Raw genomic sequence first — 288,358 nt, forward strand, 5'->3', positions numbered from 1 at the left:
GGAAGGCTTTCCCGTGCCACGTCTTTGTGCTTGTCGATATTTTTCTTCAGAGCGATCCTGGCTGCTTTAATTTCCCAAAAAGGGTCGTAAAAGCCGCCAGGTTCGCTCTTTGGAGACTCGATTGGTTGTGACATTTGTGGTGGATTTCGATGGGTTCGAGAGGGCGCGGGGGCTTCGGAGTGGCATTGAAGGCAGCGGAGGAAGGAACGAGTTAACTCTCCTGCTGCCTCGTTGGCTATCTCGTTGCCCTCGATCCCTTCGTGACCCGGGATCCAGCGTACCGAGGCTCGGATGTCGCGCATCCTTAGCTTGATGGCCGTAGTCGTAATATTTCGAATCGCCTTGCACGTTTCTTGATGCGTCTTCAGTGAACGGATGGCGTCTTGGGAGTCTGTGAACATGATGATGCTCGTGCCGCATTGGGCTTCTTGTCCTAGCGCATTAAGGGCCTCTTCAATGGCCGTGATCTCAGCCTCTTGCGCTGTTCTGCAGTACGGTGCATGTTTTGTGCAAGCAGTTTTCTTGTTTTCAACGTACCACGCAAGAGCAGCATTTCCTCGTTCACTGAAGGCTGCGTCGGTGTAGCAGACGATGGTATGTGAGTCGTTACATTCGATGATGGCTTTTACTTCCTCGGCGTGCTTCATTGCCTTGTGTCGCCGTCTTTGTTTTTTTCGCCGTTAATTTTTCGTGGTATAGGGGCCGATTGGGCTATGTCGATTCTCTCCCATGGTGGTAGTTGGCACGCATTTGTGTAGTTCTATCAGTCTTGTTTGTCTCGGAAGACCCGAAATACATCTTCCAGCGTCGTTCATCAGGGTTTCGAGACGGGCCCAAAGATGCAGTGTCAATCTGTAAAAGCGACAGCCATACATGACTTTCGGTATGAGTGCCGCTTGAACTATCGTTCTGGCAATTCCCTCACCTGCTCCGCCGTGTTTATTCGCTATTCTTCTGATGATCGAGGTGCCGTGTCTCCATGTGTCGCGCATTCTTTTGATCCATTTGTCGGGATTGAGTTTGGCGTTGACGTGGATTCCGAGGATGGTGTGTTCGTCACTCTTTTCTATTGTCTGCTCGTCGAATTTTAGAGTGGGGTTGGTGTTGTCTCTTTCTCTACCAAATATCAGGAGTTTAGTCTTCTCTGCTGATGGTTTCATGCCTACTTCTTTTAGGAAGCTCTCTATGATGTGAAGTGCTGCCTGCAGTATTTCGACCTGTTCCTCTTTCGTGCCTCGTGTCGTCCAGATTGTGATGTCATCTGCGTATATAGTAAAATGGAGTGTCTCTACCTCGTCGAACCTCCAAGCTAGCGGTGCCATCGCTAGATTAAAGAGCGTGGGGGAAAGGACAGAATCCTGCGGCACTCCAATGTCATTGCTCTTTGTGCTACTTTGATCTTTGCCCACTTTGATTACGTATCTTCTATTTTTGAGAAATGTCTTGATTAAATTAAGGGGTCTTCCTAGGATTCCTTGCGTCTCCATGGTCTTGATTATTACGTCATGTGGTAGCAAATCAAACGCTTTCTTGATGTCTACAGCCACCAACATTCTCGTACTGTGGGCTTCGGGGGTGAATTTCAATACTGTTTCTCTAAGTAGTATTAGACTGTCGTGCGTTCCCAAGTTCTTTCTGAATCCCGTTTGGGCCGGGTGGTACGCACCATTCTTATCCGTAAACCAATCGATCCTAGCAAGTGTCATCCTTTCGACGAGCTTGCACAGTATCGACGTCAGGGATATTGGTCTTGTGTTTTGAGGTTTGTCTGGGACTTTTCCGGGTTTTGGTATGGGTGTGACCCACGACATTTTCCAGTCCTCTGGCATTTCACCTAACTTCCAGATGATGTTGATCTGCTCCAATAGCGCCGCTCTCGGACATTCGGGTAGGTTCTTTAACATACTGTTGGTTATTTGATCAGGGCCTGGTGCACTTCTAGTCCTGCCGTTTGCAATTGCTGCTTCAAGCTCCCAGACGGTAAAGTCGCAGTTGTAGGTGTTGGTCTTCTACTACTGTTGGGGTGTAGATTATTGCGTTCGGCTTGGTTGCAGGTTGAGGGAAGAAAAGTGGGCCCGTTTCTCCAAGTACTTCTTCTAGCGTTTTGTTGTTTCGTAGGGCTATATTGGATGTGATACCCCACTCTTTCTTTTTTCCGAGCATAGAGTTACAAATACTCCACATTCGTGTTATTGACGTATGCTCGTTAAATGATTCGCATAAGTCGTTCCAATTGTCGATACATAGCTTATTGGCGTAAGATTGTGCTTCCTTTGCAAGCTTGTTTGCCTCAGTTAAGTCTTTGCGATTTCTGGATGTTCTATATTTGTCAATGAATTCCTGTCTGTGTTGCCAGAGTGAGAAAAGGTGTGTGTCAGGATTTGGGCCATCCGCGTTTACTGCTTTCTGAATTGTCGCTTTTACAGATGCTTCTTTCATAGCGTGGGTTAGTTCGTCTATGTTAGTTATGTGGTATTCTTGATTCAAGATTGTTCTGAAATCATCCCAGATGATGGTCTTGCTGTTTCTTTTCAGTTTACGTTTGCTTCCGAGTTCTAGTGTTATGTGTATTGGCAAATGATCGCTTCCCCATGGGTCATTATTATCGCATTTCCAGGTTAATATAGACTTTTGTGATGCAAGGGTTAAATCGGGTGTTGTGTCTTTCTGTTTGGGCCCTTGTCCGAGCCTGGTTTTAATTTCGGGGTCATTCAGTAGGTTGAGCCCTGCTTTTTCATATTCTTCTTGAATTTTGACGCCTCTCTCATTGGGTTGGTCTTGTCCCCAGTCCGAAGCTCGGAGCACGTGGAGCGAAAGCTCGCTCTGCAGAACCCAGGGATCCTGGGTTCGAGCCCCACCCCTGCCCGTTTCGATCTGGATGAGCATCGTACCGGCGTGCGGTCGTGTATTACTACTGCGTGATGCACGTTAAAGACCCCAGGCTAGCGGCTGGACCGCACTGGCTAAATTTCTCATCTACAGCTGGGAGACTCGTCGCCCCTGTGAGGCAGACCAAGTTCTAATCTGTATAAACACACACACAACCCAATTTTTTTTCCCCAGTCCGCGTGCCAGGCGTTGAAATCTCCCCCAATTACGATGTGGTGCTTGGGATACGTGTTAACAAAGTGTGTTAGCCAGCTGTGCTCGTCGTTCGTGAAAAGTGCTGGTCTGTAGTATACCGATATGAGGATGATTTTGATGTCGTTATCTGTTGTGCGGACTGCTACTATTTGTTGGGTTTGGTTGCACCATTGAGTAGTGTCTAATTGCTCATAAGGCAGTGGTTTTCTTAGGTACACCACTACTTGGGCTCGGACCGTTTCTTTCTTGCCTCTTTTGTGGATGATTGAGGGTGATGTGAAGCTTCTGTATCCTCTAAGACCGATGTTGTCCCCATTTATTTCTTGTAATAGTAGTGCATCTTTAGGTTCTTGTTGCAGTCGTAAATTAAGTTCCGCCCTGCGAACTCGGAGGCCCCGGCAGTTTCACTGGAGAAAATCGAGTGTCTTAGTCTTCCGGGAATCCCTAGGGTTGAGACAAAAGGGTTGAGACAAAAGCTTTGAGCGGTTTTGGTAAAAGGATGTTCTTCCTCTAACTGTGCCTTGGTTGTGCAGGGCAGTAGCCATCCTCTTCCATGGAGACACACTTGCCACATTTGTTGCTTTGCTTTTTGTCTGTGTCATTGCCTGTGCTCTTCTTTGTAGCTTTGCGTCCGTGCTTTTTTTGGTCTCGCAGTTGGGTTCGAAGGCTGTATGTCCCGACACATGGCAGTTAGGGCAATACGTATCTTCACATTGTTCTCCTTCTGGGTGAGGTTCACCACAACGCCTACATCTCTGCTCTCTCGTGCAGACAGCTGCATTGTTGTACTTGCGATTTCTGGAACTGCATAAACATGATTTGAAATTGCTGCATCATCTGCTGCATCTGTTGCTGCTGCTGTATTTGTTGCTGAATTTGTTGGTGTAGCATTTGCTGTGTTTGTTGCGTTTGCTGAGCTTGTGTTTCTACGAAGCGCAGCACTTTCTCTTCCCCATCCCGCTTTGGGTAGCTTGGCTAATTGCACAGATCGGCGGGTTTTCTGACGGTGTTGGGTTCTTTGTGAAGGAGGGAATTAGCACCATCGTTTGTTCAACACTCTTCGTGATTGCATCTTGCTTCTTTTTTTTCCAGTTCTGTTTGTCTGCGTTGCTTGGCACGTTCTTCTCCTTGTTTGTCTTTTTCAATTTCCACTTTGAGCTGGGCCACACGTCTTTCAAGTTCCTTTAATTGATTTTCTTTGGCTTCGATCGATGTCTTGTTCGTTGAAGACGTTCTCTTGGCCATGTTGGCATTGGCGTTTGGTAGATCCTGCTTGTATGTCGTGCAGTTGGTGTCGGTGGGGCCCTTCTTGGTACTGCCGGTGTTTTCCAGCGGCGGGAACTCTTCGAGGTCTTGTAGGGTGGAGAAGCGGTTTTGGTAAAAGGATGTCCTTCCTCTAACTGTGCCTTGGTTGTGCAGGGCAGTAGCCATCCTCTTCCATGGAGACGCACTTGCCACATTTGTTGCTTTGCTTTTTGTCTGTGTCATTGCCTGTGCTCTTCTTTGTAGCTTTGCGTCCGTGCTTTTTTTGGTCTCGGAGTTGGGGTCGAAGGCTGTATGTCCCGACACATGGCAGTTAGGGCAATACGTATCTTCACATTGTTCTCCTTCTGGGTGAGGTTCACCACAACGCCTACATCTCTGCTCTCTCGTGCAGACAGCTGCCTTATGCCCGATGCCGTGGCATTTGAGGCACAGGACGGCTGTTGGTTTGTACGTGTATACTCTGAACAGTCTTCCGCGATGCGTGATCTTCCTAGGAACTCTATTTCCATCGAACGTAAGAAGAAATGTGCCTCTCCTCCCAATGGGTCTTGCATGTAGGACATTGCAGTAGTCAGAGTCTGAGTAGTCGACAATGTCTTGTGCTGTGAACTCTGCATCCACGTCGTGTATTACTCCTCTGGGCATAAGGCCCGTGGTGGATCTGTATGTATGGACCCCTACCTCCGTGCCGTCACACAGCGTCAGAGTGCTCATCTGGAGGATGTCTCCTGCGTGCGTCTCACTGTAAACAGTAATGGCTATGGTGTTGTTCCTGTGATTGGGTTCGTAGCTAAGTCGGTCTCTGTTGCAAGGAATTGTAAAAAGCTGTTTCAGTTGGTCCATGAGGATCCGCGATGAGATGTTCGATATTCTGGTTTGCGTCGTGGGTTTCACCACAATCACAATCTTTGGTTCGTCAAAGCGCTCAAGGTGGGTTCCCCATTGTGGTTTTTGCTTTTTGTATGTGACTCGCGTCCAACTGTTTGTCGTTTCAGGAGGAGAACTATCGTTGATATTAGCTATCCTGTTAATCTCGTCGTCGCTGATCTCGAAATTATCGTCCCGGTCCTGACTACAGAATCTTTTCGCCGGAATTATAACCTTTCTTGCGTTGTTCTTGTTGGTTTCTAGCTCCCTGCTATTGTTTTCGTCGTTCTCGGTGCACCTTTCGATCGGCGTTGTTTCAGTACTCGCCATGTTCAGAATGCGGGGTGATGGGCAGGCCTAGTTCAGCCTACCCGGGGTCCGGGCCTACGGCGGCCTCTCGAGGGGAGAATTAAAAGAAAGACTCGCCTACATTTGGTTCTACTGGAAGTCTTTCGATGGGTCACCGTCCTTAGGTAAACGATTTGGGTCAGGGGACCCAGTTGATGGCAGGAATTTAGTGGTGTTAGCGGAGCTGAAGCAAACGCTGCTGCTCCTCATGCAACTTCGTCGTCCTTTTTCTCAACCCCATATATATTCATTTGATCAATATTACAATAATTTTGCAATGTGGCCCGGGTATAATGCAAGAATTCAGCGACTGCACCCGATAACATCGCTTATATGATCGTAAGTAATACTTGTCTAGCTGTGTCCGCGTTGACTACGTCTACCTGAATTTTAACTGATGTGCTTTACTGTCTCCAACCACTGCGTGTCTCGCCATTTTGTCGAAATATATCTGTATAAAGTATACATTCCTACAGCAATAATTGCGTGACTCGATGTTTTCGACTTATTTACGGGCTTTCTTGGTCACATTTTTCTATAGACGTCTAATACGCATTCCTCGTGCCATTTCGTACCGATTATTTAGCGGTGTAATGTTTTGCCCGGGTAATAAAGTGTTTTCTAGTCCCGTTGCTATGTGCAGCTTTCATTTAACTCATTAGACACGCGTATGTGACTAAAAGCGCGTCACGGCGGTCGATCCACGCGCGTTGCCTTCGCTTCGACGCGCGCCCCCGATGGCCTTCCTTTGCTACGTCACCAGAAGAGCACTCCGGCCTTCGCTTCTAGGTGGTGTTGCCCACACTTGCTTTTTTTCTTTCTCTCCCTCGCGCTCCGCGCCTCGAAAAGTAAGACAAAAAAATGAAAGTCGTTTACAACCCCCTGTAGCACCGAATTAGAGCGCAGCTCTTGAGGAGGAGGAGGGAAGTGTACTGAGGGGAGCGTATACCTCTCCTCCCTCCTCCTCACCTTCTCATCTTGCCTGCTACTCCTCCCTCTGAGCCGCGTCGCCGTCGCCGTCGACGAAACCGTAAGGTTAGGCGACCCTCGTGACCTCACGGGGGTCGCGTGACCTCACTGGGTCACATGACGTCAACGGGGTCACGTGACTTCACGGGGGTCATGTGACGTCACCAGGGTCACGGGGGTCACGTCACCTCACGGGCGTCATGTCACCTGACGGGGTCACGTGACGTCACGGTTACGCAGACGGCGACGCCGACGCCGCTCGAGCCGGAAACGGGCGCCTAAGAGCTGCGCTCGAAAAAAAAGATTGTAGAGCTTTATTATTTCACGTCAAGATGGAGGACCAGCTAAGCTGGTCTTTACGACAACTTTACGACACATTTACGACAAATTTACGACAACTATACATCTAAACGATTCGCATATGATTGCAATGAAGACACGTACAGGACTTCGTTGTTTAGTTATCTTTATTTAATTCTTAGTGACTAAAGTGGTCATTGGCTTATGGTCACTATGGTATACCGCCATTGGTTGTGTTTTGACTTCGGATACGTTCTTGCTAAACGTGAGGTCGATAAACGTTCTGTTGTTGGTCGTTGGTATACGTATACCTGTTGGTATACGACTATAGCCAACCGGCAACGGCCAGGCGGCGCCAGCAGGTTGAGAGCGCGCGGTTATACCCTGTCTTGTTGTAACTTGGCAAAGGGTAAACGTTAAGACCCACATTGCGTGCCGAAGGCTTCGAAATGCGCGACGTATACGAGCGCAACGCACACATAATGCAGCATGACGCAGCGAAAAGCCTGATATTTCTCCGGAGTTGAGGCCCGCTCCGGTGATAGGAAGTCACGTTCCGATTGGCCCTCCAGGGCCGTAGCTTCCGCTCTACTGGCACGTTACGCGATCACGGCTTCCTGGGATACCCAGTATTTCTTGCTTCAGACACTAGACTAAGCGGCGCCACCAGGGTAAAAGCTCACGTTCGTGCAATGCAGTCGCCGGGGTACCCAATATTTCTTGTTTCAGTCGCTAGATGGCGCCAAACCAAACAGCATTGCAGGTTGCCTATTGTAGGTTTTACAGCGACTTGAGGTGTCTTTATCAGCGATGCTAATAAAGAACCCAAGTCTCTTTATCAGCATAACGGAAGTAAAAGAAAAGAAGGTTAGATCGGCGCGTTCTGCCCTCAGCCTCGTCACAGCGCACTCTTAGCTGAGATAAGTCGGCGACCATGGATGATCGCAAGGGATAAGGACCGCACTATCTAATAATGCCAAGGAAGGCTGACTCACGCGGGTCACCCCCTCTTTTTATTTATTCTTGCCACGACCAATCGGAACGAAGAAGCGTTGTTTAAATAAGAGTTTTAGGGGCGAAGACCCTTAGGGTCTAGCCTTGTCCGTCCGTCCGTCCGTCCGTCCATGCTTACATAAAAAGAAAAATGTTTGCGCAGTCGACAGGATTCGAACATGTGCGGGGAGACCCCAATGGATTTCTGGTCCATCGCCTTAACCACTCGGCCACGACTGAGGGACGAGTAGGGGGCTCTGAGATGTGGTAGCAACTCAGGATCTGGGGTTTCTGTCATGGACGAAACGTTGCATGCAGCCGCTCAACGTGTATACAGGAGAGGGCGCTGCGGTCAAATGCGTATATAATCGCGTCAAACTTTGCATGCATTAGCTCAACGTTTATAGACGGGAGGGCGCTGCGGTCAAATGCTCAAATGCGTATATAACCACGATCCATACCACACATTCTCTTTCTGACATGGACCGTTGACTTAAGCGGTGGAGATGCGTTCCCACGTCTTCTAGCTGATCCAAGCTGATCCGCTGGAAGAACCGCTGGCTCTGCATTTCACCGACCATAAAGCAGTAATAATGAAGTCGAAACGCAACCCGGAACTCAGCACTACCTGCGAGCAATAAAAAAAATCAGCACCATCAGCACTACCTATGAACAATAAAATAAATATCATGAGCACTACCCGAGCTTCGCCCGAATCAACATCATTCACCACGTACAGATGCGGTCATTTTTTTTTTGTTAGCATTCATGAACGTATTTTCTTCCAGATCCTAGCACATAACAGCTTCGCTGTAAAAATTCGTCCAGTTGTTGACGTTCCGCGCAGTGTTCGGGCCCTAAACTCGTCAAACACGAAGTTAGAGCCGAAAGTTCGCAGAGTGCGCCGATTGGACGTCGGCGAAAAAAGCACGAAGTCATGGTCGTGATAGGCCAATCGGTGCGATGCGTCAACTTCGGCCACAACTTTGTGTTTGACGAGTTTAGGGGCTTTGGACGTGTCGACACCTCCTAGATAACAGATCCGTAGTGCTGATAAAGATGTCGTCAGCAACGAAGGCCAACGCTGAGCGCAGATTGGAAACGACGATTGTGTCAACGTTCAGCTCAAACTTGACTCAAAGCCGAGCGGTGACGCAGCATTTCTTTCCAATCTGTGTCCTGCATTTGCCTTCTCTGGTGACGCAAAAATGCACTATGCCTTTCTCTTCTAGGCGGTGTTGTCTGTGTCCACACAGCTACACACAGTGGCTTTGACTGCGCTTTTCCGCGCGCCGCGCGCCGCCCATATAGATTGGGCGGATCGTGGTGACCCTGGAGCCACTCCAACTTTGTTAGCCGGTTTAATAAACTTTTAGGCAGAATTGTGTCATAATATTTTGTGTTGGCTTTTCAGATGATACGACGTAGGATTGCATTGTTTTCTCACCATCAAATTTGACCGGGGTTGCCCCTTACCCCTTTGAAACGAGACAAATATTGGGCAGTAGGATATTTGTTTTAAAATGCCATTTGGTCTCTGTTAAGTCCAAGGGAGAGCAAAATATATTTTGGCTTGATTGGTTGATGAGATTGGTTGTTATGGCACGAACAGTAATTGCGTTCTAGTATAGTAAATGCAACTGAAGGCAGCCTTTTTGTGTTCAAACTTTTTCAATAAATACACGTGCAATTTCCGCACTAATCTGCAGCTTTATGGAAACTGCTTTTTGTGAACTAGATTAGGGCCATGTTGAACTCCAAAAATGACACTTTTACCGCTTGTGTACTTTGAAAAAAAAACAATTTCTTTAAGCAAAAAAAATAAAATAAAATGCCACGTTGTGCAGCGAATACAGCAACGTGCATTATAGCCATGGTTCCTGCAACGTGTGTACTTCTTAGGATCAACATTCGCTACTTCGGGCATGTGGTCTGCATTTTTTCATGCGAAGCTCGGCTCAAAAAAGAGGGAGTGTCTTTTGTTTTGTTAATATTTCCGATGACGTCTCATGAGAACTCCCTCCCTCCCCTCGTTGAAATTATTTCTGGTGTTGCAAACGCATTCCAAAGGCATTTTCCCGATTTGGAAATTGAAATCGAAAGACTGAAGGATGTCTCTCTTGGGTGTCTCAGTTTGGGTGTGCTTCTTCATGGTACTGAAACCAAATGAAAAATGAACCTTACAGTCCACTTCATGGTTCGAGCCCTCAGACTTAAGTAACCCAGAAGGCGGTCTTGGAGAGGTCTGTGGGGCAGTGTTGCGAGATTTTTGCGGACTCGAAGGAAAAACGTCTGACTCCGTGTTTGTACAAAACGGTTCTGTTTATTGTCCTCTCAGGCGGCAGCGCGGAAGGGACCGAGCGGCGAGCCCCCGCGGGGGCCCTGTTTTATGACCCTCCACTGGGGCTGCCGCGTTCTCATTATTTTCACCCCGCGAGGGAAGGGGCCGCGCTGGTCTTGCCGCGCGAACCCCATTTTTTGCTGGTCGATGTGACTGGCGGTGATGAGACCGCCACAGAGGCCCCCTCCAGTTTCCTGGCGTGTGAGTTGTGTAGCCGGGAGACGATGCGAGAAAAAAAAGAAAGAAACTCAAAGCAGCGGAAGGGTCCATGTCACTGTCCGGACTTCGCGCTGGAGTGATAGGCCGGGTCCGGTATGCGAGGGGGAGGGGATGACTGGAGATGCAGCTGGGGGCACATCGAGAAAGGCGGGTTTGATGCGGTTGATTGTGATGACTTCCTGCTTGCCTTTAACATCTAAAGTCATTGTCTTCGCTGCGCGTGCCGATACCTTAAAAGGGCCATCGTATGCCGGTGTTAGCGGCTTCTTGACTAAACCGCGGCGCACGAAAGCATGCATAGATGTCTCAAGGTCCTGGGACATGAACACTTTGCGGGAGGCAGGATTTCTTGAGGGCGTTGGCTGCAGTTGGTGGAACGCTTCTCGCAAGCGGTTCATATAGGCACACGGTGATGGCAAGGCTTGCTCGTTCAGGGGGGTGAAAAACTCTCCTGGTAGCCGTGGTGCTGTGCCGTACACGAGTTCCGCCGACGTGCATTCCAAATCGGGTTTGAAGGCACATCTGATGCCGAGAAGTACGAGTGGTAGGTGTTGGAGCCAGTGCGTGCGGTCGTCCTGTGCTGTGAGTGCGGCTTTCAGCTGCCGGTGAAGTCGTTCCACCATTCCGTTAGCCGAAGGGTGGTAGGCTGTCGTGCGGATGTGCCGTGCCCCGAGGAGCTGAGCTAATATGCCGTAAACAGCGCACACTCGAACTGTCGTCCTCGATCTGTCGTGATGGTAGACGGGCATCCGTACCGGGAAACCCGGTGCATGACGAAGTTCTCCACGACGCTCTCAGCTGTGATGTTGGAGATCGGCATGGCCTCAGGCCACGGTGTGTACCTATTCACGCAGGTGAGGATATAGGTGAATCCCTGGCACGGTGGCAGGAGTCCAACCAGGTCCAAATGAGTGTGGTCGAAGCGAGCCTCGGGGAGTGGGAAGCGTACCAACGGAGTGATGTTGTGTCTCGTAACTTTGGAACGCTGGCAGTGTAGACAGCCTCTGCTCCAGCGGCGCACGTCAGCACTGATACTTGGCCATACGTAACGAGCCGTGACCAGTCGCTGCGTGTTGCGAATCCCAGGATGGTGGGTGTTGTGCAAGGCGTCGAAGACCGCCTTCCGAAATGAAAGAGGTACGAAAGGCCGTGCGTTGCCAGTTGACACATCGCAGGTGATCGTCGACGAGCCCAGGGGCAAGGGAATGTCATCGAGCTGCAGCTACGATTCTTTCTGACGCTCGGCTAGAAGGTCAGGGTCCTCACGCTGTGCTTCGGCCATTGCTTGAAAATCCACTGTCACGGGTAGGAGCGAGAGTGCCGCCACCCGCGAAAAAGCGTCGGAAGCGGAATTGTCGGATCCCTGGACGTGTCGGATGTCGACTGTGAATTCGGAGATGAATCCCAGATGTCGTATCTCGCGGGCAGAGTAGTTAGTATGATTCCCAATGAACGCGAAGGTAAGAGGCTTATGATCCGTCAGGACGTGAAATGTGTTGCCTTCCAAGATGTGACGGAAGTGTTTTACGCTGAGGAAAATGGCCAACAACTCACGTCCAAAGGTGCTATACCTTGTCTCTGTTGGCTTCATCTTCTGGGAGAAGAACGCGAGAGGGTGCCAGTCACCTCCGACGTATTGTTGTAGCACAGCTCCGACAGCAACGCTCGAGGCGTCTGTCATCAAACGAAGGGGGGCATCGGCGCGTGGGTGAACGAGGACGGTGGCGTCGACCAGGGCTTTCTTCGCGAGGGAGAAAGCAGACGCCGCTGCGTCCGACCATTCGACCGGCGAGTGAGGGCCTTTCTTCGTGCGGAGCAGATCAGTAAGAGGTTGCAGAATACGGGCACACTCGGGTATGAAGCGTCGGTGAAAGTTTAGAAGGCCAAGAAATTCGCGTAACTTGCGCAGTGGTGTAGGTTGGGGAAAGTCACGTACCGCTTGCACCTTGTCGTCCAATGGCATGATGCCGTCTGGCGTGATGTGATGGCCAAGAAAATCGATGGTTGGGACACCAAATACGCACTTCCCTCGGTTGACAACGAGGCCGAAGGATCGGAGGTGATCGAAGAGGAGCCGGCAATGTTCTTGGTGTTCCTCAGTGGATGAGCTGGCGACGAGCAAGTCGTCGAGATAAGCAAACACGAAGTCCAGGCCTCGGGTCACCTCGTTGATGAACCGTTGGAATGTTCGTGCGGCGTTTCGCTGTCGAAACGGCATGCGCACGTATTCGAAGAGCCCGATAGGTGTGGTGATGGCTGTCTTGGCGACATCCGAGGGTTTGACTGGTATCTGGTGATACGCTTTAACCAAGTCTATTCTGGTGAAGACGGACTTGCCTGCGAGGTTCGTTGTGAAGTCCTAGATATGCGGAAGTGGATACCGGTCCGGGACGGTGTGGGCGTTGAGCGCGCGGTAGTCGCCACATGGTCGCCAATCACCAGCTACTGCTTTGGGGACCAGGTGTAGAGGCGATGACCAGTTGCTTGCCGATGGCCGTACGATGCCCAGTTCCAGCATGTGATCAAACTCGCGGCGGGCAACGTTGAGTCGCTCACCCGTGAGACGACGCGGTCGTGCGAACGTGGGAGGGCCAGTAGTCACGATGTGGTGGGTGACTGAGTGCCGCACAGGTTGATCCAGGCTATTGGTCCTTGTGAGTTCGGGAAGCTTGGCCAGCAGGTCCTCAAACGTTGAACTCGGGGGCGCAGGACGTACCTCCGAGATCACATAAGAAGACTCGATGCCGTTCACGGAGAGACGAGTCGTTGCGTCAACGAGGCGGCGGGAATGCATGTTCACGGCGAGGTTGAAGTGGCTCAAAAAGTCTGCGCCGAGAATAGCCATGCGAATGTCCGCCACAATGTAGACCCACCGAAGTGTCCGGCGCAGGCCCAGGTCGATGGTCAAGGAGCGTTGACCATATGTTGGGGTGGACGAACTGTTGAATGCGCGAAGTGGCGTTGTCTGGGAAAGCCGGCGCTTCTCGGCTGGTGTCACTGGCAAAACGCTGACTTCCGCTCCGGTGTCCACGAGAAACCGGTGGCCAGCGATGCGATCCACGACGTAAAACAAGCGGCTTTGTCGCGAACCGGGAGCACCCGCCGCTGCTAGTGCCCGGTGGTCGGGTTTCCCTGCCACGAACATGGCTGGGAGTATTTGCGCGCAGCTGCCCTGAAGGTACGATGGTACCAGCAACGTTCGCTGTAAGGCGATACAGCCGCCGGGGAAGTACGACGGGAGCTTGATCGCCGACGGGAAGACGACGAACGGGAGGCTGGCAGTTGCAGGTCTTGGATTGGCCTTTTCCAAGCGGCTGAGTCAAGCCGCTATATCCGGGGAAGGTGCGGCTGCTGTGAGATCCGATGCTCGTGATTGAAAGCTGGTCGCGGCGACAACCGGGGGTGTCGAGTATTCCGCAACACGATCAGCCAGATCAGCCAGGCGTTCCAGGGGCATGTCCTCAGCCGCTGCGAGCACGACGACCATGTTGTTGGGCAAGCGCTGCAGAAATAGCTCACGGAGGAGCGATGTGTCGGCATCCGAAGTGGCGTCGCCCAGAAGTTGTCGCATCCGGCGCAGTAGCTGGCAGGGACGCTGGTCACCAAGCTCCTCCATGTTGAGGAGGTGCTGGAGGCAGCTCCGCTCCGACGCGGTCTTCCGGGCGAGGATAGCGGCTTTGAGGTTGTCATACTGGTTGGATGTCGGCGGCGCCGCGAGGATATCCTCCAGTTCGTCGGCGACTTCAGCTGGCAGCGAGGAGACGACGTGAAGATATTTAGTGGCTTGCGAGGTGATGGGATGCAGCTGAAATTGCGCCTCAACCTGCGCAAACCAGACCTTGGCGTTCTTCGTACAAAATGGAGGCAGCTTGAGTCGAATTGCCGCCAAAGATCCCGTCGGAATGGGATCCTCAGCAGCAGACTGTTCGCTCTCGGACATGGTTGGAAAATTGCCGGGAACCGTGAAGGAGTCGCTCGTCCGGGGTCACCAATTTGTGGGGCAGTGTTGCGAGATTTTTGCGGACTCGAAGAAAAAACGTCTGATTCCGTGTTTGTACAAAACGGTTCTGTTTATTGTCCTCTCAGGCGGCAGCGCGGAAGGGACCGAGCGGCGAGACCCTCCGCTGGGGCTGCAGCGTTCTCATTATTTTCACCCCGCGAGGGAAGGGGCCGCGCTGGTCTTGCCGCGCGGACCCCACTTTTTGCTGGTCAATGTGACTGGCGGGGAGGAGACCGCCACAGGTCCACTCCAGCCATGTTTTTGTTGCAAGTTTTGATCAAAGCTTGCTGAGGGACACTAATGTAAGCCTTATCGGTTGACAACCAGCGCTTGGAACATTCAATGGGCTCCGCGGAATTTACTGTGGACTGTGGACATTAGTATCACCCCTCTCTTGGCGAGCCACTTCACATGTGCATATCAACTGACAAACTCAACATGAGGGGGATCGGTGGGGTGTAGGGGGATCGGTGGCCGGGAGTTCGAAAGAGCCGACGAGCTGAATGGCTGCGTTGGAAATGGGCTCCGTAAAGGAAATCTCAACGGCTAAGCCTAGCCGGGAATATTCTAATATCATTTCTGCTTCTGCCTCTTCTGCACCAAGTGCAACGGAGTACAAGATTTTACTGCCACCTCTTCCCAACGGTAAGCTGCTTGAAAACTCACTGATTCTTCATGGGGACCCATCAGCCCGGCCATACCGCATCGACGATTTCGGTCCTGCTTTGAAGAAAATCATCAACCCAAACGAGATAGCTTCGCTTGGAGCCTACCAGTACACTCATGTGTGGCTGCTCACAGTGCGTTCTTTTAAAGAAAAAGAAAGACTGTTGCAGCTCTGAGAGATCCAAGTTAAGAACAAGACATGTTTGATAATACACGGGAGCAACACTGCGCTGTCCATGAAGGTGCATTGGGTTCCAACTAGCGTCCCAGATGCAAACGTAGCAAGTGCTTTTTCTACGTTTGGAAAAATAAAAAGCATCGCTCGAGACAAGTGGCACTACTCCGGCTTCGAAGAAGATGATACAACCACAAGAATACTGTCAATAGAATTGAACGAAGGGGTGACTGCGGACAGCTTGCCGCATCAGCTCAAGATCCTGGGAACCACCGCACTTGTCTCCGTACCTGGCAGAGCACCGCAATGTCTACGATGCAGGCAAGTGGGACACGTCCGAGGCCAGTGCCGCGCTCCCTGGTGTAGCGTATGCCGAAAATTCGGCCACGATCCCGAAGACTGTATTCAAACGTACGCCAACCGAACGGCTGCATCTATCCAGATTCCTACAGAATTCTCGATGGACGCAGAAGAAACAGCCCAAACAGAGGTTTCGGCAGAGTTCAGTACCGCTCACAGCACAGCCCACGTAGAGGCAGTCTCACGGACTGAGAAGTGCGAAGACAGGTCGGCGTCGTCACGCTCTGCAACGAAGGAGACAGTGAGCAATGTTGTCGTCTCCAACTTGTTCAGTGCTCTTGTCCCTGAAGACCAAGCTGAAGAGCCAGTAAAGTCAGACGAACAGGCGTCCGAAATGGATAAAACCAGCGACAAAGAAATGCTTGGGAAAAGAAAGGCAGAACAAATTCTATGCCCGTCAGATCCCGGCTATACATCTCAGGGTGAGAGGGCGGAGTCAAAAAGGAGGAGTAAGAGGCGAACGAAATCGTCATCTCCCAAAGCTCCCATCACCGAGCCGGAATCCATCCTGTCCGGCCACGATGACCTAAGAGCCAATTAGTTGGTGTACTTTGAAATTTCTACGGCTGCACGACAAAAGGACCCTGACTGACCTGACGGAGATAATCATGGTTTTAGGCCCACATGCGCTATGGCGGTCAAGAGTAGACATGACAGAGTGCACACTGAACCCTTAACCTGCGTGGCGACACTTTGCTAACAAATTGGACTGGACTATTTTAACTTTAGACCCAGTTGAAATAGAAAAACAATCTGAGAAACACTCTGGGAAGAGGTCAAAAGGTAGCACCAAATTTTTATGCTTCGAGAAGACTATCCGTCGCCTTCGCAAGTGCCTCACTCTAAAATATTTTTTTAAGATCTTCGAGTGTAATACATATCCAGAGCTGAGGCTACTGCACTCTTTAACAATGTTGTAGCCTTTAACTGATTTACTTTGCACCTTGGTCATTGAATGCAATGTCTAAATTATGTAACATTCTTTTTTTTGCTCTAACATATGCATATACCCCATTTTTCCATTCTTGCTACTTATGTCTTTAACTGTAAATAAGCATTTGCTCAAAAAAAAAAAAAAAAAATGGGGATCGGTGGCCGAGTGGGCTAAAGCGCACACCCAGCTTGACGCAGGTGGAGCGAAAGCTCGCGCTGCAGAACCCAGAGATCCTGAGTTCGAGCCCCACCCCTGCCCGTTTCGATCTCGATGAGCACCGTACCGGCGTGCGGTCGTGTATCATTACTGCGTGAGCACGTTAAAGACCCCAGGTTAGCAGTCGTACTGCACTGGCAAAATTGCTCATCTATAGTGTAAACCAGTGTCGCCCCTACTGGTAGACCAACTTTACGCTGTATAAATCACTAAAACGTCCAATTTGACTTTTTGAATCAACATAAGTGCCTCTTCTTGTCGCATCCATCTGTTTGTGCGAAGGAAATTTGCGTTTTACCTATGCGGGAGTTCTGTTCACCATGACCATGTCTATGACATGAAAGCCCCTGTGCTTGAGCTCATTCAGTAACGATTAACTGGTGAAAAAGTGATAGAAGTAGAGAACATGACTAGATTCCACTCCTTCAAGAAATTTCAGCACACCTTGAGCGCCGACGCCACATTTTTGCTGGCTGTCTTTGTCCTGAAGCGTTGTCTTCCTTTGTACACGTGAAAATTTAGCACCTTTTTGGAAGGGCATACAAGCACGAACAACTTGATCCCAACAAAATTCGGTTTGCAAGAAAGTCACTAACGGATCCGAACTCTTCCGCTGAAGGGCGCCATTTGCTCATCCAGACTCACTGTTTTTTGTTCTTGGCTGCACCATGCAGACATTACAGACCATGTCAATCAGGTCTAACCTTCCAAAGTTTGTCCTTTTTTTGTTACTGACAGAAAGCGGGTCAGCAGACCTCAGCCGTGAGCGATAAAAAAAAAAGCGATCTCTTAAACTAACTTTGCAGATGCAGGGAGCTTTGGTGTCCGCACTCCAATGCATACGTATTCGGGGCACTTCAAACGCGCCATAGGGATGCACACGCTAATGAATTTCATCATTTCCCCGGGCGTGACATTCGCGGAAAAGACGCCACCATTGTCCTGCACAACTCTTAGCTTGGTGTAGAACGCGAGCTTGACAAGAAAGTCCTCACTAAAATACTGCATGAAGTAACTGATGGAGTCCAGCCATCGTGGGTGTCAGGAAGTGAGTCGTCCTCTCGGAGGTTTGTACAGGTAAGATGAGAGTTAAAAGATGTATTGAGTACTTTTTTTAAATTGTAGGCAAGTTGCATTGCAGTTTTAAAGCTTCTCTTATTTGGTTTTCTTCGAACTAGCTCCTCCAGATAACGCCCCGATGTTCTTGGCAGCTTTCTTGGCGCCTGAACATCGTGTTTTTCTGAGTCGGAAGAGCTAGATTCACTTCTTTCTTGTACGGTCGTACCGTTAGGACCTGTGTATTCTTTATCACCGACTGACAAGTCTTCGATATGAGACGACTGAGCAGGCAAATCCATACTTTCATCCCGAGTTAGATAATGAATACAGGACCATTTTCCCGCTGAAATATAGATGACAGCCCAGTTGGGATTCTTGCACAGACAGTTGTTCCACGGAGTGGGCAAAAAAGGAAAATTGCTTGTTTTCATAAAATATAATTGAAAACAAATAAAATAAAGAGACGTCAGGGGCCAAATGTTGCGCTTTTTGGAATGCCACGGTGACTAAGGAGAAGGAAGTGACGTCAACAACGCCGCAAACGCAGATTGGATGTTTATTGGTGTGGGTCACTGATGAAGAATTCCCGCAGAAGAAAACAAAGAAAAAGTGAGCTTTGTTTTCTTCAGCGGAAATTCGTCATCAGCGACTCTCACCAATCAACATCCAGTGTGCGTTTGCTACGTTGTTGACGTTACTTTCTTTTCCCTAGCAAAACGCGCAACATAGGCCTCCTGGTGCAACGTTCTGGAGCAAGCTCAGTTCTGCAGCTCTCTATTCTCGCCTGCGGAAGCGAGTGGCCCAGGTGGCGGTCACGAGCACTAACGGCGCTGGAGTCGGATCTTACTTCCCTGCCTCGCGCATCGTCTGCTACAACCGCGTTGAGAATGTTCCTTTCTTTTTCTTTTCCAATTTCCTTTTCTTCCTTGTTTTTTTTTTTTTTAACTTTTGTGTGTATAATAGCAAAACAAGATGATGAAGATGAAGTGTACTACACCTCAGAGTCGAGAGTCAGCGCAGTGTGAGAGTGCTTTCTCTTGAGTGATTGAAATTTATTTTTGTGTACGTCTGTTTCCTTGCGCTGTGAAGTGTTAGTATGAATCATCAACTCGCCCAAGCTCAAGTATTGCTATTGAAACTTGGCGGGCTAGGCAATCCGGAAGTAAGACGCGACTGCAGCGCTGCTAGTTCTCGTGACCGCCACTGAACTCAGGTCGCAGGCAGAGCTGTGAAACTGAGCTTGCTCCAGTAATGTTGCCGTGGTGTACAGCCTGCTGTACATTGAAACCTCAGCACATTTGGAAAGGTTTCTATCTGCTTGACGACTTGAAAACCGTTTCCACAGTGGGCTAGACATCATACTTGACTCTGTACAACATGAATGAAGACATTATATAACATATTAATAACAATAATATATATTTTTTTTTTACAGGGCGTGCTTGGCGAAGTTTTCGTTTATCGGTTTTCCGCCATTTGTCTTCAAAACGGCGGACAGCTTGCGCTATCTTTTGGGCGGAGCGGAAAGCTGAAGTGTAGAGTTGGCTGTGCACGCGTTTTCCTCCTTTCTTCGGATTGCCACAAATAGCTGGGCGCGAGTATTAGCCCCGAGAAGTTTGCGTGGCGCCCTCCTACGGCGAACCGGGGTGACGTCACGGCGAGGAGAGAATATTTCCCCGACTCGCCCCGTTCGCCCTGTGGAAGCTGTGACGACGTTAGCTGTCGGCGCGCTACTTTCTATTTTTTTTGGCGCGTTTTTCGTAGGAAGTGTAAATTTTTATATGCGCCTTTATTGAGGTATGGCCTGTAGCTACAGGCGAAACTTCAAGCAACACTTTAAGCGCGGTTGACAGGGCAGGCAACGCATGAATCACAGCTGGTATATGAAAATAAAGAAGTATGGCCACAATTACAGGAGCATCAATATAGATTTACATCTCGCACAATAAATGCTGCTGATGGTCTGAATGAATTGGCAGGTTAGGTATACTATTTTTTTTGTATCTCTGTTTTTAAACAAGATCGCCGAAGCAGAAAAGCTGCATGCTGCTCGAGCAACATGCTAGATACAGTCTGGGCCATGGCAAGAGAATCACAAGTGAGACAGCCCAAGTGCAGGGGCAAAGTAAAAAAAATAAAAAAAACAAGGAACATTTACGATATACATTGCTCGCATTTGACCTTTGCTGCATTCAAATAGTATTTCAATGGACCACACGGGTGGTATGTGAGGACTTGTTTATATTGTCACGAATGACAAGATAAAACAAAGAAGCTGGGAAACTGAAACGTTTAATGGGGCGAACTTGTGCCCCCCCCCCCCCCCCCCCCAAAAAAAAAAGGAAACAGAAGATAACAGCAGAGCGTCGCGGGCGTCGAAGTCGGCGAAAGAGCAGAGTCGAACGCAGGGGCGAAACTGACTGCGGCTCGCCGCGCGGAGCCCCTTATGTACATGCGTGAGCTTCTGGAATAATCGGCGTAGAATGTTCGACGCGTAGAACTTTCGGACCTCGAACAAGCAACAGGATTGTCTCTTTTCATTGGAAATGACGATTCAGACTAAACGGTGTATTTTCCAAATACCCAAGACTGGAATAAAGAATGCCAGGAAAAAAGTATAAACATTCCAAATTACGGCACTATTGCTGTGCATATTTTGGGCAGTTCCAATACATATCATACAGGCAACTGGGGGCAATTCGTCCGTTTTTGCTGCTACCATACAAACTAATTTCCAGTAATTGTGCATCTTCTAAGAAATATGCCTGCATACGTGTATAAACTATATAATTAAGTCACGAAGAAACTACATTTATGTAAAACAACCCTGTTCCACGAGCAGTTCAAAGATAATCAGACACAGGGCCTTTAAAACATCTGCGAACCAGCGCATGCAGAGTGACAGCGCAGAGTCGGGGTCGCGAGCTAATTTTCCGACCACCCAAAGGCCCATAATATAAATGCCACTTCAAATGCTTTAAAAGCGGGATGTAATATCGTCCTAAATCATGAACATGCAAGGAACAGAATTCCAGCGTCTGAAACACTTGCGCCACCGCTTCACCGACCCCTCGCAAAATTGCCTTCTGTCGTGTGGACGGACGGGCACGTTCATCGGCGGAATTGCCTCCGCCAATTGCTTTCGGGATTTGTAACCCAATTTTAAAAGTAAAAGAGACAAGCAAACTTATAAAATGTACGGAAGCACGTCAATATCGGCCTAACTCAACGTCTTTTGTACACCGGGTAAATGAAGTCCAGCTCCTCGAAGAGCTTGCGACACACAACGCCAAACCAGGAAACCGGTGCTGGGAAGCAAGCCGATGCGAGATCGCGGAGCGGAGTACTCCCCCTGACGTCACGATACACCTCACCCAATCAGGGCGCGGCGACCGCAGCGACGCTTGTGTTCGCTCTCGGGGCTAATAACCCAAATAAAAAAGCTAAATTAAAAAAAAAAGAAAACTGTTGTTGTGTACAGTTGGTTGTACGAGGGGTTTCAAGAGGTTAAATGGGCAATGATATTATTTTTTATAAACTTTTTTCTTAACGTTTCTACTCAGCTCACGAATCACGCAGCGTTCCAAATTGACCAAAGAGTTGAAGCAGAGGGAAGGGATGAATTCCCTTGCTGCTCGGACCTTCGTTTTCGTACCCGCAGATCGCCTTTCTTCCCCTAGAGGATTAGCTAGTCGCTCAAAATTCGGTCGAACACAGCTTTCCCCACCCCGTTCACCCCTAAGCTGACAGTGCTGTGGAAGCTACGTGCTCGTGGGCCAGCCGCACTTCCATATCTTGCCACGTGATCACGCTCCCGCGCGCATACCCATGCGCAGAGAATGGATTCAGCTGATAAGAGGGACGCGGCTGCTTGGTCGGGTAAGCGCGTAGCTCCCACCGCACTGTCAGCTAAGGGCTGAAGGAAACATAGCGAGGACGGGTGTTGTGTGACGTGCGTTGAGGTCGGGTGATTAGCTTTGGGTACCGTGGATGTATCGCAGTGAAAAGTTGGAGAGCTTTCGAAGGGAAGGAGGAACGATTTGTCAGCTATGTTTTCAAACCTTCTTAGAGAAAATCAGGGTTTTGTCTTTCTACCTCCTTTGGTTTGGCCCACTAAACGGCATGCTATTAGTAAAATCCAGACCTAAATTAATTTATCGCAGCCCAAAATTCGTTTCATGACCACTTTAAAGTGAACTGGAGCATGTAATCTATTTGTAAAAAAATTATAATAAAAACTTTATTATGTTCACTTTGAACTAATCCTTTTCATGCCATTTATTTATTACGAAGGTACAAACATGACGATGGGAAAGGTAATAGAATTCCGTACACGAGGGACAAAACAATCGTGCACACTTGAACCGAAACACCGTATCGCCTGAACGACAATCTTTTCACGACGCAATCATGGACCTTCTCAATCACCTTCCAAATGGTCATGGAAAACAGCACTCAACATATCATGTCAAGCAGAAACAAAGATCGAGCCCTGTTACGTTTTGGTCTTCCAAAGCTTCTGAACAGGCCTTACGCATATTTGGCGCCGCCTATCGAAGCGTTGTCGAAAATGCCGGACCGCAAACCTCGAAGATGGCGGCCTCTTCCATTGCGTTTTGACCCAATTCTGGACGAGCAGTTCGAAAATCGAGTGACCGTTGGTTTAAAAAAGAGGGAAATTTTCGCACGCTGGCTTTCGACAAGGTCTATTATAGATAACAGTATTCAATCATTAAACGTTCGCTGAATCTCTTACTTCCAAACTAGCGAAATGTGTTTTTAAACAAAACATTGAGCTAAAAGGACGCAATCCGAAATTTTAGGAGTTTATTATACAAAACACGCAGCTTCACGATTTCACTCTTCAAGGCAATAGTGTTCGGCAGGGGTGCAGGGGTCAGAACTTTCATAAGCTTGGCGACACTGCGAAAGATTTCGTACCAAGAAAAACAACCCAAAGAGAGAAATTCTTTAAAAAAAAAGCTAAACCACATCTTAAAAAAAAAAAAAAAAAAAAAAAAAAAAAAAAAAAAAAAAAAAAAAAACGAGTTTAAGGTGATTTTTGGCGCACTTTTATCCCGTGAATCCTTTCGTTTTCCCCGAAGAGGGGGAAACGCGAAAAATTTCCCACCAGTCGTGACGTCATACAATTGAATTTTAAAGATGACCTTTGTGCGCACTCATGCGCTCAATTTGTGAATTCCTACAAAGATAATATGCGTCGAATCAATGGCAATATTGGTAGTGCAAATATTATGGCAATGTCAAATATACTCACTGCAGGAACTAAAAATAAATACTGTTATTATATTTGTTCCAACACAACCGACCATAACCTATATTAAATATAGGCTATAGTCGGTTATGTTATGTTGCCATGAAAATGCTGACACACGTGTGATTTTTAAATAAATGACAGTTTCTCATATGTTCCCTCGTAAGAAATCATTATCTCTTTATTAGTACACGCTTTCTTTTTTTCAGTTTCTCGAAAGTTTTCATGGGCACTGCAAACAACAGGGCTGATATAATAACAAAGAAAATTCTAAGGGAGACATCATTGAGAAAAAAAAAGAAGTGACAAAAAACAACATTAATTTAAAATCCAAGCAAATTGTTCTTAAAAAAAGCAAAAAAAAAAAAAAAACTATACAGTTCGCGTAAAAAATATAAAATGTTATACTCATACGATTGCAAGAACTCGGAAGTAGTATTTGAAGAAAAAAAATTATTGACTGCTTTTGTAAAAACTATTCAATCGGCATGCTCAAAATTACACTCAAAATAAAGTGCTGCGGAAGCTATCGCTGCCATAGTTCGATGAATATAGCACCACGCCCGCATCAGTCGATTGCTGCAAAAGTCAAGTGTCAGGAAACTACAAAAAAAAAAAAAGAAAAAAAAGAAGAAAGAGCACTCTATACACGTTTTGTGTATCTCGACTGCAATCACACACCAACACACACACACACACACACACGAAAAATGAAGCGAAGCATATCTTCGTACCATTGTGTGCGCGGGTCGGGCAAACGATCGATCGAGTTCTCCAAGAACCCATCACGCCCTCGCATTTTTGCTACTTCATTGAACGCGCGGACCTGTTGGTCGCCTTAGTTCCCGTAAGCGCCGCCATGCGCCACCTCTAGTACTGTTCCGCCAAACGGCACCGCGGAGGTTTCAAAGAGCAAGTAAAAGGGGAGCGCTCCTCCTGAACCGGATGTGACGTATGGGTCGCGTCAGGACTTACAAAAAGCTACATTATGGATCCTCGGCGGTAAAATGATATCTCTCCCTCTTTCTCTCTTTCTGTTTCTCTCACGGATACGCGCGCACAGACATCCATCAAGTCGTTCGCTGGCTACGCACGGAAGTGACTTCACGAACTGGCATCCCCCTTTTGGCGAACAACTCATTGGCTAGAGTTTTAGAGTGCCCTGATGGCGGAGTGTTTTCCAACTTCTCGCTCTGGGCCACGTGGCTTACAAACCGCATTTGCAATAACGAGCTGCGAGGAGGTGTCGATAACGTTGGTCGTCTGCAAATATCGCCGCCTTTCCTTCTGCTTCCCCTTCCGCCACGCGAAAAACACAGCGCATGCGCACTTGCGACCGATCGCCGCAGGAAGAGTCCGCCATTGAATTGCAAACGCTCTCCACCGTATGAGCAGGTTCCTCTCTGAAATCTAGGCTCTCTAGTCAACGTCAGAGCAGACGCCATATTGGTCGGCGGCCAGTACGACTCCGCGGAAGGTAGCGTGGAGGCCCGGAGGGTTAAGAGTGACGTCATTTGCCGTCCCCTTACGTCTCTTTTTTCCTTTGTGCCTCCGACGGTGTGGTCGCCGAGCAGAGTGGGCTCTTGTGAAGGTATCGACGCTCGGAAAGAGAGCGCGCTTGTGAGTGGGAGAGCCCGACTTCGGTGCCGACAAAGTGACTGAAAACGACGCTGCCAAGACGAACTCGGTGCGTAGAGCGATGCAACTATTTTTTTTTTCACGTGCGTGACAAAAGAAAAAAAAAAATTGAACAAAGAGGTTTATGCGCCAAATTAACCGCGATAATTCAGTTCTCATCAAGGCGCTGCGTGAGTTTATAAGTTCGATAAAACGCTTAAAAAGAAAAAAGAAAAGATGTATTCTACTAAATAGGGAATTTGGGGGATCTGACTTTGTTTTCGTAGTCCCTATCTTTCTATTTACAGACGCTGTTACTTGATCCGCGTAACGACAACAAGCCCAATAGCTAACACATAAATATTGATTTCTTCTTACGAAAGCGTTACACATAAAGGAAAGGACACTGTCCGTGTTCTGTCCTTTATGTGTAATTCTGCCGTAAAAAGTTGTATGCAATACCTACGCGCTCTCTAAAAAAAAAAAAAAAAAAAAAAGAAAAGAAAAAAGAACTATTGCACGCGAGAAGGCTTTTTCTTTTCTTTGCACTTCCAGGTTGATTAGCCATGCAGTATCCCGGTCTTACTAATTTTTACGCGTATTTTGCTAAAACCAGTAGGAAGTGCAAATATCTCCGAATCGACTCCAGAGCGTAAAAACCAGTTGTTTTGCACACGAAGAGTAAGGCTAGGTAAAACCAAAAGCAAACTTCACGTTCGTGTTTATTCAGCGTAAGGTCGGTTTAACTTTCAGCTGCGGCGACACTGGTTTGCGTTGCAGATGAGAAATTTAGCTAGTGTAGTACCACTACTATACTGAGATCTTTAACGTGCATCACGCAGTAGTGATACACGGACCGCAAGCCCGTACGATGCTAATCCATATCAAATCGGGCAAAGGTGGCTGTAGGAACTACGCACTTGTAAATAGAGAGTATAATATTATTTCTTTTTTTTTTTTTGGGGGGGGGGGGGGGGGGTTGCGGAATATCGAAAGGGAACATCAGCATCAGTACGTAGCCATCGCTTTCTTTGAAGTTCCAAGATATTCACCCCGTGACACTTTACATAAAGGGGTTGTAATGAATATCTGTGTTCGTGCTTTTAGCGTATGCACAAATTTAAAACACTTCTAAGCCTGTGCCTAACACACACAAAAAACAAAAACCACACAAAAAGTAAGCCTGCTTCATATAATGACTGAATTCGGTATTGAAGCGAGAATTAGACAGAAAAAGAAAGTCTGATTTCGCAAAATATTGAATGCCTTTATTTTACGAGAAAGCGTGCGCATCTCCACAATCTTGTAAATAGAGACTGATTATACAGCAAGAAAGAAAAGTCCAAAAGGTATTAACACAGCAACCTTCAACCCGTTTTCGCTAGGACGCTCAGGTCTGAAACTGACTGTGGAAAGTCCTATACAAAGAGAAACTGAGGGAGAAGAGACGAGAGCTTGAGGGGAACTCAAAGTGCGGAGCTCTGACTGGAAAGGATAGAGGGTAGACGCGAAGGCTGATTGACTTTGTCTCCACTCACTGGTCTAATGCGTTCGAACACCGAACCCTGGCGACCGGCGTTTGAACGCGAGAAAATGCTCCAGGGGCGGACGGCGCTCTATTTCGCTCAGATTGGAGGGAACAGTGGGTAATGACAAAGACAGCTAGCCTTAGCGTAGGCCGGTTCTCACATGCAGCGAAGCGCTGATGTAGCGCTGCTCACGTGTCGTCAGCTATTTATTGTCTGCCACGAGCAACTGTTTTGACGGTGCGATACAAAACTGGTGAACGCTCCCGTCAGCACGCGCTTAGCGCGAGGTCAGCGCCATGCTTGTAGCGCTTCACTGCATCTGTGAACAGGCCTTAATCCTTCTAATAAACATATTACTAAATTACCCAAGCATCAAGGAGAATGCAGGGATTGGTGTTCCACGCGCCACACGTGCTGGCCTCAGCAGTAGTAACTTTTCTAAATTAAATGCCTAAAACCAATAGACCGATCTCACGATCTAGTTTGAGTACGCCACCGCTGCCGACATGCATCGTGGGAGCTGTAGTCTTCCTGCACGCGCAACAACCCTGCTGGAGGTCTGCGCGAGCAGAGCAGGAGGAGGGAAGAGCTGTCTCGTGAACTGGCGTCTGCCTCCTACGAACTACAGTCATGGCGGCGTCACGCATACGTGGAGCGCTTGGTGAGATCGGTCTATTGCATCTTGCACGCGTGTTCGTCAACGCTTCACTTTGGGTATTTACTTCGAACCCTTTATACGGGGAAGGCCTGCGCGTACGGCGCGTGGGAGACCAATCCCTTCATTCTCCTTGATGCCTGGGTAATATTGGCGACGTGCGTCATCGAAAGCGTCGCTGTGGTCGGCCTTCTACGATTGGCCGAATGCTGACTATGACGTCAGCAGAGGTTTTCTCATCGACGGAAATAAGAGGAATGAAAGAACTTCAATTTTGATGGTGTTAGCAGTGTTGCTTTGAGAGCGCTATGATTTCAGGCTTCCACCATGATCATTACAAGCACCATCGAACTTATTGTTCGTAAGTAATGACGTCATGAGAGGGGACCATAGGAGGGCGCCACCAAAACATCTCGCCGCTAATAGCAAATGGTCTAACGCGCACGTGCTGGCGTCAGCACTAGTAACTTTTCTAAGGCAAACGCCTAGAACAAATGGCATCTTGCTCGCGCGTTCGTCAACGTTTTGCTTTGGTTATTTACTTCGAATCTTCCATACGGGGAAGGCGTGCGCGCGTGGCGCGTGAGATACCGATCCCTGCATTCTCCTTGATGCTTCGGTAATTTAGAAATAGGTCTATTAGAGTTCGGCGTGCTGACGACCCCACGGGCTCTTATACAGGGTGTCACAAAAGAAAATTTACACGGTATTTTTTGCCGCAAAATTAAACTAGGCATCGCCGAACGCTCATTCTCCGCCCAAAGGTAGAGCTAGAGGTCACAACCAGATGCCAAAGTTTCAGCCCGATCCGGCAGCTTAATCAAAAGTTATAAGTCATTATCTGAAAATTTCAATGGGAAAATGGAGCCCATTTTTGCCCGTTTTCGGTTTGTGGTGCCATAGAGCCCCATATGTCTGAAAACTCCATCGGGCGCCATTTTCTAATTGAAATTTTCAGAAAATAACTTAGAACTTTTGATTAAGTCATCAGATCGGGCTGGAACTTTGGCATCTGGTTGTGACCTCTAGGTCTACCTTTGGGCGGAGAATGAGCGTTCGGCGATGCCTAGTTTATTTTTGCGGTAAAAAAGACCGTGTAAATTTTCTTTTGTGACACCCTGTACAACCTCTCCCGCAGTTTCTATCCGCACACCAAAGAGTCATGAAAACAAAAAAACACAAGCAGGACCGTGTTTTTTGGTACGCGTACGTAGACAGTGCGTCGCAGAAAGCTCAAACTCCATGAGGATGTGACGATAGCGGTTGAGACAGAACTCAAAATTTATTGTGAGAACATAACATAACTTGAATCGTGTTTCAATCACTGATTGTGTTTTTCTAGATTTTCGTAAGGCATTCCGCACTGTGTCGTCCCCGTTCCTTCTTGGTAAACTTAAGCTGTTAAAGTTGGATTTTAGTGTGTTTGGATGGATTGGAAATCACTTATTACAGCGTCGCCAATGTGTTGCCTTGTACGGAAAAAATTCGGCGTATGTTAACGTAACGTCAGGGCTCTGTTCTAGGTCCACTTTTGTTATTAATTTATGTGAAATATATTTTCGGGGGAACTTCCTCGTGTATACGTTTGTTTGCCGACGACTGCGTTGTGCATAGAAAAATTCAGGATGAACAAGATGCTGCTCTCTTGCAACGAGATTTGGAGTGTATTAATACTTGGATGGGCTCCACGTGGCAGATTAATTTAAATCCAAAAAGTGTGTGCATCTGTGTTTTACAAAAAAAAAAAGAAAGCAAAAAATTAAAAGCCACTATCGGATAGAAAACAACTTAAGTAACGAATCTACGTATAAGTACCTTGGTGTCACTCTCTCATCCGACTGTTCTTGGAACGTGAGTTGATCGTGAAAGCTGGCAGGGCGCTCAATTTTATTTGAAGGACTTTGAAATGCTCGTAAACTGATTTGAAGAAAACCGCGTACTTAACATGTGTCAGACAGATTTTACAATATGCCTGTGCCGGCTGGGACCCTTCGCAAACAACCTTGATAGATATATGGGAAAGAGTTCAAAACAGAGCTGCTAGGTTCGTCCTTGATCGATATGGGCGCAGGAAGATCTGCACAAAAGGAAAAGAGAATCGAATTGGGAACTACTTTCCTCTTGCCGAAAATAGTTGAGATTGAAGATTTTAATTCTTATATACAATAATAAGACTGGTATAAATAAGGAAATATATTTAAAATACTCACATTTCGTTTCTAGGCGGACTGATCACGTTTTTCAGAATCTTAGAGTACCACGCCAGGACAAACTTGTATGCGAATTCTTTTTTTTTCTTTTTGGTTAAAAATATTAAATAGTGGAATAGGTTGACTGAAGACCAAGTGTACTTTACAAATGAAGATATGTTTTTTTCTTCAAAACTGTAACCCCCCTCAATAGCGCCTCCGGGCAATGCAAAATATACTTAAAAAAAGATAAGCAATAAAAAGAAGAAAAAATTCCTCAATGAGGTGACGTTCGACTAAGTTAATATTGTCAAAACAATAACTGAAATTGTGGATGCATGTGGCATTTATGTAAGTGAAAAAGGAAGGAGTTGCCAGGAAGAAAGTGAATATTGTTTTCTTTCTTGCTGACAAGATTTGTTTTCACTGATTAACCCACGATGTTATTTCTTGTGCTGACGATATTAGGCTTAGGTGGACGCCTGCTCATAGTGAAAGTTCGTATTTTTCTATTATATTTCAATCCAGGTAGCGTGTTCTCAAACTTTCGCATTCTGTCACAGCCCAAGGAGGTCATAATGGGCAGGAGGTGGCGTCAATATCCCCAATGCATGGAGCGAAGTGTAACGGAAGTAGGCGTGGCAACGAGCCGCAACGAACATTTCTTGACCAATGGGAAGCCTAGTGAGTGGGCGCCGCCATTAATTTCGGTGCAAAAAACCGCGTTGCCATGACATTTCCGTGGCAACACGACTGTGTGCACCGAAAGTACTGGCGGCACCCACCGTTATTTGAAACAGCGCTTAACGGGAGACTTTTAAACCGGTATGGTCGGAATTGGATGAGATTATTATAAACGAACGCCTGGTTGCCCAGCAGAAAGTAAGTGACTAGAATTGAGACGCTCTAGACGACGCACCGTGAAGGACTTGGCGGTGCGCAACGAATTTTTTAATAAACAGCAGCAGCAGACCGCACGAGCGCGCATGCAAGCCAGGAGCGCACAGAACAACGGGCTCGCGCTTCGAGTTCTGACTTCGCTGGCACATAATGTGGAACTAAATATAAACACTCACGCTGCAAAGCATTTGCATCGTGGACGCCCACGGCGGACGCCGACCGCATCGAAAGCTAGCCTCTTGAAGCACACGCCGGAGCAGATCAGAAAGCAGACGAACCGCCGGTGCGCTACCCCACGGCCTCGGAACGGGTGCGCAAGGCAGTCTGGGATTAAACGCCTCTTCCGGCTTCACTCAGGCTGACGTCATGCCGGGTCCTGTCTGTTTAAACGTCCTTGGTCACAGCCGCTAGCCGTAAAATATCACGGAGTTCCAGCTTTCTGCGACGCGTAGTTTATTTACGTAAGCCAAAAAGCGCGGTTTTTCTTCTTTGTTTTTCGATAAACGCCCTATAGCTTATCTTACCAGTGATATGTTTCAGAACGTGCGTCCAATATGTATGCTTGAAACCGCGAACGACCATTGCAGGTGGTTGAAACCACAGTCAATTGTGTATCGATTGCTATAGGGGTTTCAGATGGAGGCAACCTTACTCAAATTATTAACACATTTTTATTCTGCGTTGGTATTTGTTTTACTATAGCTAAGATAACATATTCAATGTATAAGGATTAAACTAAGTCAACGTTGTAGTGAAATATGTGCTCACTGAAATATGTATTTTAATTTAAATTCAGTACGATAAAAGTTTGTGGTGATCCCCTAATAAAATATACATGATAATATATATATAACATATTAGAACATATATCAGTTCAAGTGACAAATCATATCAGCCTTATGGAATGTACCTAATTTCAGATATTTTTGCTGGACAAATCTTATATATAAAACTTGTATTTTGCAATAGATCTTTATTTTTTTTATTTTGACTCAAATTGTACAGAAAAGGGAGGTCGCCATTGTTTGGCGGCTCGCGAAATTGACTGAGAAATCGGATGTCATATTTCCCTTTGACACGCGAACATTATATCTTCCTTTTAGCGAATGAGAGTCGTTCAAGGTGTCATTTGTGCGTCGTCACACGAGAACATCTAATGGCATTTACTGAAAATGAAATTCGCTGCTTCATATGTTTGCGCCAAACCATTTCCGGGTGCTCTCGAACCGACTGACTAATCACGACGGCAGACACTCGGAGGAAAAAAAAAAAAAAAAAGAAAATAACGGAAGGTTGTCATAACAACAATCTCCAAAATTAACAACAACACACAAGTTCCGTGTGTTATTTGATCCTTACAATGTCTAAATACTTCTAGGTATTTCGTCACAAAAAGTTTAACTCATATTCTGCCCCCCCCCCCCCCCCCCGTGAAAAAACAACAAAACTAACACACAAACAAAAAAAGGGGGAAAAGTAGAGGTAGTCTTTTCCCCATAGCAATTTGGCGCCCGACGACAATAATGATGCTATATGATGTTATATCACTTTGGATACGACAATAATGATGTTGTATGACTTTGGATATGACACCAGTTGGTGTCATTAATCGTAACACCTGCCTACTATTAGAGTTCTGAAATGTTATATACCTTTTCAACATATAAAGCGCGTTGGAGTCTTCAGATAGGAAACAAAAATTGCTTACCGAATGGCGAGCAGGTCTTACTAATAACTATGACATCTATCGCTATTAAAAGTGTACGTACTGTCCGCTATTCAAGATTAACGTTCTTCGTGATCGAAATGGCATTGAACAAATAATGTGGCATTTCGTTTCCTTTTTCGATGCAATAATTTTGCGATGTTTCTACGCATGAACAGATTTTCCACAATGGCACATTCTTCTCGGCCGCGCGTTTCGGAATACCGTCATACATAGGCTGATGGCAAAGAAATAAAAACAACAACAACCACAAAAGCCTGGTTAGCGATACTTGTTACGCGAGAGCTTAAAAAATCGGGCAACCTGTTAGTATACTAGAATCAGTTGCTTGAAATCTTTTCTAACTACTTTTACTAATGCTACCGGAACAAAACTCTGCGCATTACACATTCTTCAGATAAATTATATCGAGACGTATTTTACTTGGTAGATATATTAGACGCGTATTACCAGCGTTTTGTTTTTCCTAGTGTTCACAGACCTCTTCACAGCCAAATCTGTGACGAAGACATATAAATATATTTTAATTTAATTTTAGATGATTGGTGGCACTCATGCAGCGAAGGGAGTTGATTTGTTCACGACCGTGATTGACATCGTTTCCTTTATCTTAGGAGCAGAGTCATTCCATATCGCTATCAACCAAACTCTGCCGTAGCAAAAATAACACCTGCGCGCCAAAAAAAAAAAGACAAAAAGTCAGTTTTAGTTTTTTTGAATAGGGGTATTCACTGGAGGTCATATTTGAGTGCACTGTTTAGAGCGCATGCTCAGAACAAGCTCACATTAATAGACTGTTAGGACGGGCAAACTTGATGGTGGGGAATGCACGTTGCAAAAGAGCTGTGGAAGCTCAACATCAGCACGAGCTCAGCAGTCTCGCAGACAGCTATGGCCGCCAGCGAATCGTTTTCTTTTTTTTAAGCTATGAAAAGCGATCTGCATTGTAGTTTGAGCTGTCTGCTTTGCTACTTTATTGCATTATCGATTTCACGTATTTGTGAGCGCAGAGAAAGCCAGGAAAAAGAACCAGCACATTGTTTAACGATGTGTAACCACATACGAGCACCGGAATGGAGCTTGATAGCCACCTAGTAACTAAATAAAAGAAAAGCTAGGTCTTAATTCCCTAAAAAAAAAGAAAACATTTCTTTGCAATAAAAGGCAAACAAGAAAAACGAGAAAGCTGTCTTTCTGTGTGTGGTAATACGCAGGTTTATCTCCTAAGTGAGGTTTAAACGTCGGAGTGCCTTATACATATCTGTCAGGCATGGTAGCGTGATGCCAGCAAATTAGAGGCCAGCCGTTCCGGGCCCTTGAGGCACGACACCGTGGCGTGCGAAAGAGGAAGTTATGGCCGACGGCAGCCGAGAACTCTGGGCGTTCTTAGGCTGTTTCAGCGCAGGTCGTAAGGACGACAAATTCCTACTGTATACTCTGTCTCCCGCTGCTTGTCAAACTACAAAAACCACGATTTCAGTGAGCCAATCAGCGCGTCGTAGGAGGACACGTGACTACACTATAATCCTACTAGTTGCGCGCAAAGCTGTCGAAGCCATGGGCGGAAGAGATAAAAGCCGCTTTTGTACAAATTCAGAGTGACAGGCTAATCTTCGAGGGAAACCAAACCGACGTCCGGGACACACAGCAGAGGGCGTTTGGTGTGCGTAAAAGGGGAGTTCTCCTCTCCCTCTTCTCTAACTCTGTAGTACTACGGTCTCGATCCCGTTTCTTTCGTAAGGGCTGTCACGTTCTTCGCATCCGTCAATCTGGTTGGGTTGAAGGGGCCGTGGCGTTCGGTCTTTGTCCAGTTACATCGAAACAAAGTCTCCCGCGGATATAAACAGTCATCTACAGGAAGTGCTGCACCCTTGAGCTTTAGTCCCATCTGAGAGGCAAGCAGCAACAACCGACGCAGGCTATACGTTTACATGAATGCGATCGTAGCGCATCGAATCGAGCAGGTACCAATCGCACGCAGCCTGTCTTTCTATTTGTTTCTTATTCTACCCGTCTGCTACCAATCAAAAATGTGAAATCTTGATTCGATGCGCTATACGGTCGCATCCATGTAAATGCAGCGCATGTAAACACAGCCACAACTTCGAGCACGCGTCGCATCCGTGCAAAGAAACCATCTGTACTCCCCTCAACCTTAAGCTGAAACTGCAGTCAATGCCACGGGCACGGGAGCTTGAGGTCGCTGCTTTGAAGCGTTATTTCCCAGAACGAGTACTACCGCTAGAAATGCACGTCCCAAAATCAGGAGCGCGGTGCTAGCTCGCGCTTGTAGCTTGGGCTGTAGTCTCAGCATAATGGTGAACAGAGTCGGAGCGTCCTCTATGCTGACAAAGCCTTGCAGATCGCCACGTGACGCTGCCGCCGAAAGTGAAAAGGTAGAGCTGCAGACAACGGATCAGAGGAGAGCTAAAGCCTCTTGATAAAGGTGTTTTCACAAGTACCGCCAACCATTGTTGTGGAAATGCGCAAGACACGTGCCACGAGCGGGTGCTCCGCCGCCATTTGCTTCCAAGGGCCGCTCGAGACCTGGGCCACGTTCGCTCGCGCATTTGGCGCTACTTGCAAAGACAAACGAAAACATATCGAGGGGCTTTAAAGGAGCTGTGCAACGATATTCAATCGGAATGTTTTTCTCTCTACACGAGCTTACTGGCACACCTGGGACTCAAGGATACTCGCACGCAACGCCATTGGCCAAGAAACTCCTTTGTTGCGGTGGAATTTCAAGGACAAAAGCGATCATTTTCATTCAATCTCTCCTTTGCAAAATTTCATGACGTAACTCGGGGATCGCAGTACACCCAAGTGACGATATTTGAATGCGGTTCATAGATTGGACCCGAGCATTGCGTGGGCATTCGACTTGGGCTCGTGACAATTGCTAGCTCGAGAAACATTCGGGTTGTGACCCGTGTCCAATCGCTGCAACGACGACAACAGCCGAGCCGTAACAATGTCTGGAACTCAGCGCGTGTCCTGCGCTTTGCCAACCCCAGCGCGTGGCTATGATCTACATTGGCGGCATATAATCGGCTCCAGATCACGTGGCCGCTTGTTCTGGCTGCGAGTTGAGGGGGTGAACGCTGCTCGTTTTTCTTTAATTTTTTTCTGGGACTCCTATTGCGTGGGGTGAAAAACGAACGCGTGTTTCATGGGTCATTAACGTCAGGGATCTGTTCTAAGCGGTATTTGCGCAAAGTACAAAAATTGTTGCATCGCTCCTTTAAGGAGAGCATGTAACGGGCGCCCCGCTGCGGCGAGACGCCGAAACACGCTTCTCCCGAGCGATGGAATGTCCGCTCGTGCTCCTCGTGTTCCTCGCGCTACCGCTTCTTTTCTCAGCGAATTTGAAAACCATGTTTCAGGTCCTCGCTGCTGCAAAAGCTGTGCGCTGTACACCAGGTTCCCAAAGAGATGCTCTGTGCAAGCAGGTCCTCGCTCTCCAAATCTGCGACCGGGCACTCTATGGCTTCGTCGTCGGACTGCTAGGCTTTGTGAGTGCAGAGGAGGCTATGACAAAGTATAGCAGGCCACGTCCGGGCTACGAAAAGGAGTCCTCTTTCCTTCGCATGGGGGATTGCCCTTTCCTCCAAACGCAGCTCAGTGGGGTTGCTGCGACCTCACCACTATTACAGCGCTTCAACTCCTTCTAAGACCTTACAAAAAATTAATATCTGGCGAGATTTGAAGATTTCAGATATGGCCATATAAAAAAATTGGCCACATATAACCTGATGTGGTATATCTGCCAGATATAGCCTCGTAATGACAGATATAGTCTGATATCCCTGGCCAGATATGGAAATCCCAGATCTGCATAAGTACGGAAATTCCAGATCTGGCCAGGCATATCGAAAGAACACACGCCTGAAATCAGCACTTTATATCTTTTTATCGTCTACAATTCTCCCAAGTGCCCCGGCCCGCAGTCGAGGAATCATGAGAACGGTGATTCTTTAGCTCTTTACTGATCGCTAATTTTGACCAATTCCATGGTCTCAATCTCACCGTGCCTGCCTCTTCGCTCCGGGCTTGAATTGGAGGCAACGTTACTAAAACACTCAGTTGCGAAGCTCACCCTTGCAACCCGGACCGCTCGCGTCCACCGAGACCAAACTAAATCAAAGGTAGCGGAAGCTGCACCGATGCACGAGGCGCGTGGAACGTGCAGCCCTTGGGAAGATCCTGGCGGCACAGCGCAGCACTCAGCTAGATTTCAGACGCCATGTTCTTCCCAGATGTGCTGCGAAGCACGTCTCGAGCAGTTTCACAACAATAAATGGCGCCACTTTTCCCAGGATAGAGGGGCTTTAAACTAAATACCATAGCAGCTCCACCCTTTACCGACTTGTCAAAACATTAAAGTTAATTTATATTTCTACTGCGAAACGGCATTGAAAGATAGCGCCACAGGCCGTTGCGCGGCTTCACTTGAACCGAAACGTGCAGACGTTCCGTCCCCGGAGTGACCGCTGCGAGAGAAATGGCGGCGTTGTTATCGCCATCACTATGGTGCCTGGAGCGCGTCTTCGACTGGTGTGTTTAGCGTCCTATACTGCCCATACATCAAAAGTGGTCCCGAAGTGGCAACAAATGACCTCACAGAAGCCGAAGTGTCATGGTGTTGCATGTCGCGATCCTGGCGGTTGATCATAGAAATGCTAACGAGAAGGTACGAATATCGCCGCGTGCGCAGCTGACCAATCAGGCAGCGCGCTCGTGGCCTAACGGTTATGGCGCTTACGTTCCACGCAAAAAGCCAAGGTTCAATGCCTGATCGCGGGTACACACTTTTGTTGACCTTGTAATGTTCTGGTAAATTCGAGAAACGTGTTGCTGATTCGAGGTTAGAATGTTCTACGCGCCGAACGTTCTAGGCCGAATGTTCCGGAAACACACGCCGGTGCAAAAGGAGCTCCGCGTGGCGAGCCGGGGTCAGTCTCGCCCAGCGTTCGATGCTGCTGTTTCGTCGCCATCGACGCCTGCGACGTTAGCCTTTTTCTATTTTGTTTTGGGCACAAGTCCGCCCCATTAAACGTCTACTTTCTTCAGTTATCACCTCATCAATTGTCATTCGTGACATCTGGTGGAGGTGCTGGGTACCGCATGTTCGTGCAGCATACCCCACCGAGGGCCCGCAGCGCCAGCCCGACCTTGAACCCACGGGGGAGACCAGTGGAAGAGCCCGATGTCGGAGCAAGCCGCCGTCACCGGGGCGAGTCTCCAGAGTGAGGACTACTGCCGGACCCTCAGCGAAAGAAGTCAGCGAATCCAGCAATGACCACTCCATGCCAGCAAACCAGGACCGCCACTGTCGCTCCCGTCGTGTACTTACCGGTCGTCCACCAATCGCCGATGCCCTTCCACGGCGAAATCTACGAAGACGTCGGGGACTGGATCCTTCACTAGGAGCGCGTGGCCCGCTGCAACGGATGGAACGCCGAGCAACGCCTCCAGAACCTCTAATTCTCGCTGGAAGGCACTGCGAGGCACTAATTTGAAAACCACGAAGCTTCCCTCACTTCGTGGGATATCTGTGCCACCGAGTTGAAGCGGACTTTCTAGAACCAACACCGGCGGCAGATGGCGGAGGGCCTGCTCCAGTCACGGACACAAGCCCCCAACGAAAGCGTGACCAGCTTCGTTGAAGACGTGCTACGAGTTTGTAGACGCGCCGACCCGCAAGCCACCGAGAAGGAGTTGTGCTTCCTCATAAGGAGCGTCAAAAGCGAGATCTCCGGTGGCCTTGTCCGCAGCCCCCCGACGACGGTTGACGGCTTCGTGGCCGAGGCGACCAACATCGAGCGAGCGCTGTCGGCCAGAGCTGTCCACTATCAATGATTCGCCGGAGTGTCAACGCTTTCGGCTGTGTCACCACCTCGCTCCGATGTCGATGGTGTCGGCACCGAACTTCTGCAACTGATCATCCGCGACATCGTTCGGTACGAGCTCAAGAAGCTACTGCCGGCCCCAACCGCCCGGCTTCGCTCTCGATTGCCGACGTGGTTCTAGAGGAAGTACAGCGAGCTTTCCTGCCGGAGACTCCCATCATCGTTCCAGCTCCCGAAGAACCGGTGCTAAGCTACGCCGCAATGGCCCGACGACCACCGCCAGTTGCGCCGCAGCCGCGACATGAGTCTTCAGCACCGAGGAAACCGCCGTACGTCCACCTAGAATAACTTGCGCCGAGAAAGACGGACGTCAGGAGGATGGCCGATCGACACCCGCTGTGTCACCACTGTGGGGAAGCTCACCATGCGTACCGGCGACGTTCCCACCGGCAGATCGGGCTTCGCAGGTTCGCGTCAGACGCCCCCACGCCTGAGGAGCGGGGAATGACCGCGAGATATGGAAGAATATCTGCATCGTACACCATCTCCAGCACCCACTCCCTTCTGAGGATACCGGTCGCCATAAGCACGACGCCTAGCTTCACCGATGCACAGGCCCCGCCGTGAAAGCCTATCGCCCCTGACCCCTTGTCGGGGAAACTAAGCGCGGCAACCCCTGGAGTTGGTGTTGCCGAAGATAACCGACGCAAACATCCCTCATGAACGTCTGAGGGCCCCTCTCTAACGAAGCCGCACGTAAAAACGACGCTCCTGCGACGGTAAAGAATAATCTAAACGTCGTTATCGACGGCCACGATGCGTCGGCTCTCGTCGACACCGGATCAGACTACTCCGTCCTGAGTGGAAGGCTCTCCCAACGCCTTTGGAAAGTGACGACACCATGGGATGGTCCACAGATACGAACTGCCGGTGGGCGCCTCATCACAACAGTCGAGAGGTGCACCGCTCTGGTCGTGATCCACGGTGAGACATGCTCGGTGAAGTTCGTTGTTCTACGAGACTGCGCAAGTGACCTTATACTCGGCATGTACTTTCCTGCGAATGCTGTTCCGTCATCGACCTGGAAGCCAACCAGCTGACACTACGGAAAGCTGTTATGACGTGCGGGGATCAGGAAACAACGTCAACCGCCTCAGCCCCAGTGCTGTCCGAGCACGTGAACTTGCCACCGCGCTCGAGTGTGCTTGTGCCCGTCGGAACCGAAAGAGCAATCTTCAGAGATGTCCTGCTGGAAGATAATGTTCAAGTGCTCCTAGAGAGAGGGATCGGTGTCGCCAGAGGCGCAATGAAGATGAACGCACCGCTGTCCTTGTAACGAACTTCCGACAAGAGGCGCAGCACCTTACAAAAGGTACCACCGTGGGACACATCTAGGAGCTCCAGGACACAGCCGTAATCGCCGGAATCTCTGAAGGCTCCCCGTCGTCGCAACACGAGACAGCGTCATCCTCAGAGCTCGACATCGACCCAACCCTCCCCCTTCCCCGCAGACCACAGCTGACTGATCTCCTCGTCGAGTTCAATTAGTGCTTCGCCACGTCATCAAAGGTGCGCCAAACCACGGCTGCGAACGATTGAATAGTTACTGATGACAACGCACTTCCTGTGCATCGGCCACCGTACCGAGTTGCCATGAAAGAAAGGAAAATCATCCAGAAGGGCAAGTACAGGAAATGCTTGATGACGACATCGTCCAGCCCTCAAACAGTCCGTGGGCTTCCCCAGTCATCCTGGTGAAGAAGAAAGACGGAACCCTGAGGTTCTGCGTGGACTATCGCCGGCTGAACGCAGTAACAAAAAAGGATATCTCTCCGCTGCCTCGCATTGACGACACCCTGGATCGGCTGCGCCACGCCCGACACTTTTCGTCGATAAACTTGAAGAGCGGGTACTGGCGGTACTGGCAGATTGAGGCCGACGAGCGAGATCGTGAGAAGACGGTTTTCGTCACGCCGGACGGACTGTATCAATTTAAAGTAATGCCGCTCGGACTGCGCACAGCGCCGGCAACCTTCCAGCGCGTTATGGACACCGTCCTTTCCGGCTTAAAATGACCGAGCTGTCTCGTCTTCCTCGACGACGTTGTGGTGTTCGCAAGCGAATTCAACGAGCGACTGAGACGACTGCGATCCGTGCTGCACATTGTTAGGACTGCTTGGCTGACACTCAAGCCTTCCAAGCGACGCTTCGCTTATGGTTAGCTGAGATTCTTGAAACACGTCGTGAGCGCTCAGCATAAAAGCCCTGATCCCAAAACAAGAAGCTGTCCGCAGGTTCCTTGGGCAGTTCGCTTACTACAGACGTTTCGTTCGTGACTTTGCACAGACTTCTCCGCCGCTGACGCATCTGACGAAGGACAACGTGCAGTTCCAGTGGGGAGAGGAGCAAGAACAAGCGTTCAACGAACTCAAGCGACGGCTCCAGTCGCCCCTATCAGTCCGCGGAGACAGAAATCTACACGGACGCCAGCAATATCGGTCTCGGTGCGGTACTCGTTCAGCGACAAGAAGGAGCAGAGGAAGTATTCGCTTACGCAAGCCGGGCGCTGTTCAGGGCAGAACAAAATTATTGAACGACCGACAAGGAATGTCTTGCTGTCGTCTGGGCGATAACCAAGTTCCGTCCGTACTTGTACGGGATCCCGTTCCGCGTGGTCACAGACCACCACGCCCTCTGCTGGCTCGCCAACCATAAGGATTCGTCAGGACGCCACTCCCGCTAAAGCCTTCGACTGCAGGAATTCGACATAACCATTGTGCATATGTGCGGCCGCAAGCATAATGACGCTGACTGTTTCTCTAGGGCTCCAGTCGAACCTGTTATCTCCGGCGCCGACGAGGATGACGACGCCTGTTTTCTTGGCGTAGTTAACGCTACCGACATGAGGGCACTTCAACGCGACGACACTGAACTTCGCTTCGTGGTCGACCACTTCGAAGGTCGAGGAGGCTCTGTCCCATGGGTCTTTTCTCGGGACCTACCGAGCTTTGTCCTGCGGCGAGGCGTGCTCTTCAGAAATACTTTTGGAACCAGCGAAGCTCCCTGGCTACTGGTTGCCATATGCCAGCCTCCGAGAAAATATTTTTTTCGACCCAACGGCCAGACATCTCTGCTACAGCAGGACCCTTGGCTGGATTTGTGACAAGTACTACTGGCCAAAACTCCCGAAGACTGCTCATCTGTACACACGGTCGTGTCACGCGTGCCAACGGCGTAAGAAGCCTCCGACGATACCTGCGGGATTTCTACAACTAATACCGGCCCCAACTACGCCATTCCAATAAATTGGAATGAGTTTGCTTGGGCCCTTCCCGCCATCGTCGTCGGGGAACCGATGGATAATCGTTGCCACGGATTACCTTATCCGGTACACGGAGACGAAAGCCCTTCCGTCGGGAACAGCGGTGGAGGTCGCCAAGTTTTTGGTCGAGTCTCTTCTCCTACGACATGGCGCCCCCGAAGTCTTGAAAACCGACCGAGGGTCCTCGTTCTTGGCCCAGCTCACGCAAGAGATTCTTCGGCTCAGCCACTCCAGCCATCGTAGGACCGCCGCGTACCATCCGCAGACCAACGGGCTAACGGAGGGGCTCAACAAGACGATCGTGGACACAATCTCCATGTACGTCGACGTAGAGCACAAGACGTGGGACGAGGTGTTGCGTACGTTACGTTTGCGTACAGCACAGCGGTTTAAGAAACCACGGGATTGACGCCGTTCCAACCGGTACATGGCCGGACGGTTACCACGATGCTCGACGCCTTGCTGCCTCACGTGCCAACCGACGATGGCAACGACGACGCTCAACTTATCTCTCAACGCGCGGAGGAAGCTCGTCAACTGGCAAGAATCAAGATTCAAGAACAACAGCGAGTCGACGCACGCCGGTATAACCTTCGTCGCCAGGACTTCCACTTTCAACCCGGAGACCGGCTATAAGTGTGGACACCGATACGGCGCCGCGGTCTCAGCGAGAAGTTTCTGAAACGCTATTTGGGACCCTACAAGATCATCCGACGCTTCGGCGATCTGAACTACGAAGTTCTTCCCGACGGGACGCGCCCATCTGCAAGACGCCAGCCACGACCTGAGGTGGTGCACGTCGTCCGGCTCAAGCCGTATTATGAACGATAGAAGTTTGGAATCTCACCAAAAAGTGAACTGTGGACTGTGGACTGTGGCTCGCGAATCTGCGATCCTTTTGCTGTGGATTTGTGTTTTGTTTTTGTGCTGCACCGGGAGGATGCATTTTTTAAAGGGGGGAGTCACGCCGCCCGCGCAGCTGACCTAGTAGGCAGCTCACTCGTGGCCTAACTGTTATTGCGCTTGCATTCCACGCAAAAAGCCAAGATTCGATGCCTGGTCGCGGGTGCGCATTTGTCTTGACCCTGTAATGTAATGTACTGGTAAATTATGGAAACGTGTTGTTGCTTCGAGGTTACAATATTCTACGCGCCGAACGTTCTATAGGCGAATGTTCCACAAACCCACGCCGGTACGAAAGGTGCTCCGTGCGGCGAGCCGGGGTCAGTCTCGCCCAGCATTCGATCCTGCTGTTTCGACGCCTGCGACGCTAACTTTTTTCTATTTTGTTTTGGTCACAAGTTCGCCCCATTAAACGTCTAGTTTCTTCAGTTATCGCCTCATTAATTATTATTCGTGACAATATCACAACCGAAGTCGAGTGTCGCTGTCGTCACGGCGTCCTTACTTCTGGATGCTGAAGTTTCCGTGCACTGCCACACTGGAGAGCGACCTGCAGCAGAACAGGCGTCTGCCACATACACCACAACTATTGGGACGCCGCCAGGATCGCGACTGGCAACAGCATGACACTCCTATGACGTCATCAGGCGGAAATAGAGGGACCACTTTTTTGGACGCGGTAAACACACCAGGCGGAGGCGCGTTCAAGGCGCCATACTATTAGTATCGGTTTTTAAGTACGGAATAAAGCCACTTTTTCAAAGGAGGATCTATGGCAGTTTCCCACACACCAAAAAAAGGGTATTTTCTTACACCCCTGGTCACATACACGACACAACAAAATTTCAGTTGGACGTACAGCGCACTGACGTTGGAGCGGCGCTACCAAATTTCACGAGCGACTTGATAGCCGAGTGTTACAACTTATTACTTGTACAACCTCTGTGTAAAAGTGGGGCCGTCAGTTTGACGACAGCGCGCTCTACGTTAAACTGAAGTTTTGGGGTGTCGTATATGTGACAAGAGATGCGATGGCTGCACCTCATTTTTCTCAGAGTGCAACTGAGTTGTTAAGTAACGTTGATTGAAGGTATTTAGGAGCTAGCTGAATTTGTAGGCTTTGAAGCCACCTACCGGTAAGGACTTACGCACAGCACCTCTTCCTCTTCCTCCTCTAAAAGAACAAAAACAACAACGATTTCTTATAAACAAGCCTTTAGTTATTGCAAGTCAGAAGTATTTCTATCAGCGCACTGAAGTTATTTCGTATGAGTACATTGACACAGAGTTTCAACCACGCGGGTCAGAATAGTTGTTCAAGGTGTTTCAGGCAGTACTGGAAAAAGGGGTATCGTGGTCGCGCTTCCCCGCTGCTAGGAAAAAGTCGTATTCTTCGCCCAGAATTTGCGAAGAATGTGCCAAGATGTTATGAATAAAGGGGGACAGACTGACCTTTTTTGTCGTTTTTTTCCTAAAGCGTTTCTTTGTGTCTCACACCCAAAACAGCTTTATTCGCTAAGACACTTGCTCTGAAACGATAAGATTTTGCGTTGGTTGGACTGTTACTTATCTCAACGCCAACAATTTGTTCCCATAGATAATGTTTCATTCCCCACAGTTCCAATTTTATCAGGGGTGCCGCAAGGCTCTGTACACGGCCCGTTGCTATTTTTTGTATTTGATTAATGACTTGGTAGCTAGTCTGCCAATTCAGCGCCGAGTTTTCGCTAATGATTCTGTCCTGTCTTCAGTGTTAGGTCATGTTCAATACCAAGAAGTACTCAACAACTTTGTTTCTTCTATTTACAACTGGTATTGTAATTCGCACATGGCAGTGAACTGTAAAAAGTGCGTGTAGTGTGTTTTACATTAAGCAGTAAAAAGAAATAAGCTTTTTTCATACTGCGTGAAGGGTGTTCCGTTAGAAGCTGTTAGAGGATATAGGTACCTTGGTGTTGTCATTGCGTCATATATCACGTGGAACGTTCACGTAAGTTACATAGCTTCTAGAACGTCACAGAAGCTTCGTTTAAAAAATGAACCTAGTGTACACCTAATGCAAAGTTAACGGAATACGTAACTATAATTAGGCCAATATTAGAATATGCGGAGTTGCTATGGGACTCCTACACAGCAAAAAACATAAAGCAGCTAGAACGAATCCAGAAAACCAAAAACACTGCGTTTTGTTTATAGCCGATACTACAAGCTGACTTGCCTCTCTCTACTGTATAAGCTGTCAAACATTCATGAACTCAAAACACGCAGGAAAATGAGTCGCCTTAAGTTTCTTTACAACACAGTCAATGACAATGTTAAACTTGGATTAAAAAAATACGTATTACAACGGTTAAAGCAGCTGAACTACGAAAATAGGGAGAAAGGAGTAAAGACAAGCGATCGCTGAACTACCAACTATTTAATAATGATTCTTCGTTTTCCTCTCTTTGTCTACTGACGTTGTGGCTACCTTCTCGGAACTTATTCCATCATTTAATGTTGTTGCTCCTCTATTAATGTCTTCATATTCTTCCTACTTGATCTTTCTGTGCCATCTCGGATACTGGTTTTCCGAAAGAATATTTTTTCGCTTTTCTGTAGGGCAATAGATGGTGAACTAACGCAGTTTTCTTTCGTATATTCTATGGCCAAGGCCTCAAGTATTTCGTGGGCGAGCTGGTCTTTGTGGTGAGCTAAGATGGTTTCCATTTCGAGCTTGGCCTCGCACGTGCATGCTCGACAATGAGCAGCTAAATGCCCCGGCCCTGTTAGGGCTCTTATGTTTGCTTCATGCTCACGTGCTCGAACGTTCACGCACCTTGCCGTTTGTCCAATATACACACGCCCGCATGACAGTGGTATGTTGTAAACTACGCCCTTTTTGCATTGGACGTACTTATTGTTATATTTGTGGTTGCAAGTGCCGGTGTTTTTGGCCTCCGATAGATTAACCTTCCGGCACCCCTTGTTGGGTGCCGAGCACACTACTTTGACGCCCTGCCTTGTGGCGATCTTTTTCAGCCTATGGGCGACACCATGAATATATGGAACCACCGCGAAAGGTGATCTAGGAACCTTCTTTCGTGTGTTGCAGTCATTCTTTCGGCTGGATTTCTTGATGGTTTGGCAGAGTTTTTCACAGATGGAGGCTAAGAAGGGTCTTGGATATCCGGCCTCATAGAGTCTGGAGATTTCGGTCTCGAAGCTTCGTCCCATCTGATGTGAACATGTTTTTCTGAGGCTGGCTGTGAGAGCTGTAGTGGCGACCCCTTGCTTTACATTTTTCGAATGTTCGGAGTCAAAGGGAAGAAACCCTTTCCCCGATCGCGTTTCGTATCTCCAACAAACGTGTTCATTTTGGAAGTCTAAGGCCAAATCCAGAAACCTGATAGACTTATCAGCGGGAAGCTCGTATGTAAAGGTGAGGACCATGCAATTTGTTTGAAAATCCCGCAGAGTGGTGTTAAGGCATCCGTCTGATGTTTCATCAACTTCGGTGGTACATAAAATATGAAAGTCATCAACATACCGAAAAATAACTGCGACTCGTGGATCTTTCAAAGGTTGTTGTATAGCAACCACACGCGCGCCTAAAAAGACGTCGCACAAATACGGTGCCACTTTTAACCCGATACACAATCAACGCTTCTGGACAAAGTGCTGATCTTGGTATGTCACTACCGTTGCGGAGAGGTGAACCCTTAAAACACTTAAGAAGGCATCTACGCTAACACCTGCTCTATGGTAGAGCAGGTGTTCGCGTTGTAATATGTACCACCAACTAGCTCAGCTTCTACCCCCTGTTAGTTATCTTTCTAGTTATCTGAGCACGCCTATTCTTAATTTCAACCATCTGAAACCGGAGGTGCTATGCCTCTGTATTGCAACTTCCATCTGCCAAGCAAGACTGCTCTCTCGGAGCATACAAAAGAAGATCCTCCTGGTTGAAGTGCAATCCTTCTTTGGAGCGGTAAAGCGATCCCAGGGGCACGCTCAACGAGTGTCCAAGATCCTCAGGTCCAAAAAATGCCGGCAAGTCCGCCTCCTCACCGAGGTTCTGCGAGCTAGGTGTCCTACCTAACACTGGTTTTCCAACCACATCGCAATGACAAGGTATACGATGGAGAACCTATGGATTCAAAGTTTCCTCCCGATTTGGCGTCACCTCTTGGCAGCACATCGACTAGCCAAGGAACTTGAAAAGAAGCATCCGATCCACGTGATCGGCAATGTAGACATTTCCACAACAGCAAGACAGGTGCTGGGAAAAGGGCCTAAGTTCGCCATAGCTCCCAAGCTCGAGAGGGTGGACAGGTGGACAACGTTGCTCTTGTAAGGAAGATAGCCGCCAAGGCCCCCCAAGAGAAAGGCCCTCAAATCATAGATGAGGGCATCCAAGCCTTTAAAACCTCAAACACGAAGGCAAGGCAAAGGTGAGCTTCAGATCTAGCATTCAAGAGTTACGAAGGAAAGACCTTAAACTTTGCGTCTCGGACAAAGAAGGAGGTTTTGTGTTTCTGAATTCAAACATCTATGAGGAAAAGGCCCAACAAGCGATCAATAAGAAGTTCATAAAAGTAGACAATAAACGGGCAAAAGCAGCAAAAAGAACCATCATTGACCTGTTCGACCAAAAATCAAGCCAGCCTTTGCACCAAGATCAAAGGAGCGACAAATGGCCAGCTTTCGGTGTTTTTCTCCGCCAAAACTCACAAAGAGGGCATTCCTTTTCGGGCCATGGTCTCCGAGAGGATAACGTGGCAAGCATGTGTTTCAAGGTTTTTGGCACAGCATCTCTCAAAAATACACATTGAGGATTCATTCCGGATTCCGAACTAAGAGCAAGTAATAACTTATCTTGAAGAAAAAGGAAATAGTATAGTCTCGGGGTTTTCCTTGGACGTACAGGACATGTACTACTCCATTCCTCAAGCAAGGCTGTTGCACGTTCTCAGAAATACCATTGAAAATCAAGGCCTTGCGAAGTTCCAAAATGAAGCAGGTGTTAGCGTAGATACCTTCTTGGAGGTTTTAAGGGTTTACCTCTCCGCAACGGTAGTGACGTTCAAAGATCAGCACTTTGTCCAGAAGAATGGAGTGTGTATCGGGTCAAAAGTGGCACCATATTTGTCCGACGTCTTTTTAGGCGCGTGTGGGGTTGCTATATTGCAGTTATTTTTCGGTATGTTGGTGACTTTCTTATTTTATGTACCACCGAAGTTGATGAAATATCAGACGGATGCCTTAACACCACTCTGGGATTTTCAAACAAATTGCATGGGCCTCACCTTTACATACGAGCTTCCCGCTGATAAGTCTATCAGGTTTCTGGATTTGGCCTTAGACTTCCAAAATGAACACGTTTGTTGGAGATACGAAACGCGATCGGGGAAAGGGTTCCTTCCCTTTGACTCCGAACATTCGAAAAATGTAAAGCAAGGGGTCGCCACCACAGCTCTCACAGCTAGCCTCAGAAAAACATGTTCACATCAGATGGGACGAAGCTTCGAGACCCAAATCTCCAGACTCCATGAGGCCGGATATCCGAGACCCTTCTTAGCCTCAATCTGTAAAAAACTCTGCCGAAACGTCAAGAAATCCAGCCGGAAGAATGACTCTAACACACGAAAGAAGGTTCCTAGATCACCTTTCGCGGTGGTTCCGTATATTCATTGTGTCACCCATAGGTTGAAAAAGATCGCCACAAGGCAGGGCGTCAAATTAGTGTGCTCGACACCCAACAAGGGGTGCCGGAAGGTTAATCTAGTGGAGGTCAACAACACTGGCACTTGCAACACCAAACATAAGAATAAGTACGTCCGATGAGAAAAGGGCATAGTTTACAACATACCACTGTCATGTGGGCGTGTGTATATTGGACAAACGGGAAGGTGCGTGAAAGATCGAGCACGTGAGCATGCAGCAAACATAAGAGCCCTAACAGGGCCGGGGCATTTAGCCGCTCATTGTCGAGCATGCACGTGCGAGGCCAAGCTCGAAATGGGAACCATCTTAGCTCACCACAAAGACCAGCTCGCCCGCGAAATACTTGAGGCCTTGGCCATAGAAGATAAAGAAGAAAACTGCGTTAGTTCACCATCTATTGCCCTACAGGGAAGCGAAAAAAGATTCCTTCGGAAAACCAGTATCCGAAATGGCACAGAAAGATCAAGTAGGAAGAAAATGAAGACATTAATAGAGGAGCAACAACATTAAATGATGGAATAAGTTAAGAAAAGGCACCCACAACGCCAATAGACAAAGAGAGGAAAACGAAGGATCATTATTAAATAGTTGGTAGTCCAGCGATCCCTTCTCTTTACTCCTTTCTCCGTATTTTCGTAGTTAAGCTGGTTTAACCGTTGTAATATGTACCACCAACTAGCTCAGCTTCTACCCCCTGAAAAATGCGTGCAATACAATACATCCAGGCAGACACGCCAACAATTATGATGAAACCATTATAGTGCCACAAGCTAGACAATACTCTTTTAAGTATTCTTTCATACCGCGCATTGTTCATGAATGAAATAATTTACCTCTACGCATTATCAATCAGCTCACACCTCTTTGCTTTGTGGCGGCAGTTACTAATCATTTAATGTCATATAGTAATTTAGAATTTCTGTTCTTAAGTGTCTTCTAGTGTTGCTTTAGTTTTTCTTCAATATTAGTATGAGCTTTTCACTTTGCGTAGTCATGTAGCCAAAGCTCATTGATGTTATGTTATTCTTTGTGTGTCTACATTGTACAGCGTACATGCTGTACCGTGTCCACCCTTGCCTTGGACGCCATCTAGGTGTCAGGCAATATTTCCAAAATAGATAAATAAACAAACAAAAATGAAACGAAAGCGATAGCTTCAGCATGGTACGGATTGAAAAGTGCCGTTACGTACCAGAAGATGGAGGTGTGACGTGGTTAATTCTCTTAGCCGCTGTGGTTGGCGTCGTGACGACCACCCCCAGTGCTCAATGATCCGTGAGGTAAGTCTTAAGCGCGGTGGAAGTTTCTAAAACCATCCAACATTACGCGTAGGAAGATACTGCTAAAGTGGGATATGGCATAACGCGAGTAATATTTGAAAACAAGTCTTTCAAGCAGACGACACGGAAGAGTCTCCCTTCGTCGCGTCGTTACTGACGGGATGCCGGGGCTCGATCCCACTATTCTCCCTCCACGCTGCGCGGACGACGGGAAAACCCGACTTCCCTGGCCTTGCACCAAGACCTGAGAGAAGCGTTCTCCCTTAGCGGCGCGAAGGCAGCCCACGAGGTCACAACCTCTGCAGAGTGTCGCCCGTGAAAGCCCTCGCTTAAACAAAATCCGCAAGGTTATAAGCCAGAGCAATAGCCGCAAGGTATGCCTCTGTCTAGCCCGACAGCGGGCAGGCTTCCAAAGCTCTCAGTGACCGTCAAGCAAAACCGAGTTACTGCAACATTGCTAAATATGTGCCTTTGCGTAATCGTTGGACGTGTTCGAGGTTGGTCAGTGTCGGTGATCGCTGTTTTGTCGCTTAAGCTTTACAGCTCGATATTTTACCTCTTTGGGTTCCGCGTGCCTGTCGGTAATGCTGGGTTGCCTTTTCTTCTCCAGGATGTAGTGCTAAAACGTCGTTCTTAAGCTATAAACCTGAAGTAATTACTGTATGCGGTATTTATACACTTAATTTCACTTCAAATCGCCCCGCAGCCGACGCTACGGTCCTATGAAGCTAATCAAGCAACATCAAAAGTGCTTTGCCATGACGCTCATCGTTTTTGTGCGTTCATTATAACTTGTAAGCTTATGCGGAGGGCAAGTTCGTCTGCTTCTTGGACAGCGATTGCGATGACGTCAGAACGCCGAGCACTTAGTGCCCGATTGAAAAAAAGAAATAGTGGGTAGACCTCAAGACATCCAGCATAGAAGTCTGCCCACTATCCTTTTGATCAAAGCCAATCAGAGCTCGCTGTCGTTCTGACGTAACCGCAACCCCATGAACAAGAAGCACACGACTTGCTCCGCATATAACCGACCAAACTAATCACGCACAGTAAATGCGTCCCAATCACAGGACGCATTTAGAAAGACGATGAGCGCTTTGTTAACGCAATCGAGAGCTGCCTGATTGGCTCCACCGAATCCTAGCTACGGCTGCAGTCCGACATAACGAGTAGTGACAGTAGAAAACATTGTTGTACCACTCCTTTAAATAATGCATTTGATACGTTAGACATGTAGAACCATACGACGAAGGGGAGCTTCTGCGCACGCGCAGTGACGACAACAGCGCCACCGCGGCGTCGCTGTGACATCAGCGCCGCGTGTTGGTGTATAGACCAACTCAACTCTCTGACGTCACAGAACTGCAGTGGTGCTGCTGTCGGTACTGGCCATGCGCAGATGGATCGCCTCGCGCGAATCTGGTTTCTTTGCCCGCGCAGTGCCCACACAAGGTGTGGTCCAGACGCGGTCTTGTCTGTAAACAGTGTGTTGGTCGATATGAATTTGAAGATAACGGGTCGCTGGCAATCGTTTCGCTTGCACCGCTGCTGCAGCGCCCCCACCCCGTGGCCCGAGCGGAGGCAGCATGCAGGGCTGCATCCGCGCCTGTCCGGTTAACCGGAGTCCGGTCTGGCGGGGCTGGTGACGTCCCCTCCCCCCGCCCGGGCTGGGAGCCCCGCCCTGCTTCCGCTGCGGCTGGCAACGCTGGCCGTCATCGCCGTCTTTACACTGGCGGCCACGGCGAGCGTAGACGCCGAGCTGGAGCCCTCCTGCCCGGCCTTCCGGGAGCACAGGTGGGGGAGAATTCAGCCGCTTTGCGCAGCACCCCTTGGGGCTGGTTCGCGGATTTCCATTTAGTACCCTAATAACAGTCTAGTTACATGGGAAGACTTAACGATAGCTACGCTTAACCACAGTTACCACGCTATACATGCCTTGCATGTGACGTCATTTGGCACCGTAGCAGCCGCCATTGCTCCATACTTTATTTATTTATTTATTAACATACCTCTAAAGGCTCTAATAGAGCATTACATAGAGGGGGGTTTCATATAGTCGTTTACGTAATCATACAAGATTTCGCAAGGAAAAATAAAAAATAGAAAACATCGTGTCACGCTAAACAGAACCATGAACGAAAGACAATGCATAAAAAAACACACGCGCACTCACATCATTGGAGGCCACCGACGTGCTAGAAACAGCAATAAAGCAATAGACTACCAGCGAGCGAGTAAACACACAGGGCAAGATATAATTCATTCACCCTAAAGATTCAGCAATAACAACATAAATGCATCATGATCAATGACCGTCGCAATTTCACTTGCAACTCATTTCATTAGGCCGCCGTTTTGTACGAACGGGGAATTCCTGAACAGATTAGATATTGCAAATGGAATATCAACTTTGTAACGATGATAATGACAGGGGGAAATGCGAGCCGGCAGGGTATTGTTGTTTTGACGGAAATCCGAGGAGCTTTGATAGAGCTTATGAAAAATGAGATAACCTTGCGAGGTATCTTCGATGGTGGAGAGTCAATAAACCAAGTGAGCTCTTAATTTGAGTGACCCTTATAGGTGAATACGTTTTTAGTTTAAACCTGGGCCCGTTTGCTCGAAGCACTAACCGCGGCTAAAGTTAGCCGCAGTACCTAGGAGAGGGATTTTGAGATCACGTGACTGGCTCGGTAGGGATGCGGGGAAACATGGCAGTGCCCCAGTGAGTGAGCGCCGCTCGCTTTGGAACTAATATGTCGTTGTGGTTGCAATACCGGGCGCGTTAGTCAGCAACGAATGGTGCAGGAGGCTTTCGCTTTGCCTTACCTCATTAAACCGCAAAGCATGGGCATTGACATCGCCGCATTTTTTAGATAGTGTTTCGATTCTGGGCACTCGTAAGCCTAAATGAACGCGATAATTGTCGGCATAGCAACGTCTTTGGAAAGCGGATTGTTGATAGCACACAAAAGCAGACGGCGTCCCAACAGACCTTTTTTCTAAATTATCCAAGCACCGAGGTGCATGCTACGACTGTAGTTGCACGCGTCGCACGTGCTGGCGTCTGCAGTAGTAACCGTTCTGAAGCAAAAAGTATAAAACAAATTTTGCCTCGCACGCGCGTTCGTTAAAGCCTTATTATGATTTTTTACTTCAAATCTTTTATAAGAGGAAGGCCAGCGCGCGTGAACCGTAGAATTACACTTCCAGCGTTCTCCTCGCGATGCTTGGATAATTTAGAAAAAAAGTCTGTCGAGACGCCGTCTGCTTTTGTGTGCTATCAACAATCCGCTTTCCGAAGACGTTGCCATGCCGACAATTATCGTGGTCATTTAGGCTTAGGAATGCGCAGAATCGAAACACTATCTAAAAAATGCGGCGATGTCATTGCCCATGCTTTACGGTTTAATTGAGGTAAGACAAAGCGAAAGCCTCCTGCATTATTCGTTGCATGACTAACGCGCCCAATATTGCAGCTACAACGACATATTAGTTCCAAAGCGAGCGGCGCTCACTCACTGGGGCACCGCCATGTTTCCCCGCATCCCTACCGAGCCAGTCACGTGATCTCAAATTCCCTCTCCTAGGTACTGCGGCTAACTTTAGCCGCGGTTAGCGCTTCGAGCAAACGGGCCCTGGTGGTCCTGTTATGCAGTGATTATAGATTAGTAATTAAATATTTTTGATTCAGGTTCCAAATATAGCTGCATATTTCATCCTTGGCCTGATGAGGGTAGGGTATGCAAGTGCAGTGAAACCCGTTTAGAGCGGACCTACGCACAGCGAATTATTGTCGATATCGAACTCACGGAAAATTTAAATGAAAATGCAACGACATATTGGCGATATCGAACTTTTTTCTCCCAGGAAGGTTTCCAAAAACGCGCTAATAATCGTCTTCTATAGTCGGTTACAAGTCAAGAAGGTAGAAGAAGCTCCTCCCATAAGCGCGATGCGCCCGTTTTAAATCCGTCCCCACTCAAAAAAATAGTTCCCTGGAAACACCCCTCGTTCCGCTTGAATGAATAGATAATGGCTACAGACTGATGCCAACTTGTCCCCGACCCCCACTTTTTAAGAAAGCGACCTTTGTGTTCATCAGAGAGGGAACCGAGCCCCTGCAAGTGGCCTTTGTATTCATCAGAGGGGGAACCTAACCCGCCCCCCCCCCCCCCCCCCCCACCCCCAAGTCGATTTGTTTCCATCGGAGGGGGAAAGTTTTTATCTCTCTCTCACGGCTTCCACAACGCTAAGTCAAAGTCAAAAGATAAAGCAAATATTTACAGGAAGGCAAAACCCTCTCCCGCGTTGGCCACGACGTCACGGAAACGATGGGACGCTATTGGATGCGGAGTTGGCGGAAGGATATATGAATCCTTTTGAGGGGCATTTGCCGCTACCTTCTTGACCTGTAACTTACTATAGCCTGTCCCTTCTCCCCCAAAAAGAGTAGGGAAGAAAGAAAATTTTAAAAGCTCAAGCCGCGAATGAAATTGGGTGGCGATTCAGAAGGGGAGAAAGCTATAAAAAAAAAAAAACACTGCACGCACGCAAAGAAAAAAAGCAAAAACATTTCATCCCAAAGCGGCTGCCCACAAAGAGAAGCGATTCAGAAAATATAAACAGAAAAACAAAACTTTGCGCGCAGGCAAAAAAAAAAAAAAAAAAAAAAAAAAAAGGAAAAAGAAATTTAACACGTTTTACAAGGCGGAAGCGAAGATATGAGAAAGAAACAGGAGCTCTCGGCCTTGCAACGAACCAATCGTGGAAGTTCGTTGTAAATGGTTTTTGCAATATCGAACTACTTGCTATATCGAACTGATCGTAGAGTTCCCTGCTGTTTGTTGTAAGCGGGTTTGACGTAGTTTGGTTTCTGGTGTTGCCATATATAAATGCCTTCTTAAGAAACCAAGGTACTGGTTTGCCTTCCCAAGGATATAATCTAAATGAGTGTTCCAGGAGAGGTTGAAAGTTAAATGGACTCCTCAATATTTATATGTGGATACTTTATCTAATTTTGGATCTATAACTTTGTAGCTGCATTGAAAAGGTGAGCGACGACTGGTAAATGTAATTGTTTTTGTTTTATCAATATTTCTCTGCATTTGCCATGTGTCACACCATGAAAGCAGGATATCCAAATCACTTTGAAGAGTTAGGCAGTCGCTATGACGAGCTATTTTATACCACACAATCGTCGGCAAATTGGCGAACCTTTGAAAAAATACTGTTCGGGAGGTCATTTATATAAATTCAAAAAAAAAGTGGTCCAATAACGGATCCCTGAGGGACACCAGATTTGGCATGTATAGGTGGTAAGGTGAAGTCATTTGCAATCCTTGGTTGATCTCGATCGTGCAAAAACTCACGAATCCATGTAATTACCTTATAATTATTTTGAAATATTGCAGTTGTTTTTGTATTTGACGACTGTGTCGTTCACGGTCAAAGGCCTTTGAAACGTCTATAAAAATAGCGTCGATTTGCGAGGATGAGGGAATGCAGGTATGGAAATCTGTTACCAGTTCAAACAGCTGGGTTTCGCAGCACAAAAGACTACATCGAAAGCCGTGCTGATTGGGATATATCAGGTTATTTAAGACTAGGTGTTTTCTTACAGATGAATATATTATATATTCTAAAAGTTTACAAAAAACGGTGGTCAATGAAATTGGTGTATAATTTGTTAGACAATTTCGATTACCAGATTTATAAATCGTGACAACATTAGCAGATTTCCATTCGTCCGGAATCCAGCCGTTTTAAGAGATTGCTGGAATAAGCTCAAGCGCGGCACCTGACACACCTTTTGTTAGTTTAAGCAGCTTCAAACATACACCATCAGAACCCTAGCTGGATTTTGTCGGCAAGCGGACGATGACACTGATGACACCCTGAATATGAATTTGCACATCGCCCATTTCTGGAATGATGTTATAGGTGTAACAAGGCGGTCAGATGAAGGGAGCCTGCCGGTAAACACTTCACCAAAAGATGTGTTAAGTTTAAAAGTTGACTCGGATGCAGAAAGCTTTACGTCACCTTCTTAAAGTAAAGGAAATGTATTCTTTTCTTTGGAGTTTAGAACATGCCAGAACTTGTTTAGATTTGGTTTTAGTATGCTAGATAAATCGTTGTTGAAAAAACTATTCTTTTCTTATCTAATTTTTGCATAAGCCCACACAATCTCGTACGACTGCCAGTCACGGTCTGCATTTGAAGAAGTGGCCTTTTTGAAAAGTCTCTTCTTTTTGGAGATCAAGCGTTTTACGCTTCGAGAAAACCAGGGACAACCCTCCCTCTTGGTAATGAGCAACTTAGAAACAAAAGTGTTTTTCGTATATAAATTAGCTTGTTTTTTTATTGAGACCCAGTTTTCTTCAACAGAGTGTGTATGGAAGATGCTTTCGTACTGAATCAGAAAGTTTTACAGTGTTACCGCAATACCACTATGATTTGCCTATGATCAGTCATATATAATTGTGTATAGGTTCAGTCTCGAAATATTTGGCATCTTAGCATAAATAAACAATTCTACGATCACTAATTTCGCCCAGCACGCGTACAGACATGCTTTCGGGGTGAGTGGCACAAAAAAGGTCCAGTACTGCACCTCCTCGTGTGGGTTTATTTACCAACTGTTTAATTAAAAAAGAATATAAGAGATTTATAAAACTTGAACACTCTTTTACACGTGAGCAAGTATTACGCATTTGGAGGTTGGACCACGCTGCTGTGCCCGTACGTTCTGCAGCATACACTTCGCAAAATCGAGTTCATCATTCTTGACAAGCCTTGCCGAGAAGAACAGATTCGATGGTACCAAATGTATGCCGCAGAAAGTTCGGGCACTGGAACATGGTACGGAGAAATGGCGGCTGACGTGACGTCAATGCAAGCCAAGGATGTATAGTTTTAAACAACTTTCTGTGGCCATGCAATCAAGGCTATGGATATACGTTCGTTTGCGCACCTTGTGCGCCCATTGAAGGTGTGCACGCGCACTCTTAACTGCTTTTCAAATAGCTGCCTGAGAGTATAGTGCGGAACTGTGGTTATGCGTAACTGCAGTTAAGGGTGACTTAACTGCGTTTACGGGTGCCCGTTTAATCAAGGTATTAGACGGACACCCTTAGCCGCAGTCCAGTGCGATTGAGGCAGATGTAAGTGCGGTTTACGGTGCCCGCGTGTAGCTCGGGTATTTGGTTAGTAAATGATAAGAATACCTGAAGGAACCATGAAACGATTTTTCTACTTTCACTAAATACTACATAGAATCGCTCTATAACGTTAATAACTGAAAAAAATGCCTGTCTTTCTTTCTGAACGGTGGGAGTCACCAAAAGAGTTCGAGAAATATAAGCACCCCTGAACTCGGAGACAAAATAAGCGGTCACGTGGCCTGGTCCCTATTCTATGCCACCAACGTTAAAGAGGCGGTGCAACGACATTCGCTTGGAACGTTTTTTTTAAATTTACACGAGCCTACTAGCACGCAACGCCATTGACCAAGAAACTCTTTCGTTGCAGTGTAATATCAAGGACAAGAGCGAGCGTTTTCTTTCAACCTCTCATTCGCAAAAACTTGGTGACGTGGCCTGGGGGTCGCGGTATCTCCCAGTAAGGATATTTGAATACGGCTCATACATTGGATCCCACCATTGCGTGAGCACTCGGTTTTGGCTCGTGATAATCAATAACTCGACAAGCATTCGGGTGGTGGCCCGTGTCATTGGCCTTGTCCAGTCGCTGCAATGACGACAATAGTCGACCCATAACAATGTCTAAAAAACAGCGCGTGTCCTGTGCTTTGCCAATCCCAGTGCGTGGCTGTGATCAACATTGGCGGCATATAATTGGCTCCTGATCACGTGGCCGCTTGTTCCGGCCGCGAGTTTAGGGGGTGATCTTTGCTCGTTTTTCTTTAATTTTTGTCTGCGACTTTTATTGCGTGGGGTGAAAAACAAACACGTGCTTTATAGGCCATTAACGTCAGATATTTGTTCTAAGTAGCAAAGTACAAAACTCGTTGCATCACCCCTTTAATGATACCGACGCGCTGGGGTCGGCAAAGTAGAACACTCGTGCTGAGCTCCAGGCATTGTTGGAGTTCGGCTATTGAAAGCCGCTATAGTTATTACTCGAGTGTCCGCCGATGCATTGATTGTTACGACCCCAAGTCGAGTGCTCGCGCAGTTCTCGTGTTGAATTTATAAGCCACGCTCGACTGTCGTTAGGTGGGGGGTTTCGATGCAACAGTTGCGTCATAAAAGCTTTGCGAAGGTAAGACCGAAAGAAATAGTCCCCTTTTATCTTCGCAATTTCGCCGCGACTAAGAAGCTTCTGAATCAGTGGCGACCTGTGCGAACACACTTGAACCAGACTTGGACCAGTACGCCTCTGCAAAGTCGTTAACATTCCAACCCGACATCGTTTCATGACCCCTTTAAGATTAACTGCAGTTTAGGGCGCCAGCGTGCAACTCGGGTATAGTCGGTAGTAACTGCTAATCATACTTAAGCGTAACTACGGTTTAGGGTATCCGTCTGTCACCCTTGACCGGAGCTAAGTCTGATCTCAGTCACGCTTAACTGAGGTTGAAGGTATACCCTCGTGTAACTAGGATATGAGTGTGTTCTAGTGAGTCGGCATTTCCGTGTGACCCGAGTGAGTGAAAGCGATGTTTATTATATTTTTTTTTGGAAAAATCGACTGTTGCTTGTGCAACAGTCGATTTTTCGTGACCCTTTCGTCGATATAACACACTGGGGCCACCTACGGGTACCTCTGGAACACTTCCGACCTGCGTATGTATGTTTATAAATAGTTTTCTACGTATTATATTTTTAACCGGGGATTCGAACTATTTCTTCGTCGGAAAGCTAGCAGCATGGACTGGGCGCCTGGGAAGCACAGCCCGAACCTGGACTGGGTCGCCAGGGGGCAGTCTACTAAAACAAACAGAATGCGAGGCATCGATGACCCCGATTATACGAACAGAACTAACTGGCGACCGGCACGACCTTTCTTTGTTTCAAGAAGCGAGAGACGTCTTGAATCACTCCAGTAGACCGCACCCTGACGCTTCATTAGGGAGTTTTAGAATAACGTACGCAATTTTAGCGCGCGCTAGCGCTAAATTTAGCGCTTGCATTTGCGCGCGCGACGCAAGAGAGTTTTAGAATAGCGTTTCGCCGCAGCGACGCAAAAGCCCAAGCATCTCGCGCTTGCGACGCCACCAAGATACAGTAAAAAATTTTAGTTCACACACGAAATACTGTAAATTTAAAAGAAAAAAACGAGTTTTTTGGTCCAGAGTAGCATTTTAATTTGTTTAAACACGAGAATGCGACGCGAGCGGTTGACCGGTCGTGTCCGCTTGCGTCGCCTCGGCAAGAGAGGTCTCGTGTACTGACCTTCGTACATCGTTCCTTCGTCGTGAAATGTTCGCGCGTCGCAAGCATCAAGTTGCCGGTGATCGCTGCCAAACCGAGTACATTGTCGTCCCGTATTGAAAATTGCAGTCGCGAGGATGCCGCCGGCGTCGCACTCACGACGCCGCCAAAGCAGCCGCCGACATAATCCTGGAAGCCGCCATTTTTTTTAACTGTGCTCGTCTTGGCTTTAGCCAACTTCTCATCACGAATCCTCCTAGGAGAAGCGCAAAGACTCTTTGCGTACGCACGCTATTTCCGAGAAATAGCGCACGCTAAAATTGCGCACGCAAAGCGCAAAACCTGGTTTGCGTTCGGAGCATGCGCAGTGGCGACGACGCTATTCTTTGCGCACGCAAAGCTTTAGCGTGCGCTATTCTAAAACTCCCTATTATCTTCCCCTTTTGATTCATAATTGGCTCGTATTTAGCTTTAAAGGACTTGGAAGCGACGATGGCAGCCTTACCGATCCGACTCTTTGAATTGACCCAAACGATAGAGAAAAAAATACTCACCTTGAGAATCAAGTTATGGATATTTATCTTCATGTTTTATTTCATGTTTCACATAATAAGAAAGAAGTCAAAGACGAAAGGAGAAAAACTAGACACCACTATGCACGAAATAGTCCACTTTTTTCCTTTTCTTCGCACGCTACCACGTATTCTCGAATTGAGGACGAACTCGCCATACAATCAGTAATTTATTTTTTAAATATGTTTTCATTCTTTTTGAGATGACTATATTTTTCCGTGGTCGGTAACAGGCTACGAATTCAGAAGTTTCGGCTCCACTATGCGTTCGTTGCCTTTAGCTGGGCTTTGACTGCTTGAGCGACTACGGGTTATCGAGTGCAGAAAGCTCGCGCTACAGGCGGACCATTCACCATCATGATCCTGTCACGCATTATAGGTTATTTTTCGAACCACGTGCCTATTTCAGTAGACAAAGTGAAACACTTGTTTTTAAAACGGGAGCGCCGGTGCATCCCATCAGAAGACTTCAATAAGCTAAGAGGCATATGAGCGACGGCACGTGTCCACAAATGATGCGGTGGTAGTATAACGGGATACACATTAATATGGGAACATACAAGAGGGGTACGTTGAGGGTACTTAAGTTCTTCATGCCACGCAGCTTTAGGAAATTCTTCTTTTTGCCAACGAATTATTCGTTCAGTAAACGACGAGAGACGCAGTCGGTGTCTATTGTCGTGCCTTGTTCAACATGCAATGTCCTTCGTAAAATTCCCGTGCATCGCTAACGAAAAGCAAGTCCTCGAACCGTCGTCCGGTGGGGTACCTAAATATAGGACAAAGACCGACCGCTTTGTCGAGACATGCACAGGGACCGCTACGGAGAGGTCGATAATATAAGTAGCAGACGTCGCAGTCATTAGCAGTGACCTCTGAGCCACTTTTGTAACTTTGTTGTTTGGAGGAGCTGATGTCAAAGCCGATACTCATGCCGCCGTATTCAAGAGCCGTAATGTCTAAGCTAAATAGCACTTCGTATTTTTCGAGTTTTGTTCCTATTTTGGTATAACTTTCGACCTTCGATGCGCACGAAGCCGATACCAAAAACAGACCCAACCGTACGCAAGACCATTCTGGGCCGTCGCCAACACTATCAGATAAAAAAAAAATTTTTTTTATATATATATATATATAAAGACGTATACAAATGTTTCTAACGCGAAATTAGACAATTAGAGCGCAGCTCTTAAGGAGGAGGGGGGAGGGTAAGGAGGGAAGGGTAGGCCCCTCCTCCTCCTCCGTACCTCCCCCCCCCCTTCTCCTCCGCACGGAACGTCAATTTTCCAGCTAAATCTAGCGGAAAAACTGAATTTGTTCATAGGTGACGTGACACCAAGTAATGTGACGTCATTTTCCTCGCTAATGATTTAGCGGGGTATTGAATTCCTCTTGAGGTCGCGTTACGTTAATTTTCCCGCTTAATTTAGCGCGGTTACGCGGACACCGACGCCGCGAAACCCGGAGACGGGCGCCTAAAGTCTGATTCATATGGTACGAATTTGTTCGCGATTTCGCAGCTGCGGCTTTGTGCACCTCAGCTTCCAGAACGCTCATTTTTGCCGGACGAGCAACGTCGCAACTTCGAAATCGCAAGTAAAATCGCACCGTGTGAATCCGGCCTAAAAGCTGCGTTCTAGAATGACGTACCCACTGATCCCTGTAAGCGAACAGGTGTATCATTGCGGGTTCTGCAAGAGGCTTTGGTAAAATCTACTGATAATCCTTCATATATTTTCTGTAGTATTCGGGGACTTGGTTATTACAAGTTTATATTCACTTACTGTTTGAGAAACCAAGGGCGTGGTTAGTGCCAAGAGTCTTGTCCAATGAGGCGGCAGCATCAGCCAATAAGATCTCTGAGGGACGAATAATAAAGCAAGATGCGTGGTCATTATATGACATGCCCCCCGTTTCTTTAGTTGTCATTCACTATTAAAATGCAAGCGACATAACTTCCTTGAAGACCACTTGTGTAGGTAGCCATTCACTGTAATCTAGAATAGAAAGCTCGGCGATTGAACATGAAATGGACACTTGAAACGCACGTGCCAGTTATCAGTTTGAGATGTCAGTGTCAAAAAGGAAACTTTATTTTTAGGTCGATGTATTGTTTCTAAACATCAAAATTTGTTCAGATTTCGCTGTCGACGCCAGTGGTTGGTTGTGCGCGTACTCTTCGGGAAAGTAGAAGCACAAGTTATTATTCAACACTCGCGTTGGTTATGTAAAGGAGCGAGAATGTCCTCCGTGATCGTATTTTTGCTGTTTCATGAAGGGAATCTGCAACATTTTTGCCGACCTACAACACTGTAGCTGACAGCTTCTTGTGATTTACGACAAAAACCAGCTTAATGATGTTACAGTTTGTCAGAGGTTTACTTTCCGGAGAGGGAATTTTCAAGCAAACCTACTGTTATGAGCTCCTTCTAGGCCTCCATTTTATACGATCAATAATGTTTTTGAACATAATATAAAATATAATATGCAACTGCAAAATATAATACCACCATTTTAGGTGTGGCGAACTGCATTAACAAAGTCTTTCGATTACGCTCGAATCTTTGGATTACATCAGAATCTGAAACGACATGCAACTTATAAAACGAGTTTAAACAGTGCTCAAGACTAAGCCATTTGAGCAGCACCGGAGCCCGACATTTCTTTAAGAATTGCAGATTTGCCATAGTTGAAGTTGAACAAATATTTGCGCTTCCTTTCAGATGTCATGCCAGCCCAATATTAGAGGAAGTGATCCCGGCTAGCTACCACAAATCTGAAGCTCCCGTATCAAAAAATGGTGAGTAAAACCCCCCAAAAATTTACACCTTAAAGGCAAAATAATGATGGTCATTGATTTTAATATCACTTTCACCACGGACTTGATATCCACCCCTGAGTATGTCGACAAAATATCTATTAAAATAATACTTTTATTTGGAGAAAATGAATTTCTAGGTTTACGGGTACACCCCCCAATCACTGACTGCTACTCAACTGGCAACAACGAGCAGGCGCGCTCGTGATGTCAAATGTTGTGTCCGAGAGTAGACGAGAACTCCCTCCTCCACGAGGTTGTGCGGTAAGCGTCTGCGGTTTTACGGATTACGTCTGGTTTAGGCTGTTTGCGGCATGCGATAGAGGTTGGAGAGGAATTGATTGGGGACGTGCTGTGGGGTGAATAAGCACCAAGAAGAACTGCAACATAGTGGCTTCTTTCGAGCTTTCGAGTGTATAGGTCTGATAGAAAAACTAGAAAGGGAGGGGGCGTACTTTTGGCCATAAAAGACCATATACCATCACGGCTAATACCGCTTACCACTGACCTAGAAGTTGTTTGGGTGTATCTTTGCACAACGCCTCCCGTAATAATAAGTGTGTGTTACAGGCCGCCGGATAATAAAAGAGATTTTGTTATTGAACTGTATAAATGCGCCTTTCTGAACTCGCATGTAAATATCCTAACGCTTTAGTTACCCTTTTTGGTGATTTCAATTACCCAAATATTGACTGGTCAACTATTTGTTCTAGCTGTGCATTTTCTCAAGAGTTTATTGACCTTTGTTTAGATTTTAACCTATCTAATGTTATCACTCAACCTACTAGAATTACCAATCGCTGCAGCAACGTACTCGACCTATGTTTAAGCAATGACCTTTCTCTCTTCAGCAACGTCACATACTTACCCAGCATTAGCGACCACCTCGTCATTGAGCTAACATTCTCCATCACTACTCCTAAGAAATCACGTTATTGCAAATTCATTCACGATTATGCGAGAGCCGACTACGCATCTATCAACACCAACCTCGAAGAATTTTATCACATATTCTCAGTAAACTTCGCAGAAAGGACGGTCAATGAAAACTGGATTCTTTTCAAAGATAGACTAACATCCCTAATCAAACGTTTCGTTCCACTCACTCGAATTATATCCGATAACACTAACCCTTGGTACGATAAAACAGTTCATTGTCACTCCAACAGGAAAAAAAGAGCTTATACGAGGGCAAAGGATCATAACACTAACGCATCTTGGAACGCCTATCACGAATGCGCTAGGGCCTACAAATCCGCGATTCATGATGCCAAATCCAAATTTTATACTCATGACCTCCCCAACATTTTAACCAATAAACCTAAAAAGTTTTGGAAAGTAATTAACCCAGCACTCTCTCTTCCATTACAATTCGTTGACGAGTACGGCCTTCCACTTTCTGACGAACATAGTGCTCTTGAAACTAACAACTTTTTTAGCTCGATCTTTACCAATGAAGACTTGTCAAGTATGCCCAACTTGTGCCAACCCCTTCATCCTCCTATGAATCCTATCATGATCGACCGCTCTGGTGTACTGAAGGCCATTGATCAACTGAAGGTGTCTTCTAGCTCTGGTGACGACCAAATAAACTCGAAAATATTAATAAATACTAAACACGTCTCTTCAACTTTCCTCTGCGACATTTTCTCGCAGTCTCTTCAACTTTCTGAAATTCCATGCGATTGGAAAATCGCTAACGTCATCCCCGTTTACAAAGCAGGTGATCGCCAACTAATCAACAACTATCGCCCGATCTCGCTCACCAGTGTGTCGTCTAAACTCTTAGAGCATATACTCTATTCTAACATAATAAACTTTCTAGACTCCCACAGCCTTCTTTTCGAGCATCAGCACGGCTTTCGCAAGTCATACTCATGCGAAACGCAACTAACAGCTTTTCTTACTGACGTTTACTCAAACTTTGATTCTAATAAGCAAACTGACGCCATATTTATTGATTTCTCCAAGGCATTTGACAGGGTCCCTCATCAACGTCTCTTACTGAAACTTAGAAATATTAATATCCATCCCTCAGTCGTCAAATGGATCTCCGAATTCCTCACAAATCGCACCCAGTACTCATCTATTAACAACACCAAATTTACCACCTGCACTGTAACCTCCGGCGTCCCCCAGGGAACCGTTCTTGGCCCCATTCTATTTTTAATATACATTAATGATCTCTACCTCAACATCTCCTCTTCAATACGTCTCTTCGCCGACGACTGTGTAATTTATAGACCTATTAATTCAAACCACGATAATCAAATTTTGCAGAATGACCTCGCACTTATAACTCAGTGGTGCCACAAATGGCAAATGACTTTAAACTTTAATAAATGTAAATCTCTATCATTCACCCGCAGTTCACATGTTTCATCCTTTTCTTATCACCTTTTCACTATCCCAGTAGCTACCTGTTCCTCATATAAATACCTAGGCGTTCACCTGACCTCTGATCTGTCATGGACTACTCACATAAATGCTGTCACTGCCGATGCTAACCGTACTCTCGGATTTCTTCGCCGTAACCTAAGACTAGCTACACCTTCAGTAAAACTACTAGCTTATACGACCTTGGTCAGATCTAAACTTGAATTTGCTTCATCCATATGGTCACCATGGCAATCATATCTAACTAACAACCTTGAATCCGTTCGAAACAGAGGTCTTCGTTTTATTTACTCTGACTACTCCCCATTCACTAGCATATCAGGATTACGCAAATCAGCTAACCTTGACTTACTTTCTTTACGTCGAAGGGTGTCACGTCTCACTCTTCTTCACAAAATCTTTTACCACAACAACCATCTAAAAGATTCTCTACTATCACCTCCCTACCGTATTTTCCCTCGTTTTGACCACTCATGTAAACTGCGCTCAATTACTTCGTCATCTGTCTCCTATAAAATGTCGACTTTACCATCTGCTATTGACGATTGGAACTCATTACCTGACCTCATTGTAAACATGACTGATACTAACAAGTTTGCTGCAGCCGTTAACCTCTTTCTTTCTGAAATACAAGTATAGATTACAGCGTGTTTTTATTAACTATTTTTGTTGATGTTTTCAGTGTGTTCACTCCCTTGTATAATGCCCCCTGGGGCCCTCAAGGAAAATAAATGATGATGATGATGATGATGATCTTATCTGTTTCCAAGCGAAGAGTCCCTGCAGCCGACGTTCGTTCGAGCAGTCGGACTGCATCTAGGTCCAAGCGTCGGCGGATCGCGAATGCCGCTGCCACTGGTGATTCTCTTGCAGGCGATGCCGGCTGATTGAATGCGAACGGCAAATCGTCTAAAATCTCGTGCTAAAAATTAAAAGAAAAAACATTTGCTGCTTATTGCTTGACTTAGACAAGCTGGATGAATGGTAGTCCATTATTTCCCATGGACGATTGCGACCGCCCTCTGGGTGCTTCTGACGCTGGGCGAAACAGGCTCAAGCTGCCCATATGCTGATGTTTATACAACACGCCACAACAAGAAAGTAGACCAGTAAAGTGGCAGGTTAGTTTCGGTTTCGTTTTATATCGTATTTTTTCAATTAAGCAAAATTTTAAATATTTGTAAAAATTTTTATTTGCTGTCTTTGGCTCAGTCTCCTTACTTCAGAAAATACGTTTAGTTAAAAACGTTCAAATTGACACCCGAGCTCCTCGCTAGGTTGTGAAAAGGGCGTTCCACATACTCACACTCAAGGCCAACGTTACTGGAGCAAACTCAGTTTTACAGCTCCGCCTGCGACGTGGACTCAGTGGCGGTCACAAGAACTAGCAGCGCTGCAGTCGAGTCTTACTTCCGGATTGTCTAGCCCACCAATGTTTAACAGAAATACTTGAACTTGGGCGAGTTGGCGATTCATACTAACACTTCACAGCGCAAGGAAACAGACACACAAAAATAAATTTTAAACACTCAAAGACAGAACACTCACAATGAGTTGACTCTGATCTCTGTGGTGCATTACACTTCATCGTCATCATCTTTTTTTGTTGTTGTTATTGTCATACACGTGAAAACAACAAAAAAAAAAGAAAAGAAGAAAAAAAATAGAAAAGGGAGCTCTCAAAGCGGTGATAGCAGACGACGCGCGGGACAGGGAAGTAAGATCCGACTGCAGCGCCGCTAGTTCTCGTGAGCGCCACCTGGGCCACTCGCCTTCGCAGGCGAGAATAGGGAGCTGCGAAACTGAGCTTGCTCCAGTAACGTTGTTTAAGGCTATACCATTTCAGCACTTTTATTTAGAGTAATAATACTTTTTAATCATGCTGTTGAATGAAACGCCCTTCATTTTTGGAGGGTGTAAGAAATTGCGAGAGGTGTGCTACGGCGAAGTGAGGCAAACAGGCATTTCTAAGTCTGTTCAACCGCCTCAGACCGCTTTAGCGGGGTTCGTTTTATATACTGTGTCGAATAACAAATACCAGTTTCAATAAATTTCACTTAGAGATACATTTCTTCAACTTAGGTATATCACGCTTTGCGTGAAATGTCTATGAAAGATTTTGAACATAGCTGTTACCTTCGTATCTGATGGGGCGGTCATCGGTGAATGAGTGTTTTGAACTGTTAAACATATACGGCTGTGGAGCAGGCAAAAGGGTTTGATACCACCCGTTTGTCTTATTTACTGCGTCTGCACTTGCTTTAGTTTGTGCACGTAGGAACTGCATGGCATGCTTAATGCTTGCAAACTCGTTACTAATAGTAATAGCTCGAGGAGGCTACTAAGGCCGACAGGGTTCTACTTTTAGGGCACACTATAGAGAGCGTTGTCTGTTCGCTTCGCCTATCGGTACATGGCATCACAAATTCTAACCACCCCTAACTCGGTCATCTGCAAACACGTCCGCCGTCGATCATGGCAAGTCTGCTGGTCCACCACGACCGTCGATCATGGCAAACTTCTGACAGAAAGAGACCTACGCCTTTAAATTTGACCAGAAAAGCTGAACCACCTAAACGCATATTCGACGAAAGTGTGAGCTTCCTCTCTACAGGTGCCGATGTCTCCGCTTGTTTTTACCATATAAAGATCCATTCTGATATTCTACATATATCGGCCAGGAAAGCAAGACTATTTGTTTTGGAAAGTGTCAGCGTCCTACGTCTCTTTTACAGTGAAAACGGATGAAGGATACTGGCCAAATAGGGCTCCAAAGATAAAGGCAGTGCGAAATATCCAAGGACAAGTACGAAAACGGACGTACACAAAGCGCTGGTTTTCAACTGTCGTTCGCTTTTCTAGGAAACTCCACTATTTTGTTTCCGTACATCTGAAAGTGACAGCTAACTACAGCTAAGGATAAACCTGGTGTTCATGTTTGTCTTCTACTTGTTCCTGTGCTTTTCGCGCTTTTTTATTTTGTGAAGCACGTACAGACTTGCCTCACTCCAAACGTCGCTACAGGTACTTAACAAGTTGAAGCCGAAGCTTTTGCCTCTTAGATATGGTTTCTTTTGATCGTTTTGCAACTCGTAAGTGGCTGAGAAGGTTAAAGGATTACGGTGACGACTCGTGGTAGGGATGCTTTCTTGGTTTCGTTTATTCGAACTGCGCAACGGCGATAAACACCGAGATGAATGATCGGTTCGCACGGTCTCAGGGCAACGCACAAGTGATTGATTAAATTGAATAAATAAAAATGGGACACATTTTTTCTAACTGTGTTTCATGGGTGTATCAACTTGCGTTTGCCACGAGTGACTGAAAGACTGCACGTAAATATTATATGAAACTTTCTCACTTTCAGGAGGCCCTGTCAAGGTGTATGTGTCTTTCCAGGTCATGGACATCGATGACATCAGCGAAGAGAGCATGGTAGGTGCGCTGCTTCCGTAGCTCTGAGAGTTGTGAAATTATTCGTTCAGCCACTTATTCTCGTTGTGATTGTCTCAGTCTGAAAATACTAAAGATAAATTCAAGTTATCTGAAATAATTTAAACACGCTCTTCTCAATAAATCGTGTGCAGCAATCTCTGTGTGGGTGCATCTAATAGAACGTGGTCGAAGAAAATTTACGCGTGTTTTTTAGTCAAGGTGGTTGAAGTTCATATGTACACTTCTTGAGACAGTCACCACGAACAAGACGGAAGTCTGCTTTTCTGTACTGCTCAGGCACAGAATCAATCCGCACCAAATTTTACCTATTTTAGTAATCAAGATGGGCAACTTCCAATACAATGGTTAGCTTCAATGATAATTGTATTAGTGTTACGACAAAAAAAAAAAAAAAACTAAAAAGTACCCTCAATTGCTTTGGCGTTCTTACTGTGCAAAGCTTTTGCAGATGATTAATAACAAAGTGTAATTAAAATGTGCCCTCCAATCAAACGCCGCAAGAGAAAGTGAGTGTTATTTATTAGTTTCATTTTGCAAAATCTTTATGAGGACTGTAATTATGACCAGTAAAACAATTATAAAGGATAGAGTTCAACGTTTAAACATTTTACGGCTGGTCATGAAGTCTGCATATACAGGAGCGCTTTTTTCTATTTTCTTAAATTGTATTTTCCGTTTCGCTGTACAAATTTGTTCATATTTCTTCAAGTGACTGTCAATATAGAAGGCCAACAGTGTCACCATTTTTTAAAATAAACACACGAAGGTCGTAAATGCCGTTAGGAAGAACTTAAACGAACCTTATTGTGTGAGGCTGATGTTCGACATTTCGCTAAGCTATGCATCTTGGCGAAACATCGGCCTCCATTTTGACGCTTCCAGAGGACTCCGCTTCAGGATCTTTCCCTTATATCTAGCATCACATTCTGTCCTGGTTTTGACATCACTCAGTTGAACGAGGCTATCTTCCGCTAAATCTATTAACCTAGTGTTGCATGCCTTTGATTACACCTAGGCCTTTCGCCTGCACATGTTTGTGGTGGACTTGTGGAAGGACGACCGACTCAACCTCACAAGGTTTCTGCAAGACTCCGGGCCGAAGTCGTCGTCGCCGACGCCGGAGACACTGAGGGAAGGTGCTCGCAGAGGACGTCACGATCCTCGTGTGCTACCGGAAGAAGTCCGCGACGCCGTGTGGAAGCCAGACCTTATCTTCGTCAACTCCAAAAACGGATACTTGTTCGAACACTCGGTGCCCAACACCTTCCTCAAGGTCCTCAACACTGGACACATCTACAGGTCCTCGAGGTAGAATCCACCTTCTACTCACCTAAAACGAAATGAGCTCATATGTCCTAGATACACTTCAGCGACAAACAGCAATACCCGGAACCGACCAACTTCAAACACTCACAAATGGAGCACGTAAACTATCGCTTTTAAGGAAATTTAGACGGCCCGTAAAAATCGGTTTCTCAAGGTATCGCGCTGCAATTTACTACAAAGGTGCAAGCTGGGGTGTAAGTTTACACTGAAAAAATTGAACTACAAACATTGCTCTCTAAAAAACACACAAAAAAAACATGAATTTGTTTCGGACGATCTACGCCGCCACTTCGCACACGAGGCACGCGTATAGTTAGAAGTGTTGCCGAAAGATGGCGTACGCCATGTCGAGAAAATACTGGCCGATGCAGGTTCTTTTGCGGAATCGGCTGTCAAATAACCCAAATCGGCCGTGCGCCATCTGCCGGTAGCACTTCTTTATACTCGTGCATCGTCTACAAAGTGGGGGCGTAAATTGCCAAAAACACGATTCTGTTTTTTTTTTTTTTGAATGAGGTAAGTTTTTGTTTTTTACTATCTCCACTGTAAGCGTCTATTGCCGGTTTGCACCTCTGCAGTAAATCGCACCGCTAAACGTTGAGAAACCGATTTTTGCGTGCCATCTAAATTGCCGTAAAAGCGCTAGTTTACATGCTGTACATGCGAAAATATCTCTGGCAAGACTGCAATCTCTCGATGTTCATGAAGTAAGCACACGCTTATGTAAGCCCACCAAAAATACCGTCGCGTGCAAACCCACCGTGATAGTAACTAATCTCTGTAAAAAAAAAAAAAAGAAAAAAAAAAACAATTTTATTTTTTCGCGTGCATGACGCTGCCACAACTTTTGTTCACGGGAGGCATGTTGCAGTACACGAGACAGCTCGTGCTGTCTCGTGCTCAGCTCGTGCAAACCCGCAGCAGGGTTGTCGCAGGCGTAGAAAGGCCAAAGTTCCCTCTATGCACAACGGCACTGGCTGTGTAACGAAAACGACTGGTGAGATGGATCTATTGTTATTAGGGAGCTTTAGAGTAGAGGGCCTCAACGCTTAGAGGCACCCAACAGCTCGGGGCTTCGCACTGCTCTAGCGACACCCCCGAGCTGCTCAGGAGACCCTAAACTATTCCTTCACTTTCTATTGTTCACCGGAAAGAGGTCAGTAACTGACATGCTTTGTAACCTCATACCGTAGGAACGGACACGCTTAACTGCCGTTTCGCTTAACTACAGCTACCTCACTATGCTCTTGAGGAACCTTCTGTGGCTATGCACTCAAAGCTATGGGTGAATTTGCTCTGGCGCATCTTGAGCGCTCATCAAAGCTGCGCACGTCCACTCTTCATCCCTTCTGAATTAGTCGTCCGAGATTATTTTATGGGAACTGTGATTAAGCGTAACGGCAGTTAAGGGTGATTTAACTGCGGTTAAAAGGGTGCGCTTGTTATCAGTCGCCTTTCTATTGGAGCGTTTGTTAAATGGTGCGAAATACCTCCAGTAACCTCCCAGAAACGCAACTCATGGTCGTGTTGGTTGTGGTTGGCCTTAGAAGTGGCAGCATAACGCTAAAACGAGCCTTAGTGGCGCTGACATCGCCGTGCCACCGGCGTCTCAACACGTTGCTACCGGTGTTTCTATCCATTGGCAAGTTGGAAGGCGGGTTACAGCAGAACCAGAAGAAGGAATCTGGTGCAGACCTCTGTAGTCGTGTTTCCGCCAGGATCCCGGCCATATGGAACGTTGCTTAATTGTGACGCCACCAAGTAAAAAAAGGAGCCAAATAAGAAAGCGTTAGAAAAAACCAATGAGAGAAAGAGTATGGACAGCATAGTTAAAAAACAAAAGATAACTCCCTTTTGATATGAAGGTACATCGAGAGGAGTCGTATGTTCTCCGATTTCCACAGATCCTTTTTAAACAGGAGCGCCCCCGGTGTTTTCCGCCAGTCACATGAATTATAGCGTTGTTGAAAACCCTAAAATAGGCGATAGATACATCCCACGCCTCATCACGGCGCAACGAGGTGCTTGTTTTAGCATGTTTAGTTGGCCCATTTCTTACTTAGGTACAGTCGCGGACGATATGAAAAAGCCAAGGTTAGCCCGTGCCGTGCGAAACCTGTGGCCAGACCTATCAGAAGAAAGCCCGACAATTATCGAGTCTTCAGCGGCTGTTCAATTCTTGCTGTCACTCCTCAATATTCAACTAGGCTAAAGTTTAACCCACTGTGTCGAGAAGTTGAGTGGTAAGTTAACAGGCGTTTGATACGTTCGCGAGATAAATGACGATAAGCGGTATTTGTTTTATTTCGCCGGTCACTACTACCATCAATGTTTACTCAGCAATTGTTTCCCTGAAAAGTGGGGAGTTACGATAACAGTCGAAGTGTCGCCGAAATGGCGCTGGTTCACACACTAAACTCAATGATAACTCATCATTCCCCCGTTAGATGACACTAATTGTCTTCGTAGTTACGGGCTTGCTTGGGCTTTTTCATATCCTATACGGCTGTGCGTGCCAACTTTTCAAATCACAGTTCATATTCTCTAAACGGTCTATTTAATTATAAAACCTCCAAAGATATGTTATTTTATTCAAACCGTGCCCTCAGTAGCCAAAATATACAAATCTTTTTTGCTTCGGTATTTAAGGTTGTTTTTTTTTCTTCATAGGGAAATACTTGGTAAGTTAGTCAACTGGTATCGTAATCCTAATAAAGGCCAATGGGGATACTCATTTTTATTGCCAACTGCCGCGTTCTTTTGTGTGGCGTGTGCACCGCTCATTCCTTGAAGCGGCTACATCACGAGTGCCGCATTGCGGAACTTCCTCGCACTATTAGGCGCGTGGAAGTCATAAAACCCTATATAGGTTAGGACATTTTTTTTCTGCAAGGTAATAATCCAGTGCGATAGTTACCTCTTCGGTAAGCGAGTGAAGCACGCTCCAAAAGGGTCGGCGCTATAAATAGTTGTGGTCGAAAGCTAGAGGTGAAATGCAAAGAGCGAAATGTGATTCTTCGCGTATCACGCGAAAACGTAGTTCGCGCATCACGCGAAAACCTATATTTAACGGTAACGAATCTCATTACGCAAAACTGCACTCCACGGGAGATGGTGGCTGAAATGTTGTCCGACTTCCAGGTTGATATTTTATACACTATCGTAGAGAGGAAAAGTCGTCGGAATTTGTTAGATGTCAAGGTTAAAGCAACTGAAATTTATGTTGGCTAGAGTAGGGTATGGAAACCTTCTATATCTGTTTGCCATATGCTTGGGATTCGATAGCGGTTTGTGAATTTCTGGCACTTTATAAGTCGTGAGTAGTACATTTTTCTCATATCATCTACTACATTTCTTTACCCGCTACCACGGTTAGTTCAGTGAAACTTTATTCAGCTAAAACGCCAAAGAAACACCTATTTTGGCAAAAGCTTGACATTCTCAGGGGCTCAACTTGGGCCTAACACGGTTTCGGTATACAGCTTTAGTTTTTTCCAGAGTATTTTGCTTTGGTGTTTGCATGGCGTTTTTAGGCTCGCCGCCTAACTGCCAAAGAGTCAGGGCCGAGCCCAATATACCACGTATGCACCTAAGAATTAGCAGCGAAGTCTACTTGTTGGGCAAATTAAAGCCAAGTTACCCAGGCTCTGGCCAAAAAGGTCAAGATCGGCTGTACCTCGGCTTCTTCCAAGACTTTTGAGGCCTTAACTTTACAGAAAACGACATTGGACCAAAGGAGTCTGGTATCTGGGCAACTTTAATTTGAAACTAGAAAACTGACCATCACAAACTGTAGCTTATATTTTCTGTGGGAGAGCATTCCAAATTGAAGTCTAAGTGACTTTGCGGAACCCAATAAATTACGCGTCACATGCAGGATCGAAGACTCTCCTCCATCCCCCCTCTTCGACCTGTTGTGAAGGTGTCAATCTAAGGGTACTCTCTCATCGGGGATTGACGAGTGGCGTGACAATTTAAATTGATACACGCTCGCTTAACGCCAGTACAGTGATGTTATGTGCTTGTGTCGTAGACGAGATACTGGGAAGAGAAATACATTTTTTTGGGGGTAGCACTCACTTCAACGTTAGTAACAAGTTGTTTTAGGGCAATCGTATAATCGCACGAGGCTTCCGGGGGCTTCCAGCTTGTCATTTATCCCATCATTTTAATCACGCTCAACATGCGTAAAGCTTATACAATCTTGTGCGCAACAAAGACGAGGACAAAAGCAGAGAAGAGGACACAACAAGTCGCACGTACGTGCGCCTTGTTGTGTCCTCTTCTCTGCTTTTGTCCTCGTCTTTGTTGCGCACAAGATTGTATAAGATGTCAAACCAACTCGCCCAAACAACCACTTTTCATGCGTAAAGCGCTACAAGGAAAGAATCTTACAATATTTTTCTTTTGTACGGTAGCTCAGGCCACTTATTGTAAGAGGCGCGAACTCGCCTGGACAGTAAATTTATTCGGGCATTGTGTTACTGTAACAAAAAGCTGGGACCAGTTTTTGTGGCGCCTATATTGACTCTTTTCGAAACTTTGTCGAGCAATATTAGTGGTCACCATATCTGTGGCACGATGCGTCTGATTGGATCCGAGTCCTTGCCGAACGCTGACGTCATCATTGTGTCCAATACGTGCGCAGAGTACGAGCCCAAAACATGGCTGACAGGAATAATTGTCGCAGCAGCTACTTGATAATAATAATAATAATAATAATAATAATAATAATAATAATAATAATAATAATAACTTTATTCACCATATCACATATGGTGGGAGCTGGAGGAAAAAGCTGACAAAGCAGCTTGAAGGGTCTCCAGCCCCCTGAACAGGTACACAGCGGGGCCAAGTTACATACAAGCAAGAAAAAAAAGCAACAGCAAAATAAACAGAAACAACCACAAAACGCTGTTATGGTAAAACAAAAAGAAGATAACTAACAGGCCGTCAACTTCACAAAAAAAATATTGCATGAAGACTAGACAACTGATAAACAACATATTTATATAAAAAGTAGATAGTCACGTAACTCACGCGGGCTAGAAGATAATATATCAATATTTGAATTCAGGAAAGTGTTTAGTAACGTTGGAAGTGTATTTCTAATCATCTGGAGACCGTAATTTGTACGCGATGCACCAACCATCCAGAAATCTGAGTGGCGAGTAGAATGTGTAAGCTGTTTTTTCCTAAGGGATGCCAAGCTTAGCAGGAAGCTATCTATCACAGAATATTCTTGTTTATACTTCATGATAAGCCTGTATTAATATTGTTGATGTATTTTAAGTAGCCCGAGTTTTTCAAAAATGTGGTCCGTGTGAAAAAGATAAGGCACGTCACACACGAGTCTTAACGCTCTCTTTTGCAGTATGAATATTCTATGTAAATTTGTTTTAGTAGTGGTACCCCATACCAAATGACAATGGCACGCCCGTTTGAAAACGGTATATTTAAATATTCCGTCTTCGCAGCAGCAAACAATATTTTGCTGGTTACATTCGCGGGGTTCATTTACTGTTCTATTTGAATACCTTGAGGTAGTGTTTCGGGATATTACACTAAAAGGGTTAAAAAAAACTGTAATGAACACATAACAAAAACAGTAAGAAGAAGGCCTTTACCGGCATACAATTGAGACAATAGGGACCTTCAGCAAACCGTTGCAGTGCTCCGCGTACCGCACACCGGAGCCTTTGAAGCATGCTTTCATGCGCGCGCTCGGGTGGCACCGTGACCTTCAAAGGCTCCGGTAGTGCGGCACGCGGAGCACGGCAACGGTTTACTTAAGGTACTTCTTAACCAAATTTACACTTCTCGTTGCGATTTAAGTCTAATTACTACAGTGATGAAAGTGAGCATTTAATGAAATTTAGCGTTGTCAGTTTCTGTAACACTCATATATGGCAGAAGATTCCATTCCGCAATCGCAAGCCTGTTGAATAGCGCTGAATTGTATTCACGGTGTCACTAATCATTTTAGAAAATTGCATAAAATTTTTGGTTCCGTAGGCTTCCATGTGCCGTGGTTATCGTATAAGACAACTTCAACTGATGCGCTGCACATAGCGTACTTGTGCACAGCGAAGCGCTCTGCATTTTTGTTTTCGGTGGAGCACTCAGTCTGCGTGGCTTAGATATTTATGCTTTGTTTTCATCTTGTGTGCTGAATGTCGAAGGTATCTCTTCCAAGTGGACTGCCTGATGGAACTCCAAAAGTATCCCATGGACACCCAGAACTGTTACCTCAAGGTCGGACTCAGTAAGTCAATCTTCGTAAGTTCTCAAATCGAGATGTCGAGTGGCACCGTTTTGTAGCCCAGTCTTGCCGGAAGCAACGATACCTATATAAATAAGCTTGATAAACCTTTAAACTCAAATAGGAACGCGACGAAGGGGACATGAACGGGGGCTTGTCCGCATCCTCTTATTTATGTTCGGCCCTGCTGCGCCAACGTTTCTTGAGCATCATGTACTAACTAGCTCTGCAAAAGTCTTGCAAACTGAGTAAGCTCGGCTCATTTAAGTAACTTTCAAGGGGTAATGATCCACTAATTGACAACGCCTTTATTAAGTTCCTCGCTTAATACATGCCCAAGAGTGCTCTTTAAGAAAGCAAAACGCTAAAAAAAACATTATGCCTACTGGACTCCAGGTTACTACGTCTACGCAAAATGCCTGGAGCCATCAACCGGGTACAATTCTTACCGCCAGTAGAACTAAAGTAAAGCATCTACAGTCTCAGGTTGAAAACCTAGGGCCCATTGAACCTGCTTCGGCATTACAACTCCTTTCTGACATTGCATCCTTCGCAAATTGATTGTACTACAAGAAATGACATACATTTTTGTGCTGTACCAAGCAGGAAGATAGGTTTTGAATTATTATCACCTCTTGTTGATTTTTTTTCTTGGCACACTTTAACATGAACGCGCCACACATATATTAACATGACACTGAGCAGAGGTCCTCATGAGACAAAGCCGTGTTTCAAACAGAAGGTATAAAAAAAGACCTTCCAGAGAAACAAGTCAAAAAGTTTTTCATCCCAGAAAAATATTGAAACCTGAACCTAATCCAAATGCATTCTATACTTTAGATCTGTTTTTACTCTGGAGTGTTAAAAAATCAAACAAACAAGCAAACATACAGGCCACTCGTACGCACGCAATATCAGGGGTTGTTTCCAGAAAGAGTAATAGTATATGGATAACCCAGACATTTCACATTAATCACCGTGAGCTGTTGCAGTACCCGTGCAGCCAGAAGGAGCATTAGATCTAGTGCACGAACATCGCATAACGATCGTCCAGTCCCTTGCGACTGGTTTTCTTCGTAAACAATGCACGCCAAAGTCTTCGGTTGGTCCTGCAGAGCGGCTCGTCTTACGTCTACCGGATGACGACTGCCTTTTGTTTGTATTGCGGACGAGACTCCTGCGATATCGATCGTCCAGCCCCTAATGATAGTCGATATCGAAAATTAATAGAAGCATATACGCTGATGACACGACGGCGCTTCGCGAAGCACGGGGAGAGAGGGACCTTGGCGAAGTTCGTGTCCATGGCGCGCAATCGAACGACAATGGGAAAGAAATGATGTGAGAATGAAAGAGATGAAGAGAGACACACATATGCGCACGCGGAGTGAGAGGGGGAAGGGGGGGACGGGGGAGGGGGCACATAAACAAAGATAAGGGTCCATTCACTGAGCAAACGGACCTTCGTGAAACATGCATGTGTTTCCAGTCGCGTGTGGCACCCAGCAGGCGTGTGTTCTTGCACGTGGCAAGGTTGCCAGCTGCTTTTTTTAGCTCTTTCTACAACGGCGGCGGGACACGACAGGACAAGGTCGTTTCAACGATTTCCGTGTTCTGAATGGACACATGTGTGACCGGGTGATGTTTTACATTTGCTAATTAGTTAGAAGCTCAGCCTCACGCATGACGTGCGTGAATGCAATGAATGGGTGTCTGTGGGGCCGAGAGATACGCAGATATAACATTTAAAGACTATTTTATTTTGTTACGTTCATTACTGGGTCCACACCTGGTGGTGGGGATGTCACTGCCATTACCGATGTTACCACTATAACCGCTAAGTAGCTTTCGCACTATAACCACGTAGTAGTTTTCGCTGGAAGAAAAAAAAAAGGGAGTTTTGAGCAATTGTTCATACGCCGTTCGAAGGATTTCTGATAAGATTTGGTTGTCTGAGGGAGAAGCGATGCTATTGGCATTTGACGCGTGTACGTCTTGATAATATAACATATATCTAATCTAAACTGCACCTACACACATGTCAGTTCTCTACGAAAAATAGGAATTAGTAATGCACTACGAGGCGTCGGACTTTTTTTAACTACGGGTATTGAGGTGAAACCGAGTGTAGCTTTGCCACCCCCACTGACATTACTATCTTTTAATTTATTTCACTTTTTTATCTTTAGTAGTAATCAAGGTGGTTCCCAGGCCAATTGCTTTAAGTATTTGACGAAAAGCGATCATGCATAATAATAAAAAAAAGCTTGGTACTCAAGACTCAGAAGTCGCATATGAAAATATTGTTGAAGCTCGTCATTTTTCCAGTTCCAAGCTCAAAGAGGTTTGTTTCAACACCTGTCGAAAAGTACAGTTCTTTTAGGGGCCGTCACGAACATGAATGCCATGTATACGATGTGTGAGCCCCCGTCACATCATTCAGCAAGGTTAGGTAAATAATCCAACAGAGAAAAAAGTAACGCGACAAGCATAAACTAGACATCCAAATGTGCTACATCAATAACAAAAGAAAATACTGCACAAAGAAATGAAACCAGGGAATCGAAGCAAAACACCGAGGTCGCCACTTTTTGGTCAACGAAGTTTGAGCATGCTTTGGCACGAGTGCTGTATTAGTGTTTTGTCCGAACTTTGGTCCAAATGTATGTGCAGCGCGAATTCGTCTGCTTCATGCGCAGGGGTTGCGATGACGTCAAAACTGTGATTGGCTCGGATTGGAAGGATAATTGGCAGACCTCAAGGCAGCTAACATTGAGGTCTACCCACTGTCCTTCCAATCAGAGCCAATCACAGCTCGGCGTTATGACGCCACAGCCGCCCCCCCCCCCCCCCCCCCCCCCGCGAGAAGCAGGCGAACTTCCGTTTCTCATTGGACACGAGAGCTACTTCAGCGCTCGGCGTGTACTCGTGTCCAATCACAGGCTTCGCGCAGAAAGCAATGCTCAAAAGATGGCGGCCACCAGTGTGGCCTGCCAGACTTTTCAAAAGCGTCTACCGTCTTGCGAACTGCACGTAAGGAGTGGCCTGTCTGACGTCAAATGCGACTGATTCGCACTTATTATTGTTCCAGTGTCGACGCCCGAAGACCTGGCTACGTTACATTGGATGGATGACGAGTCGAGCCCGCAGAGGAACTTTTCGACGGCCATTCGTCTCCTAGAAGACATCAAACCTTTACAGTTCTTCTTGGACGTTCCTGTTACGCATTCGGCAACAGAAGCCTGGATGTTTGGTGGGTGACAGTGTTTTCTTGATGCCGTCCGCTTTGACCCACCTCGCGACCACGGGGCAGCACGCGAGGTCCGACTTCAATGCGATCGCATTTACATGGAGCACTTCAAGTCGTGCGCCCACTACACCGAGTGATCGACTTTCTCGCACGATAAACGAATATCGTGGAGAAAATAATAAGCAATTTTATCTTTATAGATATACATTACACGGTTAGGGCTTTAATTTATTTTCCGGCGGAACGTATCAATATAATAATAAAAAAAAATCTCTCTAGGTTTTGAAGATTTCACTCGAAGCATCCGCTTGCAATACATAAACGAAAATGAACAATTCCCGTGATTTTACACATTGTATTGAGGAGAATTTCAACACCAGAATTCAAGACATTAGACGCAGATTTACTTGGGCTTCCCCACACGTAAAAGTTCCCAAATACACCGTTTTGCCATCGTCGCGTATTTGCTATCTGAAGGTCTGGAGCGGATATGAGACAAAAATTGACTAAAAAAAATCGCTCCGGTGAAAGAAAAAAATAGAATAAATAAATAAATATATATATTGTAGCAGATGTCAGATTCAGTGATGGGGTTTATTATTCACACTTGCATTGAAGGTAGAATTCAGGATGACCGCCCGGTATATATTGCCGCTCGCTCAGTCTGATCTTCTGTCTGCCCTTCCCCCAGTACGGCGCGTCCCCGAAGGCTCGTGCCGCCTCTCTTCGTCACAACATATCTCTTTCTCTCTTTTTATATATATATATACACTGTAAAACCCTTAATGTTCGCGAGCCCTCAATTTTCGCGAATTTCACGAATTGAAAAATTCGTGAAATTTAAGAGCGAGCGAAAATTTCGGTCCTTAAGATTTTCACCGCAGGCGTCTGGAATTCGCGAAATTTAGCGGTCGCGATTATGTCATCTGTGACCGATTCGCGAAAAATAGGGGCCGCGAAAATAAAGGGTTTTACAGTATATATATTTGACTGCGCGTGAATCGTAAATATTGCTCTGTTAAAAGCACATTTGCGATATATGTACGAAAAATATACACGCGAGATAGGTTCTGACAGAATAGTGTGAATCTAATTGTGAATATTCGCAATTTCTTATAATTTTTGGCTAGTTCTTTTGCACGAGTATACCTCCTCGTCGTTTCAGTCATTACAAAGTGTGGTCTTCCTTGCCTCATCGTCCGCCGCACTCCGTTCTTAATTGTAGTGGCTGAGGGTTTTGCCATAATGTAGGCGTGCAAACATTTTTCATGATTCATTGGCCCTATCGCCTCGTGGTATCAGCGAAGGTTATTCTTAAGGTGAAACAAATTAAGGAATGTAGAGTGACAAGCGTGTTAGTTGAGGTCAAGAACGCCGAAAAAGTAAGACAAAGGTGGGACGAGGGACTGCATACACTTTATTTCAATAAGCAACAGTACAATAAGGACACGGCGATCTTTTTTGGAATCACCCCACTGTCAAAAAAGAAAGAAAAGGATAATTACTTTTGCTAGTTGAAAGAAAGTGTACGCCGGCTTTCGTCCCACCCGCGTCTTATTCTTTCGGGGTTCCGTGAAGTATGGATTTTTTTCCCCCTTCATATATACGGTTGTCTGAGCCGCAACTTCCGGATACTACTGTCTTCGCCTTCCTCTCCAGTAGCATTCGTAATGTTTTATATCGATTTTTTGGTTATAAATAAATGGCGTAACCAGATGCCATATCGATAATGGGCATTCTGCGAAAAACTTTTATCAAACTACGTAAGCATATTTTCTTAATTTTTTTTTAACTAGCCATCTTGTTTCGCTCACTATTCGTTGTGTTTGGTTGTTTTGTCCGCAGAGAACTATACGTACCTGTACGCAAACTTCACTTTCGTGCGCCGCCTGACGGCGTCCATTGTAAACACGTACATTCCGAGTGGTCTCGTGGTGGCCCTGTCTTGGCTCACCTTCTGGCTTGACGTGTCCGCCGTTCCGGCACGCATCACCCTGGGAGTCACCTCCATCCTCACTCTGGCGACTCAGGTGGGGAAATTATCCACTGCTGCTATCAAAGGGCACGTATAAAACACTCCGCCATGGAAATAAAAGGAAGATTACGGCTTAAACAAAATTAACGTGAAAAATGTTCTGGCTTTTTTTTTGGTGAGACTCCTGTAATTGTTCCAAAAGAACTAAGTGTAAACGTAAATACAAAAGAGAAAGGTGTGAAGACTGTCACAGTTCGAATAGATAAAAGTAAAAGGAGGAGCGAGCGGAACGGCCTTTCAATGTGCTTTTATTTAGATATCTAAACACGTTAACAGGGTCTCACGCGTTTAAATATTTATGTATAACGTATTCATTTTTAAAGTTTATCTCGTAAGTTTCAGTTTTTTTTTGTATATTATGTAGTCCTCCCGATATGCGAGTTATCGTTTACTTTGTTTTGCGAAACTTCAATCTAGCTAGATGAGAACCCGAGAAAAAAAAAAAAAACATTTTACGAACTTACGTCGATATAAATATACTAGAGGCCTTGTAATAGTGACGGCTTTGCGTTCGGTTTTAATCTTTTGAATCTTTGATGCGTGAGGCGGTGGTAAACAAATCTGTTTTATTCGTTGTGAGGTTCTCTTAGGTATTTTTCACCACTCCCTGGCAGGTACACATCGCTCCGCTGTTAGCGCGAACACGACATCGGCGCATTTTCGCATTTTACTTCTAAATAATAATAGCGAGCACCAAATTTCATCACTTACATTATAGAACTAAATTAGCTCTTTCCGTAGCAATAATAACTTGGATGACATTCCTCGGTTTCAAAAAGAAAAACTGGAGAAACCAGCTATCGCGTGTTCGTGCTAACAGTGCCGCGCTCTGTACGTAGAGGTAGTTTAGGAGCGTACGTAACAAATAATTTTTAAAATGAAGCACGTCATGACGAACTTTGTCCAGGTAGTACAGTCAAGGAGTTCCCTTCCACCCGTGGACTACATCAAGGCCGTAGACGTGTGGTTATTCGTCTGCCTCGTCATGGTCTTCGCGTCACTCCTTGAGTACGCCGTAGCATACAACCTGGAGAAGATTCTCGCCATGGTTTGTGTCCTCTCTATTCTTAAATACTCTAACGAAAACCCCTAAGGTTATTTATTGCCTTGTAGAACTTACCCGAGGGTGTGGGGACTGCCCGGATGTGTGAGAGCTGGTAACAAGTAAATTATTCTAGATTCAGAACCACAAGGCGATGGCCTGTTGGTCAATTATTTAGTACCTCAAATACATGTAAGTAAGGATTAGAGATAGGCATCTACTTCTTTTATACTATAACCTATCTCTTCTTTAAATAAACAAGATGTTTGCGAATGTGGGATTTATACTATGAGTTTGTGTACACCGTCTCACCAGATCTTGTAAGATTATGTTATATTTCACAGGGTCTTTCAGATTGTTCTTCTGTTAGGGTGGTAGTCGCTATCTTGCAAACAAAAAGACAACCTATTAGCACTATAGTAGTTAAGAACTTGTGGGGGAAACAACCTCCGACGCTGGCTAGAATAACTACAAAAACATGCACTTCAAAGAAGCATTGGCTTCTTTCTATGCGTCTAAATAAAGTAGCAAAAGGTAATGATTTCGAGCTTATTTTAGTTGGACATACTAGAATCTTGTACGATGGTGTCTATGGCAGTGCTTTTGGTACATCATTTCAGGGCTTCCACTCAGACGTGCCCTATTTGCCTAGTCTAGACACAACATCGTCATGTTCGACAACGTTTTTTTTTTTGTTTTTTTTTCTAATTGAATTTATATGAGAATGCCAACCATTTCCGGTGGAAGTTAAAAATCACCGCATTTTTGTTAACAAGATAAAAAAAAAATCTGATGTCGGTGAGTGTTACCCAGAGCTGTTCTCCGCTCGTTTCGAAACTTATAACATCGTTATATGTTTCCCCAAGTGGCACAGTTTTTTGGACCAAAATTTAGTTTTTCTTTTAAAATTCAGAGCTTCAAAAAGCCTAAAGAAGCCAAGGGCGGGCCAAACTTTACCTTTTTTTTTTTTTTGCCGGAGCTTGGGTATCTCGGTTTTATTTTGCAAAACTGAGGCCAAAGTTAGGCCTAACTGCAAGTAGTTCGGTTTTCATTTGGCATGTTTGATCCTGAAACCGCAAAATAAGTGAGTGCCTGAGTCGGATCGCGTTTCTGTTTGTTCTGTTTTAATTTTGCAACATCGGGCCTAAATTGCATAACAAGTGCTAGATTTAGACTTTGCTGTCGCTTCTTCTATTCAAACACGGAACCTTTGGTTCAAGTCTGGCACTTCGGCGAATAGGTGGTGAGCCAGAGAAAACACCCAGAAACGCCGAGAAAATGTATTCTGCTACTATACCTAACGCCTAGGAGCAAATCCGTACTGATTCCTTTCTCTCTTTGGCATGCTACATGGCTTGCCAGGTTTTAATGAAATTCGCTGCCTCCGCGCAACCTTCCATCGCAGGAACGGAAGCGCAAGCCAGAACCTCAACGGACAGCAATTCACGTGACGCCGTCGTCACGCGTGACACCTAGCGCCTGGCAGCGTGACAACGTAGGCCCGACACAAAACTCGATCAACCATGTCCCAGCAACCCCGGTTGCCAACGACGTCGCTAACGCCGGCAGCGCTCTCCTGGCCAGCGTCAGCGAAGGGAACTACCCGACCCTCGCTACGCCGTCGGTGGTGTCGTTGAACGTCACGAACTCGGTGCCCAGGTCCGTCAACAGCGTAACTGTCATACAGCCTGCCACCAACAATAATGCCAGGTACGCTTCTTAAGCAGAAGCAAGGGTTCAATCTTAACACGCTGTACTTACTCCATTAGCGAGCATTAGTAGATGCTCCCGATAACTCTGAAAAAAGTACACCATACTCCGCCGACGCCCTTGCGCGTGCATCGTTTCGTTATCGGACTCGAAAAAAATATATTATAACTCCTTATATACACTGCAGGATGTCGCCGCGTGCGTGCACGCGGCTGCCACATCGAGGAACAGGGCTCGAACCCCGATCGGCCCGGTTCTTTTTCTAAAATTATTCTTTGCTATCCTAGAAAGTTCCAACCCATTCTCGGCTTTCATTGCGTGTTCTGCTTCATAACGCTCTTGAACACAGATAAAAGTGGCGGTAATGCGCTGTTTTTTATTTTTTATTTAACATACCGAAAGTTGCCCGGTTAGGGCATTAGATGAGGGCGGATACAAGATTTGATAAGACAACACACAACATGCAATAACACACTTATTACACACACACAAAAAAAGAATCGTATTCATCTAAAAAAATGAAGGCCTGTTGCCCTTCCTTCGTCGACGCAGGATGCTCGATACATTTTGCTTCAGTTTGCGTGCACTAGTTCACCTGAATGGACATTTATTTTAAGTTCTACACTTGTCTCCCTTTTTGTATTAGTGACAATGCAGTTAGCTAGAGCATAGATTTGCCCATATGTTGACGGAATAGGGAAAGTCCACAAGGAGGAGATTTACAGAAGAATGAATTGACTGGGGCTTGAGATAAAGTGCATGTTGCTTGGCTGGTGTGCCCCTGACAATATCAGCCCGGTCTGGGAAATTTTAAAGTCTATTGGTGCGCTCAACCAACTGAGCTAACTGCGAGTTAAGCAACAGTATAAAAAACAAAATGTTGTCTAGTCGCCAAAAGTCGTAATCTTACTCACCACAAGAGACCTCGAATCGTTTGATGTTCCGAATCTGGGGAAACTCATCAAAATGAATAAGATTTACGAAAGTATATACATTAACTTCTAGGGGATATAGAAATCATCTAACGCGATAAAACAACTGGTTTTATTAAAGTATTTATTTGTGTTGGCATCAAATAATTTCCGCATGACCTAGTCATTCTTTATATATATATATATATATATATATACAACGGGCATGGTGGCGGGAGGCCGAAGGCGTGAGTATATTACTGGGAAGAAAAAAAATCCTGGCTGACAACAGCAGTAAATAAATAAATCGTCCGTTGTTGCTGCTTTCACCGAGGGTTTTTTTCTTCCGAGGTATATATATATATATATATATATTTGCAGTCCGCTTAGACACTATACCCATGCCTATTCCGTTGAGGCATGATAGGCTATAAAACATTTTTAGGCGGTTTAATAAGGCTACACAACACCGAGTGCATCGCTCCAGTAAAAATGATCGGGCCCCAGCGTAAAAATATATATTTTACACCGGACCCAGATATATTCCCCTGCGGAATTTATGTATTCCTGCTAAAACACACACTTCTGTATCTGAAAGGTTCCTACTGTGTAGTTCCTCACACCACAAAAAAGTTCATCACACTGCGGACCTAAAATATTTCAAGAAATTGTAATTTATAGTTACTCGAAGCCTGTGCGTGGTTTATTATATTAATTTACACTTCCTACTTCGTGATTGGTTCTTATCAACTAATGCGGCATTCTCATTGGCTGTCGGGCGATAACGAGATTCAAAGGACTTGCAACACCGTGTGTTTCTGAAGCAGCTTTCTAGAACATCAATAGCGGCATACAAATATCTTCAAAGCACGGGCTGATGACCGCGTTTTTTTATGAGTAATTATGTTTAGTACATAATGTTTGACTTCCAGGAAATAAAATATCATGTTTTGTTTGTCTGCTAGGACGTGTAATTTAAAATTTGTAAAAAAAACAATATTTTCTTCGCTTGGTATGCGTAACATTACACTTAACAGCCTAAACTGTGTATGATATGTTCAGGAATGAAAAGTTAAGCTATTTGATATCGCGCATAACGGTAACACGGAAGTATGACCGGTAATCTGTTGGATGACGTTTCTTTTTTTTATTAATTCAAAAGCATTAACTGCTTCATGAAGCGAAGTCGGCGTTGTCTGTAACCGTCTATAGCAGCGAAACGGCAGTTAAATTCCCACTGTCCGAAAGCACAGCAACGCATATGCTTTGTCACGGAAGCCGGCCGGGCGCCCTAGGTCAAAGCGGATGTGCCTCAGCAATAAAACACAAAGAAAAGCACACCAGCGCAGATGCATCGTCACGGAAGCTGTGGAGCCGGTGGGGTTCACCGCGCCTGCGCAGTGAGGGAGCGTGATGTCACCGCATTACATAGGAATGCTTTTGCATTCCTACACACAGAGCATTCCTAAAAGCAGCGCGCGAGTATGAATGCATTCGCATTCTTACGCGTAAGCAGTCTTAAGTGTCTTTAGCGTACACATTTACTATGTTTAAACGACGTGAATATGTTCTGCTATTTACCCTTTTATTGCTGAAATATTGAAGTGAACAACATCCATTCATAATACTTAACATCAGTGATTAACATTCAGGTAATCATGTTTTTGTTGTTTTTTCACAGGACCGTCAAAACAGGACGTCGCCGACTTTTTCAGCGTAGCTTCACCCTTGGCCAGCTCTGGCAGAAGACGAACGTCCTTGACAAGGTGTCCAGGATTGGATTTCCAGCTGTGTTCTTTCTCTTTATGCTTGTTTACTGGTCGTATTATCTGCGCTGAACCATGTCAAATACTCTACCAAATGACCTATGTTGGATACGGACATATAATACGTTTACACTGGAGCTGAGACTGCAGCCATTGCCACAAACCTATGTTGGATACGGACCTATGTTGGATACCCATGTTGGATACGGACCTATGTTGGATATCCATGTGACCACGTATGGATACGGACCTATGTTGGATACCCATGTGGTCACATGGAACATAGGTCCGTATGGATACCCATACGGACCTATGTTGGATACCACAAACCTATGTTGGATACGGACCTATAATCCGTTTAAACTTGAGCTGAGACTGCAGCCATTGCCACAAACACAAGAGCTCGAGGTATCTGCTTTGAAGCGTTCTTCCGAAGAACATGCGCACATGCTAGAAATGCACGCCTCATAACCGAGAGCGCGGGATAGCTCGCGCTTGTAGCTTTGGCGACAGTCTCAGCTTAAGGCTGAACGACGTAAGTGTTACATCGAAACACACGCACATGCACACACACATTCACACAGATATTCACACACACACACAAGAAAATGCCACCAGTTAATGCAGGCAAAATATAAAGAAAACTAATATTCAAAACCTGCTGAGTACGTTTCTCTTTTTGGCTGGAGAAAATAGAATAAGAAGGCCTTATGGTTGATATAATTAATTTATCGAGGTCAAGATAGGTCGCTAGGAGTACAAGTCTGTACTCTCAGTACATTTACTCCACGGTCGCAGTTCTCCCTCAAACAGTGACAACACGAATCAGCCCTTAAAATTGCCATATAAAAATCTACATTTCGTTTTGCCATTGGTCAAAACGCAGTCAAAGGCTAGAGGACAAACGAACACAGACGCATATACTAAATGGGCAGGGTAATGACGAATTAATTGATTTAGATTAGGTCAACCAATGATAACGCACGAAAAGGAAGATGATAAACTCCGTGAGATTGAGATTTTGACGCTGATTTATTGGCTTTAATAACTTGAACCTTCAGCTGCGGCTTGACTTAACGCGAAACGAAGTGTAGCAAACTGCAAGAATTAGCCGAAAGATAAAACAAGTGATTAGACAACAGATAAGCATGGGTGAAGAACCTAATTGTTTCTGCCAAAACAATATTACAAAAAAAAAACAAAAAAACCTCACCGTAAAGAACAATAGTTCGCCATATATTCCTCTTCAAAGGGAGCATATCGCAGCAAGGCCAGATGACGCTTAGTTCTTTTTGAAGGAATGGTTGAGGTACAGCAAATCAAACGGTAAGAACATTTTAAGATTGATGCATGCAAAAGAAAAGTGCTCTGAAGGTTGGACATGATTGTAAACCTGAGACTGGAGCAGGAAGAGAACACAACAGAAGGTAGTAAAAGAGGACGCAACGTCTCAAACTGAGCTGGAAAGTTTATTTCGAACACACTTTATATACCCCATCTCCAACGTCGTCTCTACAAAAAGAAACAAAAAAAAATACAGATGACAAGAGGACAATGACACTTTGGTAAACCTTCACTTATCTCCCTTGACCTTGGCTGTGGGACACTCACACAAAGGGACACATTCTAGCATAACCACCGCCACCCGGCGAACGCAGGTGAAAATACTACTGAACACAAAGAAAGGGTCTGACCTTCAAAAGTGCGTTCCCTCTAACAAATCACTCAATCCAAAAAAAAACAATACTATACACTGCTACCAGCCGGAACTGGGGCCATCTCCAAAAATGAGAACGACATTGCTTGTTTTTTTGGAGTGAGTGATTTGTTAGAGGGAACGCACCTTTGAAGGTCAGACCCTTTCTTTGTGTTCAGTAGTGTTTTCACCTGCGTTCGCCGGGTGGCGGTGGTTATGCTAGAATGTGTCCCACAGCCAAGGTCAAGGGAGATAAGAGAAGGTTTACCGAAGTGCCATTGTCCTCCTGTCTTTTTTTTTTTTTTTTTTTTTTGTAGAGACTACGTTGGAGATGGGGTATATAAAGCGTGTTCGAAATAAACTTTCCAGCTGAGTTTGAGACGTTGCCTCCTCTTTTACTACCTTCTGTTGTGTTCTCTTCCTGCCCCAGTCTCAGGTTTACAATCATGTTCAACTTACACCAGCTCGCCTGCACTCTGACTATTTTTTCTGAAGGTTGGTTCGTTAAAATCGTCTTGTGACATAGGCCACAAAGTTTATGTTGAATCAACCTGGCAGAGAGGTATTGTAGCACGTGGCAATGCTGACAACAAGTATGCGATCACTGTTTATTTCTTTTTTAACTCTAAAATGCAATTAAAATTCTACTGTGATAAAAATCGAATGCGTGAAGCATGACATCCGTTGGGGAACTTGCTCCGGAATATACCTGGCGGTTTGAAACCTTCGAAAACATGACTTCTGTCCTGTTTCTCTCATTGAGCTTCAATACATTTGAAGGCGTGCAAAATTAGAAATGGCCGGAAAACAAAGTGGGCAAGAAGACGATTAATAGTGGCAAAAGTGTCGGGGCTGGTCTTGCGTGGAACTGATTGAATTAACTACCTCAGACAGCCTAACAGTACGAACGTTCGCAATTATTTTTGTTGATACTTTGTGGTGCATTTGTTTGTAAAATACCCGTAATCGCTCGTTTGAAATAATTGATGTATTGTAGATAATACTTGCCACTAATTTATTTGCGCCTTTTTGTACTTAATAAAATATAAATATACGCCGAGCATCCTGGGTCAGTAGAGCATTCGACGATCATGTTTTCGTTATGGGTTGTTTACTTATATTCTTTACTGTGTGAAATTTATATTGACATTGGTATCCTTAAGTTGCAACAAACTTTGCTTGTTGACGTGTATGATGTTTACCAAGTGGCAAGATTTTGTATAAAGTTGTGTATACGTACAAGAAACAAAGCGAAGGCATATGTTGAAATAAATACCGTGTGATTTTCGACCGGATTTTTTCTTTGCTTGTAAGTCATCACACTAATATTTTTCCAGCTCAAAGACATCGAACGCAGGTTTTTCTTCTAACGATTCACCTATTTATTAGTTAGGTTGTACGGCAAGGGGACATAATATAGATAAAATTGTTACGATAAGTCTTTTAAAGGCCTAACTACGTGTTAATTAACTTTTTATTTATATTTATTTAAATATTTCTAGAACTTACTCATTTAGTGGTTTCCTCTGACGCTCATCACTTTTTGATTTGAAACCACAAGTTTATTGTCACTAAATGAGAAGTTGATAATGAATACTTAGCTGATTATTCGATTCATCGGGAAAATTATCCCGCCCCATTATGTCCCCCTGCCTGCGTAACTCACCTGCACACAGAATCGGTATATAGCTTTCACGGCTTTCTTTAAACAAACATATAAAATCTAAAAGAAAAAAACAAAAACACCCCTTGTTTAATAGCTTTTTGGATGTTCTGGCACTCGTTTCTTATTTCCAAGGCTTAAAATATACGCTCCAATGTTTTGTGTGTTTTTAAGCGACATGTTATGTGAATTTTCGAATTTTCGGCGTTTTTCTTTTGTGTGTTTTTCGTGAGTGTATAAGTGAAATCGAAAAAGAATATGAAGTAATTATATTCAGTTTCTGCGTGGACATAATGTTTTCTTAAATATGGCGCTTATGCGTACCTGTTCAGACATAACTAAAATGTTTTAATTCAGAACTAAAAAAAGTAACGCAAAAGTAACGTGCGTTACGTTTTATCGATAACTGTAACGGTGAGGCGCTCCTTTTATTTTGAGGCAACTTAGGTCGGTAACGCGTTCCTTTTATTTGCAAGTAATGTATTTTGTTACTGTTTTCGGTAACGCTCAGAACACTGGTTGCATCCTGGGCCCTTGATGCAGTGTTGTACCCTGCAAACGTTAACCCCCTCCCCCCAAAAAAGAATAAAAAAAAGAAAGGTAGCAAACTAAATTTTTTTTATTTGCCAACAAAAGGAGCTCGTTTCCAACCTACGATACTTCAAAGGCGCTGTACAATTAGAACTACCGATAAAACAGAACGCACGTTACTTTTGCTTTACTTTTAATTTATGAGTTTTAACGTTTTACTGTTATCACGCTAGAGTTATGCATACACGAGACATTTTAAGAATCATTATGACCATGCAGAAACTGGTCATAGTTACAATATATATTTGTTTTTACGTTTCCACCTGACTACTTACGAAAAGGTATACGAACAAAAAGGCTCAATAAAAAGGCAAGCATTTTTATCACTTGGCACTAGAGACTTGAAAAAAATTTAAAATCTAATTTTTTAAGCCATGGGAAGAGGGAGAGAGAGGAAATTGTTATTGGTGCAACAGACACCTCGTCCGGTGCTCGAGGAGTGAATCTACAAACGTTCACCAAGCGCGTTGTAAACGCTCTAGATCAGGAGCGGCAGTAGGAAGCATTGGTTTGCTCTAGCCGGAAAAAAAAAATATTTATTTGTTTGTTTATGCTGCAAGCATTTGTATGTAAACGTCAAGGAAGAGAATGCATACATCAAGAATGACAAAATCAAAACGTACAATTTCAATACAGATAAACTAATTGACAAAGACACGTTTCAGCAGAGCGTCGTTAAACATGGTCAGTGGTTCTGAATTGAGAACACTTTTTGGGAGATCATTCCATTCGCCTATTGTGTCCAGGAAGAAGGGCGATTTAAACTGTATGGTAATAAAAACCCGAGACTCAGGAGTACAGAAGTGAACGAACACAGTACGGTTCTGCACAATGGTCTTATGACTGCTAGTTTGTGTTGATTACGTGTAGACTTAGCTTCGTTTATTGCAGAATAGTCGTTCAAGCACAGTCCAAAATTACCATGAATAATATTATAAACTTAAGCCGATCCATTTTTCGTCGTGTCGCTAAATAACGCATTCCTGACAGGAGACAATAATTCGTGTGTTGAAAATATAAAACTGTAGCGATTGTACGCAAACTGTAACGCCTTTCCTTTGCATAGCCTCGAGCACATTAGAAGACAACTTGGTGCTTGGGATTTCATTTAACGTCAGCAATTTCTAGCAAAGGTCCAAGTATAGATCTATATGCCAACAACTTTGTCTCTGTCGGGTCGGCAGTTTTCGACATAGGGGTTGTCGCCGGATTTAAACAATGGTAACAATCTTGCGGTTTTCCACTCGTTTAGCACGTCACCTGTGGTAAGTCTACGAGAGTAAAGCGAGTGCATATATTTAGCCGACCATTCAGCACACCTAAGAAGAAACACATTCCGAATATTGTCAAGTCAGCAGCTCTTTCTAATGTCTCCATTAAGGAGGGCCGCAAAAACACCTCCCTCAGGACTGGTAATGTGCTGTATCGTTAAGGGAGAAGCCTCGTTACCCCGCAATGTCCCCTTGTTGGCCGCGAATATAAAAAGAGTAATTAAAAGCGTTACAAATACGTTGCTTCTTTCTTTTTGTAGTGCCGTTGCACAGTTTCATGCTCCCGAAAGTTGATTTCTTTCGTTTCAGAAACCTCCAGAACTTTTGGGGGTTGCTACGGAAATAGCCGTGAAAAGTGAAAGAAAACAATTCTAATTCTATTTTGCAGCTGAAGCCTTGAACTGCCTGCGCAGAACTGGTATGAAAGAAGTGTTCACATTACGAAGTGTGTGAACTTGACATAATTTTCATTTCAGATGAAAGATGTCACGGATGATCTATCAATTATATATTTTCACTTTTTCACTCGCATCGGAATGAACTTCTGGTTGCTGTCATCAAACGATACTTTAAACCACGACCACAAGTCATACGCGGTACTGCCAGCGATTTCAACATATCGTGAAGCTCGGGAAAGCTTTCTTCCAAAGTATCGATGATATCAACGTCGTTAACACGATTGAAGTTATGGAACTTGTTTAAGTCAACAGCGTCCATTTGGTGACAAGCAAGCGAGAGAGTGCAAGCAACAAGAGTGTGCGCGGAGATTTGTATTTGTCTTTTGTCTCCTTTGTTCCCCTTCTCCAGAAATTATTATTGTCATCAAAAGGGAGTAGTCGGGAACACCTTCAACAATTCCGCAGTTGCTACCTTGTTGCGGGATCTTAGGTGAAACAAAGACAAAAAAGCTCAAAGCCTAGGAGGCCTAGGAGCGGCAGTTAAAGGCCGACGACCAGTTCACGCTTTCCACTTTTTTCTCGCTTCCTCCTCTCCCCCTTCTACCCTTTCCACCGTTGGCTGCTTCCTCCTCTCCCATGGAAAGGAGGATCTTCTGCCTTGCAGAATCTCGAGTCTGGTCGTCGGCCTTTAACTGAGCCCGTTTCCACAGAAGGCTGGGACTTGCGCCGAGGTTGAGTCACAGGGTAGCCATCGGGGTTTATAACCGGAGCTGTCTGGCCTGAGGTCGCGTCCTGCACCTCCACCTCGGAGCCGCGGTTAGGACCGGGTTGCGGTTCCAACGGGTAGCCTCTGTCGCTTCCAGGTTGCTGGCGGCGCCTCCATTGCTGTCTCTTACCTCCCGCGGCGTTCGGAGGAACGCTCACTACTCGAGCGGTTGTTTCCGGCTACAAAAACCTACGGTCGGGCAGGTTCCCGGAGACCTCGAAGATCGTTGGCCAGCCTATGGTCACTGGTTGGACAGCGGCACCAGGCTGCAGTACGACTTTGGAAAAAGTAGCCGGTTGTCTGCTCTGGTGAACGGTGCCAGGGGCCTCAGTAGGGAGGCATATGCGAAGAAACTTGCAGTTCCGCGCGAGGTGCACACTCCTTGACTCGTTGTCACGCCGTAAGGACCGTTCTTCCTCAACCAGACCGTCAATTTTGCCGCAGAGTGCGGTCACCGTTTCACGAAGGTCACTATTTTCTGGCGGTACCTTTGCCGGTGGATCGTCGCCGTTCGTGACAAACGGTGACTTCTCGACGTTCAAGTGCGAAGTATCCGGACTTTTGCGCTCCGTACGCGAGGCGCACTTAAAGATGCTAATACCTTTCCTGACAACTACGTCGACGTCGGCGTCACGTACCTTAACGGATTCGCTGTGAAAGCTGTCAACACACGTGCCCGAACAAACAACAAATCGCTGTCGAGATATCGGGGCAGCGCAGCTGCCGCAAACGTCTTTTACCGAGGCCAGTTCGGAACGCTATGGCATCGGCGTAACAAGTAACCAACTACGTTACTTTGTTACTCAAAATAAGCAACATGAGAACGTTGTCCCTTAATGTTTCAAGAATACATTGAGTACGTTATTAGGTCCCCGCCAACCCTGCTTCTATGAATGAGGCGATAGCAAAAATAAATAAACAAATAAAAACAAACTACCTCGTCAGGTGTACCAGGGTTTAAGGGTGGGCTACAGCCGGCACGTAAAAGTGGGTGCAAAAAATAAAAACGTGAGAGGTGAGAGGTCATCCCGGTGGCTATTCGTCGGAGCAATGTCCCAGGTAGACGTCCGTTGACGCCACGGCGTCCAACACCTATAGCTGAAGGAGTTGCGCGTTTTCGTATCGGCCGGCTGTCTGGTCAAATGTGCTCTCACCGGCGACAACTTAAGAAATGGAGGATGGGGTGAGTCCAGAGTTTATTGCTATTACTCCGCAGCCAATGGGATTGCAGCTTTAGCAGACCAATGAGCTGCGAAGTAAGAACCATGGAGATAAAAAGACATGTCCTACGTTCTTTTTTTTTTTTTTTGGTGCCGGTGTCTGGAAATTTGGCAGCGACCTTTCGCTTCAAAGTCGCATAATGCATGAAATGCAGTATTTAAGAATCGTTTTTCAATCTGATTATTTCATTTTAAACTGAACGTGTTTATACGTCATGCGACGTTAAGTCACGTGACATCAGTCTTCTCGCCAAAATGCAGCGGGGCGACTGAATCGGTGCTTAGGTCACGCAACGTCGATTTTTCCGCTAAATTTAGCGGGGAACCTGCATTTTTGTCTGTAGTTCCGTGACGTCAGGTCCCGTGACAAATTTTTCCCGTTAAATTTAGTGGGGAAATTGAATTCGCGTATAGGTCTCGAGACGTCGATTTCCCCGCTAAATTTAGCGGGAAACGCACAGACGGACGGACGGACGGAAGCAAGATTGGGACTTGGGGGGGGGGGGGGGGGGGGGGGGGAGTAGCGTTGAAAAGCTTTCCACCTTTTGATATCACAACAAGCTGAGAAGTCGAACGGGTACGTCGCCACTAGAAGAAAAGTCAGCGAACCCACCTGCTAAAATCCCTTTCAGGGATTGCAGTATAAATAAATAAAAATAAATACATAACAAAGATAGAGGCGAGCTTAACAGACCAGCGGGAAAACGCTTTCAGACACTGCGGCTGTGCCGTTCCAATAACACATTATTAAAAATTGAAGAAACAATGAAAGACGTTTACAACACCCTGTAACGCCGAATAAGAGCGCCGCTCTTGAGCAGGAGGAAGGAAGGGTACTGAGGGGAGGGTATACCCCTCCTCCCTCCTCCTCACATCCTCATCCTCTCTGATGCCCCTCCTCGCCTCCTCCCTCCTTTTCCTCTTCCCCCTCTTCCCCCTCCTCCTCCTCCTTTCTACTCCCCCTCCCCTCCCCCTCCTCCTCCCCTCCTCCCCCTCCTTCTCCCCGCGCGTTGCATTATGGGAAATGTCCCATAATGCACCATGCGGGACCCTCGTGACGTCAGATGTGACGTCACGAGGGTCCCACGCGGTCCATTGTAGGACATTTCCCCTGATGCAACGCGCGGCTAAGCCGACGCCGACGGCGACAGCGACGCAGCTCAAGCCGGAAACAGGCACCAAAGAGCTAGGCTCTAAAAAAAAAACGTGACTAATCGATATGCGTCCAGCTATGCTCCGTTTCACTTAAAGTCCGACCTTAGCGCACTCTACACTATTCGATGGAACCAAACAAGCAGCTCTAAAAGTGCAGCGTCATGCTGCTCGTCGTCTTTGTGCGTTTGCTACCCCAATCACACTGCGATTATGATGGCAGTGGGATAGTTTTGTGCATCACAATCGCACTGTGCGTGATCGGTTCACTCGCTGATAGCTAACCAACCAAGAAAGACAAGGAGCGCCTTGACGACGCACTTTGGGCGCGGCTTGGTTGGCTCTGCCAATTAGTATGCAGAGCACAAAAAGTTCGTCTGCTTCTTTTGCGTTACTAAAAGTGGTGACGTCAAAACGCCGAGCTCTGATTGGCTCTGATTGAAAGGTAGTGGGTAGCCTTTAAGGCAGCTTGCTGTGAGGTGTACCCACTACCCTTCAATGAGAGCCAATTACAGCTCGGCGTGTTTCTGACGCCACCACGAGTTCTGCCAAAGAAGCAGACGAAGTTTTTGCGCTCTGCATAGCGTCTGCCGGGGTCGCACCTAAAGTAAAACTCCATGCGCGACATATATTCACCTTCGTATTTCACCTAAAGCTATCTAAATGGCTGCAGGCATGAATAGCCATCAAAATATGAGTTGGTAAAGCTTTAGGGATATATTTGAGAGTGCATGTAGGGTTGGCGGAGACAAATTGAGTCACTAAATTTCACAACATTCGTCTTATCGTATGGTTAGGGAGATACCGACAGGATATAATTGGATCCGCGCGTTTTATTAAAAGCTGGTTGATATTTGCTGGTATGTATTTTGCGCGTTTTAGACTGAAAGTTCAATAGAGACCGGGATAAGTAGCACACTTCTTAGAGTAAGACTTGAAAGGTTTTGCTTTGAGAGGCAAATCTGCTTCGAGTTTGCCTAATAAAAAGACGCCGTGATTCCTAAAAAAAGAAATTGTTATCTATTAAAGCACTTTCAGGGCCCAAAACGCATTAAAGATGGAAATAGGTAACTAAACATATTAAAATCGACAACAATACTAATGATTACTTGACCATGCATATTTTGTTTATTGAAAAGGAACATTTTTAACTCTTCAAAGGGGTAGCCGAACTTGCCACAAAAAAAGCATGTTCTTCGGTATCTTAACCAAAAGAAGATTTCCACTTAAACATTTCGAAAATATTTCTTCGAGTTTTTTCACCATCTTTGACTAGCCCCGTGTTTTGTTTATCTTCCACGGGTTTATTAAGCCTAAACGGATCGGTTTTTATGTTACTATTATTTCAAAGAGCATCGTTTCTTTGTGTCCCGGCGAGTCGGTGAAGTGTGAGGCTCTATAAACGTTACACGCTTATCCATAATTGGGATATTAAAACGTTCTTGCAAAGGTGGTGCCCCTAGATGACATGACTTCAATTAGAGCACGAGTTTTACATCATGATATAAGAAAGTAACAACACGCTGAAATGGTACATTGCATTTATTTTTTCTGTTAACGTAAACGTTTAGAATATCGCAATGATTTTGCGAAATGTAATCGGAAATGGTTTTGGAAGAATTAAATTTGGAGGGGGAAAATTACGACAGCGTTAAGGGGGCAATCACTATTGTACTACTTTGTTCTTCCAAAGTTTGACGGCTTACAAGACGCAAACTGCAAGAAGAACGGCGCCCAAATATTTTATTCACGCGGTAACTTATAGTAGCTATTGACAAATATTTATAAGGCTGTGGAAGGTCAGAGGCGCGCGCGCCACGAATTCACAGGCTTGGTACCTTTGACCCTTTTGCCGTATATATATATATATATATATAAGACCTTATTAACACGGATGTAGGCTTTTTTTTCCCGCCCAGCTGACCTTTCGAAAGCTTTATATATCGCAAAGAAATTCAGATGCACAACATCTCCCCGACACAGGGTCATTGCGCATATCAGTTATCGAGTGGGTCCAAAAAAAACCGCCATGGGTTGATCACGTGCCTTTCATATCCAGTGTTTAGCATTTGAGCGAGCGCTGACGTCGCCTTGGAAAGCATCCAAATATAGCTACAAAGGGCGGATACCGTCGCAGCTGACCTCTGAAGTCGATTGCGACCATTCGAATCGAGTGCCGTTGTCAGGGACAAATCGTATCGATTTTCCGTTCATCATTTCGATTCGAGTACTGCAACAGCCCTCACCCTCCCCCTCCACTCCTCCACCCTCCACCCTGCTGCCTCGAGCTTCAGTTTGAGTGGGTATCTGCCGCCCATTGTGTCTACTTGTTTTGCAGGTAGTCGTCTCAGAACCTATATGCGCACGCTCGCAAAAACATATCCAATCGAACACTTTTTTTTTATTTAGTAACGCATCTACAAGAGTTCCTGGAGGTTGCTCTCATAAGCGTGCCATGACATCGAGTGACACGTTTTGAAAAACTAATTTTAATAAAGTGCTTAATGAAAGCGGAAGTCGGTGCCATACTGCGAACCTGTCCAAAGACTGTGGCAGGATTTTAAAAATTGGACATTTATACGCCCACGCTCTGTTCCCGAACCATGCCGGGTTTGCCCACACCAGGCTTGGGCACTGCGCGGGAACTACACTTTCGGGACTGCGCGTGCGCAACGCCGGTGTGAGAGCCAATGTGCTGCTGGCGAGTGAGATGCGGTCTTCGTCTTCACGTACCATGAATGAATTATTTGGGGTCTACCTCGCAATGCTCGATGTTCGAGCATTAAGCCGATCCGTTATCACTCATATACTAAAAACTAATTGTCACAGCGCAATGAAAACACAATACATAATTCACTTCTCCAACAATCTTGCTCTGTCCAACCCATGGTTTATAGCCATTTAAATTACTAAGTAAAGCGGTTCTCCCCTTACACTGAAATATATTGATATAATACGAATATCGTTCTTGATGTTGCATTTTGTGTATCTCATTTTTAGAGCGCAGCTCTTCTTAGGCGCCTGTTTACGCCGTCGCCGTCGCCGTCGGCGTAACCGGGTGGTGCATTATGAGACGCGCGACGTCACTGATGACGTCGTCAGTGACGATGACAATGACAATGACGTCATCACGATGACGTCACACGTGGCGTCACCAGGACCACCACCCATGGCGTCCTCGTGATGATGTCATCGTCATCGTCACTGATGACATCATCAGTGACGCTACCAGTGACGTCACGTTTGACGCCACTTGCGGAAAAATTTTCTCGGCTAAATCTAGCGGAAAAAAATCACGGCTAAATTTAGCGGAAAACATTTCCCCGCTAAAGTTAGGGGGAAAATTGTACCGCTAAATTCCCGCCAAATTTACACGCGATGCTCTCACCAAAGGTGTGCATTTTCTGCGACTTGCGTTAAGCATACGTCGATCCACATTCGCGTTAGTAGTGGGGGACTTTCCACCCCCTCCCCTCAGTGCCCTTCCCTCCTTCTCCTCAAGAGCTGCGCTCTAATTCGGCGTAACAGGGGATTGTAAACGTCGGACATTTTTTTTTATATAAAAAAAGTAAAAAAAACGACAACAACAACAACAACACCGAGATTTTTGTTTTTGGGGCGAGCAGTGATATCATTAACCGCTTTGGGACTTCCATTTTTCCTGATATTGAACGTACATTCAGTCAATACTGTTCTAAAGACGTGTTTTTGAACTCAATCATACATTAACCCCAATGCACAATATGCCCCGTGTGACGCAGGGATTGTTTATCACATTCCGTTACTATGTGGCAACTGTTACATCGGCCAAACTGGGAGGTGGGTAAACGATAATAATATAGAACATGATTTTCATCAAGATCATCACAAAAAAAAGCGCCTTGCGGTATTTAACGTCCCGCTCAAACGTCGGTAGTTCCTAACTAAGATTATATGAGCCTCTCAGGGGGAATGAAGAAGAAGAAAAAATAGTGTAGGCACATGAAGAGGAAGAAGTACTAAACCATAGTCGATAGTGCAGCGATACCTTTTCTTCTATCGCTATATATTCACGTTTTCCTCTCCTAAGTTTAAGCTGACACTATCCTAGTCCCAGTAGCCGATATAAATTTGGGGTCTAAAAGTTTCTCCCAAGGAGCTATGAGGATCGGCGAAACCAAAAATCAATGAAAACATTCGTGTTTTGGTGCATATCCAATGGGGATGGGAAAGAACTACGTAATACTATGCATGATCGGCTTGGTATGTTTCACGCCATTTTGTTCAAATATCAAAACAAAAGCTACACATTATTTTAAAAAAAGTAACACACCGGAAGTTTTAGCCACTACTAACGGTGACGATGCAGCACGGATTTCTATTTTCAGCGCCAAAATCAAAACCCACTCACCGCTCAATTTTGAACTGAGGCAGCATCGTATGCAAATGGATACGCTAAAGGTGCTGGATTGTTCCGGTGTCCTTCGAATTTCAATCACAACACATTTCCGATGTCAGCCAAGGTCGGGGTACGTATCAGACCGTCCAGATTGTTTTTCGTGCGAAAGTCAAAATTGATTACTCGCACGCGACCAACGCAGCCGTAGTTTGATTGAGCGAGGAGTGCTAGGTATATTGATTTTGTCCTGCGGAGTACGTTTTTTATGCTTCCTTTTAAATGTGCAATAGGCGAATCTGAATCAGGGCCATATGCCAAGGATGCTGCTTGCTCGATAGTGTACAAAATGCTCTTCGCGCGTATAGATAACGCACCTTTCTTAAAACTTGCGTGATAGGGCAACCGTCAGTACGCTATAGATGCGAATAATGGATTGGATGAGATTGTAGTCAGTTATTTCTGGATTCTAAATGGCCTGAGCTACCAATATTTAGTTCGACTAATGTATGCTTGCGAGTTCGACTAGAGGATAATGAAATAATGAATGGTTCTGGTTCCAAGGTGTTGTACTTGAGTGATTTTTTTTTTTATGAAAAAAATTTACAAATTCCTGGTTCGAGAGTGGAATCTCACACCTGAGTGTCTGGTGCGAGATTGGTTTTCCCTGCGCTGTCACCGTCAAGTATGGTTCACCAACTCGCCCAAGCATCCATCCTATCAACATTTTTAGAATGCAGACCTTTTTTGTTTTAAGATTCTTCTCAATATCAGCTTCTTTAGTCACTCAAATGCGCGCAGCATAATACTTCGACTTATTTTTACAAGCCTGCTACGTGGAGTTTCCTTCTCCACATCCGTATCTTCGCAATGTCAGGCTTTGCTATATTGACATTCAGTACATGTTCATTTCTGCTGAAAGAAAAAGTAATTGAAGACAGGAAAAGTGTTTTTTCCTAAGCATGTAACATTATTTTTTGATGTGTCAAAGCTACTTCCGGCAAGTCAGCTGGCATAGGGTCGTTTACCACCGATAGGTCCAATTAGACCCTTCAGTCTTTCACGCTCATGCGTAAAAGTAACCATTAATTTGATAATCCCATCATAAGATTTGTTTTATTACTTCCTTGTTTGCGGCGCGTTTGGGGACAAGATAATGGCGTGATGCGGGCATTTGACCCTTGTAGTTGGATATCTCAAGCTAACTACTGGATTTTAATAACGCGATATTGTATAAACATTGCAGTAATCTCACAAAAACAAAAAAAATCCAGAGAACGTAAGGAAATAGAACAAGCATTTTAAGTGTAAAAATAAGATAACATGAGCAAATATTTAGGCTGTTAATAAAAAAAAAATCTGAAAAACACATAGAATGAAAAAAACACTAAGAATTAAAAATGATGTAAAAACGTGTGCCAGGCAATCGGGGAAAATAATTCAAGGCACTGATGAAGTAATACGCCATTTGGCCAAAAACTTGAACCGAACCTGGACTAAACTTGACTCTGAAACATTCTTAACTGAACTGAACTGAACTTAAATAATAACTTAAACGTGATTATAGTACGCCCTACACTAAAGATATCCAATTGACTATTCGTATATCTTTATTTGCCGCCAGCATCTTTCTATCCCCCTCTCCCCATTCTTTTATGTTTTCTCTTCGCTGCCCTCGGATACATTTCACTTATGGGTCAAAATAAATGACTATAATATAAATACATAGTATAGTTTTGATTCTCACCTTTAATCATCACTTTAACGACATTACGGAGAGGTCTTGCCAACGTAATGCAAATGTGTCTTTGCTAAGTCAGTATTTTGACACGATGCTGTGAAATTTTGCCCGAACTTCTCATGAATGCTGCGAAAGTTTGAAATTGTTCGATTCCTCAACCCAGACGATGACAAAAGATTACAAGCAAAGAGAAATACCAATATACACCTATTTCTATCTGGACAATAACACTTGTCACAAGTGTTTGCTTCAGTGATTTTACGCTCAAGACTAACGCTGGAGCTTTTGAACGTTTTTTCACGCTGACGCGGTTTCCAGCCAGGTATGATGTTAAACAAACACCAGAAACCATTACCCAAACAGTTAAAAAATTTTCACAACTCATTGTTTTAAAACTACTCGAATTATGGCTAAGCTCGCCGTAATCATTGTTGTTTTTTATACTTTCACCATAGAGCCCCCAAACCCATCCAATATTGTCCTTAAAGGAGCGGTGCAACGATATTGAGTTGGAATGTCTTTCATTTTACGCACGTTTACTGGCACTAGTGCGACCTAAGTATACTCGCACGGAACGCCATTGAACAAAAAACCTTTGTGACGGTGTAATTTTAAGGATAAATGCGAACGTTCACTTTCACTCTCTCCTTCGCAAAACTTGATGACGTAGCGTGGAGGTCGCAGTATACCCCATAGAGGGTATTGCAATGCGGGTCAGAGATAGGACCCGAGCATTGCGTGAGCACTCGATTTGGGCTCGTGATAATGGATAGCTCGATAAGCATTCGGCGATTTTTTTTCCGTGTCCAATCGCGCCAATGACGACAATAGGCAAACCTTAACACTGTCTGGAAATCAGCCCGTGTCTTATGCTTTGCCAACCTTAGCACGTGGCTATGATCAACATTGGCGGCATATTCCTGATCAACATTGGCGGCTCTAGATCACGTGGTCGTTTGTTCTGGCAGCGAGTTGAAGGGGGGGGGGGGGGGCGGAAAATGAATGGTTTTTTTTTTTTCTAAGTTTTGCGTGGGGAGAAAAACGAACGCGTGTTTGGATGGTCATAAACGTCAGGGATTCGTTTTAAACGGTATTCGCGCGAAGTACCAAAATTGTTCCACTGGCCCTTTATATAAAAATTTCGCTACACAAGTTTGGAACATTTTAAAGGCCAGGAACTCTGAATATAAATCCCATATAAATAATCATTCAATCTCCCATAATTATTTTATCTTATGTTATCTACCGACGAGACTGAATAGCGTTCAAAAGTAGACCAAATGTCCATTACGTAATTACAGAGGAACTGCTATATCTGACATGACTCAGCGCTGACAGTGCTTGCGAGAGCTTTGTCATTTCTTGTATTTAAATATTTCTAGAAGCCCTCGCATTTGTAATTAGCTAAAAGCGGTCGCTCGATGTCTCCATGACCCTGGATTCAAGCAAGACCAACTTATTTTGTTATTTGTTTTAGATTTGTACCAGGTCCTGTGCAGGATGCATTTTAGGTTTCATCCTTCTTATGCTTTTTTTTGTGAAAGGTGTTCAAATTTTCTTTCTCTTTTCTTTTGTTAAGGGGAGCACTAAAACCTATATAAACACGAACTTCTGTGAAATAAAATTGAACTGTGTTTAAGCCGCCATGCGTTGCGTTGTGCTTCGTTGTTTTCCCCAATCTCGTTTTTTTTTTTTTTTCAATTATATCGAAAAATTAGGTCGCTGCTTGAGACAACCGGGTCGAAAACTTATTTTGTATATTTTTATTTTTGCTTTTGTCATCAGCTCGAATTCCTGCCATCTTGGCATTGATCAGTAGGCATATATCGGTGCACGACAGCAAAAAAATAAAAGAGTTTTGTTATTTAACTGCCCAAATGAAAATGACCAATATCTTTGTGAATCAAATCATGACAGAGGGGAGTAACTTCTCCTTTTTTTACATACAAAGAAAAACGCGTAAGTGCTAGAAGGAATGTTTTCTCTTCACCGTAACACTGAAAGGTACTGTGGCTAGGTAAGTCCTGTCTGCAAATATTATTTATGATTATTAAATTTAAACGTGTCTTATAATATTACAAATATGCGTAAGTACTGTAAACACGAAAAATAAAGCCAACATCATAAAACATTTAGAAGCTTTGCAAGTAAGACAGTTTCGAGGGTAACCAAATGAGTGAAGGTGTATATAATTTGCACCGACAGATGGTGCTGGGTTACCCAATCAGACTAAAAAACAAACAAAAGCAAAAAACGAATTAATGATGAGGGTGAGAGTCGTTTATCTTTTGCTACGTTCTGTTTTACATGACGCGGCCGCACTCTTGATGACTGCATAATTCACTGCGTCTCTGCTCTCATAATGGTCCTCTTCGCTGATGAAGCCGCAAGCTATGTAGCACAAACAGCCCACATGCTGAAACATGCATTCGGGCTCATGCAGTATTCGCGGACCTTTTTGGTTGAGGGGCGGTGGCGTCTAGGTTTCTCTGACCTCTGACATAAATGCGTTCGTCTATGTGACCTATTTCCGGCACGCTCAGCGAGATCGAGTTTAACCGCGTGCCGAACTTGGTGCCTGCATGGAGCTCGTCTCCAAGTGCTCGAGTCGACATATATCAAAAGCGGCACCGATTTGGCATCAAATGACGTAACTGAAGCCGGAGCGTCATGCTGTCGGATGTCGCGATCCTGGCGGGTAGTCGTAGAAGCGCTGGCGGAACTCACGAGCGAATGCGAGTGTCGCTGTCGTCGCGGCGTCCCAACTTCAGGCTACCGAAGCTTCCGTGGACTGTCAAACTGGAGAGCGTCCTGCAGCAGAACAGGCGTCTGCCACATCTAGCACCGTTGCTGGAACACCGCCAGAATCGCGACCGGCGACAGAATGGCACTTCTATGATGTCAGCAGGCGGAAATCAAGAAAACACTTTTTTAATGCAAAAAAAAAAAGAAAAACACCAGTCCAAGATTCGTCTCAGGAACCATAGTCTGAGTGAAGTCATTATAATACATTAACAGATCCAGCTAAATATGGAATCGTAGCTCGCAGACGCCGTTTGATAAGCGTGGAACCTGAATAGTTGTTTCAGGTTTGTAGCTTGGCTACAACGGGATTTCTTTTCCCGCAGATGTTCGGCGTCATCTATCTGCTAAACAAGAGGTGTTTATGATGGCCTTCTAAACAAGAAGAATAGTTACCTACAACTGAAGCAACGCAGTACCGTGGTGAATCCCCAACATATTATTAGAGCTCTGCAGCCAATGAACTTGTTCCAGTGGCCGTTAGGAACGTAGAAAACATAATCAGGAAGCAAGGAATATAAACGTAACAACCAACGCCTTGCGCTTCTTTTTGTTAAGATTTTAGTGAATATAGTGATTATGCCTGGATGATTCCAAACGATGGCGTATCGAAATTTCGAAGTGTTGGGTATTGAAGACACTGGGCTGCCGACGATTACATGCTGCAACTGATGTGGATGTCTTCCCGTAAGAACCACCAGAAAATGGCCGACAGTCCCTTCCGCCTACTACACTTGCGCACAAATAACTCCAGAAAAAGTTCCATTCAAACTTCATATATAAGCGACACCGTGCTATTCCAAATCAGGCGGTGATTTACCGATAGTCCGAAGAAACCCATTTCGAGACTAAAGTGCAATCTCTCCGTTTGGAACAAACTGCCTTCTACAGAAGTTGTTGCAGTTTGTTCCCAAGAATCGCGTGTGCTGTTCGACGCAATGTCCAGCGCACGTGTTCCAAGAAAATTCAAAGCAAAACAAGAAGCAAGTGTCATGGCCATCTCCCAATCGACCTCCGCTCGATGAAACAAACGGCACATTTCCGCTACTAAGAATGGAACGAAACTGCCGCGTGAGGCGCCACCGCCGCGACTCCAGAGCGGATGCGCAGAGATCGCATTCCCGCTCGCAGCGCCATCTGTGCGACGCACGGCGCAGCAGTGGGACACGCAGCGTATCGAGCCGTCTTCGGCGCCTCATGGCGAAACATGCCATCAGGCGTGCTGCTGGTCTTCGCGCTCGCTTGCTCCGTCGCCCGGGTAACGCCAAAAGGCGTCGACTGCACTCCTGAAACGTGAGTACAAGATTGTTATTAAATGAGTTCAGGCAGGTCATACACTGTCTGTGCTGTACGTTAGATCTTTAGATGCCAAGACTCCAGCACGCACTCTTAGACATTCGCCGTGCTTTGACTGCTCGAGCGCGCTCGAAGCTCGCGAAACCCCTACGAGCTACTTAAGGTAGGAAGCTTACACTGGAGGCTAGACAAGAGATAGATCTCCCTGTCGTTCTAATCCTCGCTTTGACTCTAGTCAATGGTAATGAATAAATAGCGAGTTCTTTTTCTTGATTGATGCAGCTTTCCAGAATCAGTATTGAAGCGTGCAGTTTTGTTTTTTGTGTGAAAGTAAGTATCGTTTAGATAAAGGATTCAAGACCGCAGTGCTGATATACCGGACGGATTACTGTACGTTGACAGTCACAGTTAATCTATATAAACACGTCAAGCTCAACACGTATTCATCGAAATTGCATTATTTCGTGCAGCACGAAAGGAACAAAACTATTTGGTTGCTCGTGAAATGGGACTCACGTGCGTCAAACCACCGCAACGAAATTTAGTCTCCAGCTAGAAGTCCCACAATACGAGAGATCGGCAGGTTTATATTCGTGCGATAGTCTTTATCAGTGTTACAAGCAAAGTGAGAACAACTAGCTTCACTGGTGCTCGAATGCGTACACGTCTTTTTTATAGTGCTGACATTGGGCCAGTTAGTCACCTGATGGTTTATTGTCTTCTTTCTCCACATCTTCAGAGCCATTTTGTCATGTGTTTTCTTTTTTTTTTAATTTTTTTTGCGTCCCATGCAGTCGTCTTTTGGAACAGGGCTGCCCATTCTGTGAAACAAAGCTTCAGCTCCCTCAGGGCATTACTGAAGCAAGCTGAGATTTACCGGAGCAACATTATTTATTTAATACCTCGTGAAGCGAAGCATGGTAGAATTGAGAATTTGCTAGTTCACTTAAAAGCTTATGAAGTTCCGGAAAACCAGCTTGGCAGCCTTTTATCATCAATATAGTATCGACTGCGCTCTCGAATTTCAAGATTGACGTAATATCGCATCTAATATGTTGAGAACGCACCTTGCGAGGTGTAAGACTCCGGGGACAGGCATGGGTTTCTCTTAAATTTTAAATAATCAGGCGTAAGCCTTCATCTTAAACAGAGAAAAAAGGCTGGAAGTTGTTGAAGTTTTCCCATTTATGTGCAGTGTATTTAAAATATAGAAAAAGGCTAGTACAATTCGATTTTTATCGCGATTTATTCGACGTGCTACATCCGTCAAGTTTTTTACAATATATAAACCAACAACCAAGCATAACATAAGCTGTTAAAATCTGGGGAGTCGACATTTGCGTGTTATTGCGAAATAAATGAGCCGCATATGCTAATTGCAGACGACCAACCGCAATTTTCGAATTAATGCCCTGGACAATCTTAATTTGAAATTACACTCCTTAATTGGTTTTTGTTTTTCGTGATGTCATAAGAATTTGAAAATTATAGAAGCGCGACCGTGTTTTAGGTACTACAGATGTATTTCTAGTTTAATGTCAGAGCGACTCAAATTTACAGGACCAACATACACTATAATATTAGCGGGATAAAATTAAAGGTCATCGGTGGCGTTTATTATAATTTGCTTCTGATTTACAGTTGTAGAAATCGGCTTAACAAAGAAGTAGACAACATAACATTTTTAATCTTCTAAATATTACCTTTTATAATTAACGTGCAACGTGTGAAAAAAAAAAAAAACACATGACCGGGACTATACACACTAAAAAGGCCCGTGCGTCTGCTTTCCCGCATAACACTGGGAGAGCCAATCACCGTAACTTACGGAGGTAGCTCAGCGAATGAGGATGCCGAAACATATGTTTAGACTAAAAAATGCAGTCCGAGTTGTGACATTAAGCAATGCAAGCGTGACGTTTCGCATTGCTTAATGTCACAATTTAGACTGCGCTTTTTGGTCTAAACATATGTTTCGGCATCGTCATTCGCTGAGCTGCCTCCGCAAGTTGCGGTGATTGACTCTCCGAGTGTTGTGCAGGAAAGCAGACGCACGGGCTTTTTTTAGAGTTTATATCTATTTGTGTAATCCTAAGTCGAGGTTTAACTCGAGGCCTCTAGATATCTTAACTTAGACCAACGTTACTAGAACAACTCATTTCGGAAACTCGCCCTTGGAACGTGGAGCCATCCGTATCCCTGTAACCCACCTTTGATTGCACCACCGTCAGTCAGCTTTGCTAGTTCATGTGAAGTTCATTGCTTAATTGGCGGCGCATAATCCGTTTTGAAACAAGGGAGTCATCAAAAATTTACTTTCCAGTCATAGGTAATAATTTTTTTTTTTTTGCTGTTGCTTTGGTGGGCGTTTTGGACCCGGCAATTCGCGAGGAAGCCATGGCATGAGGCGACTGTATCGTCTTTCTAGTTATGGTACGCTTGGTTCCCGGACGTGCCGCAGCTGTAGAAACGGTGGCGCTGCGATTGTGCCGAGCTCGGTACTGAAGTGAGGGTTGGAGCCAGTGCTCCAATGCAGATCCCTACGCCAGTTTCCCAACGATACTGTTCTGGTGACCTTGACTTAGAGAGGATATAGTGAGACGTTGATTAAAATTCCACTGGCTGCACACTGATAACAATAACGTTCCGCCTAGATGCACGACACGAGAAATCTGGAGCAGCTTCTTGTCCCACAACTACAGCCGCTCGGAACCTCCGTTCATCAACGGTAAGATGGCCGCCAACACAAGAACGCCGGAAGTGAAGGGGTCGAGACGGACGACGTGACTTATCGGTACCGATGGCGTTGTCAACGTGGTTTCCTCCGTCTCGTGTCCGCTATTCGAGCTTACTGTTTTAGGGGTTACTAAAAGCACCCACGAATTTGCGGTCAGATAGGGGCTTGGCCATAAGCTAATATAAAATCTTAGTTTCGTGTTTTAGGCATTGAGCGATGAACGCCGTTTATCAAACTCGAAGAAAAGAAAAGCAGGAATGAAACCTGTCCTTGGATAAGAAAAAAAGCAAAACAATTATTTACTGGAAGAAATCTTTCAGTATATATTATTTTGAATGAATTCTTTGGCTATATTTATTTTGATTGTGTAAATTATTCGACTTTGTCAGATGAGTTAGTTTTGAATTCAGTTAAGACGACGTCCTTTACAATATAGTTCCAATAGAACTGTTTCTTATTGACTTTAGTTCCACAAAGTGCCAACCAAGGGGAATATATCTTAAAAACTGTGCTCATACGTCAGGGGTGGTCTATCATGTCCAAGGCAGGCATAAAGGCCAGTACCGCTGCAGATGGCACGATTATAAAAAATGCGGTCGTCGTCTCACTTAAAATACAAAACGATACAGGAGATAAAGAATCAGGCAACTGAGTCGCTACCGAACCGTATGTGCACACGAATAGCGAACCTTCATAACAGAGAACGTGCATTTGATAACATTATCTACCCATTTTTTTAAAGCACCTTTTGGTTTCGGTTTTAGCATGCAATGAATTCACCAAAAACAGACGCTTGAACAGCTAGAAAATTATCATGAGTATCGAATAGTTTTCCGAAAGAATTCAGTGACAAATCATGCTGTGATTTAGAGCCAAAATAAGACGGTTCAAATGCATGCAATGGTCCTTTAAAACAAAACATGAGAATCAGAAGGACGGCTTTGTATGCGACGTTCTGCATCAATTTTCTGATACTAATAATACATGGGAGACCGACCGCCGCAGTAGGGGTACTGTTTCATCAGCATCGATCACGTCGAAGTTGCGATAGCTGCATAATACCACCGTAAGGCAAACAAACAAGAAGACGGATAATCGCCGTGGCCTGTTGCCTTTGAGTGCGGCCCTAGTTTATTCAGATCTCGGCTTTCCTGCTTATTTGAGTAATCATCTCTGGGAGTGTCTATCCTTCATTTATGCACTGAAGGAGGTGTTTTTTATGGTATCGGCCTTTCAGTAGTTCGGCCTTGGCGAATACATACACACATTGGTAAGCTGAAATGAAAAAAAAAACTCTGCTGAGAATTTTCTTCGCAACACTAGCAGATTACCCTTCTGAAGCTGCTCATTTTTTTTTAGTATTTCCATATGCATGAAGCAGTGTGAACACTATAGTCACTAGATTTTATTCAGGACCCACTTTTTAATATCATTATTACTCCTTTTCTGAAAATATAATGTGTTTAAAGTAATCACCACACTCACGAAGCAAGAAGCGTGAACCATACATCAAGTCACGCCCAGCGTTTCTTAGACAGTCAGCGACTAAAGCTGATTTATGCATTCTAATGGACGATGGACGGATGAATGGATGGATGCGCCAAGCTGAACCCATCGAATCGGGCGGCGGCTTGCGCCCCCTAGCTACTGTTTTTTTTTTTTTTCTAACAAAGTGTGCGTTTTTTAGCAACTACTGCGCCAACCACCCGAGTCCGACATTGTTTGGGTACAAACTCTGAGCCGATATTAGACACGAGCCCTGCATCGCCGTTCGGAGAGGTCTCGGACCCAATAAGACGCTTCGTGCCCAAGAAATGGCGTCCACCAATGTTGCTTGATGGAGTCTTAAAAAAACGGGACTATTGATTGACGGGACTGAAAAAAAATTTAAAACAAAAAAATCAGTCGTCGGCGTATTAAAATATCGGCAAAGCGATTCAAAATTCTTTTTTTTTTTTAAATCAGGAACATCGCTCGTGGGTCAGAAAGAAACAGAAAGAAGAGGCGACTTCTAAACGACTCCATTAACGTTCGCCGGTCGGCAGCCCAAAATGTCTGCGGCCTTCTGGCAATGTAGGGCAGGGCCGACGAAAATAAACGGTAATGTCAACGGAGTCCGTGAATCATTAGGAGCACACGAACAACCTTCTGAGGCGGACGACAACATAAACTAACAAACAAAACACAACGTCACCGCTCAGCATGGATCAATTTGTTAGTCGACCTTCACCCCCTGTTGCCGTCTCTGGGCGCACTTGTGGTCTGCTTGCGTGCGCCGGCGCCCATCTTTATGAGCAGCAACATAACAGCTCGATCGCGCGTATAAAGTCAGAAATACGCAGAATGCTTTTCCAGCTAAATTTAGTGGACGGTGGTCACGTGACATAATCAGCGTTTCGACGCGTGATGTCACGTTACGTTATGGCGTCACGTTGTGATGTCACGCGTCACTTTGACGTACTGGTGTCACTGGGCACTGCGACGTCACGTGAGAATGCACCGCGTAAAGTGACAATGTCATTGTCGAAGAACTTGTAATTGTGCAAGTTGGTGAACGTTGCCAGAAAGCATGGCGCCTTGCACCATGCTTCCTGGCAATGTCACTTGACGCAGCGATTAATTGGTGCGTAAGGTGTGAAGACCTGCTGTTTGTTTTTGAGCACACAAAACGTCCATGATCTTGCCGAGACCTGCTAGTTGTTTTTGGACACACAAAATCTCCTTAAGATTGGGAATACTTGCCAGTTGTTTTTGTGCACAAACATTCCATGAGCTTGTGGAGACCTGTTGGTTGTTTTTGAGCACACAAAAAGTCCACAAGCTTTTGAAGTCCTGATGGTTGTTTTGGGGCACACAAGACGTCCATAAGCTTGTGAAGACCTGCGGCTTGTTTTTAGGCACACAGAAAGTTCATAAGCTTGTTAAAACCTGCTGATCGTTTTTGGCCACAGGAAAAGTCCGTACGCTTGTGAAGACCTTCTGGTTATTTTTTGGCACTCAAAAAGTCAATCAGTTTGTGAGAAAATGCTTGTTGTTTTGGGCACGCAAAAAAAGTTCACGACCTTGTGAAGAAATAATGGTTGTTTTTGAACACACAAAAAGTCCTTAAGCTTGTGAAGACCCGCTGGTTTTTTTTTTGGGTACAAAAAGTTCATAAGCTTGTGAAGGCTTGCTGGCTGGTTTTGCAGCAAAACAAAAAAGTAGATAAGCTTGTGCAGACCTGCTGGTTGTTTGTAGGCACACAAAGAGTTCTTAAGCTTGTGAATATTTGCTAATTGGTTTTGGGCACAAAAGAAGTACATAAAATAATTTTGCTTTACAAAAACAAGCTAAAATGTTAAGAACTGAGCATGGCGTTGGGTATGGCCATTGTGTTCTGTGCCAGGCGCGTTGGATTTGCTAATTTTTGATCTGTGTTTGTGTGCACATACTCGAATGGCGTTTTATCTCACGCTGTGAATAATTAAACGCCGAGCGCGCTGTTTATTCCACCGTGCCGATCTGTTGCTTTTCGAAGGTTTGAGTCTCGGCGTTGGACTGTAGCAATCGATGTAGGACTACCTAAAAGAAAACGGCTGAATATGCTAATTTAGATTGCTCATGGGAGGGCGCCATCAAATTTGGAAGATATGATCAGTGATAAATAATAGGCGACTCAAAGACCTTCATCTCTGCTAGTAAATGACTGAAAAAAAAATCTGCATATGTTAATTTCGCTTGCTTACGGTAGCGCGCGTGCATATTTGAAAGATGGTTTCAGTGATAAATCGTAGGTCACTCAAATACCTTCGTTTTTGTATGCTACTAAATTAAAATATTTTGTGCTGGTGAGTTCCTCATAAGTTGTTTATTTTTGCCGATTTGCCTACTTTGTAGGAATAGTAATATAAATTAGAGATTGAAGATATTTATTAATATTAGAGGAAAGTTGTCTTAAAATGGTGAAGTATAAATAACCCGTAAGCAGCTACCAAAAAAAAACTGCATATTTTAGGAGAATGACTTTGAACGGCTAGAGAAATCCCTTGATATATTCTAAGGACAAGCAAGCAAGCAAACAAACAAACAAACAACAACAACGACAACAACAAAACGACAAAAACAACATCAACAACAACAACGACGACAGATGACTTAAAAATTAACGCTGAATATTTCATTCCTCACATTCTGCAGTCCATGCAGCACACACTTCAAAAGCATGTCAGAGTGTAGTCTTCGACAGCCTGAGGAATGCAGGACGTGGTGAATTCCAAGCAAGTTACAACTGCTCCTCAATCAATGAGATTGTGCCACCAGTCGATAAGAACGTCGAAGAACTAATCATGGAGCAAGAAGCGTGCCGATAAGAAGTCACGGCCTGCAGTTCTCAAGCTGTCTGCGACCAGAGCGCGAGAAAATAGTCGCCTGCAAAATTATTAGCATTCAAACAAAAGAAAAGGAAATGCTTGAAGCATAGAGCCAAAAAAACATTTTAGACCTCAACACCTCAACCGTTCCAACGTTTTGTCCTTTTTGTTGCAGATGACACGGTTATGGTGAATGTTTCCATGAAGATTGTGGATGTGGACGACATCAACGAAGAACGGATGGTACGAATTATACTCGTTTCTCACCTCAAGAAAAAAAAAAAGAGCAAGTTTTGCGCATTGTTCATATATGCAGCGCGAAGCAGTTCTTACGCGATGTGGTGGTCGGAGAGAGAAACAATGTGCTTGGCGTTTGAAATTTTCTCTCAATAAAATAATATAAAGTTAATCTAAGGTGCACCTACATACATCTTAGTTTAGCACAGGAAAGGGGAAATTGGTAACCTTCCACGAGTACCTCAACTTTTCCCACTATTGTTCAGTCATGCAGGCGTTACTGAACAAAAAAGTAACCGATTACCATTACAATTAATTTATTAAAACATGTAACTGATTACAGTAAACAATTACTGCACCGCAAAAGTAATTGAAACATTATGAGAAAGTACTTAATTACTTTTCACGTTACTTTTTAGCTTTTTATGACGAAATCAAAAACGTATACACATGTTAAAAGTGATTATATTTTGTTTCTTTTTTGGCATTCAAATCTTGTTAAGCTTCAATAGCAGTTGTCGTTTGACGTTCTCGGAAGTCATTTTCCCGCGTTTCCTGGTGAACATATCTGCCGCGACGCTGAAGACCCTATCGACGGATGCGCTTGAAGGAAGAGCGGTGTTGTAGAGGCACAAACCCTTTGCGTACCAGTTCGTGCTTGCGAAGTGTTCCGACGGACGGTGCCGAATCCTCTAGGAATCGAAGTGCCTTACTGTTTCGACTGCACAGGTAACACCCCGTACACAGGAAACGAGGCACTTTTGATAACTCGACAGTCCGAAATTCACTGAGCACATTGATATTCTAATCATTCTGGTATTTTGGTATCTTTTATGTAGTTTTTTAGGTGCGAAACAAAAAGGGTCCAACGTTTTTGCAACATAGACGAGTGACTCATGGGTAGACGGGACAAATTTTACGTAAAAAGAAACTGAACTCAATAATTTTACGTTTTTTCGAAAACATACGTATAATCGATTACTTGTAATTGATTACCGAAAAATAGTAACTGAATTACAGGGAACGGTACCGCAGAAAATAAAAGTTATTGAAGCGTGAAAACATTACACTAAAACGTAATTTATTACAAGTAATTAGTTATTTGTAACTCGTTGCCTACAAGTCTGGTACGGCTCTTAATGCGAATCCGACTATTGTAAGCAAGCGACGAGACAGTGGCGCCGCGGTCCTGCTCCTAGCAGAAGCATTTCGTATTGAATATACTGCCGAACTGGCATAGACAACCTGCGTATAGCAGCCAACCTTTTTATTTTTCTTTTATGAACGTCAGCTTACACAGAACAGCGCTATGGAAATCATTGAGAGCCACTCTCGGCGCTAACTTTTTGTTTTTTTTTACACGAGATTAGGAAATTGAGAACACAGATCCCTTTCAGGCACCGGCAAAAACCGCCGCGACCATCTAAATCCCAGCACTTCTACTCGATTGGCCATCGGCAAGAGCAATCTAGAAATAGGAGCATCGATAAATGCTCCTCATGCATATTTTATAAATTTCGGGCACCGGTGAACGTCGTCCCGTAGTGATTTCGAAGCCGTCCAACACAAACAAACGCTTCGTAAGGGCGTACCTTCCAGCTCAGATAAACAAAAAACATGGCGGTTGGCTGGCGCCGGTGCATGCCGCGCAGAAATGCGGGACACACCATATAACCCGGGCTCCGAGCTCCGACTCTTGTGAGTCGAATGGTGAAATACACATCCAGAGCAACGCTGAAAATGGGTAGAATTCGAGTGTCAAGGTGACAAACATTTATTCTACAGCGAGATGGGGAAACACGGCCGCTGAAGGCGCAGACGGGGCAAAGTCGCTATGGGTGTATTAGAAAAGGTCGAAGCGGGCAGCGCTTCGCTATGCGACGTAATGTGGAAGCTGTCACTAGGGGCGCTTCCAATGATCTGGCAAGGCAAAGCGGTGACGCCCGGTTTCATAGATGTTGCACGCTGCCAATAGAACTATTTTTTTTTCTACTTTTGCTTCTAGGTATGATATTAAACGTTCGCGTGAACGAATACGTACTCCTGTATGGGAACCCAAATGGTGCCTAGTTGAAAGTGCTCTAAGCAGTTAGCTTAGAATTCACTGCGTCTCCGCTCCACATCAACTTCAGAAGTGTGCCCAAGTGATCGCGTTTAAGGGCTATATTGGTGTAACGGGTTGGCTCCAGACTGCTTTTACTTCAAACGTGTCCCGCGCTTTTTTTTTTTTTTGTATTTCTTGACCGAAACATTTACAACTATTTTGCGGCAAAAACAACAAAAAGCAAAAAAGAAATTGAGTACGGTAAAGTATAAGAACATATTTCGTTCTCCCGAGTCCTAAAAATGATCGAACGTTTAGCGAAGTTTAGGCCAGAGTCCTACGGCAATTTTGAAGGTGCCTAAAGAACCTTTTTTTAATCAAGGCGCTCTCAAATACGTCCTGACTTCGATAAAAAAAGAAATGCAAATCAATTTGCAGAACGAGAAGAAAGAAGAAAACACCAAGCTTTAAATAAGCACGATTGGAATTGCGCTCGTTTGCTTAAGGTGAGACATTAGATATATGTGAAGAGCAAGTCGTCTGCTTCTTGCCCAGGGGTTGTGGTGACGTCAGAACGACAGCCAGTTCTGATTGGCTTTGATCGGAAGGATGGTGGGTAGACCTCAATGCTAGATGCTTTTAGGCCCACCCACTGGTTTATTTTAATCAGCCAATAAGAATAGCTCTGACTTCTGCGTGGCGCAGCTGAGGCCGCATGACATAGCATGGTCATTCACCACGTCAGCCCCTTCTTGCAGACGGCTCTCCATCACCCCGATTGATTTTGTGGAGGACCAGATGGTAATATCGTCGGCGTAACGGCTATGCTGGATCCCCGGGATGTTGTCGAGGAGCGTCGGAAGTCCTATTAGGGCAATATTGAACAAAAGGCGGGATAATACTGTTCCCTGTTGTGCCGCAATTTCCCACTTGAAAGTGGCCCGTGGCTTTAGGATGGCTTTACTATGTGATAGGAAATCTAATGTAGCAGTACGTCCTGACCCCACATTGCAATGTGTCCAGCCTCTAAGATTGTTGTAGGCTTGAGGTCACCTTTAAGATTCAGGACTTTAAGATCCAGGGCGAGGAGGACGATAGGCGAGTTGCGTGGTCGCTGGTGCCATCACCTCCTCTTTCAGCTGAAGAAGGATGCCCTGTGTCGAGAGGTGCGGACGGAATCCCATCATTGTTGTCGTGAAGTTTCCAGAGTCCGCCAGGTATAGTTGTAACCCGTTGAGTATAATGTGGTCTAGGAGATTCCCAACGCATGAAGTGAGGTAAATGGGCTGTAGGTTCTCAACGGTTGGTGCTTTGCCTTTTCTTTGGTATGAGACGGACCTCTTCCATTTTCCAGTCTTCAAGAAAGATTCCTTCGCTCCATACTTTGTTCAGTTGAGCGCTAATCTCTAGTTGTGAGGGGTTTTCATGATTGACGAGCGCCTTATTGGTGATTTTGTCCACTCCCGGAGCTGTGTGGCGCCTCAAGCACTGTATTGTCGCAGTTGCTTCATAGAGATGCATGTCCTCATTCAGGAGCCCATTTGGGCTACCGGTATAGGGTGGCAGCGGCTCCGATGGTTGTGTAGGGAAGTACCTGGCGTTAAGTGTCAAGATGAGGTCCGTTCCGTTTCCTTTAAAAATGGATGATGACTCGGGACTTGTTGTGGTGTGATTCCCTTTTGCTGCTGGATGGGTTGGTAAGGTATCGCAGCAACTTTTACATCTTGGAAGTACTCAGCTTTCCTCTCAAGCCGTCGCAGAGGGATAGCCAATTTTCTGTGCTTAGCGAGGCGGCGTATTTCGCTGCCTCCGCTGTGAGTAGGGCGATTCGCTTCTTGAGTTTACAATTTCACTGTTGTCTTTTCAAGCGCTTCACCAGGCTCCACTGAGCCTCCTAGATGTGGAGGGGGCGGCCGTCGATGCATGGGGATCGTAGAAAGGAGTGCCGCTGCTCTGAAGGGAAGCTTTTATTTAGTGACTCAGGTTTAACTATTTCTTCTTTACAAACTTTACCTCGTTTGGGAAACCCCGGGACGCAGACAACGATTGGCGGATATCCCTTTTTGGGTTTCTGGCTTTGCAAGCTAGCCACGCGGGTCTTCTTCTTTCGCGTAGATGGCAGTTTTGGTGGCTTCGTAGACGTCTGCCGAGGCGGCTAACTCCCGCTTGGTATAAAAACTAAGACACACACACACAAAAAAAGTTATAGAACAATTTATTTTTTAGGGTAGGGGGAGAGGGTGCGCTTGACTTTTGTGTGACAGTTTTCCGAGGTTCCGAAAGACTTGACTCGTCAGAATGCGGTCGAGGAGAAAAAGATAACTCGTTATTTTATTTCATTTTATTTATTTGTAAGGGCCATCTTGGAAATGTATTACAGACGGGAAAACACAAAAAATATATATTACGATTCAATGAAACAAACAAGAAGAAAGAAGGCACTCTCCTTATGAAATTAAACGCTACAAATAATTGGAAAGATATCTCTCAAACGCTAATGAAATATTCCAAACAAAACTTCAAATAGCAGACAATTTTGTATTGGGGCGAGAGCCTATGAGGTCAAATATGACACCATACATCCGCGATATTAAAGTACAGAAAGAAGCACAAAGCAGAGCAGTATTAGGTCGGAGAGCTTTTAACGATATGAACACTTATTACTCTAAGTGGCCCGATTTTGGTAATTCACAGAGAGCATGTCAGCGTACTGCTCAGGTTTGCTGAAATTCGTCCAATTCATATATTCATTTTTGTTTTGTTTTTTTTCTTTGAGAGTGGATACCTAGTAGGTGTTTAACAAACATCAAACATATATATATATATATATATATTTAATTTAAGCAATGCGCTTGGCATTGGGAATTATTAAAGGTAACACAGGATACAGGCACAAGCAGACAAAAATAAAATATATTAGCGTTATATTTTTGCATAGTGCTGTCGGTTTGGTTACTGATATAAGAGATCTTGGGAGGACGTAGCAGACCAGAGAGCGCAACTATGGCGGCTATCACACGGTGGCCAAAAAAGCTGCGACGTAACGGCAGCTCTACAGCTCTGACCCACGTGACCGCAGCCGTAGTTGCGTTTCCCGATTGCTGACGTTATCTGCAGAATATGATTTGTCCGTCGTTTTAGTTCATTCTTTCTCTAAGAAGTTATTGAAAACCAAGGCGCTCACCTTCAACTTTGAACTGAAAGCGGAGCCACTAACTACTAATAGCGTCATAGTTGTGCTGTATTCTACGTCAAGCTTCGTGACTAGTGATGCCATAGGTGTTGTCTCACGCAAAAAATAGCCCAAACATTTATGTCTACTTTCTAAAGACTGCACTTCAAATGTATTAAACAAATCAAGAAGTTCAGGCGACTGCTCTCACTTAGAAGCGGCTAGACAGTTACATACCTGTTTTTGTTCTTGATACTTAATTCCACTGAAACGACACGACCGACCGTTCCATTCCTATACTTTAAACATGCCGTGCGTTCGTAGGGGCTGTAGAATGAATATTAGAAGATAAAAAAGTCCAGTTTTCTTTCACCTTTGAGAGTTTCGGGACGTATTTATACTGAAATATTTCTTTCAACAAACTGAAAGGTCTAGGCAAAAGAAATACATCCAAACAGGGTGTGACGGTTGCGCTTAACTTGAGAATAGCTAGTACGAAGATCTTGAATGTGCTTGGAAAGGTTTCCTGCTATTAAAAATCTGATTACCCGTGCCTCCTTCCCTCAGTCTTTTGTTCGTAATATTGACAGAATATCACCTAGAGGACAAGGTCTATACGTGTGCCTTTTTTCCTCTAAAATCAACGTTACTGGAATCTCTCAGTTGGGAAAATGCCATAGAGCCTGCTCTGAAAAAGTGGCGCCGATCCTTACCCCAGTGCCGAGCTAATGGCGATCGCAACGCTGCCATTTCTCCCGCAGCGGCCACTCCGTGAACTGCACTGCTTCACTTACTGGTTCCGTCCAGTTACGGTGGCGCCATCTCACCGAGCCATCTCGCAGTAGCCATATAAAGCGACTTTCATGTTTCAACTCGCCCCTAAAGGGTGGCGCTGTTATCTTACTTAGCTTAAAGCCCCTTGATAAAGGTGTTTTCACAAGTACCGCCAACCATTGTTGTGGAAATGCGCAAGACACGTGCCACGAGCGGGTGCTCCGCCGCCATTCGCTTCCAAGGGCCGCTCACTTTAGTGCTTCGCCGCCATTTGCTTCCAAGGGCCGCTCGAGACCTGGGCCACGTGCGCTCGCGCATTTGGCGCTACTTGCAAAGACAAACGAAAACATATCGAGGGGCTTTAACTTAGTTTAGAGTGCCTTCATACACACGCGCGCACCCTAAAAAAAATTGGGTTGTGTGTGTGTTTATACAGCCTAGAACTTGGTTTGCCTCACAGGGGCGACGAGTCTCCCAGCTGTAGATGAGAAATTTAGCCAGTGCGGTACAGCCGCTAGCCTGGGGTCTTTAACGTGCATCACGCAGTAGTGATACACGACCGCACGCCGGCTAATTTAGCTCGGTCTCGGTGGACGCCCGAGGCCCTGCTTTCAAGAGCGAATTTCCCAACTGAGTGCTTTTGTAACGTTGTCTAAAGTCATCGCTATGGACTCGTTGTACGAGGGCGCCGCCATCTTGAATTATCGTCAATTACAGTATTGGCGAGAACATTGTTTTGCCGTCACCACGCAAATTGAAGACATTTAGGGTATAAGCGCCACCGTCACACATTCTCGCTTTGCCTCCCCTTTTCTTTTTTTACTATTTACAGGCTGAAACGTTTTATTATTTTTTTGGCGCCCATACCGGCTATGCCTATTAGGTGTTTGGGGACGAGATTATACGAAAAATGTCTATATTGAATCCACGCAGCGCCGCCTGCATCTTGCGTCCGCGTTGCCAGAGGCACGCCTTGTAGCTTATCAGGACGGGCGTAAAGGCCCGTTCACACTCTTGCGACCGAGTACGACTGAGAGAGACGAGATCTCTTACAACTTCTTAAATGTTTCTAGAATGAGGAAACACACTGACATTGTGGCGCCATCTATGCGGTGACCCTAGAACTGCATTTCACAAAAGCGAAGGTTTTGCGGGATTTCCGAGGTCAAATGTGCGTAATACCCATAGAAAGGCTCGTTTATAACATTGACAAAAGTTTTTCGAGCCAAAAAAGAAAGGATATTGCGCGAGAAATAAAAAAAAATATGCCGGACCGCCGAGTTTACACTGCTTCCCAATAGATGGCGCCAGTGTGTTCTCTGGTTTAAGAAGTTTTAAGGAACCCAGGTTTAAGAGGTCGCAAGCAGTCGCAAGAGTGTGAACGGGCCTTAATGCTCTCAGGAGGTGACGACAAGATATGCGCTTCGGCGCATTTCCTGCTTGGGACGGGTCAGGGTCCACGAACGATGACGTAATCAACAGGCCTTCTCCTTTATAGTCACCGTCAGGATGAGAACGACCGGGCATCTCTTTCAGGCGCGTCGTTGAAGCCATACCAGCTAGAAGAAAAGGCCCACGCTTTATCTCATCGTTAGTGAATACCCGACTTAAGTGGGATACACACTGAAGTTCCATGAAAGTTCGCCGTAAAACTTCGGACGCGAGTGTAGAACTGCATACGACCGACTGCGCTGCGACCTCTTGTGATATCGCAAAGTGTGCAAAAACCTTCTGTCTGGTGAAATGCGGTTCCAAGACCACCTCACGGAATGGCGCCAGTCTGCCAGTGTGTATTTGTTTTTTCGTGAGATATCAGAATAGGTCAAAACGCATTCGAGCGTAGGCAGTCGCAAGTGTGTGAACCGGCATTTAGCGAAGCCGTGTAAGAGAATTTAGCTTGTATTGAGACATTGCAAGCCACGCTGGTGGCGAAGCAGACGCCAGCTGAATGGCGCTGCGTGGACAACTGAACGTCCTTTCTCTCTTAGTCATTCGGTCAGTGACAACACGTGGTATCGATTGATATAGGGCCTTGCTCGCTTGGTCTATGGCAGGACTTCCGCCTGCACACGTACATCGAAGAAAGCTGGCGGGACTTCCGGCTCAAGACGTCGGTTGTGGGCCGCTGGAGGCACTCGGTCCTACCCGAGAGGGTGGCCAAGCTCATCTGGACGCCGGACGTGGTGTTCTCCAACACCAAGAAGAGTTCCATCTTCAAGGAGTCGGTCCAAAGCATCGTCATCAAAGTCGCCGACGACGGCACCATCCGCAGGCTGACGAGGTCAGACGCTGTTCGCGTAGCCCCCTTTTAGACGCTGGGGGCAGAAGGCCTGTTCACACATGCAGCGGAGCGCTACATGGATAGCGCTGACCTCGCGCTAAGCGCGTGCTGACGAGAGCGCTCACCAGCTTTGTATCGCACCGTCAAAACTGTTGCTCATGGCAGACGATAAATAGCTGACGACACGTGAACAGTGCTACATCAGCGCTTCGCTGCATGTGAGAACAGGCCTTAACGGGAGCAAGTGTAGTCGCCGTGCTACAGGAATGATACGTGGAAGGAAACGCCTGCGCATGACGTCGTTGCTATCAAGGTCGTATTGTCGAAACTTTTACGTCCCCCACCGGAGGCTCTTGCGGGGCACCAATTGGACGCGAGTGCCGCGTCAGCGTTCTTTGCACTTCAAGGCCGACCCACAAAATTCTCTTCTGCCTGGCAGAAAACCGGTTTTCCCAGTTTCAGAAGGGTTTGGATTTGGGCTAGTTGGTTGAACATGTTTAGGGGTTAAAAGCGCTAAAAACGACGGACGAGTAGGAGAGACCCACACCACAGAGCGCTCTGTGGTGTGTCTCTCCTACTCGTCCGTCGTTTTTAGCGCTTGTAACCCCTAAACATGTTTCCGAGTTTCCTTTCCCACACTCACTGTGACACTCTTCTTTCCTCCTCTCGCGACAGGAGTGGGTCTCTGAGCTACCTCCCGCAGAAAGGAGGCTCTCCCTCTTTCTCGAATGAAAAGGAGAAATATAAGGAGAGTTTCCTCCTTTCTGGCCGCTCGTCGGCCTTTAAAAAGGTACTCCGGCGATTTTTCGAGCTATCCAATCAGTTATATTTTCCGAAACCACGTGGCCTTTGCCCTTTCCGGTGTGCTTTGAAGTGCCACCATATTAAAGATAGTTATTGTGAACTCGGAAAACGAAAACGACACCAAAACTAACATTCAGATATACCCGAGATTTTCGGTGCCGTGACGTCAGGGGCAGGCAGGCTTGCCAGTCGAGCAATTAGTCTAAAAAATGGACAGTGCCGAGCATTTTTTTAGTGCTGCGGCGCGTATGCTTGAGCGAGCTTCCAAAGCTTTCATTCGACATCATGTTGAGAAGAAATCCTACAGTCCAAGGAGTGAACTCCTGCCTGCCTCTGACGTTACTTTTGATTGTTACCAGTAGAGACGTTCAGTATGAAAAATACAGCGAGCACCAACATTGTAAATTCAATAACTTCGCAAAATATGTATATATATTTTTTTTTTGGTTAATACTTGAGATACTATTTTAGCGATGTTTATTGGTGTCTTTAGAAAAGATTCAGGCAAACCGGGGATCATGAAGAAAACGCCGGAGGAAGGTGTTAAATGAGGCATATCGACACCAATTTATGGTGTTCAATGCGCGTATTTACACCCCTGATAGTGAATATAATTTTTGTAATGCGTTAGCATTAGAACACTCGTTTTGACAAAAACCCGGCGCTGTCTTTCGTTTGTCAGCTAAAGGGAGAGAGGGAGAAGAAGGGGAAGAGGGTGACGCGTACGATGCTCCCATTGGTGCGAAGGGCTGACGTCAGCACACGTCAACTTCTCCCCCTTCTCCTCTCTTTCTCCTAGCAGCTGACAAACTGAAAGACACCACCGGGTTTTCGTCGAAACGAGTCGCTAGGTCTTCGTCGAAGTCGTGCACACAGCTGGCGCGGAGCCAGAGAGGAGGAGGCGCCGCGCAACACCCCCTAGATAGCAAAGCCTTAAGGCCGGTTCAGACAGTTGCGTTTGAGTGCGTTTGACTGCGTTGCGTCGAGTACCGAAAGCTAGTCCCCGGCACATCTGAGCTTCGTACGAAGCCTGGAATTCAATTCAAGGAGTCATATTGGTACGCGATGTACGCAGCAGGGTGTTCTGGTTTCTCGCTGCCGCAACGCAGTCAAACGCAGTCAAACGTAACTGTCTGAACCAGGCCTTAGTGCTGAATGAGATCGCGTCAACAGAGAAGGCCAACGCTGGACACAGAGCGGGAGTGAGTTCCGCGTCAGGGCTCGGCATGGACTCAAGTTTAAATTTTAAGCCGAACGTTGACGTAATCTTCGTATCCAATCTGGGAGCGTTGGCCTTCTCTGATGGCGCCATCTCATTCAGCACTACGGCTTTGTTAGCTAGGAGGTGTTGCGCCGCGGCGCGGTGTGAAACGCGGGAGGAATTTTACAAACAAGTGCCGCCAAGCTGGTGTGTGCTGGGACGCACTCGAGACAAAAATGGCAGAGCGTCGCCGCCAACCTAGTTTGTCGCGGCGGCGCGGCGCCGGCATCTACAAAGGTATCAATAGGAGCGTGCTCGCAAACGGCGGCGCGTCACCGGTAGCCAGAGGAGAGCAACGGGAGCGTGCGCGCCTGGATATGGGATGCGCACTGAGCCAAAAATGGCGTCGCGTCGCCGGTATCCAATAGGAGTACTCCCAGCACGATCAAACGATGGCGGCACTTGGGCAAGTCAAGATATTCAGCGCAATTTAAAGCGGTGAAATACGGGCAGCTGGTTTTTCTTTGCTCTGGGTTTCCGTAGTAGCGGTGCGTGGGCTGTGATGTGTGCGTGTAATTAATACGATGGATGCGGTTTCCTCCACGAGTGATACAAATGCGGTTCCTTCCACGAGTGGTGTGGATGTGGTTCTTTCCCCGTTTGATATGGATGACTGTATCCAAGGGCGTCGACAGGCAGAGAGTACAGAAAAGGGGTAAGAAGATTACAGGAAGATCCATTGGTGGATTCTTAGGGAATCTGTTAGCATGACCCATGGGAGACGCCACACACGTTCCCTTTTGGGAGACGCTAACAGTGACCCCGTAACAAGGCCAAAAAGAGGCAGCAAAAAAACTAAAAAAGAAGCAAAAGAGAAAGCCAAAATAAAAAAAAGGAAGGGTTCAGCTTTAGCGTTTCTCAAAGTGGGACGTGTGTGCGTCTCCCAAGGGCTATGCTAACACATTCCTTAAGAATAAACCGATAGATCTTCCCGTTTTTTTTTACTGATGTTTTAAACGGTGTTTGAATTTACTTTTTTTGCGGCAGTGTTTCAGTCGTATTGCTATAAATTTCTAACAGGTGTATCAATCAGAAGGCTGCCACCACTATCATGCTCTTTAACTATAGGCAGAAATATAAAGATAAGACACTATATTTCTTTGGTGGCTAAACTCTTAGAAAATCAGCAAAGGTAAACGCTTGCCACTTCAAGGAATCATAGCGAGCCCATGCTTCATCATCGTCAGAACGCCATAAAGCCTAATTTTGTTTTTGCGCACAATCACCTAATGCATAAAATCTATTTTAACATTTCCATTAAAAAGAATGATACACGCTAATCCTAACCTGCTGCAATCCCTGCCTTTAGTTGAATATTTTATAACCTACCCCCTATAACCCCAAATGAGTAGCAGCTGAGACAATAGATGTGAGACACATATACGAATACATGAAATGATAAAACTTCGGGGACAGTAACAGGACTTCTCTCGCATAAAAAAGTATTCTTTTCGTCCCCGTCCTCAATGTTTTATCCTTTCAAGTAATTTTATCTATTCACCGACACGCTCGTTTTTAATTATTATTAGACATATAGCATCCTATTTTAGAAAGTCAAAGGCTTCATGTTTGCCAACTATTGAAGAAGATAAGTTTTCACAGCGTTAGCCGCAAGCTGCTTTTTGTTTAGATGAGGAGGGAAAGGGGGGGGGGAAGGTTTGTAACAGCGCAGAAAATATAAGAAAAAAATTTCAAGGTACAACGCAGCACTACCATATTATGTTCTAAAGAGATATATTTTTTATTTAACGCACGTAATCATCATTAAGCAGGGACTTTTCTATAGTTTTATTTTAGGTTGTATTCGTCCCAAATTATTTGGGGTCAAAGTACGTAGACACAAGCTGCCACTAGAGATATCATGCGCCTGTAAATTGGTATAATGTGTTATATTAAAGAATGGGCCTTAAAACACAAAACAATTTTTTTTTCCATCAGGTACTTATTTCAGGTGCGATGCATGATGACCTTCCACAACTACCCCATGGATGTACAACAGTGCCACTTTAGAGTTTCCCTCAGTAAGCTCCTTTTGGTTTCTGTTACTGTGATCTTGTTTCAATGGGCGGAATGAATAAATGTTGGCAAGGAATCTCAGAAAGTTTTTGATAATGTTTTATCATAAGAAATTAAGTAAGGTAGCCATTAAGTGTTTCATTATATAGTGATGCATGCAACTAAAGAGTTCAGTCAATAAATGAACTACTGGAAAGGAACAACTCGGAGGCGACAGGCATTAAGAGACTGCGCTATTTCAGTGATGACCCTAAAATGACCATACTTCTAGACACTCTCGGTGCAAAGTGTTTTTCTTCAAACTTGTAAAACACACTTAGAAGGAGAGGTGTGACAGTCAGGCGGGCAAGAGCGGTCCCGCCATTCATCTTACAGAACAAGATACTACATGTGAGTTGGCAGCAGCGCTGCAAAGCAATCCTATTATCTGGGTAAGAGTGGGCGGTGGAGAACGGAAGAGAGATAGTATCTTGAAATCGCAATTTCGAGTTCTGACTCTGCTGTCGACCTCAGGATGGTACTCTGCTTTACTGGATGAACCATGAGACCCCTCCTGCGCATTGGAAAAAGTCATTAGCATGCTCTTCTAGTACACTAATCTCTAGATTTCAGTACTTACATCATGTCGAAACAGGTATTGATAGGAGTTCAGTTGGTGATAAACCTGATTTTCTTTTTTTCAGAGGCCGAAGTTCAATCTTATTTGTATGCATCCCTAAACTTATTGAACATCAACACCTGGGCGCATGCACTGAATTGTGTATTTCAACTGAACAACAGCAAACATTGCAATGTTCCCCAATGATATTTTAGATGAAAGTCATATAATAGCAATAAGCAGTTGTTAAACTTTTGGACGGGTGTGGTTTTTTATTCAACGGCTCTACAAAATGTTTTGCAGTGAACTCTGTGGGCCACATTCACGAAATTATCAATTTCTGCTTTTGTTGAGAAAAGGGTGTAATGTTCTCCAGGTCTGTAATTACCTGAGTATCACAGAACGCAGATTAATTGTAATTTTGATAGTTCCTTGGAAAACTTTTTATTAAACTGTATATTGTAGAAACTTGGCCATGCAAGGAAAATAATTCCCGCAACATTATTTTCTCTGAAACTAAACAGAGAAATAAAGGATAGCAAGAAGTGGTCAAGGATGGACAAGATTTAGTTCGGACTTTATTCAGAATAGACATGAAACTCTATCTCTCTCTCTCTCTCTCTCTCTCTGCTTCCAAAAGGGGGAGGGGAAGGGCATTTTATGCGAAGAAGAAGCGAAAACAAGTGAAAAGCACCAAGAGTACATTGATCTTGAAGGGGTGATGGGGTTAAAACAGAGAAGCAAGATCCCGACGTTAACCGGTAAAAGAAGCTCACAAGAGGCAGAACAAGGGTCTTCAAATTTCAATTTATATGTGTCTATGTATTGTTTTCTCCTCTAAAAAATGTTTCGAGTTTTCTTACCACGGGTTTCAAAGTTCAAACCAATTCTAACCGCAGTGGCCACTCCCAACTGGATGACAGAACTGAGCTGGCAGGGCGGAGTGCAGGAAGGTCCCAGCGATGCCATCGAGTACGTGGATCGGATAGAGCCCCTCCAGTTCCGAATCAAGGCTCCCCTTGCATACCGCTACAGCGAAGTCTTCCTCGGAGGTAAGACTTAAAAAAGAAAACCCCCACAAGAGCATTTGTCTTTTACGTTAGAAACTTGGATATCCAGGTTTCCAAAGTTTACACCAAGCGGGAGAACGTTTATCGGTAACGCAAAATGTCAACTGGAGATGGATTTTAGGAAGAATTTTAAAGTAGAATAAGATATGCGTTATGAAACGGAGGGCGATGAGGAGACGAAAGCGCACGGGGTCGTCAGAACGCCGAACTGTGGTTGGTATGATTAGAGGTTATAGTCAGTTACAGGTTTAAAAAAATGTTTTTGAAGGAAAGGAGGGCTCGGGGGAGGAGGACGTGAACAGAATGCTGAAGAGGAGAGAAGAAAACCTCCTCCTCTTTTCAGCGTTCCGTCCGCTTCCTTCTCCCCAGCCTTCTTTCCCCTCAAAACCTTTTCTTAACCTGTAACTGACTATAGAGCTAAAGCTAGCGGCCTTTGCTTCCGCTCATAGCCTCCAATATACTGACAAAGCCTGGCAGATGGCCACGAGAAACGGCCGCCAAAATGGAAAAGGTGGAGCGGCAGACAACGAATGAGAGGAGAGCCACGTGACTGGCGCCCCGCTGCGGCGAGACACCGAAAAACACTTCTCCCGAGTGAACAAGTGTGTTTTGGGTCCTCGCCGCTGCAAAAGCTGTGCACTGACGTCCACGTTCCCCGAGAAATGGCTCTTTGATGGTCCGCGCAACAAGATCCTCGCGCTCTAAGTCTGCGACCGGGCAAGCAATGGCTCCGTCGTCGAACGGCCAGGCTTTGTGAGTATAGAGAAGGCTATAGTCCACTGCATTCGTCGAACGCGTTAGGACACAGAACGCCGGCGCCCGGCGTTTGGCTCTCGCATTTGAACGCGTTGGAAAAGTGCAGTGAAGACAAAGGCAGCCTTTGTCTCTAGTGCACTGGTCGAGCGAGTCAGAAGGCGGAACGCCGGTGTCCGGCGCTTGACTCTCGCATTCGAACGGGTTCGACGAGTGCAGTGGAGTCAAAGGTCCACAAATCTTTCAAGCCAAAGCTCGGCTTCTGACGTCTCCTCCTGTCCCTCAGTATCTCGGCGCACAGAAAATATTGTGTTGAAGGCCGACACTTAAAAATGGCATGAAAACGCGACAGTGAAGCGTCGTCAGTAGGGTGACGCCATCAGCGTCACGTGTACACATCACGTGACAGGGTATCATGACCTGATACATAATGAATCTACAAATCTCAGTATTCGCACAATTTACCCGACATTAACGGCCCTGTAATGTGTGCTACGTACAAGAAGCTTGTCGAGAAGGACCGAAACGGGCTGCAATTATTTTAAAATGTACACAACCCAATAAAGCAATAGCAATTGTCCTTATAGGACAGGCGCATGCCTTATCTTTCAAATGGTATTGGGTACACTAACTTCGTGGATCCATAGGAATAACGAAGAACAAACAAACCCGAGACTAGAGTAAAAAATAGGTTCAAGACAAACACGAAGTTTCGAATGCAGCTGGAAATTTACTTGACAAGTAACTTTTTAGGTTTAGTCTTCACACAAAGACAAGAAAGGACACAAGAGAGACTAAAAACGCACAAAACAAACATTCTATTCTAACACCCACTTAGCACTCGTCATTGTAGCTACAACCTTACCAAACCAAGAAGCCAAATATTTTTTCAGCCGTGTTTGAGGCTTTTCCTTTGTCGAGTAACTGTTTTCTCTCTAGTCTCGTCGTTTTCCGGAAAAGATGTTCAATCTACATCAGCTCGTTTACGCACTTACTTGTTATCCATACTAACTTTACCGTATACCGGTGCAGTCCTCAGTGCTTACACCCTACATTTGAAAAAAAAGCGACCCAGTTAACCTTATTTTATGGCTGTCGTTTGATGAAGTTGGTGTTGGATAAGCAAGGGAAGTGGAGGAAATCTTTCATCTTGTGATTTATACATGGAGCGAAAGCTTTGGCTGCTGAACGCAGGGATTCTGGGTACAGTCCACACTCCTACCCGTTTCAATCTAGATGAGCATCGTACCGGTCTGCAGTTGTGTGTACCACTACTGCGTGATGCACGTTAAAGACCCCAAGCTAGCAGTCGTACTGCACTGTCAAGATTTTTCATCTACAGTTGAAACACCAGACACCCATTGAGGATAACTTCCAACAGTAAAAACATGGGCGCAACATTATTTTAATGTTAATACTGAGGTTCGTTTGTGTTCGGCTCGCTCGCAGAGAACTACACGCATCTGCTGGTGAACTTCACATTCGAGCGCCGTCTGACTGCTTCCATTGTCAACACCTACATCCCGAGCGGACTGGTCGTAGTCTTGTCCTGGCTGTCTTTCTGGCTGGACGTCCACGCTGTGCAGGGACGCATCACTCTCGGGGTGACGGCAATCCTCACACTCACAACCCAGGTGGTTTTCCTAAGCCAACATTACTCTCACAATCGGCACAAGGCTTATGTTTCTGAACGACAGCTAATCAGATACAACCTAACCATGCGCCGGAAGCTTCTCTCTGGCCTTCAAGATTGCCAGTCATTGCTCTTCTGCAATGCGTACAAGGTCTGCTAGCGAAGATCACGTAACGCTGTCGTCCCGAAGCTCGTCATGGCTGTTGACTTTTTTTGGTTGTTCCGCGGAGTGATTCTATTTCGCGACTGTAACGTGATGGTGTTTTAAATGCCACAGCAATTAGAGCGTAGACGTCCGATAACTTCCCGACGATTAAAATCTATGTTGGTGTTACGTTAAAGTGATTGGGTTAAAAAAATTAGTGGGTAAAACATTTTGGCATTCCACCTCATTTTGAAACAGGCTCTCCTTACAAGTGGTTAATTGAAATAAAAAAAAAGGGTTTTGTGTTTTCGTCATGTCTCATTGAGATCAGCATTCAAAGTTGTGGCGCTTGTATTCATCCCTGCAGGTAGTGCAGTCCCGGAGCACTCTGCCGCCCGTGGACTACGTGAAGGCCGTAGACATTTGGCTCTTTGCCTGTCTCATCACCGTGTTCGCATCGTTGCTAGAGTACGCCGTAGCTTACCAGCACGTCAAGGCGAAGCGACTTGTGAGTTTCTAGAACAAGCGACCTTCTTGCGATAATTATTTGATTCACACACAAAAAAAGAAAAAATCACCGGCGTCGCGCATCGAATCTCATCATATTAGGTGCTGTATGTGCGGATAAATTCGCTTCAATAAAATTGTATTGTATTTTGGCGGGATTGTATCGTAGCGGGATAAAATATTGCTGAAGCCAAACGGTGAGCGTCGGCGTTTGGCTTTCGCATTCTAAGGGGTTCGGCGAGTTTAGTGGAGACAAGGACAGCTAGCTTTAGGTTTACCCACTAATCATGATGATGATTAGTGGGTAAACCATGATTAGTGGTTTACCCACTAATCATGACCCACTAATCATGATGTTTTGATGTCACCGCGCTCTCTAGTCGTTTCCTCTTGCTCAGGTTTTCGGCGCATAGTCTATTTTCAATAAATGCACTAGCGCTGATGGGAACTAGAATCAATTGTTCGAATGTTATTCTGCTCTAATATTTCTCATATATGATTCGGGGGAGCCGGTCGCTGATATACCTTTCCAAGGGCTAGATCAGTGCATTCGTAAAACGGAATGTACGTACCTGCAATGACGATAGAGAAAAAGTGGAAATGATCATTTTCGTAGATTTTTACGACTCTAGTTTCAAGTCAGTGCCTACTTAGTTCACATAGCTAGATATGTATGTCATATCTTTTTTTTTTTACATTGGAAAATTGCTGTATCATGGATGTTTGAAAAACCTAAATGTCGTCTGCTGTGAAACGTGGCAGCCTGCCTGTTTTTGGTAGCCGATATTTGGCCAGTGTATTCATAAAAGGTCATAACGCCGTATAGCACGATCAATCAACGCATACTCGTTCCAGGGTCAGCAGGTGAGGGCTTCCGAAGGCGAAGAAGACATCACGGACGACGAAATTCTCGGATCTGCTCTTTCCGGCGCTTCGACGGTCACTCAGAACACCAACCAGAGAAAGCCGGAGAGCGCGTCCCTGGCTTTCTGGAACGTTGTCCTCAGCAAGCTAAGGTACCTGGAAATGACCAGCTCCAACATCTTCGACAGCGTCTCCCGGCTTCTCTTTCCGGCAGCGTTCATTCTCTTCATGATCTCGTACTGGGCACACTACTTGTCTTTCGACCGCGGATAGGAGGAACGATTCAGCTTTGTTCCAAATTTTACACGAGTAGATCCAAGTTGAGGCAACCCCACCTAAATGCCAAGGCTGAAGGGCTGAATGTTTCACCATTTCCTAAAGAGGCAGACACGAAGCACGAATCGGACGCTGTGTACGCGTTCAACGGGAACACTTGTGTCCAATCTGCGAGGACACGAGGAGTCTCAGCCGAATGCTGACGCCTCGCTTGTGTAAGATACGTGCTCCACGCTTGCGTGTTTAGGCGACGTAGAGAATTCAGCCCTCCCGCTTTGTCATCAAGGGAGTGTAGGTTAATGCTAGTTCACACATTTGAGTTTCACTGTGCTCGAGTGCTTTGTGCTTCCTTGTAACTTGCTACGAAGACAGATCACAGTGGCACACTAGCCCCACCTATCGGTTGGTGCTGAAACTCTGTGTCACTCGACTGAAGGCTTTGTTAATACGTCTGTTGTTTGTTGCGCCGGATTCAAGAAATACCTAAAGGTGTACTCTTGGTGCGAGTAAAGACGGGGAGCAATATAACACCACGCCTCCCCATGAAATGGGATGATGTAAGATGTAAGAAGGGTCCCAACTTTGATGAGGGCCTCCGGAGAGTAAGCGGTGCAAGAAGACAACCGCATGCAACCTCACACATCTTCTCTGGGAGTACAAGTACTTCACCGCAGAACAAAAACACAACGCAAACAAAACAAAAACTTGTAACCAAGGACAAAAAAAAAAAAAAGCAAGGAACCTTGAGGAGCGGATTAAGCCGAAGTGCAACGAAAGTTGCAACATTTAAATTGCCGAAGTCGGTTTTGTTTTACTTGGATTGCAAGAGCCTCGGCCGATTCTTCTAATCCTTTCCTCCTAAAAGGGCCCTGCCCGAGTGCAGCAGCCCGCCATAATCTCATAGTAAAATAAACGGTTACTCATTCTTGCAAGGTTTCGCAGTACTTGCGACATCAAATCTACTCATTACCTACAAGAAATCATCGTTCATTGTCAGAAATATTTTAAGCCCATGGTAAAAGATTGACGCGTAAAATATTTGAAAGCATACACGCCGGGAGAAAGTATCCGAAGACTGCCAAATAAATTGCGCCATTATGCCAGTGAGCTCTCTCGTTGCGAACGACTACAAGGGAACGCAAATGTTTAAACCAGCCTTTACTCCCGCAGGTCATTTAACGTAATAACACAAATAGAGCGACCCAGGATGGAAGGAGCTGGTAGTCCAACGTTAAGGTGTAAAATATTTACTCTACAAGGACATCGAGGTAATGTTTAAAGACGGACTTCGACACTCGCTTCGCTTGATTTGGTCTTGAGTAGAAAAGGTGTCTCAGGACTAACACGAACCTCCGTCCGATAAGGACGCCTAATTACGCCGTCTTGGTGACTGGTAGGCCATCGAAAACAATGGCCGAGCCAGGCGGAGTTTCGCTTAATATCACACTAGTAGCATAGACGGTGCGAATTGCACTCTGTCTCTAAAAGTCAGATTAATATTTTCCAAAGTCCTCCCCATCTTGATTAATTCCCCGAAATTATTAACATCTCAAAGAGGTATGTTCTATCAAGTCAATCAACGTTCGGGTTTGAGACATGTGACACTGCTTTTTGTTTCTTGTTCTTTGTGTCAAACACGGGATGAAGGCACAGCGAACCGGAGGGTGGTGAAACATTTTACTTCCTTCTGATAAAATTCGTGAAAGACTAACACCTCTTGGATAACAAATCCATTAGTGTTGTTTCTTTAATGTCATCCTCCTGAGGCCACCGCGAATAACAAGTGATCACGCACAGTGTCATTCCCGTTGCTCAATTCTCTCGGAAATTAATAGAATTAACGTGTCTTGAAAAAAAAAAAAAAACATCTTTATACGACAGTCTTTGCTTTTCTGGTGAACTTTTTAGCGGCAGTCTGAACAAATACGTGTATTTTAATTAAGATATTTTTGGAAGGCGAGAAACTTTACGTCATACCTTTCTTTGGTGCAGTTGCTCTTGCTGAGCGAGAGTTCGTGCAGCCCAGTCGCGTCTTTGAGCAAAGAGCTCGCGCTCGAAGCTTTGTGGCTGGATAGACATATTGCTAAATTACCCGAGCATCGAGGTGAGTGCTGTTATTGCAGGTAAACGGGCCGCACGCGCTCACCTCCCCCTCATAAAATATTCGATGTAAATAAACAAAATAAGGCGTTGACAAACACGCGTGCAGGGTGCCATTTGTTTTAGGTTTCTGTATAGTTAAGTTAGTGCTGCACACACCAGCACGGGCACTCAGTATAACGACACTCCTATACTCCGTTCACCCTAAAGCCTGGTTCAGACAGTTGCGTTTGACTGCGTTTGACTGCGTTGCGGCAGCGAGAAACCAGGACATCCCTGCTGCTTGTATCGCGTGCCAAGGTGATTCCTTGAATTGGATTCCACGCTTCATACGAAGCACAGATGTGGCGGTGACTCGCTTTGGGTTCTCGACGCAACGCAGTCAAACGCACTCAAACGCAAGTGTCTGAACCGGCCTTTAGCCTGAAACTATAGGGAGTATTCATTGGACGCCATATTTGTGGGTGCTGTTTAGAGCGCATGCTCAGAACGAGATCACATCAATAGGCCGCTAAGACCGGCACTCTTGATGGTTGATGGTGCGGAATGCACGTTGCAAAAGAACTGTGGATGCTCGCCTTTAGCACGTGCTCAGCATTCGTGCACACAGCTATGGCCGTCAGTGCCTTCAGCATGAGCTCGCTGGCTCCCGCAGTGGTTTGGTTGCTCGTGGCTGCGCGTTCACACTTGCGTTAGCAAGGGCAGAAAGCTCGCGCTGAGGGTGGAGCAACTAGTCTCAGCTTAAGGGTGAACATAGTTTAGCATGCTCCTTGGTGCTTCGGTAATTTAGCAAGCGGTCTATTATCCTACTGCCAATTAACACGACCAAATGTTGAGAAGAGAAAAAATTAAAACGACGCATATGGCAGATGAAAAAAAAAAAAGAAAAACAATTAGCGCAAACTATGTGAATACGTTCAAGAGCAGAGCTACATTTGGAGCGGAAATGAATTATCGATATGAAGTCAAAAGCAACTTTTGGCAAACCGTTACCGTGTTCCGCTCACCGCACTAATGGTGCCTTCGAAGCATGCTTTTAAACGCGGGCCCCGCAGACATGGTATCACGCCCGGGCGTGCGCTTAAAGGTGCGCTTGAAATGCTCCAGTCGTGCGGCACGCGGAACACGGTAACGGTTTGCTAAAAGCCCCTTATTATGGTGCATACCGTTCCTAGCAGCCGAAACATGGGAACGGGGTTCCTCTTGCGGGCCTTGTGTTTGAGATCTCTGCTATAGACCGACACGCTGTTTACAAACAAGCCCTCGTCTGCGCACACCAGGGGTGGGCACTGCGCGTGCGCAGAAACCGAATCCGCCTGAAGTGAAGTGTCTGCGCATGCGCAGTACCGTCGACAGCGCCACCGCAGCTGCGTGACGTCAGGGCCGCGTGTTGGTCTATAGTCTGTTGGTGCATTATGCCGGCAGGACTGGTGCGTCAGTGACTGAGCTCTGGTGAAATAATGTGAGGTGGTAGCTGCTTAACTTCATGGGGCTAATCTTCGTTTCACTTTAAGCCCTACCGCAGTCGACGCCATGATTCGATGGAGCCAGCCAAGCGACGCCAGAACTGCATCGTCGTTCCTCTTGTTGTCCTTGCCCCAGTTTGTTATGTATCTTCTTCCAGATCTCATACTCAAGCAGCCTACAAGCTGCTCTATTGATGCGAACGTATCCCACGCTGTACGACGCCCTCTACGTGGTATCTTCCTTTTTGTGCGCTATTTTTTTTTTAACTTTCGGCACAGCACCTATAGACCCTTTCCAAAATTCAGTGCCATCTGGTGGTTTGTAAAGCAGTTTAGGTTTTGCCATATCGATGGCGGAAATGAACTAGTATCGGCACCACCACTTTCGGAAGTCAACGGCACGCGGGGAATTGTTCAGTCTGAGTTCTTTCTCGATCACTTTCAGTTCGATGGTGACCAAGAACCTGCATTCAGAACAAAGCTCCAACCCACTCAGATGCCTCGAGAAAATTCTATACACCAAAGTGCTTTAAAGCCGATTGTGTGCCCCCCACAGATTGACTGAATCTGAGCTATTAGAAATAAATGCTTACGTAGCTCTTGTGTTCCATTCCCAGGTCGCGTCGTACTGACCCCCCGAATGTACAGGCCTCGCAAGAACCGCTTCAGAGCATCTTCAACGTCTACCTTTATCAGTCACTAGAAGGCCGCCATTCGTATGGCACAGATGCCGTTCCACAGATGATGATAGTGATCAAAGTGGCCAGACTGAATTTCGGGAAGGGTCTATTGCCTATTTATGATGATCTAATCTCATATGCCTATCCGAGCTACTATTATTCTGGGGCACCATACATTTATGCAGTTTAGATTTCTCTCGTGTGAAATATTACCCCTGGGAATTCGCCGTGCCAGTGTTACCTGACAAACTGTGATAGCAGATGCCATTAAAATGTCTGCCCGGAGTTGTGTATTTTGAAATGCTACGTAGGCTCTTACAGCGAACTAATATCGTAGATTGAAAAGCCAGGCAAAAAAAACAAGCATGATACCGGGAAGATAAAGGTTATTCTTGCTGATTTTCTGTCGTTTTTGTCTTTTTGAATTGTGTGATAAAATGATATATCAAATCAAATCGTTTAATTGCATCTGCAAGTACAGATGCCGGAGCCCCGGACAGAAAAGCTAATCTTTGTTGGCTTGACGGGGCCCGGGTCCCGAGAGCTTGACAAATGGTGACGGAGATGCAGGAAAAACAATCAGGGTAATAAATATGCAGAAATCGCGTTAACTAAAAGGTCAACCTAACTTAATACATATTATACAAAAAGTAGGTACATTGATTTACGATCTAAACTATAAATGTCAAGATTATCTAAAGAATAGTTATTGAGTAATGTGGGTAGGTTATAATGAACCCTTACAAAATTATCAGTTTTAATTGATCCTCTAATGTGTTCTATCGGAATACATTAGAAACTCAGTTGAAACTCACTGATAATATTTTTAAGGCTGCGGTCCCACGGCAGCCATCTTGAACAAGGCGTTAGTTCAACCAATAGATGGCGACACGTACCCGTGGGGTGGCCGAAACATTGGTTAACAGTGGGATGGCTCGAGCACCATCACGTTCCCCTCGTGGCCTTGCTCGCGCCGCTGCCAGCTGTGCTCAGCTGGCTCAAGTGGCTCAAGTAGCGTGGCCCAGCAAACGGATGTATCCGAGAATGTCAGGCTGGGTATAAATTGTTCTCTGATATAGGAAGATGCGGTTCGGCGGTTGTAACGGGCTTTCGCAATAAATCTTACCAAGAAGGAATCAAATGTTGATTGACGTGTCAATATTCTATCAATGAAAATTTTTTCTGCAGGAATGCACGCTCAGTAGACTCAAGCTTCCAAGACACCGTGGAAGCGGACGTCTAGTGAACGGCTTCGCGATTTACGGTACTTACCTCACCATTTTAATGACGACTAAAATAACGTCACGATATATTGTGTTTCATGGGATTCGGAAGATGTTGTAAAGGTTGTTACATTAAAGGGGGGGGGGGGGGGTTCCCAAAAAACAAACGCCGTTGCAATATGTTCGGAAGTACCGACACACATAATGTTGTAAGTACAGCTTAGGAGGAATATGATGAAAACCATCAGAAGAAATGGGGAGGCGTTTATTTGCAATGATGACGCTATGAATGAATGGCGTTTAGCGACGGCAAGTTATGAGCGTTCGGGAATTTATAAATTCACGTGATTGCTAATTATGGACATGCGTTTTTGTCGGGAGATGGTGTTGCGGTGATGACCTGATATCGGACGACTCGTGGCAGACGAACAAGCAAGTTTCGTCTCAGCGAATGGTAAGTGTCCAGTGTCAAGCACAACACGTGGCTACCGACGTTGTCGACGTTTCGAACACTTACCGCTTTCGACAAAAGTCCTGGCACGTAGGCTAACTTTCTGGAAAGACTCGAAGTCTTCCTTGAGTTTAACGCCATCATGAACAGTAACTGAAAACGATCCACTATTCAATCGGTGGGTGGCGAAACGTATCCGCATCTGCAGAGTCATGGGCGATGCGTACTCTAAGTGGCTGGAAGTTTACACGATGCCTGCCACGACGTCCAAACACGTCATTGACGTTCTACGGTCTCTTTTACCTACTTTTGCCCTACCGAAAATACTTTTCTCTGATAACGCGCCAAATCTTGCTTCAAACAAAATAAACAAGTTTTTGAAGAAAAAAACCGGCATCAGGCATCACATTAGTGCACCATACCATCCTGCAACTTACGGGCATGCAGAACAGATGGTGTGCGAAACAAAAAAGCCCTTTCGAAGCTTACGGAAGAAGCAGTTCAGTGAAGAATCGCCAGGTTGTTGTTCCAGCAGCACGCGACGGTCTCCTCTTACACGGTAAAAACACCCGCCGAAGAAATATTCGGTGGACGAAGAGCCACACCCCTCGATCTCATGATACTATGGCTTACAAACGAAGATCGAGAGATTCCCAGATCGGGAGTAATTGCAGTTTATTCGGTCGGACAACTCGTCTACGTGAGGAATTTCAGCGGAAGTCGGGCCTTCCATGTAAAACTTGAGTAGAAAAGGCTCTATGTTGGTTGACCAGAACGTGTCATCTCTCTGTATACGTTGGATATCAACGTCCTTGAGTGTAAATATAACTAAATCCCAAAACTCTCTTTGTGTATTGTGTAACTGCCCTTGTATTTGATAGTAGAAGCCATGGTGGGTGATTTGGACCTTTCACACCAGGCTCCTTTTTATTATTTTTCGCCTCATACTCCTTTGCGGTTTAAGTATGCTTCAAGAATCTTTTGTAACGGGGACACTTTACGTCAATGAGGCCATTTGTTCCAAGTAACCAATCAGGGAATGCTGCTAGAAATCCGTTCCTCTTATTAACGAATAAGCCGCACTTCTGCACAGTGCAGTTTTCCTTTTCCACGTACAGTTGTAAAGTAGCATCCTCATTGATTCTACCATATCCTGTTGCGGGAGAAGAAAGTCTTTGGGTACACGATACTTGAAACAAGTATGGCACTGTACGTTGTGGTTCGACACTCACAAATGTCGTCGTCCTTATAGAGCCTCATCATTTAATCATTACCTCGTCACCTCATATTGCTCTTCATCAACAGCAAATACAATAGGCTACGGCCATATTGCAATCCAAGAATTAAAAAATTGAGTCGTTGAGTCCTTCAACAAGTTTATTATTTATATAATGTTATTACGTTACATTACCTCGAGACGATCGACGTCCATCGTCGATCTGCAAATACTTATACCTGTATATAAATTAGACGCACAAAAAGGGGGGGGGGGGGGGGGGGGGTCGGTGGCCGAGTGCATGGTCTAGCGCGCACCAGCTCGGAGCACTTGGAGCGAAAGCTCGCGCTGCAGAAGCCACCCCGCCCCTGCCCGTTTCGATCTGGAAGAGCATCCTACCGGCGTGTGGTCGTGTATCACTACTGCGTGGTGCACGTTAAAGACACCAGGTTTGCGGTTGTACCGCGCTGGCTAAATTGCTTATCTACAGCTGAGAGTCAGACGCCCAGTGAGGCGGACTAACTTCCGGCTGTATAAACATACACACACCAATTTGCAATTAGATGCATAATAACTAAGAGCACAGCGTGCCGCCTCTTTTCTTTGGATGCCTTTTTTTTAAACCAGCGCAAGCTCGCGCGTTCTCTCTTTTGAGACGGTTAGAACGGTCACACATAAAACCCGCGTTTCTCCTCCTTGGCCGCTTCCTCCTCATGTGCAGAGCAGGCGCAACAGCCGATCGTCATGATTCAAAAGTGCGACATCCTCAGCGTTAGATTCGGTGTTAGGAAACTCATGTAATGTTGCTTCGCTTTGTCGCACACTGTTTAAAGTGGAAGACGGTAAAGCTAGAGCCACTAAATGAGCTGCGCTTAGAGTATCGGCACTCCGTTCCTCGGCATTGTTGTGGGCGCCGCCATTTTGGCTCGTATGCAGAGCAGACGCAACTGCCGATAGCCATGATTCAAAAGTGTGACTTCCTCAACATTAGATTCTGTGTTAGGAAGCTCATGTAATATTGCTTTCCTCTGTCGCGAACCGTTTAAACATTTGTGGAGGGCGGAAAAGCGTTTCCCGTGATTTCAGATAAAGCCTCAGATAACTGGCAACCATGATTTTAAGACACAATATGGCCAAGTGTCGTTACTCTGAAGCGTAGCTTATTTAGTGGCACTAGGTAAAGCGTTTCTTGTGATTTCAGATAAAGCTTCAAATAACTGGCAACCATGATTTTAAGCCACAATATGGCCAAGTGTCGCTACTCTGACGCGTAGCTTAATTAATGACACTATTCATGCTCTTTTTCAAGAGGCTTCTAATACCGAGAAGGGCCAAGACGTAAGCCCCGTGGATTCCACAAGCCACTACCTTTTGACACCTGCCTCTTCTTCATTGTTCCCGCTTGTGCCAGTAAATTAGCTACGGTTCAGAGTAACGACACTTGGCCATATTGTGGCTTAAAATCATGGTCGCCAGTTACCTGAAGCTTTATTTAAAATCACAGGAAACGCTTTTCCGTCCCCCACAAATGTTTAATTGCAATATTGCATCAGCTTCCTAGCACCGCATCTAATGCTGAGGAAGTCGTGCTTTTGGATCATGACGATCGGCAGTTCCGTTTGCACTGAACAGGACCCAAAATGGCGGCGCCCAAGACAATTTTGGGGAACGGAGTGCCGATACTTTAAATCTCATTCAGTGACTCTAGTCATGAAGTGAACTCGGGTGTATTATTTTCCTCTTCGTCTTTATTGTTTATTGATTTCAATCATATCGAATAATTACCACATTATATCACGCTACGCGTGTGTAATTATTTGTCTTAGATGTATTAACCTGACCCAGTACCTAAACCATTCATTTATCGATAGTAAATCTTCCAATATATTTTTTAAATGTGAAGGTAAAAAGACACGGCGATTGATGATGATACAGACGCCAACGCCGCCCTCGGAAATTTTTCGAACACTAGAAATCAGCACTTTGTCTGCCATCCGCCAGGTAGCGCAACAAAACACCCAAACAGTTTTTAATTGTTTTTAAAATTAGCTAAGTTCTACACCTATTATGAAACCAAAGCAAGGTCGTTGTGAAAATTTAATACATCGCAATGTATGTCTATTCCAAACAATAAATGTTATTAGATGCCAATAAATCTGTTTGATGTCCAAAAAGATATGCGTCAAAAACAGGTAAGTTTGAAGGGCTCCTAGAGCGTTATGACTTTGAAAATGAAAAAAAGCCATTGTCCACCTCTTGGGCAACCATTGTAGCTCTAAATGTTATAAAATATTTTATCATAGTTCAAATATTTCCTCAGCGGCATTTGAAGTACGATGACTCAAAGCACAAAAAAGTGCTACGTTTGATATAAAATATCTCAACAAAAAATTTTTACACAACATTAAATTTTTTTCTGCATATTACCAATTATAAGCACTACATCTGTAGCTAATTTCAGTGCCCTAGCGCTTGTCAATAAAAACATATTTGTGCTGAAAAATGTCAATTTTAGGGCAATATTTGGAGGGATGAAAAAAACAAAGTAGTGCAAATAGCAAAAAAGTGTATCGTTACATTTTGCTCCGACATCATCTTAACAAAACTGCTATATTGGAACCGTGCTATCTTTAATGGATCGTTCATAAAGCATGAACTAGCGGAGCAAGTGAGAGTCCGCGCCATCATATTCGCAACGCTACAAACGCGCATGAACAGTAAAATCCAGCACATACATAATATCAAATGAAAGAGGATTGCATTACCTTTCGAATGACATCAATCCCACAAAATAGTATTTATAAGGAGATGAGTAATGACCTGCCAAAAAGTACCTAAACTGCCACATTCAGTGGGACCGTGGCCTTAAGCGAAGAGACTGCAAGCCGTAATTTGTACGATAACGGGACACCCTCCATTCCTCTGCTATGCAGAAGCAAATACCGAAATTACTAAATTCAATTTACCTGCGTTTATGCGAATTCATGGCGAAGCGCGAACCTAGAGTGAATTTTGGTTTCTGTGAAAGAATTAGAAAGTAAAAATATGAAAATTAGGCGGGACGAAAAGAGTTGGAAGTTACAAGAAAGACACATACACATAAATTAACAAATTTCACAAAAAATTTTGTGCTGACAAAATATTATAACTCGGCGTTTTTGAAAGTAATGGTACCTGGCGATTTATTATTTTATCACACTAAAAGTTGTCAATTGTTGTCTTGAGGGGTAATGACAAATTGCGTTATTTTTCGTGAAATCACTCAACGCTGTGGCACGATATCATCAATTCGTTTCGAACAGGAAGAAAATGAAATTTGTTCAAATATTCTAAATTAATGATATTTATGCCATAATATGAATTAAGTATTTCACCCAATAATAAGAGGTTTAGTGGTAAAAATGTTCGAGGTTAAAAAAAGCGCGTTTTATATCAAACATTCGGACTTGAAAATAGTCTGACGCGCAGTAAATAAACGATGCAACTAACGTAACAGAATACCTTCTGAGTAATATTTGTAATTGCTTTATGGGTAGCGTTTTCAATGCTCTTTGACGTATTTCTTTAGTGTTATCTTAAAGAGCTCAAAACCGCCGAAAGCCCACACGGTTACAAAGCCATTAATGCATAATATCTCACTGGAAGAGTTAGCGAAATTACAAGTGAGGTTCCACGGCTCACCAGTACGTTTCAACTTCAAGCTACAAGTTCGGAATTTATTTCCATCAAACCAAAAAAAAAAAAAGGAAGGTAAAAAAAAAGCTGCTCTTGCAGCTTCACGAGGCCCCAGCTGCCCTTAAAGGTCATCACTGGAACACGAAATAAGTAAAATAAAAGCTAAAAATTTAGTCAAATACAAAACATCTGGTACAACGTTAGATATGTCTAAGACAATTCTAAGTACAACTCGTAAGTATACGCAATAACTGGTGTACTCCACATTTCAATATTAATTTTTTTTAGATTCTAAGACGATGTGACTAGCCAGAAGGAACTCTCTGGAGTAATACTTTTCTTTAAAATATTAACGGAACACTGAAAACTTATACGGAACTCAATTTTATTTAACACAAAAGTCTTGGCAATCGGAGAGTTCCTTGCCTTAGTTGGCTCTTATTTTGGATGCTTTCTGGGTGTTTTCCTTAGTATTCACTCTAAGCTCCTCTTTTGGGGGGTTTAGCTGCTGCTTCTTCTTGTGTATCATTGAAGTAATTTGAAATTATAGAAAATTTTCCGTAGAGCAAGCAGGCGCTTAGCTCTGCCGGTTTACCCAGAGGAAAAAAATATCCAGCATGCGAAGCATACTTTCCTGGATGAGTTATTTCTTGGATGAGATTGGGTCCGTATTTTATGTTTTTGTCTACATGTCTTTTTTTTTTTTCACTGTCGTTGACAAATTTGTCAACGTCCAGCTGTAACAAGATGGATTCTTTTTAACAATATAACCGTAGGATCGCAATGCCCGAGCCAGAGGCAGTCCTATCTTTTCGGGTCCTTTTTTATCTGCCAGACGTAGCATCAGCACTCTTCAGCTCCGTGTTTATAGCAGTCAGGAGCGGATACTTGGAGCCACAGAGTCCACTGAAGTCGTCCATGCTCAGCTCCCATGCCATGATGCCCGCAAGGCCGTGGGCTTTGACGAACTTGGCCTTCTTGGCGAGGGACCGAGGCCCATCGAATCCGACCCACTGGTCGCCGGAAAATGCGTAAGGGCCGGCACTTGGATCCATCATTGTCGTCCATCCTCCCGTCTTGAGTGATTTGCAGATCTGTACGAGCAATGGAAGACGAGCTTTTTAGAGTGCAGCTCTTTGGTGCCCGTTTCCGGCTTCAGTGGCGTCGCCGTCGGCGTCGGCGTAACCGCATGGTGCATAGTGGCCGGGAAACGTTCCATAATGCAACGCGCGGGTCTCACTCGGGACTGGCGCGTTGCATAGTGGGACGTTTCCCATAATGACGTCACACCTGGCATCACGAGTGACGTCACGAGGGTCCCGCGCTTTGCATTATGGGAAACAACCCATGATGCAACGCGCCGCTCCCGAGTGGCAACTGACGGCGCCGCAGGTTTTTCATAAAAGTACATCCTATGTTTAATATGTGTCGGTCACCGCTCTTTGTAATACCCAATTCACACGGTCAATGGTATACCTTTAACATTAGTCCTTTTGCTATCGGCGAATCAGCCCGGCTTCTTGGGTCCCGAGCACACGCCACGCGCGGACGATCGTTAATTGATTGGCCGCAGAGAATAAAGGTCCCTTAGCTAAAGGTACCTTTACGGTCATGTGAATGGCGTATAAGTCTTAAAGCTCTTTAGGGAGGACGTTAAAAAAAGAATGTCCCACTGCCTGACTGGGGTGTACAAAAACAAGGTTAGGTGTAGAATGTGTCTCGGTGTGGTGGAAGAGCGAGGAGTTTTCTGATAGTAGACAGTGCGAATCCCACGTGGTGTCATAAAGGTGCCAGAATAGCTCTCGATTATTTAGGCCGGGGTTACTCTGCTTATACACAAAACAAAAGACGGCCTTCAGGCAATCTCCGAGGCCTTTCTTGTATGACTGTGTCACATTGGCCGCACAAAAACTGTCTGCCTCGTCCTGTGTGTTCCTCTTTCTTGTCCGTGTGGTATTCGCGCTGTTTTTCAAAATGAATTCATACCAACTCGCCCAACTTTCTATTCTTGTAAACTGTCTGATGACATGTCCGTGGCGTACTAATGTATGAAGCAAACGTGTATTGTACACACTTGGGGCGTGACCGCACATGATTCGGCTATCATGTCTGTTGCGCACACACCGCGTCTTTTGTATCATGCCAGGACAGTGGGAGTGCGGCCTAAAGGTTTACGGCACACGTTTTAAAACACTGTAGAAGTTCAGCGATCACGCCCAAGTGTGTAAGGAAGCCGCGAGAGATGGTTCTGGCATGCAACGAACGCCGGTGCCGCCTGGAGTTTCAAAACCATAAGGTTTCAACACACATTTGGCAGTATGACGAGACTAACGTTACTCGATCAACTCAGTTGGCAAACTCCCACGGAAAGCGTGATCCCTTCTTGTACCCCTCAGCCGGGATAACGCTGTCCGAAGCGCCAACCTTCTTGCTCGCTGCAGCGCGTCTTGAAATAGCAGTTCAAAACGCGGCCGCGGCGGACAAAAAGGACGACGCTTCAAACAGCATTTCCGAGTCTAAGGGTTATTAGCGGAAACTGACGTGTGTCAGCGCGTGTCTCGCAACGTTACTCGACTAACTCAGTCGGCAAGCTCCCCCGGAGAGCGTGATCCCTCTCGTACCCTTCAGCCGGGCTAACACTGTTCGAAGCGCCAACCTTCTTGCTCGCTGCGGCGCGTCTTGCAACAGCTATACAAAAACACGGCCGCGGCATGCAAAAGAGATGACACTTCAAATAGCATTTCCGAATCTAGGGGTTATCAGTGGAGACTGACGTGTGTCAGCGGGTGTCTTAGAAGAGATCACGTTCTCCGTGGGAGTTTGACAACTGAGTTGATCGAATAACGTTGGTTCTAGTCAACGTTACTTGATGAACTCAGTTGGCAAACTACCACGGAGAGCATGATCCCTTGTGAGTTGATCGAGTAACGTTTGACGGGACAGTTTCGTTGCAACCCTCGGTGTGCTAGCCAAGGAAGGGGAGACGGTGCCGGCGTCCTAAGAACGGTGGTGACACCCGGTTAATGGTGAGCTTCGGCGTTTTGACAACTCGTCGTCTCGTATTGGCGAAAAACAAAACAGGGTTATAGAATGACGGCTAACTAAAACGTCTTCGTACTCTATTTTGGTGGCAGGTGGCGATAGCATTAACGACATGGCGGTAACGGCCTGCCGAAAGTTCTGAAGGACCGTAGCACCCATCTAATTATGCTTAGATTGAGGAGCCTTACCTCATAGTAAGACAATGATCCCGGTTCTTTAGTAATGGCTCCCGCTGTGCCTGCGCCCTTGACGGGAGCACCTACCCCGTTCTGGGCAGGGTCCGAGAGGGTGAATGATCGGCCATAGAAGGGAACTCCAAGTACCACCTTGTTCGCCGGCGCACCCAGGGCCAAGAGCGCGTTTACGCTGTACTCCTGCGTTCGAATGTAAAAGGGTAACAAACGGAACACATAAGATGCGGGCACGGCATTTGCTCTGCCCTGTTTGGTCAAACTTTAAAGGTTTCTTCGCAAACTGCGACCGACTGCGTTACGACCGCTTGTGGCCGCTCTTCGATGAGATACTACACATTGGCAAAATCTCTCGGATAGCCCTGGCATCACGTAGTGTCTCCGTATTTTCTCATTTTGTTTTACTCCTCAATCTTTCATCTTCGTTTAATTCTGAAAATGTTATTAGCGACCATTTTTCTTAAATAGTGCGTAAATGTGATCTCGCAAAACCTTTAAAACATTCATTCTAGTTTAGGACCTGAACGGCCAGATGGCTATTTGACCCACTTGCGACAAGGAAACACAAGAGCTGGCGCCAATGAGTTATATTGTCCTAAGTAGTTACAGCTGGTCGTAGCATAGTCGAACGCAAATGTGCGCACCATCTATTATGGCTTAGCTACAACGTGCCGATTAACAGTCATACACTTCTACAGAACGCGCCACATACACCTTCTTGAAAATATTCTTTCACGCTTGAATGTTACCAACCCGATGAAACTAACACGTTAGTAGACATCACGTTCAACGAATGATTAATAGGACGACATTTTTTTGTGTGTGACGAATAATCACTAGTCTACTTCGAAATAGTTAGGTTCTTCTGTCGTAAGGAGTTAAATAACTACTGTTGGTGAAACAAGAAAGACCTGTACTCACGACACTTGCTGTGGGATCTGTTTCTCCGTAGGCCTTTTGCAGTGGCGAGTGGTGGCCCGTCTTGGTACTCCAAGAACCCGCATAGTCGTAAGCCATCAGATTGGCAAAGTCCAAGTGTCTAAACGGTACAATATATATATATATTATGTATATATCGGCATATGAGCCAAGGCGGAGGTAAACACAGCCAGACAAATTGAATAGGGACGTGACTGGCGACTCAATAAGCGCAAAAGTAAAGATGCAACCACAACAAGGAATTATTGTTTAGTCGTAGTTGTGTTTCTGTACTTCTACGTTTATTGGGCGGCTCATTTTCATCGTGTTATTGGTACGTTAATGGCTTGACCATATGTCATGTCCTCGGAATCAGAAAACATAGAAAGTGTAACATAGTTTCACATAGGTGTTAATGCCAAGAGTCGCTTTGACATAGAATTGAGGGGTTGTGCGGCTTACTTGAAGATGTTGGGTACATCATACGCCTGTTTCATTACGTTCACGTTAGCAGACATGGCGATGGTAAGCAGAAGTGCTGGTTTCTGCTGTTTAAAGGCAGCATTGAGTTCCTGAAAATGAGAAAAATAGCTTACTGCGAGAATATTATGCAGGACGATGATTCAAGGTAAAGAGTCCTTAATTCGCGTTTTTTTTATGTATGTATGTTTTTATGTATATCCAGTGGAAGGATGCACGGGCACAGCCCTGGCAGAATTTTACTGTTCTAAAGTTATCATCACCTGCAAATACGTTTGCATTGAAAACATGACATATACAGGTAGATAGAAGATAATTCTTTTCACAGTTGGTAGTTAATTGAACCCACGATCCCTGAACCGCTTTGCAGGTGAATGCGTTATCTCTCCATGCTTCGAAAATATAGCCGCATGAGGGAGTTTGAGGTCAAGTGCCCGGCTTCATGGGGTCAAGAAGCTCCAGGTGCATATAGCGTTCCAGGGAAGTGGTTGTCACCATTCCGTCCTCGCTTCGATGATTAGAGTCATCTTTTTTCGCACAAAAAGAGGGTGAACTGGCTTGAACTTTAAGTGAAACTAATTGCATTCGTGCACTTTATGAGTGGCCTATAAAGGTATTTCAAAAAAAGGTCGTGGTAAGCGAGAATAACAAAAAAAAAAATTAAAAAAACAAGGCTTATCTCAGTTTATGAAGTACCAGCTGGAACGCTAGGTATTTTATCCCCACCAAACCGGTCACGCGATGTCTAGATTAGATTTGGCGGTTATTTTGATCACCCTGCATTCAGCAGCAAACCGGCCTAAAGTTCTCAAGTGGGAGCTTTTGTTCCACGTGTTTCAACCTAAGGACACCGGTCCCCTTCCACATTTATGCGAGATCCTAAACTGTCACACACTTGTAGGAGGAGGACGAAGTTGGCCTTGTCCTTGGGATTTGAGCCGCAGTTTCCCTGCCAGCAGTTCGGGTATTCCCAGTCAATGTCCAGACCGTCGAAACTGTAGCGTTTCAGAAAGGCCACAGAGTCTGTCACGAAGGCCTTTCTGGCACTGGCGCTCGCGCTAAGTCGAGAGTATTTGTCGCTTCCGCTTTCTGTCCATCCTCCTAGAGAAAGCAGTACTTTGAGCTTTGGGTTAAGGAGCTTGAGGTCATTCACTTTCTGTAAACAGAAAACGGACAAATATAAATAATATTAACGATGTCATGGAGGAGCAAGACAAAAGGCGCGAAACAACACAAAATCTACTGAAAAAATATACCTTTATTTTGTTTTATTTGTACACTTATTAGCCCCGTGCGCGACCGAAAGCGTCGCTGTGGTCGGCCTTCCGCGATTGGCCGAACTCTGACTATGACGTAGGAAAGGGGATTTATCATCGACGGAAATAAGAGGAATGAAAGAACTTTCATTTTGACGGTGTTGGCAGTGTTGCTTTAAGAGCTCAATGATATCAAGCTTCCACCATGCTATTTACAAACACCATCAAACTTGTTGTTTGCAAGCGAATGACGTCACACGGGGGAACCATAGGAGGGCGCCACCAAAACACCTCGCCGCTAATACCCCTGTTACACGGGCACACTTAACTGCGGTTAACTCAACTTAACTGCTGTTTCGCAGCACCACAGATACCGCATTATACTCTCTGACAGCTATATTAGAAGTAGTGCCACTAAATAAGCTACGCCTCAGAGTAACGACACTTGGCCATATTGTGGCTTAAAATCATGGTTGCCAGTTCTCTGAAGCTTTATCTGAAATCACAGGAAACGCTTTTTCGCCCTCCACAAATGTTTCAACAGTTCGCTTCAGAGCAATGCAACATTACATAAGCTTCCTAACACCGAATCTAATGCTGAGGAAGTCGCACTTTGAAATCATGACGATTGGCAGTTGCGTCTGCTCTGCACAAGCCCCAAAATGGCGGCGCCCACAACAATGTCGGGGAACGGAGTGCCGATACTCTAAGCGCAGCTCATTTAGTGGCTCTAATCAGAAGAAGTGAAGAGCGCGAGCGCACTGCTTTGATAGATGCTCAAGATGCTCGAGGGCACGTTCGCCCATAGCTTTGACTGCATAGCCGCAGAATGTTGTCCGCAAGTATTGTGCGCTATCTGTGGCTTAGCGTAACTGCAGTTAATTGTGCCCGTGTAACAAGGGTATAAGTATGCAGGAACATAGAGAAACGGTATAAGTTGTAAGGAACGGTGCACAAGTTCTTGTATATTCTTATGTTACAAAGGTTTTATTCGACACATTCATCCATATCGATTTATTATAGAGACAAGAAGCATGTAGTGAGAGTGAAAAAGAAACCGAGGGAGAGAGCGAGAAAGAAATGTACACAAAATAAATTAGGGCAAAAAACGAGTAAAACAATGAGAGAGACAATAGGAAGAGGAAAGAGTAAGTGTACTATTTTAAGTCGTCAATGGTGGGCGTGCATTATGCTTTCACAAAACTCAGCATGTATGGAAAACTAAATTTAATCAAAGTTAAGTTCGAGATAGTCTTTTTGCAATCGGCTAATGGTTGATAGGGGATTGTGCACAAAACATCACGCATAATGATTTGAAGGTTTAAGCTCAGCGCGGCTCGCTCATTAGTTCGGTATCTTTGAAAGCGTTTGTTCGTGTATTGCACGAAGAAAGACGATAGGAAAGGGGGTTTGCAGTATTTATATTGCAATTAAATGCAAAGGTGCAAGCGAGCTGGTAAAAACCGTTTGCTCTACTGACGTCTAACCCCTGGTTAGCTCAGTTGGTAGAGCGCTCTACCTGTAATGGAGTGGTCCCGGGTTCGATACCTTGACCAGGCGTATTTTTTCGATCCCTCACCAGTCACTTAGCTGTGTTTGGAGATTTGTGTTTTTCCTTCGTCCCTCCAGGGATTATTTTCGTCGTTGTTGGCAGTCATGTTACATTGTATATACATAGTTGAAAATGTAATAAACAAACAAGTTTGCTCCGGATAAAAAAAAAAAGGAAACTAAACCGAAGCGCTTTTTTACAGATCGGTGACACTTGTGTTCTTTACGTATGAAACTTAATTATGTCAGTTTATGCACAAAATAAATGTATGCAGTGTTATACCATAATTAATGATTAACTGTCACTCTAAAGTGAAGGAACAAGTTTTGATGTATCAGCAGTGGAGCGAATAACAACACATCAGGCTAGCGTTTGCTAATATAAAATTCAAAACAAAATACACAAAAGAAGAAAAACAACGAGGTAATTTTTTTGAAGGTATTAGATTATTAAATATGTTACCGAATAGTGCCGGGTACGAGCTCATAATTCAGTGATAGTACACGACATTAGTATGAAAAAAAAAATGTATAGAACTCGTCATGACTCTAGCATATTAACAATAGAACTAGCATTAAATCGTCACATCCAAGAACGATATATAGATAAACTTCAGCTTCGAAGAACTGCTTAATGAATTGCGTTTTCATTGAACTACATCTGAATGGAATAAACCCATTTTCCAGCATTACTTAGAACGCCTGGCTTTGCAGTTTCCTGCCCCAGCTGGCCGCCTCTTGGTTGACCAAAACGGATTTCACTCTACTCCGATGCATTCGTTGGTTAGCAAGCTTATTTGTGAGATCGAATGGGAGCTAAACATGGTGTAGAATAAAAATACATTTGATTTAAATCATGATTTTTATCAGACCAGTTTCAATGTAATGATTTAAACCAAACCGTTCCCCCAAAATAAGCCTAAAAATATATTGTATTTACCGCTTGTCCATCCCTTGAATCTTTCTACGTACCTTTCTTTTGCACTTAAACAAAATATCACAAAGCAAGAACGATTTATACAAGACTAAAAATAAAAAAAAAGTGCTCTGAGCCAATCGGGGCATTGAGCTTAATTTCTACTTTCAAATTCGTTCGTCAGTTACCTAACATCCTATTGTAACAAAATCAGTAAGCACGAGAAATAAACAAAAACTTTGAAAGTAATGACCTGTAATCAAGTCAAAATGGAATATGTTTTCAGCTAACTAAAAATTCAGTCCCTTTGTTTCCAGTATGGGAGGATCACGGCAATAAAAAGTGGTTCATTAAAGTTCATACTAAATTTAGAGTAATTTTTCCGTTCCATTATTGTCAGTGATTGGACGAATTGATGACTCAATCCGCCACGTTTCAAAATACATATAGCAGTAAAAAGTAAATGTTTGCTAACTACAGTGATTTAAATCAGATTAATCGGAGTTAAATCGTAAACCCATCTGATGAAAATAAAATTAACGTGATTTATTCAATTTTTCAAAGAGGAATTTTGTTGTTTACATTTTTGTTTTACGACTCCTTTACTAAAGTGTCATGTATCTCTGACTCAAGGTAGTAACATTGAGAAAAAATATCCAGGTATCTTGCCGTGTCTTACATATCAGCTGCGGCAACAGCCGAGGTTCTGCACATTGTTGCTCACAGTTACACTGCCGTGTAAAAAGTAAGGGGACTTACGTCCCACTAATTTGAGCGGGCGGCGTTCACCTGGTACCGTGACGTCACGTAACTTTTTGAATCACATGACGCTTTGCGTCCCATGGTACCATCACGTCACGTGGAACTAAGTTCCCGCCCATTTCAGCGGAGATAACTAACGGCTAAACTTACAGGCAAAAAAATCTGCGCTGAATTTCCCGAGACAATAGTGACGTCCTCTCGTGTGACGAAAAGTGACATCATGGCGTCTCATTGAGAAGACACTATCAGTCAACTTTTCAAGAGGCCGGTCAGGATGGTGACGACCGATGACGGTGTTCGCCAGATGGAAGTCCCCCGGAAAGTCGAATAAGAAAAAAAAACAAAAAAACTAAAAGTTGTTCGATCCCGCTGGACACATTACGACGTTGGTTGGTTCACGATAACCAGTGTGGCCACCTTTATTTCGAAACAAGACGACAACAAGTCAACGGTACTTTACAATATAAAACTCCCGAAATTAAAACCTATACTTTAATCCCCAGTCTCAAGGGCCGAATCTCCCTGATCTCAAAAGCCGAATCCCCGAGAATCCTCTCGGCACCCCCTTTCTAGACTCGTAGGGGCCTCTTTTTCCTCCAAAGACGTACCAATCACTTCATATTCGCCCATTGTCACGTGGTACACTCTTACCCAATGACCAGCGAGCTGTCAACGTGACCCCCCTCCGACACCTCAACGGCCAAACCCAAATTCCTTGTAGAGTCACTACATGCTTTCGTCGCCGCCCGGCCGGCGCCACCCAGTTACGTTATTGCGTCGATTAAAAGCGAAGTTTCTACACTAAGCGGCGAAAAACCCCGGACACAAGCACACCCGCTTAAAAGCTACAATTGTGGACGGGTGTACCGCTGCCTAAGACACGGGAGTCCCGGCGCCCCAAACCGACACCCGATCCGTCTGTTAACGACCAGGGTCCGACTCCTGCTCGAAGACCCTGTGCTTGGGGGCGGAAGACGACTCCCCGTTCATGTTCTCACGCAAACGCCCGAAATGCAGACACAAACATAGGCAGATAAAAAAAACAAGCTGACGCAACTGTAGAAAGATAAACTTCTCTAAGACAAATCTTACTTATTACAAACAAAATCCGACGTTAGTTGACACTATCGTTCTCCGCCAAATTACGGGATACTTTTTATATCCCGAATTTAGTGGGCCGCGACTTGCGTACGCTGAACACGGACGGGAATTCGTTGTGGAACCCCGTAAAATAATAACTACAATGACCGTGAAATAAGTAAAATAAATAGTAGAGTAAACGCACCTTATAGAACTGGTTGTCCAGATCAGCCCATGGATCCGAAGCCACGATCTTGAGTGACGTCGAATCGAGAAAGGCAAAGGCGTAGTTGATGTGTGTGCACAGCGACGGATCCACGTTCTCGGGAAGAAATTTGCCTTCTTCCACTCGGTAAAACGCCCAGCTCGTGAAGTAGCAGACGATCTTGGTTTGCGGCGTCTCGACTCCGGACGCCATCTTGAAATGCGAGTCCCACGGACATATCGCCAATATGACGCCTACTATCGCCAGTTGAAAAGATGTGATACGTCTAGCCATTCTTCTTGCTGCCTCTGGGAAAGGAGATTTGGTGTTATATTTTTTTATAGCACTGATATAATATTATCGGCCATTCAGGTGGAACTAGACAGTTCATGAGTCCGGAATTTCTACGGATATGAAGGCTTACACAGCTTGACGTATAGTCAGCACGAGTGAGAATCAATGAAATAATAAATACACTTAGGGACAAGGACGGACAGCGCAGTTTTTTTGTGAAAGAACTGTGAGGTCTGCCCTTTCTTGTCCCAAAATTTTTTTGATTCTTTCACCTGATTCGTACATTTTTACCTACCAGTCATTTGGTCTTTGTCAGAACAGACGTATGCAAACAAACGGTTTAAAGTTTCTTTTTTTTTTTTATGTGTGACAACTGGTAGGCTGTTTAACTTCAAAACATCAACGTCCAGTTTTCCATTAAACATACCTATATAGATTTTATTAAAACACCTCAAAATAGTCCATGTGCCGTTTTACCTACCCTGCCGTCTTGGTCACGCAGTGCACTTTGCAAGAACACATTTTACTACATGTGTAAGGTATACAAATATTTTTGGAAAATAATGCGGTTCTTTCTGGTTCAACTGAACTAAAAAGTCTAACACGAGCAACTTAAAAAAAATTGCATCAAAGATAAATAATCAAAAGTTGGTGACGTTTTCTCTTTTATAGGCTACCACATGTATTACATTCACTTTTAGCATGGACATATTTAAAACACAATTAAAAAAATAGATGCTCTTGCCTTGGCTTTGCGGTTTAATAGGCGTTAAGATCCTCCGACGGTGAAGACCTCAAAGTCTGTATGCCGGCACGGGTAAAACTCAAAATCGTTTTCTTTTTTTCTCCAGCAGGTACTCTGAGAAATCAGGTTATCCATACTCTAGGCATCTACGGATCCCAAGATTTACCGCCGAATTCAGAAACCTCACTCAAACTATACACTCGAACTGAAGGGCCCCTCCACTTCCTCGAGGAAGGCGCGAGGGCCGGCGCTGGCCAATCGAGAGGACGGATCCGCCGTCGCGATTGGCCAGCGCCGGCCCTCGCGCCTTCCTCGAGGAAATGGAGGGGCCCTTCAGTTTGAGTGTAGTTTGAGTGAGGTTTCTGAATTCGGCGGTTAGTGTAGCCAAAGCGTCAGCGAACCACGTGAAAACAAACAAAGAAACTATGCTCAGAAAAAAAAAAAGACCAGTCTGAATTAAATTTGGTTCGTCCAAAAGCACGGACATTAAACTTAGCCTTAGTCTGCAATTGGCCGTTGATTACTTCTGGAAGCGCTTACCAAGTCACCGGCTAAACTAATAGCTCACAAAAAAACAAAAAAAAAAGCGCGGGGTCACGGCGCATTTACGTAGAGTGATGGGTCAAGTCGGCGATTGAAAATGCACGCAGACGACGAGCGCCATGACATAGCACTTCTGGCATTGCTTGATTACTTACATCGGATCGTAGAGTTGGGTCCGGTCGGACTTAGTGTGAAGCGGGGCATAGAAAATATAAGTGAACAAAACTAAAAAAAGGTTGTTCGAAGACTCGAACGTACGTACGAAGTGCCTCGCTATCCAGTTGTTTTCTGCTAGATGTGGGCGTGAAACAACGTCGTCTGAAGCTGGCCGTCCGGTTCTGTTAGAGGTGTGTCGGCAAGTGGTCGAGTGACTGGGATCTTGAAGCCTTCTCCACGCGTACACGAATGACACACAGGGTTCGTTATCTTTACGGCGGTCTAAAGATAAGCTGTTGTCCTTGCTGTAACATCCGGGGCATCGAGCGAGATGTACCATAACAAGGGCGGATTAACTTCTAAGCTCCGTTGAAGGCTAATAATCCGCTTGAAATGTAAACTAGCAACTAAACTAGCAAGCGAGAAATTTGATAACTAAGTCGAGTTATGGATTTCAAGAAATATACCTGGAGAAAGGTGTTTTTTTTTTGTGTGTGCACGGATATTACAATTTCACGTCGATGATTGTTTTTGTTCATCCATAGTCGCCGTCTTCGCTCTCTTTCAATCGTGGCTCTTCCTCCCACCAAGTTAGCACTCTGACGTTACGGGACTGCGGAGGAACTGCTTTCGGCACTGCGCATGCGCAAGCAAATACTTCGTCTCATGCGAAATTTGGTTTCTGCGGACGCGTGATGCCCACACTTGGCGTTGGCAAACGCGGGCTTTGTAAACAGCGTACGTGTCAGTATAGACGCTTTACACACTCGCCAGAATACAGCCGCCATTGCTGACCTTCTCTTGTTTTGCCGAGATACCGAGCCACTGAAATTGGTGTGGACGAGCCTCCACAAAGGCCAATGCTGGGGAGCAAGACAGAATAAAGTCTAAGATGCCAATAACCTGGCCTGCTATGGTAATAATGAAGTGAAGTAAACGTAATAAGGGGGAACAAAAACTGAAGGTCAGTTATGGCGGCGCCCATGCACAGCTGCTGCAAAGCGTCTATATACACGAACTCAACTCTGTGACGTCACGGCGTGGTGGTGCGCGTCGGTCGCACTTCCGGTCTGGGGCTGTGGGCAGAAGTCCCCATGCCAGACGTGTATTCCCGCGTTGTTTTAAAAGGAACCAGACAAAAACCTGCCTTCTCGTCAAAACGCCGCGACTGGGGCCGTACCAAAAGTGTCGAGAAATGTTTGAAGGTCAGTTTTCACTTGCTCGGTTCGTCCGAGAATCTGGATATGTGCCGTGAAAAGGAAAAAGCAGACGCCATCGGACAAAATTGCTTGGGCGGGAAGCACTTCGGGTTGAATTCACGGATACTTGTGGTCATTAGATTTATTTGTTTTGTTCCAACATGAACGCCAGAAAACCGTCAAGTTGTGCGGACCACCTATGGACGACGTTCAGTGCGTCTTCAAGTTCAAACGGCCGCCTGATCGTTCGAACTGTCGACTGCTCTTTCAAACGTTTCTGCTTGTCGTCTGCTCTCTAGACGACGCCGGACCATAGACCAAATGTGGACCCGGTACTTGCGATAAGAAGTCCGCGCAGGCCTCAAAATACTTAAATTTGGAGGTTGGTAAGCAGGCTCGATGTAAACAGTAGATACGAAGAGATGTTGATCATTGTTACCAGTAGCCATCACTGACTTGCTATCCCTAATCACTTGATCCGATTCTGCTTGCGATTTTCAGTATCGACTACAACCATCTCAGCTACGGTTCACACTTTTGCAGCCCGAGTGGCGTCGCGGCTGAAAATTGCGAGCGAAATCGCATCATGCGAATCAGGCTTTAGCGTACATAGTGCGGCGTTTGCGATTCATTCCACGAGGAATGAATCGCCACATGTCACGTTATTCACGCGAAGTTTTGTGGTGTAACGAGCCTCAATACGCCTCGCAAGTGGGCTCATTTTTGTCTTCTGCGCATGAGAAAGGAAGTACCGGTGACGTCAGAACGCCGAGCCCTGATTGGCTGATCGGGACCCCCTATCTGAGCGTCGTCTGCTCCTTTGCAACGTCGTCTGCGTCTGTCTTACCTTTCCTGCGACTTTCGGAAGTACTTCGCCTTTCAGAGTGGGCAGACGAAATAACTCGAGCGGTAGGTTGTTTTTGTCTAACAACTAGCCGACGCGCATCAAGGAGGGAAGTCAAAGGACTCACTGGCGAGGTGTCCCGAGGCGCCGAGGTTTGTTTGCTAAGAACCGAGAGTGGGGGTGGTTAGTGTCCGCAAGTTCCCTCCCAAATACTTTTTCCCACCTTTCGTGTGCCGCGAGACTTCTCACTCTTTAACGGCGTCGGCGGGTTGGCGCAGTTAACGTCGTCTGCTTTACGTCTGCTAGTCAAAGCGATGGCTGCTTTACCTTTCCTGCGTCTGTCGGAGATTCACCGCTTTTTTACCGGCGAGAGTCACCGTTGCCTCGGAAAACAAGGAGATGACAAGAGGAAGAGATTGACCTCTTAATCTAAAATTGAAGTCAGCGATCAAAGTATGAGACGGGAAAGGTTCACAATGGTCGCGCGGGCATATTCCATTCAGCACGCCAGCCGGTCGTGGGCAGACGGTCGCCGAGTCGGAGTGCCTGCTAGGCCTATCTGCTGTGCTCGCTTGGTCGTTGTCGGTGGAATCGTGGCCGTTGGAGCTTTTCCCGGGTGTTTGTGGATCCAGCGTTCTTGTTCCTCGTGGTCTGTTTCAAGTACTTTTTACTTTTTTCTTGCTGCTTCAAGTCGGGACGCGCGAGAGGCGCACGTAGAAAAATAAACGTCCGTTGGTCGTCGCGACCCCGACGCTGTCGGCCATGCTGATCTCATTAAGACAGCTTCGGAGCTGTCGTAGGATTTCGTCGTAACCTGCGCAAAACTTACGAAAATTTCGTTTCGTGAATACGAATTTGTTCTCGAGTTTTGTCTTACGGATATTTTTGGCGTAAGATCGTTTTGTGAACCTGGCTTCTGCACTTTCGAAAGTCGCAGCAAAGGTAAGACAGACGCAGACGACGTTGCAAAGGAGCAGACGACACTCAGATAGGGGGCTCGCGATCAGCCAATCAGGGCTCGGCGTTCTGACGTCACCGCTACCCCCTGCGCAAGGAGCAGACGAACTTGCCCTCCGCATAATTTCGCTGACGCCGCGGAAGCGGTCAGGTATCGCCAGGAAGACGTAGAATCAACGATTCGAACGCGAAAAAGGGCAGGGGGACTCACACCGAAGCCGACAACATTGCATTACAATGGTTTGTTTATGGGAGACGGCGAGCTTCTTGCCCACACCCCCATCGCGCATGCGCGGCGCCGGTGGCGGCCACTAGGGGCGCTCCGGTTTGTTTGTACACATGAGTTGGTGTATAGACATTTAGATTTCAGCTCACGTTATAACAACCTTTTCGCGTCAGTTTCACTAGCCTAATTCGTTATTTTATAGTAAGAGAATAGTGTACGTTATATTTTGTCCTCGTCCACTATTTTTAGTGTAAGATAACCGAAGTACAATCCTTGAAATGTCGAAATTGAGTGATTCGATTTGACCCGGTATTGGACATTTAAAATAAATGTTTTACAGGTACCGATTAAAATGTACTTTTTTTCCCTTGGAATATTCTGGTATTACTTGAAAACTGTTGTCAATTTATTCTGCTATACTTCGTTTCACCGTCTGTCCGAGCGCGGACGATGTTATAAGCCGAAGGACATATCAAGCAGCGCAAAAAGCGCAACGTCATGGCGTGCTCTCTGCGCTTGATAGGACTAGCCGGTGGAGGAGCCCGCACAGAGAAGCGGCGAATACCGGCTAGTCCTTTCTACTGCAGAGAGCATGTCATGACGTTGTGCCTCTTTCGCTGTTTGATTGGCCCTTCGGCTCGTTATATCGGCCGCGCTCGGACATAAGCTGAAACGAAGTATAGCACAATTTTGTTGACACGTCCACACAGTCTGTCATGCGGCACCAATATATTATCGAGCAAATCTGCACCCGTAAAAATCCAGGGAGTAGAATCATCATCCTGCCTCACTATTTTGCGTCTGACCTCTACTCATAGATTACCTGCAAAGTGTATGGCAAATTAGTAGGCAACTGTGGTGCATACGTGATGCGTTCTAGCATCAAAAACGCTTATATCATTGTTTAGCAGCAACTTATATTCTATTTAGCCAGACCCTGCGTGCCAGGTTCTCTTCATCAGACAATTTAATGAATGGCATGTGCACACTTGAAATGATAAACTTTGTGATATTCCAGAATCTTCTAACCCACCCCTCTTCCCCACCCGCATCCTCGCCTACCTTTTCTCATCGCTTCACTTATGGTGACATGACCTACCATTTAACTAAACAGCGTCGAGCAGCGCACTCCTCTTCAACGCGTCAACCACTCAGTGTCAAGCCTCGCGGCCACGCTTTTATCCAGGCTTCACTTTTTGGCTTCACAGAATGCCGAAAACCTAGCCAAAACACTTTTCATGCTAAAAGAAACACGTGCTACACTACCCACGTAATTCTAGTATTCATTTCATTTGCCGTTCTTCAAAATTTGAACGTAATATTCTAGATATGAGTAAATTTCGCAAAACCCACTAGTGTCTTGCTATAGGAAAATCGACTGACTAGTCATTGACAAGGGGAGAAATGAGAGGCGTCTATTTCGAACATCCGGCTTCCAGCACGGGCTCGTTGTCTTTAACAGTGCTTTGACAGCTCGTGCAAGCTTGAGGCTTACAAGGCGCCGAAGCATTATTGAAGGCAGGAAGCTTACATAGAGGGCGGAATAGATGAAGGTCCTTACCGTCGTTCCCATCCTGTCCTTCCCATCATATCATGATTATAGGTTGACACATCATGTCCATCGCGTTATCAGTCCAGTGTTTAGATAAAGAATGAAAGGAAAGAAACCCCCTTAAACCAGTTCTGAAAAAAAAAAGAATACTGTTTTCGGAAATATATTTTACCGCGAAAGTTTTACTTCAGAACGTACGTTAACCCTCTAGTTCACTTTTTGGTTTGTTAGGTGCAAGATTCATTTTTATGTACTGCGCGAGCCGGCGATTAGACAGGCAGGCCACACCTGAGACTGCCGTTAAGAGCGGATTTGCCTTATCAGCCTTGCTTTCGTTCCGTCTCAAGGGACATTCACGTCAGTTATTATAAAACGCTCAGTCAGCCTCATTACACCTTTATTGCATCCAAAGTGCATCAGGTAGTTTAAGTGCGGCTGTCTTTGCCCATGGAAAAGGATTTCTGCGAAGCTCGCAAACAGCTAAAACGCAAAGGGTAAAAAGAGGGCAAGGGGATAGCCGCGGAAAGCTGGGTTATTGATACAGAAATAGTAGGGTAAGATATGCTGCTCTAGTCAATGCTACCAAAAGGTCCTCTACGGCCGTGGCCCTTCAATACATCAAATCACAGTACCGGTTTTGTTTTAAGGAAGCTTAATCTTAACTGACACCGCGACGTACCATCTTGAGTATATAGTGGCTGTAAAGGGGGGTGTGCCCAGCGCTCCGCATTCTTGGGGTTTTCCACGTGCCGCTGCTTCACGGCGATAAAGTGGCGCTGTAGCCAGGGCATTGGCTTAGATACCGGCTTAGATACCGGCAAAGCCCTTCTATCCTGGGAAAAGTGGCGCCATTCGCTGTTGGGGAAATGCTCGAGACACGTGCCACGCGCCACTTCTGGGAAGCACATGGCGTCTGAAATCTAGCTCAGTGGTGCGCTGTACCGCCATGATCTTCCCAAGTGCTGCACGTTTCATGTGTCTCGTGCATCGGCGCACCTTGCGCTAATTTCGAAACGTCAAGGGGCCTTAGATACCGGTGCATTTCTGCTCGAAGAGGCGTGGCATGAAGCGTCTCAAGTGTTGTGCGCAGGATGTCGAACCGGAACCGAACCGAACCGAAAACCGGAACCGAACCGTTATTTTAGCCGAACCGGAACTGAACCGAACCGAAATTTCCGCCGCCATTGTGGGACTGAATCGGAACCTCACCAAAAAAAAAATATGTCGGTAACCGGTTCAATACGGTTCAAGGTATTTTTTTTGTTAGTATCACAAAATAAATATATGGGAATAAAAAATTGGCAGCTAAATTTCTATCTATTGATCAAATCTTCATATACAGAATTGCAATCTATGATAAATTGTGGGTTTTCGTGGCGCTTTTGTATTGGCATTATGATTAACCATGTGTCGTATTGTCATGTGACGCCATGGTGTGAATACATCCTGTCAAGTAATGTCACGTGACCCCGTGACGTCACGTGACTCAATATGTCAAATCGATGTAATTTGAGGAAGTCGCTAGATGTATTAACCTTGTTGACAGCGTGAGGTAGCATGACACCATGATTTCGCATCGAGAGTCACGTGACACCGTGGCGTAAGCGATTTTCATAATCCCGACTCGAGTGCTGGGGCTCATGACAATCATCATCGCAAAACGTTCGGGTAACGGCTCTTGTTCAATTAAATATGATAATAGCGCCACTTTAACAACATGTGAAGCTCACCCGAAGCTTTTGCTTTCCGAACCCGAGCGCTTGACTATGATGAACACTGACGGGTATATAATTAGCGTCAGATCACGTGGCCGCTTGTTCAAATTGCGAGTTGAGGAGGGAATCGACAGCTGGTCTCTGTCCTTTAGTTTTTCTGCATCTGCTATTGCGTGGAAGGGAAAACTAATGGATGTTGTTGCAAGCTATCATCGTCAGCGGTTACTTCTTAACATTATTTACTGAAAGTATGAAAAATGCGGCACGACCAATTTTACATCATTGAGGCACCCAAACATGTTCTCCTTGTTGCTGAACTGCCTCGGAAAGCTGTCCCAGAGGATAGAAGTATTGAAATGAATAAATTCAACTTCTTAACGTGACGTTTCATAAAACTACATGTGTGTACGATAAGAAAAAAAAAAAAAAAAAAAAAAAAAAAAAGAAAGATCCTGGTGATCACAGAGGGACAGCCGAACGTTGGCAGTCGCTCTAAGTCTCACACGAGCTTCGTTCTCAAGTTATTCTTCAAGTTTCGACCACCTCTGTATTCTGTTTAAAGGAACCATAAAACAATTTTCATACATTCACTAAATACTACTTAGAATCATTCCCTAAAGTTAATAACTGAATAAACTTGCCTTAGCTCTTCTTTCGAGGCAATGGCAGGCATAAAAAAAAAATTAGAGAAATATGAGCATTTTTTATCCCCTAAACTCGGAGCCAGAAGTGGGCACGTGACCTGACGCCTATCTTATGCCGCCAACGCTAATCATACCCCCACGCTGGGGTTGGAAAGGAAGAAAACGCGTGCTGGGAGCTCCAGGCATTGATAGAATTCGCCTATTTCCCTCACCGCAGCGGGGAATGCGTGACCGAGTGGGCTAGCGCACACCAGCTCGGAGCACGTGGCACGAAAGCTCGCGCTGCAGAACCCAGGGATCCTTGGTTCAATCCCCACCCCTGCCCGTTTCGATCTGGATGAGCATCGTACCGGCGTGCGGTCGTGTATCGCTACTGCTTGATGCACGTTAAAGACCCCGGGCTAGTGGTTATACCGCACTGGCTAAATTGCTCATCCACAGCTGAGACATTAGACGCAAACTGAGGCAGACTAACTTCCGGCTGTTATAAACATACACACAACAATTCGCTTTGGTTTGCTCACCATAGTGGTTGGACACGAGCCACTACCCGAGAGTCCGCCGAGGCATTGAATTTTACGAGCCGATGTCCAGTGCTCACGCAGTTCTCCTCTTCAATGCATGAACCGCGCTCGACTGTCATCAGGCAGGTGGTTTTGATAGCACAATCACGTCATCAATCTTTCCGAAGGCAAGACCAAAAAAAAATAGTCTCATTTTATCCTCACAATTTCACAGCGACAAAAAAAGCTTCTGATTCAGTGGCCTTCTCTGCGAGTATACTTGCGCCAGATTACGACCAGTGCGCCCCTGAAAGCTCATGAACATTCGAACCCGATATTGTTTTATAACCGCCTTTAATTTCACGGAGTGCAAAATAAAAGCAATGGAGGGTTGGTGTTAACAAGTGACAAATATAATTTTCGTATTAACACACCCAAACGGAGGAGGCAATTCCTCAGCAATACAAAGTATTCTTTGGAGGAGCAACAAAAAAAGAAAATAGAACTGTGTGTGTGTGTGTGGGGGGGGGGGGGGGGGGGGGGGGGGGGGAGAGTGAGAGGGGGGGGGGTAAGTTTTAAAAAAAATACTGTGTTGTAAAGGTTCCTCTTCCTTGCATCTTTGGGGCAGACCGAAATGCGTGCGCCCGGAAACTATCTTGTGTGCGAAAACACTTTTGCCAAAAAGCTCGTCTTTGCCGTACCAGACGGTCGCGGCGTTCCTCACAACGATGCACTAAAAATAATATGTGGCTTTCAAATACTTGCCTTTCACTGAGCGCGAACCTCCCGCAGCGTGCATTTTTCACCATTGAATTTGATTTTCTCAGCAAGAAGAAATCACAATGACCACCAGCATGCAGTGTGATGACGTCGGGTGCATACCATGTTAAACAGTTCAGCTTTCTATGAAAATACGATGTTCGCAACACTAGCACTAGATGCCCAAATTGTAAAGTTGAACAGTATTTAAAGCAGTCTCGCGATGATATACGGCAGCCTAAGGAAATGTTTGAGCCCATGACTTTTGAAGCGTTGTGTTGCATAGTGAGGGCCCAAATGGTTCAATACGTTTGCTCATGCAGGACGCACTTCTGCGTGTGGGGCCATCGTGCGCCGCCCGATGGCACCAGGTGCAGGGTACTGGGGCCACCGGCGTCATGAACAAGTTGCTTGCTATCGACTTTATTGGTATTCAAACGAGGGGGAAATCCCGGAAATTTCTCCCCGGAGAGCGCATCACGAGACGGAAACGCGAGGCTTTTGCACATTGCAAAGCTTGACGTTTTTGTCGCGGGATGCGCGTGCCGTGGCGAAATCCCCGGGATTTCTCACTCGTGTAAATACCCTTTATAGCCACCATATCCAGAGCAATATGAGCGACACCAGCCTGCCATGTCCTTTTCGGCGCTCTCGTCTGAAATAGGGCTGGCACTGAACGTCAGGCTCCCATTCTCTGAACTCGTTTACAAAACGAAAGATATTGAGAATGATGGGGAACGCAGTTGAAGCGAAATGTTCAGATCAAATGCTTTCGTTCAAATCATACACTTTTAGAGTGGGGGGGGGGGGGGGGGGGTGGGGGGGCGAGGGCAACGCCTCGACTCTCCCAAGCAGTCTCAGGTTATGCAAAGAACATGCGCAAAACGCCTCCGGCATGCGCCGTTTGATACCCCAAGCTGCCTGCGCAACGCAAAGCATTGGGACCGCTTAATCCAAGAACTCTTTATTCGCGGCGAGAAGTTTCGGTATCGCCGCCTGGGGGAATGTTTTCACAACTTAGAGTGAGGATACTCACACTTCCTCTGCTGGTGCAAGCACGTGCAACGCCAAGCTTCTGTGCACTACGAAGATTAAAACAACCGCGTGGGTAGCACGTGCACTACCCTCAGTGAGGAGAACAGAAGTATTTCTAGCCAGCTTCTTTGCGCGAATCGCCTGTGGGTTTCTTATGGGTGAACAGATGGGGTCGGTGGCTGATTGTATTAGCGCGCCTCTGGTGGCTGAAACGGGTGAGTGTGCCGGGCGCCGTATACGCGCAATGATAAGGAGGGAAGTGATACGCGATCAAAATATTCAGAGAGTTTATATTATGGAGAGCGTCCATCTCAAGATCTCAAACCATAGGGTGCGTCTGCAGTTTAATGGCGGACGCCACCGGCGAAGATTGGTCTCAAGTGCGCACGCTCTGCGTTTCCACGTGGGGATGAGGAAAGCAAGGGGAAAGGCGGAGGCGTTTGCAGACGATCAATGTTTTCGTCACCTCCTCGCAGCTCGTATTGCAAACGCGGCTGATACACCAGGTGAACCTAATCGAGCAGTTGGAAACTCTGTAATGCAGGCTCTCTAAAACTCTTTTTGCGCCGCCGTCCGCTGGCTGCAGCGCTCACTGGTTTCTGTTGTAGTAGGCTGGATCGCGGACCGCGGCCTCGGCAGCTGGGGCCAAGTGTCGCCACCGGCGGCCGTTGATTGACACCACCAAATGCATGGGACTCTGAGAGAAACGGGAAAAAGTGCCGTTTAACCCGGTTCTTAAGCTGTTGTCGGCACTGAAACTTTTTGGCTGCTTTTCGGAAAGCCTGTGAAATAGCATGCGTACAAACATTAAAACTGACAGTCCTCGCAGTTGTTATAAATGAGTGTTTTATGGTCGAGAGTGACTCCGCTAAGCGAGAAATGTCAGAGCAGCTCAATGTGGCGAGAGTTACCTAGAGTTACCGCGAAGTCGGTGGCGGTTTCGTTGAGTTGGGCTTCGCAGACGACAAGCTCGAATGCTTTGCTACGCGGAATTCGCTCACTCTCGGAAAGCGGCTGTCGAGATAGAGCTTCTTTGTCATTCATCAACCTCTGGGCTTCCCCGAGGACGGCCTCATTGACGGCAAGTTCCTTTGTTTACTCCACTACGAGAGCAAGCTTGCCAGTACAGACGTAGGTGTTCCGGCAAGTTTGATTTTTTAAATCGGCGTTGGAACGTTTGAAAGATACTGATTTGATCTCCAAACACCCGACATAAGGATCGCAGCACACCATAAAATGCTCGCCTCCGAGCACAGCGTACATGCTTCAATATTCTTACTTTTCTGAGTTTCTCCCAGATACTTGCGTGAATTGCCTAGTGACAAGCAATGGCCGCCGGTGGCGACACCGGCGGGCTCGCGATCTGCGATCCAGCCAACTACAAGAGAGATCAGTGGCAGCGCCCCTAGCCGTCCTCAAACATGTCTCCACAGAATTTGGGCGCACGACCCATTTAACAAGTGAAACATGCGTCATTTATGTAGTTACAGAAACCTGAGCCAAAATACGAAGATGCTATGTGACCCTTCAACAGACGCGCTGCGGGCGGCGTGTATGTGGCGATGAAAATCTTCGGACACCGCGAGGGGCGTTGCACTTTGCAGACGAGTAACAGACGAGTCGTTTCCATTGCAACTCTGTGCAGCCCTTCGATCACGTCCGGCACACTTTCCCTTCCAGTCAGAGCCTGCTTCCAGTTAAAGCCCTTTCATGTTTCAAAAGTAGCGCAAGGTGCGTCGATGCACGAGGTACGTGCATCGACGCACCTTAAAAGGGCCATGAAACGATTTTTATACTGTCGCTAAACACTACTCAGAATCACTCCCTAACGTTAGTAACCGAAGAAGCTCGCTTTAGTTTTTTCTTTTTTTTTTCTAAGCATTGACAGTCGGCAAATAAATTTGAGAGAGATGTGCGTCGTTCATCCCCTCAACTAAGAACTAGAACAATCAGCCACGTGGCCTGGACCCTAGTCTATGCCGCCAAGGTTAATCGTAGTCACACCCTGGGGTCGGCAAAGTAGAAAACGCGTGCAGAGCTCCAGGCATTGTTAGAATTCGGCTATTCTAATCGCCGCAGTGGTTTGACACGAGCCACTACCCGAGTGTTTCCGGAATCATCGATTGCCACGAGCCGAATTCGAGCGCTCACACAGTTTTTGTGCCGAATCCATGAGTCGTGATGGACTGTCGTCAAGTGGGTGGTTTGGGTCCCACAATTACGTCATCGAGTTTTGCGAAGGCAAGACTGAAGAAATAGCCCTCTTTTATCCTCACAAATTCACCGCGACCGAGAAGCTTTTGAATCAGTGGCGGTCCGTATGAGTATATGGGCCGGAGACTATAGTACGCCTACGTAAAGCCATGCACATCCCAACTCGATATTGTTTCATGACTCCTCTAAAAGAAAACTGAAGCGATTCTGTATTCAAGGAAAAACACCAAAATTAGTGTTCATTTGGCCTCCAGAATCCCGAATATCGAGATTATTTTTCAAGTTGGTGCACGGATGCTGCATAAAATCCTTTTCAATGTACCGTTGAAGCCCCTCCTTCACGGAGCTTGGCGTATCGTATTATATCCCGAGATTTTGGAATCACACCTCTCGCTCAATTTCAGCGCTTATCAAAGCTACGCACGCGCACTCTCGCCAGTTTCAGAAAGGTAACAACATTTAAAAAAAACAAAAACAAAAAAAAAACAAAGAAAACTCGCAACTGATGTTAATGCGGGCGAATTGCCAGGCAAGCTTGCAATTGCATACGCAGCCCACAGGGGCGACACGCTCTTGGCGGCCGAAATATCTGGGTATGACGTAACGACTGGTCGGAGGTTTTCCGTGTTTTCTCGCGTTTAGTTACGTCTCGGGAAAAACGAATTCGTTATTCAGATTGACGGGATAAAAATACCCTAGCATTCATGTCTAACTCTTTTGTTTTTCTTAAAGAACCTCTTCAGGTTCCCTTTAAAGTGAAACGGAGTACAATTCGTTTATTGCGCAACTCTAGTTATCGTTGTACACACCAGGGGCCCTAAGCTGGACGCTTGGCGAAAACGACGGCGAGAAATCTGGCAACCGCGATTGGCCAACGCCACACTTGACAATCAGGATAGGCCACGCATCCACGCGTTTGCTCTCTTCAAAAATAGAGGGCGCTAGGGCACCAGTCGATATGGAGCGCACATCGACCAGAGCTTTTTAGGAAGGGGTTCAGCGGCCGTTAATTCAAAGGGCACTGAAGTCACGGCACCTCGAGCAGCAGTCTTACCTGATCTGACACATATGTTTAATTGTGGCTGTGACGCGCGTTTTCGAGTCATGCCGCTATTTTTCTAAAACATACTAAATTTTTTTTTATTCGTTCCTTGCTGCATTTTTGCTTTTTCGGTGAGACCATAACTCGTGTTTCAGAAGCAGATTGCGAACGCGGAAAAGTTTGCAGTGCCCGCCTTTAACGGATTGTATCCTTAGAAACGTATTCATATGGAGAAGAACTCACTCCTTTTGTACCCCGGGATGCGCACCTGATAACGTCATGATTTTGCACGGAGCCGCGACGGACGTAGACATCCCAAGGGATGGGGTAGCTTTTTGCTCGGGCTGCACAACCCCCCTCCCTGGCATGGCATGGAATCTCTTTGCAATTGACGGTATTTCGTTCGCTTGTCTGGCAACTTCACAAAGTTTGCTCTGCAAGATACCGGCGTCGGCATCGGGATCGCACAACTTTTTGTGGCGTGTGTTATTGCGCATAACGTCCGAGGCACCCGAAGGAGACTTCGATAATAATAATATTAGAAGAAGAAGAATCTTTACTTGCACGAGTACGAGCTATCTCCTGAAAGGCGTGTAAAGCCTCCGAGGAAATATCCCACCGATATTCATCAATGCCGTCCTTAAGCCGCTCCTCATAAAAATGTTTTTTGACTCTACGCCCTTTCTGTTGTATCCACCCATTCAAGAAGCATCCTTCTTCTAGAAGGGAGCAGTTCTTCCTTTACTCCATGTAACAATGCCGCTGCCATAACCGCGTATCGCCGTTTCATGTACGCTCCATTTTTTTTCCGCTATCCTCAGGGCGCACCGAGCCAACGGCCGAGCCGTGTTGGCGAGAGTGCGGCCCTTTAAATGCGCCTGATAGCTCTGACATCCCTGTCAGCTCGCCTCCGTTGATGTTCGTGCTCCCAGCTGGTGTGCGCTAGCCCATTCGGCCACCGATCCCCCGATCACTGACGTCACACACATCCCGTTTAAAAAAAAGGCATGCTCCTTGTGAATACCCTTAACGGTTAGCACTAGTGCGCAAGCATCACAATCTTTCAGACTGCATTTATGGGGAAATATGGCACGCGTTTGGTGTTGAAACATGTGGGTTAGCTCGTGCATGTTGCGCAGAAGAACGTGTTAGCGATCCGTAGCTCAATCGGCGAAAGGTGGCTTAAAAACGACAGTACGTACGCAAGCTGGGAAAAGCGGATGACGACTCTGGAGAATATGCCCGAGTTTCATAACTCGTCAGTACACTGATTGATACAAATAACCTTACCTGCACACATAATTTCGTGTTTGTGTAATATACGAACAACCTAAAAATCAAAGACTGGGATTTGAAAAAACCAAAACTACGATAGCAAGCTGATGGAGCATACTAAACTAAAAATCCTGTATTAACCTCCTAGTGACTCGGGTGGCCTAAAGGCACCTTTGACAAAGGTGAGTCTGCAATCGACGTTTCAAACTGGGCTCTTGTTTCAGGAGTACCGCCGCGGACGATATAGAGAAGCCAAGGCAAGCGCGTGGCTCCGGAGATCGTCAGGGTTAGCGGAAGAAGACTGATATGTCATCGGGGCCATAGACATCAGTGATAGAGGCTATTGCGTGGACGAGCGGCCTTTCAGCGGCTGATCGATTTCCGACCTGGTCGGCAAAACCAACACCAATTCCGGTGCTGCTTGTATATGCATGTGAAGTATGCAAACATATTCCAGCTTTCTAAGTGAGGTCCGCTTACATCTAAACGGTAAACCAACATTCATAAATAACGGGAGAGCATGAAAGAATTCATAAAACGATTTTTTATTTTGAATAAAACTGATGAAAATACCTGAAACAATACGCTTATAAATTTTTCTCTCACCTCGAAGTCTAAAAAGTAATGCCGAAAGAGCGAGCGGCATTTACCCCATTCACTCCATCAACACGCAATCAGAACGAGCGGCCACGTCAAATGATTAGGCGAAAAGCTTTTTCAATCAAGGTTTCAGAAGTTTAAACAATAACGCATGTTCGCTTTCCACGAGTTCACGAGCAGCACCGATTCAGCGGTCTTGCATGCGGTGACGGTTTTATCACATTTCTCAGCACCTTGCCCTAATGCAATATTCAACTATGCTCGTTTTATAGACCTTGAAAACATAACAAGGTGACTGTTGCTTACTTTTAAAACAGCGTTATAACATAGTATGCGTCCAAATGGCCCACGGTTCCCCTTTTTATAAGAGTTCTGATAAAACTAAGAGTATGTGAGAAAAATATAGCAAGTGAAAAGCGATTAGCTCAAAAAAGGTATCAACACAATAAAGAGTTTCAGTAGACCGTTTCCAAAGGCACGCTGCCACTACGGTCGCGCGTTTAGTCACAGGAAGAGATAGCGGCTAAACGCAGGATCCTTGGGCATACTGGCCATAGCTTGGGCGCAGTGACCCTGGGTTATGCAACGCGAGCTTTCGCTCACTGCACTCCGAGAATTGAGTCGAAGACAACAAAACGGCACAAACGGCGCGAGCTACGAAAACGCACGGTCGCGAGGCGGCAACGCTGACCTGGCAGGATTATCAGGGGTATCATTTTGATTCGAAAAAAGGGGCCGTTGCACAAGATGGCTGTGGCCTCTGGCAAAGCGGAGACCGAAAAGTCGCCCAGCAGTCCAGAGCAGGAGGCTGGGTTTCTTGATCCACTGGCGGAGAGCTCGGGAACGTCCACATTCGAGAGCCTGATCCAAGTCAGATCCGCAAGCAGCATCCATTCCGTAAGTGCCGGTAGACCGATTTCACTTTATTTATTAAGTGGAATATGCTTACGTTGACCTTTCACAAAACTTCTGCAAAGAGCCATTTTATGCCGCATCAAATGGGGTTTATGGCGGAGAAAATATTGACACTTGCCACCACCATTCGTTGGGAAGGAGGAGCTTGAGAATAGCCTTTGGTGGACACATCTTAAAACTACGTTTTGCCTCAGAATATACCTCAGGGTAAGCTAGAAGCTCGACCTTGTTGATTTAAGAGTTGTTCCTGTGCAAGAAGATTTGTTCAGCAAGGTGCTTCCTTTAGCAAGCAGCTTGCTCTTGAAATCCTGCCGTGCCACTCTGCGGTAATTTCACAACAGCACTTGTCTGGAAAAAAAGGCGACAGATAACACTCTTTTTCAACTACTGCTCGTACTCGATTACTGGGTCACTATTATTAATAGGATCTCTAGATTGGCTCAAAACTTCTCACTGTAGCACTAGAAATAAAATTAACACAAACGTTCAGCCTACAGCTCACACAATCAGCGCTTTCTTTACAGTTCACTCGGGACGAATAAAAACACAAAAAATACGAGGGACAAACACACACAGTTTTTTAAGCGAGCAACTACATTTAAATGATGCCCATTACACTGCGACGAACCACTTTGGTCACAGAGCATAGGCGGGCTCCGTGAATTTTTTTTTTTTTTTTTTGGTGTGTCAGAGGCATTTTAACAAACTTTCGTCATTTTAATTCGTTTTTTGCAGGAGACTTTTATTATGTCCGGTTGGAGAGCTCAGCCCCAACAGCCAACAAAAAGATCTGAAGAAATTGAACCGAAGCCCGTAGCCCCAAATATGGAGTCTCCAACGACAAGGGGAAAAACTGAGGCCGTCTTGGCTACCCCTTCTCGGCGCCGAGGGCGCAGGAGGAGGAGGTCTGCTGTGTTCGGAAGTAACTCCAGGTCGTCATCGACGTCCTCTGAGAGGTCAAGAAGAAGAGGAAATTCCAGGAACCGTCTGTCATCGCGTTCAAGAGCAAAAGCCAAGACTAGAAGGTCCAAGGGAAGGACTGTGACCTCTTCTTCTAGGAGCCGAGGACGCAAAAAGAGGAGGGCTGCTTTGGCCAGAAGTTACTCCAGGTCATCATCGACGTCTTCAGAGAGGTCAGAAGAGAGCTTTCCAGGAACCGTCTGTCATCAAGCGCAAGAGCCAGAAGCGCCAGAGCTAAGACGAGAACATCTAGGACAAGGACTACGGCGCAAACCCAGACACAGTAGATCGAGGCGCTTCAGGTCATTAGCAGCGGTGGCAAGAGGGCCCGAGAAAAGACATTGCTGCAACGAGGACATAGAGGAAGCGCGAGGCGGCTCAGGCGTCTGGCGCGAAGAGCTATACTTTAGAGGTGGAGCCCGCAAACTTGTACTTGAAAATCGACAACAAATTTAAAAAGAAACTCGTGACCATCCTCTTCCTTCTTTCGGGTTGGTCACTACAGTACTCCCCCACTAGTGAGGAGTCGGAGGTAACAAACGCCTCTGTGACTGAGATGTCCGGTGTGGTGAAGAGTCGTGATGTCTGTCACGACGCATGTCGGAACGGAAACTAACTTAACGACTTCTCTGAACTAGTGTTGCTGCTGACACGAAAAAGTCGGTTTCAAGATGAGCGGGCTTCACTCCGTCTAATGAAACGACTTTGTCTTTACCGTTGATTAGCAGCGTCATAGTTTTTCGATCGCATCGTAGGACATGAAATGGTCCGTCGTACGGAGGCTGTAGGGGCTTCTTGACGCCGGCGTGTCTCAAGAAGTAGTGCGTGCACTGTAGAATATCACTCGAGATAGAGGTGTATCGTGTATAAAGCACTCTAGTGCTGGTAGGTCGGAGGTCCTATATTAGGACGCGCAGTCGCTGAATCTAGTCTTCTGCAATTTCTTACCCAGTGCCAGTTGAGGGCTGAAATAATTCTTCTGGTAGACAGAGTGACGTGCCGTAAACAAGTTCCACGGCGCTGCAGTTGACGTCCGAGTTAAATGCTATTCGGATACCCACCATGACAAGAGGGAGGGCTTCTGTCCAGGCTAGGTTGTTCGGCTCTTCTTTGATCGCTGCTTTGAGTTCGCGGTGAAAGTATTCAACCATTCCGTTGGATATTGGATGTAAAGCTGTTGTGTGTATATTTCTAACTCCGAAGAAAGAGGAGAGGCCCCGAAACATCAACGATTGGAATTGTCGTCCCTGGCCGGTATAGTAATAGTCTTCGGGACGCCAAATCGACTCAGTCACATTTTCGTTAGTGTTCGGGCAACTGTTAGCGCAGAAATGTCCCACATTGGGGGACATCCGGCCACCGCGTAAAGCGATCCACAGCTGTCAAGATGTAGTGGTAGCCGTGAGAATGAGGAAGCCGTCCTACTACGTCAATATGGATCTGGGCGAAACCTGCGTCTAATGGGCAAAACCTCCCAAATGAGTATGGTTATTCCGCTAAATCTTCGAGCACTGGCATTGCACTTCCAAGGGCCGCTTGACACACGGGCCTCGTGCACTGGTGCTTTTGACGCTACTTGCAAGACAAACGCCCCCCCCCCCCCCCCCCCCCCCCCAAACACATCGAAATACAAACACTCTAGTGAACCCATGCGCGTTGCACCGCCGTTTGGCGGAAATAGTCGCAAGCTGTTTTCTTTATTGGGGGCTTCTAGTTTACCCCAGAGTCCTCACTGAGGTAAATATTCACTCCGTAGTCCGCTCTTTGTGTGGCTACGGCCGGGTCCGTCCATTGACTGCTTTTTTGGGCACCGGTAGACGAGAGACAACACCAACACAGGGAGTCCGTTTTCCTTGTGTTTATTATAGAGTTTTAGTAGACCGTTTTCGCTTTCCCGCTCCGCTCTATGGAAAGCGGAGTCGCCATCGCGCATGCGCGACCCGCTCTGGGATTTGAGCGTGTAGCGTCAGCTCCGCTATCGTCGCCATTTTAAGAAGTACGTTCCACTCTCAGTAAAGGTTCACTAGATGGTGTTTTTCTGGAAAGGTGGGTGCTCGCTATTTGAAATCATGCTTAGGAGCGCGCTTGACCGTTATGAACCTCACCGCACTAAGATGGCTGCGCAGACTTTGTTTGAAAAGGCATCCCCCAGAAAATGTTTCACGGTGGTCAAGAACCTCTGGCTGCTTCGAGAAATCGCTGGCCGCAATCCTTTCACGGCCCCTGAACGGTGGGAACAGGTGCTGCCTTCCTTGTCTAAGCCAGCGGGCTCGATTTTTCTATGCGAGATGACGACGACTACGTTGAGAGGATGACACACCGGGCGACGGCGGTGCCTCAATCTGAGCCCTGGGCCTCGGTTCCTCGGAGGCGGCACCTTCTACTTCGGCTGGACTACCTCCTTGGAGCATGATTCTTTGACCCCAGTGGACCCCAGTGAGCAATAGCGCCATTATGTTCCTGGTGCTCCTTCATGCACTGATCGAACGGCGTGCAAGATTCTCATAGCTCGCTGCTCACCCTCCCAACCCGCCACCACGAAGTCTGGACTTCTGCGAATCAGACTGCCACCCTCCCCAATACCAACAGCCCATGTCGTCGTCATCTTGCACGTATATACTCATCACATTACCATGTTCCCTAGACGCGGCACCGCGGGCCTCGGTGGTGCGGGCTGCTACTTTCCGCGGTGCCGCGGCTCTCCAGAGCCAAAAATTAAAGGTTAAAGACCAAAGACTAAGGCAGTCGGAAAACGGACAGATATTTTGTTTAGTTACTTCAGGCAGCAAGACAGTGAAAATTAGCGAAAGCGAGTGCTCCATTTATCTCTCTACTTTTTTTTCCCCAATGAAATGAGTCTTTTCTTCTTCCTATGCTTCGGTTTGTGATAGCGTGCCTTGGTGTTTATGTACACCGCGCGACATTGTTAGCGGGTGCATTCAATATCCTGTTTTCATTTTTCACCTTAAATTCGAGGGGCTGACATTTGCCTATTGGTGTGGAATAAAGTGCTCGTTTGGGGCACTAATCTGAGCGACAAATTTTCAGCTTTTTCAATAGCTGTCAAAGAAATAAACTGCAAATAAAAGCGATATTTTTCGTGTTCGTATTAACAGTGGAGCGCAGTGTATGTATCTGCCTTGGGAAATGACATGAAACCATTTTGCTTGACTATACACTTCTTTTTATTTCTTATGTGTGTTTATGAAAGTGCGTTTTCCTAGTTCCTGCCTCACTTGTGCTACGGTCTTGTCTTGCAATAGAAGGCCACGCAACATAGGCTACTCTTACAATGCTAAATTCAACAGTAACACTGTAATTTGGTTAGATGCAATATTCACACGCACATCTGAGAAGTAAAATGGGAGTCGTTAGTAAACGTTTTTTATTAAAATATTTCTAAATCCCTTTCAGCCCAGTTGGACAGGTATTTCGCTCAGTACAAAAGCTTGAATATGATTTACTGAGATAATTTTATGCATTCTAATATTGAACAAACAAAAAGATGCCCATGGTCTTTGTAGGTTTCGTCCAGCCGTCTGCGCACATCACTGCCTGGTGCTTCACGACGAGCACCTTCTTGTGGTCCTCTTCTGATTTTTTGATGGACGGCATATGGGCATGCTGTGCGTTCAACAAAACCCCAACAGTTGTTCAGGGGTGTTCCCTTGTCCTTGACGGCCTAATAAAAAAGACGAAGAAAAACACTCTTACAACACGGCAGTATTTAAACACTACCAAAACATGTGATATGGGACTTGTTACTCCTCTAAGATAAATCGTATTTCCATTGTAGGGTTGTAAAAAACTGGGTATCGTAAATTAATATATATATAGTTGTTCCTTAATTCTGCTAAGCTTTGAGGCCGTCAAACTGTGCGTGCGAGGCCCGCTACGCCGGAATTCAAAACGAAACTTCTGAAAACTGTTCTAATCTACCACTATTGCTTAGAAGTCCAGGGTTGTGTTTGCTAAATTTTGCATTGTTTATGCCTGTCTGGTTTTCACCAGACAAAAAAATTACGTGGAGTATTCTTTCGACCGTTATTAGTAACTCTTTTCAAAGCATCACCGGGTAACATATTCGGCCGCCATATTTTGGGCACCGCTTTTAGTGCGAGAGTTGTGACTAGAATCAATTTCATATTCAGTATTGACGCAGCATTCGTGTCTAATACATTTAGACTCGCATCCGCGACAAACAATGACGTAGCTCTCTTGCTCCCTAGACACTTGGCCAAAATAAGGCGGCCTCGAAGACTAGCGGCACCATAGGTTGCACTTTTAAAAAGGCTGCATTAAAGTTTCTATTATTTTCTAAATCTACCAAGGAAATCCATTGCGAACATTTCCTGAGGAAAGTTAAACAATTCAAAAGTTGCGAGCGAGTGTGAATAAATAAAGCTGAGATGAATGGTTTCTTTGTTGCAGCTTGCGAGCGCTATGCTCGTGGTCAGCTTTCAGTGGCATTTTCGACAGGAGGGCGCATTCACAGATATAATCGGCGTTCAAGCACGCGCACCCGTACATCTGAAAGCATAGCCATAGGACGTCCACAAAAACGCGACGACTTTACCGACGCCGTGCTGGTTGCAAAGTGATACTCGTTCACTTCGTTTGATTATGCTGTTTTGTGTTACATAGAACACAAATCGAATGGTTTACTTTTTACGCGCGGGGCGTACGCTTTACTTCTTGATTCGACCCCTTTCAAGCTGAGGTCACGGTCAAAAACATCGACGCGTATTGAGTAAGTGCAGCCATCTTGAGATCTAAGCGATCACGCTAGGGACGCTGAGGGCAGTCCGCTCTACAACTTGTGAAGCGGAGCGCATGCTCACTCCGCTAGCTATACGCTCCAACTCAGAGCGGGCCACGCATGCGCGGTGGGGACGATGCTTCTCGCGGAGCGTAAAGTAGAGCAAAGAGGGGTAATAAAAGTGGCCTACTAATACTCACAGATTACGAACGCGCTCGTCGTGACTTGTCCTGACACTGCCCATGTACACCTTTTCACCAGACCGAGCAGCTGTGCTAGAAACAATGAAAATGCGAAATTTACAAAAACAATGCAGGGTCTCACCTGTGAGTGCAGCTCCAGTTTCGCCAGGGTCAACCAGCTATGTTTGCTCATGTCAGCGAGCAGGTGGCCGAACCTCTCGCTTATGTGACCCACGATGAGGTTCACAAACTGAAGAACACCGACAAGTTCCGTCCAAACGCTCATCCAAGTACGAACAGACGGTTGGGATAGGCCAGTCGAGGGAGAACCATGCAAAGCGTCTCGCCAGATTGGCAACACCCTGCGCCGATCTGTCGGGTGCTGGTATTTGGAGGCCCGCATGCAGAGCAGCCAGGTCCTTCTTTAAGCCGGATAGCTTCCTAAAGGGTTTCTTTTCTAGGTTGGAAATATCCAGCAAACCGCGTTCGGAAAGGAAGCTTCGGCGCTTGATGGCACGAGGGATAAGAATCATAGATTCGATGTCTCGCCAGCTTAATCTCGTTAGTAGAAGTCTCCTTTCTTGAGAACAGCGGGGATTCATCGTGCAGATGCCTTGCTAGCCTTGAGCAACAATGTACTCGTACTACGCAAAAGGATGTGCTCGCAATGCGCAAACTTCGTCCTTTTCTTTTATTTTTCTACTTCGAATAAGTAAATCTGTTTCATTTTTAATTCGAGTGGAGCAGAAGCTACAAGAGCGAGTGCTGGCCTTTCAGCGTCCTTGATAAGCACGCGCGCTCGTGCAGTGCAAGTACCGTTTAGAGCAACATGCTCCTGCTTATACCTTCGGCTTCACTCGCACACAAGGTGGAACAATTATATTTATATTTTATAGCATAATATTTCTTCAGGTTTGTGCCTACTCTTTTGTGTTCATTATTGTCGCCTTCGTCTTTACTACCTCTACAAACAGGTTCCCTTTCACTCTCTTGTTGTTAACGTTTAGGTTTTTTCGTCTTACTAGTACTATAGACGTCCACTTGTGGGGCTACCCAAGCAAATTTTTCGAACCCGCTCAAAACGCTCTTACGCTGAACAAAAACCCTCAACTAAAACGCGTTTTTGGACCTCCGCTTTCCATTCCGGCGAAGCAGGCCGCGCATGCGCAGTTTGGCACCCCCAGAGCGGAGCGGAAAATGAAAACGGTATACTAAAACTCTCTATTGAATCAACTCAAAGTCTGTGCGCTGGCTCACTTGCCAGTATGACTCGAAAGGTTTCCCGCGCTGCCGCGATAAGGGCCGCCCACACTAGCGAGAAAACGCGCGTGGCACGCCGATCGCGGGAAGTAACAAAAAGTCGCAGTAGCACAGTCAGCGCCACGAGCGCGTGCAGAGACACGGCCTTTATCTTCCCGCTCAACCGATTTTGCGGAACGCGTTTTCAACGTGATCGGCGCGCCGCGCGCGTTTTCTCGCTAGTGTGGGCGGCCCTATAGACAGATTCACGGGAAGTCGAGGGCCCACAATGAAATACCGAACTCTGTAGAGCCAGGGCCTACGCCGACGAGAGCCCCCGGCCCCCGGCTACTACCGGCCCGGGAGGCCGGTAGTAAGTCACCCGAAAACGGGACGAGTTCACAATAGAGAGTTTTAGCTTACCGCGTACCGGGCGACCGCCGGGGTTACCGCGACCGCGACCATCGAGCCGGTACCGGACCGAGAGCGTAGCGGGTAAAGAACGTTTTAGCATACCGTAACCGCGCCTGACCGCGCCTATGGAAGTTTCTTCTTTCTCCAACGGCTGGAAAAAGTCATGATGATGATAGTGAATACCGGCGTGGTTCGTTTTTAAAGCGGTACATTTATTTGGACAAATGCCGCATAAAAAGCCACTTTTAAAAAATATTTTCCTCATTACGAGTAGTTATAGTGGTACTTCCTTGGTATACGACCAAGTAACTTAATTTGTCAGCTAAGCTGTTGGATACTGGTCACGCCTCAAGCCAAACGCATCCGTCGAGGGCTAGCCGACACCGTCTCGTGTGCTCACCTTGCCCGTGCTCACCTTGAAGAGATTTGTGGCAACTGGTAATTTATTGGAGCGCGCAAATGAATAGAAAGCTTATTGGAACGAATGCAAGCCAAAAGAAAAAGTGAAATTGGTCGTTGTGTGAATACTTACACAGCGCGAGGTTAGTCTGCCTGAATTTGGCGATACTGTTTCTTCGCTGTAGATGGGCAGTGTGGCCAGTGCGGTACGACCGAAAACCTGGAGTCTTTAACGTGCACCACCAGTCATGGTTATACGAACGCAGCCGGTACGATGCTTGTCCAGATCGAACCGGGCAGGGACGGGGATTTGAACCCAGTGCTCTGAGTTCTGCAGCGCGAGCTTTCGCTACACGTGCTCCGAGCTGTGGTGCGTTAGCCCACTCGGCCACCGTTCTCCCACGAATGCAAGCAAACTGCATCATCCTGTACGCTGCTTGTTTGCATTCGCAGCTCCATTGCCATCAGCACCAGTCTCTAATGTCGGCTAGGTGGCTCAGGTTGCCGGCCGAAACAAGGGGCATAGCAGTTACCATCCATCTATTCAACCGGCCTGTCCGGCGGCCATGGAAGCCCGGATTTTTGCTATGGACCTCGGGTAGGCGAAAGCCTTTATAGGCCAACCAGAGCCGCTTCACTTGCCCTTTCCTATGTTATGTGGTGCGACGATTGTTTCTAGACGCCTCCCCCGCCATTCCAAAACAGTAAGTGATTAGTCTACGCCGGCCGTCGGAGCCGATGCCCGGCAGTCGCCATTGACGGTAAACGCGGTAAACCGAGTAGCGTGGCATAATTGGCGCATGCGCAGTTCTGCAGTGACGGTCGCGGTAACCCCCCGGTCGCCCGGTAGGCGGTAAGCTAATACTCTCTAATAACTCTGAAGGGTACGCCGGCGGCGCATTCGCCCTACGTGAGCAAGGGAGAGCCGTCCCCTTCGGGCAATACAGCCTCGGTTCCTCGTATCCGGGTAGACGCCGCCATTAGTGGCGACGACTCCCATGGCCCGCTTGAACCTAGGTTTTGTATTTTCGGAGGTGCATCTTCTATGGGGCATACGTCGCTGGGCCAAGTGTTCATCTTAACGCAGCATAGGGCAGATTGCTTCCATCCAGGTCACCTCATTGGAAGTTTCGTCGGCGGTAGTCGGTCGAGTCCAGCGACCCGATCCCGGACGAGAGAATCAGACACAAGACACACGATCTCAGGCAGAATCTCTCTCGCGCGATCCCCCGTGCTCCCTTATCTTTTTTTTTTCTTATTTCCAGGGCGCACAGTCGCGCCATCTACTTGGCTTAGACAAGGAAGTAGAAGAATTTAAAAAAAACAATACATTCTCCTTCCTTAAAAAGAAAAAGTAAAAAAAATCTGGAGATTGTTACGCCTTTAACAAATTCAACATCATACAAAATTACGCAATTTCTCTATTTCACTTATTTCCTCTCTTTCACGAGAAAAAAAAATTAAATTAAAAAGATCGTCTTTGCTCATCGCCGCGGAAAATAAGGAAAAAAAATCACATGTACTAGAGTGCCTTCATACACACGCGCGCTTTTGCTTGAGTGGTGACATCTCAGCCATTTTTCCGCCCAATCCTTTTTTTATGCATTTTGAAGTGCGCGCAATCCGGTGTCACGCAGCTCGAGCGCGTAGCTTTGGCTAATGCATACACGCCATTTTACCGCCCAAGTCACGCACCGAGTGAGGGAGAACGTCACGCGCTGGCACATTCAGGGCAACAATGGGTGTCTTCACCCTGAGACAGACAGACATGTAGGCACCCTAACATGTACCAAAGTAGAAACCAAACACCAATATATTCTCAACAAAAGCTGCACAGGCACCGGAGTTGGCATTTGTCTCTCTTCAAAGTTTTCCATCAATGTTACTATGTGGTCTTTTTGAATAGAAGACACTCGTAACACCGATGAGCAGAATCTAGTCTTCGAGGTATTCCGGAGGTCGGGTCTGGCGGACTGGTTGACCTTGTCTCTCTGGTAGAGCTGTAGCTGGATCACTCAAAGTAGCACTCACGGGACCTATTTTGGGGCGGAACAGAGCTGCATCAACAGGAACAGCCTGTGACGAGGATCTGGAAGAGCCGAACCGGGCCCTGGGCGCACCGGATCTGGAAGAGCCGAACCCGGGTCCTGGGCGCAGGCTTGTCCACGATGCAAAACAGAAACAGGCGTGGCGGCGTTAAGTGATGTTTCTGTCACCGGACCTGGCACTAAAGTGATGGCAGGGGAAGGAGGTTTCTCAACCAGTACAGGATCACGAAGGAAGTCCCTTTGTGGTGGCCGTGTCACCACTGGAATGGAACTTGCATTTGGTGTAGATGAATTATAATAGTTCATCGGCTGGGTGATTATGGGGAAATCGTCGTCAGTTCAGTCAAAACCGAAGTCGTCATTGTGTTCTTGCTGAACGTTCACGGGTTCCTTCGCCAACTTCGAAGCATTCCATCTGCGACCATCAGAAAACTCGTAAGTGGCTGGACCGATCTGGGCCTTGATGACTTGAGGTTCTGAATATCTGCTTGTCAACTTATCTCGGTGTCGAGGCTGAAAAACACGAACAGCTTATCCCGGCTGAAACTGAGGTCGTCTTACAGCTCGACGACGGTCGGAGTACGACTTCATCTTCTACTGATGTTGGTGGACTTTAGCGGGTAGCTATTCCCGTTCTGAAGGAAGGGTTACTGGAAATTGTCGTGTAGGCAAGCCCTGTACACCAATCCTTGAACGATGAATCCGTCCATGAAGTAGAAGGGATGGTGATTGACCCGTTGCTGGGTGGCACGTCCTACGGTAGGCTTCCAGGTAGTCGCGGACAGCGTCAGGAAGTGGGCGACCTTGGACCACCGCTAACTGGAGCCAAGATTTTAGTACTCGGTTAAACCTTCCTACTTGGCCGTTGGCCTGAAGGTAGTACAACGATGTTTTTATATGCTTGATGCCATGTAGTCGGAGATACTTTTGAAACTCACTGGAAACTCATCTGCCGTTACAGATTGTCTCCGACAACTCCGTTGTCGGAGACAATCTGTAACTTCAGTCCCTTACGAGAAAAGACATCCCTAAGAAATTTAACGACTGTTGTCGTTGTGACAGAAGGTACAGCTCGAACCTCTGGCCACTTCAAGTGGTAATATATTAGGACAATGAAGAGCTATTGACTTGGAGGTGCACGCTACACAGGTCCAACGATATCAAGTCTGAGTTTCTCCCAAGGCTGCTGGGGAAACTGAACGGGTTGTAATGGTGCAGGCGCTGCCTTTACAGTGTTGTTTGTGGAGTGGCAGACAGTGCAGTTCTCGACTTTAACCTTGATTTTTTGGTTCATCAGAGGCTACCAATATTGATCTCGGGTGGCGCTGATGGATCTGAAAATCCCCTGGTGCGTTTCATGTGCGATTTGAATCACTTGTTACCGTGACCTCTCCGGAACAACAATCGTCTCTGCTTTGAAGAGGATTTTCTCGTGCAGTGACAACTGGTCGCGGATGTTAAAATAGGGCTTCAACTCCGGTGTGATGTCAGATGGCCAGGATGAGATAGTATACCCGACCACGCTGGGCGAAACAAAGTCATTGGCCGTAGCCTCTTGAAGGTCAATGTTAAACAGCGGAGTCACTATAAGAGACACGACATTTTCATGAAACACAGTACCGTTCTCTGTGTCGCATACAGGTAGACGAGAAAAAAGCATCGGCTGCAACGTCAGTGGAGCCTTTCTTGTACTCAATCGTGAAATTATAGTTTAGTAGTCTCGATGTCCAACGAGTGATGCGCAGAGGTCGGACACCAGAACCTCGGTTTGACAACAAGGTAACAAGGGTTTGATGATCTGTCTGTACAATGAAAAAACGCCCCCCCCCCAAAAAAAAAAAAGAAAAAAAAATATATATATATATATACATATGCCACTTTTTGCACGCCCAGAGCACGGCAGGGGCTTTCTTCTCTCCAGTTGAATACCTCCTCTCAGCGTCTGTAAGCGAACGCGACGCGAAAGCGACTGGACAAAGCTTGTTATCATGCTGCTGTTGGAGGACGGCTCCCAAAGCGTAGTTGGACGCGTCTGTTGCCACGACGATGGGCAACGTCGGGTCAAACACGGAAAGAATAGGAGTGTGCTGCAAGCACGTCTTTACTGTTTGGAAGCTGGCCTCAGCCTCTAGGGACCAGACGAAGCGAATTCCCTTACGGAGCAACCGGCGTAACGGTTCAACCACAGTGGAACATTTACGTGTAAATTTACTGTAATATTCGACAAGCCCCAGAAAGGCCTTGAGTTTTTCTGAATCAGACGGCGTCTCACAGTTCAGGACTGCATCCACCCTAAATGAGAGGGGTGCTAAGCCTTTCGTGGAGAGATGATGGCCAAAGAACGCAAGTTCCGATACGTTAAAAACAGATTTCTTGTTCAGTTTCATTCCCACCTGGGAAATGGACGTAAGTACATGGCGCAGATTATCGCCATGTTCTTGCTGAGACGCTCCATACACAGTGACATCGTATAAGGAAAATTGTACTCCCTTACAGTCCTTCAGCAGCTTGTGCATCAGTTTCTGAAAAGCAGCGGGCGCGGACGCCAGTCCAAAACAAATTCTTTTGAACCGGAACCCTTCGTGAGTGACAAACGCAGTCAGGTCGCGACTAGCAATGTAGAGTCGGACCTGGTGATAGGCGGATGCAAGGTCCAACTTCGAAAAATGTGCGGCTCCTCGCAAGGAGCTCAAGAGTTTATCAATATGTGAAAGAGAAAAATAATCTATAAGAACAGCTTGGTTGGGGCGTGCAAGTCCACACACATCCGGATACTACCATCCGGCGTTTTTGAGTATAACAACGGGGGACACCCATTCTGACGCGTCGATGCGCTCGGTGACGCTTTGGCGCTCGAGCTTAAAAATCTCCTGAGAGACGGCATCTCGCAGCGTGAACGGAATTCGGTGGAGTTCAGACTGTACAGGTGGCACGCTGTGTCACACCTTGACTAAGTGGGTCTAATTTTTTACCAACCCCATCTCGGGACCGAACAAAGACTCAAAATCTTTAAACCCTGGGGGCTGCTTCGACGTGTCACGCAGAGTTACATTAGAAGGACTTGCGTTGGGATGTACATTTGGGCACTGAGATGCTGAAGTACTGGGTAGCTAAACTCGTGGAGCAAAACATTCTTCGCTTTTTGACGTAGCGGGGGGAGTGACCAAGAGAACGCCGCAAAGTTTCCTCTTCCCTGCGCGCGCTCAACTTCGCAACTTTTGACGAAAAATCCCCCGCGATCCCTAGGCGGTGCACGAGAGCACGAGACAGCGCGGGGAGGCGAGCGTTCACGCCGCTCGCTGTGCGTTGTCTTTGGGCTCTCTAGTGCCGACAATCTTGTCATGCCTCGCCCAGGCAAGGAGCGAGAGCAGACGACAAAAGTTCGTCTGCGACGATGCGGTATTCGCACAGCGGAACTGAAAGAAAAAGTTGGTTTTCTGCTCAAATTCGCGTTCCGCGGGCCACAAACTCAAACGCGAACTTGAATTGTAAGCTTCTGATATTTCACGAAGGGAGGAATCGACGACCCGTGTTTTATTTGCAAAATGAGTCGTTATGTTTCCGTACAGACGCTGAAAGCTACCAGTGTGTAATGGAAGGCCCAGGCCAAACACAGACGCCGCGAGATTTCACATCATCTGTGTGCACGTGAAAAGTGGAACATTTTTCGACAAAGCTCCCACAGCAGAAACCTGTGACGCATTCACTCAGCGTCCGGGAAGGCTAAACATGGAGACGTTGCCCGAGGCTTGAGCAAAGTTGTATTTGAACGGCAGCTATCTCGCCCCGTCCTATTTGTGTTGAGAAAGCTCTCGTTCTCAGCGCCCTCACCAGGGAAATAAAAATTCTTACGAAACGTTATGCTAGATGTTCCAAAGAACTAGATTTAAGCCATATCCTTTCAGTGGTTCAGTCATAATACTATGCTTAAAACGAAACAAGCTCTTGCGCGTACAGTGCCATCAATTTTCTCAAGTGTATGCTGTTTTGTAGTCGGCTTGTTTCGGAAACTTACGCGGTCTGTAGATATCTCTGACAGCCCAGTTCCTTAATTGGAAGTCATCGCAAATATAAGTTACACGTTGCAGCAACCAACGTTTATAGATAAACGATGGCAGCGACTGGCGCTCTCACATTTCCACCCATCACGTCGAACAAAAAGGCGCTAGTTTTGGTTTGAGGTAGGTACTTTTCTACAACATCTCTGGCGACAGCATCAGTCTGCACTCTGTGCATTCGGCAAGTTCGTTCCGGGCCTGTTCTCCGTGCAGCACTCCGCGGGTGCAATGCATTAGAACTCTCACAGTGCTAGTCTGGATCGCGGATCGGGAGCCCGTCACTGGCCTCACCGGCTGTCATTGCTTGACAACAGGCAATACGCCGTGTCCTGTCTAGTTCTCCCTTCATTTTCGTTCTTTTTGTTTTGGCTTATTACACCATGAGGCAATACACGCAAGTCTAAGGGAGAAACAGGCGAAAATTGGAAGCTTGTACGCGGTGCTCGAGGTCGAGAATTTTATGACGTGTTGCGATGATTATATTGGGTTCTTGGAGATCAAATAGACATTCGTGAAACGTTCGAACATCTATTTAAAAAAAGAAATGGGCCGGAGCACCACCGGCTTTACCGACGTCGCTTGCTTCGGTTTCTAAATAAATAGCACGTTCAGCGATTGAACAGCACGCTCCGAGTTTCAGTTTGTCACGGAAGCCCTCACAGCAGTTCAAAGGAAAAGCTTTCACCATGAAGTACTACGTACAAGCCGTTAAAACGATGCGAATGTCCCGAGTAAAGGCCATCTAACTTATCGTTTGCTGAGCTTTGATGACTCCGAAATCACGGATGACTCCACAATAACTCTCGGTAGCCCTTGTCTCACTAAACACATCAGAGTTAACGCCCAACAAAGTCGCCCTCGACCTTCGACCACACAACATTTAGTTAAACAAGATTAGTATTCGAACGCGTTTATTATTCTTGCCCACAATATTAACTGCTATTTGCGGAAACACTATAGAAGTTTCAGGGCAGAGAACAACCTACTAACGTAATAAAATTAAGTTTTCCCGTTTCTCCTATAGCATGCATAAGATCGTGTCAAGCGATGACTGCCGGTGGTGCCGCTCGGCCCCAGCAATACAGGCCTCTATCCCCGATCTAGCCTCCTAAGAAATCAGTGGTGCCAGTGCTATTAGGCATAAATCGTTTATTTGCATCGGTACGCCCATACCTGCCGGATGTCTGGAGGAGGCGCAAAACCGAACATCCGGCCAATATTGAAGCCGGTTTTCGGCCGAAATTGCCTCGACACTCGCCAAGAAGCAACGTGCTGTTTCGGCGACTCGTTTGTGTAATTTATTTGATCAGTAATATTATTTTTTTTTCTTGTCTTTATTTGTTTTGCAGATTTCAATCCGCATCGGGGGCAGAGATAAGGGCATGATGCCTGACAGCGCCTCTGCCCCATGCAGTTCATACAGCGGAAATAGCATTTCAAAGAAGTCATAGTGATAATAAATAACATGACAGCCATCGTCATAAAAACAAATAGAAACAATTATTATAGAAATATCTGAAAACACATCAAATACAATGACTCAACTCAAACAACTACACAAGCGGCACAGCTTGAACAATGCGGGACGATGTGCTTATGATAACCCAGAAGTAAAATAAAATTAAAATAAAGATAAAGACAAAAATAGACACCGTTTTTTTACATATCTACTAAACATATATAAACAAGGATTTATAAAAGAAAGCGGAAACAGGCTAAATCAAAACCAAAAATCAGTGGTCCCGGGCCACTGTGTACACCCCAAAAAAGAAATGTACTGGGGTAAATACACCTTGACGAGAAGCAGGCACGTAGCCAGAATTTTGTTTAAGGGGGGGGGGGGGGGGGGCGCCCATCACAAAGTTCTCTATGGCGGGGAGAGGGGAGTGGAGGCCCCAGCAAAATGGAAGATTTCGGGGGGGGGGGGGGGGGGAAAGCCGGGCCTTATGCCCCCCTTCCCACCCCCCCCCCCCTGGCTACGTGCCTGACGAGAAGGGCTATTGTAGTTTTACATCTTTATAAAAAGGTGTAGTGCATTATCACACGTTTTAAGAAACGTGTTTAAAAAATCACACATTTTTAAAGGTGTGAGGTTTAGATTTTTTATAAGGTTTATTGCTACACTTATTAGGGTGTTAGTTATGGGACACACCACTTACATGTATAAAGGTGTGGAAATGTTTAATGTGTATATACCTCTAACGGAAGAAAATCTCCCATGTGATTACATCGCGTGCCGATGAAACGATCTGTCGATGACGCGTCGTTCGATGAACTGATTTGACCGCCAATGAAGGACGACTGCCAGTAGAATTTTGGGAAATAATTCGGCCGGCTGCCGGGAGACTCGAAACTACCCAAGAATTACCCCGGTTCTTGTTTGTTTCCCAGCAATCTGAATTGCATACCAGCTTATTAGGACCTCTTGAAATATTACAGAAAAAAAAAAAACGATGGCAGCCGCAAAAACTCTGACCGGCCGGCTCACAGTCATGTGGGAGACTGGCAGGTGCTCGTCAGTCGCCACCATGCCTTGAAAGCTACCGGTTACGAAGAACCGGAGCGCGCAGAGAACTTGTTGTTCCACGGTCATGGTATATACGCGATTGTCCGGCGCCTCAAAGTCCGGGCGCCGAACGAAGCTCGTCGCAGAGTCAACGCACAAAGGCTTTTGATAGCCGGTACTGCCGCCGAAAGTCGTCGTCGGGGAGTTGAAAGGCGTCCCCAGTGGTCTCAGTAGCGACGCCGCCGGTGGCGGAAGATAAGCTCGGCCGCAGCGTACGGCATCGCCATGTTGACAAAGTTTAACTTCGCCTCGATCCGAAGCGAAGATTTCGAGCTCAAACCACGGCTCTCGCAAAGTTTGGAAACGTCACCCTGACTTCAGCGACAACTTCGACAAACGAGGTTTCTTTTTTACACAAGCTTCGGAGGGATTTTGAGCGTCAGCAGGTCGCCTAGGGACAATCTGCTAAGCATTAATTTTAGCTTGGCGTAGGGATGTAGGGACAAATGGTCGCTACGTCATAGGCGAAGCCGTTCAATCAGCGGGCTCCTCGCTCCCCTCACGCGCTGCACGCGCGCCTCGATGAACTTTGCAACATTCTGCCTCTCTCAAAGAAATGAGCGTTCGAATGATTGACACCTCGCTCGGCGCGACGTCAGCGTCGCGAGAGCCCAATTAGCGCGTTCCGCAAACTTCGGGCACAAAGTTGTGCTTGACGAGTTTAGCGACCCTGGAGTTGTGTTCATATTCTGTACTGCAGTTGTGTTCACTTGTATCGGAGGTATTCACTGGACGCCATATTTGAGGGCGATGTTTAGAGCGCATGCTCAGAACGAGCTCACATTAATAGCCTGCTAAGACCGGCAACCTTGATAATGCTAAATGCACGCTCCAAAAGGACTGCGGAAGCTCGCCGTCAGCACGCGCTCAGCAGCAGCGCACACGGATATGGCCGCCAGTGTATACTCCCTATAAGGTGAGTTGAGCTCGACGGGAAGCAGACCAGCCTGGCCGACGATAGGTAGCCAGGTTTCCCGACAGACTTTTTACCCTTTGCATCACCTGCCAATGACGGAAGTGGGTGAGGAACGTTGGTACCCGACGAGGAAGTCCCGAACAAATCCTGGACACTTGACTGCTGGCGGCGCGACGATGCAGGGAACGGGCCGCGCCGCTGGGCGTCAACGGGCCTCCCATCTCGCTGGACAGGTCGCCCCTTATCAGCTGCATCAGCATGTGCACATTCATTTTCGGCACCCGACAAAGTAATCTCCTGCTCTCGAACAGCGTCGATACTAAGCAAGGGATGTCCGTTTGAAATAACGTAAAACTCGAGGGGTACAAATCTGTCATTGAAAACCGTCTGCCCAAAAAAACACTCCAAGATGGGGTTTGTCCCTTGCATGTAATGCACAAGTCTCTTGGGCGGCGTATGCAGCCGGATCTTGCAATCAGGGTCAAGTTCACGAAATATCTTCTCGTTTAGAATGGAGACATGGGAACCAGTGTCAATGAGTAGGCGTAGGGGAAGTCCATTTACCTTAACGTCCGCAGTGAAAGCATTCATGCGGCTCCGACCAAAGCTTCGTTGTTCCGTGGTTGATACAGGAACAGTGGTCTCCACGGCTGTTATGCTGCACTGGTAATCGTACGGGGGTTGTAGTCCTCCTCTTCAACGGCCTCGACCGGACTGTTCGGCTACGCTCGACTACTGTACTGTCGAACCGCGTTGCGACCTCTTGCCAGGGACGGAAATGCAGCCAGGCGTTAATCTCGCGCGAAGGACGTCGGAGGAGATTGACGTCTTCGGCAGACAACGGCGAAGTGCCCCATCTTGGTGCAGCGAAAACACTGCGAATGGAGCGCTGGGCATACCTACCTGAGATGGTAGCGCCGGCCGCAGAACCAGTAGTTGTTGCCGCCACTTTCCCACTCCCTGAGGGGATAGGGAGGAGGTTCTTGTTGCGGTGGTTGACTCATTCAAACTGGGGCGCGTGGTACAAGGCCGTCGATGGCCTACGGGACATCCCAGGAACGACCGCCGGGGACGGCCAAGGGAATCCAGGCGGGTAGTTGTGATTGCCATCTTGCCGAGGCCTTCGTGGGCTGGCTCCGCTCCAGGGACTTGGAACCTCAATGTACTCGACAGGCACGTTCGTCGTTGCGGTAGCAGGCATTAGCCGTTGATTAAACTCGCCAGAAAACTGCGTCAGCTGTTCAAACTACCTTGCTAACTGAACTGCGCGCTCGGGAGTTGACACGTCGGTGCCCACACACTCACGGATAATGCGATCTTGCACCCACTTCGACTGGAGTCCTTCCAAAAACGTTTCACAAAGTTGCTCATCAAGAGTGTTGCCGTACCCGCAGAACGAACCTGGATGGCGCAGGGCCTCACGGAGTTCCAAGACCGTCTCGCCGGGCAATTGACCTCGCGCGCGCAACTTCTACCGCTCCAACACGATCGATGCACCCAGAAAACACGAAGTGTTTCTCTAACGCGCTCGCACACGCGTTGATTTCATTTATGCCTTCAACAACCGGCTCAGCATCAAGACAAAAAGCGGTCACAATCCGCTGACCCTCGATGCCTAGCAACGAAAACAGAATCTGCTTCATGCGCTTCGGCGCAACGCCTTCTAACCCAAAAGCGCCAAGAAACGACAGGAACGCTTGCCTCTAAGACGACCAAGCCTGCAACGGCAAACCGGGAACAGCAAGGAAAGGCGCAGGAGGGGGAAGCGCCGCCATAGCCATAACGACGACAGTTCAATGAAAGCCTAAAAAGGCTTACAGCAACTAGCCACTACTCAGAAGACGGAACAAGGCTTGGAACTGAATAGAATTAAGAAAGCATCCCATTCTCGTCGCCATTTTGTATTTTCCGAGGTGCATCTTCTACGGGGCATACGCCACTGGGCCGAGCGTTCATCTTAACGCAGCCGAGGGCAGGTTGCTCCAAACCAGCTCAGCTCATTGGAAGTTCTTTCGGCGGTAGCCGGTCGAGTCCAGCGACCCCATCCCAGACGAGAGAATCAGACACAAGACACACGATCTCTCAGAATGCGTCCTTCCCCTGTTGGGGTAGGAGTCATGCCCGTTCCTAACCCCACTACAACCTTTCCTGGGAGGCCGCTCTACTCAACTCACGGCCCAAGCGGCAGCGACCGCTGCTCGAACGGGCTGCACGGGATGGCGGTGGTTTGGGGGGCCTTGGACTTGGGGACCTGACCCGGTGGGCTTCATCACCTCTCTCGAACGATTTCCCGACCTTCCTTTCTTCTTTCTATTTTTATTTCCAGGGTGCACAGTTGCGCCATCTACAGGGTATCACAAAAGAAAGATTACACGCTCTTTTTTACCGCAAAAATAAACTAGGCATCGCCGAACGCTCATTCTCCGCCCAATGGTAGAGCTAGAGGTCACAACCAGACGCCAAAGTTTCAGCACGATCCGATAACTTAATCAAAACTGATTTTCTGAAAATTTCAATGGGAAAATGGCGGCCGACGGAGTTTTTGAATACATGGGGCCCTATAGCGCCAGAAACCGAAAACGGGTAAAAATGGGCTCCATTTTCCCATTGAAATTTTCAGAAAATCACTTATAACTTTTGATTAATTTATCGGACCGGGCTAAACTTTGGCATCTGGTTGTGCCCTCTAGCTCCACCTTTGGGCGGAGAATGAGCTTTCGGCTATGCCTAGTTTATCTTTGCGATAAAAAAATCGTGAAAATTTTCTTTTGTGACACCCTGTACTTGGCTTAGACAAGGAAGTAGAAGAATTTAAAATCACTACACTAGGGCTCTGCCTTATTCATCGGGCCCACTCGCTTCCGTGGTTAGATGTAGCTGCTGGCCCACAGGGAGTAGTAGGTTTGCTGGATGGACAGTTAATATGCGCTTGTTTGGGGAAATTACCCTCGTTGCACCTTAATACAACACATACGTTTTCCGAAAAAAAACGGTAGTTTGAAAACTTAGGGTTGGCCTCTCAAAACGAAGAAAGACGTAGAATAGAATAAAAAGGCAAGTTCAGGCATTTCTGATGCAACAACACTCGTGCCCTAGCTTTGGCAGTGCTTTCTTTGTTATGCCGCTCTTTGACGCGTGCACAAATTTGACTTTTGGGATATTGATGTGTCCCCATACTTGTACAAGCTTACGGAGCTCTGGAGAAGCTGTGCTATTGGGCAGGAGTTCGAAATATAGGAGGCGCTTTATTGGCAACGTGAGCGATCGAAAGCGTCGCTGTGGTCGGCCCACCACAATTGGCCGAATGCTGACTATGACGTCAGCAAAGGATGTCTCATCGACGGAAATAAGAGAAATGTAAGAACTTCAATTTTGACGGTGTTGGCAGTGTTGCTTTGAGAGCGCTATGATTTCAGGCTTCCAGAATGCTCATTACAAACACCTTCGAGCTTGTTGTTCACAAGGTAATGACGTCACGAAAGGTAACCGAACGAGGGCGCCACCGAATCATCTCAGCGCTAATAGAGCGTGTTGTTAAAGCCCCTTCATATTTCAAAAGTAGCGCAAGGCTCGTCGATGCACGAGGCACGTGCAACGTGCACTCCTTGGGAAGATCATGGCGGCACTAAGCGGCACAGCACATCACTGAGCTGGATTTCAGACGCCATGAATTTCGCAGGATTGGCGCGCGGCACGTGCCTTGAGCATGTCTACAAAAATGAACGGCGCCACTTTTCCCAGGATAGAGAGGGGCTTTACTTGTTGTTAGGCTGCCTACATGTCTGTCTCTCTGAGGGTGAAGACATCCATTGTTGCCCTGAATGTGCCAGCGCGTGACGCTCTCGCGCACTCGGTGCGTGACTTGGGTGGTAAAATGGCGTCCATGCATTAGCCCAATGGTTCTCAAATAGGGGTACGCGGACCCTTTGGGGTCCGCGAAGGCTTTCTATGGGTTTACGAAGCCCTGTTTCCCGGCAATAAAAGCTTTCTATTTTCAGGATAAGAATAAACGTTCCAATGCTCGGGTAAGTTTTCTCGTGTATATTTCAATAAGAGAGATCTACTTCATACTAGCCCTTAGAATTATATTCATTTATTAAATCACTATAATAATTAACCAATAACTTTTCCTTCCCCTCACCACGAACGGGGTCTTCCATCATCTCCGCCTATCCAGAAGGGGTCCACGAAACTTCAGTGGTTGAGAAACACTGCATTAGCCAAAGCTACGCGCTCGAGCTGAGTGACACCACATTGCGCCCGCTTCAAAATGCATAAAAAAACGATTGGGCGGAAAAATGGCTGAGATGTCAACACTCAAGCAAAAACGCGCGCGTGTATGAAGGCACTCTACTTGTTGCCCCGCCAGCCGGTGTTTACTAACACAGGATAACAAAGAAATTGAACCTCACCTAGCACGGTCTGGGCACGAGCGCTTGGCTGTGACCAGTGCTTTAGTCGCACTAGGAGTGGCCTTCAAATTCTAATTTTCGATTTCTCGGATCAAAAACAAACACGAAAATACGGTTTGTTGTCCCCACCGCTGAAGCGCATTGATAGAGGCGTGGCAGTTCGACCTCCTTCCAAATACTCCCCTTCTGATGGGCAGCCGAGCGTATGAATGGGTCGGAAAATAGCTTTGCGCGCCAAAATTTTCGGAGACCATGGACAGACTCATAGGCTTATTTTAGTGCACGTTAAGGGGTATTCACACGAGGGAGAAATCCCGGGGATTTCTCCCCGGCACGCGCGCATCACGAGATGAAAACGCGAGGCTTTTGCACATCGCAAAGTTTGACGTTTTCGTCGTGGGATGCGCGTGCCGGGGAGAAATCCCCGGGATTTCTCCCTCGTGTGAATACCCCTTTAGGGGTTCAACTGCCGCTACAGTTTACGGAACTTCCGTTTTTTAATTGATGCAGACAGCAACCAATCCACTCTTGCGGTGCTCTTTTGCATTCCCATTGCGAAAACGTGTGTGAATGTTTTCTCTTCGCCGAAGAATAACAGGAATTACATTTGTTATCTGGGTCGTAGCGAATAGTAGGTAACTTTATTAACATTATAAAAAAAATTGCTTTCGTTACAGTATTTGCTTTCGATTAGTGAGTGATGTTTAACTTCCCAGAATTTCATATCCAATCCTATGTCCTGGCAACTCTGTAAAAAAAGCCGGCGAATATAAGCTAGAAAAACAGTCGAAAAGAAAGGAGGATTTGATCAAGGGCCACAAAAATATCTAAAACGCTAATATCATAATAGACATGATTTATATGCCACTAAATTGACCCCCATTTAGAGCAGTTAAGCGAGTAAAATAGTAAAAGTATGCGCTCCATAAAAAGCGTTATTCTGCTGAATATACCGGGCAATAATACTTTTCGAGCTTTTTTTTATTTTGAAGGTTTTCGAGCATGGAGATATGAGTTTTGGGCATCAAAACAAGCTCAATTTTTGTCCATACAAGAGCAGTAGAGTGAATAAAACAAATGGCTTTTCATTTTAAGTTGCAATCGTTACTTGGCTTTAGTTATTTTGAACGTCTACATGCGCAGGTATCTGCCGCAGCGTTAGTGCGTAGTTCTTGAAGTCTCTAGATTTTTAGATGCTCTTTATTTCTATGGCAGGTAAATTCCGCAGCAGAAAAGCGCCGATGCCCTGCCCGCGACGACAGCGTCGGACAGTGTACATAAATACATGACACGAAGCCATTTCAGAACACTTTTTGATGACATGAATTTGAAATAAAACGCCGTAACGAACCAATATTTTTTTATGCGTGACTCTGGACTGTTCCAAGCTATCTAAGATTTATTAAATATTCGTGATACTTTCTCTTATAATCAAGTGCAGAGGGAAAATTCACTCACTTTTTCCGATACAAGTACAGAACTGGGAGTCAATTTCAGACTGGTTGCTGTCTCCTTCCTACTTGATACGGCACACTAGCGCCAGTTGGACCTCTAGCGTACATTATAATAACTCTATTGCCCGAGAGTCTTTACAATTTTTGAACGTAAAGGCTCCGATGGTACTCTTGGCAGTAGGGAGCTTGCTAAGTGCGTTAAAGAGATTATGGTAACCTTATAAGCGGCATTTATGTTCATTGTGGCTTAGTTTGGAGCTTTGTCAATGACAAAGATAAAGGCTTTATTGCACTGCTTACGCTGAGAGCAATTGAAAGAGCAGTCGCTTTCAGAGTCACCTGGACAACTGCTGAATCGACGAACACAAAGTGGCGAGTAATGGAAGAAGTGGCTTATTCAAACAATCACAAGTCACAGATGTTCCGGTGTCTCTGCCGTTGCTGCTGTTTTGGTATTTTTTATTGTCTCAAGTGCATCAGGATGATGCCGCATAACAAAGAGAGAGCTGCAAAACATAAAGTAATTTTATAGCCTTTCTTTATTCTCTTTCGTTTTTGCGATTAAGCCTAGTTCACATGCAGCGGTTTTGGCCCTAGAGCGGCGCGATTTCTGCCGTCGCGGCCCTCTGGCCAGCTCCAGCAATTCAGTGGCACGAGCGTCGCGACGGCAGAAATCGCGCCGCTCTAGGGCCAAAACCGCTGCATGTGAACTAGGCTTTAGGCGTATGGTGTAGAAATCGGGAGACTTCGCAACCTGCATATGTTTCTAATTTATTATTGGGTGCTCTAGGCAAGGAGGAGAGCACCCGATGGTACTCTCGGCTCCTTAGATTCGTTGTCCGCGTCACCGGGGAATGGGTCCCGCGACTTTTAGCCAGTTATATACTGCAGGAGTGCTCCCTAACCATAAATACCCCCCCCCCCCCCCCCCCGTCTTCACTGCAAATAAACCTGGAAGCCGTTCAACGTCGGGCCATCTACATAATCGTTCACCGTGCCGATTCTGCCTCAGAGGTGTCCTACAAGGAGTATTCAGTGGGCGCCATATCTGTGGGTGCTGTCTAGAGCGCATGCTCAGAACAAGCCCACATTAATAGGCTGCTAAGACCGGAAATCTTGAGGGTGCGGAATGCACGTTACAAAAGAACTGTGGAAGCTCGCCATCAGCATGCGCTCAGCAGTCGCGCACACAGCTATGGCCGCCAGTGAATACTTCCTATAGGAGTGTTACCTAAGCTTCACTCTACCAGGCTACTGGATGACGCAGTCTGCATCAAACGAGACAGCTGGTCTTCATCCTCTGTTCCGCCGCCTTGCACAAGTCTCCTTCGACATTCCTGCTCGTCGTCGTCTCAACCCACGAACTGGTAGCCTTCAACCTGTACTCGCTCGTACACTACGTCACCCCGAGTCACGCTTACGAGGACCAGCATCAGCGTGGCGAAACCTGCTTCCCTTCCTGACACAGTCGATGCCACCTTGACGAGAGGACATCCGGGACCTCCAAAATGACGCGGCAAGATATGTGTAATCGTTTCCTTGCCTCACTGAACCAAATGTCGGCCCTCACCCCGTATTCAATTAATATTTAATTTCATTATTTTAGTGGTAAGGAAGGTAAGTTCTACGGACAGAGCTGTCTGTATAGACCCCGGCCTCTCCGCAGAAGTCGCACGCCCTCCATGCTTCCTTCATTTTTATTTCAAATGCGATAAAGTATGAAGCACAAGGTACAAAAGTATAAAGCCCTAGCCAGTATGCGCTATACTTTCCATTCTTTTTGAACATATCGAGAAAGATGCCGGGAATGGCAATCAAGTTTCCTGATTTTTTGTTTTCTGATTCTTCTCAATATGGGAGACGAAAGTTTTCGTAGATCGTTTGCGAGAGCCTTGCCAAATGACTTTCGTTGCTAACGGGAGCTCGTTCCGTACTTTCAAGCACACACTAAACACGCCCCTGCTCTTAGTAGGCCAACCACAGCGACAGCCGACTCCAGACTCACCCCCCCCCCTTACCCCCCCCCCCCAGCCCCCCCACACACGCACACAATAAAAAAAAAGATTTTTCACTCCACGCCGACTTTTACCGCCTTCGGACTTCCCGCGCGAATCCGTCGATTATCTACCGATCTGCTGGACGGACGTTAAGCGAATTAAAATTCTTCCCCTTTTATATTTCTCCAGTCTTCCTTCTTTTATTTGTCGGCCCATATTCAGCAGTGACAAATGCGCACGCGATGCATAGCAGTAAACAGTCAATATACAATTTTTGCTAAATTACCCAGGCAACAAGGAGAGTGCGCGAGTGTAATTAAACGCGCTGAGCGCGCTGCCTTCTGCAGCATTAACTCTCCGAAAGCAGCATCACAAAACAAGTCGCGCGTGGCACGTGTGATCATCAGCGCTTTATTTTGGCTTACTTCAAAGAACACTGTACTTCAAACCAAATATAGAGATAAGGCGAGCGCGATCATAGCACGCACTTACGTTCCCAGCATTCTCCTTGATGCTTGGGTAATTTGGCAAAAGGTCTATTCTTCTTTTCTGCCCTACGCACTCACCCAAGATAGACGTCATTAGCACGAGAAAATAAATGCCTCATCTATAAACGCGGCGCTTGTTCAAACCTAAAAAAACGAGAAAAAATTGTAATAATATTTTATACCTAAATAAATTACCTTTAAGGAAAAGTGTTCACTCTAAATAAATGTTACATAGCCTAAAGAGACGGTTTTCATGTATCTGTGTTTCGCGGACCCTTGTGGATCGGCGGAGATGATATAGGACCCCGTTCGTGGTGAAGAGAGAGGAAACGTATAGGTTGAATATAATAATGAGTTAATAGAGAGTTTTAGTAGATCGTTCCGATACCTCCGATAGCCCCGATAACGATACTATGCATGCGCAAGGGAGGCGGTGGCGGAGTATCGGGTATCGTTATCGGAGCCATGGGAACGATCTACTAAAACTCTCTAATAAAAGGACAAAACTAAGGGCTAGTGTGAAGTAGACCTGTCTCATTGAAATACACACTAGGAACCTCGCACGAACCCTTCTCGGCCTGGAAAAAGACAACTTTTTGTTTGCCGGGCTTGACTGATGAGACGGGGCATCACGGACCCCTAGAATGCTTTCGCGGACCCTTGGGGGTCCGCGGACCCCCATTTGAGAACCACTGGCCCAAAGAATAAAGTATTTCCTAGAACATAATGTATGGTGCCCTGACGGTAGGCTTGCATCTTTTTTACCCCAAGAGTAATCAGGCGCAGTTAATTACACCAAAATGTATATTTTAATTTTGCTCTCGGACTTTAAAAGTGTCTTCCCAGCCACAGAGTTTTTCATGAGTCAAAAACATCACATAAGACGTAGATTTTGTTTTTTTCTGTTCCTTATATTAGGGTTCTTCGGGCCCGGACTGGACGGCCACCTTGCGCTTCCTGGTTCTCCTAGACGCAGCGCGTTTCCTGCTCGCTCTGGCCTTCTTGGGCCTTGATGCCGACGAGTGGCTAGTCGTGGACGTACTGCGCTCAGACGTTCGTTTCTTGGTCTTCCTTGCAAAAGCCTTCTTCGTCCTGGACTTCCCGGTCCTTGCTCTGGCGCTTCTGGCCGAACGGCCCCTGGGGCGCCCCCTCCTTCGTTTCGGCTCTGCCGATGCCCTCGAGGACGATCTTGAACGGCTTCTGGGCATAGGAGTCGCCTTCCTCTTGCGGCGCCTGCCCCTAGCGGATGAGGCACCCGCTGCTGGCGCGGCCTCCGCGCTTCCCGCCCTGGACTTGCGCTTGGTCGCACGTCGAGGCTTGGCCGCAGCGGTGAAGCCCTTCGAAGCAGCCATGGTGGAATCCTCCTGCAAAAAATCATAGCGGCGGACGTGGGTCGGTGAGACACAATTGCGAGGCCTGTAAAACCTTTCTGGGACGTCCACCTACACTCCGTTTCACATTGAGGCCGCCCGGAGCTGAGGTGACAACCCGATGGAATAAATCGAGCAGCGGAAAAAGTGCATCGTCATGGCGCTCGTCGGATGTGTGCGTTTTCTACTACCGACTGCACTTATCCATCCGATCGTAGCGTGGGCTTCGGTTGGACTTCAAGCGAAACAGAATACAAGCACACTAGCCTCGGAAGCAAATTACTTGTCTTAAATCCTACCAATAAATTCGGAAGGCACAGTGTTGTACAGGAGGATGATGCGTATATTTATCTTCTTGTAACTATAATAATTAAATATTTAATAAGGATAATACATTAGTTAGATTTACTTGCATTAGACAGATTTAGGGGGAGGTAAATATGAGCCTAATATTGAAGAGCAGCGTTTTTTTTGTTGTTGGAGTGTTGGTGTTCATTAGATGTTTTCAGAACTCTGCCTTTAGGTATACTTCTTTCAAAGCTGAGGGAGCCGCTACTGAACGCGTCTAGCGCATCTCCCGGTGAAGCGGAAAGCCCTAGCGAAGCGGAAGCGATTGAGCGGCCGTGTCTGAGCACTACAAGATCAGGAACATAACCGGCCCAAGGGCTGAGCCCGGAGAAGTAACGACGTTACCGGTTGTAATAAAGGCTCTAGGATGTGTTGGCAACAAACGGAGGGAGGTTAGAGCCGCTTAATTTTCAGCGGTGTTTTCTCAGGCAGATAGCGATACGTCTCAAAGCGGACGAAGTTAACGTAGATTGTAAACCAGTTGGTGACGTCCGAACCGTATTTAGATAAATAAAGCTTAAAAAAAAAGTTTATGGTTCTTGAACATGATTTTGCATAATTATTACCGCGGACGTGTGTTACAAACCTCTTTATAAGTCATGCAAAAGTAATTTTTTTGTTTTACAAAACAAAGAAAAAAAAACGAAAAAAAACGTAAGACCAAGGACATACTGAGAGGTGCTTCCGAGCTTTGTACATTTTCTTCCAGTAGTACGTCTCTGGCAAAATTTACTTGGAGGTGCTTGGCGTTCTTCGAATAAAACGAACCTCTCCAGACTCTCCGCAGTTAGAGTCCATGAAACGTTTATTCTTTTATTGTATGTGTTTTCTTATACACTTTGACAGTCGGCTGTTTGCGGCCCGCATACGTGGCTTGCACTGAGGTCACATCAGCGGCCATTGTGAAGACCTTGCTGCTGTGCGCATACATACCCCAGTATACATCTCACATTACCCGATTTGTTTCCCAAGGCAAGAACAGCAATGACTACTGCTTTGGTACGATCCAAGCAAGTGATGTATACTGAAACTTCACTGCTGGCGAACTCTGCGCTGAACATCACTAGATGCCATTCTTGAGCTATTTCACAGCCCAAGCTCAAAATGAACCTCTTGTTATCGTCAGACAATACACGACGCCATATTCGTCTGCGCACTCACTGCGCAAGCTCAAAAGGTCCTGAGACTTTAGAGTGCCAAGACCGGCGAGCTTGATGATGTGGTTTGCACTAGAGTCACTGAATGTTCCCACAGTACAGAATTCCATTCGATCCGCTTACCGGAAGTCAATCACGCAGAATCCAGTTTTGATTGGCTGGTTTAAGTCGTGGCGGAAGTTATCAGTCGGCCATTCTATGGATGGGCCCAAAACAACAAAAAGCGTATATAAAACGTTTAAGCGTTATCACGTCTACGGCGGGTACGCACGGGCTGGAGCTCTGGGCATCGATGAGTTAGGACCGAAAGGATGATGAATTGATGTTCCCTCTCTATTTTTTTTATATCAAGTAGCCGCTAATCTAGTTCGCAAAAGAAGACTGCTGGCTGGTTTGCTTGGTTTGGTTGTCCTGGTGCTGCGTTTCAAACTTTACGCCTCGGACGTTGAGCCTAACACTTGACTTCAATGTATTTCAGAGCGAGAGATAGAGAGAGAGTGAGGGACCCCACAGTGAGGAGCAAGCCACGCACCGCTCGGAACGAACAAAAGAAGTTTAATAAAAACAAACCAAAGTCGCATAAGCCAGGAACGTGGATTGAAGAGCTCACGTGAGAGCGAACGCTACACTGGACGCGCTTCGCTTCGACCACGCAGAGCGGCGCTATACTGGGGATCACGACTACTGTGCCGCGACTCGGTTATGAAGCGGAGCTTTGGAGTTTCGATTCTCTGGGAACATTCAGTGAGTCTAAATTGCACGTTGCAATTGTAGTTTGGAAGCTCGCCGTCATCACGCGCTCAGTAGCCACTTACTCAGGCAGGGCCACCGGAGAATTTCCTCCATTAGTGCCGATATATTTTGGTGGTGCGTTCTCATGGTTTTCATCCGTGACGTCACTACCAGGATTTACCTCGCCGGGACGTCACGAGTTTTGATAATGACTACTTTTGGTCATCAGTTGCGATTGCAAGTTCAATGGTGTGTGTAAAACGCACGGTGGAAGCTAAGAACTATCGGGTCCTTAAGCCGGCCCCTTCAAATTTGACAGTCAGTCAATGCTCTTACAACCTACTTACAGTAGCGCTGTCAACTGTCATTAAACCAACGATCATTGACATAGCTCAACTGTCATTGAGAACAAGTAAGTTGTCCGGTGTTACACGGTACATATGCTTAACAAACCCAGTTGAGATGCGCGTCAAGGGACACAGCTGAAACCAAAACGTAACCAAAACTGATGTCACGTTATATGTTTTTAGTAGCGATGTAAATGAATTATATGCATACTTTTTATTCATTATAAACGCTTGAAACAAGATAAATAAAAGTAAATTTTTGTATTTAGAGCAAAGAAACGACAATCAAAAAGTTTCACATGGATTCAAGCAACAGAAACAGGGAAAGTCTTATAGGTACCGACAATACAATGGCCGACTTCACCGAGCTTTGGCTTCCGCGGCATATCGTGATCGTTCTAGTCCCATCTCGGGCCCCGAATCATACCTCTTCTGATAATACTTGCTGCTACGATACGTTCTAGATAATCTTCCGCAATAGTAAAACCTCTCCTACTTCCCTCATGTCACCTTTCTCTCTCTCTTTTTCCGCAGAAGTAAGTGCTTCGCCGGTGTTGGCTATGGGCGGCGATACGGTGGATGCCGCCATCATTAGCTCTATAGGGGCGAATTACCATCAGTTATGCTCCATTTCGCCTTATGTTGCATGGCAGCGAATGCTAGAAGCGCAAGCTGATAGCATTAGCAGCTTCTCTTAAAGAACCCCTGAAAAAAAAAAATTTTAAACAGTCAGGTTGGGACACGCGGTCAAAAAATAAATTTTACGCGAAAATAAAATTTTTAGAGCGATATTGACGGCGATGAATTTCTTTGAAATTTTACGCGCGAAGTCCATGGCGTCACGAAGCCCATGACAAGCCCAAAATTCCGAGAGACAAAACAAATGGAAAGGGAGGTGACTGCCGACTAAATCGGGTCTTGCGCCGTCAATATTGCTCAAAAAAAAATTTCTTTTTTTCGCCTAACATTAATTTTATTGATTTGCGTGTCCGAACAAGACTGGAAAAAAAAAACATTTGTTTACTTTTTTAGGGGCCCTTTAACGCACGAATGCTTGTGCCACCGAGATGTGCCCTAGCAAGGAGCTCGCGCTTGCAGCCTTTCTTGCGGTACATCAAAAGATGAAATAGAATATAACTTGATAGGCCAGCTCAGTTCAACGCAAGGACCGTTAGGGGCTAAATTCCAGTTAGCACCGCCGTGTAACTTCGGCCGATCGCGATTGAATCAAATATCGTTGGCTCAATGACAGATCAGAGCGCTAGCGTAATTAGGGAAAACGTCCCTTCTTTTGAACAATCCGAGAAAGCCAATCACAGCGACGCTTTCGGTGACGCACGTTGCTATATTAGTGATGGCGCAATACGCACTTTCCAGAAGCGTAGGAAAAGCCCGCCATTAATGCGCGTTCAGCAGAAGTAGACACAGCTATGACAGCAAGGAAACAGCCCAAAGAAATATTGGCACTTACGGATTGGGTGCTACTTGAGGTGGTGAACGGGTTCAGGCTCACGAATGACATCGGGCGCCGGACAGTAATAGCTGGTCCTGGATGCTCGGCTCTTGGAGCTAAGGCACCAGCCTCCTCTCCTAGTGGGACTGCTGGGCGAATCTTAGGCCTCAGTTGAATCGGCGCCCACGTCTATGTTTTACTGCAGCCGTCGTTCCAAATGATGGGCCGGCGTCTACCGTCCCGTGCCACTATCCAGCACGTTCCGCTTGATTTGTCTTCGTCGTTTCTTGCCCTAATGTCTCGCGCACATTAACCGCAGACAATTGTGGAGGCGATCAGAGCCGTATATTGGGAGAGTTTGGCCATTCATTGGTATCAATGGGGCGAAAATCTATTGGTCGAATAGTTGATTGACAGGCCGCTCGTGGCCAATCACAAGCCGCAAAACCTCCCCTAGCGGTGGTCGTGAGCCTCAAAAGTAAAGCAGGGTTCGGTAATTTCATTTTAGCGTCGCTAGAGTTAAAAAAGTTAACGCTTGGTGACTGAAAACTTGGTGCATGTGAGCTTTTCGTCGTAGCCTTCTTTAATGGTAGAATAAACGAATGCGCACGCGGACACGTGCGTTGAAATAACGTAAACAAAAGTTTGTGTAGCCGCGGGAGTTCCGCCGTTCCGGTCTTGTTTGAAAAATGGGTCGTTGTTGTGCTGGTTGTGCTCTGAAGTGCCGGAACAGAGCTTCCAGGGGAATTCGCTTGTTCAAGCTGCCGAAATCCCCGAGGAGACGGAAACTGTGGCTTTCAGGAATCAAGCGTGGCGCGGGGTGGAAACCTCCCGACAGAACGTACCTTTGCGAGGTGAGGTATTGTTCATTGTTAATATTGTGACGCGAGCACGGTGGACGCGAGTGCACTGTGACAAAACCGTGTATTTTGTGATCTATTCTCTACTGCCGTGGAAGCGTCCTGTGCGCTTTCGCTTCACCGCAGAAAGACGAGTGGTTCAGGCCTGTGGCGGTCGTGCGATGATGGATTTGTAAGATCGCGTATTTTGAAAGCGTGAGCCTCTCGTCAGCGGAATAACTGTACTGTGACGCGAGCGGCTGAATACACAGTTTTGACGTCTACCAAAACGTTATTCGCTGCAGGACCACTTCGAGCCCTCTCAATTCCAGACGAGGTGCTCTGACGGCTGGAGGAGGCTAAAAGCCACAGCTGTTCCGAGCTTGTTTCTGCATTCTGAAAGTCAAGTGAGTGTGTGTAACTAGGATAAGTGAGATTTTTGTTCTTTTGGTGTTTACCTAGATTATGAGAGTGAATTAAAAGCAATAATTTATCTTGTGTTAAGATGTTTTTACTGATATGATTTGAAAGAGGCTCAGGTGACCTATAATAATGTGGACTTGGTAGGCTGTTGACATCTCTGTTCCATGTCAGAGACCTTTTTTTTTTTTTTTTTTAAATCGGAGTGGTCCTTGTGCAAGAGTGCATGAGACACCATCATTCAGTGTTGCAGCCTGACACAGCACAAAACCCCGCCTCATGGAAATGTAAGTCAAAACCCAATAACTCATATTCTGTTGCTTCTATTAAGTTAATGCATGAGGCATTCATCACTCTCAGCTGCCTTGTAATGTTATGACAGCCTCACCAGCTAAGTATCTGTCATGGTTCTTGCATGGCTTGGAGTGATCTCGTGAGGTGGGCAACACCCAGTGGACCATTTGCAGAATTAGTGGTTCGAGAGTGCATGGCTAAAAGACGAGAGTTCCCTGGCCGCAGGCACGTCCACTGCGTCCCGTTGGCTTATTGTGTCGCAGTGACTTAGATAGAGCTCCCCCAAAACCACTTTTGTCGCCCTTGAGGATTATCTTTCACCCCGAGGTAAATACAAAGAAGCCTTCGTCCCTCTCCGCTCGGCCAGCATGAAGAGAGAAAGGGCGGCAAATACATTTATTCTCGAACCCATATTTCTGCAAAACGAGGATTCTCGTACCGTGTTTGCAGCAACCAGCGGCCAGGACCTCCGGAGCGACCCTGCAGGTCAGCCTGCTGACGCAGCCGCTCCCCACCACCAGCGGGGCGTGCTTCGTAAGCATCTTCCAGGGTCCTGCGTACCCTCGTGTAGCAATACCACCACGCTCTTCGCCGCAGGTGACCAGTGACAACCAGCGCGGCCAGGCCAGCTCAGCTGCCCGCGGCACCTTGGTGTCGGAGACTCCACCAGCTGGGTATGTGGTTCTTGCACGGCTTGGAGTGATCTTGTGAGGTGGGAATCACCCGATTCTCGTACCGTGTTTGCAGCAACCAGCAGCCAGGACCTCTGGAGCGGCCCTGCAGGGCGGCCTGCTAGCGCAGCCGCTCCCCACCACCAGCGGGGCGTGCTTCGCAAGCATCTTCCAGGGTCCTGCGTACCCCCGTGTAGCAATACCACCGCACCCTTCGCTGCAGGTGACCAGTGACAACCAGCGCGGCCAGGCCAGCGCAGCTGCCCTCGGCACCTTGGTGTGGGCGGCCTCCACCAGCTGGGTGTGTGTCATGGTTCTTGCACTGCTTGGAGTGATCTCATGAGGTGGGCAACACCCAATTCTTGTACCGTGTTTGTGGCAACCAGCGGCCAAGACTTCTGAGCGAACCCTACAGCCTCTTTCTCCATCACCTGTTTCACCTAGGCTCACTGAAGATGTCTTTCTTCAGATGAGCCGGAAGATCAAGCAGCTGGAGAACGAGAATCATCGCTTGGTGAGGCAGGCTGCCTTACAAAAGACAAAGGAAGCGACATTCCGGTCTCACTTGCACAAGTTCTTCACTGCGGACCAACTGGCAGCTCTATCGAGATCCAGCAACAGGGGGTCCAAGCGGTCTAATGAGACGGTGAAGAAGTCGCTGCAGATGCGATCTGCATGTGGCAGCTTGGGCTACGACTTGCTACTGGAGGGGAGCTTCCCATTGCCGTCGTCTAGAACTCTGGGGCAGCGGCTTGAAGGCAAGTTTGTTGTCAGGCTACTCAAATGCTTCAAAGCTCCCTGTTGATTATTTGCAGATATAATATCCTTGTTAGTAACTGTAGTATTTTTGTATTTTACACAATTTATTTTTAAATGATAAGTTGGTGTCATGGTTCCTTTTTCACTTAGTTGCAGTGTGGTATGAAGGGGTAGATTATTGATATTGTGTTGGAATGATTCTCTCATCGCAGGCATACAGCACTAGTTTGACCTCAGTATCTTGCACGCGTCGAGATGTGAATTCAAGTTTAGAGGGGGAGTGTTTCCTTCACTCCCAATTTTTGTAACCTTGCTGATGTGACCATGGAGGTAATTATGCTGACGGTGTCTAGGAGAGCACCCTGTGGTGATGATGGTCGAATGAGGCTTATGGATTCCATACGAGCACTGCATGAACACTTGACTTGGGTTCGTGACAATAAGTGCCTCGGCAAACATTTGGGCAGCTCATGACTAATCTCTGCACACGAATGGCCAAAATTAAACATTGTTTACAGCTCAGCACATGCTGCACATGTTGCCATCCCCGGCCTATGGCTATACACAGTTCTCACGTGACGTCATTCTAGTCACCATTCCCAGGTACTAAGCGTCCCATTAATGTAGTGGAAGGTAGGTCTAATCTGGATCCCGTGATTGGCGCGGCCCTACTAGAATAAAACGTCATCATCTCACCTACCAATCGTGTGTGTCCTGTGTCCTGTGATGTCGAGATCGCTCTAGCGCTCTTATTAGTTGCCCTTGGGACTCGCAATGAGTTGGCCGCGTGCCGTTCGTTCGGTGATGTGCACAGTTTCTAAGTGCTGGCAAAGTCGCGATTGCAGCGAGTTAGCGCAGTTGAGTGCGCTTCTTAACGAGCACCGGTGTGCTGTGCAGAAGCGACACTTACAGAGAAAACACCATGATCGTGCGTATTTTGCAGGCACTGCGATTGTGCATTGAGTGGAAGGCACACCTCCAGAGAAGAAGAGGTCACGCGCGTGTGCGACGAATTCAGGAAAACATTGTAACGTAGCGTAATGATTGTTCATGTTCCTGGTCAATATGAGTGCTTACCTCAAGGCCAAAAAAAAAAAAAAACTGGCTTTTACCATGAATATGTGTTACTCTACAAGTGAGGTCCTGTCAAGCAGTGTGCATCATTGCTCATCATTTCTTTAGTCTAAAATTTAAAACGAATATTTGGGTATAGCAAGAGGACTGACAAATCTCTCATCTACTTACAATCTCTATGTAAGGCTTGATTTATTTGAAGCGAGAGTCATTCAGTAATTTATATCAGAATTAACTGAGCCTTGGCAGTGGGTAGGCAGATACTTGAGAATAACCTAAATGAAACCAGCTAGATTTTCCTTTACAAAGTATAATCATTGCTCACATGCTGAGTTTGTGCACTACTCTACAGGAAAAATGCTGTTGACAAGGAGAACTAAATGACAAGCTTCATTTGTTGCTTCGATTAACAACTGCAGAATTTACGCACATCCTTGAGAATGTGAACAAAACATACTCAAAATTACTCTTGTCTAACCTCATTTCAGTGGATTACTGTGTGCCCCTTGATATTAGGTGTTTTAGGTATGATAGTCTTTATATCATATCTAAAATGACTTTTTATTCATACTCGTTCACACTCATTCATCACTCAAATACTATGTTTTGAAAAATGTGTACTAAGGTAAGAGTGCTAAGCTAAGTTAGCATGTAGCTCAGCTTGTTTATAGCTAGCTAAGCTAGTTACACACGACTGGAAGCTAACTTAGGTTAGCTTCCATTAAGCTAAGCTACCTTCCGCCATCTTGACATCAACACTGTCAAGATGGCGGAAGCTGAGCGCAATGGCAGTATCAGAAAGGCACAGCAAGTATTCAATATGCGATTCGAAATTATTCGACCCAAGTCGCTATTAGCTTCTTATTCGCTTGAAACATAAAATTTGTTATTCGCACGTGCCTGCTTAAGGGGAAACTAAAGCGGTTTTGTACCTTTAAAAAACACTTGCATCATCTTCATATGGCCTCCAGTATCACGAATATTAAAATTATTTGTCAATTTGAGGTCCGGAGTAGCCATCAAAGCATTTTGACCATAGCGGTGAAGCCCCGCCCTCCCGAGGTGTAAGAAGCTAGGAGGAAATTTCTGAGAGACAGCAGCGTCGCAACAAGGATCCTCGGAATCTCTGCAGCTATTGCAAGCTTATTTGAGTGGTCGACAAATTGTGTGCGATTCACCTCATGCTCACGATTTTCACTCGCCTGTTTGTTTTGACGTAAGTTTAGTACACCTATAAACTTTCATAAAAGATTTAGCGGATGTTGGTCAGGCGTGAAAGGTTGTAGCGGGAACTAGGCGTCTGTAGCAGATGACGCACCATTTCACGAGAATAAAAAAAGCGCTGCATTGGGCAAGGCTGGTCACATGTGCCGGAACACTGCACGAGAGATGGTGCTTGAGCTTCGGTGGCCAGGTGAAAGTTCTCGACGTGACATCATGCCGAGTGAATTTTTTAAATATTTCTTTGCGTTGGGTGATACTTCTTGAGCAAATAGTGCATATTCAAATTTGCAGGATACAAATACGGAAGAATTTACCTCTAACTCATTTTTTTTGGAGAACCTCTTTAGCTTCCCTTAAAGTGTTTTCAACAAAATCAGTCAGTGGTTCACAAATCGGAGTCGGTGACACTTTTAGCAACGCACAGCTACCAAAGTAACCATGGAGTGTACTTTACTTCAGTGCTGGCATTCATCACCTTTGCTCATGAAGTGGAACTGCCAACTTTAAGAGAGTGGCAAAAACTAGTAAAAAACCAGCAAATACCATTCGTATGAACAACAATAATGGAAGTTAGCAGCCTTTTCTTCGTTTAGTGCCCATGCTGTTCTTTTATTGACTGAGGGGGAAGTTTCAAATCATTGATTCCTTCAGTCGAGTTTACCAAACATTGCATACACTTGATGATCTAAAGCAGTTCTGTGTTTGTAGGTGAGCACTGCCCTACGGGTCCTCAGTCACTCCACGGCCACTGCCCTGCGCTTCCTGGTGGAGAATCATGGCTGGAGCACCAACTTCCTCACCACGGCTTGGTTCTTGGAACAGGTCAACAAATGGTTTGATCTTATGAGCAGCAGGCACCCAGTCCTTGTGATCAGCAGGCAAAATGAGGCCTGCTACAAGAACACCCTTGACTTTCTGGTCAAATTTAAGGATCTTTTTTTCCACCTCACTATTGGCGATGGGGCGTTCAAGCCAGTGCAGGCGGGCGTAATCCTCTCTGCCAAGTCCATTCTGGACCTGCAGCAAAGTCTCATTGAGAGACATTCTTTTTCATTTGTGCTCACATCCAGATTCACGCAGGACTGCCATGAAAACTTGTTTTCGGTAGTGCGACAGGGCAACCCTATCCCAACTTCTTGGAGTTTAAGATGACCTTGAAAATCATCACACACTCGCAGTACCTGAAGGCGTCCAAGGCAGGGTCCTACGAACTGGACGATGCCTCCTTTCACCTGGCTGACCTCGCAGACTTGGATGTACAACCTGCTGTGCCCACCGACATTTTTCTTGAGGAGGTAGAACTCACCATGTCACAACCTGAGGAGAATAGCTTTGACTATTACGCGGGTATGTGGTACGAAGGAGTTGTAAAAAATAATGCTACATGTGACACGTGTGCTGCAGCTGTTCAAGTCCCCATGGCACCTGCAAATAGCCTCCTCAGGCTAAAGAGTTATGTCCCTGACGCTCTGACCTGCCCCTCTGAAGCTGCACGCGCCCTCTTCACAATTTGTGAAAGTGTCTTTCGCAGCCTCATTGCGGATTTGATGCATGCACGGGGCATCCTGGACGGCCTATCGCCGAGGATGGCTGCAGAGAGCCAATGTGTTCAGCTGCCCGACTGCCATGAAATCAAAATGAAGCTCATCAGGCGATTCTGCCATGCACGGCTGCAACTGTTCCTGCGGGAAAAAAGTCGCGAGTTAGCGGCTGGGGCAGCTGAACGCAGGGACTTCGGCAGTCGATGGCAGGACCTCGGAGAACTAATTAGTGTTTTAGATTGCCTTAGTTGATGAAACTGTTGTCCCGTTCTCATTTTTTTTTACTTTGCTTTCTTCTTTGTGTTAAGGGCAGCTTTCATTTTTTACGTTCCTTGTTTACCGAGGCACTTCTGAATTTGTTTTACTCTTGCAACGGTTGTTTGTGCGAGGCCCTTTTTCTTGTGATCTCCATGTAAGCCTACGTGAAGCCTCTGCATTTTTTTTTATGCTTGCTACAGATGTTTGTGGGAAGTTTCTTGTGCTGTGCTTGTAAGCATCTGTAATTTTTTTATGCTTGCTATGGGTCTGTAAAGAAGCCCATTTTCTTGTGTGCTGCCTGAGGCCTCTGAATTTTTTTTTACGCTTGCTATGGGTCTTTGTGGAACGCTTTTTTTTCTTAGGCTCTGCCTGTAAACCTGTGTGAGGCCTCTGAATTTTTTTTACGCTTACTAGAGATGTTTATGGGAAGCTCTTTTTCTTATGCTCTACGTGCAAGCCTGCATGAAGCCTCTGGTGTTTTTTCATGCTTGCTTCAGATGTTTGTGGGAATCCTTTCTTTTTCTTGTGCTCTGCGTGTAAGTTTGCGTGAAGCATCTAAATTTTTTTCACACTTTCTTCAGCTCTTTGTGGGAAGCTTGCTTTTTCTTATGCTCTGCATGTAAGCCTGAGTGAAGTCCCAGAATATTCTTTTACTTTTACGCTTGCTTCAGATGTTTGTGGGAAGCTTTTCTTTTTATTGTGCTCTGTGCGTATGGCTGCATGAAGCCTCTGAATTTTTTTACGCTTGCTACGGTTCTTTGTGGGGAGCACTTTTTCTTCTGCTCTGCGTGTAGGCCTATGTGAAGCTTTCGCTGGCATGCAAACTTGCTCTTCTGTATCATGTTTTTTTTTTCTTGTCCTCCTTCTTGTGCTGTGCACTGCTTATGTTTCACTCATCCTTTTTTGCTTCATGTGGATGTTTGTAGCCTACACTTTCCTTCCTGGTGTCTTGCATGAAAGCCTATGCAGAGACTTCCTGCCCATGTTAGCTTGTCTTTTCCCGTCATTCTTCTGTTAACTTTCCTCGTGTCATTCGCACACCTCGAAATATGCACTCTCTCTGTATCCTTAAGTTTTTCACTTCTGCACTTGCTTAAGACATTTGCAAGCCATCCCTTTACTTCATGAGCTTTCCATGTGAGCCTTCACCGTGCAGCACCTTTACGCTTCTGGGAGCCTATGCTTGGCCTCCGACCCTTTTGGTTTATCCACTTGCCTATTTTAATTTTGCAGTTTCTGTGTTTTTTCTTGCAGAGGCACGAGACCCATGTCCCCTCCATGGTCATCGGTTGCAGCTTTTGGGTCTGTCTCATTTTATTTCATTGTAGTTGCAGACTTAATTATTGTCAGGTATCTGTGTGTTTGTTCGTTTGCAGTAGACCTAACTGCCGCCATTTCCTTTCCGTGAGTTAGTTTTTGTCAGACGCTCGTACTCAGTGTAACAGGTGCAAGGGCTGGGTTTTGTTGCTGTGTCCAGGATGTTGCAAGGAGACTGCTGGCCAATGGACTTCTTCCAAAACCGACGCGCCCCATTGCGGCGAAATACCATGCAGTGCATTCTGGGAACTAGTTGGCCACTCAGTTTCGGTTTCGACTGAGCAGATTCATCTCATGCTATCACGCCGCGACCGAACGCACTGCTTGCGTTTTCGATTATCTGACTTTTTTACGAATGTACAATATACTCATTCTTGAGCGGTATAAAACGAAAGCCGGGGCACTTTTTTTGGTTCCCGAAACACCGGATATTTGAGTGCGTATGTAAACGTAGTAGGACGTGGCTTAGTCACATCATCTTTGAGTTCAATTTCAATAATCCCGTCTAGTACCATTGAACTACAAGTGAAATTCAGTCACCTGGAGCATTACACATATTTTGTTTGCCAAATGTCCGCTTCTTGTTACTTCATTGGGCGAAAAGCAAGCCGCATTCTCACAGGAGTATCAAAGTTGAGCCCAGCGTTGACGCGTAAACTTTTAAGGAAACGCAATAAATTCGACCTCACTACTGCACCAAAGTTACTATGATGTCTTCCTCGTGTCATCATATATCTCCCACTCAAATTTTATGCTGATAGAAGATTAAGTTTTCGCAAACGCGGAGATGGGCTAGCTACGACGGAGGCCCTAACAAGCGTCCCCTACTCCTCGCTAAGCCTTTTTGGACGAGCTTTTACTGACGCCCAAGATCTGTGCCTGAACGGTGTGTCCGTAATTATCGCAGCATACTCAGGCAGGAAGAAAGCTAACACATGACAAATATTATGGCCATTAGCAACCATCAAATGCACTTTGAATAATTTCGTTCGTTTGGCGCACCGCATAGGGGTTCATACCCGTCCGGCGTACTTCTGGCGAATGGTGCAACATTTTTTACACAAGTGCTCGACTTTTGCTTTCTTAAAACGGTTTGTATGCGCGAATGTGCCTATACGATTGCAGGATAACTTTACGTGCATACGCGATGTTGAATATTAGTAAAATGCAAGTGGGTGGGGACTTCGCTTCGTGCAGTGCTGCGGGTCAGTACAGATAAGAGATAAGAAGTGTGTTATAATTGAGCTTTTCAATGGCACCTCCGAGTTTTACTTCGCGTACACAGGCGTATTAAGAAAACAGTAATTGCAATAAGTAATATTTCATCTATGGACGCACGAAACGAACAAACTTCCTGATCAACAACATATAATGTAAAGGCGCGAGCTCGATGTATGCATACTTATTGGTTGCTACAGCCTGTTGATTCGTACATAAGCAAGATCCCCGAGCTTCGCAGCGTCGAGATTCCCAGCACTGGCTCGTCCAGATACCTCGAAACGCTAACAAAAAGGCTCAAGTACAAAAATAGAACAAGCATGTGTTAAGAGAAGCTATATACGTCTCGGGCTTGTGCTAAAGCTTCGAGGTCTGGCCATTTAGGTTAGTTTATAGACCACAAATGACGCTCCCGGGACCAGAAAACATGAGATAATGGCCGTTTATAGTCCACGCTCTGTGTGTAATCTCTGGTCGACGTGTCGATCGAAACCGAAACCATGCCACTCTCCTCCCTGGCCAACTAGTTCCCAGAGTGCAACGCGCGCCGTGTGGCATGCAGGGCTTTATGGAAGTAGTCTATTGTGTGCATGCATCAAGAATAGTTGTGTGTCAGAAGTTCCTTTATTTCCTTGTTTTTTGACTCCATACAGACCAATGTTGAAATTGTTGGTGGCTGCTTCATCCATGGAGTGCAAGGATCATACCTATTTGTTTCTTAGGGAATAATTGACATGGCCGTGTCATACATGTTTGTTACATGGTCACTGGAAAGTGTGGGAAAAGAGAGAAAGCCCATGGCCGTTGCACAGGGAAGCCCCCAGAAACACTGACCCCTGGTGGTGGCCTGATCCAACACTTTGCCGCACAAGCTAAAGGTTCATCTTGGTTGGTGTCGTCCGTGCCTGAGTGGGGCATCCTTGCACTGCTTAAAATGCCTGCTCAGTTCCTGGTCCATAGCCTGGTTTTTTCACTTGTTAACTGCCAATCAAGTTAGTGCCCAGTGGTAATTTCATCATCTGACTAGAAATGAGTTGAGTTAAAGCGTCTGGGGCACAACTGGCCCAGGTGGTGCTTCATTGTGCCATGGTGGATTTTACCAAAGTCATGCAGTTTTCAACAACCTGGAAGATGATCTTGGTCCCCATTGTTCTACAGCTCCCATGTTTCTTTCGAAAACAGGGCTGCTTTCTTTAAGGTTGCTAGGTCTTTCCAGGTCTACCTTTGGCTCCTGGGTCTCAGTGATGAGGTCCATGCAGCAAACTCTAGGACAAAAGTTGAACACCTGCATTACGCAGTTGTGATTACACGAACACACTGTTTTACGAGACTCATCCAGTTCGAAACGGCCAGGGGCGAGCAGGAGGTTGAGGCTCAGAAAAACTTTGAAGCGACCTGACAAACCTGCTCGCCACCCCTTGCACGCTGGTAGTAATCCGACCCGGTGAAGTTTATAATTGTCCTGGAGGTTTATTTTCTGGGACGGAGGAATCGCCTCGCAAAAAGCATGAAAGCCGACACAACTCGAGGTCGAGGAGCGTTCTACCATACAAGTGGCGTCGGAAGAGGAAAGACGGGGGGAAAGAGGGTAGCGGGGGGGGGGGGGGGGGGGGGGAGAGGGAGGGGGGAGGGGGGGGGGGGGGGAGGGGGGAGGGGGAGGGGGCTTCAGCCTCCTCCTCTACCTTGCAGGTATTTCGGACTGTTAAAGAAAGCAATACGGGGAAAGAGGGCGTGGTCGAGCTTATTTTAATCTGAAATTATTTATGCCTATGTATAGCTATAGATACTGTCGCTCTTCACTGCATAAAAGGTCATTGTTAGAAACTCGTTGTCGGAAGGCACTACTCGTCACATGCTTAGTGGTTCGGAAGTTCAAAGCTGTCTTTTCGACCTAAATACCTGTGCCGATAGTAACAAGAAAAAAAAAACAAGAATGAATAAATGCGGAAATAAAAAGCAGGAGAAAAAAAAAAACTATCAAGAATTCGTCGGAAGTGTTCTATTCTTGCATATTCAGAGGTTTAGAACTTCGAAACAAGTTTCTTTTACCAAGATGTGTACAGGCTAAAAGAAACACGTCCCAAAAGCGTGAAGCGAAAAAGAAAAAAAAAACTTTTCTTTGCTGAACTTGAACACTGTTGGACACCTTCTCCCATGAGTTAATTTATTCCTTAACGTGAAAAAACAATAAATATATTATTTTGTATTCTGCAGATGGCAATGATATGTACTGTCTGTGGTGTTAATTTAAATGCGATACCTCAAACAACTTAGACGAAAATAAATATCAAGTTTAGGTCAAAATTGCATGCAGATAAATGTTTGGACATTTCTTCGAAACTCACGTTGAATAACAATAATCACATCTTAAGACGGCACTTGCCTAAGCTATACATAGATCATTCTTAAAAAAGTATAACATGTCTACCATAAATAGCTCCGGCTGCAGCGTGCTTCAAATCTGGCGCAAACGATAATCGTCAAAAACCCGTCGTCCTTCCTCGCCCCTTCGGGGATTTATTTCTTTAAACCTAAGCATGCCAGAAAATTGAAATAAACGACATTGTCTTTTGTAAGGAACGCAACACCGCGTGTAAAAGTGCGAGAAAAAAAATTACGAATGTACCCCACTACTTTAAATCAAATGAAACCGTCCGCCGGTCTTTCGAAGTTCGACGAACGTCGAACTTTTACCCTAGAAGTTCGAAGTTCGTCGAACTTCTGACTTTTCTGAATTCAAAAGTTTGAAACTTTTCGAATACTCTTGATAAACAAGTTCGAAAGTTCGAAATTTATCGAATTTTTTGGTCAGTCAAGTTCGAAAGTTCGAAAAAGATTGAATTTCTTAGCGTAATAAGTTCGACGGTTCGAAAAGCGTCAAACTTCTTAGCTTAACAAGTTCGAAAATTCGACCTCCGTCGAATTTCACGATATAGACAATTCGAAAAATCGAAATCTTTCGAACCTCTCGAACCGCTTGATTCGATCATCGAAACTTCGATTCGAAAAAAAGTTTGCGGCATCCCTAGTTGTTAGCTTGGAGAGACTATGCTGAGCTGTCGATGAGAAAGCTGTCGTAAAATTTCCAAAAATATATATTTATTATTGGCGCAGTTGGTTTTGTAATTGTTTACTCAGACTTCTTTTCGAGCGTGTTCTAAGAGCCATGTTAACAGGTAAAAAGAAAACTAAAAAGTTATACTTCTCTTATTTGTTTGCAGCACAGTCAACAAGCTGCAAAGAGCAGCATGAACAAAATGAACCGGAAAAGATGCCCAGCCACCAGCAAGCTGATGACTGCGCCACTTCACCATGCTGTGCCACGATGCCAAATTGTGTGCCAACGCCAAGCTGTGCCACGACGCCAAGCCACATCGCTGATGCACCAGATGAGCCTCCGAGATTTTGCTCAACGCTTTCCACCAACCAGAACCAAATGTCTGACGACAACCCGTCGCTGCCAATGCCGACTAACGACCTGGACAAGCAAGCCAGGCAAGCACGGGGTCCTTTTCAGCCTCATCTGGGCAGCTATGCCCAAACAGAAACGAATAATCGAAAGCGCAGCTTTTGTGAACACTGGTTTGCAAAGTTCAGCTGGCTTGAATACAGTCCAGCAAAAGATGCAGCCTTTTGCTTTTGTGGTCGGGCGTTTCCGCCGGGCAGTGGTACCAAAGCACATTTAGACCCATCCTTTGTTTCAACTGGGTTTCGAGCTTGGAAGAAAGCGATAGGAAGGTTTAATCAGCATGAAAGGTCTGAGGGCCATCTTAACAGTGTTGTGTCATGGAATTGCTCCAAAGCAAACAGATCGATTGGTTCAATGCTGGATGAAAGCTTTGAACGACGAGCGTCTCAAGTTGAAGAAAAACGAAAACAAAATCGTGAGGTGCTAAAGCGCCTTACTGACATCGTTGTTCTTCTCTCAAAGGGAGGAAGGCCATTCAGAGGGCACAGTGAAAATAAGGAAAGCGCAGAGCAAGGTCTATATTTAGAGATAGTTAATATCTTAAAGAAGTACGACCCCGTTTTGCGGGGCCACTTAGAGTCAGGCCCAAAAAACGCCTCTTACATCAGCAACAGAATAAAAAAGGACATCCTAGAGTCACTGCATGCAGCCATTTTTTCTTCGATTGTCCACCGCATAGAAGGTAAAACAGTCTCGCTCATGTGCGACGAAACAAGTGACTGCAGTCATCATGAACAACTCTCCGTTGTTATTAGGTACTTCTGCGAAATTAAGAACAGGCCAGTGGAGGTCTTCCTTACTCTCGACAGGCTTAAAAATTTAGACAGCGACTCTGTGTTTTCCACTTTGCAAGCAGTTCTCAACACCATCAATGTTTCCTGGAATTCTGCGAGTTCCGTCTGCTTTGACGGGGCTTCTACTATGTCAGGGCACGTTGCTGGCGTTCAAGCAAAGTGCAAAGAGCAGAACAACAAGCTCGTCTACGTTCACTGCTAGGCCCACAGCTTAAACCTGGTGCTTGTCGATGCATGCTTGTCCTGAGCAGAAAACAGAATGATGTTTGATTTCTTTGGCGTTGTGCAACTTGCATACAACTTTATTGAAAACAGTGTTGTGCGCCATGCTGTTTTTGAGCGAATTTTCCAAACTGTCGGCACACAGCTGAAAACTTTGAAGTCTTTGTCTACAACCAGATGGGCATGTCGTGCTGAAGCAGTAAAGGCCAGTTCGCTGTGAGAGCTACAGCGAACTGTCGAGTGCAGTAAGAACGATTGTGGACTCCACAAAGCACCCGGAGACGAAAGCAAAAGGCAAGGGACTCCTTTCCCAGGTGATGAGCTTTGACTTTGTCTGCAGCATGGAAATAGCTCACCCTATTCTACAGCTTATTTTGAAGGTTAGCCGAGCTCTTCAGGACCCTAAAATTAACCTTACCACTGCACTCAATGAAGTCAGGCATCTGCAAAAAGCGCTGCGAGAGATGAGGCAAGATGGGACAGTCTTTAAAAAGATGTTTGCGGAAGCTTCTTCGATCTGCGAGATGAATGAAATCGAGATTCCCGAAGTTCGAAGAAGAAAGGTATCGAAGCGATTTGACCAAAACTGGGCGAATGAATGTTTCTATGCGACAAAAGAGGAGGAATTTCGTGTCTGTGTTTTCTTTCCGATGCCCGACTCCTGTGTTCGAGGGATCGAGGAAAGGTTCACACAAGAAACTTTTGAGCTTGTGTGTGCTCTCCAGAACCTTTTGGGCCTCTCTGTGAGCGACGAACAAATATCTCTTATTTGTAGCTTTTTGAGGTAGATCCCGACAGCTTGGGTGCTGAAATGCAACTCCTGAAGCCCCGAACCAGCGACGAAAAAGCAAACAGCATGACCGCCTATGACTGGCTGGATTCACTCAAAGAAAATGGGTTGGACAAGTCAGTATTCAAGGACTTTTCTCGCACTCTTCAACTTTTTTTCACGATTCCTGTAACCAGTTGCTCGTGCGAAAGGACATTTTCGAAGCTCGCACATGTAAAGACCAAGTTAAGATCCATGATGTCGCAGGAACGGCTTCGTTGGCTGATGCTGCCCTTTGTGGAGCAGGACCTAGCAACATCCATCAGTTTTGATAATATCTTAAAGCATTTTACGACTAAAACGCGCAAACTTTTGTTATGAATGTGTTTTAATTTCGCAGGATATGCTCTCGCATTAACCTACAATGTCACATAATTCTACTTTTTAATTGGTTGACAGCCGGCGGAAGAGGGTGCTTTACAGCCAATTCCGTCCGAACTAAGGTTCGCCTCTCACACTGATAGTATTTTTGCACAGCTCAGCTTGAATAGTACTTTTGTATAGTGTAGTTAATTTTACTGTGTGTTACTGTTTTCATTTGCACCAGCCCTGTTGTTGTGTTGTGTTAAATTTTTTTTTAGAGTACCGTTTGTGAACTGAAATTGTGTATCGTCTGAGCCCTCGTGCGATTCATTTTCTTTCTGTGTTTTGTGATGGCGCTTGTGCCCTACGAGTGCAAGCTGTGGTTTCTTTATCGTGGGGGTCTCCACTTTTGCTTGGCAATAAATCGTTTTTGTTGTTAGAAAAGTTATCTCATCTTCTTATTTCTCCCACACTTCAAAGCGCATGTAAGTCCACTTTCACGCAGAGCACTCGCAAATCCAATTACTGCGGTCTACGAGGGTATGGATACGATGACACGTAACAGTGGCAAGTATGACGTTTTGTGGCATTACGTCATGTTCGGTGTCACAGCTCAGATTTAATTTTTAGGTTCAAACATATTTCAAGCCTTATCATTCTCCGGGCCCCATTCGTAAACCGCAATAATTAGACTTCCAAGTAATCTGCGGGAAAGTAAACTGAAAGGTAGTTTTATAGTGACACTGAAGTAAACTTGGAAGTCATATTTCGCGGTTAAAATATGGTGTTCTAGTGCACTCCTACTAGGGTACACTAGAACACCTTACCCCCAGAGCCTTACCCCTACGGCGTAAGGGTCTCGGTGAGACGGGGGTGAGGGGGGGGGGGGGGGGGCGCTGCAGTGAATTTGGCCCCCCCTATAGGAGGACCCTGTGCACGCCTATGATCTTGCAGTATGCTTTGCATGTTATATTTCTCAATTTAGAAATGATTAAGTCTTGATATATTGATTGGAACATGTCATAGCATCAGTAAACCTAGATGCAAGGGGACAGAGAGGAGATAAAAAAAAGAGACAACACACACACCATCCCGTTCAGTGTTGTCACTCTTTTTTTTGTGTCTTCTCCTTTCGGTCTTCCTGCGCCTAAGATTTAGTAATGTTTGAAATTCACGGTCTTGCCTGTGCCGTGATATGTTACAATGTCTGCTATGTTACAAGTCAAGAGAGATGCCTAAATAGTTGCCATAGCACCCTATTTATAATGGCATGCAATAGTGTTTTAAATGTGTGGGATGTGTATGGGGGGGGGGGGGGTATGTTGCCATGACGAAAATTGTATAAATTATAGGAGGCATGTTGTCTCTAAAATGTTGTGTTTTATCAAATTTACTATAACTTACCTGATGCAGCATAAAATGCCCCAAGGTAACTTCTTTGCCTTCCTTTCTGCACTTCCTTCTTCCTTCTAATGCAGCAGTAGTCACTACTAACCATTCATGTTTTTAACTTTCCGTGACGCATAACACATCATTTCGATGCATTTCTACTACCCGCCATTGTGATAGGCAAAATATTTGCCTTACTTTTTTATCTCTGCCATTCCATGTGCCATAAAATGATGAGCATGTGCTCATATCGCAATAGGTGTCCACCCCACTTTTGAAAATTTAAAAAGTGATTAAGAACATATCAAGCACCCAGGCCAGTAAACTTCTGAATGTATTGAATGAAACAAGGTGCTCCTCCGCATCAACCACATTTCCCAGTGCGCTGGTGCAGAGCGGTGAAGCTTTCCATGCTCACTCCGGTAAGAAGCAATGAAGCTTCACATGAGAGTGCCAGCACAAAGCTGGCTGGATGCAAGCGGTGCAACTGCTTTAAGAAAATAGGGGTCCCACCAGACTACAACACTGCTCCTGCACCGTTCTTACTTTCAGCGCTGGAACCTGCAAAGTGCCCATCCCATATTTTTTACAATTATCTCCAACCATTTGATGAGCGCTTTCTCAATATTTTACGGCACATAGCTTCTGGTAGGAATGCCAGTTTCTTTGTCTTAAACACCAGCTGGTGGAGTACCTGCGAAACTCTTGAAAACCCATTGACAAACTTGGGGATTATGATTCTAACCCATTGTTCATAAAGCGATTGTGGTAAGATTTGTTTGTTATGCCAAGAGCACAATAACACTGATCTTGGGAAGCTGTTTTTAACCACATTTTGATATCATACATGCATAACATGCCATTTACTGCAAAATTAACAGGACACCTGAGCATGGTAAGTTATCTTGAGTATTTATCATTCTTCTGTTCTTTTTGGGATGAGTTTTGAGTGGAATCCCCTTGCTTGAATGGGAACAATATAAGGCTTAAAATTTCACTGTTAATTATTTTTCAGTAATTTTTAATACATTTTAAATAAACTTTTTATTACTAATGAAAGACACAGGACTTGTTTATACTAACACTTCTTTTTACTGTAGGCTGCAAGTCTGCAAGCAAATATCAAAACTTGCCCATTTTAAATTAAGGAGTGCACAAATCATTCTTCTCTAAGAAGCTTAAAGGCTTTACTGAAGATTGGTACTCGGATAACTGACACTGCCTCACACTCTTTATAATAAAATGTCATGCTTTTGCTTTAACATTTGTGGTACACTGTTTCCCCTCTAATGTGTGGTACATGCCTTAATGCTTTCTGTAACTCTAATGGGATGTCTGGATCACCAAGTGGAGAAAGGTAATGTACTCCAAAATTTATGAAGGGGCAATAGGCTCTCAGGATTTATTGTTAAAGGTTTGCCGTTTGTCACCAATTTAAAAAAAAAAAAGTGTGCACAAGAAGTTGCGCCTATAATGGTAGAAGAGTGGCGTAGTGATTCCGTAAGCACAATAATTAGGAGGTGCATCCACCAAGGACACGCTGTCGATATAATTGAGCATCCAAAACAACAATGTTATTCTTCTATGTATCATCATTGGTGCAATTTCCTGCACTCTTTCCAGCGCCATTTGACCGTTAACCAACAAAGTTGCTTTGCTCTCTCTGAAAGCATATTTTATACCTTTTGTGAGTGACTCTCGAAATAAATTTGCATACTGGTAGCTGTGTGTGTTTCTTTTTATGTACCACCACATTATAATTCGTTGGGAGTAGTTTATAATAGACTCCATGACTAATGAAAGAGAAGTTTAGGCATACTAAGATGTGACTCTCAATATAGTGGGCATACCTCTGTAATGCAGATTTTTTTTTGTTAAAGCCAGGAGTGCAAGTTTTATGGAGGTGCTAATAAAACATTTGGCACGATGCATGTGTTGCTGAAAAATTATTGGCCCATTCACCTCGTTTGGACAGAAGGTAAATAAAAAATAATCACACTGACGCACTGCCAGCACATCGAAGCAAAAGTTCTGCAGCAGGTGAGTAAGGCACAGGCACAAAAAAGGTACATGGACACAAAACTTTGTGCACATGCCTGTGTGCCCAAACATAACTTTACATTTTAGCTCTGATATGGAAGGATTTATGCTCCGCTCATGTAAAAAGGTACTTCGCCAATTGTCTTTTTACTTGATTGCAAACAATGAGCTACAACAGCCTTTTTTTAAAAAAAATCTTAAGGGTGCAGGCGAGCTGGTGAATATTAACCATGTTGAATTAACCCGAGACTGGGGTAGAGAGAAACATCAAAACGTAGAAGGGACAGAAAATGGACAGGACGACGTCTCAAACTCAGCTAACTCGTTTATTTAGTCCACCTCTTAATATAGTCTCAATCTCGAAGTCATCTCCACCAACACGAAAGGACGAAGTCTATACAGATCAAGCGCCACAGCCTTCATCACACAATGCAAGAACGTTGACAACGTTTACAGGTCGACGCGATAAGGCAACATCCATCCACCCTCAAACTTGAACAGAAGTATGAACTGTGTATAGAATAGTAGTAGTGGAAGAGATCCTTTTGTTCAAGTTTGAGGGTGGATGGATGTTGCCTTATCGCGTTGACCTGTAAACGTTGTCAACGTTCTTGCATTGTGCGATGAAGGCTGTGGCGCTTGATCTGTATAGATTTCGTCCTTTTGTGTTGGTGGAGATGACCTTGAGATTGAGACTATATAAGGAGGTGGACTAAATAAATAAGTTACGTGAGTTTGAGACGTCGTCCTGTCTATTTTCTGTCCCTTCTACGTCTTGATGTTTCTTCTATACCCGTCTCAGGTTAATTAAACATAGCCTTTTTTTGCTTCTTTGCCACATATCTTCCTGTTTTTAAAGTTATGATTAAGAGTAGGACTGGAATACGAAGTTTCAGTCCCAAACTCTCTACTCTGGAGATCGCTTGTGAAAATCGCAACAGTACCAAAAAGCCAGATTGAGTGGTGTAGCTCGTAGAGCCTGGGATGGTACTCATTTGACCGCATAGGCGACTGCAGACAAGAAATACACCCAACTAAATGTGATGGGACTGTTTTTATTACAGCAACAAAGTGAGATACATTTTCCAGTGCTCGCTTCACTTATAAGTATCTTGCTGTAATTAAACTTGTAACCAATCCAGTGCACACACACTATGACAGCCACCTGGTTCGGGCCTTCGGCCTACATGCTCTACCCCCGTCTCTCGTGAGCAAAAGAAATGACATTTCAAATTAACTGATGTCGCCCAGACGAAGTAGTGGTTCTAAAATATTTACTGACACTACACCCAGCTTCCTCTATGCACTGGTCCAAATGAGAGTTGTCTTTGTCCTAAACGATCGAGTGACTTTATATGACGCGAATTTGGTGTAAAAGGCAACCTCCACTGGACAAAACCGCAACACCCGGGGAGCTTCATCTCAATCTAGCTTCTTTACTCCCGGTGTGGTAGCGGAGTCTGTTAAGCATACTTCCGGGGCAGAAATTATTAAAGTGGTAGAGAAATTTCAATCAAACAAGCCGCTTGTGTGGCTCAGAGGTGTAGCTTCTTTTCCGGCGCCGCTCATCGGGGCTCTGATCGATGCATCAACCACTTCGGTCCACGACGAACACTCTAGCAGCGCAGGTGGGTACAAAAGCGAGGTGCTCGCCCTCGCAGGATAGCATGATACCGCTAGCTTCCGCCGGTTGCGAGTTGCTTTTCACTACGCACTCCGACACCGGGCGGGATGTACTACAGTCCACTCTGGTGCAGAATATAAATTCTGGTACATGCAGCTTGTAAGCAAGGCGCTGCACAGAGCCGTTAGGTGACAGCGGAAATCCCGATGCCTTCTCTCTTCGATTAGGTTGGCGCTCACTCACCTGTTATCGACAAAAAAGGAAGTCTAATTTCCACGGAAGAGAGACTACCGTCTCGATTATGGGAACGTTTCTATCAGTTTGTTCGTAACCTCAGTCACGCCGCACTCAATCGGCGACCACCGTTGCTCTGTCGCCGGTTGTGTCACCGACCGCTACCGGCTACACCGACTGAACCCAGACTGAACGCTTCACTTACACGCCTTCAATGTCGTTTTCAATGTTGTGACGTAACGGTTTGCTGATTGGTGCAAATGGCTTACATAAAGTTCAAGCTATAACCGCTTGGGGAATAATTGGCACTGGCGGCGGCCCTTGCGCCTCCCAATGGCCCAACTCTCCCAATATACGGCTCTGGAGGCGATCGAACAGTCACGCCTCTAGCGGTACGCTTCGGCAGGAGGGACAGAAAACCGTATGTTCTTATTTGTTTTTGATGAGAGATATCGAAGATGACGATTCTAAGGCTATTCCTCGCACGACTTAAGCGCTGGTCAGAGCGAAGCGCTCGTGCCCACACCGTCCTAGGCGAGGGTCAATGTTTTGTTATGCTGTGTTAGTAAATACCGGGCTGTGGGGACAACTTGTTCCACTAAATAAGCTACTCTTCAGAGTCACGACACTTGGTCATTTTGTGGCTTAAACTCATGGTTGTCAGTTATCTGAAGGTTTATTTAAAATCACAAAAAACGTTGTTTCGTCCTCAACAAATGTTTAAATAGTTCGCGATAGAGAAAATTCAGATTATATGAGCTTCCTAACAGCAAATCTAATGCTGAAAAAGTCGCACTTTTTAATTATTACGATTAACAGTTGCGTCTGCTCTGCACAAGTACCAAAATGGCGGAGCCCACAACAATGTCGGGTAACAGAGTGGCGATACCCTAAGCGCAGCTTCGAGCCGCTAAAGGTGTATCCACACGACGGACCGGGCCGCGGACCGATTGATCACGTGGTGCGCGGCTCGCGGGCCGCCCTGCTGCAATGAGCATCCACACGGCGGACCAAAAGAGCAGACGACAGAGCGAACGGGCCGGTCTAACCCTCGACCTCACAGCTCCGCCAAACGCATGCAGCGAGCTGCTTTGAGGCTATTTGTAAGGAGCCAAGATGGAGGTTGAACGAAAGAGACGTTTGGCCGCGGTGGCCCTGGCGTTGACTGTTGAGAACGAGGAGGACTTAAGTCAATCGAAAAAGGCATGGGGACATCTTTAGATGATTATTTGAGTAGTCGTCGCGACCATTGTCCCACAGAGCGGGGAATTGCTCCACGAGCGCGATGAAGTAAAAAGTTGCATCGTCGCACATCAAAAGGTTCGTGTTCTTCGTCTTCAACAGTTAGCGCCAAAAAAAAAACGACTTTGGATTTGGATTCCAATCCAAACAACAAAAGTGAGCTTGTTGCCAGAGTGAGCGCTTCAATTATACTAAAGACGCCGCGGTCCGCCGCCAAGGTCCGGGCGAGAAAAGTCGCTTGGCATTTCTCAGAAGCGCGGGCCGCGGACCACCGGCGGACCTCGAAATCCGGTGACGTAAGATCACGTGATGCGCGGCCCGCGGACCAAAACAGCGATTTGGTCCTTTGTCTGGATACACCTTAAATGAGCTGCGCTTATACTTCGTTTTAGCTTCGGTCCAGACGCAGCCAAAGCTAGAAGCGCGAGCTCCGGGCTTTCAGCATCCCTCCAAAGCACGCCCGCTCGTGCAGTGCAAGCACTGTTCTGGGCCACATGCTCGCGCTTGTAACATCGGCTGCGTCTGGATTGAAGCTGAAACGAAGTATAGAGTATCGGCACTCAGTTCCCCGACATTGTTGTGGGCGCCGCCATTTCGGTGATTGTGCAAAGCATACAGAACTGTCGATCGTCATGATTCAAAAGTGCGACTTCCTCAGCATTATATTCGGTGTTAGGAAGCTCATGTAATATTGCTTTTATATGTTGCGAACTGTTTGAACATTTATGGAGGACGGAAAAGCGTTTTCTGTGGTTTCAGATAAACCTTAAGATAACTGGCAACCATGATTTTAAGCCACAATAGGGGCGACTAGTGCCACTAAATAAGCGCAGCTTATTTAGTGGCTCTAGGGGCGACTGTCTTTACTCTGCAGCGTAGTTTATTTAGTGGCACTAGCGCAGCCCATTTAGTGGCTTTAAAGGCAACAAACTCGATAAGGCGCCCTATATAGCTCTATGTCCTGCCCATACCCGATGGAGCTGTTAGGTCACTTCAGTTCACAAAATGCTTTATTTACCGAACGGCGGTTCCTATCCTTTAATGTTAGGCATTGTTTTACGAGAAAGGCTGAAGATAATGTATCCGAGCGTGCTATGGTTCAGTTACAGGCATGCCGTGCGGGCTGCTAGATCCGGTGACTTTAGCTAGAGCTCTAACTTTAGCTGCGAGACTAGCGCTGCGCTTTTCTCTTCGCCGCCTCTCGCCGCTATTGGTCAGCGCAGAATCATAGTGGAGTTAACTAGAAACGACTGAGTGGGGCGAGCTACAGGCTCCGCGCATTCGTTCAGATGCACCTAACAATGTGGAAAGCGATCACGTGGAACCAAGCCACTTTGATCGCAGCGCCATCTTCCCTACGATCGAAGCGAGTGACGACACAGGTCGAGGTCATATGGGCAATATAACCTCTTGGGGGCTATATTGTATTTTGTTTCTGGATTTGACGTCAGAGGTAACGTCAAAACACCACCTCACGACGACGTGACGATACGATGGCGCCACGACGTCATAGTCGACTACGACGTTACGCGACGCCTTGATGCTGTCCGAAGGCCGTTGTGACATCGCGTCGCGTCGAGGACGACGCCGTTTCACGACATGAAGTCGCTTTTGTAACTCGGTTGTGACATCGCATCGCGTTGAGAACGACGCCGTTACGTGACATCAAGTCGCGGTTCTGAGGTGTTCATAGCGTCGCGCCGCGTCGAGGACGACGTGGACGTGCACTCTAAAACAAAAAAGTGTATCACATTACACCCTTTTGTCCCATAAAATACACCCCAAAACTGCAGTTGACGTATAGCGCACCGACGTCGAACTGACGATGCTAACTTTCACGAGAGGCTTGACAGCCGTGAGCTGATCTACGTGTGACGGTAGCTGTATAGATACGTTTTTTTATACCGAGATTTTACCATCAACAGACCCGCGAAACAAGTATGAATCTCCGTATTACCGCCACCAAATGCTGCGTCTGTGCTTGGAGGCATTAAAAATTAAATTGCCTTCCTTAAAAATCGCAAGAAGAGCAACATCACTCTAAGACATTTGTGAAAATAAGCATGATTGATAAGTTGATTGCACGCACAGTGCCAAAGAGGCTTATTCTGGCAAGGAACTCTTTCAGTACGACGATGCCCCGTAGTGATTTTGTGAATGGTTCAGAACCATCTTTTAGAAGCTTCGAAGGTTTTAATGGACCGAAATGTGCATTGCCATGGCGACTACAACAGATCAACCAATTACCTTACGAAAATTGGGCTTCTCTATGTTGGTATTTGCTCGTGTCCGGCTAGCAGGCAGGAAACGCAATGGAGCTACTTAACCAGTATCGAAGCTCTTACTCAAGCTCAGAGCACATGGAGCGAAACCTCGTATCCCAGGTATTCTGGTTTCAATCCGTACCCCTGCTCCTTTTGATCTAAATGAGAATGGTAGCGGCGCGCGGTCGTGTATTGCTATACAATCACTACTGCGTGATGCACGTTAAAGACCACGGGCTAGCAATCGTACTGTATTGACATAACTTCTCGTCTACAATGGGTAACAGTGTCGCCATGTCGTGGCAGGCCAAACTCGCGCTGTCTATAGGGAGTACTCACTGGACGCCATAGTTGTGGGTGCTGTTTAGAGCGCATGCTCAGAACAACCTCACATAAATAGGCTGCTAAGACCGGCACTCTTGATGGTGCGGAATGCACGTTGCACAAGAACAGGAAGCTCGCCATGAGCACGCGGTCAGCATTCGCGCGCACAGCTATGGCCGCCAGTGAATACTCCCTAATAGAGAGTTTTAGTAGATCGTTCCGATACCCCCGATAGCCCCGATAACGATACTAGGCATGCTCAAGGGAGGCGGTGGCGGAGTATCGGGTATCGTTATCGGAGTTATGGGAACGATCTACTAAAACTCTCTATTGGCGACGTGCGCGACCGAAAGCGTCGCTGTGGTCGGCCTTCCACGATTGGACGCACGCTGACTATGACGTCGGAAAGGGGATTTATCATTGACGAAATAAGAGCAATGAAAGAACTTTAATTTTCACGGTGTTGGCAGTGTTTTTTTTAGAGTGCAATGATTTCAAGCTTCCACCATGCTATCTACAAACACCATCGAAATTGTTGTTTGCAAGGTAATGACGTCACAAGGGGGAACCATAGGAGGGCGCCACCAAAACATCTCGCCGCTAATACAACTCACGACTATTTCTTTGTGTGAGTTTGCGTTAGGGGGATCCCTGGCCACAATCTGGAGAACATGAAGCGAAAGCTCGCACTGCGGAGCCTGGGGGTCCTGGTTTAAATAGGCCTCTCGCAAAATTGAAGCGACTGTAGTGGCGTGGTGCCGCTCGAAGCATATTTGGACATTTTGGTACTAAGTTTTGGGCTTCAATAGACCAACCTCGCTTCACGACGTCTTGTTACTACCGAATGCAGTGCTTGCATTTTTGAATATGTGACTGTTCTTAAATATATTGTCGGTGTTGGCTAGCAACCCGGATGGAACGCTGGAGCATGTTGATTTGGGCTCCAGATGTGCCAGAGTTTGTGCGCAGGCAAGCACGGTTCTACGATAGCGCATAGAAGATAAATTATACTTTGCCGATTATCCTCTTTCTCCGTCTGTTTTATGTCCCAGGCTTCCTAAATGTTCCGCCAGACGGCAAGGTCATGCTGCACTCCGGAGCGGTAGACAGGCCGCGAGGAAGGTATAGGATGAGGCCGGCCATACTCCTACTCCTTTCTGAGTCTAGGCAGGTCCTAACGGACTCTAAAAGTCTGTGTTTCAACGATGTTTCTCACGAAGATAAAGAAGGGGCAATCCAGGGAAGTGCTGACTTTATTTTTATGCACTTCTGAGATGCACTACTTCGTCAACGGAGCAACCGGAACCGAAACCATGGCACTCCTTTTCCTGGCCAAGTAGATCCCACAAATCAACGCGCGAAGGGTTGCGGGCAGGGATTTCTGGAAGTAGTCCATCCCCAACTCTGCGCTTTCCGATTTGGATCAGCATCGTACCAGCGTCCGGTCGCGTATCACCACTGCGTGATACACGTCAAAAACACCAGGCTAGAAGTGGTACTGCACTGGCTATGTTTATGATCTACAGTGGGTAACAATGTCGTCATAATCTGTGACCAAACTGCTGCTACCTGAAAAATGATTTTTTTCTGGCTCTTCGCACCACTGCAAGCAACGTCCGTTGCCATAAGACGTTCGCCGTCCGACGGTTGTGTACCGTCTTGGGTTGCCAAAGGCATGGTAGCGCTTTTTAGACGAGGACAAAAGAAAGACAAGACAAGACAGACACGAGCGCTGACTGCAACTATTCAATCAACATGAAAATGAGGCATTCTTTCTTTTGTCCTCGTCTAAAAAGCGCTACCATGCCTTCGGCAACCCATGACCAATACCAACTAGCCCAGCATTCAGCATTGGTTGTCTACCGCTCTGCTGGACCGACGTGAACTAAAATTCTTCCACCCTTTCAGTTTCTGCAGTCTCTTTTTTCTTCACTCTGTCTGCCCATATTCAGCAATGGCAAACGCTCACGCGAAGCTCAGCAGTAAACAGTCAATATACATTTTTGCTAAAGTAACCAGGTGCCAATGAGCCTGCGCGAGTGTAATTACACGCGATGAACGCGCTTCCTTCTGCACCGCTGAAGGCCCTGTCACACAGCGGAAACAGTCGGAGAACTTTGTCATTCAACACGAGGAAAACATGTTTTCGGGGACCCTGTCACATTGCGGAAACAGCAACAGTCCGGAAACATGTTGCTGTCGTCCGAAAACCATGTTTCCCAACTTGTTCTCCGACACTCGGGGAACATCCTGTCACACTGAGAAAGCGTGTTGCAAGAACACAAATTGCCTCCTCTCCTGCGCGCTGCATCCCTCTCTCTCTCGCCCTCGTCTGCCCGGCCGGCTCGGCTAAGCTACAAGCGCGAGCTCCGGGCTTTCAGCATCCCTGTCAAGCCCGCGCGCCCGTGCAGTGCAAGCGCTGTTCTGGGCCAGATGCTCGCGCTTGTAGCATCGGCTGCGTCTGGACCGAAGCTGAAACGAAGTATAGACAATTGCAAGCATGGCGCCACAAGTGGTGCCTAGAGCCACTCGATATGGCAGCGTAGCTGCCAGAGTAGCGCCACGCTTTTCCCTGTGCCGCCTCTCACCCCGATTGGTCACACGCGGTACCATAGCAACGAGCTGAGCTGGCTCGGTTTCCGTAGCAACCGAGTGACGACTCGTCACGTGACCTCTCAAGAGCCGTGATGCCATCGGTAAGATGGCAGCGCCCAGAGCTGGTGGATGCGAGTTTGTTCGGTGCGCGGAGTCGTGATGTGCCGCAGCTTGCCGACGGTTTAGGGCTTCTTCGTGCTTTTTGATGTAGGTATAACGTGAAGATCTGAAAGAATGATACTTTATACCCTTTCTGTGCAAGATCGCTCTGGATATTAGCACCTGTGCGACAGCATCCTTAATATCGCCTTAGCGGTGCTCGGGTTTCCGGATGTGTTTAAGGATCGATAAGTCATTTAGCATGCAATTTTCGCATTCTCTTAGCTTTATTTGAACGTTGGAGTGTCTGAAAATCGATGCGAAATCTATCCGTCGCATGTTGGGCCTTGGGGAATTTGTTTTTGCCCCAGGTAACCGCGTGATCACAAACTTTTAGCGAGGCCCGCTCCTACGATGTTTACGTTTTGTACTAATCAACCAGTGAACCTGGGTTCAATCCCTACCCCTGCCCGTTTCGATCTGGATGAGCATCGTACCGGCCTGCGGTTGTGTATCACTACTGCGTGGTGCACGTTAAAGACCTATAGAGCTAGCAGTTATACTGCATTGGCTAAATTGCTCATCTACAGCGAGTGACTCGTCGCAACTTTGAAATGGCTGACCAAGTACACGCTGTATAAATATTCACACAACTCCCAAGTATACTAATCAACGATTTTACGATATGTGCAGTGCAAGTTCGTCTGCTTCTTTTAGTAAGGGTTGTGGTGACGTCAGAATACCGAGCTCTGATTGGTTCTGAATAAAGAATAGTGGGTAGACCTCAAGGCAGCTTGCTTTTAGGTCTACCCACTCTCCTTCAATCGGAGACACTCAGATCTCGGCGTTCTGACGTCACCAGAACCCCTGCAAAAAGAAGCAGACGAACTTGCGCTCCACATAGCTTTTAGGATAAAATTTTCGCATTTTTGTAGCTTCCTTTGAAAGTCTGAATTTCTGAGAATCAGAACGAAAGGTATATGGCGCGTGTAGGGCCTAGGGGAAATTGTTTCAGCCCTGGGTCACCGAATAATCACAGCATTTTTTGGCGAGGAAGCTCCTGCGAGCTTTAACCTTTTTTACTAATCGCCAATTTTACGAATGGGCAGTTCAGAAGATTTCGATATAACTTGCTTTCGTTCCAATAGCTTGCATTTGATCGCAGTGTTTTTTGGTTTGTTTTTCAAGTTAAAAGCTGGCGTTTGCTCAAGTGACGTACGTGAAATGTCCTGCTATATGACAATGCATCGACACATACTATTAAGCTTAGATGCTCAGAGGTGTGTTCGTCATTGTATTTAACAAGTTACAGACGTATTTATTTCTTACGAGTGTAATATTTATTTTCTGTTGCTGGGCCCGTTTTGTGCTCCTTAATGTCAGTGTGCTATGACGTTATCATCATGTGTGTATGGTTCTAAATATCCTCTTTACAATGCCTACAAAGGCCAAAATCACGTCAGCCGACCCCAACTCAGGCACTGGACACGAAAACTGCGTCGCTCGGATGTATGCGCTCGTCAGCAATCAATTCGTCCATGGATATTTGAATTCGCGTTTCTGGAGAATGAGTGCCCTGACGGAACTTATCATTACTTGCGAATGCCAAGTTCTACGGTTTGCTTAAAAAGCATGGTGAAAGCTTGGGGTCATCGCACCGGTGCCCTAGCATGTAACGACTTCGTGATTTCACAGTTCTCTTCTGAGTTGAGGATTACAGGTAAGGAAGAAGAAGCTTAAAAATAATTTCGTGGCCCCTTTAACACGGATATGTGTGCTACACCAGATAAAAATATTGACTTTTTGAATGCCGGTAAACTTCCGAACGGCCATTTGGCCTGTCGGCAAGAAGACCTCATATCCGGCGTCCGTCTCGTTTGATGGCGTCAACAATTCCCTAGAGACCACCATGTCGTCCTTCTTGTTTGAACCCCTTCGACGTCGCTCCTCACCAGTCGGTGAGAAAATCTCATCTTGAAGGGATGATCGGCTCTTGAAGAAAAATTATGCTAAACATATATACTCGCTCACTATAGGGCAGTCGAGCAGCAGTTATGTTCCGAGCCAATCGTTCTGTCGCGGCCGGCGTAATCGGATTTTGTTCCATCGGAGCGAAGTCCAAAAGTACGTTCGTCACACGAAGCGGCCGCCATCCCGACAGCGCCAAAACCCACTCGCTTTGTCCGTGCACGTACGATACCATAGCAGCTCTCGTCGCCCGACAGTCCCTGGGCTGCAAATCGTCTCACTTTTCAGAAAAAACAGGCACCGTTCCTCCAGAGGTTCATGCCGTACCGCGATGCCAAGCGTCTTATACCACTTTTCAATGAACGAATGGAGATATCAACTAGACTACAAAGGTTGCCGCCCGGCGTCGCTAGAAGCACGGTTACCATGGCAACCTCCCAGGCCCAAAATGGAGATCACTAGCAGCGCTTCTGACGTCGTGCATCTAGATAATTTTGCGTCGTGTCGCTACTCTGGCAGCTACGCTGCCATATAGAGTGGCTCTAGTGGTGCCCCATGAGTGCAAGCGCGGGCAACGCGCGGGTGAACGTAGCTTTGGCAAGCACGTAATCGCACGGGCGTGCCTGCTCGAGCAGAGACATGGCGGCGGCCAGTCGCCCAGCTTGCAATCATCTATAGGCGGCTAGGCTCAGATCCGCTGGCTCCGCTCGCCCCTTGAATCTTTGCCATTTTGGATCACCGTCTCATCGACGTCGCTCTACCGTAGTCGGTTCATCAGCCGCGCGAACCATCTCGTGTTCTCTGGATTTGGCGGTTGCGTTCTGCTACAGGGCTAAACCCTTGCACGCTGGCATACGCGCCGGCCACAGCAGCAGCTTCTGCTTTGAGGCCCTTTCATATTGAGGAAACACGGCGGAAACATGAAGAAAACATGTTTCTCAACAGTCGGGGAACATGTCGGCTGTCGGCTCTGTTGCCCGACAACCCTGTCACATTGAGGAAACAGCAACACAACCAATGTTGTCTCGGTGTGACTGCAATTGGCAACGGAAACCTCGACAACTTGTGTCGGACGACACGTGTTGCCCATTTTGGTGGCTGAGCGAATTTTTTCCCAGCAACACCGCAACATCTATATTTTTCTGTACAGATAGTCGCACGAGAATACTTCAATAATTGACGTCAAGCGTGAAGGGCCATTTTGAACGCGGCTTCTTGCGCGGCGGCAGCTGATCGTCACAATCATCTGAATCGATGGCACAAAGAAGCACCAAAGCAGAAGCTGCTGCTGTGGCCGGCGCGTATGCCATCCTGCAAGGGTCTAGCCCTGTAGCAGAAGGCAACCGCCAAGTCCAGAGAACACGAGATGGTTCGCGCGGCTGATGAATCGACTACGGTAGAGTGACGGCGATGAGACGCCGATCCAAAATGGCAACGATTCAAGGGGCGAGCGGAGCCAGCGGATCTGAGCCTGGCCGCCTATACTTTGTTTCAGCTTCGGTCTAGACGCAGCCGCGCGAGCATCTGGCCCAGAACAGTGCTTGCACTGCACGAGCACGCGTGCTTGGCAGGGATGCTGAAAGCCCGGAGCTCGCGCTTGTAGCTTAGCCGAGCCGGCCGGGCAGACGAGGGCGAGAGAGAAAGGGAGGCAGCGCGCAGGACAGGAGGTAATTTATGTTCTTCCAACACGCTTTCTCGGTGTAGCGAAAGCTCGCGCTGCAGAACCCAGGGATCCTGGGTTCAATCCCCACCCCTGCCCGTTTCGATCTGGATGAGCATCGTACCGGCGTGCGGTCGTGTATCACTACTGCGTGATGCACGTTAAAGACCCCAGGCTAGCGGCTGTACCGCACTGGCTAAATTTCTCATCTACAGCTGGGAGACTCGTCGCCCCTGTGAGGCAGACCAAGTTCTAGGCTGTATAAACATACCACACAACCCAATTTTTTTCTAGGCTGTATAAACATACCACACAACCCAATTTTTTCTCGGTGTGACAGGATGTTCCCCGAGTGTCGGAGAACAAGTTGGGAAACATGGTTTTCGGACTACAGCAACATGTTTCCGGACTGTTGCTGTTTCCGCAATGTGACAGGGTCCCCGAAAACATGTTTTCCTCGTGTTGAAGGACAAAGTTCTCCGACTGTTTCCGCAGTGTGACAGGGTGCTTCTTTGTGCCATCGATTCAGATGATTTTGACGATCAGCTGCCGCCGCGCAAGAAGCCGCGTTCGAAATTGCCCTTCACGCTTGACGTTATTATTGAAGTATTCTCGTGCGACTATCTGTACAGAAAAATATAGATGTTGCCGTGTTGCTGGAAAACAAATTCGCTCAGCCACCGAAATGGGCAACACGTGTCGTCCGACACAAGTTGTCGAGGTTTCCGTTGCCAAAAGCTGTAACACCGAGACAACATTGTCGCTGTCGTCCATGTTGTGTTGCTGTTTCCTCAATGTGACAGGGTTGTCGGGCAACAGAGCCGACAGCCGACATGTTTCCCGACTGTTGAGAAACATGTTTCGTTCATGTTTCCGCCGTGTTTCCTCAATGTGACAGGGCCTTAACTGTACGAAAGTAGGAACATAAAAACAATCGGGCGTGGCACGAGCGTTCATGGGCGCTCTATTTTGGTTTACTTCAAACCACGAAATGTATAGACCTTTCCAATGTTTACAAATCCACAGCTCAGCGTGCGATCTCCACAGCTCAGCACGCGCGTGTGCGTCGCTTCGGAAAGCGAGCAAATCACGCGCGATACGCACGAACACTGAAAATGAAACCGGCCAGCAGCTCTTTTCTGGAAAGGTCTATAGATAAGGCGAGCGCGATCAACGCGTGCACTTACGTTCCCAGAATTCTCCTTGATGCTTAAGTAATTTGGCAAAAGGTTTATTCTTTTCTTTAATAAGCACTCCCCCAAGGCTCCATTAGCTCGATAAATAAATGCCTCATCTATAAACGTGGCGCTTGTTAAAACCTAAAAAAAACAACGAGAATTTGTAATAATTTTTGTACCTAAATAAATTATCCTTAATGAAAAATGTTCGCTCTAAATAAATGTTACATAGCCTAAACAATAAAGTATTTCCTACAAAATAATGTATGATGGCGTGACGGGTAGGCTTGAACTTTTTGTCCCAAGAGTAATAAGACGGAGTCAATTACACCAAAATTCAATTTTAATTTTACTCTCTGATTTTAAAAGTGTCTTTCCAGCCGCAAGCTTTTTCATACGTCAAAAACATCGCATTAGACGTAGATATTTTTTTTTTTCTGATCCTTAATTTAGGGCTTTTCGGAGCCGGACTCGACGACCACCGCACGCTTCCTGGTCATCCTTGGAGCAGCGCGTTTCCTGCTCGGTCTGGCCGTCTTGGGCATTGATGCCGACGAGTCGCTAGTCGTGGACGCACTGCGCTTAGGCGTTCGTTTCTTGGTCTTCCGTGCAGAAACTTTCTTCGTCCCGGACTTCCCAGTCCTTGCTCTGGCGCTTCTGGCCGAACGGCCCTTGGGGCGCCTTCTCCTTCTCCTCGGCTCTGCCGATGCTTCCGAGGACGACCTCGAAGTGCTCCTGGACGAAGCGGCCGTCTTCCTCTTGCGGCCCCTTCCCCGAGTGGATGGGGCGCCCGCGGCTGGCGCGGCGCCCGCGGCTGACGTAGCGTTCGCGCTACGCGCCCTGGGCTTGCGCTTGGGCGCACGTCGAGGCTTGGCCGCAGCGGTGGGCTCATTTGAAGAAGCCACAGTGGAGTCTTCCTGCAAATAGACATCGCGGCGGCGGAAGTGGGTGGGTGAGACACAATTGCGAGGCCGGTGAAATCTTTTTGGGACGTCCAGCTGCACTCTGTTTTTTTCATTGAGGCCGGCCGCGGCCGACGTTACTGCGGTAGCAGTAACGTCGGCTGCGGTAGCAAAGAACTTCGTCCAGGTTGACGGGAAACGAAGCCAAAAAGCGAAGCTTGCCGTTAAGCGGCTGCTTGAAGATCACAATCTACCCAGCCTAGGCACCAAAGTGAAGGCTACGAAGGGCGGTCACCTTGACGTTTTCTTCTCGGCCAAAACACATAAGGTGGGGGCACCGTTTCGTGCCATCGTCTCCGAGAGGAAAACCTGGCAAGCTCATGTGTCAACGTATCTTGCAAAGCACCTGTCCCAGGTGCATTGCGATGACCCGTACAGAATTTCCAACTCAGAAGAGCTCATTGCCTATCTTCAAGTACATGGATCCCAGGTAGTATCTGGATTTTCCATCGACATCCAGGATATGTACTATTCTATTCCTCACACTAGCCTCATGCCAATTCTACGAGAGACCATCGAGGAACACGGCGTAACGCCTTTTCAAACCGCAGCAGGGATCAGCATAGACGCCTTCTTGGAACTGCTCGGGGTATATTTAACGGCGACCGTGATCTCGCATGAAGGTCTAGACTACGTCCAAAGAAGTGGGATATGCATTGGGTCTAGAGTGGCACCACATCTATGCGATCTGTTCTTGGCGGCGTGTGGTAGGCACGTACAATCCACACTGAACGATGCTAGAGTAAAAGCCATCTTCAGGTACGTGGACGACTTCTTGATCCTGTGCAGCACAGACATCGAAAGTGAAGAAAACGGATGCAGGAGCACGATCATGAAAACATTCCACGAATGTTGCCCCGACCTGCTCTTCACTCATGAACTACCCGTGGACAAGTCTATTAAGTTCCTGGACCTCGCACTTGAGTTTAAGGATGGACATGTATGCTGGAGGTACGAACCTCGTTCCAGTAAAGGTTTTCTTCCGTTTGCATCCTGCCATTCGAAAACCGTAAAACGGAGTGTTGCCAACACGGCACTCGTGTCAGCGCTGCGCAAGTCATGCAACCATCAAGCTGACGCCAGCTTTCAGAAGCAGATGGCCCGGCTTCGTGACTCCGGGTACCCAGGTGTCCTCCTTGGAGCCGTATGTGAGGCAATTTGCAGGAAATTTTCAAGAGGATCACCCAGTACCGAGCGAGACAGACAGACTTCACGAGCGAACTTCGCAGTAGTCCCCTACATCCACGGTGTCACCCACCGGCTCAAGAAGATCGCTGCACGACAAAACGTCAGCGTGGTGTGCTCGGCACCGAACAGAGGGAACTCTATGTGCCGCCAAGTAAATCGGGCCACGAACCGCCAGCCAACCTGCAATACTGCACACAGGAATAAGTACACCATGTGCCAGACCGGTGTGGTATACAAGATTCCTATGTCATGTGGGAGCTGCTACATTGGGCAGACGGGACGCTGCGTTAACGACAGAGTCAGGGAGCACGCGGCGTCGGTGCAAGGCACGGGAGCAGGGCACCTTGCTGCCCATTGCCGCACGTGCGGGTGCAGGCCACAGTTTAGTAGCGTCTCCATTATGAACAGACACAGGAATGCTTTCGCGCGCGAGATCCTCGAGGCCCTGGCCATTGAGCAAACCGGCGACGACTGCGTGAGCATGCCCTCCATCACGGTCAGCAAGAAAAAAAGGCAGTTTTTGCAGTGTGGCACGGCGCCGTGAAAGGGACTAGGAGGGGCATGTTTCGGCGGTGGTCTGTGGGTTGTACCAAAATTAATAATTAATAATTTAATGTAATTAATTAGTTTCAATTTTAATTTAATATTATTTAATCTGTATTTTCATTTATTAGTGTACTGTAAGGATTTAGGGTCATTCATTGGCATTACTTTAGGTGTGAATTTGTGGGTCACAGTGAAGAAGAAATATAAAGTCTTAGTTGATAGTCAGCGGTGTGTATGTCTCTGTCTCTCCCTGTCTGTGTTTGTCCCTCTCGTTCTAGCTGACCATTTACCTAAATTATGTACCAACTAGCTCAACTTCAGCCTGTTGTTCAGTTACCACCCGATGGAGTAAATAGAGCAGCGAAGAAAGTGCATCGTTATGGCGCTGGTCGCATGTGTGCGATTTATATAACCGATTATACTTATCATGGCACCATCGGATCGTAGTGTGAACTTCGGTTGGACTTAAAAGACCTCTGACACGCCAAAAAAAAAAAAATTATGCTAGGCGTTGAAATGGCACATCAGGAAATTACAAAAAAAATTGTTTCACTATAGAGTTGCGTAGTTTTTTTTTAATAAAAAGTAGAAATACGAGGCCTAATTCAAAGTTCCTGCCAGTGCACTGTGACGTAACAGTGTGCCGCAGGGTGTCGGGGCGGTCAGAAGGGAGGCATCGCCGGAAGTCACGTGAGTTGTATCCCTCCTTGTGCTTACCGCGAGCGCGTGTAATATTTTTTTTTTTAATATTTTTGCTATTGTCCGTTTTTCCACGAGCGATCGAAGCAGACAAGGTTTATTTTATTTGCTTTTTATCGCTTAATGTTGCTGTAAAGGTAGAAGAAGAGAAGTCTGTGAATTGACGTGATCAACTACAATGCCTAGAAGGTGCTGTGTGAGGGACTGTCCCGGTATTTCAGCAACTGAAGAAAAGATCAAACTGCATGCATTTCCGAGAGACATACAAGAGACGGTGGCTGACTGCTGTTCCCGCAGGACAGCTATTAGAATCCGTGGGTAGGCGATGGATATGCTCGATGCACTTTAGTGATGAAGATTACAACCCTAGGCTTAGTTTATTAAAACTCACAGGTCTCGATGTGAGACCTCAACTGCAGGTCTGTAAGTTTCCTGCCTGCTGTCTCCCTGCAGCAGCGGCACTCAAGAGGCTTGAGTTCAGGCATCACGACGCATCGGCTGCATGTGCTCCTAGTAAACAAGTTCTACTCATGTTCTAAACAAAACACGTACTTTATGTTTGACGTCTACTTGTACTTGGTACACTCACCAGTTCGTATTCTTTAGACGGTAGGCATCTTCAGCCTAGAGAGTATCCGATGATTGAACGACCTCGGTGTCTGAACCTTCAGCAATGCGATTGGGCGAGTCGTATGCTAGCTATCCTAATTTCTGCGAGCGTTCTAAAATTGTTTTTATAACTTGATAGCTTGTTTTCTGCCCAGTATAGCTCTGTATCATCGGACTGACGGCATGAACTCGTACACAGGCTTTTACTCGCAACACTTTAGTCATTGACCTTCATCACGTCGATCCTCTGACTCTTCGTTCTCAACTTTTACAGCACACAAACTAACCAACTGTGCAGCGATAAAGAGCTAGTGGAACTGAAACTTCGTTTTCTACGATCGCTCGTACGAAGAGCAGAATAATATTGCCTTAGGCACGGTCGCGGAGAGCACGAGGAGTGAAACTCACGTGAATTCCGGCGAACCCACTTTTAGTGACGTAGTTCGATGCCTCCCTTCTGACCGCCCCGACACCTTCTGACCGCCCCGACACTGTCACGTTACACTGCACCGGCGGGAACTTTGAATTGATCCTCGTATTTCTATTTTTTATAAAAAAAACTACGCAACTCTATAGTGACTTAAATGTAAACATTTTCGACGGACATCCGTCTGGTTAGGAATGATTAATAAATCTTCAACTTAGAAACTCTAACCAAGCTTCATTAAAAAGCAAAAATCCCGACGTTTCGGAACCAACTCGGTCCCTTGATCACGGGTGACTGTTTTTGTCCCGCGGAACGGCCTGCCCACGAACCCGAACACCCCCGGGTGTTTTCCGGATTATCCCTCTTAACCCCGAAACGTAGCTGCTGGGAAGGGTCCCCGTCGACCGGTTTATGTTTATGTACGTGTGCATTGAATGTGCCACGACTCCAACAGGAGGCGCCTCCGCCAGTTTTTCTCCGTTCCGAGGATGGAGCTGTTGTCAAGGTCGATGGAGTGGATCGTCTTCTCGACGTGTTCGGCCAGCGCGCTTCCCTCCACATTTTTCTTCGCGATGTCGTAGCGGTGGCGCCGCAGGCGCTCTGGATAGTTTTTCGTTTCCCCAACGTACGACGCGGGGCAGTCACCGCAGGGAATTTTATAAACCAGTCCCTGTGCCCTCTCCCTCGGGGGGCGATCCTTTGGCAGGGGGAGAAGGCCGCTGATGGTCGAGACTGGCTTGTGTGATACCGCTATGCCGTACTGTCGCAGTACTCGGGCGAGAACCTCGCTTGTGCCCTTGATGTAGGGTACACACACGCGGGTGGAGGGAGGGGGGGCGTCTTGGGTTGAAGGGGTGCGTCGAATTTTTTTTTTTTTTGATCGTTCTTGTTACAAATCCAGCTGGGTAGCCATTCTTCCGCAGGTCTTGTTTTATCGTTTCGATCTCTTTTCGAAGGGTCTCCTCTGATGTGCAGACCGTGATCGCCCGTCTGACGAGTGCCGAAGCCACGGAAGACTTATGTGTCCTAGGGTGGCTTGAGGAAAAGTCCAGGTATCGGCCTGTGTGTGTCGGCTTCCTATACACACGGAAGTCCAGGTGGCCGGACTTTCTCACTGCACAGACGTCTAGGAAAGGGAGACAGCCATCTGATTCGTGCTCAATCGTGAATTGAATCGCTGGCTCGATGGAGTTGAGATAGGTGTGGAGACGGTCGATCTCACTGGTTTTTACAACACAAAAGCAGTCATCTACATACCGCAAGAAACACACGGGTGCTGGGGAGAAAGTGTCCAGGGCTTTTCTCTCGATCGCCTCCATTACAAGGTTTGCCACAGTTACGGAGACCGCAGCACCCATAGCCGTACCACTGGTTTGTCTGTAGAAGCGGCCAGCAAAAGAAAAATAAGTGCTGGATAGGCAGAATTCCAGTAGACGGCAAATCTCGTCCACCTCAAGGCACGTTCTTTCGGAGAGTTTCGTGTCAGACGAGAGGGCCTCCCGCGTCACAGACACTGCGAGAGGCACAGGCACACTTGTGAAAAGCGACACGACGTCGAAGGAGACAAGGCTCTCGTCGTCCCGCAGTTCGAGGCCCGATGTGAGCTCGATGAAGTGTCCAGAATTTTGGACATAAGTGTCGGTCTTCCCGGTTAAAGGCGACAGCAGTCGGTGGAGATGGTTGGACAACGCACGTAACGGAGACGTGGTGAAATCCACTATGGGTCGGAGGGGGACATCTGGCTTGTGCACCTTCGGCAGGCCATAAAAGGCCGGCGCTGAACCGTTCCGGCAAATGAGACCCAAGTAAAGGCCTCGGGACTCGGAATACCCATCAAAAATCGTAGAGAGCATTTTGTTTAGACTTGCCTGAATCTTGGCAGTCGGGTCCTTTGGCAGAATCATGTATGCGTCGGTGTTGAGAAGCTGAAGCGCCTTCTCATCGTAGTCCGCGCGGTCGAGTAGCACGGTTGCGTTCCCCTTGTCGGCAGGGAGGACGACGATGCTCTTGTCTTCTCTCAAGTTCTGAATGGCTGCTTTCTCTTCCGGCGTGTAATTTAACTGCTCCCGTTGGTGCGCCTTGGACAGCACGCCGATGGCCTTGAGGCGAGCTTCTTCACGGAAGCAGGGGTCTAACTCACGCAGGCCATATTCGACAGCAGCTGCCATCGAAGCAATAGGCGGCGTTGTTGTGGTTAGGTTGAACTTCTTTCCCTTTGCCAGAACACGCGTCTCGGTCTCAGAGAGCACTCTCGAAGACAGATTCTTCACGAACCTCTTGTTGGTCTCTTGGGAGACGGCGGGACGCAATTGGAGAGATACGAGCTTCTTCTGGTGGTCCGAACTCCTTCTCTCAGCGGCCGGCGTGGCAGCAGATCTGGCAAAGTCGTCGATGGCAGGAAAATGCTCCGGAGCACCGTATTCCAGTTGTCTCCGCAAAAAGAAGAGATCCAAGTCCCTTTTCCTTAGAGTTTCCCGCTGGCCGAACACGTCGAGAAGACGAACCACTCCATCGACCTTGACAACAGCTCCATCCTCGGAACGGAGAAAAACTGGTGGAGGCGCCTCCTTTTGGAGTCGTGGCACATTCAATGCACACGTGGCAACATAAACCGGTCGACGGGGACCCTTCCCAGCAGCTACGTTTCGGGGTTAAGAGGGATAATCCGGAAAACACCCGGGGGTGTTCGGGTTCGTGGGCAGGCCGTTCCGCGGGACAAAAACAGTCACCCGTGATCAAGGGACCGAGTTGGTTCCGAAACGTCGGGATTTTTGCTTTTTAATGAAGCTTGGTTAGAGTTTCTAAGTTGAAGATTTATTAATCATTCCTAACCAGACGGATGTCCGTCGAAAATGTTTACATTTAAGTCTCTTTGCAATGACTACGGTCCTGTGGTGGTGCGGCTTGCCAAGGGATATGTTCACCTCTACAACTCCATCTCTACCGTCAAAACCCACCTAACGTTCAACAAGACTTGCAAGAAACTGCGGCTAATCCCGAAGAGTCTCCGCCTGAAGCGCCTGGTCCACAGCACCGAGGGTCACAGGATCGTCGAACAGGCCGAACGTCGTCTGCTCGACTCCAGGATTCAAGAATGCCGGGAAACTCTCAGGAAAAGGGACTTGGATCTCTTCTTTTTGCGGAGACAACTGGAATACCGTGCTCCGGAGCATTTTCCTGCCATCGACGACTTTGCCAGATCTGCTGCCACGTCGGCCGCTGAGAGAAGGAGTTCGGGCCACCAGAAGAAGCTCGTATCTCTCCAATTGCGTCCCGCCGTCTCCCAAGAGACCAACAAGAGGTTCGTGAAGAATCTGTCTTCGAGAGTGCTCTCTGAGACCGAGACGCGTGTTCTGGCAAAGGGAAAGAAGTTCAACCTAACCACAACAACGCCGCCTATTGCTTCGATGGCAGCTGCTGTCGAATATGGCCGGCGTGAGTTAGACCCCTGCTTCCGTGAAGATGCTCGCCTCAAGGCCATCGGCGTGCTGTCCAAGGCGCACCAACGGGAGCAGTTAAATTACACGCCGGAAGAGAAAGCAGCCATTCAGAACTTGAGAGAAGACAAGAGCATCGTCGTCCTCCCTGCCGACAAGGGGAACGCAACCGTGCTACTCGACCGCGCGGACTACGATGAGAAGGCGCTTCAGCTTCTCAACACCGACGCATACATGATTCTGCCAAAGGACCCGACTGCCAAGATTCAGGCAAGTCTAAACAAAATGCTCTCTACGATTTTTGATGGATATCCCGAGTCCCGAGGCCTTTACTTGGGTCTCATTTGCCGGAACGGTTCAGCGCCGGCCTTTTATGGCCTGCCGAAGGTGCACAAGCCAGATGTCCCCCTCCGACCCATAGTGGATTTCACCACGTCTCCGTTACGTGCGTTGTCCAACCATCTCCACCGACTGCTGTCGCCTTTAACCGGGAAGACCGACACGTACGTCCAAAATTCTGGACACTTCATCGAGCTCACATCGGGCCTCGAACTGCGGGACGACGAGAGCCTTGTCTCCTTCGACGTCGTGTCGCTTTTCACAAGTGTGCCTGTGCCTCTCGCAGTGTCTGTGACGCGGGAGGCCCTCTCGTCTGACACGAAACTCTCCGAAAGAACGTGCCTTGAGGTGGACGAGATTTGCCGTCTACTGGAATTCTGCCTATCCAGCACTTATTTTTCTTTTGCTGGCCGCTTCTACAGACAAACCAGTGGTACGGCTATGGGTGCTGCGGTCTCCGTAACTGTGGCAAACCTTGTAATGGAGGCGATCGAGAGAAAAGCCCTGGACACTTTCTCCCCAGCACCCGTGTGTTTCTTGCGGTATGTAGATGACTGCTTTTGTGTTGTAAAGACCAGTGAGATCGACCGTCTCCACACACATCTCAACTACATCGAGCCAGCGATTCAATTCACGATTGAGCACGAATCAGATGGCTGTCTTCCTTTCCTAGACGTCTGGGCAGTGAGAAAGTCCGGCCACCTGGACTTCCGTGTGTATAGGAAGCCGACACACACAGGCCGATACCTGGACTTTTCCTCAAGCCACCCTAGGACACATAAGTCTTCCGTGGCTTCGGCACTCGTCAGACGGGCGATCACGGTCTGCACATCAGAGGAGACCCTTCGAAAAGAGATCGAAACGATAAAACAAGACCTGCGGAAGAATGGCTACCCAGCTAAATTTGTAAAAAGGACGATCAAAAAAAAAAAAAAATTCGACGCACCCCTTCAACCCAAGACGCCCCCCCTCCCTCCACCCGCGTGTGTGTACCCTACATCAAGGGCACAAGCGAGGTTCTCGCCCGAGTACTGCGACAGTACGGCATAGCGGTATCACACAAGCCAGTCTCGACCATCAGCGGCCTTCTCCCCCTGCCAAAGGATCGCCCCCCGAGGGAGAGGGCACAGGGACTGGTTTATAAAATTCCCTGCGGTGACTGCCCCGCGTCGTACGTTGGGGAAACGAAAAACTATCCAGAGCGCCTGCGGCGCCACCGCTACGACATCGCGAAGAAAAATGTGGAGGGAAGCGCGCTGGCCGAACACGTCGAGAAGACGAACCACTCCATCGACCTTGACAACAGCTCCATCCTCGGAACGGAGAAAAACTGGCGGAGGCGCCTCCTGTTGGAGTCGTGGCACATTCAATGCACACGTGGCAACATAAACCGGTCGACGGGGACCCTTCCCAGCAGCTACGTTTCGGGGTTAAGAGGGATAATCCGGAAAACACCCGGGGGTGTTCGGGTTCGTGGGCAGGCCGTTCCGCGGGACAAAAACAGTCACCCGTGATCAAGGGACCGAGTTGGTTCCGAAACGTCGGGATTTTTGCTTTTTAATGAAGCTTGGTTAGAGTTTCTAAGTTGAAGATTTATTAACTCTATAGTGAAATAACTTTTTTTTTTTGTAATGTCCTGATATGCCATTTCAACGCCTAGCATGAAAAAAAATGATTTTTTTTGGTGTGTCAGAGGTTTTTAAATTGTAACCGAATATAAGCACGCGCGAACGTATGTTCATCGCAAACAGATTACGTATCTTAATCGTACCAATACATTCGGAAGACACACTGTTATACAGAAAGTTGACGCGTATAATCATTTTCTTGTAATTATATATTTTAATTATTCATTAATGAATATAAATTAGTCAGATTTACTTACATTAGACAGATTTAGCGGAAGGTAAATCTCCTGGAGGGGGCTAAGTAGAAGCTTTATTTTTTTTTTTGGCGTTTAGTAGATGTTTTAAGAACTCTCCCTTCAGTTACTTCTTTCGAAGCTTAGGGAGCCGCTACTCAACGCGTCTAGCGCATATCCCGGTGAAGCGGAAAACCGTAGCGAAGCGGGAGCGACTGAGCGGCCTTGTCTGAGCACTACAAGATCAGGAGCGTACCCAACCCGGAGAGATAACGACCTCACCGCTCCTAATAGAGCCTCTGGATTGTTTTGACGACAAACGTAGGAGGTTAGAGTTTCTCAGTTTTCAGCGGTGTTTTCTTAGGCAGATTGCGCTAAGTGCTAAGAGCGAACGAAGTTAATATTATTTGTGAACAGGCAGGCGACGTCTGAACCATATTTAGATTAATAAACTTAAAAAAAAAATGTTTATGGTTCTTGAACACGATTCCGTGTAATGGGCATCGCGGACGTGTAATGCATATATTTTAATGAGTTCTGCAAAAATACTGTTAAAAAAAAAGCAGCATGTGAGCAAAGACAGACTGATACGTGCTTCCGAGCTTTGTACGTTTTTTTCCAGTCGTATATCGGTGGTAAAATTCAGTAGCAGGTGTTTGACGTTCTTTGAATAAAAATATATTTTCCAGGCTCTCCGCAGTTATAGAGCTCATTAAACGTTTGTTCTTTTATCGTATATGTTTTCTGATACAGTATATACAGGCGGCTGTTTGCGACCCGCATACATTGCTTGCACTGAGTTCATATCAGTGGCCAGTATGAAGACATTGCTTCTGCGCATACATACTCCAGCACACGCCTCCCACCACCCGATTTGTTTCCCAAGGCAAAAACAGCAATGACTATTGCTCTGGTATGATGACGGCACAGGCACGTAATGTATACTGAAACTGCACTGCTGGTGATCTGTACGTTAGGCATCACTAGACGCCATTCTAGACCTCCTTCATAGCCCAAGCTCAAGGAAAACCTCTTGTTATCGTCAGCCTATACACTGGACGCCATGTGTGTGTGCGCCGCTCACTGCGCGTGCTTAGAAGGGTCTCAGACGTCTAGAGTGCCAAGACCGGCAAGCTTGATGATGTAGGTTGCACTAGAGTCACTGAATGTTCTCAAAGTACTGAATTCCATTCAGTCCGCTTACCGGAAGTCAGTCCCGAAGAATCCAGTTTTGATTGGCTAGTTTAGCCCGTGGCGGGAGTTACCAGTCGGCCACTTTGTGGATTGGCCCAAAACAACACGAAACGTATATAGAATGTTTAAGCGTTACCACAGCTACGACGGTTACTGACGGGTGGAAACTCTGGGCGTCGATGAGTTAGGACCGAACGCAACGTCCGTTGATTTTCTCTAGATATTTTTTTTATCAAGTAGTTACTAATTCGGTTCGTTAAAGAAGATGTCCGGCTCGTTTGCTCGCTCCAGTTGCCCTGGTGCTGAGTTTCAATCTATACGCCTCAAACATTAAACCTAACACTCGACTTCGATGTCTGTCAAGGCAAGAGGTAGAGACGAGACAGCGAGGAGCAAATCACGCACCGCTCGGAACGAATGAAAGAACTTTAATAAAAAAAAAGAAAAGAAACAGTGTCGCCACAGGCTAGGAAGGTGGATTGAAGAGCTCACACAACAACGAAAGCTACACAGTACGCGCTTCGGTTCAACCGCACAAGGCAGCGCCATATTGGGAATCGCGACTGCTGCGCCGCGACTCGGTTCTGAAGCGAAGCTTGGGAGTTTCGGCACTCTGGGAACATTCAGTGAATCTAGGTTGCACCTTGGAAATGTATTGTGGAAGCTCGTCCTCAGCAGGCGCTTAGTAGCCACATAATCAGGTAGCGCCACCGGAGAACGCCCTCAATTAGCACCGAGATGTTTTGGTGCCACCTTCTTATGGTTTTTATCTGTGACGTCACGACTAGCATTTACCTCGCCGGTACGCCACGAGTTAGAATCCTGACTACTTGTGGTCATCAGTTGCAACGACAAGTTCAATGGTGTGTGTAAAAAGCACGGTGGAACCTAAGAGCCATCGCGTCCTGAAGCCGCCCTCTTCAAAGTTGACAGGCTCTCAGTGCTCTCACACACAAGCTACACTAGCTCTCTGAACTGACATTAAGCCAAGGATCGTTGACAGCTCTAAACTGTCCTTGAGCTCAACTAAGTTGTCCGGTGTTACACGATACATCGGCCTAACAAACAAAGTTGAGACGCGTGTCAAGGGACCCAGTTGAAACCGAAAGGAAACGAAAAACTTACGTCACATTATGTCTTTAAATAGCCGAGCAAATAAATGACATGGATATTTTTCGTTCTCTATAAACGCTTCAAATGAAATATATTTTTTCTTGTTTTTTGGAGTAAAGAAACAACAATCAGAACGTTTCACCCGAATTCAAGCAAGAAAAACACGACGAAACCCTTACCGGCACCGACTACAATGGCTGCCCTCGCCGTGCTTTGGCTTCCGCGGCGTGCGGTGATCGTTCTAGCGGCAGCTCTGGCCCAAATCATACCTCTTCTGGCAATATTTGCTGCTCTGATACTTTCTAGATACGTCCCCAATATTCCGCAATATTAAGTGCTTCGCCGGTTCGGGCCAGGCGGTGGTGCGTTGGACGCCGCCATCTTTAGCTCTACTGTGGCGAATCCCCATCAGTAATACCTAGGGCTCCATGTTTTCGGATAAATCCGAAAAGCTCCGAAAAATACTCGCCGGTAAAGTTTTGGTCAATTCGGATTTACCCGATAAACCCCAAAGTTTGGTGTGCCAAATTAACTAAGTAAAAACGGTATTTTACAATTAAGTTTGATAAGCGCACAGGGTCAATGGTTCCGGGAAAATGCCACAACCGTCAACTTTCAAATTTCGGATCATTGACAAAAGGCGAGGTCTTACCGCTTCTCTCGTCAAGATTCAGGACGACATGTGATTGTACTTTCGGGTCACTACAAAAGCCTCTGTATTGGTTTCTAGTTTGGTCCAAACTAGTTGTGTTTTAAGAGAAAGGAGAGGTTGTGTTTTGTAACAGCTAAAGCTATGGACAATAGAGATTGCATAAAATTGGAAGAGGGGCAGTTGAAACTTTCCTATTATATCCTTTACCACTCCACCTCGCGCGGCCGCGGGATAGCATGGAACAGGATGGGATGCATACGTGCTTCCAAGCGACTACCTCCTGGGCCCGTTTGTTCGAAGCGCGGTTAAGCGCTTACCGCGGCTAAAGTTAGTCACAGTACCTAGAAGAGGAATTTTGAAATCACGTGACCGGCAGAGTAAGGACGGCGGGAAAACATGGCGGTGCCCCGGTGAGTGAGCGCCGCTCGCTTTGGAACTAATATGTCGCTGTAGCTGCAATATCGGGCGCGTTAATCAGCAATTAATGGTGCAGGAGGCTTTCGCTTTGCATTACCTCACTTAAATCGCAAAGCAGAAGCAATGACCTCGCCGCATTTTTTAGATAGTCTTTCGATTCTGGGCATTCCTCAGCCTAAATGAACGCGATAATTGTCGGCATGGCAACGTCTTTGGAAAGTGGATTGCCTTGACCCAATCGACCGGGTATTGATAGCACACAAAAGCAGACAGCGTCCCAATTGACCTTTTTCTAAATTTCCCTATCACCGAGGTGCATGCTATGAGCGTAGTTCCACGCATTGCACGTGCTGGCGTCTGCAGTAGTTGTTTTAAATCAAAAAGTATAAAACAAATTTTGCCTTGCACGCGCGTTCGTCAAAACCTTAATATGATTGTTTACTGCGAATCTTTTGTAAGCAAAAGGCCACACACTTCCAGCGATCTCCTCGATGCTTGGGTAATTTACTAAGGCGATGTTCCATATCTTACCCGAGTAACGTGCCTCCTACGTCAGAGGGTAATACCACGTTACGTCACGAGTAAACGATCCGCGACTCGATTTTGGAACGGCCGGGATATTAACCTGGATACTACGCGGATTGGCTTCGTCTTGGGCTACGGCAAAAAGAAAACACAGCGGCGGTGGCAGAAAATAGCAGACGATTCTTTTGATCACGAAAAAAGAACACGAAGAGACGATAATATTAATGACGACGCGTTCTTTTTTTAAGTAAATCCACCAGCTCATTTTAGTCACCTTCATTTTGAGGCATATATTGAGATAAAAATTACTCCTTACAGTTAGATATCAAAATTAATCAGCGCGATCGCTTTAAATGCATATTCCACGCATTGTAATTTGCACCGATTATGTTTTGCAGAAATTGATTCCACACGGTGTAGTGGTACAGCGCGAGGGTGCCTTCTCAAGAATGATATGAGACTGACGTTCGCTTTGACGCGAATATGATTACAATAAAATCATCCAAACCTTCAAAGCTTTACACGCTTTATCCTCTCATTACACACACTCTGGGGGAATCAAAAATACTACCTTATCATTTATTGCGTTCAAACATTTTCAGCCTTGAACGCCCAGGACGAGAATGCTGACAAGCTCCTGTTTACGCTCGCACTCTGATAATAACATGTACACGTTCCCGGGGAAGGTGGACGGTCTGGATGTAATGCAGTCAATTCCTGCGTTGACAACAGCAAATCGCAACAACCACACATGCTGCACCTAATCATTTGTCATTTCGAACGTCCGCCACCAAAACCAACGGAGCAAGCGAGCTTTGACGGCTGTCGGCGCAGAAAGCAGACGACGAGCAGATCACGTGACGTATTTACTCGATTTGATCCGACGTTACCCCCCGATCGAGGAGGGTGGCGTGAGTAATTACTCCGGGGTAAACAACCCGCTTTTGCAACGGGAGTTCTGACGTCATCGAGTAAGCTTGAGTAAGTTTTGGAACGCCACGGTACGAAAACTTTACTCCGGAGTCGGATCGAGTAAATTTTGGAACACATCCTAATAGTCTATTTTCACTGGAGCCGAATAGACCAATTGCTATATTACCCAAGCATCAAAGAGAATGCAGGGATTGGTGTTTCACGCGCCGCACGTTCTGGCCTCAGCTGTGGCAACTTTTCTAAACCAAATACCTAAAAGAAATGACATCTTGCACGCGCGCTCGTCAGCACTTTATTTCGGTTATTTACTTCGAATCTTTTATACAGGGAAGGCGTGCGCGTGTGGCGCATGGAACACCAATCCCTGCATTCTCCTTGATGCTTGGGTAATATAAGGATTATTGACTGGGCGCCATATTTGTGGGTGATGTCTAGAGCGCATGCTCTGAACAAGCCCTCATTAATAGGCTGCTAAGACAGGCAATCTTGAGGGTGCGGAATGCACGTTCCAAAAGAACTGTGGAAGCTCGCTATCAGCACGCGCTCAGCAGTCGTGCACACAGCTATGGCCGCAAGTTAATACTTTCTATAGCATTTTGTCTATTATAACTTTTTTCAATTTATGATGGTGTTATTTAGAGTTCTTACATGCTGACCAACCATGCTGCCGGTGTACCGCGGCCGCCCGCATTTCACTGCTCACTTCTTCCTTCTCGTTTCTAGGACTGAACTTCGTCGTCCTCTTTCAAACTTGGAAGGAAACTTCAACGAGGCTTGTCTTCAATCCAGACAGCCAAGCATTTAGAAATTTGCCAAAGAAGGGTGAATTTGGTCTTACCTTACCCAATATCTGTACTACGAGCAACAAAAAATTTGTCCGGTCAAATGTATGGCGCGGTGCGTCGCGAGAACCCGGTAGAGCGCGTTGTTGGGTCCCCCTTTTTGGGAACTTTTTCCACGGAAGCCACTTATATTTGCTACAACCAGTAGGTGACACCAGCTTTCATTTTAAATAAAACGCGGAGCTATCACTCATCCAGCCCTCGTCAAACTTGGCTAGGTACATGTAGATACATACTAGGGAAGGGCTGTTAACTTTTAACCGCGGTTAAAGTAAACCGGCTTCGAGCAAACGGGCCTTGGAGACAAACACGATTGCGATCGCGAACGTGGAAACTGCGCACGCCGCAGCCATTTTGTCACACGAAGCGACGGGGCCATGCGTGGCTCCCCGAATTTCTACCGAGCCAGTCACGTGATTTCAAAATCTCTCTCCTATAGTACTGCGGCTAACTCTAGCCGCGGTTAGCGCTTAATCGCGCTTCGAGCAAACGGGCCCTGCAGTTTAAATTTAAGGTATCGACGTTTATCGAAGCCACAGATATGTGCAGCTTTTGCGGTGGGACAAATTAGTATTGCCAATGGTGATGGCACAAACACCAAATCCAGCTAAAAAATATTAATTGACATAAGCGCGTTTTTTTTATTGAGCATACGTATACACCCGGATGTTATTTATTTATTTTCAGAGGAAACACTGCGAAATTAAGCTCTGAATTTTGGAGATTTTGGAATAAATTAAGAATAAACTCCTATAAATTCCGACGGGAAAACAAACTTCGAAAAACACCCACCGAATTTAGGAAAACTAAACTGCGAAAACACGGAATCCTAGTTATACTCCTTTCCACCATATGTTGCGCCGCAGCGAAAGCTAAAAGCGCGAGCTTATATCATTAGCAGCGGCCCTTAATGCAGGAGAGCTTGTGCCGCCGAGCTGAGGCCTAGCAAGGAGCTCGCGTTTCAAGCCTTTCTTGCGGTGCATCAAACGATGAAATAGAATATAACTTGATAGGCCAGCTCAGTTGAAGGCAATGATCGCTAGCGGCTGAATTCCAGTTGGCGCCGCCGTATAACTCCGTCCGATCGCGATTGAGTAAACTTGTTGGCTGAATGACAGTTCAGAGCGCTAGCGTAATTACGGTAAACGTCCCTTCGTTTGGGCAATCGTAGAAGGCCAATCACAGCGACGCTTTCGGTCACGCACGTCGCTATATTAGTGTTGGTGTAATACGCGCTTTTCAGAACCGTAGGAAAAGCCCGTCATCGGTGCGCGTTCAGCATAAATAGACGCAGCGATGAGCGCAAGCAAATAGCCCAAAGGGACATTAGCACTTACGGATTGGGTGGTACTTGGGGAGGTGAACGGGTTCAGGCTCACGGATGAAATCGGGCGCCGGACAATAATAGCTGGTCCCGTATGCTCGGCTTCTGGAGCATGGACACCAGCCTCCCATTGGGGACTGCTGGGGGGATCCTGGGTCTCAGCTGAATCGGCGCCCACTTCCATGTTGTTCTACAACCGTCGTTCCGAATAATGTGCCTGCGTCTGTCGTCCCGTGCCCCTACCTAGCTCGCTCCGCTTGCTTTGTCTTCGTCGTCTCTTGCCCTAATGTCTCGCGCATATTAATCGCAGACGATTGGGGAGAAGAACAAAGCCTCTGGCTGTAAGGCCCGTTCACATGATGCATTTTTCTCGCGCATCTAGTGTCGCGAAACGTAGTTTCGCGAAATGGTTGCGCCGTCTGAACGAGTCCGAAAAGGATGCGCGCATCTAAAAAATGTTGCTCGCACACCTCGCTTTTGGAGCGAGCTTTTGCTGAAACTTTGCAGAGTCCTGTCAATCACTCTGAGGGCGCCGCCAATGGCCGCTCAGAAACGCTCTCACGTGGCCTTTGAGGGAGGAGTGAGCTGTTTGAGAAGACCACTTCTCTGCCGGTGTTGTAGCCGAGCCAAATCCGAAAAAACCGAAACCACGAACGATGGATACTGCCGGCGCTTCCGCAAGCACTGAAGGAAAAGTGAGTAGCATATCGGAAAAAAATCCAGCGATGGACGAAGACGTAATTGGTGATGATGATAATTCGCGTCTATTTTTAGTCATAAGTAAGAAATAAAACCTTGAGACAAGGAAACAAAAAGCGACGTACACAGTACTGTCTCAGAACCAGCACAGCGTACAGCTATCATTTACTTCCACAACAGTCTTCTTCTTTGTCAACCTCCATCCAAATTATAGATATTCTATAGATATTCAACAGTAAATAAAGTAAATGGCAGTAAATGACAATTCAACAACTAGTAAATGACAATTTAAGAGTAAATTTAGTAAATAGAAGTAAATGAGAGCTGTATGCTGTGCTGGTTTTAAGACGGTGGTGTGTATGTCCCTTTTTGTTTCCTTGTCTTAAGGTTTTATTTCTAATTATGATTGTTCACCAGCTCGCCTGCGTTTTGACTCTTGGAATGTGGCAGGAGATGGAGAACACGACGCTGAATGGCTAATGGTGATGATGATGATGTTGGCTTTCAACTGAAGCGCCACTTTATGGTCAACACCCAAACTATTTTCGCGAGTCTAAACGTCATCGTTGTTGCACGTGAAGCGGTACGTGTGAACGAGCACATTTCGCGAAACTTGAGTGTCGCGAAACTGTTGCGCGCCTAAAAGATGCATCGTGTGAACAGACCTTTAAGGCCCGTTCACACGATGCATTTTTCTCGCGCATCTAGTGTCGCGAAACGTAGTTTCGCGAAATGGTTGCGCCGTCTGAACGAGTCCGAAAAGGACGCGCGCCTCTAAAAAAAGTTGCGCGCACACCTCGCTTCTGGAGCGATCTTTTGCTGAAACTTTGCCGAGTCCTGTCAATCACTCTAAGGGCGCCGCCAATGGCCGCTCAGAAACGTAAAGAATAAAGGAATACGCCAACCAAAAAGTCGAAAAATTGTCCCAACGTTTCGAAACAGTTCGTTTCTTCCTCAGGGGCGACTAAACGGGATAATAGCTTCTTTGTCTTTCTTTGAACTGGCTATCTCTTCTTCTTCATTGTCGATTGCTGGTTGTCTTCGTTTCGCCTGCGCCGTCTTGATTGTATCTCGTAACCCATGAACATATAAACTGGGTAAGGTGCCTAGAGACCTATTGATGTTATTTGCGGTGTTTTGAATATGCCAGGATTCTATCAGCTGTCTTCTGCGTAGGTTCGTCTCAGTACCCAGAATGCTTGCATCTTCAAATCCGATACGGTGGTCATTAACTTCACAGTGCTCCGCCAGAGCACTGCGTTCGCGGTCGAAGTTGCGTACGTCATTTTTGTGTTGACGGAGCCGTTCTTGGAAGTTTTTAGTTTCTGAAATGTAGGAGGCGGGGCACTGAGTGCAGGATATTTGGTAAATTACACCCTGGGCCCTTTCCTTGGGTGGACGACTTTTTGGCCGAGGTAGAAAACGCCCGAGTGTGGTCACAGGTTTATGGGCCACGGTGACGTGTTCTTTTGCAAAAATCCTGGATAGTGTTTCACTTATCCCTTTTGTGTAGGGTATGCTGATGCGTGCAATCGGTTTAGGACGTGCAGTCCCAGTAGGTTGCCCGTCTCGGCGACTGCGGTTTAGACGGTGAGTGATCTGGCGAATGAAGTTACCTGTGTATCCATTATTTTTTAGATCACGGGTGATCGCTTGCTCCTCTTTCCTTTTGTCTGTTGCAGATGAACATATATTCTTTGCCCTCATCAGAAGTGTCGAAACTACTGACGCTTTGTGACTTAGCGGGTGGTTTGAATCAAATTGGAGGTATCGTCCCGTGTGCGTAGGCTTCCTATACACTGTAAAATTCAGTGCCTCACCCTGTCTTTTGATTAGCACGTCAAGGAAAGGTAAACAGCCGTGCATTTCGTGCTCCACCGTGAATTGGATGGCTGGTTCAATGGAGTTCAAGTGAGCCAGGAAGATGTCCACTTCTGACGCTTGCATGATACAGAAGCAGTCGTCGACGTACCGCAGGAATATTTGGGGCTTGGGGTTGAATGATTGTAGCGCCTTGTGCTCAATCGCTTCCATTGCCAGGTTGGCCATTGTGACTGAGATGGAAGCGCCCATTGCCGTTCCGCTGGCCTGTTGGTAGAACTCCCCCTTGAAGGTGAAGTAGGTGTTCGAGAGACAAAACTCAAGTAGGCGACATAGCTCATCCCTGCTGAGGCATGTCCGGGTGTCCAGGTCCTCGTCTTTCTCGAGAGCTTCCCTGGTTGCAGCGATGGCCAAGGGAACGGGAACATTCGTAAAAAGGGAAATGACCTCGAATGACACCAGGCACTCGTCATGGCTGACCTTTATCTGTGGTATGTGTTCCACGAACTCACACGAGTTTCGTATGTATGTTGTAGTATTTCCAGTGAGAGGAGATAGAACTCGGTGGAGATAGTCGCATAATAGAGAGTTTTAGCTTACCGCGTACCGGGCGACCGCCGGGGTTACCGCGACCGCGACCATCAAGCCGGTACCGGACCGAGAGCGTAGCGGGTAAAGAACGTTTTAGCATACCGTAACCGCGCCTGACCGCGCCTATGGAAGTTTCTGCTTTCTCCAACGGCTGGAAAAAGTCATGATGATGATAGTGAATACCGGCCTGGTTCGTTTTTAAAGCGGTACATTTATTTGGACAAATGCAGCATAAAAAGCCACTTTTAAAAAATATTTTCCTCATTACGAGTAGTTATAGTGGTACTTCCTTGGTATGTGGCCAGTGCGGTACGACCGAAAACCTGGAGTCTTTAACGTGCACCACCAGTCATGGTTATACGAACGCAGCCGGTACGATGCTCGTCCAGATCGAACCGGGCAGGGACGGGGATTTGAACCCAGTGCTCTGAGTTCTGCAGCGCGAGCTTTCGCTACACGTGCTCCGAGCTGTGGTGCGTTAGCCCACTCGGCCACCGTTCTCCCACGAATGCAAGCAAACAGCATCATCCTGTACGCTGCTTGTTTGCATTCGCAGCTCCACTGCCATCAGCACCAGTCTCTAATGTCGGCTAGGTGGCTCAGGTTGCCGCCCGAAACAAGGGGCATAGCAGTTACCATCCATCTATTCAACCGGCCTGTCCGGCGGCCATGGGAGCCCGGATTTTTGCTATGGACCTCGGGTAGGCGAAAGCCTTTATAGGCCAACCAGAGCCGCTTCACTTGCCCTTTCCCATGTTATGTGGTGCGACGATTGTTTCTAGACGCCTCCCCCGCCATTCCAAAACAGTAAGTGATTAGTCTACGCCGGCCGTCGGAGCCGATGCCCGGCAGTCGCCATTGACGGTAAACGCGGTAAACCGAGTAGCGTGGCATAATTGGCGCATGCGCAGTTCTGCAGTGACGGTCGCGGTAACCCCCCGGTCGCCCGGTAGGCGGTAAGCTAATACTCTCTAATGATCTGAGTGGTGATGTAAAATCTACGATAGGTCTCAGGGGAACGTCAGGTTTATGAATCTTGGGGAGTCCGTAGAATCCCGGTGCGAATCCATTTCTGCAGATGAGGCGCAGGTAAAGGTTCTTCGATTCCGGGTGTTCTTTGAAAATGAGCGCCAGGGTCCTGTTCAAGTTTCTCTGTATTGCTGATGTTGGGTCCCGTTTGAGTTTCTTGTAAGCCGAGCAGTCAAGAAGCTGGTTGGCTTTATCTTCATAGGTATCCCGGTCAAGGACGACGGTTGAGTTACCCTTGTCTGCTGGCAAAATTACAATGTTTTTGTCATCCCTGAGCCTTCGGTGTGCTGTACATTCTTCTTTCGAAAGGCTATGAGGTCGATATCGTGTAGACTTTGACAAGACGCCAATGGCTTTCATACGTACGCCCTCTCGTACGTCAGGGTCCAGGTGCATGACGCCCTCCTCTATGGCCACGACCATCCGGGGTAGAGGTAGCCGTGTAGTGGCCAAGTTGTAGTTGTGCCCTCTTGCAAGAACCTCAACTTCATGTGGGGAGAGTGACCTGGAAGATAGGTTGGTGACAAATGCGGAATTGACGATCTTCTGTCTTGCCTCGTTCCTTTTGTTCAGCGTCAAAAGTTTCTTTACTTGCGACCTCCGGTGTTTTTGTAAGACCGTCTGAGCGCAGTTTTCTGCGAACAGCTGCAATGATGGGAAAATGTCGGGAATACGGTTTTCTAGCTGTCGACGTATAAAGAACAAGTCCAACTGCTTTTTCTTCAAGGTGGAGTAGCATTCATGAAGTCGCGCCTTTATCAGCAGGTGCTCTGCACGCATCACAATCTTGTGGCCTTCCTGTGTGTTAACATGGCGTTTGAGGCGTAGACTTTGAGGGACTTGTTCTTTATACGTCGACAGCTAGAAAACCGTATTCCAGACATTTTCCCATCATTGCAGCTGTTCGCAGAAAACTGTACTCAGACGGTCTTACAAAAACACCGGAGGTCGCAAGTAAAGAAACTTTTGACGCTGAACAAAAGGAACGAGGCAAGACAGAAGATCGTCAATTCCGCATTTGTCACCAACCTATCTTCCAGGTCACTCTCCCCACATGAAGTTGAGGTTCTTGCAAGAGGTCACAACTACAACTTGGCCACTACACGGCTACCTCTACCCCGGATGGTCGCGGCCATAGAGGAGGGCGTCATGCACCTGGACCCTGACGTACGAGAGGGCGTCCGTATGAAAGCCATTGGCGTCCTGTCGAAGTCTACACGATATCGACCTCATAACCTTTCGAAAGAAGAATGTACAGCACTCCGAAGGCTCAGGGATGACAAAAACGTTGTAATTTTGCCAGCAGACAAGGGTAACTCAACCGTCGTCCTTGACCGGGATACCTATGAAGATAAAGCCAACCAGCTTCTTGACTGCTCGGCTTACAAGAAACTCAAACGGGACCCAACATCAGCAATACAGAGAAACTTGAACAGGACCCTGGCGCTCATTTTCAAAGAACACCCGGAATCGAAGAACCTTTACCTGCGCCTCATCTGCAGAAATGGATTCGCACCGGGATTCTACGGACTCCCCAAGATTCATAAACCTGACGTTCCCCTGAGACCTATCGTAGATTTTACAACATCACCACTCAGAGCATTATGCGACTATCTCTACCGAGTTCTATCTCCTCTCACTGGAAATACTACAACATACATACGAAACTCGTGTGAGTTCGTGGAACGCATATCACAGATAAAGGTCAGCCATGACGAGTGCCTGGTGTCATTCGACGTCATTTCCCTTTTTACGAATGTTCCCGTTTCCTTGGCCATCGCTGCAACCAGGGAAGCTCTCGAGAAAGACGAGGACCTGGACACCCGGACATGCCTCAGCAGGAATGAGCTATGTCGCCTACTTGAGTTTTGTCTCTCGAACACCTACTTCACCTTCAAGGGGGAGTTCTACCAACAGACCAGCGGAACGGCAATGGGCGCTTCCATCTCAGTCACAATGGCCAACCTGGCAATGGAAGCGATTGAGCACAAGGCGCTACAATCATTCAACCCCAAGCCCCAAATATTCCTGCAGTACGTCGACGTCTGCTTCTGTATCATGCAAGCGTCAGAAGTGGACAACTTCCTGGCTCACTTGAACTCCATTGAACCAGCCATCCAATTCACGGTGGAGCACGAAATGCACGGCTGTTTACCTTTCCTTGACGTGCTAATCAAAAGACAGGGTGAGGCACTGAATTTTACAGTGTATAGGAAGCCTACGCACACGGAACGATACCTCCAATTTGATTCAAACCACCCGCTAAGTCACAAAGCGTCAGTAGTTTCGACACTTCTGATGAGGGCAAAGAATATATGTTCATCTGCAACAGACAAAAGGAAAGAGGAGCAAGCGATCACCCGTGATCTAAAAAATAATGGATACACAGGTAACTTCATACGCCAGATCACTCACCGTCTAAACCGCAGTCGCCGAGACGGGCAACCTACTGGGACTGCACGTCCTAAACCGATTGCACGCATCAGCATACCCTACACAAAAGGGATAAGTGAAACACTATCCAGGATTTTTGCAAAAGAACACGTCACCGTGGCCCATAAACCTGTGACCACACTCGGGCGTTTTCTACCTCGGCCAAAAAGTCGTCCACCCAAGGAAAGGGCCAAGGGTGTAATTTACCAAATATCCTGCACCCAGTGCCCCGCCTCCTACATTGGAGAAACTAAAAACTTCCAAGAACGGCTCCGTCAACACAAAAATGACGTACGCAACTTCGACCGCGAACGCAGTGCTCTGGCGGAGCACTGTGAAGTTAATGACCACCGTATCGGATTTGAAGATGCAAGCATTCTGGGTACTGAGACGAACCTACCCAGAAGACAGCTGATAGAATCCTGGCATATACAAACAAACACCGCAAATAACATCAATAGGTCTCTAGGCACCTTACCCAGTTTATATGTTCATGGGTTACGAGATACAATCAAGACGGCGCAGGCGAAACGAAGACAACCAGCAATCGACAATGAAGAAGAAGGGATAGCCAGTTCAAAGAAAGACAAAGAAGCTATTATCCCGTTTAGTCGCCCCTGAGGAAGAAACGAACTGTTTCGAAACGTTGGGACAATTTTTCGACTTTTTGATTGGCGTATTCCTTTATTCTTTACGTTTAAATTCACCCAACCAGGCAGATATCTGCCGAACATGTTTACCTTCAAGCCGCTCAGAAACGCTATTACGTGACCTTTGAGGGGGGAGCGAGCTGTTTGAGAAGACCACTTCACTGCCGGTGATGTAGCCAAGCCAAATCCGAAAAAAACCGAAACCACGAACGATGGATACTGCCGGCGCCTCCGCAAGCACGTCAAGCACCACTGAAGGAAAAGTGAGTAGCATATCGGAAAAAATCCAGCGATGGACGAAGACGTAATTGGTGATGATGATAATTCGCGTCTATTTTTAGTCATAAGTAAGAAATAAAACCTTGAGACAAGGAAACAAAAAGGGACGTACACAGTACCGTCTCAAAACCAGCACAGCGTACAGCTACAGTGTAGTACAGCTCTCATTTACTTCCACAACAGTCTTCTTCTTTGTCAACCTCCATCCAAATTATACATATTCAACAGTAAATAAAGTAAATGGCAGTAAATGACAATTCAACAACTAGTAAATGACAATTTAAGAGTAAATTAAGTAAATGGAAGTAAATGACAGCTGTATGCTGTGCTGGTTTTAAGACGGTGGTGTGCATGTCCCTTTTTGTTCCCTTGTCTTAAGGTTTTATTTCTTAATTATGATTGTTCACCAGCTCGCCTGCGTTTCGACTTTTAGAATGTGGCGGGAGATGGAGAACACGACGCTGAATGGCTAATGGTGATGATGATGATGTTGGCTTTCAACTGAAGCGCCACTTTATGGTCAACACCCAAACTATTTTCGCGAGTCTAAACGTCATCGTTGTTGCACGTGAAGCAGTACGTGTGAACGAGCACATTTCGCGAAACTTGAGTGTCGCGAAACTGTTGCGCGCCTAAAAGATGCATCGTGTGAACAGACCATTATTGACAAGAACTGGCAAGAGATAGTTGGTTAGGCGGGACATTCGCGATTTACATAACTCCAGTACAGCTGCGGTCCCCCCGCGGGAGAACGACCCTTTTATAGCTGCATATCCAGCCCGGTATCGCTCAGGTAACTGAGCAGGCCGGACAGGACCGCTACGCGCTTGTCCCTTTACCCCTCGGGTCGACACCAGGCTTCGAAGGAGGTGGGGCGGAGTCTTAGTATAGCGCGTCCAGGACTTTCGTTCTCTGCTCATCGAAGTTTTGGCAGTCCCGAGGTTAGTCCCACTGGTCAGAGCGAAGCGTTCGTGCCCAGACCCTGCTAGGCGAGGTTAAAAGTTTTTTTATGCTGTGTTAGTATTGCGGTGTGTGTGTGTTAACACAGCCTGAAACTTAGTCTGCCTCAACAGGCGACTTGTCTCTCAGCTGTAGATGAGAAATTTAGCCAGTGCAGTACAACCGCTAGCCTGGGGTCTTTAATGTGCATCAAGCAGTACGTGATACACGACCGCACGCTGGCACGATACTTATCCAGATCGAAACGGGCAGGGGTGGGGATTGAGCCCAGGATCCCTGTGTTCTGCAGCGCGAGCTTTTGCTCCACATGCTCCGAGCTGGTGTGTGCTAGCCCAGTCGGCCAGCAATCTCCTTGTTAGAGTATATTATAAAGGACAAGTAGGGCTTGTGAATGGGGCCAGCTGAACATGGAAAACACACAGAGAAAAAATATAAAATTCGCACCGCTGGACTATAAACATTTATCGATGCCTCTTTTTCCTTTTCTGCTAATCCTTGATTCCGGTTTTCTTTTTCTTTACACTTAGATTTTTTAATTCTTTACACTTGATTTACGTTTTCTTTTTCTTTACACTTAATTCGAAATTTCTCTTCCTTAAACGCATTGTCCTTTCTGCCTTCGGAATGTTCTCATCCCTTTTCTTCTGTCTCCCTTAAATGGTCTTCCTCTTCCTTTACCTTTGCCTGGACCTCATGTCACTCCGCAGGAAAATCTTCTCGGAGTTGTGTAGTGCAACGGAAGGGGCACTGACGCAGTCCTCGCCGTTTTCTTCTATGGCTAGGGTTTCCAGTAGTTCACGGGCGAGTTGATTTTTATGTCGCCCCACGATACTTACGTTGCGCAGGGTTGCCCCGCATTGGCATGCGCGACAACGGGCTGCAAGGTGTCCTGCTGCTGTCCCGTTTCGTAGAGATGTTGCATGTTCTCTGGTTCTATCATTGATACAGCGCCCTGTCTGCCCAATATAACACCTTCCACATGTTAATGGAATGTTATAAATGACCTCTTTTTGACATTGAACGTACCTTGTTTTGTGTGCGATGTTACAAGCAATGAACCAACATGCTCAGCTTCAGCCAATGACAAGTAGGGCCACAAGAGTGCTTGTCTGCACCTCCGCATGTGGAAAAAAACGGCTAATCTTAGCCGCTTAGGGTGCCTACATAGTGTGTATCAAGGAACTCTAAAGCCACTTCACTGGTAGTGCCCTCTTGGGCACTACGAGCGAAGGGGTTTGGATTAGCCGTGTTTTATGAAAAACGCGTTGCGTTTCAATGCCAAGCTCGACCGGCACATTGGTCGAGGTCATATAAACAATAGAACGCCGGGCTATATTTTTATACAACCTAGACGTCAGGCGTCACGTCAACACGTAACTTCACCACGACCTGATTGTCGTCACAACGCCATGCGACATCACGACGAAGCCTTGACGTCACCGTCGTCATCGGCGTTGACAATGCGCGTTACACGACATCAAGACTGCGTTCTGACGTGATATTGCGTTGACAACGCCGTCAATGTCAACGTCTACGTTGACGACGACTACGACGACGTTACGCGACGTCAAGATGACGGCGTCCTTGTCAATGCGACCTCATAAAGACGCTTGGTGTAAGGTCGTCGACGTCGTTGTCGACATGACGCAACTCGATGTCACAACGACGTCTTGACAACTTCACAACGTCGACATCGACGTCATCGTCGACGACGACGACGTTGCACCCGTCAGGGCTTCGTGGTGATGGCGCGTCGACGTTGATGCTGGCGAAGACGACGACGTTACACGCCGTCAAGGTTTCGTTGTGACGTCGTTGTGACGTTGACGATGACGTCAGGACAACGTTAAGGTGACGTCACAGCGATGTTTGACGTTGCGTGGAGCGTCGACGTGAATGTCGGCATCGACGACCTTGTCCACGTCGTCCTCATCGCGATGCGATGTCTCGACCCTGTTACAACGGCGATTTGATTTTGCGAAATGGCGTCGTCCTCGACGCGACGCGATGTCACGACGGCCTTACAACATCATCTTGGCGTAGCGTAGCGTCGTAGTCGACGATGACGTCGTAGCGTCCTCGTAAAATCAAGTCGTCTTGACGTGGTGTGTTGACGTTGGCACTGACGTCAAACTAAATAAAAAAAATACAAATAGCCCTTAAGGGGCTATTGAACCCATATAATCTTGACCTGTATCGTCGCTCGCTTCGATCGCAGCGAAGGTGGCGCTGCGGTCCAAGTGGCTTCGTTCCATTGATCGCTCTCCACCTTTTGAGGTGCAACTGAAAGCATGAGCGCAGCCTGTAGCTCACCCCACTCAGTCTTTTAGTTCACTTCAGTACGGCCTTGGATCCAACATGGCCGTCCTGGAAGCACCAATGCAGTACTCTGCTCTGCCAGGCGCAGCATATAGAGTTACTCTAGAAAATTTATTATTCTTTAGACTTGCGGCGCGGGGGAGGAGGAAGGGGTATATACCTCTTCAAAAATTACTTCCTCTTATGGTCGATCTGATAGTGCTGCAAAGTGGCATGCGCCAAAAACGAACAAAAACACGTGAGAACTTCGCAAGTCTATATCCAATATAAAGCTGAATTCCAAGACACTACATTCAATTGATAGACTTACCATTTTGATGATGTCTTTCTCACGCCACTTAGCAGTATTTTCAAATGAACCGTAAGACGGCGTAATTTTGGAAGGGGTCGTTATTGCATGTGTTGAATATACGGTTACGCCGCCGGTGCAAACTGTACAGTACATTCTCTAGTAAAGATAGGCGGTGAAATATCCTCTGCATCATGATCACCCCCCCCCCCCCCCCCCCGTTTTCTTTCATTTGCTTCTCCTCTCCAAAATAAACAAGAAACGAAAGCGGGACACCTAAAAAAAATCGAAGCGTCGGTGATAAAGAGCGGTATAGCGACGTGCCTCGGGTCCCCAAAGAGGCTGGGGTGCTGCAGTCACTCCATTCGCTTCAATGAACGCGTTGGCAGGCCGTACTCAGCACTGATTGCACTTCGCTGAGAACGGCTAGATTTAGGCTAAAGCGTTCTCTGTTGGACACCTAAAGGCCTCCAGACTGTCGGTTGTGGTTCACAAAGCGTCGGTCGGGATGCGAGAGACGACAACCACTGAGAATTTAGAAGATGGGTGATTTCAGATAAGATCGACCAAAGGATGGCTAGTCGACATTTTCAAATCAACTGATGTTTTTATATGTTATTGTCTAGTGTCTGGTATGAACGAATCCAAACTTAGTTTTGACTAGAAAAAATACTTGGGGACAGGAAAAATCGTAAGGCATGAGGTGGTGGACAGTTGCATTAACGCGCACTGATGGAGGGGGCCCGTTTGAGAGTGAATAACTAAAGCGATAACAATAGGAGAACTCTAATACGTTTTAGGCGCAAACTATGGGTATAGCTTGCTTGTAATATAAAGTAATCATATTTATTTAAAATTTATTTATTTTTCTGAAATTTGACAAACATGCCTGCTCGAAGGACAAATGGCAAACTTTGGAGGTCTGTATCTCATGAAATAATTTAATCATTATGATATAATTTGCAGATATTATTCTACTAATACATAGCTAATATTTAAAAAAATAACTAAGGTATCTGTGTGATACAATAGTTAGGATATATTTAGTCAAACATGAAAAAAAATCAAACAAAGAAAAATTCCGATGCGAATAAAAAAAAACACCACCCTCGATTTTTTTTTAAATTTAGGTAACCTGTTATACTCTATTTTGGCATTCATTTCCATTAAAAACATGTTGCATCATTTTATTGAGAAAGAAGATACAACTCCCCAAAGTAGGGTCCTTTTTCAAAGCCTACACTTAGCAGTGTTTTATACAAGAACTGACTCTGAGTTCCAGTTTCATGAAACCAACACACATCTTTTATATATTTTTATTCAGATGAGGCCAATGATAACTAAAGAAATCGTTCACACACTTAAATTAAGGAGAAACTACTGTGTACAAAGAGGTATCATATTACGAACTAGTGATCCGAGAAAAGATCATGCAGCCATCGGCCACTAGGAACTTTGTTTACTTTATTCTCCTGCGACACTATATGCTATTCCCTCTTCCGCTCTACCTTCATCTCTCTCTCTCTCTCATATATATCCCTGATATATATCCAGAACAAAAACATGTTCAAGCATTCTCTTTCTGCGTGGTAGTGTTCTGTGGCTAGCAAAAATCATTTCCTCGCTAAGCTCACGATTATGGCAAAATAGTTGCCGGAAACCGCAGACGACACTCGTCGCTAGTTCTGGCAAAACGGCCGATACAATCTTGTTTTCGCATTTCCCCGCTCGCTGTCAAGGACAAGGGGGTTCGCTTCAACCAGCAAAACATGACCGCCGACGCCTGTTTACTGAGCAGTCATGCCTGTCGCCACCTCACTCGCTGGCGTCACGGGCGATAATATCAGGCACAAAGGGGCACACCAACCGGCAGCATTATCCCCAAATACTCGAGCCTCGCGTAAATACATAGAGTGTAAACGCTGTCGCCATGTTATCGTAGTAAGACCGCCCCCACCCTCCCCCAACGGGGGACTGCAGTACGCGACGGCGTACTAACACAACGGCGACGATATCGACATCGCGGGCTCCGAATTTTCCCATAGTTCTACTCCACGGGCATTTCTCGAAACGCTTGATATTGTGTACGCCCGCCTGGAAGGATTTCAGGCGCGTAGTTAAGATAAGGCGGTTCTCCGCGGCAAAAGAAAGCAATTTCACAAAAGCTTAAAAGCGGCGGCGACTCGTGTGCGGTGAACGCTTGTAGTTTTGGTGTAGACAGGGTGTGTGTGTTCTCGTTGTTGACACCAGCCGGCGATAAGGCACTGCAGGCCGTAGCTCAGTACAGCAAGGGCTAATCCGAGTGACCATCAACGTAACCCCACCGCCAACCCCTCGCGAACCGGTCGCCGACATGGCTCAGGCTGTGTCATGAACCACGTGGTAGAAGCTCGGGTGCTTTCATATCAGCGCGTGGAGGACGACAGTGCGATTCCGGAGTCTTTTTCGAAGGCCGCTGACCACAATTTTTTGTCTGGAGACTTTCCCTCTTTCTTCCTTTGACGTGGATCAAGCTTTGCCGACAGCCTCAGTTGTGACCTCTCTTTTCAAATGTACGTTTGCAGTGAGGGAGCTCCTCAGCCTCGGACTTGTCAGTTGTGCACCCAGTAGTTCTTTCACTTGGCAATTATATGCCATCAGTTGGGGTTTAATTTCTATTATTTATGTATACATTATGAAGACGTCCTGGAGCTCCGAACGAGTGTTTTGTGCAGATTACTTTTGCAAACACAAAAAGACTATACCAAAGCAGCGGAATTTTCCAAGTGTTGGCGAGTTGGACCTAAACTCGTTGAAGCAAATTCTTCCGCCTGACTGTTCCACCAAAGTGAGTGCGACGGACTACCTGTGCTACCATTGCTTCATGCACATCACTAAGGAGATCTCGATGCGAAGCTCAGAGCAGTGCCCTGACATATTTGTGCCAGCTGAAGAAGCAATTGAAGATCTAAATCGCAGCATACTACCTACAGATGTGTCGCCGCTGAGACAACCAAGCGTCGTAAGAAGTCGGGACAGGCCTGCCTATGTCAAAAGAAAGCAGACAGAACTGGAGCAGGTTGCTGTCAAGAATATACGCTCAAGGCTACGTATTGCGTACGACAGGGACGCACCATCGGGGTCGTCCGAACCAACATGCTCCACATGCACTGAGTGGGTGGACAACTTTCGGCAGGCCTTTGAAACCGCCACCTCTCTCCGGGAACGTTGTCAACTGCTTACACTCCTGCCATCAACACTGACGAAGAATGAGGTTCAAAAGATGATTCCACAGGCCTCAATGTACCTCATCAGTAAATCCCGAAAACTCAAGGAAAAGCATGGCGTGTGGTATGAGCCGGATCCTTACACGAGGTGCGAGGTGAGCCCTGAGAACCTGTCTGCTGCCCTAGAGTACTTCACGAAAGACGAGCTACAATGTTCGCGCCAAAGTCCCAACCAGAAGGACGTCATCTCTGTCATGCTCAACGGAGAGAAAACGTTCGTGCCAAAGCGCTTCATGACACGCTCAATACGAGAGGCCTTCCGTATATACAAAGACAAGCATCCCAATTCCGGCGTTGGGCTAACGAAATTTTATTCGTTGCGCCCTAGATGGGTCCAATGTATTCCACACCAGGAAGTGTGCGTTTGTGTGCGCTGCGCCAATTATTATCTTTGTATTGCCGCTCTAGACAACGTTACTGGCTCAACATTCAACACTGGTGAAATGAACTCGGCATTTCTGTGCGACCCAGCAACAGAACTGTGCCTTCAAGGAGACTGTGATCACTGCCCAAAAGGCCAGTTTCTTACACTCCAGGAACTTGATATCCCGGAGGATGAAGAGATTGTGCTTGCAACATGGGAGTCCGGCGACCTTGTGAAAAAAACTTTGGAACCTGAGACTTTCCTAAAAGTCATCCAAGTGACGGTTGGAAGTTGGGTACTTCACAACCATATCCGGCAAACGCAAGGTAAAGCGATCTACGATGAAAAACAGTGCATGCAACGCGGGAGCATTGTCTTTCATTTTGACTTTGCTGAAAACTGGACCATCGTGCTTCCTGACGAAGTGCAAGCATATCACTGAAAAAAAAAAACAAGTTTCGATATTTACATGTGTAGTGACGAGAAGAAAATCTACAAACAGCTTTGCCATCATCAGTGAGGACCTGTGTCACGACGCCGCTCACGCTTGCTTGGCTCTAGAAAAAGTGAAGGAGTGGGTTGAAGACAACGTTGCGGTATACTCGTACGTGACGTCCGTAAGTGACGGCGCCGCCAGTCATTTTAAGAATCGCTACCAGCTTCACCAATTTGCAAAGGACGATTGCCCACAAGCCCAGTGGTTATTTTCTGCATCTGGACATGGGAAAAATGCATGTGACGGAGTTGGCGGACTCGTGAAGCACCAGGCCACGCTGAACAACCTGAGAGAACGTTCAGTAAGCGCAATTCAGACGGCCAGGACAATGGTGAGCGTTCTATCAAAGAAACTGAAAGGCCTGCATCTTGTATTTCTGGACGAAAATGAGGTTGCTCGGTATCGTGAACAAAAAAAAGAAGAGTGGCTGACGGTGCGCGCCTTCGCTAACATTCAGTCTTGGCACGCGTGGCGGCTCAGCAAGTCATCAACAGAAGGGACCTGTGACGTATATGTAGCACGGACAGTCGGATCTGCTTGGAAGCAACTTTATTAAATGGGTACAGCGAGGAAAACCTTAGCGTAAAGTGCCGAATTTGATTTCCCAAGGACTGCTCATTTTAAATGCAGGGACATCTTATTTATCACATTTTTCTTCACGGGGTATTTAACCTACTGTTTTTGTTGGTGGTTACTAATATTTTTATCTGATCACTATAAAAAAAATCCCAAAATGTTATCCTCGAGCAGGATAAAATATATCGGCTTGCCACGATTCATTCACACACCGAGAGCATCGAAGCTGCTCCAGTTAGGCACTATGGCATCCGTCACCTGAAATTGTTTGTAATCGTAAATACACAGCCAACCTAAATATCTTACTTTTATATCTTTGTTTTTGTGTGTGGAAGTAAAGTTATTTATTTTACTCTAGATGTAAATTATACCGGACGGTACAACTTCACACTGCATCATCTTTTCTCAAATCATTAGTCTCTAATATGATACCACTTTGTACGCTTATGTAAAATGCTGTATATAGTTTCTCCTCCCTTTTACTGTGTGACCGATCGCTCTTTTTATCAATGACCTCATCTGAATAAATGTATATAAAAGATTTGTGCAAGTTTCATGAAACTGGAACTCAGAGTCACTTCTTGTATAGGACACTGCTAAGTGTAGGCTTTGAAAAAGGACCCTAGTTTGGGGAGTTGTTTCTTCTTTCACAGTGCAATGATGCAACATGTTTTTAATAGAAATAAATGCCGAAATAGAGTATAACAGGGTACCCAAATTTAAAAAAAAAATCGAGGGTGGTGTTTTTTTTTATTCGCATTGGAATTTTTCTTTGTTTGATTTTTTTCCCATGTTTGCCTAAATATATTGTAACTATTGTGTCACTCAGATACCTTATTTATTTTTCAATGATAGCCATATATTAGTAAAATAATGTCTGCAAGTTATGTAATAATGATTAAATTATTTCATGAGATACATATTTCCAAAGTTTGCCTATTGTCGTTCGAGCAGGCATGTTTGGCAATTTTTAGAAAACTAAATAAATTTTTACTAAATATTATTACTGTATATTACAAGCAAGTTGTACCCATAGTTTGTTTGCAAAAAGTTTTAAAATTCTCCTAATTTTATTGTTTTAATTATTCACTTTCAAACTTGCCCCCTCCATCAGTGCGCGTTATTGCAACTGTCCACCTCTCCCTGCCTTACGATTTTTCTTGTCTCCAAAATTTTTTTCTGGTCAAAACTAAGTGTGGATTCGTTTATACCAGACACTAGACAATGTCATATAAAAACATCAGTTGATTTAAAAATGTCGACCAGCCACCCTTTGGTCAATCTTATCTGAAATCACCCAGATGCATTTTGAGAACACACAGTTGTATTCTTCACCATATTGTTCGGTCGGAAATCACGTGTCCGACCGGTCTAGTTTTTGAGGTGGTTACCAAGCGGCACTTGGCATGGTTGTCACGGTAATAGACCTTTATCGAAATTCAGGCGGGCAACTTTGATCACTATTGTCATCAGAGTGTATGGACGATTGCAAGCTGGGCGACTGGCCGCCGCCATGTCTCTGCTCGAGCAGGCACGCCCGTGCGATTACGAGCTTGCCAAAGCTACGTTCACCCGCGCGTTGCACGCGCTTGCACGCATGGGGCACCACTTGTGGCGCCATGCTTGCAATTGTCCGTTTCCTCTCGGTCTGAATCGCGTGGGTTCCGTATGTGGCAAGTGGGACGGAAAAATATTAATAAAACATTTCAACCTGGAACATTAGAGAAAATATGGGAGCGGCAAAACAAGAATGCATGACAATCACGCATTTTTCGGGAACGGCGGGCAGCGGCGTGGAGAGATCAGACCGATGTTTTAACGCATACCAGAAGCGACGACATTCAAGATGGCTGCGCCCTTGTAGAATTGTCGTGTATCACACAGATCGATATGGCAGTTAGCTGGATTGCTGAATGCGGCCACAGGATGTTCCGAATCGGCCATCTTCGGCCTGTGTAAAGCATTGCAGAGGCTGGGCGGCTGCGTGCTGAAAGAAAGATGTTTTGCTCCTTCGCCCTCATTGGTCGAAGGAATATTTGAAAACCTTGCGTAAATGGTGGTGGTAAACCCGTGAAAATAAGTTACGATAACGTATCACCGGCAGGAAAAAGGTACAACTTGTCGAAAGCGTCTCGCTGTCAGGCAACGTGATCAAAGGACATGACTTGGCCCACCGAAGTGCTGCGTCAGTGCGCCTTTGCACGCTTGGATACCGATCAAGAAGCGATGGCGTGTAGCTGTGGTTGCCCTTGGAAAATGTTTGATGATGTGTAGCGTGTAAATGTGTTTCCTGCAGACTTGTCGGCACCGGAGTTCTGGATTCTCCATCTGTACTAGCGAGTTCTTATCACTGACCAAAGGTTGCTATCAGTAAATAAATGAAAAAAAAATCTGTGATTGCTCATATGGACTAAACCATGACGATGTTAAAAATTTACTCGAATGGATTCGAACTACTCACTATTCATGACAACACAAATGGAGCAAAACAAGGAAGCAGCCCTGCACGGGAGGGGGGTTTTCGAACGCCGGCGCAGTGCCGCAAGTTACAAATACAATCGTCGAAGTAAAGCAAAACGCTGCTCTGGAGGCACATACACCTTCTCGGACATTGCACTCGCGACTTTGTTTCTAAGACTTAACACGACGTCGGTTCTTAATCGGCATTCAAACGTGCGCAGGCAAAAAGACGCAGTACAATTCGTTGTGCCTAGGCATGTAATTTCATCACGACACCTGACAGCGAGACTTGCATTCGACAAGTTGTGTATTTTTTTTGAGGCATTGCTGCGCTTACGGGAAAAGTTTGCACGGGTTCTCAAAGGCGGCTACGACCGTTTACAGAGGATTTTCAAAAATTGGGAGGGCTCTTAAGCTTCGCCTTTAAGAGTGGAACCCGACAGCGTTATCCGGCCCCGTTCGCATCGCCTTCTCATTCGCTTTTTACGCTATTCCTTCCAGTGAGCAGGACGTGCGGCGGACATGGCCTAGCCAGTAGCGTGTCTGGCTCGCAAACGGAGGGTCGTGGATTGGAATCCCGCCTCGAATTTTTAAAACTTTTTTTTAAGACCAGTTAATTACTTCATAAAGTAAAATCAGTTGAGACATGCGGCCACCTTTAATTAGCATTACATGTCATGTTTTTTAATCACTTTTATTCTATACGTGACGTCCCGTTTCACGTGAGCTTTGTGGGTTGTTTAAAATTCCCGCGCGAGGCCATGTGGCTGTGACGTCATGACTGTATCGACCTATCTGGATTTTCCCCATCACAACGTCACCGATGTCGACGATGGCTTTTCTGCGACACTAGCTCCTTAACGCTATCGTGTTAAAACGTCTTCGGCGACTGACGGCGAACAAGCAGAAAGCGTGTCTTCGCTTCACTGGCCAGATTTACACAGGCCCAAGATGGTCGATTTGGAACTTCCGGTGGCCGCACTTGCGCTATGGTGCCCGGACAGCATCTCCCACTGGTGTGCTTACCGCGTCCAAAAAAAAAGGGGTCCCTCGATTTCCGCCTGATGACGTCGTAGAAGTGTCAAGTTTTCGCCGGTCGCGTTCCTGGCAGCGTCCGAGCAGCTGTGGTGAATGTGGCAGACGACTGTTCTTCTGCAGGTCCCTCTCCAATGTGACAATCACTGCAGCTTCGGCAGCCAGAAGTTGCGACGCCGTGACGACAGCGACACTCGTGTACGCTTGTGCTTTTCGTCAGCATTTCTACGACCAACCGACAAGATCGGGAAATGCAACAACATGACACTCCGGTTTCTGTGGCGTCATTTGTTGCCACTTCAGAATCCCTTTTGACGTATGGGCAGCATAGGACGCTAAACAGACAAGTCATAGACGCGCTCCATGCACCATACTTGCGCAGCAACGACCAAGCGGGGATCCGCGATTCGGGAAATACATGACTTCCAAACATCCCTGCGTGCAACACTGCGCGCGTTGCATTATGAAACCTATGGAACCGATTGCCCCTTTTATGAGTAGTGCGTCTCAGCACTGTATAAAAATAAAATCAGAGTTCGTTTGCATTGCACCAATTCATTTTCGTGAAAAACACCTCAAGTGGCCTTAATGACCAGCCTTGACTTAGCGAGGAGTAGGAGCAAGGCCTGCCGCGTCCAATACCTTTCTGGCGGCCTGGATACCACTGCAGGGTGCAGCATGATTCTCCTTGGTCACGGATCATACTAGAAGCCTAGGACATTGAGACGATGGAACAGATTGACCTGCACAGTAGACTTCTTTTTTCTTCAAATTATTTACCTACGCACAAACTGGTGCGTCGGGAGCACCAAAAAACTAAAGCCCCTTGATGTGTTGGCATTTGTCTTGCAAGTAGCGTCAAATGCGTCAATGCACAAGACCGTTGTCTCCAGCGGCCCTTGTAAGCAAAGAGCGGCGTAGCACTGGGATGAGCGGCCTTTAGAAGCAAATGGCTTCGGAGCACCCAGAACCCAAGGATCCTGGGTTCAATCCCTACTCCTGCTCGTTTCAATTTACATGAGCATCGTACCGGTGTGTGGTCGTTTATCACTAATGCGTCGTGCACGTTAAAGATCCTAGGCTAGCGGTTGTACCCCACTGGCTAAATTACTCGTCTACAACTGAGACACCAGACGCCCAATAAGGCAGATTATAACTTCCGGCTGTGTAAACACGAAAAATCCGGTTCTTTTTTTCTTTTTGCGGCGGAGCACCCGTTTGTGGCACGTGTCTTGCGCGTATCCACAACAAGGGTCGGTGGTACTTGAGAGCGTCAATTTATTTACATATAACGTGTCCCAGCATTCATTTCTGTTGGTAGGCAACGCCATAAAAATAAAAGGAACTGAAACACTTCTTGAAAAAATCAAGTCAGAAGTCAATTCTTGCGTATTTTTATCTCTTGATTTGGAATATCACGTTCGTTTTCCCCGAAGTTAGAACTAAATGCGAGAAAATACGAAAAACCTTCGACCCGTGATTACGTCACACTAGGATCTTTGTGCCGCCAAGCGCGTGTTGCTTGTGTGGCAGCGAGTGCAATTGCAAGCTTGTCAGATATATTCCCCGAACTGACACCAGTGGAGAGCTTGTGTGGGCAGCGAGTGCAATTGCAAGCTTGTCAGATATATTCCCCGCACTGACACCAGTAGAGACATCTCTTTTTGACCTTTTTGAAAATAGCAAGAGCGCGCGTGCATAGCTTTTACCGGCGCTGAAGATTCGCAAGAGCGGAGATTACGAAAACTCCTAATATGATGACACGCCCCGGGAAGGAGGGGCTTCTGCTGACAGGGTTTAGCTTTGACCGATGCCGCAGCCAAAGCTAAATCCTGTCAGCACCTTTCCGGCCCCACCATATCCAAGCAGATTAGCCGCCTAATCAAGGCCGGATACCCGAGACACCTGATTGAAACCACAATACAAATACTTTTCGCGGGTTACCAGGTCCAGACTCCTCCCTTCTAAGTCACGTTTCAAATGCATCCCCTACATACATAACACCTCACATCACCTGAAATTCATCGCGCTCGGCTTTAACACCAACGTAGTATTTTTTGTGAAAGTTAAAATTAGCTTCTATCTGTAGAAAGGTCAACAACCACGGTTCAGCGCCCCCTTGCCGGAAAAATCACAAGACCAATTATGTAACCTGCTGTAAAGAGTGCGTTTTTTTTTCAATTCCCATGTCCTGCGGTGCTGAAGACATTGGACTGGCGGGCCAATGCCTAAATAATCGGCTGAGGGAACACGCGAACGAGATCAAGAAAGCAGCCTCTGACACTTCAAAGATTAGTTACCATCCGATTGAAAAAAAAATAGCTCTAACTGCAGCGAACCCTGTTCGGCCGACCGTCTTTCGACCACAGGCATTGAAGGTCAAGCCTCCGGATACGGACGAGAGATCATGGAGGCCTTCGCCATGCACCATAGTCGAAGCAACTTCGGATCCCCCTCCATAGGTCAATAAAAGTAGTTTCTTTCTCTCTCTGTCTCTCCCTTCATAGGCTTATCCAGGAGGGACATAAACTTCCTCGGCCAGAGCTGTCGTCCCTCGTCCTTCACCTCTTGCTTCTACCCCTATCTCCCATTGCTTTTCCCTCTTCCACTACGGCGTCTTTCACCCTCCTCTCCTTCACCCATATATGCAAACTTTGGGTCAGTAAATGTTGCTGCTATACTTCGTCTCACCGTACGATGGACTAAAGGAAGAAGCTGCGAACCGCCAGATCCAATCACGAGCCACTTAGACATCGTGTGGTATTTCGCTTCGAAGCACGTATCGGTGCCCGCGTCTCGGATCACTGGTGGGAATGGGCCGACAATGGTTTGGATCGAGCAATGAGTGACTCAACAATTATCATTGCAAAGAAAGCCATGGCGTAATGGCTCTTTGCAGTGTCGAAGCAATAAAAATGACGCAGTGTTTTTGGATTCGGAGCATTATTCGTCCAAAACTAATCAATGCTAAGTTTGTCATAGTTTAGCGTGGAACGTGATTGGACCTGGCGGCCAGTGGCTTTGGCCTTTGGTCCATCGTAGGATGAGACGAAGTATAGTTGGAAGTCATTGTTGCCTGCCATCCTTTCTATGTATCTTCAATGTTTCATTACTGTTACCAACACGCTCGTTTTGTACTATCACCTGCTATCGTAACAGTTTTTCTTGCGAGTCGAGCGACGTGGACTCGTGCTGCAGCAATGTAGGGCTTGTTTGAAAGTATACGGAGGTCTTGGGAGAGGCTCGCACGGTTTGGGGGATGTCGATTCAGTGTTCGGCTCAAGCGTGGTGCAGATTTGCTTATCCCGAAGATATATGATTACAAATCTTGTGAATGTTATGAAGGTGCCGATACCGCAGTCACATGAGTTGAACAAGCCTTGATAACGCGTTGTCTTTTAGTCGCTATCTTGAAGTCAGATGTCCTGATAAGCGGCAGTACATAAAGGTAGATCGGCTCACGCAAAACAAAAGAACTTTACACCAAGAAAAGGGCTCGCTAAACGAGGCCTGTATACAACATGAAAACGGCGTATCTGGTTTGACAGCGCGCAATCTCCAACCCAGGAGTGCCGATAGGTGGCAGCATATATTTGAAAATAGGTGAATTATGGATTGATCAAACCATCTCTCATCCGCCATTGAGGTGTCCAATAAAATACAGTGTTATGACGGCGATCAGTTTGTCAAAAGTCAAAGTGTTTTTTGAGCCACCCAATGGCACTGAATATTGGGAAGTGTTTATTTTTACAAGGCCATACTATATTATAAAAATTAAATCTTGTTGCCTAAATAGTTGTGCAGATTGTCACTGAAGTGCGATAGCCTTTCGCACCGTTTTACACTGCATTAAAGTTTCTTTCTGAAACTGCTTAACGACTGATGTGCAAATTATAGGAATATTTTTAGTCAACTTCCACGAAGTTTTCAGTCCTATTTAAAAAGTAAAAACATTAAACAATATTCCCTGATATAATTCTACTCCCCGTAGACGTCCCCCCACCAGAGTCAACGACTTTTCCATGCATCATTATTGGTACTCAAATGTTTCTTTCAAACTCTATATCTATAAACACAAATTTGTGTCTATGTACACAAATTTAAAAAGACCACTGGTAAGTGTAATTGCTGTTCTTAAGCTATCACATTATATCAAATGCTTTCCTCGCATTACCCCATGCATGCAGAATTGATGTAGGAATAGAGAGACATCTTTTTAATATGCACCACGTTAATATGGTAACGTCGCTATGTTGACAGAAATTGCGGGGACGAAAAGTGTAAATACACGTATTTCATTGAGTTATTAGGCGAAATTCACGTCATGGAGGAATTTTTTGGGGGGAAGAGTGATGATCGTATTAACGAGACACGACTGCAGCAGGTGCGTGCCGCCTGCTTTGTCGGTTGCAATCCGAGCCATGGACTGCGTTACTGCGTAAGATGCGCTCATAAATGCAACTGCACAAAAAAAAAAAAAAAAAAAAAAAGAAGTATAGAAAATCGGAGAGCTTGGGCACATTTTCCCACTTAAACCAGAGATGGCGCTAGCGCCCCAATCGACATGCAGCTGTAATCGACCGACATATTTCTGCTCGAATCGGCTGCCGAGGCCGCCTTTATACCCAGGTTGACATCTCAATGTTATTGCAGAGGTTGCGCCTTGACACGGGACATGACTACGTGTTTTCGTAACCTTAAATATCTCGTGCCTTGCCTTTATTAGACGTACTTACACGTAATAATAGTAATAATAATGTTTATCTTTCCATCAAACAAAAGATGGAGGGAGACCGAGGAAAAAAGCTGCATCAAGCAGCTTCACGAGCCCCCGCCCCCCCTCTCACACAAACAGCAGTGGCACATGAAAAAATAAACAAGACACAATGACATTCAAAAAGTAATCGGGCGGCAATATTAACGTTTTTCGCAGTAACATAAAAATGAAAATGTCATACATGTATACATTCAGATATATACGCAGAAAACACAAAGCATTATACATCGCTAAGCTCTGCAAAGGACTACTAAAAAAATACACTGGAAAAAAATTCTCGAATATCTTGTCTCGATGACTTAATGGGATCAATATTTTCGGAGCTAAGAAAATTAAGTAGGCTTGGAAACGTATAAGATAACATTTGCTCAGCATAGGTCGTTCTAATATTGGGTAACTTCCAGATTTGCAAACTTCGAGTGAGGTAAGTTGGTACTTTTGGAGCAAGAGAAGCCAGGTCAAGCAGAATAAGGTGATTTTATTGTACTTCACATTTATAACACACACACAAACGATATTTATATATACTATTAACGTTAATCAATTTTAAACTTTTAAATAAGGGTTCACTAGGGTGGTCGTATGGGACATTGGAAATGTTTCTTAGCATCTTTTTCTGCAACAGAAGTAGTTCATTTAAGTTTGTACTTGTACTATTACCCCAAACTATGTGGCTGTAGTTTATATGAGAGAAAAACAAAGAGTTATAAATTAAAAGTTTGACACTTCTTGGTAAAAGATGGCGGTTTCGATATATCAAGCCAACAACCCGCGATAGTTTAAGCAAAATATAATTAACATGGTCGTCCCATCGCATTTGATCCGTGAATACAACACCAAGAGTCTTAAAGATAGTGAGGACTTCAATTTTAGTCGAATTTAAAACGATATCACAAGTAATAGTAACATTCTTGTTTTTTTGGGTGAAATAAAACCGCTTTTGTTTTATTTTCGTTGATCTTTAGAACACTACAGCTACACCACTTAACTAGTATTAAAAAATTAATATTAAAATTTTTTTTGCTTTTAAATCACTTAACTAGGTCTTTGAGAGTTTCATTTGCGTTATTTATTAGTTCATTACAGTTATTACCTGCAAATAGTAAACTAGTATCGTCCACGTCAATTACATATTTGATATTTTTATTTAAGTTCACGATATCATTGACATATAAATTAAACAAAAAGGGACCTAGAATACTTCCTTGGGGAACTCCAGATTCATTTGGTTTTATATATTAGAAGAATAGCCATTTATATGGACGTATTGCTTATGATGCGAGGTTGTCAGAATCACTATTTAGAGGAGCAGGTTTTAGTTAACCTAGAGCAATTACTGTTGCTACCACGTTCCGGAGGTGAGAACACCTCGCTTACAAGCAAGCTCTAGCGCAGCTCGACAGAACAGGACGATAACGTAAATAACGCACAGGCGAAACCCCACGTCATGGCGTTCGGTCATATGTTTCTGCGCGTAGTGTGGAGCTGACGAATTATATTGAGCGCGTTAAGAGTGCCATGACTACAAATATTTTAGGCTTTCTGCCTGTGTTTGTGCATCTCCAAGACCTTGGCCGAGCCCTCTCCTAGGGTGAAATATTGTGCCGTACGTGCTGTGACCTTATAACTCACGTCAGATCACCTGTTTGTCGTCTGCTATTGTATTTGAAAACAGCAGGTAGTAGTCGTTTCAGTGTTTTGAAGAAGAGTCTTCCTTAATTACCGGCGATCCCGTCTCTACACTTAGTATGCTGGTCACATATGGATATCGTTCTATCTGCACGAGATTCTTTTCAACAGAGCGCGGAATCTAGTAGCAGCTACACCAATTACCCGAGTCTACCATATTTTGAGATAGTAGTATGAGTTTGTATTGAACACGAGGGTTTGTCGGCGTTTGCCGTGAATGTTGCTTGACGTGCTGTTCTGAAGGGTCTAATAATACTTCAAAGCAGAGGTCTCCTAACTTTTTGGCTAAGGCGCCGTATCGGTGATTTATGTATTTATTTCAGGTACCTCACAGTGCCCATCAGGGCAGTATAGTGGGGAAGGGGCAAAAAAAAAAAGGCAAATGACCCACAGCCATTAAGTAAAAAGCACGCGAGCCAGCAGCAAGGCACAGATCAGTGGAAACCAGCGCAACAAGAAAAGCAACACAGTAAAACGCGCATGTTGTCACACACGTATACACTAAACCAGACTTAGCACAAAAGAAAACAGCATACATCGAGTGCTAAAGGCTAAGCAAAGCTTGAACAACTTTTGGGTTATTGTTTTCTAAGGCTACTCCCTCCGGTAATTCATTCTAGCGCTGAATGGTGCTCGGTAAGAAAGAATGTTTAAAAATGTCAGTTTTAGATCTGTTCCTTTCTCTATTGCCAAAAATACATAAGCAAATATAATTAAGAAATATACCTAATACATAATCCTAGGTCAACATCTTAATACGAAATTTAAAAACAAAGTAAAAAGGAATCTAATGTGGATGACAAGATATGTTTAATTCAATAAATTAGCTAATTATGACATTACACAATAATTGGGACACGGAAACCTCGCAAGGCATGAATCAAAGCGCTTAGGAACTTTAACATGTTCACGCGAGGCTTAAGACTAATGAGACTGATAGCACTGACACTAACAATATGCATTAAATAAACAGTGGACACTAAGCGCAGCATATTTGGGAACTCAAAAGGAATTTTAGCATACATAGTTACACAGACATCAAAAAGGGAACTTAGAATGGTGATACTGGTGATGACAATGTAGGGTGAAGAATATGACCAGATTGAAAAGTAAAAATTTCGGCAAAATCTGCCCGGTTCGGTGAGTATTAGGAAGGAAACTGGAAGTATTCTAACCAACTGGTTTAAATTTCCCGACGTTTCGCGGCCTGCACAGTCGCTGGTCACGGGTGTTCGTCTTTCTCTTCTTCTCTTCGTCGCTGCCGTTAAAATCGTCTTCTTTTCTTTGTAACTCCTCAAAGTCCGTGAACGTAGCTGCTTGAAAGGGTACCGATCGACCGGTTTAGGTTGTTCTTGGTCTGCTAGATAGACAAGGAGTCTAAATAGAGTCGTTTTTTTCAGTTTCTTTCGGTGTCTAGGACGGAACTGCTGTCGAAGTCGATGACGTGGTTGTTCTTCTCTGAATGTTCCGCTGGAGCGTTTCCTTGCACGTCCTTCTTTTTTACATTATATTTATGTCTGCGAAGACGTTCGGTAAAGTTCTCAATTTCTCCCACATATGAGGCGTTGCAGTCGGCGCAACGCCTCATATGTGGGAGGCAGACCATATGGCATAGCAGTGACACACATGCCCGTCTCGACCATTGGCCATCATCTTTCTCTTCCAAAAGGTCGTCATACAAAAGAAAAAGCCCAAGGCCTTGTTTATCGCACTCCTTGCGCCGACTGCAACGCCTCATATGTGGGAGAAACCAAGAACTTCACCGAACGTCCTCGCAGACGTAAATATAATGTAAAAAAGAAGGACGTGCAAAGAAACGCTCTAGCGGAACATGCAGAAAAGAACAACCACGTCATCGACTTCGACAACAGTTCCGTCCTAGACACCGAAAGAAACTGGAAAAAAGGACTCTATTTAGAGTCCGGGCATATCCAGCATACCAAGAACAACCTGAACCCGTCGATCGGTACCCTCCCAAGCAGGTACATTCACGGACTTTGAGGAGTCACAAAGAGTAGAAGACGATTTTAACGGCAGCGACAAGGAGAAGAGAAAGACGAACACCCAGCCAAATAAGTCACCCATGAACAAGCGACCGAGCAGGCTGCGAAACGTCGGGAAATTTAAACCAGCTGGTTAGAGTACTTCCAGTTTCTTTTCTTAATACTCACCTAACCAGGCACATTTTGCCGAAATTTTTACTTTTCAATCACTACACGTTGACTACGGCCTGGAGGTAGTTAAACTTGTCAAACGGTGTGTACTCCTGAGCAGCTCTGTCTCCATCTTCAACACTCTCCTCGCTTTCAACAAGACCTGTAAGAATCTACACCTGACCCCGAAGAGCGTACGCCTGAAAAGATTGGTTCTTTCTGCTGAAGGGCACCGTATCATTGGTCAAGCCGAACGTCGACTACTAGACGGTAGGACACAAGAATGTCGTGAAACATTGCGGAGAAAAGACCTTGACCGTTTCTTTCTATGACGGCAACTTGAATGTCGTGTGCCTGACGTATTTCCGGCCATCGATGAATTCATTAAGTCTGCTGCTTTCTCGACCACCAGCAAAAAAGGAGCAGAACGCAAGAAAAAACTTGTTTCTCTTCAAGGTCCACTATACCTTACCTTGGACATCTAGCAAAAAGTTCGTCAAAAACCTTTCTTCGAAAGTCCTCTCTCTGACCGAGATCCTCGTGTTGGCGAATAGAAGAAAATTCAATTTTACAACTGTGCATCCTCCCCTGGCGTTGATTGCAGCTTCCGTTGAAGAGTGCTTACAGAAGGTAGACTCTGACGTCCGCGAGGAAGCGCGCTTAAAAGCCATTGGTGTGCTATCAAAGATAAACCCAAGGAGACATCTGAACTACAACGCTGAAGAAAAATCCGCCATCAGAAAGCTAACTGAAGGTAACAACATCGTGATCCTCCCAGCTGACAAAGGAAATACCATCGTGCTGTTAGACCGCGCGGACTACGAGAAGAAGGTGCTCGAACTTCTGGACACGGATGACTACAAGACACTACTAAAGTACCCAACATCAAAAGTTCAAGGACTCTTAAACAAGACACTTTTTCTATCTTCAGGGAATATCCAGAATCTCGGGCCCTCTACCTGAACCTCATCTGCCGGAACGGCTCAACACCTGCGTTCTACGGCTTACCTAAACTTCACAAAGCAGGAATCCCTCTTCGTTCAATAGTCGACTTCAGGACGTCACCACTACGGGCTTTGTCTAACCATCTACACCGTCTTCTTCTTCAACTCATGGGGAAAACAAGCACGAATGTTGAAAACACTGCTCACTTCATTGAATTAGCTTCGAACTTACAAGTGCACGACGACGAGAGTGTTGTTTCTTTTGATGTGGCGACCCTATTTACAAGCATCCCCATTCCGCTCGCAGTGTCCGTCATCAGAACGGCCCTTACGTCAGATACAACACTCTATGAAAGAACCCAGTTATCCGTAAACGAAATCTGCCGCCTACTGGAACTGTGCCTGACGGACACCTGCTTCTCTTTCGCTGGTAGTTTCTACAAGTAAAGTAGTGGCACCGCAATGGGAGCTGCTGTGTCCGTCACAGTAGCCAACCTCACAATGGAAGCCATCGAGAAAAAAAAGGCATTAAATACGTTCCTTCCGACACCCACTATGTTTCTTCGCTACGTTGATGATTGCGTCTGCGTCGTAAAAACCAGAGAAGTTGACCCCCTACACATACACCTTAATTCAATCGAACTAAATATTTAATTTAGAGTAGAAAGTGAATCTAACGGTTTCTGCATTTCATTTCTGGATGTTTCTGTGAAAAAAAAAAAAAAAATCAGGCAACCTTTTACCATTTCAGGTGTATAGAAAACCGACGCACGCCGGACGATACCTACTTTTTTTTATCAGACCACCCCACTTCTCACAAATCTTCAGTAGTTTCGGCACTATTTCGACGTGCCATCACGTTGTGCTCCACAGATAAGGCACTTAAAGAGAAAGTTGACATTATAAAACGCGACCTTCGAAAAAACGCATACCCAACAAGATTCGTCAACAATATCTGCAAGAAACCTCCTGCAGCCGAGAAAACCCATCCCTCAAGCCGCGTGTGCGTTCCGTACTTCAGAGGCACGAGCGAAGTCCTCACCCGTGCTCTCAGACCATACGGCATAGCAGTGGCACGCAAGCCCGTCTCGACCATTGGCCATCATTTTCCTCTTCCAAAGGATCGTCACCCAAAAGAAAAAGCCCAAGGCCTTGTTTATCGCATTCCTTGCGCCGACTGCAACGCCTCATATATGGGAGAAACCAAGAACTTCACCGAACGTCTTCGCAGACATCAATGTGATGTAAAAAAGAAGGACGTGCAAGGAAACTCTCTAGCGGAACATGCAGAAAAGAACAGCCACGGCATCGACTTTGACAGCGGTTCCGTCCTAGACACCGAACAAAACTGGAAAGAAAAAAGGACTCTATTTAGAGTCCAGGCATATCCAGCATACCAAGAACAACCTGAACCGGTCGATCGGTACCCTCTCAAGCAGCTACATTCACGGACTTCGAGGAGTCACAAAGAGAAGAATACGATTTTAACGGCAGCGACAAGGAGAAGAAGAGAAAGACGAACACCCAACCAAATAAGTCACCCGTGAATAAGTGACCGAGCAGGCCGCGAAACGTCGGGAAATGTAAACCAGTTGGTTAGAGTACTTCCAGTTTCTTTTCTTAATATGACCAGAGCACACGATTTATCGATATCCAAGCCGTTCTCCGGTTGTTGTTGTTGTTGTTGTTTTTTTCAACGGTATCTTTGTTAGCACGGTTGGAGTGCGTTGCGACGCTGTTTTTTTAGGTGGGCTAATTTTTGCACCGGTATTAGCGGGCCGCTGAAGGCGAGCCGCGGGCACCATTACAAAAATAATAAACCGCTGTCGACATTTATATAGCAAATAGTGGATATAAGTTATATATATATTCTAAAAAATGTATCCACTTTTCTATCCGCTGTTTGTAGGTTTCTGGCCGCCTTTTTTTGTGGGCTTTCTATAGAACATAGTCTATATAGATTGGATAGAAATTGTATACAAAACAAAGAGAGATGTTAACAACGTTTCTGTCTGCTTTCTAACGGCAATCCGTGTTTTCCGCAAAAAAAAACAAAAAAACAAGTAGATTATAAATATTCATTTTAGGTTTGTCACGATGCACCCAGGAAAACCTGCAATCGCCACTAGTTATGTGCACATACGTAGACATTACAAATGCATAAGCCACGGAGCCTCATAACACTAATTCAGACTTGAAAGGCAATCACTTGAACGAGGACCACCCAAGATGATAAGATTACAAGTATGCTACGTTTTTTTGTTTTTTTTTGCGCATACTTTATACAAATTGTGGCTTATAAGGGTTTGTGAACTGTATCTCCAACTATAAAGCCTTGCGCAAGAGGGTGACACAGTGAACGAAGCAACCACCGCAAGGAGGCTCCAACTGGGTTGTGGTGCCGCTTCTCAGCACAGCTGTTTATTATTCTATCAGTTCTAGTCAATAGAAGTTATACGAAAATATGGTGACGGAAAGTCTATTGAGACGTGGTGATAGAAAGTATAGAGAATATCTATCGTCTGTACGCTATAACCTTCGGTGGAAAGAATGTCTATAAAAAGTCTATTGTTGTCGATGTGACGTGACTGCATAGGAATTGAAAGAGTCGTAGACTGCCTGAAATAATATTTTTTTGTAAAGTTAGTCAGGGGCCGGTTGGAAGGCCACCGCGGGACGAGGTTTATAGTGAACCCTGCTTTAAAGTATACACCCAACGTATATTGAAATTATGCTTTATGTGTTTTTTTTGTTTTTTTTATAAAAGCCATAAGTATGGTTACTGCGCAATCCAACTGCCGTGGTTTCAAGTTACACGAAACGGCTAAGCGTCTCAGTTTTAGAGACAGAAATCGATTCGTTGCTTTGTTCAGACAAAATCATTAGTAACAACTATCATGATTTGCTGAACGTGGTTGCAACAAAGAAGAAAATCCAGGGAGTAGAGAAATATGAAAGCCGTGGACGTTATGGTGCGGTTTATTGCTAGTAATTAAATTGAGCTGATATCACGAACCTACTACAGCTATAAATCAAAATTACACATAAATGCAGCACATGCTGCTCGAGCAGGTACGGACACAGCTGTTTCAGGAAAAGGAACACCTGCATCTGCCCCTGCTCAATTGGCGCGGTGAGCGTATCAGATGTTTGAGAACGCCCCCCCCCCCCCCCCCCTACTTACACTTTTTCGCCCGAAAAGTTTACTTATGCGGAACTCAATGGGGGGGGGGGGGGGGGAGAGGGGCAAGGGGCGGGGTGGAGGGGGCTTCAGCAAATTTGGATCCCTTTTCTATAGCCGCCACTGGACTTGAAAAACTTGCTAAAGTTGAGGCTTGGGCGAGTTGGTACATACTTCGGAAGTAAAAACAGCGCTAAAAGACGAGGACCAGACAAAGAAGTGACAGCGCTACGTCCGTGTCACTTCTTTGTCCGGTCCTCGTCTTTTCACGCTGGTTTTTTAATTCGGAAGTTGAAAAACTTGCAGATGACTTAAAAACCCGAACCAAAAAGTAGAAGGCCACCGATGACCCGTCTACGAAAATAAATAGAAGACGGTTTGGGAGGTACGCAGGAAGACACCAAACCAAAAGAAATGGGAGAAACGCATAACATGGCAGAGATGGGGCGACATTAATACCTCATGCGCACTTACACACAGTCAGTGCATCACTCTCGGATCAGAGCTACTTCATGAAACGTAATCATACACAATCCTGTGTCCCAACAAAAAAGAAAATGCAAGGGCAATTGTACGCGCGGAAACATAACACGATATAATTTCGGGAAGAAACTGGTTTCAGTGACTTGGAAATTAAATGTTTAAGTTATTCAGTGAATACGTGGTGAAGTGATTAAGTAATTTAATGGCACAGAACAGGTGCGCACACTGCAACGTGTCAGGCAAAGCAGATAGGTAAAACCCCATACGCTGGTGCGCTTAGTAGCCTACCGCAGTGTGCGCCGGGAGGTCGACGAAACCCGTCTTAACAAAAAAATCTTATTTAATGATGATGGTCATGATTGGAGAGGGAAGGGTGAGAAAGACGGATATGTGAAAGTTAGAATTGTGGCACAGGCGACACGCCCGATGACACTAATTGGGTTGCAAATAATGTACAGAGATTCCGGGACTCCTCGTCCGGTGTCGGTAGAGGGCTGCAAGCAGCCCTCTACCTCAACTTAAAAACAAAACAAAAACACTTTGGCAGCTGTAGAGAGGAGAGGCCCTCTATACAGCCCCCCCCCCCCCCCCCCCCCCAGTAGATATCGCTACTGCACACTTTACAGGGAACGAATGTCGTTTTTGCTTACCCCATCTGAGGATGTATATATTTACACTCGTCGTACTTTTTCCTCTTAGAAAGAAGAATGGTGTCCAGTATCACAACCGGCATTTCCTGTATCTTCTTCATCTCGCGTAAAGCTGAAATAGCAACTCGGAGTATTTATGCATCATACCCCGGAAGTCTACATTTCTCAGATTCATCGGAAACAAATAACTATACAAATAGGCGAACTTTCTATTTGATGCGTGATCGGAATTGCGTCGAAAAAGGAAGCACTCAAAAATTAACTAAATTCATATGTTCAAGGGGGTGGGGGGCACCCAAAGTAACCGAAATCAAATTCTGGAGGGCGGGGCGTTTATACTACCAGCTTCTGCCACTAGCACTCCTTAGCGGAGCCCATTCCGTGTCAGTTTGCCGACCGGCGTCGTCTGCTAAAGTTCTAGTGGACAGTTGTAAATATTTTTCGTTAAAGCTTAAAAATTATTCCTCGTTTTCTTTTTGTTTGTGTTTTCGTTGTGAAAACAACGAAAACACGTATTTCGTTGTTTTCACAACGAAATACGAAATACATAAAGTCAAACACGTCGCAAAACTTCCATGTAAAACACGTGATTAACACTTTCACCAGGAGGGTCAAACTCGGACTGAGCAATGCCCGAGGTTTGTCTTTATTTTCATCAATTCAGAAGGTTGGGGGGGTCACTTTGAACGAGGTTGGTCGTCGATCAATAATTCACTGGGCTTGAGGCGAGAAAGCCATTTGCAGATCTTGTTTATAAGCTGTTTGAAGCATTACAAGAGTTTCTACCGCCGTTTGCCCTAAACAAAAGAAAATTTCACGGCCGTACGCTGTTCCTGAAAATCAAACACTGCAAAAAAAAAAAAAAAAATTGAGGAATGATTTTGAAGCGCTTGGGGGAAAGAAATCACAGCATGTCGCTATACTTCGTTTCAGGTTCCGTCCGAGCGCAGCCAAAGCTACGCGTGGCTGGAGCCAATCACAGGCCGGCAATAGGTCACGCGATCTCGCCTGCACTTTTGTATCACTCCGCTGCGCCGTTGGTCGCGCCCGCGCGGTCCACGCCGCTCGCGCTCGCCGAGTACTTCGTCTGCTACAGGTCTATCAGCGGTATCGTCTGCTACAGGTTTAAAAACTGCCATTTCAGGTTCTGACAATTAGTCATAGGGGATGCCAGTACGTAGGCTGGCCGCTGGCGTCTGTGTCCGAGCTCTCCACCTGTTCGGCATTTCGGCATAGTTTTGAGATGTAAGCACACATTGCAAGGTGCCCGATGACCCGGCCGTTGATGTCTCCTTGTATTGTCGGCATATACCGGAGCTCGAGGCGCAGTCCTTTCCACCAGCTTCTCGGCGTTCAATGTGATCGGAAGGTAAAGGAGTGCCCTAATGTCGCCGCGTATTAGTGAATTGTAGTAGCCCGGACGCTTTTCTTGTTTACAACGGATTCGCGGTATGACGCGGCCGGAGTCTCCTGCCGAATTTGAAGGTAGACATTCATCACAACCTCTCGCGCCTGACGCCCAAACGTGCCTTTCAGAAAGGACGTTTTGAAGTGTTTCGATGGGGAAAGCAGCGAAGCACATGATTCGGGCATTACGGGAACGAAATCACACAGAAAAACCGAGCGCTGCAGCCGTGGTGCCAACGGATATACGTATTTTCACCAAACCACGTGCATTTACATATATTAATAAAAACATAAACTTAAGATATTTAGTTCCTTTAGTTGCAAATCATTCTCAGCAGTAACCATTTCGAATATTCTGCAATGTTTCCGTACAAAACAGTTATTTAAAAAAAAAAAAAAAACTTTGGGGACTACTTAGTTGTGCGTAGGAATGCTCGTCTCGAAACTGCGAACCGTCCCTCAGCCTTTGGCTGCGCTCGGACGGAAGCTGAAACGAAGTATAGAACTTTCACAAACAATGCCGGTTAGCAGGCTAACTCAAAAGGGGTGCCGCTAAACGCGCCTAGTGGCGGAAGCTGGTACTACGAATGGCCCTCCCTCAAGAAATTTATTCCGGTTACTTTTGGGTCCCCCATCATAAATCCGTTACGGAAGCATAAAACAAAAATGTTGTTTTAGTGTGAAGCGTATCAATATCTCGCTCAGTTTCCGAAGCGAAATGTTAATTTGTGTTCACAAAAGAAAACAGACAACGGGAACACCGATTAGCACAACGCTAAGTCGTGTATGGCGTTCCACAACTGGGTATAATTAGTACCATTAATGGTGCAGACGCGGAGTCCATACCGTCTAGGTGGCGAAACTCGGCCCCCGATACAACGGGTTCCCCCGCATTGATCCAGTCATTCAATCCCCGCTCAACTGCATACGGACAACACAATAAAATAAAAAAACAGTGCACAAACAAAAAGAGGAATTAAAGAACGAATAACACTCCTAAATCGAAGGAAAGGTGGGTAGAGGAGAACTAATTTCTGCATTACCTATTTCGGTTATGCACTTCCTAGCGTGAACGAGAAGCAGCTGGGTTACTACTGAATGGACTTGGTCATGATTACAAGTTCATTGTTTCTCGAACGACCTTTCGTACCCACCCTTTCTTTCTCCCGTAGCTCACGCAAACATTGCTTCATGCCCTAAAAGCGCAGCTGCAAGGACGTAAACTCGGAGCTCAGAAAATTGCCTTGCTTGTTTTTACGGCTAGGCTTAACTTTTATAGACTTGCTCTGTAGGACTCTAGTCTTGTTGTGCCTATTTCTCGAAAGTAAACTACGCGAGGGAAAATGACCGTGGCTGAAAGGGTAGCCATAGGGACGTTACCCGAGGCTGCGGTTTTACAACAGGACGACCCAAACACATTCCAGGTAGCACGCCAGAAAGCGACTGACTTGAAATCGAGCTTGGGAATCCTAGTGGCCCAACTTGGCCTTAGTGCGGTTTTGCTGCATGGCGTTAGTGCAAGAGTATGTTTCTTTGGAGTGTCTATGATTTTTCGTTGGCTCGCTATAGAATTGCCAAAATGCCAGACTTAGGCTAAAGATGCTACGTATGAACCGAAAACCCACAGCGAAGTTTAAATTTGGCCTTTTTTGGCCATTTACGCTCAAAGTTGCCGCGGGAAAACAAAATGCAAGAAGTGAAGCCTAACTTTGGCTTTGGTATGGCAAAATAGGGACAAGATACCAAGAAGACTCTGGCCAAAGAAGTGCAAGTTGGGCTCTATCCTGAGTTATTCGGACTGTTGAAGCCCCTAAATTCCCAGACAAAAGACAAGCATTGGTTATAGAAAACTGTGCAACCTCGAATAGAAGTTTAAGGATCTGACACACAGAAGTCTGGGATTTATATGTGCTTTTGTCATCTTGACGTAGTACCCCAGCCTCGAAAAAAATCACCACGTTCTCACTGAAAAAGAACAAGGGTGCGGTCTTACACCCTTTGTCCCTTATAATACACACCAAACCTTAAGTTCAACTTGCAGTGCACTGATTTCGAACCGACGGCCCCAACTTTTACGAGGGGCATAATAACAGTGCGCTATAACTTGTTAAGTAGCTATAATACGTATCGAAAACTTCAGAAAAAAAGAAAAACAGGTTTTTCAGTAGGACCAAGAAAACCCCGATTTCTTTAACGCGATTGCGTTTAGGAGATGGTGTCGCAGAAAAGGCGTCGTCGGTGGCGTGACGGGAAAATCCTGATTGGTCAATACGGTCATGACGTCACAGCCACGTAACCTCGCACGAAAATTGCAAACAAACCCTACATTAAAAAAAAAAAAAACTGTATAAGCTGAATTATGGAACAGAGAATCTCACTACATTTCTTGCTGGAAACCTGAAATCCAGTCTGCAGACAGACAATCGTCTGCAAACTGAATCCAGTCTGAATTCAGTTGCAGACAATCGTCTGCAAACTGGATTTCAGCTTTCCAGCAAGAAGTCCAGTTAGATTTTCTGTTTCATAATTCAGTTGACACTGATTTTGTTTTCGGTAGGGAACCCAAAGCGCTCACGTGGAACGTGACGTCACACTTCAAATGAAAGTGATTAAAACATGACATGTAATGCGAATTAAAGGTCGCCGCAAGTCTGAATGATTTCATTTACTAAAGCACATAATTTTCCTTAAAGAACATATCTGAAAACGTTTAAGCTTAAGCGTCCTCCGAGCTTTTTTTGTTGCGCTGTTCGTCGAACTGAAGTTTTGGAGTGCATTATACGAGACAAAGCTGTAAAACTATTCGTTTTTTTTTTTTTGAGGGTGTATGTTTAACTTTTATCCGCTTAAATCGACCATCGCTTTTTGTTAAAAAGGTAGGGTATTACAATAGCCTCCTCTATACTGACAAAGCCTAGCAGATAGTCACGTGACGCAGCCGCCGAAAGTGAAAAGGTAGAGCGGCAGACAACGGATAAGAGGAGAGTCATGTAACGGGCGCCCCGCTGAGGCGAGACACCGAAACACACTATACTTTTTTTTTTCTCCTGTTGACGAGGGGAAATGGAACGCCACTCCTTCCCCGTTCCTCCGTTTCGGTTTCGTCAGTTTCGTTTGCGCTCAAAATTGTGCTGCAAACTGCCGAGGCTGATTGATTACAGATAACAAATAGTAATACACGGGGAAAGTGTTGAAAGGTATGTATGCCAGATCACGACGACGACGTTGAGAGGATGACACACCTGACGACGGCGGTGCCTCAATCTGAGCCCTGGGCCTTGGTTCCTCGGGGGCGGCAGCTTCTACTTTGACTGGGCTACATCCTTCGAGCCTGATGCTCCGACCTTAGTGGACCCCAGTGAGGAACAGCGCCAGCATGTTCCACGGGCTCCTTCATGCACCGATCGAACGGCGTGCCAGGCCCCCATGACTCGCTGCTGACTCGCCCGACCCGCCTGCACAAAATGTGGACTTCTGCGAATCGGACATCCATCCTCCCCAATGCCAACGACACATGTCGTTTTCATCTTGCATGTATATACTCATCACATCATCATGTTCACTAGACGCGGCACCGCGGGCCTCCATGTTACGGGCTGCTGCCTCTGCGGTGCCGCAGCTCTCCAGAGCCAAAATACGTAAGACTCACGACTAAAGATTATCCCCTGCTTGGAGTTTTCGGCGGTCCATCCGCCATAGGGCACACAACTGCCCAGACAACGCAGATGGTCCCGAGGACGTCCGCAGCTGGTCGAGACGTCCTCGCCACGACGAAGACGTTGTCGGGACGTGCGGAACTAGTCGGGACATTCTGGTCCTTTCAAAAACGTCTTGAGGACGTTTTCAGGTTCCCTTATTTAGGAAGACCAAAAAAGTCTTCTCGCGAATGATTTGCGATAGTACACAATGTTTCCATGCTGGTCAGTGAAAACGAAACCAGAATGAGCACGAAAATAAGAATTCGTTAAAGGATCTTCTTACTACACATCTTATTTGCGGCCACCGAGGCCACGGGCATCGATGACCGGAATTGCCGTAACCTCGACATCAGTTACCAGTCGCATCGGTTTCTCCCGAGCGAACAGTGTGTTTCGGGTCCTCGCCGCTCAACCCCTGTGCGCTCACTACCGGACTCCCCAGGAAATATTTTGCGAGGAAAGTTTTACGCTCAATTTAGCAGGCAATTTTATCCTTTAAATTTAGCGGTTAAATGTTTCTGCTAAATTTAGCGGAAAAATGTTCCGCTAAATTTAGTGAAAAATTTTCCCGCTACATTTAGTAAAAACGTCCCCGCTAAATTTTTTCGCGGAACATTTTTTCGCTAAACTTAGCGGGAAATTTTTCCGGTATTGTTAGCGAAATTTTTTCGTTGAATTTAGCGGGGAGTCTTTTCGCGAAATATAGCGGAGGATTTTTCCGCTAAATTTAGCGGGGAACGTTTTTCCGCCAAATTTAGCGAGGAATGTTTTCCACTAAGTTTAGCGGGGAAATTTATTCATAACGCAACGCGCGGTGACGTGATTATGGGAAACGTCCCATAATGCAACGCGCGGTTACGCCAACGCCGACGCCGTTCACGCCGGAAACGGGCGCCTAGGAGCTGCGCTCCATAACATGATTTCTAAAAGCTCATGGTTACCACGGTAAATAAAAAAGATTGAGCCGCCATCTTGGCACCTCGAGCCTTGGATATTCGATACTCTGGGAACATTCAGTGACTGTAGCAGTAGGTATAAATAAAGCAAATTTTGTCTCAACTCGTCGCTAAAGGGTGGCGCTGTCATCGTATTTAGCTTGGTTTCGGTTGACGCCAGCGGCCCAGGTTATAAAGAATGAGTCTCCCAAATGAGCGTTTTAGTAACGTAGCTTGGTTTGTTTTTCAATTCGCGCATGGGGGGGGGGGGGGGGGGGGGTGGGGGGGGGGTTTCTCTGCACTCCACAGCTGCTGCAGTATACTATGTGGGCTCCTCATTTG

At 46.2% G+C, this 288,358-nt stretch overlaps 5 protein-coding genes across 7 annotated transcripts; 3 read left to right on the forward strand and 2 right to left on the reverse strand.

The window, feature by feature from the left end:
- Positions 1-4,134: 4,134 nt before the first annotated feature.
- Positions 4,135-5,547, reverse strand: LOC115321750. Its single transcript, XM_040213087.1, has one exon. The coding sequence runs from the start codon at positions 5,545-5,547 to the stop codon at positions 4,135-4,137; it is 1,413 nt and encodes a 470-aa protein (XP_040069021.1).
- A 16,551-nt stretch (positions 5,548-22,098) lies between these two features.
- LOC8039048 (glycine receptor subunit alpha-1) lies at positions 22,099-87,093 on the forward strand. The gene is made up of 11 exons (XM_029970605.3): positions 22,099-22,113; positions 50,376-50,545; positions 61,445-61,521; positions 67,304-67,371; positions 68,408-68,700; positions 74,901-74,983; positions 78,072-78,233; positions 80,076-80,260; positions 81,173-81,313; positions 82,713-83,017; positions 85,610-87,093. Exons 1-11 carry the CDS (start codon positions 22,099-22,101, stop codon positions 85,764-85,766), a joined length of 1,656 nt encoding a protein of 551 aa, XP_029826465.3. The 3' UTR covers positions 85,767-87,093.
- LOC8039049 (glycine receptor subunit alpha-2) lies at positions 85,770-130,183 on the forward strand. Its single transcript, XM_042294851.1, has 5 exons — positions 85,770-85,980; positions 125,838-125,990; positions 128,211-128,395; positions 128,907-129,047; positions 129,902-130,183. The coding sequence occupies exons 1-5, from the start codon at positions 85,770-85,772 to the stop codon at positions 130,181-130,183; spliced, it is 972 nt and encodes a 323-aa protein (XP_042150785.1).
- An 11,182-nt stretch (positions 130,184-141,365) lies between these two features.
- On the reverse strand, positions 141,366-151,700 carry LOC8027169 (chitinase-3-like protein 1). The gene is made up of 6 exons (XM_029970601.2): positions 151,399-151,700; positions 146,524-146,784; positions 145,611-145,720; positions 145,152-145,269; positions 144,228-144,413; positions 141,366-142,091 (listed from the first exon to the last, which is right to left on the reverse strand). The coding sequence occupies exons 1-6, from the start codon at positions 151,690-151,692 to the stop codon at positions 141,822-141,824; spliced, it is 1,239 nt and encodes a 412-aa protein (XP_029826461.2). The 5' UTR covers positions 151,693-151,700; the 3' UTR covers positions 141,366-141,821.
- Positions 151,701-205,977: 54,277 nt separating this feature from the next.
- LOC115312838 (zinc finger MYM-type protein 1-like) lies at positions 205,978-214,025 on the forward strand. 3 transcript variants are annotated; one of them, XM_042294555.1, is made up of 4 exons: positions 205,978-206,018; positions 206,375-206,543; positions 208,250-208,297; positions 212,757-214,025. In XM_042294555.1, exons 3-4 carry the CDS (start codon positions 208,274-208,276, stop codon positions 213,993-213,995), a joined length of 1,263 nt encoding a protein of 420 aa, XP_042150489.1. In that variant the 5' UTR covers positions 205,978-206,018; positions 206,375-206,543; positions 208,250-208,273; the 3' UTR covers positions 213,996-214,025. The 3 variants fall into 3 exon arrangements, with proteins under 3 accessions (XP_042150489.1, XP_040068966.2, XP_040068957.2); XM_040213032.3 differs by lacking the exon at positions 205,978-206,018 and having other exon boundaries at positions 206,216-206,491; positions 212,752-214,025; XM_040213023.3 differs by lacking the exon at positions 205,978-206,018 and having other exon boundaries at positions 206,223-206,543; positions 212,752-214,025.
- Positions 214,026-288,358: the final 74,333 nt, after the last annotated feature.

Source organism: Ixodes scapularis, unplaced genomic scaffold, assembly GCF_016920785.2.
Source record: "Ixodes scapularis isolate PalLabHiFi unplaced genomic scaffold, ASM1692078v2 PGA_scaffold6__148_contigs__length_123643588, whole genome shotgun sequence".
Classification (NCBI taxonomy): domain Eukaryota; kingdom Metazoa; phylum Arthropoda; class Arachnida; order Ixodida; family Ixodidae; genus Ixodes; species Ixodes scapularis.

Coding starts and splice junctions, on each gene's coding strand:
- LOC115312838 (XM_040213023.3), top strand. CDS start 206,345: ATGACCTTGAAAATCATCACACACTCGCAGTACCTGAAGGCGTCCAAG. Junction 206,544..208,249: donor TAGCTTTGACTATTACGCGG/GTATGTGGTACG, acceptor TTTTTCTTGCAG/AGGCACGAGACCCATGTCCC. Junction 208,298..212,751: donor TCATCGGTTGCAGCTTTTGG/GTCTGTCTCATT, acceptor ATTTGTTTGCAG/CACAGTCAACAAGCTGCAAA.
- LOC8039049 (XM_042294851.1), top strand. CDS start 85,770: ATGTCAAATACTCTACCAAATGACCTATGTTGGATACGGACATATAAT. Junction 128,396..128,906: donor TCCTCACACTCACAACCCAG/GTGGTTTTCCTA, acceptor TCATCCCTGCAG/GTAGTGCAGTCCCGGAGCAC. Junction 129,048..129,901: donor ACGTCAAGGCGAAGCGACTT/GTGAGTTTCTAG, acceptor TACTCGTTCCAG/GGTCAGCAGGTGAGGGCTTC.
- LOC8039048 (XM_029970605.3), top strand. Junction 61,522..67,303: donor AGCTCCCGTATCAAAAAATG/GTGAGTAAAACC, acceptor TCTCACTTTCAG/GAGGCCCTGTCAAGGTGTAT. Junction 83,018..85,609: donor GCCACCAACAATAATGCCAG/GTACGCTTCTTA, acceptor GTTTTTTCACAG/GACCGTCAAAACAGGACGTC.
- LOC115321750 (XM_040213087.1), bottom strand. CDS start 5,547: ATGGCGAGTACTGAAACAACGCCGATCGAAAGGTGCACCGAGAACGAC.
- LOC8027169 (XM_029970601.2), bottom strand. CDS start 151,692: ATGGCTAGACGTATCACATCTTTTCAACTGGCGATAGTAGGCGTCATA. Junction 145,721..146,523: donor ACTTCGTCCTCCTCCTACAA/GTGTGTGACAGT, acceptor TCTCATTTTCAG/GAACTCAATGCTGCCTTTAA. Junction 144,414..145,151: donor CAGATCCCACAGCAAGTGTC/GTGAGTACAGGT, acceptor ATTCGAACGCAG/GAGTACAGCGTAAACGCGCT.